The sequence below is a fragment of the Takifugu flavidus genome, chromosome 17 (assembly GCF_003711565.1).
Source record: "Takifugu flavidus isolate HTHZ2018 chromosome 17, ASM371156v2, whole genome shotgun sequence".
In the NCBI taxonomy this organism is placed as follows: domain Eukaryota; kingdom Metazoa; phylum Chordata; class Actinopteri; order Tetraodontiformes; family Tetraodontidae; genus Takifugu; species Takifugu flavidus.
In genome coordinates this window covers 9,590,592-9,878,949 of record NC_079536.1, presented here as the reverse complement: position 1 = coordinate 9,878,949, position 288,358 = coordinate 9,590,592, and the positions used below count along the sequence as shown (strand labels likewise).

Genomic DNA, 288,358 nt, shown 5'->3' with positions numbered 1-288,358 from the left:
GGATCTTGGCCTGCTTGTTCTCCAGCACTTTTGGGGGTGTCTCCTACCTGGTCTCTGGGACCTCCAGTCCATACTCAGTGCAGAGCTTCCTGTACACTATGCCAGCCACCTGGTTATGCCACTCCATGTATGCCTTGCGGCTAGCATCTTGCACCCTGCTGTGATGTGCTGGACTGTCTCAGGGGCATCTCCACACAATCTGCACCTGAGGTCTTGTCTGGTATGGTAGACCCTGGCCTCTATTGCTCTGGTGCTCAGGGCCCGTTCTTGTGCAGCCATGAGTAGTGCCTATGTGCTGTCTTTCAGTCCGGCCTTTGTCAGCCACTGGTATGTTTTCTTAATATCAGCCACTTCCTCAATTTGTCAGTAGTACATTCCATGCATGGGCTTCTCCTTCCATATTAGCCCCTCAGGTTCCTCCTCCTTGATGGGCGTTTGTTGCCTGAGGCATTCACTCAGCAGTGGGTCAGTGGGGGCCATCTTCTTGCTGTACTCTCGGAGGCTTGTTGTTTCCTCCTGGACAGTAGTTTGGGCACTTACTAGTCCTCGGCCCCCTTCCTTTCGCTTTGTGTACAGCCTGAGGACACTGGACTTAGGGTGAAACCCTCCGTGCATGGTGAGGAGCTTCCTTGTCTTGATGTCAGTGGCTTGTATCTCTTCCAGTGGCCAAGGTATTATGCCAGCAGGGTATCTGATTACTGGCAGGGAGTAGGTGTTTATGGCCTGGATTTTATGCTTACCATTCAGCTGACTTTTAAGGACCTGTCTGTAGGTATTTGGCTGTGGCTGACCTCCTAGCTGGCTCCTCATGGTTACCATTTGCCTGTGGGATCCCCAGGTATTTGTAACTGCCCTGCACATCTGTGATGTTCCCTTCAGGTAGTTCAACCCCGTCAGTTGCGATCACCTCTCCTCTTCTAGATATCATCCGCCCACATTTGTCTAGCCCGAATGACATCCCGATGTCCTTGCTGTAGATCCTAGTGAGGTGAATCAGGGAGTCAATGTCACGCTCATTCTTGGCATGCAGCTTGATGTCAACCATGTAGTGGAGGTGGCTGATGGTTGTTCCACTTCGGAACTGGTACCCATAGCCACTCTTGGCGATGATCTGGCTGAGGGGGTTTAGGCCTATGCAGAACAGCAGGGGGTACAGAGCATCTCCTTGATATATGCCACATCTGATGCTCACCCGCGCAATTAGCTTTGAGTTGGCCTCCAGATTCGTGTTCCACAGCTTCATGGAGTTCTGGATGAACTCTCTTAGTGTCCTGTTGATGTTATACATCTTTAGGCACTCCAGTATCCATGTGTGCGGCATTGAGTCATAGGCTTTCTTGTAATCAATCCAGGTAGTGCACAGGTTGGTGTGCCGTGTCCTACAGTCTTGGGTGTTTGGCACCTCTGGTGTTGTTCCCTATGCCTTTCTGTGCTCTGCTCATGTAATGATCCATGTGCCTGCTCATCTTAGCCGCTATAATGCCTGATAGGAGCTTCCATGTGGTGCTGAGGCAGGTTATGGGCTGGTAGTTGGACGGTATTGTGCCCTTCAGGAGGTCCTTCATTATGAGGACTGTCCGGCCTTAGGTTAGCCACTCTGGATGGTCCCCTGATGTTAGCAGCTGGTTCATCTGTGCTGCCAGGCGTTCATGGAGTGCAGTCAGCTTCTTAAGCCAGTAGGTGTGGATCTTATCGGGCCCTGGTGCTGTCCAGCTCTTCATTTTGAACACTCTTGTTTGGATGTCTGCTAAGGTGATGACTACTGGGTCTTGTTCTGGGAGTTGGCTGTGCTCAGCTTGTAGGTCTTGCAGCCATTGGGCAGAAGTGTTGTGCGTTGCCTCTTTCTCCCAGATACTCTTCCAGTATTGTTCCGTCTCTTTGCCGGGTTGGTGGAGAACACCCTGTTTATCCTCCTTTCCTCTACTTCTCTTGTGTACCTCTTTAGTCAGGTAGCTAGGGTTGTAAGTCTTTGCTTAGCAGTCTCCAGTGCCTCAGGTATGGACAGTTTGTTGTACTTCTTGGGCCGCTCTGTCCTTGGATTCACGCCTCTACTCAGCTCTGTTAGGAGGCTGACTTCTCTCCGTGTTGGTTGGTTGACAGTGATGTGTTCATGTCCTCCAGTAGAGATTCGTCTGGTACTTTGTGTCTTAGCCTTGGCAGGGAGGTAGTTGAGTTCCCCCAGGACTTCATGGTTCTCTCTCTCAGGTCAGCTGCCCTTGTCCTGATTCCATCTGTGATTGGGGCTTTGTACCCAATCTCGATATTGGGGGGTGACCATGAAATCACCCCCATACTGACCTGGCGTCCTGACTCCCCCTTGCCGTAGCATATTTGTACCGTGGGTGAGGCACACCGCCGTGTCTTGTCAATCTCTAGCTGTGGTAGCAGCTTCTTATTGCAGATATTCTAACACTAAGCTAAGAGCTGGTTCTTCGTCAGTGAGGATGTGGGTTTCGAAGTACCCATTTCTCCCACATCCTCTGCATGTACCCTCTCTTGCTGGGGTTACTCCCATAGTAACACTCCATCAGTACCACGTTCTCTGCCCTGCTCCATGAATGCCTTGTTCCAATTTGATTTCATTTCATTTCTAGCCAATTTGACATCAGGTGGCCCTGGTTCCCTGACACGGACCTTGTTGACCCGGGCGACGTCCGAGCTGGTATGACTTTATCAGTTATCGTTCCGCTCATACCGAGGTGTAGGCATATATGCGTAGGGAGCCTTGCCTACATTGTTTGACTCACTTCATGTTTCACTCAAATCAGTGGCATCTTACCCTGAAAAAAAATTAGCATAGCACAGATCCACTTTCAATTCTGATGTGCGGTTATGACGGTTACATTTGGGGGAGAGGACGGTTTGCTCTCTTTTGTTTTGTATTCTCTTCGACTGTCAACTGAAGTGGCGTCATGCAAGATCACATAGATCACTATTAATATAAAGTTTAGGTATTTAGTAAATTCAGCTCAATTTTTGAACGATACAATTGATGAACAAAGTCCAAATATAATTTACTTGGTAAATTCTTTGGGTATTAACTGTTTATTATACAACAGTGAAAATGGTGTGGTCTTCCAGTTTGGAGCCGCTCTCTCTTGCCCAGTGTTTCTGACCTTGGGTTTCAACTGGCCGGCCTTCTGGTGCCTCTGACCTTAACACTGGCTTAAACGCTGCCTGTTGGGCTCCAGTGGGGCTGCAAAAGTCATCATCTAGGCGACCCCCTTCCAGAAGCAGCACTGAACACAAATTGATTTCATCTGGCTCCCCGATGGGCTTGGATAAAGGTGTGTGTAGCATGACTTCATCGTGCATGCACAATATACGCACAGATTCCCAAGAGTGTGTCTGTTATTTGTGTTAGGTGTAAAAGCAGCACGGCAGCATTGCATCACAGTAACGTGCTCCTCCGTGATCTGAGGTCTCAGTCTGAGTGACTGATATCATCAAACACACAGATGTCAACATCTTATATCTAACCACGTTTTCAAGTTGAAATTAAATTAAATTTGCCGTTCTGCCTGGTCTCCCTCAACTCAGCTTGGGTGTTACTCCCTCAACCTCTCAGTCACGGGGGACTTTAAATTCAGCCTTTCAGCTTTATCATCTGAGCAGAGGAAACAGAACAAACAATTTAAAATCTCATCACCAGAATAAATAGTGAGGTGATACCACTGCAGAACATATACACTGTATGATGGAATTAAGAGTTCATTATCAATTGCATTAAGGGCATTTCTCCAAATTTAAAATTAGAATATTGCAGTGCAAAAGTAGGTATTTGTTTTTATTGTCTCAGCCTATTATTATTTGCTAATGTCAAATCTATTTAATTTGTTTTACGAATCAGAATCAAATCCTTTCCGCAACTGCAGTATCAAAACTAAGAAAATAAATTACAGGAATAACATTCAGCCTTTAAGTGCTTCAAGCTGAACAATTGAACCTCTGCTCGCATGTCACCACCAAGGGTTGCAGCATATTAGGGGATGCTGCTGGAAACCACTGATTTTGGTTCTGGGTGGGTAAAACAAAAACAGGCCTCTGGTTGAATCATGCATGTGGTTCTTTTAGAGGCTAGAACAGGTTCTGCTGATGCCCACATGTGCCTCGCCTCTGTCTTTCTTATTTCTGGAGGCAACTGCATGACATGACACCACTGCTCTGCTTCCACAGAGGTAGACAAGAGGTCATGACCGATTAGTGGTGGCGTCAGCCTCTCCCTTGGTTATGGCGCTCTCATTTGTGTTTCTGACTGTGCTAATAGGCAGTTGGTTCAACACAACCCACAACTTATTTATTTAAAAAAAAGAATGACGAAGGCATGTTACTGCTGCAAGTTTGCACTGATCTTATCCATGTCTCAAATTGGGGAATGGGATCAGTCAAGGTACAAGGGATGACTGCTGGCTTACACAACTCCACCTGACAGGCATCTGTCACCCCACTGGGTCATGGTCTCCTCTCTTTTCCTCCCCTCTCCCCGTCATCAAGTAGACTAGTGATGTTATTTCTTGTGTAGTTTTTCTGCTTCTCCCCTCCTTCTGTATTCATCTACAGTTATCGCCACCTTCAGAGCTGCATACTTACCTCCGACCCCGCTGACTCACTCAAATTGACTCTACCGGCAGATTACTTTACTAAATATAATGCATTTCTGTATGTATTTTCTATGATCTATGCCTATTCTCTCCTCTCCTCTCCTCCTCATCAAGTAGACTAGTGATGTTATTTTTTGTGTAGTTTTTCAGCCCCCCCCCCCCCCCCCCCCCCCCGTCTGTATTCATCTACAGGTATCACCGCGTTCAGAGCTGCATACTGACCTCCGACCCCGCTGACCCACTCAACTTGACTCTACCGGCAGCTTACTTTACTAAATATAATGCATTTCTGTATGTATTTTCTATGATCTATGCCTATTCTCTCCTCTCCTCTCCTCTACCTGTCTACCCCCCTTCTCCTCTCTCTCTACCCAGCCAGCCATCAGCAGGAGGGTCCCCCAACCTGGTCCTGCACAAGGTTTCTTCCTGTTAAAGGGGAGTTTTTCCTTGCCACTGTTGTTTGTTTGGGGTTAAGCCCTGGGATTCTGTAAAGCGCCTAGAAACAATTTTTATTGTAAAATACGTTATATAAATAAAGATTAAGAAAAAAACGTGTGCCAGAAAAAGAAGTGTACATACCTAAATGTACATACACCCACATGAGCTTCCGCAGACTCTGTTTCACATGCTGAAGGCTCTTGGGATTGCTGTAGCTCAGGCGAGGTGGTCAGCCAACAGGCCAGGATAATCTGTAGAATGGTACATTGGCCTGTTGGTCATTATTCACTGAGAAGAAACAAACAAAGATGAGCTGCTGGGGCTATGCCTGGACACTTCGGTTGTGGTTCTGGATTAATGAGCATTGTGCACAAGCTTGTCGGGGCTCAGCGACAGTCATTTGTGCAGGTGCAGATCACAACCACCCAAGACAGTCAAGCCAAAAAGGAAGTCTTGGAATAAAGGAAATTAGCAGTAATCGCTCCTGGAAAATGTCCCATTTAGAGCCCAGTGTGGTAATGCAGCAAGCAGTCAAGGTCTCAGGAACACTGGAGCAAAGAGAGAGATCTGCTACTGAGATTGGTAAGAACAGATGGAGACAAGAACAGAATATGTTTTGTTCACTGGAGGCTGGACAGCTATTAGGCAAACTTTATTTTTGAATAGGATTGAGTGAATGGAGTCTACACGTGTTCCATAGTAGTTCCCTTTGCGTTCTCCATACTCGATGAGCCTGAAAAGCAGGGGAAGACCAAACTGTACCTTCGTGTGATTTTTATGTGAAAATTAGCCCCCCAAATATTTCTAAACTCTCCTAGTAGTAAAATCAAACCTTCGTCTAATCTGTGTGCTTATGCCAGTACACTCCACAAGTTGGTCTCAGAAATAATAATAATATAGTAAATCCCAACAAATCCAACAAGACAGCAGGATTACTGTTTCAACTGCTGACAACTCTGGAGATAGAAGATCTTTAGGCACAGACGTTTTGGCAGAAGGAGCTTTTATATAATCTTCTGTGCTACCCTTTCAATTACCAACACCTGTTTGTTCCAGAATGACCAGACAGAAACAGAATGCCAGAATTTTTTTCCTCCTTTAATCCAGGAGGATTTTTCGTCCCGTAGGCAACAGCATGCGCAAAAGCAAATAAACCCTTTCCACCACATGATCTCCCCTCTTTCACACCATATGTATTTTTAACCAAAAACAAGATGGAAAAAAGACTATGGAGTAACAACAAGGAGATCCAGTAGCAGTATGTGGTGCATTCAGGCCACTCATGACGAATGTGGGACAGACTGACGACGTCACTGTGAACAATTCCATGTAAGAAGACAGTTTCAGAGGACAAAGATTTACCAAGTGTTTCTGAAAATATTCTTAAATGCAGCACTGAGAATATACATGATTTCTTTTGAAGATTATGCCTTTATTTAATAACTTAACTGTCACCAGAAGAGAGAGTACAGCAGGTCACACACAGAAGATTACAGAAAAGAGTGCAAAATATTGCATCCAATATTACAATTTTAACATTAAAGTGAACCTCTTTTGGCTTGTTCAAATGAAACACTTGTTGATGCCTTTTTAATTCTGATGGTTTATACTGTATGAAACAAGGCATAACACATTTCTCACTCCCTGGCCACACTGCTGCCTTATAATTTTAGTGTGGATTGTCCCTTGCATCTACCCCACATCACAGTTCTTGCACTCACCACTCCATCTCCCTGGAAAACATTGCAAGCCTTGACCTGCACCACAACATGACCGAAATATACAGCTCCCCCTTCACTTTGCCTCTCAGTATGCTTCTATCCATGTGAGCAGATCACCACAGGCTTCCCACTATGTCGTAAGTTCTGTTTGTTCGCGTGCATAAATGTTTTCGATGCACACCCAGTGGTGTCCCCTCCCTCCCAGTTCAGAAAAAAGGCATTTTTACGATTACAACTTTCATTTCAATTTGGCTGCCGCAAATGTCAAGGCACACAATGTTGTGGCTACACACAAAGAGAGTTCCTAGGAAAAAGAGGAAGCAGGAACGGGGGGGAAGACCACCTGGAGATCTTTTACCAATGCAGGGCTCAGCCCTCTCAACACCAGGTCACACTTACTAGCAGGCACACAGATGGAGATTTTTTCCAGTGGTGATAGCATGTGCTGTGCTTGTGCAATATACAACAGCATTCACCGCTGTCCTGCCCTCTTTGTCTAGATCAGAGAGACTTAGGACTCTGATATTAAAGTATGGAAATGTGTTTGGACTCATGTTTCCACCCTAAGTCATTTGTCAATTTCCCATTTGTGCAAATGGTCAAAATTACACAGAGCAGTAATTCCTTTGTAAAGTCCATCCTCATTACAACAGAGGTGGTTATATTGTAATTTAATGTTCTATAGAAACAGAAGCAAATGTCATGTAATTAGTTTCACTTATATAGCTACAAATGTCACAGCCAACTGAATAGACAACAGAAAATCACAACATAAAAAAGAAGAATTAAAACATGTTGCTCAAAATGTGCACTGTTGTGGATTGCTGTTACAAAGAGGTGCTTGGAGATTAAATGATACTCTACTCTGTCACTCTCCTGGTTCCTCTTGGCCCGATTGGTGTCTGGAAGAGAGCAGAAGAGAAAGGGAGCTTACCTCAAACCCAGACAGTCTGAGTCACTCCTGAGGCTGAAAACATCTGAACTGAGCCCCTTATTAACATTTCTGCAGGCCTGAGACACTGTACGCTGGTCCTAGCCAACCCTTGTATTTATTATTGTGTAACAGTGCTATAAAATACACAACCAACTCACACACTTAGCTGACACTCAGCAGCAGTTTACTGCATCTTATTAAATTGTGCCTTGTGTAATGTGGCTACAGTGCTTACAGAAACAGAAGCTGGACTAATACCTGCCAGTGTTAACCGCAGCACGGTTACAGAGTTTGGGAGCACTCATTAACATCAAGTCTCTACATTAACTTGGCTGTAAACTATAAAGCCTGGTTGTAAAACTGGGCCATGGGAACAGTGCATGGAGGGACGCTGCTCGGGCAGCACTAAAGGTTGAGAGATTGGCTCGCCTTAGCTGTTAAAGGTCAGAGGAGAGAGGCGCATGCTTGTCCGACAGTCAGACCAGTTCCAAAATAAACTATTAAACTTTTATCACCATCAACCAAAGCTGCCGAGTCTGCTCTAGTCTCCTCTAGTATCCTCTGAACACCTTTTCTCAGCATGTAGTAGGGCGGAGTCCTGCTGGGGGACCAGTAATTCCGGCAGCTCGGTTCTACGTGGCGATTGGAAAACTAACGGTGTGATTCACGCAGAAGCAATCAATGCCCCAGTGATGTCTCAAAACATGCACTGTCATGAGATAACGTGCACCCGCAGCTTCCACACAGAGATGTGAGTTTCAGACAGGGTCATCAGGGAACATACCACTATCCCACCCTACATGAATATGGCATCTGTTTTGCGGCAGAAAATAATTATAGCCCAAGAGAAGAATGTGTATCCATTCATTCCCAAATCATGGAAAATATCAGTAAACTTGGACTTAAATCAAACCGTTTAACCCCCAACTATGTAGCTTATTGCAATGACGGCTGGTTTACATTTACAGTGCGACAAGCAGAGCTGGTGGTCTCCAAAGTTGTTTTTTTGTTTTGTTTTTTTTAAAAAGGGTAACACACTTAGACATAATCCAAAGAAAATAATCCAAAACAACAGCTTGTGTTAAGCATATCCATGTGTCCTGGTAACAGCACACCATTTCAAAAGAAGGAGACAAGATACCCTGGGATTTCATAATCCCTTTAAACATAGGCAGGCCCTTGGTACCCTTATAGTTTGTGTATGGGTCACATTTGAGAACTATTAATATACCTGGTAGGAAAAATACCCATCTGATGAGATTTTAATACCAGGGACATTTCAGAGTGTCTGACAGCCACTGGGACAGATCCATTATACTACACTCTATGTAACCAATGCAGCAATTCATATCGGTAGTCCTCATATTTCCTCAAACTCGTGTCACAGTTTCCCTCCAAGGCCCAGATGGTGACTGTGAAATTACGGCTGCCACTGCCAAGCTTAAATGTGTAAATCAGAAAGATTTATTTGTCCCAGCTTTCTGGCTCTGGGACATGAGGACTGCAAAAAAGCTCACAAGGCTTGAAAAGTCAATTGCAGCCGAGCTGGATCGTACTCAGCCCTAGCAAGCTGTCGTTGAGTCTGTAAATGAAGGAGGGAAAAAATGGAAAGAAAGTGAGAAATGTATCGAGGCAGAAATGAAAGTGGGCAGCTCACTGCCAACTGGTGAAGCAGTGGAATGGCATGTTTTCAGGATGCAGCAAGGCACAGATTCCATTGTCACTTGTTGCTTGTCACAGCCTGAGGAAGAGTGATTCCCCTCCATAGGAGATACAAACACCCAGGCCTCAAGGGGATACCTAGAGTGTGTCAAAAAGCACCTTAGTGCTCAAACCACACATACGTACACATACACTTACATGCATAGTCGAGGAGACTCGAGGATAAAATTAATCTGTAATAAGAGATCTAAACATCTTTCATCTCAAGTGATTATTATGATTTGTTGTGCAACACTCACAAAGTTTGCTGGATCCTGTGTGTTGGAAATCAAATCTGGCCCTTTTAGCGCTAACATTTCTGCCATATTGTTTTTCCAGTATATTTGTCATGGGAGACAGTTTTAAAACAGGCTGCCTGGGCACAACTAGATTCAGAGGAGTGGAAACAGCTGCATGACGAGGGTGCATTTGTTTTTCTCCTACTTGCTTATTCCATGTTTCTGAACAGCACATGTATGCAGAATTGTCCCGGGTTACATTAAACTCTCACCGCAGCACCACGTTTGCTTTCAACAAGCCAGCGTCGATTAATAGAGAAATAATGATTGCTAATATGATTTTTCTTGGGCCTTTTTCTACAATATTTGTCTTGCTGCTCCAATGCCATATAACTACTGACCATCACATGGCAAACCATGTAGTCCAAGCAGCTTTAGGTTGAAAAAACATACACTTCACAGTGATGCGACACGTGCAGACTTTGACCCCAGACATGAACTCAGTAAGGTGAAATACGTGGCCTCACGTGAGACCAACAGGTTCTTGAGAAGAATGAGAGAGAAAACAGTTGGGAGGAAAACCGTCTTCCTTTTCTTCTTCGTCTGCTCTGTTCATTTATGTTTCATCTGGTGGGATGTGCTTCACTGATCCACAATCCACAAACCATTTTACTTTAATCTTTTCACACTGGACGGCTCCGCACATAAATTTACACCAAGTCCCTTCCCTTTCCTTCTCTACCCAGAAACACATGGTTGTGGTCCCATTTTGCAAATGCTGTAAGTAAAAAAAGCGATTTCCTCGGCACCCTTGCACACTCTTCTGGTAGTTCAAACACAGAAGAAAAATACCTGGATTCTCTTTGGCCCTTCGTACTCACGATCTCTCATAAACAAACACATGAACAATTGAAGATTACAGCCAAACATAGTGGGGGCATCTACGGGGCATTTTGTGAGGATAAAAAATGGGGCAACCTGAAAGATGAGAACATGGGTGAGTTTTAAGATGAAGAAGTGGAGCTCATTTGAATTTGGTTTGGAAGTTTGCAAGGAATGCAGCAGTTGAGTTTGATCCAGTATATGGACCAGTGTTGTTGTAGATGCTCAGGGTGTCATCACACCGCCTCTTTTATGAGCCTTTTAGCAGTGATAGAACTGCATCCAATCCCAAAAATACATTTGAAAGTCTACTAATCCACTTGAGACCTCATTCTTTTGGCACTAAATATGCAAATTCCATCCAAACCACTTCTGAGGAATGGCCTACTGACTTTTGGGAACTCATCATTCCCCCACTACAGACCTTATATGACTTCAATGTTAATGTAAAACATAAAGGACTGTTTAATGATCTGTACCTACATTCTTCTAACATAAATGTTGTACAATCAGATAAGGTATTTATCAAGCTGTTTCTTCTGTGAGTTGGATGCCTGAGAGTAAATATATTTTTACACATTGTTGCTAAGAAAAACAAACACAGATCTGTTACTTTCAGCAGTGAAAATAAACCTTCTGATCCCAAAAGCGAGTAGAGAGAAATGTACCGGCAGAATTTCAAAAAAGTTTAAATGAATCTAAACGTCATACTGAAAAGCTTCAATTACAGAGAAAGTGAAAAGGAGAGAGTCGTTCACAAGTGGTCACAGGAAACACATGTGGAGGCATATGTTATGACAAGGTGACAACGGCCCTCTGGAGCATGTGTGAGGACATCAGGGGCTCGGCACAGTGAACCAACAGGGCCATTCATGATACCCTCCGAATGACTAATGGCTGCTTTTTTAAGCTCATAAAAGGCTTTTCACCTTGCACATCACTCCCCTGTTTACTATTTTCTCATTATAATGCCTCAGGTAAAACTTCAAGATATTCCAAGCACAGTTCTGTGTTCAAAGCACCAGCTCTTTTACAGGACCAAGCAGCATCCCATGTTTCCATTTCAGTGTTTGAGTTTCAGCTTGCAACCACATTGCAATGTTGGCTTATTCAATGCTCAAGTCCTATAATTGATTACCAATTAAATATATTTTCTGCATCAACTATCAGATCATTCACGCATATCTTCACACATGTTCTAAGAGTGAAGTTACAAAAAATGATGAAATTTGTACATTTCTTTGTAAAGTCACATAGACGCATTTCTTCACATAGACTCCAAATGGTTGTATTAGTACTGCGAATAGAATAGAATAGAATAGAATAGAATAGAATAGAATAGAATAGAATAGAATCACGGAAAGCCTCTTGAATTGTATTTAAAACCAATTATATACCTCTTGTAAGAGCAAGAGATAGGCGGCAGTTCCTAATGAAGCAGAGCATAACTTTAGTAAAAGAAATAAAGCACATTAAAATCTTTCTGGATAGATAAGTGTAAGTGGACATTATCTCTCAATTTGTAGAAAACAAATATTTATAAATGTATTCTATTTGTTGGGATAAACAACAGACATCTTGACTATTATTGGATGTTGCATACTTGAGCTATTTTTTTGTTTTGTTTATTGATCAATCAATTTCACAATAGCAGAAAACTATTCAAGTAAAAGAATGACATTATTATCATTATTGTTACAAATTGGAGATGTTGTTGCAGTCACAACAAGTAGTTTAAGTAAATCATGACAAATCATGAAAATCATGAAACGCTTTTATTACCTCTGCCAAGGAGCCTATGTGACTGCCGATGTCTGTCTGTCTGTCTGTCTGTAAAAATAAGATGTTTTAAAAGGATTTTAATGAAATTTTCAGGAAATGTTAATAATAGGCCAAGGAAGAGCTTATTAAATCTTGGTGATGTCCTGGATTCTGGAAGGAATTTGACCTTTCATCGTTTTTCAAAGCCAAAGGGCTTTGATCATAAAGCAACCATGTTATGTAACCTTGTATTACTAACAAACACATGATGTGTAAAAAATGAGCAGCTTGTTCTCTTGTGGTGCCACTCCCAGCACCCATACATTATTGTTGCCTGGGTTAATCACAGGTCAGGCTGTTTCTATGAAGTGCCACAAAGAAAATGATTCGAATAGAGGGACTTTTATTAAATTGATTTCAACGGAATAAACCCTAAAAATTTCAATCCATCTGGTATTATTTTCACTGTGTTTATAACCATATTATCCAGAATAAATCCCTGCAGTAGTAGAGCTAGAATGAAAAGAGAGCCAGTGTGCAGTTATCAGTTTCAATCACCTTGGGTGAACAATAGACTCCATTAAAAGTAGATTGGGTCAAGGAGGCAAAAGCAGATCTTTTGTAAGGCTGGGTTGCGTTGGCATGGAACCCAACTTGCAACTTACTAGAAACACCTCTCATGATGCTTTATGTGAAGCATTTGAAATCAACCAAGCTCTGCAAACCTCTACTGGGAAAATGTGCAATGGGGAAATGCCTTCATGGTCCTATTTCCATCAGAATTAATTTCAAGAATAATCTTTCAAATTTCAGAGCTGCTAGAATGCCTGAGAGGAAGAGAAGAACAGACTTCTGAATGTCTTCCCTTGATGACTGGAAAAAGATTGAAAGGAATCACACAGAAAATCTCGGGAATGTTTTGTTCCATCGGTGTCTGGGACATTCCTGTCATTGTTACAACTAACAAGCTTAAAATGGAAATAAGGAAAAACTCTTTGCTGATAGTACAGTTCGTTCCGAGAAAGTCTTCAGTGTCGTACCTTCATGCATTGTTCCAGCAGTCACCAACCACAAACACTAAACAAAAACCCCCACTACATCCAAGTTCAAGATCTTGGCACTTTAAAAAGCCCCTTGGAGGGTTTGGAACACAAGTGTTAACAATTCAATCAGCTTAAAAAAAAGAAATGGATATTAAGAGCACTGTGCTGTGAATGTGTGACTGATTAATTTGAGGTCTGTTCTGTCGATTCCAGTGCTGCAAGTTAAATGAAAACAGAAGGCTGAGCTAGTATTTAGTTCATGGGAGGGCATGGAAAGCCACCCCTGGTGCGGGGAGTGTCTGAGGTTCTTTGCACTCTCGGAGGTGAGAAGTTTTTAATATAAATCTAGGCCAGCTTCAATAGCAAAGATGGAGGTAAATACTGATACTGGTGCTTGGTGACAGGTTGATAATATTTCCTAGAGTCTAACCTTTCACTCGCCTACAACTGTGGCCAGCCTCTGTTTGGCTCCAGCCAGCCTGCGTTATGGGTGACCTCCTCGTATGTTGGCACATCAGCCATGTCTCCGTACTCATTAATAGTCTTACTGATCTTCTTGTTCCTCTCACTGAGTCAGAAGCTTCTGCTGAAGCTTCTACTGAAGCATGCCGACGGTTAGAAGGTCATTAGATCAAAAGACAGATGTTAAAATAGTCCGAATGTCTACCGTTCAAGCCTTTATTCAAGCATCACTGTACACACAGACGTGCTTGCAGCAGTGAAATTTAATTTATGATCATTTCAGTTTTTTGGCAAAGACCTATACAGCTCCATTCATCATCATTGTATAGTGTAGCACAGTTTTATGACAGCTATCATTGCTGTAGGTGAAAAACAGGCTGCATAAATGCACAGCCAAACAGTTTCCCTGGATCTCCCCCAGAAGCACTTCATTCACATTTTCCTCTGGCAGCATATAAAGTTAAATTTTCTTCCTTTGTGCACATCTCTTGGCAAAAGCATTGAGGGTTTTCTCGTTTCCTCTTTAATCAAGTAGAAGCACATCAGCGTTGTGTTGCGTTGGATTTGTCTTGAACTTTGTGGTCTTCAAAGCCAGATTTCTGCTGAGTGTTGTGTGCAATAAAAAGAAACAGGATCTTCCTTTTGTATAATTGACTGCTGCACTATGTGAATTTACAAGCGGGGTTATATTTGTATATGTGCCACTGTTGAGCTAAAGTTATTGTATGAAAATTATTTGCTACACAGCAGTCGTCTCTGACTGGTCAACAGTTCAGGCCTTGTCCTCAGAGAGGTTGTCAGGAGTGTAAACTGATAATAAAATGTCACTATAGATTTTATTGAAACCCTTTAACCGACCCTTTAATTCATAGTGGTCAGCTATTGAAAATCTGTTCTTGTATATACAGCCACTACCGAGTGGCCTGTTGATGGCCGATACAAAATCATGGCTAATGTTCTCATAATTCATCCAGAAAAGGGTGAATCTTCTATCAGATGAGATGTAAAACCTCACAGAGATCAAATATTAGTTAAATTATGCTAAAATGCATAGATTTAAATAAATAGTGCACTAAACCTGCCTATTAAATAAGGTATGTGAAAAACATTATTTTTAAAAGGTTGCATATTTCATACTATAGAAAGATGTGATATTTGTGACATTTGAGCCTTTGCTGTTGATATTCCAGTCTGAAACTCAGAGGTGTCAGAGATTGTGTCACTCCATGGCTGTTTACCAGATAAGAGAGAAAACCAAAGCATTTTCTTCAAAGCCAGTAAAGTCTTGGGATGTGAAGGCTGCTGCCAAGATGTTGCCTGAGTTGGTTTGATGTTGGTCGTATCGAGCATTTCAACCCATCATTTCAATTTAGTTGTTAATACACCAGGGTGCACTTAAGAAAGCGGCAAAATTACTGTGAAAATGACTGCTGACAAACGGAAAAGATGAAAGTTGTAACGTTTCCATCGATCTTCCTGCATTGGCCAAGCCCGGCTGTGTAGATATCCAGAATCTAGCAGTTAGTTCCTTTTTAAACAAATGCTTAATAAATGATGGAGCTGTAAACCACATCTTGGTTACAAATGAAACATGCCAAAACAGAGAGCAGATGTTCTTGTGTGCACTCCTGCGTACATGACCATAATGAAGCCATGACTGTTGCTTTAGAATATAAAGGGTGGATTTTTAATTGTCTCCAGACGCCGATGAGAGGTGTTTTCCATTGTGTGGCAAACACCTCTCATCGGCGTGTCTTCTGTACAGATCACATGGTAATCAACCTCCACACATGCTGACATCATTACAATAAACTTTAAAAGTTTAATGTTAATAACATCCTATTAAAATCAAACTCCAGTTGGGACAGTCATTTATCACACCGTTAACACACTACAGCCTAATTAGGCAGTAATTCTATGAAAGCACGACAAACTACCATCTGACTGGTTCAAGCTGAGGACAGTCTCTGCTGCTTTCCACAAGCAGGTGCACAACCTCTGCAGTCAATATAAATCATCACTGTGTGAGCCAACAGAGGGAATCATTAATCTATCTCCCCTTTAGATCACTTAAGGCATTCTAGACAGCACAATCCAAACATCCAGAAGAAGGCTACTTTGAGTAAATAAGCGAATGCCTATGGTTCGAGTTTCCTGGAAATGAGCTCTGCTTTCATGCAGCTCAGCGTTGAAAATTCTTCACAATACACTTCCTTAACATTTTTTTCTCTCTCTCGTATGCACATATTCACAAATTCAACTTCCTTTAATATAACCACACAAGAAACGGATGAGCCACATTGGCCCCGAGGCATCTCTGACCTACAAAAAAGCCAAACATTCTGAGGCCGACAACCGGCGATTAGCTCCAAACTTTGACCTTGAACACAAATGGTAAAAACTTTAAAACACTGAAGGTAAGGCGTGGTAACATAAATTACATCTGACGTGTCCAAAAGTTGTCTCAAACTAGAGAATCCCCAGAACAGTAGAAAGATTAGGACTTTGCAGAGATTGTGCATAGGCGGTCAGAGAGATCACAGCCGAGAGTAAAATTAAAAATGACTGATGTTGCTTGTCCAAACAAGCATCTTTTTCTGCAGAGAAAAGATGAAAATATGGAAAGAATCCACCAGTAGCCAGTCACTGATGCTCATCTAGGACCTGTTGGCTGCCGAGAGCCTGATGACAGTCCAGCGCCATTTTGTCAGAGACCCGCCCTCGTCTGAACTACTGAAGAGCAGAGTTATGGAAGTAACCAGGAAAGGCAGCTGGGGCTCATGTGAGTATTAAGCTCTCAGTTTCAAGCCACACTCTGGCGTAATATTGTAACACATAGGCCTGTTCTTAGGCACCAAATGTGGGAAGCATTATGGGATCTCTCAAAATCATTTTGTGTGCCTATTAGTGGCATGGTTGGAAGGGATGTGGGAGGCTCATAATAGTGGGCTTCAGAGGAGAGGATGCTTTCCACACTGTCAGCCATTATTACACCAACAGCAACCAAAAAGGAATGATGCTACTGCTGCAAAAAAAAAAGATCAAACGGCAGCAGCAGACATGACTGTTTGGTAAATTGTAGCTGCCAAAAGTATCTGGCCTTATATTATTATAAAATGAACAAGAGAGGATTAAAGAAGGCCTCAAGAAGAGGATGTGCGGGGGAAAAAGAGTAAAGGTTCAAATGAACATATCTGATAGACTGCTTGAAATGTTCCCTGCATCCAACTGCTGGCAAATATCTGTGAAAATGATTTAGGCAAAGTTGTAAAATGTGCTCTGTGGCTGATCTAAGTGTTACTTCATTATATTGGTGGGTTTTTTTTGGTGTACACAACATTGGGACATTAGGGACATTATCAAGGCTTGTTTAAAACCCTATCAAACAAGTCTGCACGTTTCGCTCCACAAAAAAGCAGAGGGAAAAGCCAATTTGTTGTTGATAAGTGTCTAATGTGTGCATGCAGCAGTCTGTCAGGGTGAGCTCATTATGAGTGTTATCTTGGGAGAACTCATTTTGTGAGTAGTTTCCACTGCCCCCGCACCAAACATTTGGAAAGTGGTACTCAGCCCAAATGTTACAGGCTTATATGGTGGAACAGGGTTCTGGACCCTTGGCTGCAATCTGTCCATTTTAGTTAAGTGCTATTTGGTTTTCCCCTCTATCGTCCCTGTCGCTCTGTGGGTCTAGGAAAGTCTCATCTTAAAATGATTACTGATGCTTTGTGTTGGCTAAAAAAAAGGAACGTCCTAAGGCTAAATGCCTAAATACTTGCTTTTCTCTTGTCATGTCTTGAAAATCTGATGGTCTGAGACACATCTGTAAATGTACTAAAATAACATGATATAAATTAACATTGTCAAAAACAATAAGAGCACCAGAAGAAGCTCTACAATAAAACTACAGAAATAGAAATTCATCCTTTACTTTCAAAGATGCAATGTTGTTAATCTACTACATATATCTTAACTAAGCAAACGTTACAATGACATACAGCAATGTAACATGTGAACATCTACAACCATCTAATTTACAGCCTGATGGACTCATTTTGGAAATGGAGTGGGTTTTTTTGTTCCAGTTTATCAAAAATTTCCATTTTCTCTACATCTAGGGACATAATTGGATTGTGATAAGGCTAGTGGATCTTCCAGCTCTTGTTAGTTCAGGTTTAACTGATTTGGAGTTTATTTCCTGTCCGATTTCATATTTACTTCTGATGCCCAGAGTGCGACATTTGAGGTTTTGGTGAATTGTGTGCATGCAAATAAAATGCAGGTATGTGTGTAGTTCATACCTTTTGGGGTGAATGTCCAAACTATGCTGTAATTCAGAGTTCAGAAATTAAAGCCTGGAAAGCATCCCTGTAGGCAGTTTTCCTCAGTACTTTTGGCAAAGGACCTTACAGACGTTGCATCACTGAGCAAGGCAGGAACAAAAAGCATACCAACTACCCACCCCTCCCAATGCCTCCTTTATTTCCCCCGTGCAACCTCAGTAGCATTGCAAAAGCATCTGTAACTTCTAAGATTTCAAATTTTAATGGACAGGCCAACTCTAAATTATACAACCACATCCAACAGGCTGAAAAGCCATGCAGCAAATATGCACATACAGAAGATGTTATTATAAGTCAGAATTTCTTTCTTTTCTCTCCTCCTGAGGTTCTCTCATTTCAGTGAAGCTTTATTGAAGACTGTAGAGGACAAGAAATGGTGCTAACCAGCTAGAGGGCTGGATACTCTTGGTGGATGAAAGAGGAAGAGGAGAGTCCAAGGTCACTGACCTCATGGAAGAGGCAGGGTGACAGCAAGGGCAAGCCTGATGGGGATGGAAAAAGAAGGAAAATGGACTAGTGTTTGGCATTCTTTGTTCTTGGCAGGTGACCCTGATTGAGCTTGGCAGATATGACTCCATATCTGTATTTATAAACTCACTTGTCTACTGTATACCCCATGAAATCTGGAGCAAATCCTGTGTGCAATGAAAGCTCCAAGGTCATGTCTCTTGATCATTGAATATACATGGAATGGGACAGAGACAGGAAGTGAAAGGAAAATAGGAGAAAGTGAAAAAAGATCAGTGTGGCCAGTGGTGCTCTAGAAGGATGAAAATTAGAGAGAAAAAAACTGAAAAGAGGATGCACATGCATCGTAATGGTGTGATGGAAGGGAGCCTATTCCAGCTGCCGTCGGGTGAGACCCTGGAGGGGGCACCAGCTCATCACAGGTCCAACATATAAAAAAACAAACAGCAACTCACAGCTAAGGACAATTTAAGGTAGCCATATTATCAAATACATATCTTTGGCCTGAGGGAGGAAGCCAGAGTGTCAGAGAGAACCCACAAAGGCACAACCAGATTCAGTCAGATAATGATTACTAAATAATTCTTTATCAAAAGAATAAAAAACAGGATTTATTGAATTTTTGTTATTATGATGTACATATTTCATTTGCGAATATAGTTTTTGATGCACGCTGCAATATCTTTGCAAAAAGACTAAGGATGCTCTTTTTCCATAGAAAAAAAATGCTTTGGCAGAAAACAGGTGTGGAGCCCAAACTAGCAGTTACAAAAACACTTTAAATAAATAAATAAAATCAAGTCACCTGTACCTGATCTTTCTGCCGTCTGGTCTGGTCTGACTGTTCTCCAGGTGTGTTTTTTTTATGCAGCATATTGACCTCTCCATTTATGTAGATGATTGTCAGAATGCATGCGTATGTGTGATGTGGTTGCATCTTTCCAGCTGCAAATAAAGAACTGACTTAATGTGAGTTCCTGCTGAGCTGGTACACCTCACTGGAGCTACGGAAACTGGTTAAATGAACAGTTGTAAAGTTGTAAAATTGTAAAAACGATTTGCATGTCTGAGATGATGCTAATTTCATGAAGTACTGAAACAGATTCTTTTTTTCCCCTCTGGAGTTATAAGTTTAACAATGTTATTAACTGATATAGTCCAAAGTCTTATTATAATAACACCATTTCATCCAGATCACCCAAAGCCATTCCTTTAAACTGTAGAATAATGTCTAAACACATGTATAGATGTTTCATGTGAAGGACATGTACACCAATGTTGACAATGAAAAATGAAAGGGTAGCAGATGAAACATAAACATTCACAAAAGGAAATCTTAGAGAAGTGTTGTTGAGGGCTCCACAAATCACTCTTCACCTGAGCACAATAAAAAGCAGGTGAATGAGTCACAGATAAAATAAATAATAATCTAGCCATTGTTCACTAATCTTTGAAAAAAGGAGGAAGTTAATCTTCTAATTGCATATGTGGTATCATGTCATTTGAATTTATTGAATATTTGTGTGGTACAAAATACACCAATGCACTCAAGATTTGAGCCTGAGGCCAATCATTTCTTATGAGCCAAAAAAGAAATCAGATTTCATGTCATGTCCATGAAAAATACTCCAAATCTACACGATAACCTCACATACACTTTCATCAACTGTGTCTACAAGTTAAGAAAAAAATCTGAAAATTTGGTGAGAAGCTTTCACTGGCAATGTGAAATGCCCATCACTAGGAAAAATATGTTCAGATGTCAGACAGTCCAATTGTTTTCAGATGGACTGAGCGACATATAGAACATACAGAACTAAACCCAAACTTTATTTGTATGCAGGACACGTATACAGTACAGTCTGTCATAAAGTCTACAAGGTGTGGCTGAAAGCTCAGAAAAAAATCTGACGCCTTGATTTTGAGTTCAGAATTTGTATTTTCATATTTCAGATCTGTGTAATTAACTGTAAAATAAATCCTTAAAATTTAGACTAAATGATATGTTCTATTATTTTCTATTTCTATTTTCTATAGCCACTTAACTCCCTTATCAATCTGTCATGTTTGAGATAAGAGACAGTTTCAAAGAAAATCTACCAACCACAGCATGAGGCTCAAGTACGGCACCGTGTTCATTTATCATGACACCCTGCAGTCCAAGGAGGTGTTAAGCCACAGCAGGAGGTAATTACCAAGCAAAACACTGGTCAGAACAGAGGAGTGAAAAGGGTTGTTTACCTTTGGAAACCTCAAGCTTAAGATCTGTGATTATTTTGAAGTGCAGAGCCAAATATGTCTGCCTTTATCTCAAGTCTTCTTTCACATTTAATGTAACCTTTCATGGCAGTGGGTCTCCTGATGCAGCCTTCTTCCTGACATTTTAAATTGAACCATCAACAAAAACTCCCTATGAGGATAAAGAGCAGTTGAATGAGATGAAAGAGTGAGCATGGACAATAAGGCATTTGAACAATATCCAAAGTCTTTTTAAAGTCTGCTAAAATTATACTCTTGATGGTTTTCATATGCTGCCACATCCACAGTTTGCATTGCTTTTACATCAACATTCCCATAAGCACATATTAAAAATATAAGTATGGAACAGCAGCGCTACCGTTAGCTTCACTGGTGCCTTCCATGTTGGCCTCCTGGAGGTGATGTTCTCTGAAGATACACACCAGAAGGAAACATCCAGGAATAGACTTAATGCCTATTATTAGAGTTTGCCTGTGTTTTAATAGACCATGCTCACACATATTTGTTGTGACAGGGGCTTAAGATGCTGCTCAAGAGAACTCAGTAAATCCCTCTATATATCTGAGATAATGTCAGGAACACCAGGAGATCTGAACATGGTGAGAAAAAGATAATGTCATTATCTGTCATGAGTGCATGTGGGTGATGTTGGCAGCCAAGTCGCTGTTAACTAAATGGAGAAGATGATGACAACCCAGACATCTGCTGCTGAATGCCAACATTCAATGTGTTCTCGGTGAACAAATGAGACTTACTGAATGTTTACAATGGCCCCAAAATACCTTGATATACCTTCCATTATTTGATTTTTCTGTGAATGGTGGATTTGGTTCATTCCTTGAGAAACTATAACACTAAACTTCTGCAGCTTGACACTGGTTACCTGGACGCGGCAGTCAGGAAGTGAAATGAGGAAATGTTTAATGGTATGTCGCCCTTGAACTCAACCTTGTTACTGCCTTTGTCTTTGAGTGTGAGACCACTTGAATGACTGTGAATGATCTTTATTTGGCAACTTATTGCAGTGTAGTCATGCTATCCATTAGAGTCATAATGAGACAGTATTATGCTTGGCTGTGGTTTTATGGATTTATCTGGCATAGACAGTAAGCACAGCAGCTACAAACCCTTTCAGTTATCTCCTTATGACAGAGAAGGAGAACAGAGACCAGCTCCTAGTCAGCAGCCTGCAAAAGGCCCTAAATTATGTGCTGATGTTACCCGTGTATGCAGCCAGAATACAGATGGCCTTCTCTTTGAACAGCCTAATGCTGTCACTGTTGCTTGTGCCTGCTCTATCCTAACACCAACTGTTATAAACAATCATACGTGACCAGCTGAATTTTCCAGATGACACAGAATGACATCTTCATCGTGATTCTTTTGGCCTTTCCACGAACAGCTGATTATTCATTGTTCTGGTAAGAGGATTATACACAGAATTGGACTGGTCCCTAGTAAGTAGTGATTCTTGAAAAGAATAAATTGAATCAAGTGATTCTGAAGTGGGATATGACCATAAAATCCAATGGTCTCAATTGGGTTATCTTGTGTTAACCTTTGAGAATAACTTATATTTCTTTAGCTGCTTCTGTAAGCAATTAAGGTAAAAAGAAAAAATAAAATGGATGGATAAATTGGACACGGGCAAGTTCAGAAACACTTAAGAAATTTCTGGGGGCATCATTTCTAGTGCTTTAAGTTGCTCACTAGAGAGAGAAAAAAGAAAATGCAAGAATAAGTGTGATACAGCTGTGGAGATCAACGTAGAACCAAAGGTTGAGCAATAAGTGTGTCCACGTGTTTGGCAGACTGCAAACCAAGCTAAACAACCAGACAGCAGAGACTGTTGCATGTCAGACAGAGGAATAGACATGCTGTAAGACAGCCTGGAGAGATGTAGGTATGTTCAGAAAGAACAGATGGGGGAGCTGGGAGAGGGCCGGGTATTGATGGAGGGAAGCGGTAAAAAATAAGAAGGCAGGTAGACCTGGCTGACAAATCCACATCCAAAATAGCTGATCTAACCCCTGTGTTCTGATTCTTAATTGGATTTAACAGGATGATTAAACTTCATTTTCAGGAATGCATCCCCAAAAAGTGCACATTGAGGAAATGGATTATTTATATCTTGAAAATGGGAGTAAATGGACACGGTTAGGCAATGCTTGTTGCAGCTCGTCGCCAAGACCAATATTGTTTCAGCCGAAGGAGCTCCTGGGCTGGAAAGAGAGAGAGAGAGAGAGAAGAAAGAGAGAGAAAATCTCTCCTCAATCACCACCTTTGTTCTTCACTTCCAGGGATTCTCCAAAGTTTTCTTCAATCATAGGTATATAGTCTATGGCTTTAAGGATGTTACTAACCACTATGCTGTCTAGAGGACAGCCAGGTTTCGGGCTCTGCCTCCTCACCATCGATACCCAACCAGGGTGCAGTTACTCAGGGGGACACTCTAATCCAGTGGCACCGTGTTGTTCTGTGTGAATGATGGAATATACAGTAGTAGTAGTGAATATACGGTGGATGGATCACTGTTGTGGGGATTTTGGCATTGTACAATTAAATGAATCTGTCCACAGTCAACTATAATCTATGTGACTGGTTAGGCATGAACTCACAGAATAACATCAAGGCAATGAGAGCAGAAGTAACAATCATTGGTCATGTGACAGGAAATCACAACACTCAGAGTCTGCTAATTTTGAGACCAGTTTACAGCAGATGTGCTCTATTCATTAAGACAAAAACACAATGGTGCTATATATGGTGGTGCAAAATATGATGGGCCTTTATATTAAAAGCTCTTTTGATGTGCATATTGTTGCTAAAACAGAATCCATCTAGTACTAACAGGACCATGTCAGGAAACTTCCCATTTCTTCTCCTTCATGCAAAACTAATCATTATAGTATACTCATGTCAGGAAAGAAAGAAATGCTATAGTCACAAGAGGACGTCTTTGGTAGAAGCTTCACGGGACTGAGCAGCTTGCAATTCTGTGCATAGGGAGGAAGAGGTTTGTATAACCCAAAACTCATAAGAGGAAAAGTTCCATTAAAATGAAACACAAATGAAACAGTGTAGTGCTGTCTCTCTCACATTTTAGCAGCAGGTTCAAAATGGTTTAGAAATGGTCAGCATAAATTGGTTGCTCATTTTGGAGTTAAATTACATGAGAAGCTTGGAACCATGTCGATGTCAGAAAGTAGTGGCATGGATGAGCCAGCCGTGACGGACTAATCTATGATGAAAAATAAAACCCATTAGAACGTGGTTTCAATTCAGTGGCCTCCGTTTCTCTGGGACAATAATGCACAATTAAGGACAGACAAAGTTCAGAGCAAAATTCTGGTTCTCCAGTGAAGGAGACTGAGAGTAGCTGAATAGCACTAATGTCACTAATTTTGAAGCAAATATGGTCATTTTTGAATTTTATTTTAGCTCTGATAAAAACAAACACAGGGCAGAACTTGGACTTCCTTAGAGCTTGTGGGTGGTGGTAGTTCAGTCTGTTTGGAACTGCGCTGTGTTGGATCGCAATATTCTTGAGTGTGTTACTGCCGATCCGCGTGTTTAAGGAGAAAAATGTCAATTTCAAAATGTATTCAGCAAATAGAATCAATTCAAGATACAAATATTACAGAGCCAGTTCAAAACCCTACAGTAACAAAGTCAATTGTCAGGGCATAAAGTTTGACAAGCTAACTATCCCTTGACCCAGTCTTTTATAGAAACACATAAGCAAATCATTGATGCTAATCCAGTCCGATGTTGTCCTCTGATTGAATGACCTTGTCTTCTCCTTCTAGTTCCATCGGATGCTGGCACAGTCCTTGTTCTCCGTTGTTTTTAACTGTTTCCCAGATAGCCAGGTCAAAGTTCATATTCTTCTTGTAGACGAACTTATTAACACCGCTAAACTATGCTGTCCAGTGTTACAATGGGTGTTTAACACTTTCAGCCTGACTGTCTCCACTGATTACAATTATCTAAACAACAGTCATGTCAAGGAAGGGTCAACTGACTACTTATCTTTATTACACTTGCTAATGATTATACTATTCCTAACATCTAATTCTAACATAAAACAGAAACATATACAAAAAAGCAGACAATTCTATTCAACTGGGACGTGGAGGGTTCTCAGTTTAAGCCCCAGTGCAGACAAGCGGGGAAGGTAGCAGGGGAGGGTGTCAGACCATCATATGGGCAATGCAGAGGTACCCTTGAGCAAGGTACCAAACCCACAAACGCTCATATAGGGCCCTGAGATGAACTGTCAACTCATTCAGGGGTGGATCTGCCTTCACCCATTGTGTACCCTCCCTGTGACCCTAAAAGGGATAAAGCAGTTAAGAAGACAAGGATAGAATGTAACAAAATTATCATTTACACAGTTGACAGTGGTTTAAATGATAAATTTAAATCTCTTTTTTGACAGTCTGTTGGCTCAACATAAAACCACTGACTCAATAGCTGTCATATTGGCAGAATGTCTGAAAATAGCTATATTAAAACACACAACCATATTATAATATGGATCACAATTCCAGCTGGATAGCCTTCATTTCGAGCACTGCAACTCAGCATATACAAACTAAATTGCTGCCTGGAACGTGTTTGCAAATTACAGCTAATGTCTTTATTTTGAGACCATATGTCAGGGATTTGTTACTGATCTTTTCAGTCAAGTGCAGAAAAAACAAGAATGTGTGTGCAGTCTTTGGTTATATTGGTATTAACATTCATATAATCAAAACTTTAAAACGTGCTGAGGCTCCAAAACGTTTTTACATAAATAATACATCTTCTGTCACAAGCCAGTGCCAAGAACGCATCCCTGTCCTGTCTTCCTACTGACCTACCCACTTCATGATGTGTGACCACTCATCCTCCTGTTGGCCAAATTGAGTTTGTATCCCCACAATCATTGTTTATCCTGGAGCTGTTTAAGCCAATAATGTGAACTGATATCCAGATTCATTTGGCACTGTGTATCACACCTCTCCTGGAACACTTTAGAATGGATACAGACCGGCACAGTGGGGGTTGGCTTGCCCCTTATGTTTGGCCTGCTACCAGGTTGGATCATCTTGGCTCATTCTCTGAAGAATGGAACTCTTATTTCAATGCTGATTTAGAACCTCAAACTGAAAGTGTTCCACTAATGAACTGTCAAACTTATATTGGGAATATTTTCATACTGGGAGATAAATCATTAGGGGGAAAAATATTGTTTTCTTATGGCCTAATTTGTTTTGGCAGTGGTGGGGAGACATACCTCATCAACACAAAAAAGGTTGGAACTTCTAATGGAAAACTCGATGATATCTTTTGATGTTGTGGACAATAAACAGCAGGCGAAAGCACCTTGGTGTGTCCAACATGAGGTCCTTCCTTTTAAGATAGCACCCCTCTGAGACATCAGAGCACATGGAAAAGGAAATGAGTCAGGGTGCATGTGTGAGGCAAATTGGGGGACGAATTGTTGGTGTTGCATCTGATTTGACCACAGCTTTGTTCCATGGTGTGAAACTATGTTTCCCATTGTGCATTTTGTTTTTGACTAACAACTTACTAACAACTGTGACTCACTAAACACTGCTCATACAGAACTGTCTTGACACTACTGACTGACCAGAAAATCATCATTCCTCCATAATCCCTGCTTCAAAGAGAGTAGGCAAGACACATTAGTGTCCTACAATCCTCTGAAATATCCTAAATTCTTTGTTTAATACATTTACACTACATGCTGTCAGAAATCAGAATTGTTTCATGGCATAGTAAGTTAGTCAGGAAACAACTCTACCGTGTTTATCATTAAACTATCTGGGCAGTTTCAGTCTTTTAAAAGGAATAAGATAATGACTCTGTTCTGTACGCATGTGGGGGTTAGGGGGTCATCTAATCATTAGGTTAACATCTTAGCTATGCTGTTATAGGCCAAGGCTGCCGGGGTCCGGAAACATGGTCACCTGACAGGCCTCTGTCACCCCACTGGGTCATGGTTTCCTCTCCTCTCCTTTCCTCCTCCTCATCAAGCAGACTAGTTATGCTGATTCTTGTGTAGTTTTTCTGCTTCCCCCCCCCCCTCTTTATTAATTTACAGGTATCGCCTCTCCTCTTCTCTCCTCTCTCTCTACCCAGCCGGCCATCAGCCTGGTCCTGCTCAAGGTTTCTTCCTGTTAAAGGGGAGTTTTTCCTTGCCACTGTTGCTTGTCTGGGGTTAGGCCCTGGGATTCTGGAAAGCGCCTTGAAACAATTTTGATTGTAAAAGACGCTATATAAATAAAGATTGATTTGATTTGATGTGGGAGGTGCTGCATTGCGAAAAATGAAACACCACCTTTGACCCTGGAACTTAAACACTGAGAGCAGATCCAGCTTCTTCATTTTATTAATAGATGAGCGTGTGAAAAATAATGAAACCCACACCATATTGGGTAAAGAATAATGTTCATGTTAGAATGGTGGTAAAATCCGGGTTTACATGAATTAACACAATGTAATGACAATAAGTAGAGTCAGTTTTCCAGATGATGGTTGTGTGCTTCTCCACCCATGATAACGAGTTGTAAATTTCTTCCATATAAGTTATGTTGTGACTAAGACATGAACAGGTCTGTTTGCTCAGCCAATTGTCATAATGAATAACTAATTTTTTCCTTTTTTGACGCCATAACCCTTCTTTTGGGGTCACAGGGAGGGTGCTGGAGCTGATCCCAGCTGCATAAGGGTGAAGGCAGGATACACCCCTCAGTGAGTTGCCAGCTCATCCAAGGCTCTATGCCAGAGTTTGGAGGTTGGGTACCTTGCTCAAAGGTACTTTGGCAGTGCTCTGAAGGTGTCCTGGAAACTCACCTGGGTAATTCCTGCTCCAGAATTTTTGTCCTGCTTTTTAGCCCAGTCCCCTATAGACTGAGCCATATAGTAAATGATATAATGACAACACACAAGATCTTTCAACTTTGGCAAAATGACATCTTTGGCTCCTTTTTAATGGTAACTTGCATTTATGCCCAGGGACAACCTTTACGGTAATGGATGTAACTGGCAATAAATAGTGGGACAGACAAGCAAGATACAGAAGTTTAGGGAAAATTGGTGGACTGGAAATGTGAACAATGTGTCCTGCAAACATTTCAAAAGGCACCTACTCCAAAGAATGCCAAGAAATGCAAAATTAATCTTTAACTTCCAACAATGGAACTGTTTTTCATATTGGATGAGCGTGCTTGGCAGAGACTGAGTGTGTGCGGGGGTAAAAGGAGGAGTGATGACAGCTATCATCACCTTCAGAGGCCTTTGTCTGTGAGAAGCCTCCCAGAGTTTAACAGACACCCTCATTCTCTCTCTCTATTGGTAGAATTCAGGCCCATGACATTGTTTATTTTAGTCCTTGGGCAATGCCTGGAAGACCTAGTGTCAGTTTATCAAAGAAGGCACCTGTGATTAAATGTAAGTGGGCTTAAGGCATAGAAGGACTGGCAGAGACAGTGATTCTGCATTAATACGATGATGGCTTTGTATTAAAATCACTGTTATATTGGTCATGGAACTGAAACTGAAAAGAGGGAAGAATCGCACATGCTCCAGGCAGACGTGTATCAAAAGATGAGGTTTACCAGAATACAAATTATTTCTTCAGTTTCCTCTCACCCACAGGGATTCCGTTCACCTCCAACTCCAATATGAATTAGGTCTTCTACACAAAAACAAATGTACATATCCTCCAAACTATGATATGATGCTCTACTGGGGTACAATGCTTAGACAACCTTAACAAAACATCATATTCATGTTGACTGACATGATGGTATTTAAGATTGGAAGGATTCAGTACATTATCGCACAAATGAACTTTTTGTTTCACTGAGGCAGGGAGGAACAACAAGCAGGACAAAAATGAACACACACGCAAACAGAAAACATATGAGCAGAAAGGAGAGGCTGAATATGTGCGTGCCAATCAAGCTCATATTTACAAAATTGAAATAGACAACCTATGGCAAAGAATTGGTGGATTATGTGCAAAGACAATTCCTGAATACATTCCTGTTTTGTTTCATACTAAATGTGGCCCTGCTGTTATATAAATCAATTTCATACTTGTCTACACTACTGACTCACATATAAATGTTTTGCAAAATCAAAAAATATTTAAAACAATAACAGAAAATTGGACCTGATCAGCCCACCTCCACCTTTCTTGATGCAGGCGACTAGGATAGCCACTGTGTCTTTGTCTCACCTTACTTTTGTTCACTATAAAGAAATCAAAGTGAAACCATCAAAAGTGGGTGAACTGAATTCTATCGCCTGTCTTACGAGAATTTCATTGTTCTTCACAGCCAGAGAGGGAAGAGGGTTTAGCTCATGGTTTGATATCAGTACTGAATCATAAAAGGATTCTTTAGCTAATTTTTATTTGGGTTATTATCTTATAAGATAAAGCAAAGTCATTATGAAAGCTATAGACTCCGACTACATGGCTGCAAATGCAAATAAATTGCATTTCAAACTAAATGTAACAGCATCCAGTAAATCCAATAAGCTCCATATTCAAAAATGGACTTAAGGGATCTATGCTAATTACATCAGATTTTTGACAACTGTCCAATCATACATGCAGATGTCAAGATACTATCAGCATCAGATCCAGTTTCAGCTGTTGGACATTGTGCTCAAAGTCAATTGCACAGGACTGAACGTCTTACCATCCCCCTGACCTGGTGAACCTTTTTGTATTAGTCTGCACTGCCAGAGACTCTGCAGTAACCTCATAGCTCACACATATTGTTCTTCACTTCCAGCAATCATCAACCACATGTCTGTAGTATTTATGTGCATTTACGCACATCTACCCTACATCGGAAATTTGGCTATACCAAAGCATTTGGCATTATTATTTGTTAATTATTTGTCTGTTCCACTATTATTTGTTAACCCAAATAATGTTAATACAAATAATAGCGGAACAGAAAAAAATTCGGATTTTATCGATATGAAGAGAAAAATGTAAATATCTGCATATACTTTGGTGGCAACTGCAGAGGGAGTTTGTCAGTTGAAAATTGGAGGGTTTTGGCAGAATGAAATGGAATCAAGTTAGATTTTGTGGTGGTAGTAACACTTGGAGCCATAAAGATCTTAAGATCACTTGGAGCCAAAAGATCAGTGGTGGAAGGATTAATCATTACAAAAAAAAACTGATTTACAGAAGAGGGTTAGGAGCAACCAGGTAGGCTAAAAGCTGGCCTCAAAACACAGTTGCCTGAGACATCTTCTTGGACTTGGTGCTCTGCCAGAAAAACACATGCAGAAGAGGATACTGTTCCAACCTCCTCATTCAAACTCAATGATTTTACCAGTAACCCCCAAATAGCCATTTGCTTATATGAGAAAATAATAGAGATAATAGATACCAAGTTGAACATTCCTTAAGTACTAATTAGGCACTGGACTGGCTTGCATCAAGGATGGAATATGACCTCAAGCTGTGATTCTGGTGTCACCCCCGCTTGAGTCAGACAAATGTGTCTTCTAGTTGACCCGTAACTTGTTGGGGCTGCAGCTCATCCTTCCACCCTCTCCTAACTGCTTTTCTCATCATCATTGAGTACTGTGTTTTATTTCTGGTAAAAAAACAACAACTCTGAGGCTCAGAATGAGGGGGGTTTAGCAGCCCGTTCAGCTATGCTTTATTTCAACTGTCCTGGTCCATAGATGTTCCAGAGATGACCTCAACTACATTAACAACTCAGTTAAGATTACTTTCCTGTTCCCAACTTTCACCAACAGACACACTCTCTGAGCTACAATAGTCATTGGGGAACAAGGAAAGGATATTATGAAAAATAGCTCCTCAAAGATCAAAGAAGTCTCTGGATTGTGCCACTTTACCTAACCATTAGCATGTCATCATGGGTGTTTTCATGACCTCTTCACATTTAATAGTTTACCTTCTAGATAATATCTTCCCCAAGGCTTTTGGTGTAGATGGAAAAGGTAAGAACATCAGACAAAGACAATGTTATGGTCAAAAATGAATTGACCTTTACTTATAATTGGGCCAATTGAAGAAACCCGAGATGCTCTGGACTCTATGTCAGGGTCAGCGTACAAAGAAAACCAAACATTCAGAAGGATCTTTGATTAAGTGCATCTAAAATAGACAACAGAAAAGAAATGAACAGCGGGAATTTGCAGAAAGCTCAAAACAATGTGGTATGGCTACTGGGCTCACTGGTAGTAGTCAAGAGGGTAGGAGAACAGCTGGAGAAGGCAGCAGCACACTTGGAAAATCAGGAATTAAACTGTCCACACAGATCTACTCTAATTTAGGACTATCTTTGGTATCTCACATATGGTGTGTAGATAAACACTGTTTGGCACATATGGCTAAAATCATACACCGCACCATGAGGCCACTATATAAACACTACTTTAATGAGTTTTATTATAAATGACAATGGCGATGACAGTGTACACACGTAGTGGGTGTCAGTTGTAGCTCCTAAGCATTTTTTTAGCTAAGTAGTTTTTAGTTTTAACACTTGCAATCATTTTTATAGCACTTGTCAGAAGCAGTAAGCATTCATGTACAATATATAACATTTACAACATTACCTAACTTCTACAATTATGCCCACTTTATTTGGTGATGTTTAACCTCTGGCCATGGCTGATTATTTAATCACAAACCAATGTACTGTGATCTGATTATTCACTCTCATTAAAATTATCTTCGACACATGAACTGGATAATCAGGACCATGCAGTGGTGGATAATGTAATTAACTACAGCATCACCTCCCAGTGTGTGTGCATTTGTCAGTCTGCGGGGGTAGAGTATACACAAGTGTAAAACGTGGATGCCAAAGACCCTTAAGCACTGAAATGGACTTCCTGGTGTAGCAGCAAAGCATTACCATGAGGTTAACCCAGAGCATTCAACACCTACTGGCACATGGAAGTCATTTCAGACTTTTCCATAAGTATGGAAACAATGCAGGAAGTCTTCTGAATGTCTGAAAGGTTTTTGTTGTACATGCACACAGGAATGGTAGCATGTGTAAATGTATCTGTGTGCATAGCTGTATGTGCTCTTCTGATAGCAAGAGTGTAACCATGTGCACTGATGTCAGGCCAAACGGGTCTATGCAAATCCTCAGAAGACTCAATGATTGATGCTGGACAGCCACTATGTCTGATGAATGGCTACACCATGTTAGCAATTAGAGGCCAGAAACCAGGTTCGACTCTGACATTTGCATGGAAAAGGATAGCATAGTTTGTAAAATGTTTATGAAATTGATGAATAAATAAAATGGAATTAACCAGAGCACAGATTTTGCTCTATTCTATATAAAACAACCAAGACTAAGAAAAGTGACATGTTACAGTTCACCAGTTTGATGCCTTATGCAAAATTTAATGTCCTTTCAGGGGATTCTACATTGAGTCAATGCACCTCGGAGCGCCGCTCAGTTAACCATACTTGCTGACATGGTAGCCACATTACGTGTGCGATGACAAATGGTTCACACCTCATACAGAGAAGAATAAAAAGTGACAGAACAGAGAGTGAAGATTGAATCCCCACATGAGTGAGTGTGTTTATTAGAGAGAGTGGAATGCATACATGGTTGTCCAGAAAACTGTCATCACACTGCAGTACCATGAAATTTGGGCAGATAACAGGAGGGAGACAACCCAAATGTTGGATGTCACATCACATTTGCTTGAATGGGTTACAGTTAAATTCCTGGCTAACCAACTGTTTATAGGCCACTCCAGTGCCCTCTGGCTGCTGATGGACTGAATGAATAACTGAATGACATAATGTAAGTAAAATGGTGTGTATACTGTAAACCAGCTGGTTGGATGATGAAAACACCATCTTGGCTCATTACGTATAGTTGTCCATAGAGCACATCGGTGCTCCACCATCACAAAAGGGATATTTACCACCCATATTGTTTAGTCACTGCTACAACTTAAGAACTCCGAACCTCCTATCTTTTGGGGTAACGAGAAGAGGTTCAGAATTTCAAGCACATACCCGACAGCCCAATTACTTATGTTATTATGAAGGTAAATCATTCTGAACACTGTGCCATTTGACAAATATTATTATTCCCTCTAAATGGAGAATGACAAGGGAAAACAAACATGGGTGGCTCAGGCAAAAAAACAAAAAAAAAACAGGGGTGTTTTGACATGATGTCACTTTGCAGCAAAAGTGAAACAATGACAATAAACTCCTGCCAACTGCTGTGTGGTTTGCTATGTTTAGAAGGAGACATTTTAAGTGCAGGAGAAAAACACGGTGGCGTTCTTTGCACCAGATGTGATCCATGGAAATATCCAACACGTAGTGGCAACGGGCCTTTTCGACATTAAAACTCAATTCCCTCTAATCATATCTGGCGTTGGAGTGTGTCATTTCATCTTACCTCACTGAGATGGCATCGAGCCCTGCACACATGAGGCACATGACCATTCAAAACTTGGTCTAGCAAATTTACGAGATATTACACACTTCCTTAAATGCCACACAGTCTAGTACACCCCAGAAAGCATAAAATCATGTAGTATTAGTGTATTTATTGTAATCAGAAAATCCCTGTTGTGTTATGGGCAACTATAAACCTTAATACTTAGTGCTGTAAAGAATTAACAGGAGCCCTGATGAAAACCTAAACTATTATTTCAAAGAGGCAGTAGAAAAATGAAAATGGAGACCCATTAAAGGTGGCCAAGGATGTATTTGAAATGATTTTTTTTGTTTGTAACAACTAGCCAATCCCTTTTGGTTGACCAGTTTTATGCCTTTCCACCTGTTTTATTAAATGACTTGCGATTGCAACCAATAAAGCCCCCTCCTCGCTTCCTTTCTTATTCATCTAAAGAAGGCTCTGGTTTCTTTTTATTTCTTTAAACTTGGTCTTGACCTCCCAGTCATAATTAACAAGTACGCAAGAAAAGGAAAATTTCAGGTCATTATTATGATAATTACCGTCAGCGGGATAGATTCCAGGAGAAACTGCCAGGTAATGTAATGAAGGGCCAATGCAACAGCTTGTCATCCTCCACCCTTCCTCTTATGCCTCTGTCTCTTTTAAAACTTAATGCAAGTCATAACCCAGTTGCTAGTAAAAAAGAAATTTACTGGCCCACCTCAGCACTGGTGCTGGTGAATTCAGGTGTGTGGGTTTTATTCATGTGTCTCTTTCATTACACGTGTGCATTTATTTATATGGTGTTTTCATACAAAGACTATCAAGTCAGAATTCTTCATTAGAGTGTAAGTCCAAGGAGACAGTTGTATCACAGTTGTGTTTCCAGTAATTAAACCTAAAAGAAACAGCACTTTGACATGTCGCTTCTCATTTTCAAAGTGGCCCAGGAGGCTGGCCCTCAGAGGGCAACAGTTTCTTACAGTCACACCAGTGAGCAGTGAAGTCCAGATAGCATAAATGTGTGATAACCTGTCTTTCTAGAGCATTCATAATTCAAACCACATTAGGATGCCTGAAGCCTTTCAACAAATCTGCACACTGTTTCATGCAGTTCCATCCTCCTCCTGTAGTTTTTAGCACATATTTTACACACTATACATGAATGTCACATGCACTAAAGAAACGCATTTGGGTCAGAAATTTTCTAATAGTGATAACACACATCCACACCCACAAAGTCTGCAGCAGAGATCTCCACTTGTCCTCATGTTTAAGTGTGTGGTGCTTCGTCTTCCTTCACAGGACTCCCATGACACTAGAGCCTAATCCATCAAGTGAAAGATAAATTGCTTTTAAAGCATGTGTCTGCCTGCAAAACACTAACATGTGTGCTGTCTGCTCTAATCGCATTAGCTGCTCTGTTAATTCTGAGCCAGTGTCATTATTTTCAAAATTCTTAGGTAAATGGCCAACAGAAAGGTTGATTTTCTTTTCAAAAACACATTCATCTCTTTCGTCTCATCCTTTGAATACTGCCAAAACAGTTACTTCAGTGCAGTTTAAAAATGCTATAACATGAATATTGAAATGAGATGTGTAGGACACTGATTTTAAATAGGGGAATATATCTGCAAGGCCTTCCAGACAAATGAACAGCCACAATCCCACTGTCCTACTTGTGTCAGACAAGAGATGAGGCTCGGCTGCCACAGATGAGAAAAGCATGGCATGTCAAGCTGTCAAAGGCTCCCACCAGTGATTGCCAGTCATGGAAAACTAATGTCAACCTGAACCAAATCGATCAGAGGACTTTGCCGTCTCCCTGCAATAATGAACTACCTTATTGAGCCGAGAAAATCCCCCTGGGTCGATCACAGCATTGACAATAATAATATTATTATAGTGTTGCACAAATACTCTTCATTTTATGTGGATAAGCTAGTGCTGTAGTGGGTGCCAAGTGAGATTCTTTTTAGATGGCACTGCCAAATGGGTGGCACAGACTACAGTTTCCATGTAGTTGCACTCAGTGACGTCCAGTCATAATGGGGAAACCAGTCCTGTCTTTTGCAGCAGCACAGACAGAATGGAAAAGGGAAAGAGCAACTCATTGTTCATGTAATCTTGCTTAGGAGGCTTTAATTGCTGCTAAAAGAACAGTAGCAATGCAACAAAGTGTGTATCAACAGTGAAATGAAGGAAACTACTGAACAATCAAGATCCATTTCACCAAATGCATACTCTAGCTAACCTGGAGTATCATAAATGTTTTCATGCCCAGGCATCAACTCATGTAAAATATGTTGGCAGAAGAATGAAGGTACACATTGTAAGACTGAGTAGAATAATGGTTCTAATGGTAAAACCAGCTGAAGGAGTGAATTGGAGGAGACACCGAAAAAGACTGAAGATGAACTGAGGGGGAGAAGTGAATGAACAACTGTTTGACAGGGCAAAGTGCCGGCACTGACTGAGTGGCACCGAGGGAGCTGGCAGACATACAGCAAACAGGAGAACAGTGGGAGCAGCACATCGTGAGCATCACCAAATCTGGAATTTAAATCTGCAGGATTTGTCCTCTGGAATCTCCAAATGAGAGGAACAGAACCCACCGCAGCAGACCTGTCAACCTCTGATGTTCTCACATTGTTGCAATCGTCACTGAGCAGTTGGGACGTAGCCTCTTGTGACTGTTCCTCTTCTGGTAGGACAAGGTTGCAATCCACCCATAACAAGTCTAAGTTGTGTTAATAAGGTTGATGTGTATATGCAATATAGAGTTTCAGATAGAGTTCGCATTGTTTGTTTTGGGAACAAGCTTTAGAAATGGACAAATCCAGTCCTAAAGGACCTGATTCATACTGGGTCTTCTATCCTACACGTAGACAACACTTCCACCTGAACTTCCACTTGGTACAAGTGGTGACTGCCTGGTAGGACACAATGCCTGGCTTGGATCTGGCCCACGAGGACAGGATTTGCCCATTCCTGAGCCAGGTATTAAAAGAAATTTTTTATCTTGGATGATGAAACAAATGTGCCTCATGGTTATATAATATTCTGAATACTTCCTGTAAATCGAAAAGGACAAGACAGATTTATGTTTATATTAGAAGCTCTGCAGTCTGGTTAAGCAGAAAACCTCAAAGGCAAATAAATGCAATATATTAACACATGGTATTAATGGCCTCTTTCTACCCAATATCAGTCATGTTGTTTCCCTCATTGTGCTGATGATACCCTGATATACCTTCCACTGAGACCTGGTGACCTGTGGTCAAAAGAATGTAAACTGTTGTAAATGTTTACCACCTAACAATTCATAAACGGAAATCCCAGAATTTATCCCAGCACATCCCATCTGCCTTCATCCCCTGTCCACTAATCAAAACTCTCAGCTACAAATTTAGGTGTTAGAATTCATCCAATCATGTTTTGTACAGCCCAGAGCGGAGCATCCACGCCTATTACAAGGTTATTACAGGTTTTATTAAACATCTCCATGCAATAATGACATTTTTTTTTAAAACTGAGAAAAACATGGAGTTTAAAGACTGATGTTTCATTGATAACTTTATTTAAAAACAGTTGCAGATATTAAAAAAGTGAAAAAGCCTGTTTTCTCTGAAAGCTGCTGTTGCTTTAGATTTTTGATTTTTTTCCAGTTCCCACAGGACATATTTGACAGATGTAAGCCCTGCTCCCCTGGGATCTGTTCATTTTTTTGTGGTGGTGACAAGAGAGGAGTGATTCGATTATGACTGAAGTCAAGTGGACGCAAACAGGATGATGGAAAATGTAAACTTGAACCTTCCCTCTGAGGTTCTGAGAATTATCTGTTTCTCATCTTAAAGGGGATACAAACTAACCTTGTGTTTGTGCAGCCAGAACAAATGTAAAACACGTTCAAAAATAACTCTTAGGAGATTCCCGACTTCAGCTAAAACAAATCTTTAGTCTTTCACTCATTCAGAAAAATATCCTTACCTCCAGCGCATTCCACCACTGATAATATCTACATTATAGATGTCATGAGATTGAGGGCAGTACTGGCACACTGTTGGACCTTGAATGTTGCAAAATTATATAAATCATAAATATTTTAGAAATTATTTTGAAAATGAACAACATAGGAGCTGATGGAGTAAGTCACGGCAGGTGTAAATTCCATTATGCTTTCTGGAAACTGACAACAGACTTTAGAGAGCCTGCCAAAACAAGGAATCACCTAAGTCAACCTTAGGAAGAATGCAAATTCCTCTGAGCCACATTAGCAGCTCCAGAGAACAAGCAACGAGCAGAGACCTGAAAAGGGGTGTGTTCTGCTTTGCCCAGGGTGTGGTCAAATGAGCGCTCCGGCCTGGAGCCAAAATGGTGGTAAGCACAAGAAGTTAAGAAGTTTGGGGAAAAGGCATGCATAGCAATAGGACCATTGGAGCAAAGTGCTGCACAGAGCAAAGTCCTGCAATGACAGATGAAAATTTCAAAAAAGGAGATTTTAGGTGTCAATTGACTCCAAATCCTGCTGGCAAATCCAGGAAAACGCGTACAGTGTAAAATACACCCATACAGACTGTGGAAAAGGTACCTGAGACTGACATCTCAGAGGCCGCTACCACACAGGTGGGAAATGAGGCTTAGACAGGCCAGTGGTTGTTAATGTCTGGGATAAAGTCTGTTGAGCACCGATGTGAGAAGCATGTTTGACTGAGAAAGCAATGCTGACCAGGATGGAAGTGTTTGCAGACACCGAGCCCAGACTGGCTGAAAATACTCATGGTCAGGCACAGGGCAATTGTGGTCACTTTTGGTGTGCTTACAACTTCAAGGTTGTGGCTTGGATTTCCACAGGCAAGTACCACCAAGGCATGATGGTATCGGCTTGGATTGTTGTTTAACTTGTGCTTTGATATTACGGATATCTAGTGTGATACAGAACTATGCCTTTAATATACTGTAATATGAAAAAATCTGTTTCTTATGCATAGCTTTAAATTGTATTCCTCTAAGTTATACTAAGGAATCATTGACAGCATCTGTGAATCAGTGAATACAGCTCTATGGGTTGTTTCAAGCTCTCAGCTCTTCAATAGAACTTTTGCAATTGACCTGATGTGCTTATTCCAGTTTGAAATCCTTGTCATCAATGTCTTCAGGAAGTGGAAGAAGTTCTGGGCCATAATTCTTCTGGGCTTCGGTGTCATGGACTGGAAGAATGCTCTGGAGCCCAGAGAGGGATAGAAGATGGATATAAAGGAAGGGAAAGGTTATCGGTCAAGCCACAAAGACCTTGGTGCTAGCTTAATATAATTAGGAAAATAAATTACAGTAATACAAGCTATTATGGGTTAAATAGATCATTTCCTTTATGGGGAATAGTAGACAAAAGACAGACACTGCAGATGATACATTTTAAAGCTTTCAGAGCCAGGCATTATGTATACATGGTTTAATTGTCATCAGGCCCAAATCTCCCTCTATACATCTCTATAATTAAAGAAAGCCAGCACATGCCATGGACTACTGTTGACTTAAGTCTGCAAGAAAAAGAGCAGGAGGCAACCCACAGACTCGAGTGCCAATGCTGCCCAAAGCCAGGTGTCAAACACTCAGAGAAGCGTCCTTCTGCGGCGAGCTCAAAGTAATAAAGTTCTCAGTCGCCTCAGACATTTCACACATTCGCAAACAGACATAAAAAAACAGAGGCGGGATGCAGATGTGAATGATGCCACTGAGACTTTCATTTTTCATTTCAAATATTTAACGACTCCACGAAGGAGCTGGACTCGTGCTGCTTTTTCCGTTGGTGAAGAGGAAAGCGAGAAAAATATTTTCCATCCCATATGCCAGACAGAAGTGAAGACAGACAGAGAAAAGGCGAGAAGAGGAGCAGTTTGTTTTATGACATGAGATCACTCTGCAGTACACAAGATGTACTCAAGATGTTGTTGGCTGGCAGCAGATAAAAAGATGTGATGTGACCAGGATCCACTGAGAAAATCCACTGACCATCACGCAAACATTCATGAACACAAATAACTAAGATGCATTTCCATCATTGCATAGAGTCAACCATACATAGCAGAGTTTCTGATTCTAGTTAATTTAGTTACCGTAGTTTTGGCACTTTTTTTGCATTGTCTTGGCCTCCTTTAGATAGGTTTTTTTAGTTAAATTGTCTGTTTTTTGGTTGCTTTTTCCTTTTGTTGGTTGTCGTTGTTTTACTTATTTAAATACTTTTAGTTTCTTATTGTGAAAAAATGAATAATGACAGAAATTAGAACATCTCTGTTATAATACTCTTGATAATACTTCTGGCCATCAGCAGGAGGGTCCCCCTACATGAGCCTGGTCCTGCTCAAGGTTTCTTCCTGTTAAAGGGGAGTTTTTCCTTGCCACTGTTGCTTGTCTGGGGTCAGGCCCTGGGATTCTGTAAAGCGCCTTGAAACAATTTTGATTGTATAAGACGCTATATAAATAAAGATTGATTGATTGAAATATCTAAAAGCGAAAATTATGACATTGGCAACATGGCTTTATTTTCTCTCATATCTACTTCTGTGGTGTGCTTTATGCTGAAATCAGTTTGAGGTTCATTCCAATGTTCTAGCATGTAACCCATGAAAGTCCACCAGTGGCACTTCCAAAAATCTGGCAACGCCTCCCTTCACCGCCATCTCTCCACAGCCGTGTCTAACGGCCTGTAACAGAATCACAGCTAATTCATTGTAAAAATGTTCTTGAAGGTAGCAATACCAGCTGAATGTTAATAGATATCACATGGTGCACGCTATTGACATATGAGTGCAGCAACACAGGGACAATGTTTGACACACGGGGCCCAAGATGGAAACTTTCTACCTGGCTATATAAGAATTTGTGGGTCTTGTCATGCCTCAGTGTCAGCAGATAAAAACAAAATCAAATGTAGACTGACAGCACATCCTGATGCAGCCTCTCTAACACCAGTGAGATGAATGAAGAAAATAGAGAAAGCACCATTATTTTGTGGGCCTCATATGTTTTTGTTCATTAGGTATAATAGGGATCATAGAAAAACAGATCACTGAGCTTGACTAAAACCAGCTTGTACATTCCAGGCGTTTGTCTCTTATTAAAGGCCCTCGGATCCTGTTGTGAGGTGCTCTCATTTTCCAGCTGGTAGCACTGGATTGGTGCAGGGTAACTCCACGACCCAGGCAAGAAAACTGTTTTCAGTGTTCATCCTCAGAAGGGCAGATGTAGGTCAGCCAGGAACTGACACTTTCATCTAACTTCTGGAAGCCGTGATAACTCTGTGGAGATGTCAATGCACACACATGCATCTGGACATGGTGTCAATGCAGCAGCTGACATAATGGGAATTGTCATCAGTGTCAGTAGTAGTGTTGCTAGGGGGGTTTAACAGGGGTGAGTTGTTTTTTCATGTGTTAATCATGAAGTGGGCTGTTTGGGGCAGAGATCTGGGACAAGAAAGGCTCTTATTTTTAAAGGCCCTCCTTTTATTCCCACTTGAGAAATGGATCATTTTAGCCATAATTAATGGCAATACAGACGCTGTCAAACAGAGATGCCATTCAGCACTGCAGTCATCTATGTGTGTTTTACAGCCACAGCCTTGTGATTTACAGTCAGCCCGGCTGGTATAGAGTCAAGAGGCTTGGAAGGCAGATGAAGGAAAACTCCCAGTACAGATATAAATCAAAACTCACACAGTCATTGTTAACATGTCTATGTGATGTGTTTGGTTTTTTTTAAAATATACATAATGTCTTAGCAGTTAGCTTCATCAGCAGGTTAACATTAAAGATCTGAGAGCATGAGGTCAAAGACTTGGGTAAACCTCTTATCAGAAGGAATGCACTTACCAAATTGCAGTAGTACTGAAATTAGAAAGTTATGATTCTGATAAACCAACTTATATATGTATCTTTCCTATGACTTGCATAAGTTATTTTTATTAAAAGCATTGGCTGGAGGAGGATGCCAGTGATTGTTTCGAGGAAATTATTTGAAAAACAGATCAGGGACACGAAATCCCCCCCAAAACTCCAAAGCTGCAGATGGTCTTGAAACAATTCACAAGGTAATGTCAGAAGACAATAGAAGATAAAATGACAATAATGTTTAATGTAATGTTTAAGGTTTTGATTTTCATGCTGTTCACTGATGTTCCATATGATGTTCTTACAGCTAAGAAATATTTTTATCATTGAGTGACAAAATGCTCCCATCTAGGTTGCCGTCCTTGAACTCAGTAGCTTTGTGCTTCTCATTGTGCCATTGCCGACACGAGGAAGCAATAGTGGCAAAGATTTTCCATTGCACGGCGTGGATTTGTTTGGCTGACCTCACGCTGCACTACAGCGGAGTTGGGCTGTGCACCATGGGGAGGTGGTGGAGGAACACAATAATCACAGTGATCGTGGAGAGCAAATAAAGTGTGAAGAAAATATTTGTGAGGATGTCACTGAATAAATATGATGCTAATAGTGGATTGATTGTCGGATTTTTAGAATGTGCCATACAAATGCATGGAGGTGGACTGTTTGTAACACTACTGTTAACATGATTCATTATTATTTCATTGTCAATCACTGACTAAATTATTTTATTACTTCCCTTACATCCAATTGTATAATCTATAAAGATAGCTTCTGAATTTGGAGTTTGTGCAGCTCTTGAGGCATTGTAATATACAGTATATACATATATATGACACTTTTAATTACCTGACAAATATATGTCTGTCTGTCTGTCTGTCTGTCTGTCTGTCTGTCTGTCTGTCTGTCTGTCTATCTTTTTAAGAGGTTCAACCTTTTTCCATTCGCTTTAATTCTTCTTCATCTGATTTAGGGATTTCTCCAGATTTTTCACCTAAACTGGAAGCTGGTATTAGACAATACTTGCCTCATCTTATCAAAGCATTTCTTTTGTGCCTTTTGAAGTTGACCTTTTGCAGTCATTCTTTTCTTCTTTGCCAACATTGGCTCCTCTGTGTCACCTCACATTCAGTAAAAAAGAGTGCTGCATGTTCGTAACTATGAGACAAAAGTAAATTGACATTAGTTAGTGTTAAATGTGAATGAATGAAATGGACAGCATTGTAGTAGCCCGCAGATTGAAAAAGAAAAGCATAAAACTACACAAGAAAATGCTATTAATGATATTGTCCTAAGGAATGAGGTGAGGAGATCTAGACTATAACAGGACATAAATGCTCGGACTGTTTAATTTTATCAAGCAGTAAATCTTATCTTTCTGTGCCTGACTGCTTTAACGTGACTGGAGCCTTAGTCATACATCTTCTGCCATGAAAATGTTGGAAAGTTGGAAAAATTTGAGGAAGACCATTGGAAATTGAAATTATTACATGTGTCTTCAACCCACACTGAGTTGACCTGATTTTGCAATACCCCAACTATTAACTATTAATAGTTAATAACCACTTGTACAGGTCAGCGCAGTGACACCTAATCAAAAGTAGTGTGAAACAGTGATGTAATCCCTTTCAAGAAGGCATGAATAATGCTTCTAGACATGGGGAGACTGGTTGTGTTTTCATAGACAGGCAGCCTGAAACAGAAGCCGCAGAGTTTTGATGTTATGCTAAACTGAATCATAATGGGAGGGTGGTTCATGTGTCATCATAAGGTCTCATTTTCTACTGTTATCACCCACGTCCTGATCACATTTACCATTCATTGTGCCTAACAAAGTAAACCACTCTTTTCCTCTTGAAAGCAATGACAGCTGTAAGCGGTCAGACTCAGCTGTATTATGTTTATGATGAATATCTGGTAGCTCTGAGACAAGTAAGTCTGCCTCTGAAATCCAGGCCACGCTTCTCAGTCTGTGTTCTGATTTATGGCCGGTCCTCCTGGATGTGGTTTGAGTGCAGAGAGAAAAGGCAAGTAGCAGACAAAGACCTGCTTGTACTGAACTGGGATGATGAGTTAATGCTATGGCCAAAGGGCTGCTGGTGCTCTGAAGCCAGGGTGATAATGCGTGATACTCACATTTTTGAAAGAGAGGTGAAAACAGTTTAATTATAAATTGGTGTCATATCAGACATGTTTTGTTGTAATGGCCATAAAGCATGATGAAAGTAAATGCATCATTTTGGATGTATTAAAATAAAATTTCAGGTTCAAGAATATTTTACTTGGTAGCCAACATGTCTCACTGGTCTGGCAAAGGTCCAATATACTTTTGATCTCCTCAAGTTGCCAGAAGTAAAAGTGAAATTTTGCTTTGGAAAGTTTATCCTTGACCACATATTGAACACAACATCCATGCATTGATAGTGTTTGATTAGGCTTCATTATTTACTTTGATATTTAACAAATGGTAATTGGGTAGCACAGCTTATAATTAGGACTTTAAATGTACGGAGGTTACATTTTTCAAAATGCAATATAGCAGATTGTTGCCTTGAGGAAGAAGATGACAGAGGTTTGATTTGTCTGGATAAGTACCTCAATGGTGCAGGAAGAAGGAAATAGTGGCAAGGCAGAGGTAAAGGCAGGGATAAAGGTTCGACCAGGGTTCAGCAGGGAGGCTGCAAAGACACTTTATCCCAAAAGAGTACCACGTGCTTCAGGATGTGAGCTGTATTTTCAATATTTCCATCAGACAACACCCAGCAGAGGGAGAAAACATGATAATAAATAGTCACAGTTCAAGGTTAATGTGAAGTGACTTTGTCACCAACAAAAGGCTCAGTAGGTCAGAGTGAGACACAAACACTAAGACCCTTCATGTCATTCTTGTTTACTTAAACCTTTATAGACATCTGCAGACAGCTATAGCTCTCCTGCAGCACGTTGTCCTATTCAAACACAATGTTTGATAACTGACCATGAACAACAGACAGACAGAATAAAGATATGTATGACTACATGTGCTCCTCTCGCTTTTTTCAGCTTTTGAGTCATATTTTCCATCTTTGGAATTTTACAGAGTGCAAAAGGGGGGGAAAACATTACACTGGTCTCCTTTGAGAGACTTTGTGCTCAATTTGTTAAATGACATTAAACATTTAGATATGTTTGATCCAAGCATGTCAGGCTGCAGCTCTCCATCAACACCAGACACCTTTGGACAAGCTTGGAACAGTGTTTCAAAACATATGGTCATTTAATCTGATTTATGAATCACAGAGCCAAACCCCTTTAATGAAAAAAGAAAGGAAAAGAAATGCAATTGCAGCTATAACCAAGCAGGTGGATGTAAAACTGACATCTAGATTATTGCTGCTCTTTCTATAAAGAGGCTGTGCAAGAACAAGTGGCATCAATATTCCTCATTTTCCAGTTGTCCTAACTATGCACTACTGATATGTCAAATCTTGTTAAATAATGACTAAAGTCTATAAATTACCATCATAAAATGAAATCTACAGTCATAGACGTAGTGAGAGACAAAGAGGTTAGCACTTCACAGAGTGACATTACACCCACGTCTCATGGAGATCCACTAAATTTGCCCCTTCGCAAAATGGTCCACTTCAATGTGAAGCATTATGAATCCAATAAACCCAGGCCCAAAACATCAAAAGCAGTGGAGCATTCAATAGAGCTACAAATGCATTCCCAGTCCAATATAAGTTAGCATATTACAGTTACTTTGACCTTGGACCATATAAATAGTGCTTGTTTGGTGTCTGATAACCTGTACAACATACAAAAATATATAACATGGCTGGCATAATGACCTCGAGATATAGCAGCTGCATAATTCTGTTGTTTATTTAAAACATGCATTGGGTGGTGAGGGCCTGAAAACCTTCTCTGCTCTCTTATGGCACCCAGTGGGCTTTTCATGTAACATCACCTTCAGTTCACCACCAATAATATGGGATATCATTTTAAAAAAGTGTATAAAGAAAGAAAATGATTTTGAGGCTTTGAAACAAATGCCAGAATTATACGCAGGGCTTCATTCAAACCAAGACGCAGATTCAGGTGACAGTATGTTGGACCGACTGGATGTTACATGGAGCTCATTCCTGAAAGACTTAATTCACTTCTTGTTATTAAAGTTAAATGTTAAATGTTCAATGAAGAACTCGTGTATCTGTATTAGTCTTAATGATGGCTGCTGTGCAGTAATAGAATTAAATCTTTACCACACATAAAAATAATCCTAGTCCTTGTATGCTCTTTGTTTTAGAGGACTTTTTTCCTTACCAAGCAGTTATTACATTACCAGTGGCTTCAGCTGTGCTGAGTTGAGTAGATGAGGTTAGAAGAAAAGTGTTATTTTATGTTATCCGATAAATTAAGCCTTTAAGGGATCACTGGGGGAAACCAGGCCCCAAAACTATTTAATCTAATGGCAGATCTCTCCTCTTGAAGTTCTCAAATACCAGTTTACTACTATTCATTTCAAGGAGGGACATAGAGGAAAACCAAACTATTCTTAAAATACTCTGGGGTTAGAAACTGTTCTTAAATTTTTGACAAACCAAGGAAGGGGCAACTCATGATTGTGCTGCGATGCTTTAATACATCCACTGTGGGCGTTGTTCTGATACCTGATAATCCCATAGAGGCACTTTGTAGGGCATTTACTATAGGAAGAATATCTTTACAGTCTGTAATTTGACAAAAGCAATAAGAAAAGAAATCTTTAAAGGTTAATTTTTGGGGGTCTCTTCTATTAACCAGTGTGGCAAATTCAAACAAAAACCTGAGAAATTACTTCTACATGCTATTTTTGCAGCATGGACTCTTGCTCTGGTGCTATCTGGCTCGCAGGGACAAACTGCGGGGTGGAACAAACACAGAGACAGAAAAAGAGCAATGGACTTTCTATTTCACAACTGTTTTGCAGACAACTCTGGTCTGAACTGGTACAAGCGAGCCTCTGAGGATGGAGCATCCTGGCTCTTTCTGACACTTGTGGGCTTCTGTTTTGGAAAACCCATCTCAGCCATAAGACGGCCTTTATTCACGGCAATCTTAGGCTACTCTTCAGCTCCGTTTTGCTTCTGACGGTCCCTCGACTCACTACTAATTAGAATGATGTATAGCTAGCTGTAAGCTCTTCAGAGAGAAGGAATGGTTGGAAGCACTTCGATTACAATAAACAGAGCAGCAGATTTCAAACAAAACCACACACCAGTTTAAAAAAAAGACCTTCCCTCAACTCCATTCACCATGCCAGGCTTCTTGGGTTTACACAGGTGTGTGTGTGTGTGTGTGTGTGTGTGTGTGTGTGTGTGTGTGTGTGTGTGTGAGAGAGAGAGAGAGAGAGGGAGAGTGTGCATATACGTGTGTTTGAGGGGCTATGAATATGGCAAACATGATAGTCACAACTGTCTGGTCATTAGTGTCTTTTACAGCTGGAAGGAAGGAGAAATTCATCATTAGTGGCCTCGCTGATGAGTTCCCATTAACATGAGCTGTACACAGCTTAGACATCTTCTCCCTGAATCTGAACACTTAAGGTTCTCTGCCAAAGAACTTTTCTGGCTAAGTCTTTGTGTCAATGAAAATATTAAAGAAACAACTACTTTCTGTGTAGCAAAAGGATCACTCTGTCTGTTCATGATAGACGTGGCACTTGTGATCTGCTGTTTTAGACCACAATATACAAAATATTATAATTTACCTGGTTTTTAAAGTTGAACAGATAGACATAAATAAATACAATTCAGGACAAAGGCATTTACAAAAGGACACAGCATTAACTATACTATCTGGCTTTTACAGTCACCTGAACTCAATTCAGCTAATAGAGAAACCCAGCTCATCTCTACATGTTTGATGTTGAGTTTTCTGAAAAATAACTATTCAAATTTAGAGATGGGTTGAGATGGATGAGCAACAGTCTGCTTCTAAAACCGTTCTACTAACTTCCCTCAACCAGTTTTTAACTTGCTTTAACACAAAGGCATCAGCGTTTCCACTAGAGACTTTGGCACCAGAAGTGACTGACAGGTTTTCAATTTACTAGACTAGTTGTCTTTAAGTGTTTCTAGGATAAGGAAGAACACACTGCTCTATGAAACTATGCTAAGAGGAACCAAAATATCCCAAACTCCACCTGGTACAAATACAAAAAAATGGAACTGCAAAAATCCGTGTTAAATGGACTCACCACCCTTTAAGGGGCCAAGGGGGTTTGGTTGGTTTTGGAAAGCAGAGACCTTGTCAGATCCGCAAGTGCTGGGACATGTATTGCCTCCCCTACTTGGTGCCTGTATATTGGGATTTACCCTGGTATGAGAGGGTAGCCTCTCTCTGCCTTCAGGTGGGGGATGGGTCCTAACTGTTGCTTGTGTTTCTGCACTGAACAGCAGTTAAAGGTATCTGGAGTCTGGATGGAGTGCTAGAAAGCACTTCTGCTGGGGGACTTCATTGCTCATGGGACTTCATTGCTCATCTGACCTCTTCCTATGGGATAGGATGAGTAGCCCAGCCATCTGAGAGGGGCTCAGAGCAAAGAAATCGGTACTCCACAACAAGAATAGACAGATGAGTTAGGATGCTGGTAAGGTTTTCACAGCACATTCCCCCAGGAGACGACCCAGCATAAGGACCAGGACTGTGTTTCTCAGCCAGCCTAAAGTTAGATTGGGATCCTCTGGAAGAGCTGGATAGAGTGGTCAGGAAGAGGGAAGTCTGGGCATTTATGCTTCGGCTACTGCCTCCCTAACCTGACCCAATGATGCTACAATGATGCTGCAACTTCAACAATTAATTTCCCATAAATTTCCTGTATTATGTAATTCTACATCTTATCTACTGTGTCCTGTAATGGAAATTGAGTGCAGAAGAAAGGAAAAGAAATGGAAATTAGGACGGGGGGGGAAATGGAATTTAGGAAAGGTGTGGTGGAAATTGGATGAGCACATGAACCTGTTCGGCACCTCATGCATTCACAGGAAACAAAGGCGCCCTGGTGTTCATAGGAGAACTGCGTCAAACGACTGAGGAGGGGGACATTCTCATGCATTCAACTTCTTGCACCAGCCAGATGAGTGCTAACACATGCTGTGCAGGCACCGAACACATGCTGTGCATGAAGCGCACACATGCTGTGCTGACGTCCTATGTCCGAGCCTTGGAGACGGACCTTCAGCTATATAAGATCAGAACTGTGTACGTATAGGCAGAGATCTCTCTGCATGCTTCCATGCATGTATCCTGACCGACTGACTGAATAAACCGTCTCCTACGCAGTAACTTAGACTCGTTGTTTACTTCTTGAAACGGCTTAATTCCACGACAGTCCACAAAGTCAGTTCCATCATTGTGCCTGAAAATACCGACCTGTGTGACCAACGATAAATGCCGTGTGTTGAGACACACTTCTACCAGAGAGCCAAAATTGCATTTAAGTTTGGCGAAACAAAAATGTTATTGAGAAGCTGGATATTATGGTAAAGCTGGTTTTATTAGTCTCAAAACAGTGACAAACAAAGCCATTACTGGAGAGAGCTGTTCCAAACATCTTGCAGACGTATTCCACGTGCCTTCTGATTCTGCAATTGTACACACAGAAAACACTATAATAATCTAATTTTTGTTTAAGGAGTAGCTGTGCAGCAACATATTGACATCATGTAGCATGCTGTCAGTTTCCATCACCGAATAGACAGTGATGAAGATCCCCGACAGCTATTTTGTTCTTGTTCTCTCATCAGCAGAGGAAAGTGACTGAAAGTGAGGTTATGGGTCTCACTGATGGCCAGGCCACAAGTTCTGGAGCTGGGATGTCCCACAAAGCATTCCAGCATGATGTTAGAACAGAAAACTCTCTGGCGCTGGAGGGAGAGATTTAACCTCCTGGGCCAAACTGATGTCTACAGGACCGAAACTGACATGTGGGTGCATGCATACAGATAAGGCTCAGACAATATGCCACAATGGTTCAATAAGATAGTAAGAAACTGTTTCTTTGCTGTCAAATAATAAACAGCTACAGATGCATTGTATAATTACAAAATCTGCTTTCATCTCTCAGACATATTATTTAGTATGGATGCACCGAAAATTCAGCCACAGAAAAAGACTTTTATCACCAACTTTTATGAACCAACACGGCTGACAGCGGATGCTTGCCAGCACGCTGCAATAAATAGATTTTTCTGCTTTTGGTACTACCTGTTTGCTCTTGCTCTCAAACACATTATAATGGACAAACAATTGTTGTTACAACAAATAATTATAATTTGTTGTAACAACGCCAGTTGCAATATGCATCGTAACGTCACTTTTGACAGTACAAATATGTGGGCAAACATGTCCAGAAGTGGTCCAAACAGTTTTAACTTAACATATTATATTAACCTGTCCCTATATTAATGTAGCTGGAAGCACAACATGTGCATAGACATTAACCTACGCTATCAGTATTGTTAGCCAACAAGCTAACGTATTGAGCTGCCACTGGTTGGGTGTGTGCCCACCCACCATCCCCTTGGTAAGGGTATATGTCATGACAGGATCTAATCACAGGAGAAGATCTCAACCTATTGTGATAAATACCTAAACGCTGGTCTTTTGGCCTAAGCTGAAAACCTTTGGGGAGGCTCTAATAAACAGAGCAACAATATGTAAATGAGTTCCTTTGATTCAAGCGGTCATTAGTCATTGGTACAGGAAACAGAGGAAAGTCAATTGTTAGAAAATAAAGACAATAAGGCCCTAATTATATGGTGAGATTTTTTGAGTAAAATGCCAAATACGGACCACAGAGTTCAAAAAATATCCCTGCAACCATTGTTGCATGCGTTTTCAGCAATTCTGGGCATGCATACTACAACTGCATAGAACACTTGTAGGTGAAGAAGAAAATTTTGACTGACGTGACACTTCGGTCCATGTTCTCTGCAATTTTTTTTATACTTTTGGAGATGAGGGTCACTTAAGCAGCACCACTACAAACCTTTGGTGGTCATTATCATACCTGTGTTGGGTTCCCAGTTTCTGGCAACTGTTGCTGGTTTCTTCCTGCAGGGGGCGTGGAGGAACCATTCATCAGCCACAGCTGGCACTGCAGACAGACGCACCTGCGGCCTATCTTCAATCTACTGTTCCATTTAAGGACAGAACTCCCGTCTGCCAGCGTTGGAGTGTTTTTGTTCTTATCGCGAAACCCTGACTTCTGTGGATTAACTATTTTGAGAGTTTTCCTTGCAGACTTGTTTTGGACTCAGTCGAGGTCTCTATGCCTCTCTGTGAACGCGGACCGAACTGTTCTTGTTCACTTTAAAATGCTTTTCGGACACCATTCTCCACTGTGTGTTGCCTGCTCCGGGTCCTGATACAACCGTTCCTAACAACCTGGAGTTGTTCCATGATTCTTTATGGCTCCAAAGATTAAATGACTCCACATATACGCATGTCTGCTTCCTTACCGCCACCCACTTGCCTGGCATGTGTACTACAGTGTATTGGTGGTCTGAGTGGATGGAGATTGTCGTCAGTACTTGGTCCTTTGCACAGGGAACTCTTTTACCGATGAATTATGAAAATGTCATATAAATGGGCTCAAGTGCAGCCATCCACTGGCACTCCAATGCATTCTATGTTTGTCACCCACAATTTCTGTACATGTGCCTGTAGCACAAAAAAGTAAAAACTTCTTCCAAATTCTTATACAACACAGTAAAACAGACTAGCAAAACACAACAATTACAACCAGCAACACTTTTTAAACATAAAGAACATCCAATCCTATCACATCATCAAAAGAAATTCAGGCAGCAGCATCCTGATGTGGGGCTGTTTTTGTTCACTTTCGGCTGTGTGTGACATTAATCAGTATGAAGGAACATTCAATAGCTTTGAATTCCAGTCAATTCTGGAGCATTTTTTAAGGCCTCTGCTAAAACGCTTATAAGGAGGAATACTACATCTGAGCATGATGACCTAAAACACGTAGCAAAATCAAAAAGCATTTGCTTTACCAAAACAAGATCACAACACTGCAATGGGCCAGTTGAATATACTGTATGTGAAGAGAAGTTGCTCCAGCAATATGACAGTGATATGAATGTTTGTCTGTAAATGAAATAATAAAATATTTGCCAAGAGGAAAATTTCCCCTCATCTATTTAATTTAACATAGCTGCACCATATTTGAATAGATACTGCAGCAGCTTGACCCTGTGCTCTGAATATTCCATCAGCTCCACATGCTAGAAAGCCATAAAAGGCCAAGCAGGCAGTTCTGGTTATTGCTTCATCTGTCCTGATCATTTTTGCTAGAAAACAGATTAAACGAGAGACTTCCAGTGTCTTTAAATGCTCCAACATACCACAGTCCTAGTGACATCTGCTTAGGTAGTTGCTGTTCCACCACCTTAAATTATTTAGCCCCGAAGATTTTTTTTCATTACTTGGTGTGCAGATACAAGTTTTAATTACTTTTATTTGCAGACACTTTCCACAGACCTATGAACTATGGTACATTTAAAAATAATTAATGCTGCATGGGACACTTTTTTTGCATCAGCAATGGGCAATGGACTGGGATAGAAATAAAGTGAGTCACAATGAGTTCAGCCAGTGCTGAAACACAAAGAGTGCCTGGTAAATCTGTATTCCTCATACACTTATGCCATAAAGACATGAGCAAAATATATTGAGGTGTATAAGGCAGTTACTAAACAACCTAGAGTTTACTAAAACATGTCATTAAAAATGAAAGGAATATGGTGCATGTGTAAATCTGCAGGCCCAGGAGCGATAACAGCATCTTATCTTCACCTGGCAAATCTTTATGTGAGAGTCATCAACTTCCAGACAAGACAAGAAAGAAAAGAAGTTGTTTAAAATAGAGTTTTTGGCTATCAGACAACACATGATGTGGACACCATACACTGCATATCCTCACAAAAATGTTGTATAGATGATTATTTGCTCAATGTCCAGGAAAGCTTGTAAGAGTAGAGGGTAAAATGATGTGGTGGAGAATTTGTGGCTGAACTGGAAAACAATTCACAATGGCTCCTCATGGAACCTTATTTTCATACAAAGCTTGTGCAGAGTTGCCTATAAGAATTCAAATACTAATGGCAGCATGTGCAACTGAGATGCAGGTTTAGCCTTATGACTTCAGTCAGATGTGACGCTACTCAATACACCTAATTTATTGAATTTTCCTACAGCTTTACTTCTTAAATTTGCAGTCAGAGAGAATCAATCAATCAATCATTCCTTATTTATATAGCGTCTGTTACAATCAAAATTGTTTCAAGGCGCTTTACGAATGTGCCCTGAAACAAAAAAAAGCCAAGAACAGATGAACTAATGAGTGCTTTCAATCACATTACTTTTAAACAACAGAGAAGTGTCACGTGCGGGGGTGTCACAGAGGTCTCAGACTAGACTGTGGATGTCTGGAGAAATACATCAGTGGCCTGAAATACACACAGTGAAAGAAAATATTAGGTAAAAAAAATCAACACAAGGAAAAATTGATATGAAATTTGAACAAGGACTGACTGGAACCAAAACATACCATCCATCTTAATTTTTGTCAGACAATCACTGCTAAGGATCACTGGAGAGGCTAAGGGATAAAAACCTTGGAGGCAGTCTTGCTATTGAACTTCCATGAGGCGATTTGTGTGATGAAGGTGGAAACAACTGTATGAATAAACAGTAAAAGTGATGACTGTCAACTTGTAGGTAAAAGCAAGATATGTGCAAGTAAAGTCTCGTACAGAAGGAAGAAGGAGGGAACACGCAGGAAAGAAAGACTGATAATTTGAGAAGTGTAAAATGGAAAGAGAAAGCAGTTTGGAGATCACAGGGTTATATAGTATTTCAGATTCTGGTAAATGTCCACTTGAAAAATGAAAAAAACTCAAGGTCAGACTGGTTAGGGTTGATAATTTCTCTCTGTTACTCTTTTTATATCATATTCCACAAATCCACCTTCAGTTCAGCTCTCTGCAAAGTACTATTAGAAGTTATTTATTTATTTTAAATTGAATAGGTTGTCAAACCATAAATAACCCAGCATGCGTTTATGTAAAAGATGATCTTCCAGCAACAAATGGTGTGTTTGAGCAAAAAGTCTTGAGGTTTTTTCAAATATAATCCAAGCAAAACATTTACAGTGCTCTCGATGAGAATAAAGACCATCTTTTAAAGGTTCTGCTGCTACTTCTACAAAGCCTGCAGATATTTGGTTAACTCCCGATGGGTGTTCTTATTCTACCAAAATAACACCTAGAGAGCTCAGGAGGGACCAGTGCACAGGCTGTACCAACCACAAATGGTACCGGTGGATCGCAGAGGTGATATAACTTTACAGGCAAAGCCTTAATCAGAGATAATTAGCCAGGGGATTATTGCTGTGTGTCAGTGAAGTGAGAGTTTTATGACCATTTCCTTTTTGTGATCTTCCTTGGCAACAAGGAACCCCAAGAAAGGTGTTGAGATGATGGGCCTCACAGTGAGAGTCATAAAACTTGCAAGACAACCTAAAGTATAATTCAGTTATGCACAGGAAGTCTGGCATTAAAGGAATACCATCCAGTTTGTCTGTAAATGAGTCAGTCCTTCACAAAATAAAGCAAAGTTTTCCATGCAATGTAGCTGTAATTGCACCTCTATGTCATTTAGCACTGGAGAACAAATTAATACAATATTATGGGAATGATATAAACATAAACCTAATTAGCAAATAATATTAACCAGATTTAAAGGAAAACTGGCTAAAAATCAGGTTCTCTGTACTTGTGTTGACATAAAGGTAGTCAAAATCTGAGCTGAGTAACCCAGCAATGCTCGCTATCCTAGCAGGTAGACAACTACTTTAACCTTGGATCCTGGTAGGACAGTAATCCCTGCTGGATTCAAGATCCTCACCCCTGGTCTGAGCGTATAAGCCTACCCGAGACCTGTAGAAATTGAAGGTTGTGTTATATTTCCTGGGCCTTGATTGGAACATAGCATTGTAAGAGTTACAACATTGGGATGGAACTAGTCTCATCAAAAGGAGAAAAACGTATGAAGCTCGACCTATACTGAAAGATGATCTTAGCAAAATATTTGTGTCATTTCACCTAACTGGATTAGTAGGAACACAAGAGACTGCTCTGAGCATCTCTTACCACCAGATGAAGAGAGACAGAAAGACTCAGGTTTAACTCTAAGTTCCTTCCTCCTCTCTCCCTCTCAGAAGACTGACCAGTAACTGATGCCCCACAATTTCCCAAGCGAGACTTGAGTCTTTCCATTTTAGTGACCCAAGTTGTCAAACTGTCAGTAAAACATGACATGTGCATTTTCACCAGGATCTTTATACATATCCAAAGTATCCTTTTCACGTCCTTGAGGAATAAAAGGTTGAATCTGTGGGGATTCAGTGGTGACATTTTAAAGGAAGGGAACAATTAAGGTTTTATTAATGGTGTGCTACTGACGTGAACCATGTTCACCTGAATGTCACGTCTGGTGCCGGTCTCTGCTGTAAGGTGAGATGGGTGTTCTGTGCTTCTGAATGTTGAAACTTGTCTGTCCATATAACTCACTGGCCAACAGACTGGCTTACGTCTTGCAATCCAGAACTAAATAGAGGAAACTCAGAGTTGTGCTTGTCTGGACCTGAGCAGTTTCTACCAATGCCAACATGTTACTGATAAAAGATTAGTTTCTTCTGGATAGGGGAAAGTTGGCTAAAACTAATTCTGATGTCAAAATAAGACATATTTATATATTTAAGCAATACATCACCACAGGCTACGGTATTTTACGGGCTGACCTGATGTGTTGCTTTTATAAAACGCTTGCCAACAATTTAATATTAAATGAGCCAACACAATCTCGTTGTTTGTTTGAAATAAAAGAATTGCAAGGCGAGGTCACCTGAAAACAAAACAGAAACAATAAATGATGGACTATCTTGGCATTCCAAGAACTTTCTATTTTCTTGGCATTCATTTTGCCTTCCATGGAGTGTGTATTTGCTAAAAACTGTCACTGTTTCTGAGGAGACACCAGGAGTAGTTGCGGTGGAGACCGATGAAGTTAGGAGACCGATAAACATGCTAGGTCCATATCACCGGGTTCACCGTAGCGTTCCTGAAAGGAACATCTCTAGGAACAGACAATAGACATCATCTTAACGTCCTTGGACACACTGCTATCCTTAACCAATCTAAAAAGCACTTCATATTCATTTTCTCTTATTGTAAAGACCATCAGTTAGGTTAGCAAGATTTAAGATAAGAGATTGATACTGGTAAGACACAGAGCAATATCAGGCACAAAAACAGCAGATAAGAACCAATCAGACTGCTTAAAATCACCTTTCTGTTTTATGATATGTATCAACACAATCGACCATATTTGTTAGTCTGTTACTTCTGTCTATTCTGCTCTTGCATAACTGACTGTACAATAAATTAATTTCCACTGAGACCTTTCTTTAGCCAGCAGGGTGTTAAATGATGAGAACATATTGACAAAAGACAATACTGTAATTTAAAAAGCTTTACACATCTCTAAAATATCTGCCATTTAGATATAAATAAACATATATACACATATCCTTCTTTTCATCACAACAAACCTTGCTATGAAGCTAAGCCTCATCTCATCTTATCAACCACTTCAGCCCTTTCGGGGTCTTGGGGAGGGTCCACAATGTGCAATGGCAGGTCCACCCTTGGATGAGTTGCCAGTTCATCACTGAGCTCTATATGAGCATTTGTGGGTTCAGTACCTTGTTCAAGGGTACTTCAGTGGTTTTCTAATGCCAGAACATCTTCCAGGTTTTGTCTGTGCTGGGGCTCAAACTGAGAACCTTCTGCTTCTCAGCCTAATTCCCAACAGACTGAACTACCACCGCGCTAAAAGCTAAGCCTATGAATTAGCAAATGCACCATAAAACTAAGTCTTACCCTTATTTCTTCCCGTTTTATAGTCCTTAATTAAGACAATGCTGCAGAGAAAGTGAAAAAAAGTACTCTTGACAATGAAAGGGTAGTTGGTGAAAAGCCTGTAATGTGATGGAGTTGTTTCTCCACTTTTGGCTCCATAAAGTTCAGCTGATATAATAAAGTGTGGCTTCCATTGTGGTAGTTCCCTTTCACCTGGCTGAATACCACAGAAACAAAATGCTACATTCATTACCATCACTTTCTGTGCCCCACACTCTGTGGTGTTTTCCTTGGGGCCGGTGTAAATGAAGCCCAAACCTGTGCATCATTATCCATGTACGAGATGCCATATTCTCTGGCCATTCATAACAACCCAGTCATCAAATGAAAGCCTTCTGGTTTCCTGAAGTCCAGACATCAGGGTTAAGCATCTGAGGTATGCTGTAGGTCAGTTACTCCTACATGCTCATGTTGGCATTGTAATCCTGGCTCCTGAACAATCTAACAAGGAAATGATTTCTTTCAGGGAAAAGGGATGAAAATTACATCCATTTTTCTCTTTCGCTAACATAATTATTCTGGGTGGGGGCAAAAAGAAGACCACCAAAGGAAGAAGCAGGCAGGCACATGAAAACAATGTTGGGCATTATTTTAAATGAGAGCATTTAAATTGTAACTCTAATAACAAAAGCATGTCAGGATAAATTGATAAAGACTCCTCAGCCACTCGAAGAAAGAGAGATACAACAGTAGTTAAATAAAACAGAGACTACAGACATTTCTCTAATAAGAAAAAGAGAAACAGTGAAGTTGAGGTCAGGGAAGACAGCATTTGTAAATTTTATTGCTTTTTCTGTCTGCTGTATGTAAAGATATCAAGTGTCCCCATGTTTTCCCCACAGTTTAACAGGTGGGCTGTGGGTCCATTTACACTGGCAGAGACAAAGTCTGGGTGTGTAGACATGGGATGACAATAAAAAGTATTGTATGAATGAAGAGGCAAAGGAGGATTTGATTGTAATTGTGGCTGGATCTTAAGAAAACACTACATAAAATATGTCACCATCAGTGTCTATGGACATACTTCATTTTTTTGTCATTTTAAAAACACATCATTGCTGGTATATCTATCTACCTAATGTAAATGCATCTGTTCATCCATCTCTCTCTATTGCTCTCTTGCACCCTGTCTGTCTGTCTGTCTGTATTTGTATATAAACACACAGACATGTGTGTGTAGATAGATAGATAGATAGATAGATAGATAGATAGATAGATAGATAGATAGATAGATAGATAGATAGGCAGGCTGACTGACTGACTGACTGACTGACTGACTGATTATTATATAGGAGTGATAAACAGTAATTCATAGCTGAAACTGATTGAATACAGAGTGTTGGCTGGTGAATTGCTAACTGCACAGGCTGGGTTTCATACTGGAGACTGTGTTCTGCGACCAGTCAAATAGATGATTCTTATATGCCATTTTACATTTCTTTTCTATTTGGAGGATTGTTCAACAGATGCCAAGGATGTATCTAACAGCCCAGCTCTTCAGTAATCCAGGTCTCTTGTGAAAAGATGTGAACATGTGCAACTGTCATTACAGCAGGCCCCCCTCGGTGTGATTCCCTGATGCTGGGTCCTGTGGCCCTCAAACTCCTGGAAACAGCTGGCCCTCTTAAACATTTACAACTTTGAACTCCCAACAGATCATTTCCCATAATGTATTAAAAATTAAAAAAGTTAAAAGAGACAAAGGATGAGGTCAGGTGGGTAGGAAGGGTGTTGGGTAAATGGCAGGAAACAGATGTGGTATAGTCATTACTGAGATACAGGTAGGAGGAGATAAAGAGAATGAACACAAGAGTCCCTCAACATCATTTTCCTTTAGACAACCTGCATTGCTGAATAATTCCGTATTCAGGGTTGCAATCAATCAATCTTTATTTATATAGCGTCTTTTACAATCAAAATTGTTTCAAGGAGCTTTCCAGAATCCCAGGGCCTAACCCCAGACAAGCAACAATGGCAAGGAAAAACTCCCCTTTAACAGGAAGAAACCTTGAGCAGGACCAGGCTCATGTAGGGGGATCCTCCTGCTGATGGCCGGCTGGGGGGGGGGGGGGGGGGGAGAGAGAGAGAGAGAGAGAAGGAGAAGGAGAGGAGATGCAAGATGTTAAGTTAAGAAACTGAAAAATAAGTGGCCTTTTGAGGTCAGTGTGTCAGACCAAACTCCATGAACAGGAACAAAAACATTTCTAGAAAACAAAAAGGCTGAGGGTCTGTTGGGAATGCTTGGTGGAGGAACCCGTCAGGCTGGTCTTCAACTCCCACCTCCGACAGAGCTTTGATCGTGTTCCGAGGGCGGTAGGGGACATTGAGTCTGAATGGGCCATGTTCTGCTCCGCCATTGTCGAGGTGGCTGTCGCGAGCTGTGGCTGCAAGGCTGCTGGTGCTGGTCATGGCGGTAATCCCCGTACCCGATGGTGGACACCAGAGGTGAGGGGGCTCGTCAAGCTGAAGAAAGAGGCCTACAGATCATGCCTGGTCTGTGGGTCTCCGGAAGCAGCTGATCGGTACAGGCTGGCTAAGCGGGTTGCGGCCTCGACAGTCGCGGAGGCAAAAACTCGGGCATGGGAGGAGTTCGGTGAGGCTATGGAGGAAGACTTTCGGTCTGCTCCGAGAAGATTCTGGTAAACTGTCCGGCGCCTTAGGGGCGGCAGGTGGCAACTGGCCCACACCATGTTAGGTGTGCTTGGGGAGCTGCTGACGTCTCCTGGGGCAATTATCCGGCGGTGGAAGGAATACTTCCAGGAGCTCCTCAGTCCTACCAACACGTATCCTCAAGGTGGAACAGAGTCAGATGACCAGGAGGTGGACCATCCAATTTCCGGAGCGGAATTTGCCAAGGTAGTGAAACAGCTGCCCAGCGGCGGAGCTCTGGGAGCAGATGAGATCCGCCCAGGGTATCTTAAGGCTCTGGATGTTGTAGGGCTGTCCTGGTTGACACGCCTCTGCAACATTGCGTGGACATCGGCGGCAGTGCCCGTGGACTGGCAGACCAGGGTGGTGGTCCCTATTTTTAAGAGTGGGGACCAGAGGGTGTATTCCAACTATAGGGGGATCACACTCCTCAGCCTCCCTGGGAAAGTCTATGCCAGGGTGCTGGAAAAGAGGATTAGACTGATAGTTGAACCTCTGATCGAGGAGGAACAATGCGGGTTTCGCCCCGGTCATGGAACCACGGATCACCTCTTTACCCTTGCTGGGGTGCTTGAGGGGAGTTGGGAGTTTGCCACATGTGTTTTGTGGGGTCCCCAGGAGCATCCTGTGGGTGGTGCTCCGGGAGTATGGGGTGGAAGGTCCCTTGATAAGGGCCGTCCAGTCCCTGTACCAAAGGAGCAGGAGTTTGGTCCGGATAGCCAGTTGTAAATCGGACTCATTCCCAGTGAGGGTTGGACTCCGCCAGGGCTGCCCTTTTTCACCGGTTCTGTTCATAACTTTTATGGACAGAATTTCTAAGCGCAGCCGGGAAGTGGAGGGTGTCGAGTTGGATGGGCGGAAGATCTCGTCGCTGCTTTTTGCGGATGACGTAGTTCTTCTGGCGCCATTGAACAGGGACCTCCAACAAATGCTGGGATGGTTCAAAACCGAGTGTGAAGCAGCAGGGATGCGGATTAGCACCTCCAAGTCAGAGTCCATGGTCCTCGCTCGGAAAAAGGTAGAGTGCCTTCTCCAGGTTGGGGAGGAGGTCCTGCCCCAGGTGGAGGAGTTCAAGTATCTCGGGATCTTGTTCACGAGTGAGGGTAGGATGGAACGGGAGATCGACAGGCGGATCGGAAGTCTGCATCAGCACTGCGTCAGCAGTGATGCGGGCGCTTAACCAATCCATCGTGGTGAAGAAGGAGCTGAGCCGGAAGGCAAAGCTCTCGATTTACTGGTCGATCCACGTCCCAGTCCTCACCTATGGCCATCAACGCTGGGTGATGACCGAAAGAACGAGATCGCGGATACAAGCGGCTGAAATGAGTTTCCTCCGCAGGGTGGCCGGGCTCAGCCTTAGAGATAGGGAGAGAAGCTCAGACATCCGGGAGGGGCTCGGAGTAGAACTGCTGCTCCTCCACATCGAGAGGAGTCAGTTGGGGTGGCTCAGGCATCTGGCTAGGATGCCTTCTGGACACCTCCCTTTAGAGGTGTTCCGGACATGTCCCACTGGGAGGCGGCCTCGTGGCCGGCCCAGGACTAGGTGGAGAGATTACATCTCTCGCCTGGCTTGGGAGCGGCTGGGGGTTCCCCCGGAAGAGCTGATGGAAGTGGCCGGGGAGAGGGCTGTCTGGGCATCCCTCCTGAAGCTGCTGCCCCCGCGACCCGGATCCAGATAAGCGACAGAAAACAAAACGAAAACAACAATACAATTTATCCCACAAGGGGGTGTGTAAAGTGCAAATGATCCTCCGTAACAGTGCATAGTACATTTCTGTGACACCATATATCGCGGAATTGGCCGAGGTCGTTTATCATTTTATGAAAACCAAACTCCAACCTCAGCCTACACCGGACATTGCAGCACCACACAGAGGCGGCCTCACTATCTCCAGTTTTTGAAATTTTGTTGTTCCTAGAGATGTAAATTGCCATTTTGGCCTCACCACAAATACAATTTAGGAGTTGCTACTTGTTGCAAGCAGCTTTGTTGTACCCTGCACCGAAAATAAAAGTTCTAATAGAAAAGGTTTCATTAAAACCATTAAAAACACCTTTTATGACATTAAAAAGCACAGTGAGCCCCTCACACTCACTGTATGCAAGGAATGCAGTCTCTTGCCCAGAGCAAAACGGGCACTGGTCCGACACAGCAGTGTTCATTCTGGAGAGAAGAGCGTTCAGAGCAATGGCCCTATGTAAGATCCTCCACTGGAGGTCCCCGGTCCTCTTCTTCAGGGGCGGCTTGTAAAGGACCCTCCAGCAGGGGCGGGCTCCATCCCTTCCCAGCCGATCAGCCCACACGCTGGTGCTCCTGTTTGACAGTCCTCTCCTGTTAAGTACCCTCACGCAGTTGTTGTATAAGGTCTTCTTATTGACCGCTACTAGGGAGAAGGTCTTTGCTGGTCTGAGGAGAGGACCGTTTAGATTCCCAAGGTGGGCAGCCAGCCTGATCTCCGGGAAGGGGTCGTTGCTGTCGGGTTCGGTCCCCTGGCCGTAGTCCTTAAGGAGACGCCTCTCTCTCGTGCTGAGTCTGTTCCTCCATAGCCAACGCACCCCCTCGGCTGCCTGGGTAGAGCGGATGCCCAACAGGGAACCCACTGCCTCCACGCCCGTTAGGTCTGGCCCTGCCACGGCCACTACGTGCTGGATGAGTAAGGTCCGGGTCCGCCAGAGTGCAGCCGTCAGTCTTGGCGTGGCTTCGGCTGAGACGTCCAGCCTGGATCCGTGCACCGTGGGTTCCCTTAGCAGCCAATACAGAGAGTCAGAGCTGGTTCTTTTTTCAACTTTAAAAAGGGCCCATGCCTTAACAACACTTTGATAAAATGGAGGTAGCCCATTTATTTTGCAAATTTAAAGTCAGTCAAAAACCGAGCATCATCCAGTGTTCATATTTATTAGTGTTCCTCATCCAGAGCATCATCCAAGTTACTCACCCGTCTGAAGACACATCTGGCCACATCTCTCCACATTAGGTTCACCGGCCCTGTTAAAAGCTCTGTACAGGCCCTGTCCTCCCTCCTCTCTAGGCAAGTACAACACCCCCTGCTGGACCCAATGCATGCCATCCCAGAAGAAAGCCAGAACTCTTGTCTGAAGTTGTGCTAGCAACCCTGAGGGTGGCTCCATGCAACTGAGCCGGTGCCAAAGCACAGAGGCCACCAGGTTATTGAGGACAAGAGTTCTGCCTCTGTATGACATGCGGGGGAGGAGCCATTTCCATTTTAGAATTTTTTCTTCTACCTTTTCCAATGTGTCTAGCCAATTTCTTTTTTCCGTTTATTCGTCTCCAATAAAAACACCTAGGTATTTTAGGCCGTCCCTCCGCCAGGCAAGATCCTGGGGAAGGACCAGCAGACCATTTGTCCACCTGCCAAAGGCCAGGGCTTTACTCTTGTGCCAGTTGACCCTGGCCGCGGACAGGCGGTTGAATAAAATCGTTAAATTAAATAGGGTGTCCACATCACTCTGCCTACGCACCAAAATTATTATATCGCCTGCGTAGGCAGATAAAACTATTTTTTTGTAAAAGGATTGCAAAACCAGGCCATCCATGTTTGTACGGATCCTAGAGAGGAGGGGTGAATTTGATCATTGCATTTGAGAGCGTAGAGCATTCCAGGGAGGGTGCAGCCCTGCCGGACGCCTCTACGCACCCTGAAGGGCGCACACTGACTGCCATTGAACTTCAGCATATTCGCAATGTCCAGTACAGGACGCGGATCATTGCTATAAAGCCAGGGCTGAAGCCGAACCTCTCCATCACCTTCCAGAGGAACTCATGTTCAACCCGGTCAAAAGCCTTTTCCTGGTCTAACGAAATGAGACCAGTATCAACGTCCAATGACCTAGAGACTTCCAAAATATCCTGATTTAGGTGGACGTTATCTACTATGGACCTGTCGGGCACACAGTAAGTCTGGTCCCGGTGGATGACCTGCTCTATACAGACAGAATCCTATAATCCATACAAAGCAGAGACACGGGGTGCCAGTTTTTAATCTCCTGCAGGTTGCCCTTTTTTGGCAGGAGGGTGACCACCGCTCTCCTACAGGACAACGGCAGGGAACCCGAGGCCAAGCTCTCTAGCATGTCGTGGGCCACAATATCCCAGATGGCTTTGAAGAACTCAACCATGAGCCCATCAACACCTGGAGCTTTTCCTCCTTTCATGCTGAGGAGGGCGGCGTGGAGCTCGTCGAGTTGCAATGGCCTGTCCAGCCGCGAGTTTGTCTCCTCAGAGACCCGAGGAAGGTCCCCGCAGAACTCACTGAACAGGCCGTCATCCCTGCAGTACTCCCTCTCGTATAAGGAGGAAAAGAATTCCACTGCCTGCTTCCTTATCTACCCCAGCTCCACGAGTTCCTGCCCTGTGCTTGAAAACAGTGAATGAATTATTAGGTTCTGTCCGTGCTTTTTCTCCAGCCCAAAAAAGAAGCTAGAGGGAGCATCCATTTCAGTGAGGTCCTGAATCTGGGACCTGACCAGTGCGCCCTGTACTTGATTGTCCAGCAGGCTGGCCAAGGCCTTTTTTTGGGGGGGGATTGGAAGATTTCAATACAACCTCAATCTTCTGTGGAGCTGCCAATTGCCTCTAGCTCTACTATCTCCGTCTCTAGGTCTTTTATCGACCTGCGTGTGTCCTGCGTGGCATTGAGAGTATACTGCTGCCACAGGAGCTGTATCTCTAATTTACCACGGTCCCACCACTGTCCTAAGCATGTTAAATCGGATTTTTTTCTTTCGAAACTCTGACCAGAAATGACATAAAATCTCTCTAAAACTTTTGTCCTGGGCTAGGCTGGAGTTAAAATGCCAGTATGCACTCATGAGCACAATGTTCTTTACAGTGACTTCTTTATAGTGATCGGTAAAACCAACTGGCATGATGTTACACTGCCTAAAAAAGCTGAAGTGATGACTAAAACAATAAAAACAGTCAAGTCTGGCCGAGGAGATCCTACCATCACCTAGGTGGGACCAAGTGTATTGCCTGCTTTCTGCGTGCATCCTCCTCCACACATCCACCAGGCCATGAGAATAGGCCAGCTGTCTCAGACAATGTTGCGAGGCTGGATGAGGCTCTGCATGGTCACGGTCTAAAAAAAGACCATTTAAAGCAGTGCTGACTTTTTTCTAAAAAGCTCTTCCTCTCTGTACAATCGGTGGGAGCATAAATATTAATAAAAACCAAGGAGTGGTTCTGGAGGCGCGCCTTCACCAGCAAACACCGTCCCCTCACCACATGCTCCACCTCCAGGGATGATGGAGTGAAGCCTCTCGAAAAAAGGAGGCCCACTCCACCACTGAGGGTGGTGTTGTGGCTCAGCAACGCCTGCCCTTCGCACTCCTTCTCCCAGTCTGCTTCGATGCCTCTGTCGCCATGGGTCTCCTGGAGGAACATGACATTGACGCGTTTTCTTCTTGCTGTGTCAAACACAAGTGCCTGTTTTTTTGCATCCCTGGCTCCATTGACATTCAATGTTCCAATTTTGAATTTATTCATGGTTAGGAGAAAAAAAAACAGTAAAAATAAATGCAAGGAAACATCATAAACGTTTTCAATTGAGTTGTTTTTTTTGCCTTGCCCATGTGCTTCCTCAGCCTAAAAATTTCTGGGATGTGAGATCCGACATTGCCTTTTTCCTAATTAAAAAGCTCGCTGACCGGATGAAACGGAGCCTGTCAGGGAAATATGTTCCCAGATCAAGGCCTTTTATGACCTTAGTCTGCGTAAGGAACTTTTTAAACAGGCTTGGAGGGTACAAGTCAAAATCCTGCCCGTCTGCCATTGTGCCAGACAGTTCGCTGCAGTCCGACATGGACTCACAGTCGCTGGTGTCTGTGCCTGCGGCTGCATCCTACATCCTTCCGGTTTTAACCCCCTTGTCCTACATAGCGCTTTTTCGCTTGTTCCGCCACTTTGCGGGAACAAGCCACCACTGGGACGCACCACTAGTGCCTTCACCTGCGTCCAATGCTTCCTCACCTTAACCACTTCCCCCTTACCTCGCTCCCCTGTGCTCACTGCCCCCTCACCTCGCTCCCCTGTGCTCACTGCCCTCTCACCTCGCTCCCCTGTGCTCACTCCTCCCTCACCCAGCTCGCCAGTCGCTATCCCTAGCACCCCAAGTTCACCTATCACCTCACTCACTCTACCCAGCTCACCTGTTTGGATCATGTCCCCAGGCTCTCCTGCCTCACCCAGTTCAACCGTTTCACCCATTACCTCACCATTTGTCCCCAGTTCATTTGAATCACACACCACATCAATCATCACACCACTCAAATCACATACCACCCCAGTTAAATCCACCGTCCCCCCTGCTTCACCACTCTCGCCATTCATTTTCACCACCATCACTACATTCTCACTCCCTCCACTCACCTCACTCATGCACAAGCCCCGTTTCTCCTCCGCGTGCAACTCCGCCACTGCTTCGTCCGGGACAGTGGGGCCTCCTTCGAACCGAACCACCAACGCCTCGCCGGCACAGAACGGGCCGCGGGGCCAGAGCGGGAGCGGCGGGCCCCACCGCCGGCGCGTCCGGGTCCGCGCGGCTCGGACAAGAACTGGCCAGGTGCCCCTCCTCGCTGCAGTTGAAACACTTTAGGGCGGAGGAGGTTGCAAAAAGGGTGTACAGTGATCCCTCGTTTATCGCGGGAGTTGCGTTCCAAAAATAACACGCGAAAAGTGAAATCCGTGTGAAGTAGTCATCTTTATTTTTTTATTTTATTTTACAATGCAATACTGAACTATAGAATGAAACCAAAAATCAAAACCTGTTTTAAAGCCAAAATTTGTTTAAAACAATAATTTTAATCTTGTAATACAAGGTTGGAAACATTGTCACTCGCGTATTTCCCAGTCCCAGCTGTGCCTCTTCGTCCTGACTCTGCTCCGCTGTAGCGTCTGTTTCTACTGAAGGCGCAGGAGTCTTTCTCCGAGAGAAGAACATTGTTATGGGTAGTTGTTGGCGCTCTTTCTTTTTTTGAGCAAGAAGATTTTTATAAACGGATATGCCACCTTCGATTATATTTGAGAACTGCAATGAACGACTCGCAAAAAAAATCCGTGAAGCAGCGAAGCCGTGAAAGATGAAACGCGATATAGCGAGGGATCACTGTAATCAAAATCATCCACCCGGACGATGAACAATAATTATAATTAAACTCCTCTAGCAGCATCTTCCGAATAGGGGAAAACCACTTTCCCATGCCGGGACAGCTCCCTTACCAGGAACTCGTCGCTAATAAACGGCGGCAAGTTGGACGGAGTAATCCTTGCCGCCTGATGTGTCAGCGGGGTTACTTGGACAAACTGTCTGCCCAGAGTGATTCCCGTCTCCACTAACTTGTTCACCTGTTCCACCTTTTCCAAGAACAATACGAGCACCCTGTTCATTCAGGCGGCGGATTTCACCGAGCTGTGGCCAATTTTTTGGCCCACAGCCAGAGTCACCTCCTCCACACTAAGCACGGAGCCAGCTCCCACCTTGACTCTGTGCTTCCGACTTAACCCGGTCAAACCGGCGTTGGCAGTTGTTAAACTAAATATGAACCCGAAAAACACCACAATAAATTGAAATATATTGTCCAGCATTTACACACACACAAGGATAGGAAAAAAAGCGCTTTCACGCAGTTTTCGCTCGCTCAATCGCTCCTCCGCTCACACCCGTCTCATCGGAAGAATAGGAGGTAAGATTACTGAACCCTGTAAAGAGGGCATAGATCTCCAAGTGTGTCCCACAGAAGTGATTTAAAATGAGAAAAGGGAAGCAAAAAGGAAACAAGATTGTGCCAAGCCTTCACCACTAAAGATCACAGTGACTTGATTCTGGCGGCCCTGCTCTGGTGTTATTTGATTTGTTTTGGCCTGACTTGTCTGGATTTTCATATGTGGTGGCTGTGTGTAGAAGACTTGGCAATGTGTTGTAATAGACCACTGGGTTTTGTTGTGGTAAGAACTGGACGAGCCCAGAGATTGAGAAGACCAGCATGATGTTGGGCAAGAGACCAAAATAGGCTTCAGGAAAGGAGGGGCGGACAGGGGCCTTCCCCCTGTACAAAAAAACTTACCACTGTGACCTCTTTGTATGCATACACCATAATTAGTAAAGAAAATAAGAGATATATTTAATATAAAATCCAAAAATATAATAAAACATATTAATGAAACAAATTAAACATGATACACATCAAACTGCTACATAAAGACCTCAGTACTATAGTCTCGACTATGTGAGGGGAAGAAATTCACCAGTTTCTACACACCATTCTAAATGGCATCAAAACTATGAATAAACACAGTTGGAATTAAGTAGTAAACAAAACACCGTGAAATGACTTAAAGCATGTTTTGTGTTTGAAATTCTTCAAAATAGCCACCTTTTCTGCTCTGATTACTTCTTTGCACACTCTGGGCCTTCTGTCGGTGAGCTTCAAGTGGGTGTCACCTGAAATAGTTTTCCATCAGTCTTCCTAGTGAAACCAGGGTTTAAGTCAGGTGACTGTGGAGGCCAGTTCAATTGACACAGTCCTCGATCACTCTTACCATCCCAACTGCTTCCCCATAGGAGAACTTCCACTCCAGGGTGGGTTTTCAGGGCTGGGGCCGTTGGTGCATGTCTCCACTGCAGAAATCCCCCCCATCTCGAACAGCCATTTATAGGAACCTTTATGGGGCCTAACTGAGTCCCTGTGCCAGGGTAGGTACTAACTGTAGATTCCTATACATATACAAAAGACAAATCAAATCAATATTTATATAGCGTATTATACAATCAAAATTGTTTCAAGGCGCTTTCCAGAATCCCAGGGCCTAACCGCAGACAAGCAACAGTGGCAAGGAAAAACTCCCCTTTAACAGGAAGAAACCTTGAGCAGGACCAGGCTCACGTAGGGGGACCCTCCTGCTGATGGCCGGCTGGGTAAAGAGAGAGGAGAGGGAGAGGGGGAGGAGAAGGAGGGGGAAGAGGAGAGGAGAAGGAGGAGAGGAGAGGACAGGCACAGAAACACACACACAAAAATACACTATACAGCGGGTCAGCGGGGCCGGAGGTCATCATACAGCTCCAAAGGCGGCGATACCTGTAAATGAATGGGGGGGGGAGCAGAAAAACTACACAGGAATCAGCATAACTAGTCTGCTTGATGAGGAGGAGGAGGAGGAAAGGAGAGGAGAGGAGAGGAAACCATTGCCCAGTGGGGTGACAGAGGCCAGAGGTGATCATGTTTTCGGACCCCGGCAGCCTTGGCCTATAACAGTATCGCTAAGATGTGACCTAACGATTAGACCAGTGTTTTTCAACCACTGTGCCGCGGCACACCAGTGTGCCGTGAGATATTATCAGGTGTGCCGTGGGAAATTATCAAATTTTTGTGCCTGTGCGGTCTAGCGCCTGGCAGAGTAACCATGTAGTACTCTTCCATACCAGTAGGTGGTGGTAGGTAGGTAGCTAATTGTTAATTGCATTGTGCTTGGAGACAAGCAAATTAGTGACGCATCGATGCCGCGGAAGGTGACGTTTACGGTGGCGTTGTGGATAGCGGCACAGCGGCGAGAGTGATGGATAAGTTTTTGAAGAGAAAAAATTCTGGCTCTGAACTGGACGCTGGACAAAATCCAGACCCAGATGAAGGCCCTAGCATGAGTGGAGGTCAAAAGAAAGCAAAGACGGTGACGTCGAGCAAAGTTTCTGGCGCGAGGCAATACAACGAAAGCTATCTTTCATTTGGATTTATTTTTACCGGAGATGCAACGGCGCCGACTCCATTGTGTTTGGTATGTGGTGAAAAGCTTGCCAACACTGCTATGGTCCCAAGTAAGCTTAAACGCCATCTCCAAACGAAACACCCTTCACTTCAAAATAAAAATGTGGAGTATTTTGTTCACCTGTGTGAACACACAGAGAAACAGGCAGATTTCATGAGAAAAACTACAAAGGTAAACGAGAGAGAGCTTAAAGCTAGCTACCACGTCGCTGAACTTGTGGCTAAATCAAAAAAGTCCCACACTGTGGCAGAGAAATTAATACTTCCCGCCTGCAAAGCCATTGTAAACGAGATGCTCGGACCCGTAGCAGCTAAGGAAATAGCCAAAGTCCCTCTCTCAGATAACACGATTTCCAGACGTATTGATGAGATGTCTGCAGACATCGAAAGTGTGGTTTTGGACAAGATCCGCATCAGGAAGAAATTTGCGTTGCAACTTGATGAGTCAACTGATATAAGTGGACATGCTCAACTCTTGGTTAATGTGCGTTTTGTGGATGGAGACAAAATCATAGAAAACTTTCTATTTTGCAAGGCTTTGCCAGGAAAAACAACAGGAGAGCAAATTGTTCGGGTTACATCAGAATATCTGGAAAAAGGAGGACTTAAGTGGGAAAACTGCACGAGTGTGTGCACTGACGGAGCTGCAGCCATGGTCGGACGCACCAAAGGCTTTGTAAGCAGAGTGAAGGAAAAAAACCCAGATGTGCTCATCACGCACTGTTTTTTACACCGCGAAGCCCTCGTTGTCAAGACTTTACCAGCAGACCTCGTTCCTGTGTTGGATGATGTTGTGCACATGGTAAACTTTGTGAAGTCACGACCTGTGAAAAGTCGCATTTTTGCGGCTTTGTGTGAGGAAATGGGAGCGGAGCATAAAGCCTTGCTGTTTCATACGGAGGTGCGATGGTTGTCGCGCGGCAAGGTGCTGGCCCGTGTGTATGAGCTGTGAGAGGAACTTAAAGTTTTTTTGACAAATGAGGGTTCCAATTATGCAAAGCTGCTTGCATGTGATGAGTGGTGTGCAAGGCTGGCATACCTGGCAGATATTTTTCAACATCTGAATGAACTGAACACACGAATGCAAGGCCGAAATGAAAACCTGCTTACAAGTACAGATAAAATAAATGGATTCCGTTCAAAGGTGCAACTCTGGCAGCAGCATGTGGAAAGTGGCAATCTTGAAATGTTCCCACTCACCAATAAATGGCAAGATGTTAATACTGCTGCACTGGGTGAGATAATAGTTAAACATCTGAAAACTCTTGAGGAGAAGATGTCATTTTATTTCTCTTCAGCCTCCACAGAGTGCCTTGACTGGGTTAGGGACCCATTCAGCTCAGCATCAGCTGTTGGAAAGGACATGACTTTACAGGAGCAGGAGCAACTAACTGAACTGAGACAAGATCGTGGTCTCAAGCTAAGCTTTGCTGATCAACCTTTGGACAGTTTTTGGTTGGCAGCTGCAAAGGAGTTCCCAATGCTGGCCAACAAAGCTATTTTAACACTGCTCCCATTTTCCACAACATATCTGTGTGAGGTGAGCTTTTCAAGCCTGACTGCTGTAAAAACTAAAAACAGAGAAAGACTGAGAGCTGTGGAGGAAGAGCTTCGTGTGTGTCTTTCATCAATTCCTGCCAGGATATCAGCTCTATGTTCATCCAAACAGGCCCAGGTTTCACACTGAGTGAGAATAAATATGAAAGAATATTGTTAATATATATTGTTTTTTCCCCACGTTTTCAGCTGGTGGTGTGCCGCGGGATCTGTTTAATGAAAGAAATGTGCCTTGGCTCGAAAAAGGTTGAAAAACACTGGATTAGACGACCCCCTAAGTATGATAATTTGTCTATGATAGTAACTGGAACTACAGAATTAGTAACAATAAGCTTTTTCAAAGAGGTAGGTTTTAAGTCTGATCTTATAAGTAGCGATGGAGTCAGCCTCCCGTACCTGGACAGGGAGCTGGTTCCATAGCAGGGGCGTCTGGTAGCTAAATGCTCGGCCCCCCATTCTACTCCTAGAAACTCTGGGAACCACAAGTAGACCAGCATTCTGAGAGTGGAGCGGTCTATTGGGCTGATAAGGTATCACTAGCTCCTCCAGGTAGGATGGAGTTAGGCCTCTGAGGACCTTGTAGGTCAAAAGAAGGGCTTTAAAAATTATTCTAAATTTAACGGGCAGCCAATGAAGAGATGCCATTACAAGAGTTATGTGATCTCTTTTGTCAATACCTGTCAGAACTCTGGCTGCAGCATTTTGGATCAGCTGGGGGCTTCTTAAAGAGTTGTTTGGACACCCTGATAATAAAGAATTACAATAGTCCAGCCTGGAAGTAACAAAAGCATGAATTAACTTTTCAGCATCATGCCGCGTCAGTAGCTTCCTAATCTTTGTGATCCTCAGGTAAAAAAGGCACTTCTAGAGACTAATTTAATGTGTGAGTTGAAGGAGAGATTTTGATCAAAAGTTACTCCTAGATTCCTCACAGAGAGACTAGATGTTAATGAGATACCATCTAGAGTGATCGTGTGATCTAATCTATCCCTGAGAGGTTCAGGACCACACACCATGACCTCAGTTTTTCCTGAGTTAAGGAGGAGGAAATTTGAAGTCATCCAAGACTTCATGTCTTTAAGACAGGTCTGGAGCTTCACTAACTGCTCTGTCTCCTCTGGTTTCATGGCTCAATATAGCCGAGTGTCATCAGCATTTTGAAAATTTATTCCATGCTGCTGAATAATGTTTCCTAAGGGAAGCATGTACAAGGTGAAAAGGATTGGTCAAAGTACAGAACCTTGTGGAACTCCATGGCTAACCCTACTGTATGAAGAGGGAATGCCGTGGACATGACCAAACTGGTATCTATCTGATGAATATGATCTAAACTAGTCTAGTGCTGTCTCTTTCATCCAATCCCACGTTCCTCTCTGCTGTGATGAGTTCTAAAGCCTGACTGAAACGACAACGTCACCTGGGGAATTTCTCCAGGAATTAACCAGTGAACAATCACTCGGTTAGGCACACGTAGATAAACTTCTGCTACAGAGGCAGAGACGGGATTGAGGGTTATGTGCTACAATTTTTTATTAAATCCAATACTCAACAAAAAAATTAACTCGGCTGTACAAAAGTTAAATTAATAAAAGGGGTGGACAGGGCTGGGGCCCCACCGCAGGTAAAACACAATTAGGAGAGATAACAAACTAAAAACACCCGTGCCACTACAAACAAAACCACACACGAGGGGTGTGATGAAAACGCCCTCCACCAGGGGTTGGGTCCCCGCCGTGGCCCGCAGCACCCATCCACAAAGAAAAGGAACAATTTAATTTTCAGTGGTAAACAATTAGACACGACGCAAACCTCACACAGACAGGCAAATAAATTGTGACCAGATCGTCTAAAAGAACACATCAAACAAGAAACAAAACAAAACCTAAAAAGGGTAAATATAAGTTGATAATGCAATTTACAAACACTGTTAAGTCTAAAATGAAGGCAAATGCGCCGTGGTGTGTGTGTGAGTGAGAGAGAGTGAGAGAGAGTGAGAGAGTGAGAGAGAGAGAGAGAGAGAGAGAGAGAACTTTATTTATCGTTATAACAACCATGATCTAAACACAAACATAGTTCCACCAAACATAGTTTGTCGTTCAGACACCATGTGCTCTTGAAACTTTCGAATATTGTCCAGCACGAAAATAATCAGAGACAAAGTCAAAGGGAACATGTGTGTCCTAGTCGGCACTCTCGAACTGGGACCGAATCTTGACCAGCATTTTCTTCAGGCGATACATCTCCCGGTCGGTGAAAGCGGGCTCGCCGTATCTCTCCATCCTCATGAACATCTTGACATGGTCGTGGAAGAGCTGGAGGTCTGAAAAGTGGTCCTCTAATTGTACAGACCTCTGCCCCTTCGTGGTCCTAAGGAAAAACTTGATCCTCTCCAGACAGTAACCAGGGCGTACCTCCACCTTTACGTCATCACCGTGAACTGAAGCCTCCTGTGTGCCCACCAAAGAACTTTGTGTACTCTGTGTGTCCATCGGGGTGCTGTGCATGTCCTGTAAGCTGTGTGTGTCCTGTAGGCTGTGTGTGACCTGTGAGCTGTGCGTGTCCTGTGGGGTGCGTGTGTCGTCTAAGCTGTGCATGTCCTGTAAGCTGTGTGTGTCTTGTGATCTATGTGCGTCCTGTGGGGTACGTGTGTCCTGTGGGGTACATGTGTCGTCTAAGCTGTGCGTGTCCTGTGAGTTATGTACATTCTGTGGGCAGTGTGTGTCCTGTGTGGTACGTGTGTGTGGTGAGCTGTGTGTATGAGGTTCTGCTGTGGACAGTTTCTTTACTTTGTCGATGTTGACTTTTGTGTCCTTGCTCTTCCTTTTCGTGGGCACACTGAGGCTGCTCCCCTCCACTCCGACATCCTCCATGTCCCGGACGGTCTCAGCCGTTCTTGGAACCGTCCGCTCCACCATCTCTCCGGTGAGACGTTCATTCTGCAGGTCCCGGTGGTCCCCCGGGTGGTCCCCCTGCGGACCTGCTGGCTCCTCCACCTCCGCGGTTGGGCCCATGTCGCCCCGCGTGGTTTGTGCGGCCTCTCTGTCCTCGTCGTGCGCGCCGCTGCGCTGACGGGCAGGTCGGCTGGCCGGCGGGCCTCCGCGCCATTCGGGCACGACCGGACCAGATGGCCCTCCTCCCCACAGCCAAAGCATTTTTGGGATTCGGTAGTGACATAAACAGTATAATCAAAACCATCCACTCTAAAACAAAGGGCCAGTTCGAACTCTTTCTCGTTATTAAAAACCATCACTACATGTCTTCTAAAAGACACCACGTGCCTCAGCAGCGGGGACTTGACCCCGAGAACAAAGTACCTCATCGGGGACACAATGCGCCCGTGTCTGCTGAGCTCCTTCAACATTTCGTTCTTAATGAACGGAGGAACGTTGGACACCACCACCGATCTCGCCGGGTTCGACAGGGGGAACACCGGTGTGTTTTCACCCCTAATTGCCACCCCAGCCGCCACCAGCCGATCGGCTTCGTCTGTGCTCCCCACAAACACCACCACCATTTTATTCATCCTTGACGCGGACTTGACGCTTGTGTGCCCCACAATGTCCCCCACAGCCAGCGCGCACTCCTCCACGGACACACCGTCCGGTGGGGAGAGTTTAACGCTGTGTCTGCGGGTAAGTTTTTCTAGCTCGGAGGTTCCAGGCTCCGCTGCCATGATTGGCGCGGCGCCCGTGGCCACCAAACAATTCCACCAAAAGCAGTGAATACACGGTCGAAAATTCAACACAGTGCTCCCCAATGTGATTAAATACCACCCAGTGTAACAATAAAGATTCAAATATAGCAAAAGCTTGGAAAAAAACGCTGAAACCTGTCTCTCACTCCCGGAGCCGACGCACTCACCACCCTCATGCTCAGAGAGAGAGAGAGAGAGAAGAGTCACGAACTAAAGGATTGTGGGTCCAGTAAGCGAGGTAGTCTGAGCCGACTGTATTTGGTGGCACCACCACTCCGTAAGGGGTTCCCGCTGGGGCAACGCGACCCACTGACACCAGCCGGCAGCCAACTGCAGCGAGAACAGCCCCATTACCATTTATCTATCAACTGCGTGAGTGGGGGAGTCAGTGACGCGCATTGCTGCACCTTACCTGCCCAGTGCAAACTAGCGCACGCGCCCTTACGGCAAAGCGCTCTAGACGGAAGGATGGCGGAAGGAAGCACCGACCTTCTGCAACAAGTAGCAAGCACAAGTTCAAGCACTGTTGCACTTTAAGTCGTGAACACCAGAGGAAATATGCGTTAGCATGCCGTGCTTTTACCTTGGCGCTGCCAGACAGCATGCTCGTTCTGTGAAACAAGTGCAGTTGGTCGAACAGCCCAGATAAGCTGCAACCACGCCGTACCTTCGTCGAAGGGGGGAAACAACTAAAGCCAGCAGGAGGCAGTGCCTTATATAAACCTTTTCTCCCCGCCCACCAATTAAGGCATTACCTCCATATGGCATCTGTGCGGAGGGCAGGCCACGCCCTGCCACACGTGGATCTAAAACACTGTGACTCTTGGTTAATTTGGCCACAGTGCTGAATAGAAATCTGGGGTTATTCTGGTTTTCTTGAATTAAAGAAAAAAAATAAGCTGTTCTAGCCTTATGGAGGGCCTTTTATAAACTACCAGAAAGTCTTTCCAGGCTAAATGGCTATGTATTTTACAAGAATACAACTTCCTTTCTAATCTTTGCACTTTCTGCTTGAGGGCCCTAATGTATGAATTATACCAGGGGACAGACCTCCTCTGATTTACTATTTTCTTTTTCAGGGGGGCAACAGAATCAAGTGTGATTCTCACAGCTGTTTGGGGCTCAGCTAGACCAGTGCTTGACTGGGGTCAGATTGAGGTTCTGTAGCTGCCACAGGGAGAGAACAGGATGCTGCCGGGCTCTGAGTTTTTGCAGCCTTTGCCTGTTTTTGAGCTCCAGCTTCACCTGGTTGCCACTCATTGGCTTAAGTGTAGCTAATCACACTTAATGCTAAATCTATGTGCCTTGGAATACTTCTTTTGACTCAAACTTGTACAAAAAATTATTTTAAAAACAGTATGGTATTATTTTCATCACCTAGTGGTGCATCTACTCTGTGGAGAGCTGGGAAGTTGGATACAGATGGAGAGTCTGACCCATCCTGGAGGATGGAGTCCCCTTCTCAGAGTTAATTCTCACTGCTTCCTCAAAACATTCAAACCACGGTTTGGTTGAATGTGACAGATTTCTTATAAAATCTCATATTTTATGCATTGCAGCAAAACGAGCCTCCGTTATTCAAACCGAATAGACGTTGCTACTGTTGTTAGTAAGGATACTGGCCAGAGAAGACCGCTGGTTTGAAAGGGGGGTTAAGGAAGCTATCCATGTTAAATTGGAGAAACCATCCTTGAACAGAGGTGGTGGCCTGAGGCACTTCCTATCACCCACATACAATGCAGTCCTCCACTCCTTCCAACAGCAAAACAAACATTCACACCATTCCAGGAGACCCAGTGACTCATCACCATGTGACCCAGCAGACAAAGGGGAGACACCTCAACAGAAACTAGGTGAACGACCCGACCAACGACCCTGCTAACGACTCTCAGGTGACCACCCTGTGGATCATTAGCATGCAAATGGTCCACAGGGGCTATATTTTCAAGCTCTCTCCCCAGCGATTTCAGAACTGAAGAAGCCTTCTGGATAGAAGGCGAAACGTCTTCAAGAGAAGAAACCCAGTCCAGTTGACAGAGAAAACTACCTTGGATACAATGACCTGGATGACTGAGAATTTACACAGACATCTACTGTTGTTGGGTGGAGCTAGCTGCAGCAAGGGATTAGATGACATCTTCCACAATTCCAGCAGCTCTATCTCCCAGGCTAGAGACATGTGGGCAAAAGCTTTTTTCTTTCTATGAAAAGTAATTCCACACAATCTGTTTTTGGTGGTAACCTTAATGTGAGGCGTCTACTGTGTGTTTGTGAAGTTCATAGCATCTGCCACCATGCACACGAACACACAAACCAGAAACACAGAAAACGTCGGTATTGTTTTGTATTTTGAGTATTGCAACACAACACATTCTGTTTACTTCGTATTTATTAAAACACTGATGTGTCAATAGACGGCATTTGCAGTGATAGATGGGAACAAAAAAATGTCATGAGTTCAAAACTAAGTGTAAGTGCATGCTTCACAGATGTGTAGGCAGTCATATTCTACTAGAACATTACTCTGCCCCAGCTTCTTCCATGTTTACCTCCTTTCCTGTTGTTTTCTTTGGCAGTTTTGCTTTTGGCATCTCAGCGAGGTGATATCCCGGTCAAAACAGTCTAACAATAACTTTTGACCATAAAGACCTGGATCGTGCAGGCATTTGTCTGGGCCCTAATCTAAGGTTCTGTTTTCCGGACTGGCCGACCTTCAGTTTTGAATGTAATGATTGACACCTGCGAAGTAGAAAACATTTCCAGTGACTACTTTGAGGAATCCCAAATATAACAAATATTAGTTACAATTTTTTGCTACATAATTCCATACATCTTGTTTCATATTATTGATGTCTTTAATATGTATCTACAGAGTAAAATATAACAATGAATAAAGCTTTCTTACTGGTAGTGTAAAAGTTAGAGATAGAGTAAAAGCTCCATTGCTCCAATGTTCTTCAGATCATGAGGAAAACCTCAGGTCAGACCGGCCAGTGCCAACTTTTCTGCTAAAGACCGCTCAAAAGTGTTTGAAAACATGATGCTTTAACTTGAATGGCAGAGAGTATCAAAAAAAAAAAAGTCCGCAAACCTTCTATTAACACGACCAAACCACCACTCTTTAAATGAAGAAGATGAAGCTCTCCAATATTCTTTGAAAGGGTAATATAATGTCATGGTCTTTTAATAATTCCATCATTTAAAGGGAAAATATCAAACTGAATAGCTTTAGCAACTTGTTACTTTTTGATTAATGGCACGGAAAGAGCAAGTCAGCAAGTACAGTGGGCTGCTCCAAGGTCATAAAAGTGCCATTCAATCATTTATCAACTGTTACCCCATCGCAAGTGGAACCATTTCAGAGACACGGAGGCTCCTCCTGAGCTTAGGCTTGGAGAACTACAATAACCCAAGATGCAGGTCTGTTTTAAGGTCAGGGAAGGTCAAACTTTCAATTTAGCTATATTTCATCATAAGAGCATCTCATAGAATATCACAAAGTATTCACATTTTGAAACCAGAGCACAAGAAAAGCTCTCATCACTGTTTGGCTATGGATCCATCAAAAACCTGAAAAGCAAGTATTGTTTTCAGCTACAACCACTTTAACAGTCACACTTCAAACACACGAGGTCTGTGCAAAGTCGCTTGCAAGCAAATAAAGCAACTTAGAATGATCGAACTTTTATCCTGTCCAGGTCTCAGTATTAAAACTCTCCGGTCCCACTTCTTAAAACCTCAAATGATATATGATACAAGAAATGATAGACCAGCAAAAGTATTTAACAAGGGGGAAAAAGGTTCAAAGTATATTGGCTTTCAATGAGATGATGACAGACAGAACACTGTGGTAGATAAATGAGATTTACACAATGGTGAATACAGCACACTGCCAGTCTCGTGTGAGTTTAATGTGGGAACACCAAGCTTGGCTCTGGTCCTCGAGGCTTTCTCCTTCCCCAGTTGAAGAAGAAAAGCCTCTGTTTGACCCATTGTGAGCTTAGATTTTCTTTTAGTATTTTTTTAAAGACCAGACAAAACACAGAAGCCACAACAACTCAGCCAGATGAAAATGGCCTGCCACCTTTGCTTACTGCAGTATTGGAGCAGCAGCAGACATTTTGGCTCTGGCTACCATGTTTTGTCCAATGATATGTCTAGCCACTTCCAGGGATATTAGAGGAATTTGAGACTGGGACTATAGTTCTTGAGCGACAAAACCCAGCAACGAACGCTGTTTAATTCAGTCAATACATAAAAAAACATAAATTTGCATCTTTGGGATGTCTGTGTAGTTGTCTCCTGTGTGTGACAAATTACCTCTAATTTCACCTGTAATTTATGGGGCTACATAACCGCTGCATACATCGCCATAGGTTCCATTCTAGACAACTGCTTGTTTGTTTTTTTGCTAAACCTTCAGTTGTCTTTGTCATATACACTTTCAAAAAGACTTCTGCGTTTCTTTAAATGTTTACTTTACATTATCAATATAACTGACCTCTAATTAGCAAAAATACAAATTTAAACTGGCTCCTCAGTCCTAAATTTAAGGATATAATATCTATATTTTCCCTCGTCACCAGTTTTAGGAAAAAGAAAGATGCTACCTTGCTTTAGTGGGAACTTCCAGGGTTTTGATATAGTTTATGTCATGTTCTAGTAATGTAAATGCAATTTAGCATTTTGTGGTCTGAAGTGAAAAAGTGGATAGTGTCTTTCCATCTCACTGAATTTAAAGAAGTCTTATTCAAACAAACATTCTGTTGCACCCACTTGATTCCTTTCTTTTACATCTGCTTCCTTCGAGGGTTTTGGTATTTTACTTTTTTCCTAAAATGATGTGGAAATTTTACTTCTAAATTCACTGGAAACAGGGAACTTGTCCAGTGGTAACAAATCCTTGTCTTTAGAAACTGTATTACTGCGGCATGAGGTGGCCACAGGCCAGAGATCATGACGAATGCCTGGAAGCTCCCAGAGGAATGCCACCACTCACTGATGTAGACAAGGTCCTTTTTCTAATTCTCTAGAATCTTTAGTTAGTTCAAACTGTCCAAAACCAGATGCCTTGTATAGAAATGTTTGAGCAGGAAAAATACAAGTCATATTAAAGTGAGGCATGTGCAGATGCAGATAGAATTAGGAGTATAGAGGAATAGATGTGGATTATTCACTATCATTAGAAAGCCATTTCCCTTCACCATAGAAAGAATTCACCTAGACAGAAATATGAACGATGCCTAGAATGATTCTATTATTCCTTCATTAACGTAAATGTGCACAGCTACTCAGTTGATGATGTAACTGGTAGAAGCATTTTCCTGGAAAGATGTCCATGTTTGTTTTTAATGCATCCGTCGTCCACCTCCTAACTAACTGTGCATGGCTGAACCTCCCTTATCTTTATAAGCTTAGCAGGGACTTTAAACTTTGATAGAACATGCAGATATGGCTTGGAATGAAAGATTTATTTACTAATATAATGTTCCTCATCAACCATGGGAAAGAACTGTCACTAAAAAAATAGAATAAAATTCTCTTCTGGAAGGAGATATCAGATGTTGTTCACAGATCTGCTCTTCCAGCCCCAAGCGTTCCAATGACCACAGGGATCACAGGCATCTTCCCTCCCCACACTCACTCCAAGTGCTAGTGTTCCTGGATCGGGAAGTCCCACAGGACACAACAACACTCCTGCCGTGATTATTGCAGCCCATATATACTGTATATATGTAATAGATATATAAAAATTAATTTAGTTTGTATCCACCATCCATAGATGCACTAATTTCTGCTGTGAAGGAACTTTGTTAGACCTCCTGACATCATCCACCTGGGAGCACAGTCCCCAACTGGGAGCACAATCACGACTCAATCTTAGCTAAACAGGAGCAGAAATGACTAAACAGTAGCTGTTTGGCAGAGGGAGAATCTGGATAGCAGCTGTGGCTTTGTTAGATGAATATTACAGTGTTTAGGTCTATGTAGGCCAAGTAGACTTATCATCTGACTTATCATCTGAATGTGTGTAACAAGCCCCTCCACGGTGGAAAGGTAGCATTGAGTTTCTCATTAACTACCTTGTTAGAACTCACAGTTATTCCAATTGCTAATGCAATAAAATGATATGCATGGCCCGTTAAAACTGAGATACGGGCACTTTTTGAATGTACAGAAAACACTTTTGCATAGCACACTACAAGATGATATAAAGTCACATGTTGGCCATTTCTAAACAATGAGAATCAAAATGAGCCAATTGTCTGAAATATGTGCTGCCTGGCCAAACAGCTCGATGCTTAAATATTACCGTTTCAATCAGGATGTAAGCAAAAAAGACCTCGGGTGAGTGCCTTGGTTTTTACAACAATTGAAGGCGATTCTTCCCTCCATGTCTGGCAAGGGACGATATTTCATGTGACGTTGACGAGCGCTTGTGGTCCAGCCAACCTGTGTGGCAAGATGCTGTACTGTATATCTCTAAACTATTTCTCTTACCTTCATTTTTTTCAAAATATGTGTCATGCACATTTTTCCCTGCATAGCCTTGTTCGGTAAAACAATCTTTCAACACCATGTGTGTATGTGCAAATATGTCTGTACATGTAAACAACATGAACATTCTAGATTTGTTTGCATATAAACACACACACGCACACATCTGTGTGTGTAGATAGATAGATAGATAGATAGATAGATAGATAGATAGATAGATAGATAGATAGATAGATAGATAGAGATAGATAGATAGATAGATGGATAGATAGATAGATAGATAGATAGATAGATAGATAGATAGAGATAGATAGATAGATAGATAGATAGATAGATAGATAGATGAGCCTGGGTTAAGAAGGAAACAGGAGAGTGAGGGGGCTTTCCTTTTTCTTTTTTTTATAGAGAAACTCGACCGTATGCTAGTAATTGTTTAAAAAATGGCTCTAATTGTAATAGACAATCTGGGTTTTCAATTTGTCTGTACAAATTTCCATAGAATAATACTGTTCCTGCGAGATAGTTCTGGCCGCTGGTGTTCTGGCAGTCACCTTGACGTTGACAAGCATAATGATTCCCTCAGGTAGATATCACTCCCATCCTCCCACTCCTTCAAACACACACAAAACTACACACAGAATAGAGATAGATGTCTTATCGTTAATACACACATAATATCAAATGCAGAAAACTTTATTTATGCCCAAGGGCCAATTTATTTAAAGTTCTCCAGTAGGTATAAACATCCAGGTTCAGCATTTGAGATCTGGGACAAAAAAAGATGAACAACTTAACTTCACATGCAGCATTTAGGGGATTTTGTGGTGTGAACGTCAGCCATTAATGTTGGTCTCCTGAACAGATGGTGACTTCTTCTGCCTGGGTGTACCCCCAATTCTTGCCCAAAGTTAGCTGGAATAAGGTCAAGCAACTCCATGAAGGGAAACACAGTTGAAAATGATGGATGGTTAAAACTGAGGATACAGTAAGACATTTCCAAGACTACATCTTCAGCTCCTTCGGCTTCCCATTGCATTGTTCGTGGATTTTCATCCATCCAACTGGAGCAAAATAATTTTGCTGCGTTATTTTTCAGTTTCTGCTTATGGTTGGGAAATCTATGGATACAGCTGGATTTTAATGCTCGTAGTTCTATCAGGGGTGTCGAACACGTTAGCTACCACATTAGTTTTGCTGTTATAGGCCTTGATTGCTGCACTGGAGAAACAATATATGGACAGTTTTCTGTGGCTTTAGCAGTTCAAGGCTGTATGTCCTCTCCTCTATTCTCTTATCTCCCTCCTTCCCTCTGTTCTCCTTTACCGGGCCAGCCTTAGGCAGGAGGTTCTGTCAGTCTGGCCCCACTCAATGTTTTTTTCCTTTTAAAAGGGAGTTTTTCTTTGTCACTGTTGCTTATTTGGGGCTCAAGCCCTGGGTTTCTTTAAAGCTGAGTCTAGAGACCAACTTGATTGTAACAGATGCTATATAAATACAGTTGAGTTGAATTGACTTATTTCTGGCTTCGTTACCTGACTAATGGACAGTTCCTGTGCCCGGGACACGCATGACTCCTGTCAGCTTTTTCCTGGTGTCCTTCATGCTGTGGAAAAATGGCTGAAAGTCCTCGTTAAAGCTCCTGTAGAACCAGCTCAATTTACAGAAAGGCCTTATAAGAAAAACAGGTTTTAGTGCTCCTCGTGAATGTGTTGCATACTTACACACAACTGCATCTCTGTTTGTCCTGTGGGATCATCATCAAATACATGCTATGCATGTTTGTGTGTGGGTGAGCAAACGTGCATGTGCAGATGTACACAGTTGACCTCATGCAGCCATCATCCATCATCTATGGCGCGAAAGAGACCTGTGTTTGTTGATAATAAGTGAACAAAAGCAACAGACCTGTGAAAATGAGGCAAGGAAAATCATTGTGTTCCTAATTAATAATGCCACATATCATGAAAGACTGATCATAGCGAGGATGTCAGGAGGGAATGGGCAGAAGGGGAGTAGGAGTGGGCCAACCACTAATAAAAGACAAAAGTCTGATTGATAAACTGATAAAGTTCTTAGGAAACCCTTTTCATATCACTTTTTAACCATTTTGCCACCACTATTGTTGCAGTTGTTTTGAGACATGTTTTGATCTTGAGAGAGTGCAGCTCAAAGATGCATTACATGCCAGCTATGTGAGTGAATTCCTGCTACGATGACAGCCCCCAATGAAAAATACTATCACATTTTTCTGATATACTGTTTGTGGACAGTGCTGGAAAATGCATAAAAAACAGTCCTAACGCTGCCTATACAGGTAAGCAATCCACTGAGACCATAGCCCCCAAAAAAGGCTTGGATTGAGACATCCAAAACGTGGTGCATTCATCAAACAAAGCAAGAAAAATAGTTTTCCAACATGAGGAGATCTGTGAGATAAATCCAAAACCCGGCTGCTCTGTCAAGCCAGCAGTAATATGTAGGAGAGATTTGTCAGTGGCTGTATGATAAAGCTATAATGAAAACCTGAAAACCAAATTTTCACAATTGCTCAGATAAGGAACAGCAGGGAAGGGCAGCGGCGCCTTGAGCCGTGACCACAAAATCTCTCCAGCAGGCCAGTGTGAACAGAGGACCAAACCTAACAGCCACTAATGCAGAGAGCAATGACCTGTGCAAATAAGACAAGAGCAAAGAGGTGGATGGGTTTGTAATCTCAGTGTCTCCGTGAAGAACAACAATTAATTCATATTTTTGTTGCATCCAACGGAGAATGACTGCATATCCTCCCTGTTTCAAATTGCATACCAAGAAGCTCTCCCGTGGAGCTAGAAACACCTGGGACATTTGTTTTAAAAGGCCCCTAAAGAACCATAACAGACATAGTTGAGAAACAGTCCCAACTGTCTCAGTGCTCCAACAGAGTCTGTCCAGTTAGATGAAGTATCAGATGAATTTGGGGTTATAAATTGGAATAAAGGGACAGTTTTCCATGTGGAGAGGAAATTGGTTATGCTTAATTGCAATAATTCCTCCCCCTGTTCCTTGAACGACTTTTAAGTGCCTTTAAATGGTTCTGCCACCATCTAGTGGGAACCCTCACAAATGCAGGGCGGATTCGTGAAAAGGACCAATAAGAGATGTACTTGAAGGTATGTCTCCTATATCACGTCCTACACAGGGCTGTATTTGAAAATAAAACAGGGTGATTGACTGAGAGCTGGCAGGATGAAAACACTAAGGTTAAATGACTATTATTTCTTTTCTTTTAAAAAACAAGTCCGTCGAGCTAGACAGGAGGAAATAGAGGTGAACCTTCTGATTCTCAGCTGGATGCTGATGAAGTTAAAGAGAAATAACAGAGTCAAAAGGTAAGTGACAGTGAAAAACACTGCAGGCCATGGAATTTCTAAGGCTTTGTGATAATAACTGAATAAGGTTTTTATGTATAACAAGCACTTTTTTTAGAACCCTGAAAGACATTTTACAGTAATTAAAGTATGTATCATGTGTTTAAAAGAAATCTTTGCACATTCAATCCCTGCCCTGTTGAAGACACTGTTTCAGGTGTGATGCATTTTATGTTGTACTGTTGGTCACTTTGTTCATAAGTTGGTCAGGTTTTATTTTTTATTTTATAGGAAAATCCTTATTCCCTGCAGGCATGAATGTGTTGCTCACAAGTGTTTGAAAGCACATTGCCCTCTTTCTCCTGAAAGCAGAGGTGGCTTCAAAGCTGTGTAGCTTTGGATGTTAAGGTTGTTTCAATCTTAACATCCTTTTGTTTTTCTTACATGCTCCCAGTAGGTGAAGTCAAAGAAGAAATCATTTTACTGATTTACGGAGAGAAGGCCAACTTTCCTGCAACCGAACGGGAGGAGAGAAAAGTGGACTACTGGAAACAGAATGATTTCTTTGCTGGAAAACTATGTTCTCTGACTTTATGCCCCATTAGTGAGCTTCTGCCTTGGGATACCAGTATCAGGAGGCTGTGAAAACAGATTGGATGTAAAATCAATTTGTACTTCAGCGACTCTACATCATATTGGCATGTCGTGACCACAAAGTGCAAAGTCAGACAGACGGACAAACACAGATAAAGTTACATGACACAGTCATTAGTATAATTGCAGTGTATCCAAGTGTGGTAAAAGGCAAACATTCATTTACACACACACACACACACACACACACACACACACACACACACACACACACACACACGCACACACACACACACACATACACATACTCACGCATATACACACAGAGTGGAACTTCATCTGAATGGGCTGTGCATAATTGCAGTGTATTAAATTGTGGTTGAGAGGGACATTTATCCACATGACATTTAGAAATTGTAATACAGTTTCCACAGAAAGAGAACATCGACAATCCTTCCGATGCCAGTGCAGCAGAGGCAATCATTTGCCCTTTTCTGTGTCTCCTGTGGAAAAAACCTGCTTGAATAATGTCTTTTCCTTCTTCAACACCCCACTGCCAAAATGGCACTACATTGATTACCATGAAACACACAGGGTATGCTGTTGCCGGACGGGGTGCTTGCTGTTTTTCAGGTGTAGGAATTTTCACTGATAGAGATGTAACCTTGGTTTGTGTCCAGAAGTGTGCCAGAACCACCTATAATATATACACCATAACAGCAGGACAAGGTGACCGGTTTAATTCAACCCTCCAGACATAGGAGTCCCCCTAGGATAGGCAGCAAGTGAATGATCTTCTACATGTAAAACAAAACAGGTCTACCAAGTCCATTCATGGCTCATTAAGTGAAGTCTCCTGTCTCTGAAGGTGACAGGACCACTGACAGGGCGGTGAGACGAGGGGCTGGAGCCTTGCCCACCTCTGTAGGTATGGTGGACGCTGCCTGGATGGAGGGGGAGCTAGGAAATCCATTTGTAGGCTTTCAGTCTATCAGGATAAACAATCTGATACTATCTATTGATGAAAAACAATACAGCAGTAAAAAGAATGTTTGTAAAATGGGTTGAAAACAATTTTGAAAGATTAAAATTGAAAAAAAATCATCAGTACAATATTGATTCATTTATTATAAAATATTTCGATTATTTTTGGAGCAAACTCTTACGTTTAAAAAAATATATTTCTTTAAAATTCTTGCAGTTGCCCGTGGAAATATAGTTACGAAGCGTATCCACTAGATGACGCAATTGGCAACATCTATTCGAATAACAGCGAAACGCGATTGAGAGAGCTGTAATTAATTAGTAAAACAGACTGTCAGTAATTGCTTTTCATTAGGTACTAGTGCATTTGTGTATTAACTTACATATGGATTTGTTAACGCAGCAGCAGTTTGTTTGTTGTTGTTTTGTTTTTGTTTTAGTTTCAGTTAACTGATAATTATAATGTCAACGAACAACCCAATAACAACCTAGCACAAATAGTTCGTGTTTTAAAAAAGTAGATAGCCCTCCACGAAATCTGAATATTAAATCAAGAATGAACTGAGTGACTTGATTAAAAGAGCTTTTAACAGAGGAATGAAATATATAGATACTTGGTTAAAAAAAAGTCGTAAAGAAGTTTGAGAAAACTGGTCAATTGAATAACTTGAAACCGATTAAATATTAGTAAATAAAATGTACATAAAAATAACAAGTAAGAGGAAATGGGCCCTCAAATATATGAAAGCTCTTTAATGAATTCGGGAGGTAATGTTGGATATTGTCGGCTGCTCTTTATTTCATAATTCTGTTGCCTGTTTGCATTTGTTATATTTTGACCCAAGCAGCGCTCCGTTATGTGGCGTTCAGTATCATGGCAACCAACCCAAACACTTGCAACGAGGTCAGGATGGTTCCTATCGACAACGTTGTTGGATACATTTGTTTCTAAAGCTTACGCAGACAGTTTTCCAGGAATAACATGGTAACTTTTTCTTAATATATTTTTAAATACTTTTACTTTTAAATACGTTTTAAAAAAACGTATTTATCATTATACTTATTTTACGATACGATTAACCGCACTATATCTGTGCTGTATCAGCTATTGTTAATTTTTAACGTTAATTGATTATTGTTAATTAAGCTTACTTTGTAATACGTTTAAAAGCAGTAATGTATAATGTAATGCCTAATGAGTCCAGCATTATGTTACATTTAACAAGACTAGAAAATGGTTTGCATATTGTATAGATAAGTTAAATTGAAATCATATTGAAAATTAATTTGCTAAAGGTGAAAGGAAATTAATACCAGGAGGCCAAATATTGCACCTTCTATATTAAAAGTTCTAAAGGCAACATTCGGCTACCAAATTAGATTTTTATTTTCTGGATTCTTGGGCTCACTTTCACACGTGAGACTTTGTCAGAGTTTGTAAACTGATTTATCATTATGGTATGTAGCAACCATATGCACTCTAAAGCCCTATATCTATTAACAAACAGATATTTCCAGTGGCTTGAATATATCCCAATCTTTCTCCCGGCTCTTAAATGAAAATGTAGTTTTATTAAGTAACATTACAATTCCCAACCTTTTCTTTTTCAAATCAAAGCTTATTGAGCTCTTCTGGCATTTAGTGAAGTCATTTTTTGCAGGCATGCAGGGACCAAAAGTATGAACCGTGTCTAAGGTGGAAAAATATGGGACTTCCCGTCTCAAACGGGTACGTGATAACTCCTCTCTGAAATAAGGTCAGGCTATTGTGAAATGGTGAGGAATTCTTTTTTTGTTGAGACAATGTTTGGCCACATTTAGTCAACATGTCTGCCCACAGTCATAGATTATATAGTTGTGTATCTATGCTGCATTTTAGAGTGTCCACTTAGTCCAGACTATACATTAATCTGAGGTAATGCCTAGATTCAATCTTTTACTCAGTTACACAAAATGGTCTCTCATATATGACCATTGATTGATTGAGTAATTGAGCTTTTCGAGGCTTTATGTTAACTTGCTTTTGCACTGCTACTTTCGGGGGGGGTGGGGGGGGGGGGGGGGGGGGGGGTTTAGTCTTGTAGTACAATAAGTTTTTAACTACACATTAACATTACACTTCATATGAACATTATGCATGATTAGTCACAAAGCAGATGCATTTTGTCCTCTAACCATCTTAGCAACAGTGGCCTTCTGGTCCTGTTGTAAGACAATAGGACCAGTGTTGATCACAGGCCAGTTTTCTTTCACACATGCAACATATATCTCATCCTGTAAAGTTCTGTGTCTGACCAGCAGGTCCATATGCCTGCCTCTTTTTTTAAAATTGGAGAAAAATAAAGATGTCATAACGTCAAATTGCATTTATTCTATGTCATCTAGTTGTACCACACCTGTCCACACCTGCAGAATGTTATCTACAGCCTGACAATGTGCTTTTATTTCCAGTCATTCCAGAGCTGCAGCTGCAGTTGTGGAGACTTCATCCGAAAGTGAAGATGAGGAGGTTGAGCAGCGTTCGGAGAGCATCACTGATCTGTCCCTTGAATACTTGCAGATCAAAAAATTGGTCAAATACCTGAAGGTAGACCACTTTTTTTAAATTCAACTAAAACATATTCTGAATACATCCAATATGTACAAATATTCACACCAACATGTGATTTTATTATAATTTGTTTGTAACGGTTTGTGTGTTCTTAGGGATATACTGAAAAAATAGCAATCCATTTCCCTTTATCTTTTGCTCATTTTTGTCTCAGTGCTAGTAGAATTTGTATCTTAATGCAATTACAGTATATAATGGTCCAAAACTTGCACCATTGTTCAGACTAAATGTTAATAAACTGTTTATTTCCTTTAGTCTTACCAGCCCAAATCTGAACACAGTAATTTAAACAGAACAAGCCCAGGAGGAGGACTGCTAATGGAGAAAATAACACAGGGTGGTTGGGAATTGGAAATCCCAAAAAATATTGTCAGTAATTAATTTTCCTCTCTTCCTCATTGGTTCCATTTATTATTCATCCACATTTGGTCTTGTTTTTGCAGGCAGGTGACCAGACAGCCACTGTGCTCACTCTATGTGCCATGCTGAACCTTAATTTGATGAAGGAGACATACCAGCTGGCCATCTGGGACCTTAAGGGCCTTGAAGTCCTTCTAAACTTGCTGGATACTAAAGAAGAGAGATGTCACGTATGTATCTGTGCCAAAGCTGCATCCAGAAAGCTAACAGGCAAAACCAGAGCAGCTAATGTCTGCCAGTGTGCGTTACTTTTTAACCCTGTTGAATTAAAGCTTTACTCTGGATTTGCATTTCTGTCTTCTGAACTCATTACAGGTGAAATCCTCATATTAGCACAGAAATTAACATTTACTTTCATATCTTGGTGAGTTTGGTTTTTTTATGTTTTTAGATTGGATCACTGAAAATTTTGAGGCAGATTAGTCACAATGTACTGATCCGCCGGGCCATTGTGGACATGGATGGTTTAAGGAGCCTTGTGAGAATTTTAGACTCATTAGTGATGGACACCAAGGCCTTTGCTGCTGAAACCATTGCTAATGTGGCCAAGGTCCAACGAGCAAGAAGAAACATTCTACAGCTGGGTGGTGTCCCAAAGTTGGTGAGTGCAAAACACTAATTTCAAATCATTTAATTACAGCTGATGTGCTGTATGTTGTGACACACAATAACTTAATCATCCATGTACATAAAGGCCAGATAGTCGCTTATCAATCATCTTTCGGGTACATTTTGAAAAGGGCAGACTGTTGAAGTAAAACAGATTGAATGTCTCCTAGATCCTCTGAAATGAGTTCATGTTTGTTGACAGAGAGAGATCTGTGATTAGCCCCTGTTCCTTGTATATTTTTCTCAGCCCCAAAATCTGATGTTCTCATGTGAAAGTTGCTCACGGAGACAGATTCATTTCCCGCGATGTTATGAGACTACCTTTGAACTGGGCAGTGGGAAGAACAGCTTTGCATGCTCTACCTCATTGGCCAGGAGCTGTGGAGTAGATGCCTGAATGATGGCCAGAAAGAATCAGCCAGAGATAAAACAAAAACTAATCCATGATTTTTATAACTTTATCTTTTAAATCATGTGTATTTGGAGGCTTAATGCTCTTCATGCTTAAATATATATAGGTCATTTGTGTGTTTACGGATGGGTGTTTATCTGTGGACTAACACGTCTCTCACATCTTTAATTTCAGGTGAAACTACTGGACTGTGAACCAAACTCAGTCAACTTAAGTGCAGACCAAGAAAAGAGTGTGGAGGTCGCTCGCTGTGCAGCACTGGCTCTGTGGAGCTGTAGCAAGAGTACCAAGATCAAGGTGGCAATCAGTAAGGCCGGAGGCATCCCTTTACTGGCACGCTTGCTCAAGTCTTCCAATGAGAACATGCTTATTCCTGTAGTGGGGAACCTGCAGGAGTTTGCCTCAGTGGTGAGTGTATGTATAAAACCCATTCAGAATAGGTGAGCATGACAAATACCTGTTCATGGAATATGGAATTTCTCTGGAATAAAGGGTGCTTACTGCAGTAAATGTTGTGTCCCTGCAGAAAGGTTGCAGGATTGCTATTCAGACTGAGGGGATAATGGAAGATTTGGTGAAAAATCTCAGCAGGAACAATGATGAGCTCCAAATGTACTGTGCCAATGCAATCTTCAAGGTACTTATTTGCCACATCAAAGGGGTTTATAACCAATGTTGATTGATTAGTGCTAAAATTTCAGTCATACCAAGCATTTTGTGATTTTAACCTTGGCAATATTTATGTTTTGTAGTGCGCTGAGGATGAGAAAACTCAGGAGCTAGTGCTGAAGCACAGTGGTCTACAGCCACTGGTTTCACTGTTGAGCAAGTCAGACAACAAGGAGCTCCTGGCAGCTGCCACTGGAGCCATCTGGAAATGTTCCATCAGTCGAAAGAATGTGGATAAGTACGCCTGTAGTCGAGGTCTCACCTTATTACCTCTCATTAGCGCACAAACAAAACACACCAGAAATACAGAAAATATACTGCCATACGTTACGAGATGTATAAATGTGTACGTGTATAATTAAGGATCATTTGTAGATGATATCGATACATGATTCATTATATTTTCAGAACAGCAAGATGATAGTAATTTGGTGTTTCGCCCACATGTGGCTGTGACTTTTCTAAAAGGTGTTAGGACTGCTTTTCTACAGCACCCGAATGCATCACTGTTAAGAAGTTCTGCTCATTCTTGTTCCATCATTCTGTGTTGAGGTCCAGGGTTCTGGGTTGTGTTTGGCTTTTCCTGCAGGGGACGCTGTCCTGCTGGACTTGTGAACATGCAGAACCCGACTCCTGTGTTGGCTCTGTGCTGGAGCACTTTGTGTGCCCCGGAAGATTGAACTAGTGCTTCCTTGCAGCCCATTAGGACTGCCAGTTGGAGTTTGTTAAATAAAACCTGTTTTTGGACTTTTTATCACTGCGTTCTTGCCTGCTTCCGGGTCCATACTTAACATAACACTCCGACCAGTATGGACTCGGCGGACCAAGACGCAGTGCGCCGCACGTTGGAGGCTCAGGGGAGGCTGCTGGGTCACGACCAGCTCCTCATGGACATTTGGACTTCGCACCAGACTCTCAATGCCAGCGTAACAGACCTGCTCTCTTCTGGACGGGCGGAGCAGGTTCCGTCTCTGTCAGCCGCGGAGGCACCGAGAGCCGATCCTCAGCTGGCTGCCGCTGCGCCGCGGAAGCCCCACATACCCATCCCGGAGTGGTATTCTGGTGAGGCTGGCGCTTGTGCCAGTTTTCTGCTCCAGTGCTCTTTAGTTTTTGACCTCCAGCCCCTCACCTATACCAGCGACAGGGCGAAGATCGCTTTTGTCGTTAATCTTCTCTCTGGGAGAGCGGTGCAATGGGCCACCGAGAACCAGACACCCGCTTCTTCCAGTTTTCCGGCCTTCACGGCTGAATTAAAGCGGGTGTTTCTCCACCCTGTCCAAAGTGGAGAGGCGGCCTCCCAGATCCAGTCCCTGCGCCAAGGTTCCAGCTCCGTCGCGGACTATTCCATCCGGTTCCGCATCCGGTGTTCACCCAAGGACTTGCGAAGGGACTCAAGGATGAGTTGGCCGCTTGGGAGGAGTCCAGGGACCTGGAGACGCTCATCAGCCTGGCGATCCAGCTGGACAACCATGTGCGGGAGAGACGCCGCCAGAGGGACAGGGACTGCTCAGTGAGGAGTTCGGGGAGTCCGTCCGGGCGAAGTGGAGCTCCTGTTGAATCCAACTCCGGTCCCTGCTCCACCTCAGGATGTCGCCGGTGAACTTATGCAGATGGGACGAACCTGACTACCCCACGCGGAGCGGAAGCTCCGGCTGTTGGCAAAGGTCTGCCTGTATTGCGGCCAGGCTGGCCACTTCCTTGCCGATTGCCCGTCCCGGCGTAATGAACTAGGCTCGTCAACACGCGTGGGAGTGTTGACAAGCGCTTCCTCTTCCTGCTCCGCGTCGCCCTGCTTAACACTGCCGTGCACGCTCCTCTGGGGCCAGGAATCTGTCTCCGGGCCATTTTTGGTGGACTCCGGCACAGGTGACAGCTTCATCAGCCAGGACTTGGCCATGCAAGCCCGCATCCCCATCAAGACTCTGCCCGAGCCAAGACCTATCCTTGGTCTCAACGGGGAAGTCCTGGCAACGGTGAAGCACCAGACCCAACCCCTCACCCTCATTGTCTCCAGGAACCATCAGGAGCAGATCCGCCTGTTCATCATCCCGGCATCCTCTTCCCCAGGGGTTCTCGGGTCTGCTTGGCTGGCTCGCCACAACCCCCCAGATCGATTGGTCGACCGGGAGAGTGGTGAGTTGGAGTGTGCCCTGTCAGACCAACTGCCTTTGCTCTGCACCCACCCCCACGCCTGCTGGCTCAGACCTCACCAGGAGAGTTAAGGAGGTGGGGCGTTCCCCCCATGTGGTCCGGCCGGGTGGTAAAGTCCAGTGCCGCGGGAAGAGAGCCGCTGCAGTTTTCCTGGGGGCCACATCCCGGCAAATGGAGGAGAGTCCCAGTGGCCCAGCAATCAGTTCCGGATCCAGGTGGGGTCCCATCAAACCAGTTGTTCGTCCCAGAGGACAAGGTGGCGGTGCCCTTGGTACAGGCCGACGTACACCGGTGTAGGAGGGTGGGGAGGAGGGTCGGCGCTGCTTTCCTGCAGGCCTTCCAGCACTCTCAACGGCAGGTCAATCGGCACCAGGCTCCAGCCCCATCCTATCAGCCGGGCCAGAAGGTCTGGCTATCCTCGAAGGACCTCCCGTTCCAGGTGGACTCTCAGAAGCTGGCTCCGCGCTTCATTGGTCCTTTTGAGGTGGTACGGATGGTGAACCCCACAGCCATCCGCCTGAAGCTTCCCCCGGCATTTAAGATGCACTCCACATTCCATGTCTCCAAGGTGAAGCCAGTCGCTTAGTCGGATCTGGTCCCTCCATCTGAGCCCCCGCCTCCCTCCTGTGTTGTGGATGGGGGGCCTGCCATCAGTCCAGAGCATCCTGGACGTCCTTCGACTGGGACGAGAGTTCCTGGTCGACTAGGAGGGGTACCGTCCGGCAAGCGCAATCATGGGTCCCCCGCCATTTCATCCTGGACAACGACCTCCTCCGTGACTTCTACCACGCCCACCCGGATAAGCCTGGTAGGGCGCCAGGAGGTGCCCGTTGAGGGGGAGGTAATGTTGGGGTCCAGGGTTCAGGGTTGTGTTTGGTTTTTCCTGCAGGGAGCGAGGAGGAGTCTATTGGTAACAGCTGGCGCTGCAGGCAGGCGCACCTGTCGGCAATTTCCATCAGGCCACCTATTTAAGGGAGCACCTGCCTATCGGCGTTGGAGTGTTTTTGGTGTCTTCCCTGCTCGTTTGAGGTCTCCATGCCATCCTGCAGGACTTCTGAACGTGCAGAACCCGACTCCTGTGCTGGCTCCGCGCTGGAGCTCTTTGTTCGCTCCGGAAGATTTAACTAGTGCTTCCTTGCAGCCCATCAGCACTGCCAGTTGGAGTTTGTTAAATAAAACCTGTTTTTGGTTTTTATCACTGCGTTCTTGCCTGCTTTCGGGTCCGGTTAAAACCCATACTTAACAGTTCTGTGTCTTTCTGTGTCGGCCCCCCATTCTAGGAGTAGAATGGGGGGCCGAGCATTTAGCTACCAGGCCCCCCTGCTATGGAACCAGCTCCCTGTCCAGGTACGGGAGGCTGACTCCATCGCTACTTTTAAGATCAGACTCAAAACCTACCTCTTTGAAAAAGCTTATTGTTCCTAATTCAGTAGTTCCAGTTACTATCATAGACAGACAAATTATCACACTTAGGGGGTCGTCTAATCGGGGTCCGGAAACATGATCACCTGACAGGCCTCTGTCACTCCACTGGGTCATGGTTTCCTCTCCTCTCCTCTCCTTTCCTCTCCTCATCAAGCAGACTAGTTCTTGTGTAGTTTTTCTGCTTCTCCCCCCCCCCCCCCCCCTATTTATTTACAGGTATCGCCGCCCTCGGAGCTGCATAATGACCTCCGGCCCCGCTGAAGTGATTGTATATCATATTTTTTGTGTGGTGTTTCTGTGCTCTGTGCCTCTCCTCTCCCTCTCCTCTCCTCTCCTCTCCTCTCCTCTCCCCCTCCTTCTCCTTCTCCTTTTCTCTCCTCTCCTCTCCCTTCCTCTCCTCTTTCCCCTCCTCCTCCTTCTCCTCTCCTCTACCTCCCCTTCACTCTATTTCTCCTCTCCTCTACCCCTCTCCTCTCCTCTCCTACCTATCCTATCTTCTACCTGTCCTCCCCCTTCTCCTCTCTCTTTACCCAGCCCATCTCAGCAGGAGGGTCCCCCTACATGAGCCTGGTCCTGCTCAAGGTTTCTTCCTGTTAAAGGGGAGTTTTTCCTTGCCACTGTTGCTTGTCTGGGGTCAGGCCCTGGGATTCTGGAAAGCGCCTTAAAACAATTTTGATTGTATAAGACCAGACCTGGACCAGATCAATGGTTCTTTAGTGTCAGGTTATGTACCCCGGTCCTACAAGGTGATTAAGCCGTTGCTTAAAAAACCATCACTGGATCCTGATGTCTTAGCAAATTATAGGCCAATATCCAACCTTCCTTTTATCTCTAAAGTTCTAGAGAAGGTGGTGGTGACTCAGTTACTGGAGCACCTGCAGAGGAACAGCCTGTTTGAGATGTTTCAGTCAGGCTTTAGAGCTCACCACAGCACAGAAACAGCACTTCTTAAAGTCACTAATGACCTTCTCATAGCTTCCGATCATGGACTGGTCTCTATACTGGTTCTGCTGGACCTCAGTGCTGCTTTTGATACAGTTGATCACAGCATCCTGTTACAGAGACTGGAACATGTGATTGGGATTAAAGGGACAGCACTAGACTGGTTTAGATCATACTTATCTGATAGATACCAGTTTGCCCATGTCCATGGTGTTCCCTCCTCATACAGTAGGGTTAGCCATGGAGTTCCTCAAGGTTCTGTACTCGGACCAATCCTCTTCACATTGTACATGCTTCCCTTAGGGAACATTATTCGGCAGCATGGGATACATTTTCATTGTTATGCTGATGACACTCAGCTCTATTTATCCATGAAACCGAGGAGACAGAGAAGTTAGTGAAGCTCCAGACCTGTCTTAAAGACATAAAGTCCTGGATGTCTTCAAATTTCCTCCTCCTTACCCAGGAAAAACTGAGGTCATGGTGTTTGGTCCTGAACCTCTCAGGGATAGATTAGATCACATGATCACTCTAGATGGTATCTCATTAACATCTAGTCTCTCTGTGAGGAATCTAGGAGTAACTTTTGATCAAAATCTCTCCTTCAACTCACACATTAAATTAGTCTCTAGAAGTGCCTTTTTTCACTTGAGGAACATCACAAAGATCAGGAAGCTGCTGACGCGCATGATGCTGAAAAGTTAGTCCATGCATTTGTTACTTCCAGGCTGGACTACTGTAACTCTTTATTATCAGGGTGTCCAAACAACTCTTTAAGAAGCCTCCAGTTGATCCAAAATGCTGCAGCGCCAGAGTTCTGACAGGTTTGACAAAAGAGATCATATTACTCCTGTACTGGCGTCGCTTCATTGGCTGCCCGTCAAATTTAGAATAATTTTTAAAACCCTTCTTTTGACCTACAAGGTCCTCAGAGGCCTAACTCCATCCTACCTGGAGGAGCTAGTGATACCTTATCAGCCCAATAGACCGCTCCGCTCTCAGAATGCTGGTCTACTTGTGGTTCCCAGAGTTTCCAGGAGTAGAATGGGGGGCCGAGCATTTAGCTACCAGGCCCCCCTGCTATGGAACCAGCTCCCTGTCCAGGTACGGGAGGCTGACTCCATCGCTACTTTTAAGATCAGACTCAAAACCTACCTCTTTGAAAAAGCTTATTGTTCCTAATTCAGTAGTTCCAGTTACTATCATAGACAGACAAATTATCACACTTAGGGGGTCGTCTAATCGGGGTCCGGAAACATGATCACCTGACAGGCCTCTGTCACTCCACTGGGTCATGGTTTCCTCTCCTCTCCTCTCCTTTCCTCTCCTCATCAAGCAGACTAGTTCTTGTGTAGTTTTTCTGCTTCTCCCCCCCCCCCCCCCCTATTTATTTACAGGTATCGCCGCCCTCGGAGCTGCATAATGACCTCCGGCCCCGCTGAAGTGATTGTATATCATATTTTTTGTGTGTGTTTCTGTGCTCTGTGCCTCTCCTCTCCCTCTCCTCTCCTCTCCTCTCCTCTCCTCTCCTCTCCTCTCCTCTCCTCTCCTCTCCCCCTCCTTCTCCTTCTCCTTTTCCTCTCCCTCTCCTCTCCCTTCCTCTCCTCTTTCCCCTCCTCCTCCTTCTCCTCTCCTCTACCTCCCCTTCACTCTATTTCTCCTCTCCTCTACCCCTCTCCTCTCCTCTCCTACCTATCCTATCTTCTACCTGTCCTCCCCCTTCTCCTCTCTCTTTACCCAGCCGGCCATCAGCAGGAGGGTCCCCCTACATGAGCCTGGTCCTGCTCAAGGTTTCTTCCTGTTAAAGGGGAGTTTTTCCTTGCCACTGTTGCTTGTCTGGGGTCAGGCCCTGGGATTCTGGAAAGCGCCTTAAAACAATTTTGATTGTATAAGACGCTATATAAATAAAGATTGATTTGATTTGATTTTAGGGCAGGGGGACTGTTCATTTATTCAGGTCAATTTTTCCATTCTATTGCCACATCTCTTCCATCACTATTTTTCTGAGAGGAGGGGAGTCTAAAGTGAAGTGATTCTGGGAACTGGATGAGGATTTTTCCTCTTGTAAAGCCTCAATAAATTATATTTAAAAATATATAACTTCCATAGTTTAGAAAGAATATAACTCACACACCGAGCTGTGATACATCAGTAACATTCAATAAGATTAAAATACATTTTTAAAAGTCTTTCCATAGGCGAGAGGCAGTCCATTTTACTGATAAGGGGTATCAGGCTTTTTCTCTCTGCAGAGAATAAGTGAAAATATTTGTCTTCTGTTCAGGAAACCTGGTTCAAAATTTCATTGACCTCTTGAAAGAAACAACAGTAGCACTTGTGAGGAGCCTCCTTCACTTTGTCATAGCTGATAGAATAACTTCCTGTAGTCTAATTTTTCTTCAGCTGAAATATCTAGCAAAGACTAACATTTAGAGAAGTGAAATGACAAACTTCCAACATATCAGTCAGACTGTTTTATCAACAGCACAATTGTAATTACTGGTAAATGAAGAAATAATAAAATGTTATATTACCTGACATGTCAGTATTTTAAAGTGATTTATTCATATTATTAACTTGAAGTCGGTGTGTAACTACGCAAAAACGATGTCGGACTCCGTAGCATTCTCTGGTCCCCTCCCCAATCTGGCCAGCGATGAGATGTTTAGCCGCATGTCATCGCTTCGACGCTGGCTGTCACGGTGGTGCCCCGAAAACCAGGTGGCCTTTATAGACAATTGGAGCACCTTTTGGGGAAAACCTGGTCTGATTAGGAGAGACGGTGTCCATCCCACACGAGATGGTGCTTCTCTCATTTCTAGTAATCTGGCTAATTTTATTAGGCCCAAAGTGACCTGACAATCCAGGGTCCAGACCAGGATGCAGAGTTGTAGTCTTACACACCTCTCTGCTGCTTCCTTAGAACCCTCATCCACCAACAATAACATATTTAACACTATAGAGGTAGTCTCTGTTCCACGGTTAAAAGTTCACCAAGCACAGAGCAGGGGAGCGGTCAATCACCAAAATCTTATTAAAATTAATACTGAAGCACAAGTTGGAGAAACTAATATCACAATTAAGTGTGGACTGTTAAATATTAGATCTCTTTTGTGTAAATCCCTGTTAGTGCACGACCTGATAGCGGATCATCACATTGATTTATTTTGTCTTACTGAGACCTGGCTTCAGGAGGAGGAGTATGTGAGCTTAAATGAATCTACTCCTCCTACCCATCTTAATTATCATATTCCACGTGTTACTGGTCGAGGAGGGGGAGTGGCAGCAATCTATCACTCCAAGTTATTAATTAATCCCAGACCAAAACATAGCTTCAGTTCATTTGAAAGCCTGACTCTCGGCATCACTCATCTGAACTGGAGGACAGAAAAGCCACTTCTGTTTGTAGTTGTATATCGGCCCCCTGCTGGGCCACATTCAGAGTTCCTGTCTGAGTTCCCTGATTTCTTATCTGACTTGGTCCTTAGAACGGAAAAAGTCATTATCATTGGAGACTTTAATATCCATATGGACGTTATAAATGACAGTTTTAGAAATGGCTTCATTTCATTATTTGAGTCAGTTGGTTTCCTCCAGCAGATAAACCAACCAACTCACAGCTTTAACCACACCCTAGATCTAGTTCTGACTTATGGTGTTGAGGTAGAACATGTGTCAGTGTTCCCTCAGAACCCAGTCTTGTCAGACCATTCTTTGATCACTTTTACATTTATGATTAAGGATTCTTCTATGCTCAGAACAAAGTCTTACTATAGCAGATGTCTTTCAGATAATGCTGTAGCTAAGTTTAAGGAAGTGATCCCTGTGCTGATCCCAGGACCACCGTGTGTTTCCCCAGGGATCAATCATTATAATCTTAGCCCTGCTGAGGTTGACTCTATTGCTGAAGGTGCAGCAACCTCACTGAGAATCACGCTTGATTCTGTTGCCCCCCTGAAAAAGAAAATAGTAAATCAGAGGAGGTGTGCCCCCTGGTATAATTCACATATCAGGACCCTCAAGCAGAAAGCGCGAAGACTGGAAAGGAAGTGGCATTCTTGTAAAATAGACAGCTACCATGTAGCCTGGAAAGACTGTCTATTAGTTTACAAAAAGGCCCTTCGCAAGGCTAGAACAGCTTATTTTCTTCTTTGATTGAGGAAGATAAGAACAACCCCAGGTTTCTTTTCAGCACTGTGGCCAAATTAACCAAGAGTCACAGTGTTTTAGATCCACGTATCCCTTCTTCCCTGAGTGGTGAAGACTTCATGAGCTTCTTCACTGATAAAGTTCTAGCTATCAGAGAGAAAGCTAACCAGGCCATCCCCACAACTGGACCATCACCAGATGTGCCGACTGTGGGAACATACAGGGTCTCCAACGAGCCCTTAAGCTCCTTCAGCCCTATATATTTTTCTGAGGCGTCATCGCTAATTCAGAAATCCAAGACCACGTGTCTTTTAGATCCCATCCCAACACACCTGTTGAAGGATGTTTTACCATTGATAGGCAGTTCTATCCTGGACCAGATCAATGGTTCTTTAGTGTCAGGTTATGTACCCCGGTCCTACAAGGTGATTAAGCCGTTGCTTAAAAAACCATCACTGGATCCTGATGTCTTAGCAAATTATAGGCCAATATCCAACCTTCCTTTTATCTCTAAAGTTCTAGAGAAGGTGGTGGTGACTCAGTTACTGGAGCACCTGCAGAGGAACAGCCTGTTTGAGATGTTTCAGTCAGGCTTTAGAGCTCACCACAGCACAGAAACAGCACTTCTTAAAGTCACTAATGACCTTCTCATAGCTTCCGATCATGGACTGGTCTCTATACTGGTTCTGCTGGACCTCAGTGCTGCTTTTGATACAGTTGATCACAGCATCCTGTTACAGAGACTGGAACATGTGATTGGGATTAAAGGGACAGCACTAGACTGGTTTAGATCATACTTATCTGATAGATACCAGTTTGCCCATGTCCATGGTGTTCCCTCCTCATACAGTAGGGTTAGCCATGGAGTTCCTCAAGGTTCTGTACTCGGACCAATCCTCTTCACATTGTACATGCTTCCCTTAGGGAACATTATTCGGCAGCATGGGATACATTTTCATTGTTATGCTGATGACACTCAGCTCTATTTATCCATGAAACCCGAGGAGACAGAGAAGTTAGTGAAGCTCCAGACCTGTCTTAAAGACATAAAGTCCTGGATGTCTTCAAATTTCCTCCTCCTTAACCCAGGAAAAACTGAGGTCATGGTGTTTGGTCCTGAACCTCTCAGGGATAGATTAGATCACATGATCACTCTAGATGGTATCTCATTAACATCTAGTCTCTCTGTGAGGAATCTAGGAGTAACTTTTGATCAAAATCTCTCCTTCAACTCACACATTAAATTAGTCTCTAGAAGTGCCTTTTTTCACTTGAGGAACATCACAAAGATCAGGAAGCTGCTGACGCGGCATGATGCTGAAAAGTTAGTCCATGCATTTGTTACTTCCAGGCTGGACTACTGTAACTCTTTATTATCAGGGTGTCCAAACAACTCTTTAAGAAGCCTCCAGTTGATCCAAAATGCTGCAGCCAGAGTTCTGACAGGTATTGACAAAAGAGATCATATTACTCCTGTACTGGCGTCGCTTCATTGGCTGCCCGTTAAATTTAGAATAATTTTTAAAACCCTTCTTTTGACCTACAAGGTCCTCAGAGGCCTAACTCCATCCTACCTGGAGGAGCTAGTGATACCTTATCAGCCCAATAGACCGCTCCGCTCTCAGAATGCTGGTCTACTTGTGGTTCCCAGAGTTTCCAGGAGTAGAATGGGGGGCCGAGCATTTAGCTACCAGGCCCCCCTGCTATGGAACCAGCTCCCTGTCCAGGTACGGGAGGCTGACTCCATCGCTACTTTTAAGATCAGACTCAAAACCTACCTCTTTGAAAAAGCTTATTGTTACTAATTCAGTAGTTCCAGTTACTATCATAGACAGACAAATTATCATACTTAGGGGGTCGTCTAAACGTTAGGTCACATCTTAGTTATGCTGTTATAGGCCAAGGCTGCCGGGGTCCGGAAACATGATCACCTGACAGGCCTCTGTCACTCCACTGGGTCATGGTTTCCTCTCCTCTCCTCTCCTCTCCTTTCCTCTCCTCATCAAGCAGACTAGTTATGCTGATTCTTGTGTAGTTTTTCTGCTTCTCCCCCCCCCACCTATTTATTTACAGGTATCGCCGCCCTCGGAGCTGCATAATGACCTCCGGCCCCGCTGAAGTGATTGTGCATCATATTTTTTGTGTGTGCTACTGTGCTCTGTGCCTCTCCTCTCCTCTCCTCTCCTCTCCTCTCCTTCTCCTTTTCCTCTCCCTCTCCTCTTCTTTCCTCTCCTCTTTCCCCTCCTCCTCCTTCTCCTCTCCTCTACCTCCCCTTCACTCTATTTCTCCTCTCCTCTACCCCTCTCCTCTCCTCTCCTACCTATCCTATCTTCTACCTGTCCTCCCCCTTCTCCTCTCTCTTTACCCAGCCGGCCATCAGCAGGAGGGTCCCCCTACATGAGCCTGGTCCTGCTCAAGGTTTCTTCCTGTTAAAGGGGAGTTTTTCCTTGCCACTGTTGCTTGTCTGGGGTCAGGCCCTGGGATTCTGGAAAGCGCCTTGAAACAATTTTGATTGTATAAGACGCTATATAAATAAAATAAAGATTGATTGATAATCTGTTTTTTAAACTTAAATGTGTTGGAGAAAAATAACAAGAAGCTAAATACGCTTAAATAACTAGCTGGAACTTCAGTAAAGTTTGAGCTGAATACATACGCTGCCATCGCTACCCAGATGGATAACTGACAGCAATAATAGAAATTATAATGACATTTTAAATCGCACAAAATATCCAGAGTACTTGATTCTAGCTCTCTCTCTTCCTCTGTCTCAGTATCATTAAGTAGTTCATTTGCATGACTTAAAATGACAAGCTGAAGCGTAAGTCTTCTGGTAGGGCACCAGGAAAGGCTGATAATGGAAGCAGGGCACCAGTGGCACGTGCTCATTTCAAAATCAATAACTGGCTGAGCAGCATAGTGAAATGAAAATTGTTCTTTGGTCTATGTTTCTGCAATAATAATGGCAGGAAGAGTGTGGTGGTTTTCAGTTTTCCTTTGTTAAGTACAGGGTCAAGCAAGACAAATTCTTGCTGCAAACAATGTAAACTTCATTTTCTGTGACTGCTGATTTTGATTTCATCAAGTTGCAGTATGTGTCAACCATTTTCCTGATTATTATTGCATCAAAAAGAGGTTTTTGAAGCCTTAAAACGTAATTACCTCCATAACTTGCATGTGTTTACTCAAAAGCCTCTGAGAGTGGTCCATAAATTTACCTTTGCAAGAATCCATCTTCAAAAACAGGAAGTACATTTGTAAAAAAAAAAGAAAAAAGAAAAAAGTAAAACGGCCTTTTCAAATCCCTGACGGATAAACTCTGCAATTGTCTCCCAAGTCTGGCTGCATTTGCTAGAGCATGAATGTTTGGATGATTGTAAGGTTCTCTAAATCCTGGACACAAGCTACTTTACATCAGCTTCAGTCTTCTAAATGTCCCATTATTGTTCTTTAACATGACACATTTAATTACCTAGCAAATATCCATCCATCCATCCATCCATCCATCCATCCATCCATCATCCATCCATCCATCCATCCATCCATCCATCCATCCATCCATCCATCCATCCATCCATCCATCCAGGGGTAATTTCACTTGCAAGAATAGTGTTTCAGCAGACCCGGGCCTAAAGAAACTACTATTTCATGTTGGCAAACCCAATCCAAATTTTTTTCAATTTATTGTACATCAAAGGTTTGTCGAGCCTTTTCTTTTTAAAGATAGCTCTATTAAATGTTAACTATGGGGGACAACTTTGAACAGGCATGAGAGAAGTTCCTGTACTAATGGGTGAAAAACTGAACTGTATTACATTTATGTGACTTGATGTTTCTCCATAACAACCTAAAATTGGACTTTGTATTTACGATTAGACACTTTGCTGATAATCATGTTAACCTATTTATTTCAACTTTTAGATCTACACCATAATACATAGAATATTCATTTAACTTTATCGAAGGTAACGTTTCAATGACACCTGGTCATTGGACAAAAGGCTCTAAGCTCAGCTCAGAACATCTTAAAGCTAAAAATCCACTCATTTCCAAGTGTGTGGTTGATGTAATGTGCTGGTGCTTCTGTTTCTTTTTCCCCTGAAAGATTTCAGGAGTACGACACCTTGAGTACCCTGGTTGGCCTCCTGTCTGAGCAGCCAGAGGAAGTGCTGGTCAATGTAGTGGGAGCCCTGGGAGAGTTTGCAAGGATCCCAGCTAACAAAGTCACCATCCGGAAGTGTGGAGGCATCAAGTATCTGATAAACCTGCTCACTGAAACTAACAAGGCATGCAAAATTCTATGGTTTCCAGCACGCTGGTGTGGTACTGAATTCATGTGTTGTGTCATTGTCTTTGGACCAGGAGCTGCTTTTTAATGTAACCAAGGCAGTGGGTGCCTGTGCCACAGACAAGGAGAGCATGGCGTAAGTCTTCCTTTCTTTTGGGTTTTCCTCTCCTGGTTCTCCAAAAGACCAACTGGAGCTCTGACTGTTAGACTTCCATTTACACAAGATATTTTAAGTATATTTTAAGAAGTCAGTAGTGGTTTACTGACTGCTGTTATTGAATTAGCTCTTACATATTCCTTTTGCTGTATATTGATGTCATACGTTTTGAAGAGACTGACCCCAGTTGGGATATCCAAGCACAACATCATGAACCCGTCATGGACAGAGGATAAAAAAAATAATTATGCCTTTGTTCTGTAATTCCACAGTTACTTTTGTCTGTCATCTCCAGCCTAATGACAGAATAAAACCTCACAATAAAACCGCACAACCTTTACCTGTTGTGCTTCAGTGGGACTATGGATTAATTCCCAGTTTTTGCTGTAGGTTTGTGGTCCGTGTCAGGATTTGAGTCAGTCAGATGGGCATAACTGAAGCCGGACCCTGCCCAAGAGTGCAAGGCAGGAAACCAGCAAACCACAGTCCAGAGCTGGCTTTGTTCTGTTACCCTCAGCCTCTATACAGAAGAACATAATGAAACTTTGTTGCCTTGTTGCTTTTACAAGGCATCAATAGACTAAGGAGCCCAACTTAATTTGCAATGGATGAAAAATAAAACCTAATGTCTGCTGCATTTTCATTGTTATTCAGCTGTTATTGACAAGTTATGAGTCAATTTGCATAATGTGTTCTTGTGGGATGTAAACAAAGGGCTCAATAAAACATGCACTGAAATAAGGCCACAAACAGTAATAAACTTTACAAGAACGGTGTTCTGTACAACCACTGTTTTGTCATGGGGAGGATTTAGAACAAAAAACAGTCCAAGTCCAAGCATTGCCAACTCCCTGAAAACTCCCTGAAAAATAAATAAGGGACACCCTTGATCCTGCTGCACCCTTGATCCTGCTGATTCTGTTTTTCAAGGGACGATGGGTCATTCTAAAAAGTCTAACTTTTTTTTTAATGCAGGAGTGGCTGCTTATTTTGAAACATGCATATTTAAAAGGGTTTGCCAAACAGCAGAACTTGTTTTGTTTCAGTTGATTGGACACTTCGGCTGACTAGAAATGAGTTTGTTTGTAATGTTCCACAGACTCAACATGCAAGATCGCCATAACCTGTGTTTCATCATTATTCTCATACAAGTGGGCCATAATTATCATGCTATTCACTCAGACATGAGTTATGAAACTGTTTCTTATGTAATGACTGTTATCAGGAAGTAGACTGTGCAGAGTCAAGAGCACCTTCTTGACTGTCTGTGTTGCTACGTGAGTAAAAAGTCATCCTCAGGTTTATGGTCACCTCCTTTAATCCACCAGTGTTAGCTACAACTTCATTGCTAATCCATTTCTGCTTCATGTTGAGTTCAGGCTGATATAGAGGAACATATGAAGCATCAGTTTGTTTTGCAGTTTGCATTTTCAATGCTCTGATCCATCAAAACTGATTTATATGCAGACAAAATAGAGATGACACATAGGGTGTCCCCTAAGAGTGTTGACTTATTGCCAGTCATAGACATACTCTGATTAGAGGACGTTTAAGTAATTATGACGGCCTTCTACGCCAGTCTTGTTGGAGGACGCACACTTGGGGAATGTGTTAGATCTTATTTCAACCAGACACCTCCTTCACACTGGTGCAGTTCTTAAGGTGCTCAAACGCTGCAGATTTGGCCATCCATGTTTATGGCATGAAGCACATTTAATTTGTGAGCAATGCCCGTGAGACATAGAATAACCTGTATTTGGCTCTGTTTGATTTGGAAAGTCAACCTGTTTTTTTTGCTCGATTTTAAAAAAACAAGCCCAAGTGTGAGCCTGCCTAAGTTAATATATTTACAGAACCCATGTATGAGGCACTATACACAGTCCACTCGTCTATGCAAATTAACCTCTGGCTTTGGTATCTCAAGGCTTTTCCATGAGAGCAATTTGAGTGAGCATTAGTGTGGGTAGTTTTCATGTTTGGTGAGGAATTAGCAAGACAAAAGGCTGTGGTGAAAAGCAAATGCTGAACTCAATTGATACATATACCTCTAAAATGATACATGGTGCCATACCTATCAGGCCCTCATTTTTCCCTGACTGTCTACATTTCCTTCACTCACTACTTTTGTCTCCTCCCAACAGAATCATCGATCAGCACGATGGTGTTCGCTTGGTGTGGTCTCTGCTGAAGAACCCTTGCCCAAATGTTCAGTCCAGCGCTGCATGGGCTCTTTGTCCATGCATTGAACATGCAAAGGTCCAGTACAGTGAAACACGTTTTCGTGTCTGTGCAAAACACACTTAATAGAAAAAGTCTAACTAAATCTGCATGTACTTCCAGAACAAAAGGGTATGACCACCAAAACAGTAGCTGGTTTAATAAAACATGCTTGTCTCCTAAACTCTCTCTGCAACCTACTTCTGCTTAGAGATTATTAGCAGGGGTACAACTGTGACGGCTTACATGGACCTCAGACTAATATGAAGCAGAGCAGCCTTCTTGGCACACAGGGATGACATGAAAAGCAGGCACAGATAAAGACTGTGTCATATCCTATGGCACATTTTCTGGTTCTCCAGCAGCGAATATTTCCCCAACACACTGCTGGTTACAGACCCTTCTGCAAGAAACACTAAATAATAAGGGAATGCTAAATATAGTAAGCTTCAAGTTTTATTTGGCAAGTAAGACTGCAAATACAAATTCAACAGAGGTACTCCACCTTGCCCCCCCAACACACATTGAAATTAGTTTTAGTATTCAGCTGATGGTGTTTCTGACATGGAATATGTTTTTATTAAACATTTTAACATTTGCATTTGTGTGACAGAGCATCGGAGGAAACTTGTAGTATTCCTTTAAAATAGTGTGAGCTTGTCTACGTCCTGATTACAGGGTAGTGTTACACAGCTGTGTTGGTCAACTCTAATTTCAGTTTGAAATCAGCAACTCTTTGATCCACTGAGACCCTCATTTCTAACTCTAAATGTGATGTTCTACTAGATCACCTGTGTGATTAAGGTAAACAGCCTGTCAGTGCTTCAATCTTGTTAAGTTCAAACAGTGTTACTGTACTCCAGCAGGTCTTTCTTTCTTTCTTTCGGTGGTGGAAGGAGTGCGAGCAGGAGAGAGAGAGAACGAATGAAATACTGTGCAAAAAGCGTTTCCTATTTATGTTAGTGAATATAGTTTTATTTTTTGTGTGTTTTGTATTCATTTATTAGTTTAGCGAGTGTGTGTGTGTGAGTTTGTGGGGTGACCGACCGCGTGCGGCCGTCATGGCGGCGAACGCCAAACTGAACGGATTGAGCCGGAGACACGGAGTGAAGGTGGGAGCGGGCTCCGTGCTCAGTGTGAAGGAGGTGGCTCTGGCTGTGGGCCAGGAGATCGGCCACAGCTCCGTGAAGTCCGCCGCCCGCATGAACAGGGTGGTGGTGCTGTTCGTAGAGCAGGTGGAACAGGCGAACAGGTTGGTGGAGACGGGGATCACAGTGGGGGGGCAGTTCGTCCAGGTGACTCTGCTGACGCAGCCGGCGGCACAGATTACCTTGTCCAACGTGCCGCCGTTCATCAGCAACGAGTTCCAGGCGAAAGAACTGTCCCGACATGGGAAACTGGTGTCCCCTATTAGGAAGTTGTTGTCGGGGTGTCGGTCGCCATTGTTGAGACACGTAGTGTCTCATCGGAGACAGGTGCAAATGATTTTAAACAACAGGGCGGAGGAGTTTAATTATCGTTTTGTCGATTACGTTTTATTTGCTACCTCCTCTGCCCTTAAATGTTTTAACTGCGGTGAAGAAGGACATTTGGCCAGGGCTTGTCCGAGCCGCGCCGTTCCGGCGGCGAGGCGTCGGCAGTGCGGTGCGGAGGGAGCCCCCGCGCGGAGATGGAGTCGAAGGCGGAGGGAAAACGGAGTGAGTGTATGCGTTTGACTGAGGTGAGTGGAGCGAGGGAGAATGTGGAGGTGACTGGTGAGAGTGGTGAGGCGGGGAAGGAAATGGATCCAACTGGGGTGGCATTTGAAGTGTTGGGCGGGCAGGGTGAGACTGGGGATGGAATGAGTGAAATAAGTGAACTGGGTGAGGCAGGAGAGTTGGGAGACATGGGTCAAACCGGTGAACAGGGTGTAGCTGTAGGTGACGTGGGGCAGGAGACAGGTGAGCGTGGGGCGCCAGGGAAAATGGCTGGCGAGCAGGGTGAGGTGAGTGTTAGCACAGGTGAGCTGGGTGAGGGAGGTGCAGGTACAAGTGAGGGCAGCGGGGGGGTGTCTGAATGGCGGCCAGCTCCCGCAAAGCGGCGCAGAAAGCAGAAAAATGTAATGAACGACGGTGGTGACAGAAAAGCTGGACGGCTGGAGGATGTAGCCGCTGCTACGGACAACAGTGACCAAGAGTACATGTCCGATGCCAGTGAGCTGTCGAACACAGTGGCGGACAGCAAGAGGGATGACTTGTACCCCCCGAGCATGATCAAGAACTTTCTCACGAAGACCAAAGGCATGAGGGGCCCTGATTTGGGGAGTTACTTCCCCAACAAGCTCCTGTTCATCCAGTCAGCCGGTCATTGGATCAAACACAGAGCGATGTCGGACCTGACTGACCCTGAGATCTTCCGGCTGAGGAAACATATGGGCAAAGCCAGGAAACAACTGAGAGAACTGTCCAACAAGAGCACCAGCTTGTAGGCCGACTGGCTGGGAAGGGATGGAGCCCCCCCGCTGGAGCCTGTGTGACAGGCCACCGTCGTTTTTCCCTCTGTAGGATCCATCCTACAATGTCAGACCAGTGCCCATTTCTGTTCCGGGTGAGAGACAATGTTTTTTGTGAGTGTTTGAATGTTGTAAAGGACACTTTTGGATCAATTGGACAATAGACAAACTCCTTGTGGAGTAACTGTTTTTTGTTGATTCTATTTATTTTTTTGTCAGCACTGGTTTTTTGTTGCTGAGTGTGAATTTGTGTAAATAAAGTGTTTGTGTAAAAATAAAAATCTTTCTTTCTTTCTTGTAGAGAAAATATATATGGCGGCTGAGTCCTAAGAAAGTTTGACAACGTTTGTCTGGACATCAGCGTGACAATTTTTAAGGAAATTCAGGAACATGCTTTTTTGTTGTATTCTCTGGGATGGCGCAATGACATGAAGAAAATGGTTGAAACCACTGAGTTGAATCTGTCACATTTGCTCTGGTGCAGTCATTATTTTGATATGAAAAAGAGCCCATGTGGTTTGAGTTAGCAGATCCATAGTGGCTTTTTGAGGGAGAATTTGTCTACAGTGAGTGCATCTGCCTGATGCTCCATATGATACTGCTCCCCTTCCACAGAAACAGACACGCTGTGTTCTATGCCCACAGGTCTACCATTTGAAATGTAGTAGTATTTCAGAAGGTCAATTATCTTTGTTCTTCAATCAAGAAAGTGGAACAGTAACATGTAATGAAGTGTATCATTTAGATGTGTGATGGGAGCCAAGTCTAGTTGCTTTAGGGAAAGGGTCTGGACATGCTCCTGTAACTCTGAGGAGATTGTTTTCCTCGCTTCAAGATCACACACAGCAGATAATGTGTTTTCTATTTCATTTCAACTGGGTAAGACGACGGCAGAGAAAGGATAGCATGGAAAGCCTTTCCATTTGCAGCCTCATAATGGTGTGGTTTTGGATGTGGGGCCCATCCATGCCTTTAAAGTGATTCTGGTTAGTCCATCGCAGCTGGTGGCTCGAGAGAGCTTCCTCTGTCACAGGGACTCCTGGCCAATCATCATCACTATTCCTGGGAAAGGGCTTCCTGTGTCTCCTGTGTCCAGCACCCCCATTCTGCCTACCCTGCGCTCCACACGTCTCATCCTCTGGCACAGCCTCACAGGTCTGATACACAGCACCATAGTCTGATCCCTGCTGCCTGTGCACAGAGGAGAGCACGGCAGTACATTCAGCTCTCTCCACTGTACACTAAAACAGTGATTAACTTGAAAAAATCCTGTATTTATGTAATAGAGATTAACTGTACAGTGCAGATAATGAATTCTAGGGTTGCTCTTCTGCGCAGTCCACCAGCTCTGGGCCTGTAGACTGATGTCGAAATGGATTTAAATTAAGCATGCTTTGTGATTTTTTTTTTTTTACCTGGACCAATAGAAAAGATGAAATGAGTTTCCCTTGTTCTGTCTCCCCCGGCTGCCCTCCATCATTGCCTCTGTTTTCACAGCATCCTCATCCATTGGATAGAATGCCGCTGACACTCATTTCTTGGCCTACAGGACGCAGGAGAAAAGGTGCGGTCCGTGGTCGGTGGATTGGAACTGATTGGTAATTTGCTGAAGTCGACAAATAAAGAGGTGCATACAAGCATTTGTGCTGCTATTGCCCGAATATCCAAAGACATGGAGAATCTGGCACTCCTAACTGATTACGGGGTCGTCCCGCTACTGGCCAAGCTGACCAACACAGTAAGTATGTTTTGCTGGTCCTCCATATAGCTGCAAGTGTATCAATATAGGATAAGGATAAGGATAAAAAACTTTATTGATCCCACATCGGGGAAATTGCAGGTTTCAGCGGTAGCCCGTGGTGTATGATACAGAAAAGTACTAAAAGAAAAAGACTCTTATATTATGTACATTGCTATGTACATTGTACAGTATATACAGAAATTAAAATTATGTACAGAAGGAGTGACGGACAGTGTGAAGAAAAATGAAGGTGCAAATAAGACATTCCAGAGGTAGGATGATTAGTTAGTGCAAATATGCCAACCCTGGGTTATTGGTGCTACAATTAAGTGTTGTGCATGTTGAACAATCTGACGGCAGTTGGGATAAATGACCTGCGGTAACGTTTCCTTTTACACCGTGGGTGTAACAGTCTGCTGCTGAAGGAGCTGCTTAAGGCCCCCCACAGTCTCGTGTAGGGGGTGAGAGGGGGTGTCCATAATTGATGTCAGCTTGGCCAACATCCTCTTCTCACCCACCTCGTCAATGGAGTCCAGAGAACAGTCCAGGAGTGAGCCAGCCCTTCTGACCAGTTTGTTGAGTCTCTTCCTTTCCCTCTCTGAGCTTCCACAGCTCCAGCAGACCACAGCGTAGAAGATCACCGATGCCACCACAGAGTCATAAAAAGTCCTAAGCAGTGACCTGCAAACTCCAAAGGATCTCAGTCTCATCAACAGATGAAGACGACTTTGGCCCTTCTTGTACAGGGCGTCTGTGTTATGAGTCCAATCCAGTTTATTATTGAGATGAACACCCAGGTATTTATACTCCTCCACGATCTCAATGTCCAAACCCTGGATGTTCATGGGTGCAGTGTGAGAAGCCTTCCTACTGAAGTTGATCACCACCTCCATTGCTGGTGTTGATGTGCAGATGGTTCAGTTTACACCAGGCGACAAAGTTGGTGATGACCTCCCTGTATTCCAGTTCGTTCCCTTCAGACACACGTCCAATGATGGCTGTATCGTCGGAGAACTTCTGGAGGTGGCAGCTGTCCAAGTTGTGGCTGAAGTCCGATGTGTAGAGAGTGAAGAGGAAAGGAGAGAGAACTGTACCCTGCGGTGCCCCGGGGTTGCAGACAACCACGTCGAACTCACAGTCACGGAGCCTCATGTACTGTAGTCTGTTGGTGAGGTAGTCGGTGGTCCAGGCAGCTAGGTGACAGTCGACTCCGGCTCCCTCTATCTTCCCTCTCAGCAATGATGGCTGGATTGTGTTGAAGGCACTGGAGAAGTCAAAGAACATGACTCTCACAGTGCTCCCGGTGCTTTCTAGGTGTGAGAGTGACCGGTGCAGCAGGTAGATGACAGCGTCATCCACACCAATGCCGATATGCAAACTGTAGAGGGTCCATCTTGCTGTCCATCAGCTGTCGGAGGTGGGTGAGAACGATCCTCTCCATGGTCTTCATCAGGTGAGAGGTTAAAGCCACTGGCCGGAAGTGGTTGGGCTCCCTGGCATGCGCAGTCTTAGGAACCGGAACCACCCATGATGTTTTCCACAGTAGTGCAACTCTCTACAGACTGAGGCTCAGGTTGAAGATGTGCAGGAGTACTCCACAGAGCTGATCTGCACAGTCCTTGAGTAGTCTGGAGTTGATGCCATCAGGGCTAGTAGCTTTCCTTGTCTTGGTCCTCCTCAGCTCCTTCCTCACCTGATCAGCTGTAATGGAGAGGCGAGGTGTGACTCCTGGTGGGTGAGGACGGGGATTGGACTGTGAGGGTCGATCTGGCAGGAGGTGGAGGGAGGTGGCATGGTGTGAGGAGAGAGCTGCCGGTGCCGGAGGTGTTACAGGGGGAGAGGGGGGATGGTGATGTGACAGCACAGTCAGGTCTGGGCTTTGATGAGTGGTATATTCGCAGTTAAATAAAGTCTCTCAATAGAATTGATCAAATTCCTGTCATTTCTGAGCGCCTCATTCTCTTATAAATTTTACTACCCCAGTGTGAAATCCCACATTGACTGACTAAAAGGCCTTACGTCCTGATGGTTTTCTGTTCACAGACCGACAATAGGCTCCGTCACCACTTGGCTGAGGCCATTGAACACTGCTGCCTGTATGGCAGCAATAGGGCATCCTTCGGGGATGCTGGGGCTGTGGCCCACCTTGTCGGCTACCTCAAATCGAAAGACCAAGCGGTTCACCGGAGCACAGTTAATGCTCTATTTCAGCTGTCTACAGACGTCAACAATTGCATCATCATGCAGAGTGAAGGAGCCGTCAAGGTCAGTTACAACGCAGTTAATGAACTAGAAAGTAGTTTATTTGGTGCTTTTGATGTGGATCAAATTTCAACCTATTCATTGCAGTGATACATTTAGCCCCACGGCTGCCTACACAATGTACATTTAAAATATTTCACCCTCTAAAAACTCTATTTTACTGTATATAGCTGTCTTTCTTTTTTGTTTAACCAGAACTATTGTTAGAGCTCTTGTTGATGTCTAAATACTGCTCAAGTTCAACCATCCATCCATTATCTAACATATCTTTTAGCTGTGTCACCTCAGGTCAACTTAGAGTTGACAATCCACCTATCCCCTAAGACTATAAATACTAAATAATACTATAAACTCCATATTTTTGATGTGGTTTTCCCAACATGACATTTGTCAGCAAACGTAGAAGCATCTGTGTGCTTGCAGCCTTAATATTTGAAGCATAAACACCAAAAACCACACAGTCAACACACATCGACGGACAATGCTACCTGATATTGCTGCTGTCAAGGCAGCTTGTAGAAATGTTTTTGCTTTTAAGTGACCTTTAACCTTCATCTTTTCTGCTTCCCACAGCCCCTTATCAAAGCCATAGGCTCTGAAGATGAGATGCTCCAGGAAGCTGCTGCCGGCTGTGTGCGCAACATCAGACTAATGGTGAAGGCTTATATGGAGGAAAGAATATTTAAATAATAATGCGTTCAAACTTCAGTTACTTTAGTGGAGTTGTAAAGTGTTAAGTTGATTAAAATTGTTCCCCTAACTTAGATGTCATGTAGAGTATTTTCTGTTTGTTTGGTCACTACTAAGATAGCTCTGTAATTAAAAACAACCCAACCCATCTCTTTACACTTCCAGAATACCTGCAGTGTGGCTATACAGGGATGTTGGTCACCATTAATTCTTACTGACTGACCTAAAATTGGAAAGTCTTTTTGGTATTTTCATAAGTGCTCTGAAGTAGCTTGGAATCTACTGACTTCTATCGATGACAGTAGCTGTATGTGGCTGTGACCTTGTCCAGGTTATACTTCCTGTTCTACATCAACATGTGACACGTTTTCATTCTATCATTGCTGCTTTGTATCTAATTTTTTCAGGTTGTTTGATCCCACTGGTCTTGTCCCAGATATTCAACTAATGTGTGGTTGAAAATCCTCACGTCATCAAAGATTACATGCCCAGCAGCTTCCCAAGTACCTATAAGATGTCATATCATGTCATTATTTAATAAATTACAATTTTAAGTAGGTTCAGAAAGAAGCCTGCTGTCCTCTGGTGGTAGGATACTGAACTGAAGTTCTCAAGCTCAATCTTTTATATTATAGTAATGTGAATAATAAAACCAATCTATAAACATGGTTTAAAAAAATACATATATATTTGTGTGTGTGTGTGTGCGTGTGTGCGCAGACTAACATGGCCTCCAAGACTTTGGCCCCATGGAGGAGGCTAGAGGCAAAAATCATGGTGACACAGAAGTCAGCCTTCTAACAGAGCTGAGTAGAGGCATGAATCTGAGGACAGAGCTGCCCAAGAAATATACTCTCAATGGCAGGGCAACATGCATGCATGCCACACACCTGGATACTTGAGTGCCTAAAGCTTTATAACATTAACAGGACACTAAGAGAGTTCATCCAGAACTCCATGAAGCTGTGGAACATGACTCTGGAGGCCAACTCAAAGCCAATTGCGTGGGTGAGCATCAGATACGACATATATGAAGAAGATGCCCTGTCCCCCTATTGTTGTTGGTGCCTATGCCTTTCTGTGTTCTGCTATAGCCGCTATGGTGCCTGATAGGAGCTTCCACGTGGTGCTGAGGCAAGTTGGATGGTATTGTGCCCTTCTGGGGGTCCTTCATTATGAAGACTGTATGGCCCTGGGTTAGCCACTCTGGGTGGTTCCCTGATGTTAGCAGCTGGTTCATCTGTGCTGCCAGGCGTTTATGGAGTGCAGTCAGCTTCTTAAGCCAGTAGGTGTGGATCTTACCAGGCCCTGGTGCTGTCCAGCTCTTCATTTTGGACATTCTTGTTTGGATGTCTAAGGTGATGACTACTGGGTCTTGCTCTGGAAGTTGGCTGTGCTCTGTCTCTAGGTCTTGCAGCCATTGGGCATTGGTGTTGCCTCTTTCTCCCAGATACTCTTTGAGCATTGTTCAGTCTCAGCCCTGGGGGGGTCTGTTGTCATCTTGTTGCCCTGCCATTGAGAGTATATTTCTTGGGCAGCTCTGTCCTCAGATTCATGCCTCTACTCAGCTCTGTTAGAAGGCTGACTTCTCTCTGTGTCACCATGATTTTTGCCTCTAGCCTCCTCCATGGGGCCAAAGTCTTGGAGGCCATGTTAGTCTGTGTACGAGTCACTATACAAGTCTAAGTCCAGTGGAGGGATGGAAACAAGTGAGAAGAAATTAGGAGCAGCAAGAGGGGAAGAGCTAGAACAGAGGAAGTGGAAGACCCATCAGGGGGAGTAGGGGAAGATGCAACAGCAGCCTCCTCTTCATCACTCTCCTCCCTAAGTTTCTTACTGGGGGAACAGAAGCTGGATGATGAGAAAGACTCATCATTCTATGAGAATGATGAGAAAATAAATATTGAGATGAATTATTTTAGTACTTAAATGTGTTTTAAAGTTGTTGGAGAAAAAGACAACATGCAGGAGATGGAAGTTCACAGATGAGAAATGCAGCTGATGGAGCATGATGCAGTATACAGAGGCAAGCTGGAGGATGCAGGATACAGAGGCAGGCTGGAGGATGCAACCATCAGCCGGCATCCTTGGGCACCTTCGTCCACCTGTAATTCCATTTCAGAAACAAGTTCCGATTCATTTTCCTTTCAACTGCTTCCTCTTTTTTTCTTTTGTTTTGTTAAATTTTGAAACCTTAAAAATTCACAAGTGATTAACAGGGACACAAATGTGTGATCCTATCTGATTTTTGCTTTTAAGACAAACAACTTTTTGGATATTATGCCTAAAATGTGACTCTGGACCTTAAACGCTACTTTAGCTATAAATCAATGTTTCTACAGTGTCGCTGCCCTCCATAAGTGTTAGCTGTTCACCTACTAATGGATAACATGAGAAGGGATCAAATCAGACAGATTAGCTGAACCTTCTGGTGGTGTAATATTACACCAGAAATCCTGGCCACAACAATAAGAAATCTCTCAAAGCCATTCAAAATCATGTGGCCTAATTTATTTGTTTGGTCAATGCCGAAATAGCTCTTTAAATACCCCCCCACCCCTATATCTGTATATTAAAAATACTACCTTTTTGGGGTATTTTCCTTATTTCTAAGTGAATATTTTTATTGTGTAACATTTGAAATAAAACAAAAAACCATTACAGAATATCACAGAATGTACAAAAATGGTAGTTTTACAGATGGCTAGAGAAAATTTAGGGAATTTAAAGTAACCTAGTAATGAATGAGCAGTTTACAAGTCAAACTGAAGTTGTCACATGTAAAAACCTTTTAGCTGCTAAACCAACCTGAGATCATAAACATTAACATCAAATATCAAAAACAAACATATGAACACATACATCCAGCAGATCCAAGTGTTCTGTATGTAAATGAGGGCTGAAATGTTGAGCTCGCGTCTCAGGAGACACCGCTAACGTCAGTAAAATGGTAACTGTGAGTTAAAGAGGTTTTGAGTTTGGTAGGAAGGAGTGGAGAGTGTGGGCAGGTGAGTGAGGGGGGAGAGATGGAAAGGGGGGGGGGGAGGGTGAGGAGAGGAAGAGAGGCAGGGGGTGATTGCTCTGCTGCTGCAGGGGAGCATGCCAGGATTGGTGGCAGGGGGGGAAACTGTGAGTGGAGAGGAGGGGCTGCTGGGAGTCTCACAGGAAGCTCCACTCAGGAAGGACGAGTCTGGAAGGGACAATCAAGTTCAGATCTCAAGCAGAGGTGCCTCTGCTCACTTTTCATTCAGATCAGAGGAATACTAAGACACTCTAATCTCATTTCCTGCTACAGGGTGGACACATGTACAGCAGGAAATACAAATAAATCCCGAGAACTACTGCAGGGATGGGTGGGTTTTCATACAAGACTAAAATCAACATTAAAGGTAAAATCCTTTAATTCTGACATGTGGACCATCCTCAATGACCGGAGAACTGACTGCGAGGTAGAAGCCCCGGGTCAGCAACAGTTACATTAAATGATGGTTCACAGAAATGATGGACCAGAACAGCGAACAGTGACAGTGTGCACAGGACATGCAAAAACAGCTGGTTTCTCACACTAAGTAGATTTATTGGTATTGTGACTGTGTTGACTTCAGACTCATATACAGACTATACAGAGAACACAGAGAGGTGAAAAGAGTGTTTGTGTATTCTGACAGTACCCAGATTCCATAAAGCGGTCCATGCTGCCAGCTCTTTTGCATCTTCCAGCAGAACACACAGCTTGTTGGGGATGTAAGTGCTGTTGATAGATGAGATCACCACCTGAAAACACACACACCCCCACACAACCACAACCACACCCACACATTACATGTTCTGTTACGTCTCATTGCATTCCTATAAAGTGAAAAATTAGGGATAGCTTATCTCTACATTAACCCGTGAGAATGCTGCAGGGAACATGAAAACCAGGTTTAAGCTCTGTGAACGGTGGAGTCAAAGCAGGCAGTTGTGCACCTTGAAGAGCACCAGCAGTGTTCTGTCTAAACCTGGAGTGGAGTACAGATGATATTCAGGCTCCGACCAGTTGTTCTTGCAGCAGTAGACGTCAAGCAAACTGACAGCGGATGTGAACTGACTCAGCTTCAAGGCTAGGACACTGGTGGGGGAGAGGGGAGTGCCAGGGAATAGGGGGAACAAAAGGCCATCTTTGTCACCTGGCAACACATGACACATTATTGTAACTTTCCTGAGTCGAACACAAGAGCGAACACCCTGTCTATGTCCTTATAACTGAGCTGCTTTAAACTTCACACATCACTGTAGCCGTTTCCATTCTGGAGAGTTTATTCATGAACAGTTTAGAATCAGCAGTTTAGGGATGAGCTCCATGTCTGAGCAGGAACAACACTCATGTAGGCCAGCATTACTGTACTGTAATATTTGTGAATAAAATACTACTTTCACACAGAAATGAGTACATGGTGGGGGGTTTTCTAATGCGTTTCGAGCTGCCTTGGCTTGCCATTTGGCCAGTTTTCACACTGCAAGCAGGGGTGTGTCTGTCCTCTAGCTGGGCAGGACGTGGCTGGTTTGTTCCTCCCCTTCATTCGGCATTGCATTATCATTACACCTTTACACATTACACCACTACAAGGTAAACAATAGACAACATGAACATCAGCGAGCCGATGGTCAGCGTTGTTATTTTATACTTTGCTATTTTGTCCCCTTTGCAAAGTTTACAAGCTCAGTGCAGATTGAACAGTTAATTTACGTTAATTTAGCCATTTAGAATTTGTGGCTAATCTAGAAAGATTATAAAACATAACATTTAACTAGTCTGTCTTATTCATTGCGCCAGTGATTACTAAGCAAAGGAGTGACTCCCAGCATGAAATCTGCTGCCGACACTCTTCTCTGCAGAAGCAGCGCAAATCTCAGGATATTGTCAGCTTGATACAAAAGCTGTGCCATATCGCAACACCAGCTCTGTATAATCAATGCCCAATTGGTGATGCAATTTACGTATGTGCTTCCATTAAAGATTCTGACCAACATTTGATTGGTTCAACTGAAAAATTGGGGCAAAAATCTCTTCAGAGCTCAGCCACTGTTGGCAAGCTGTTCAGTGATGAAATCACAAAGCGACAGGCAGGTACACCAACGTTGTCAGGTAATTTAGTGGGACGGCTTTCATACTGCAGGCAACCCAGGTCGTCCTGCCAAATTCCTGGGTCAATTTGAGCGTCATTTCTCCTGAGATGAATTGCAACCCTTTCACAGTGGCGAAATGACCCATGTTGTCCCATGCTATTGTCATGCAGTGTGAAAGGGGCTTAAATGAGTTTCTCTGATGGCTTCTTACTAAAACTAAACCTTATATTCATCACTTCTGCACACAGACACAGGGTGTATGCTATTTTCTGGGGTCTGTCAGTCAGCTCAAAGCAATTATTTGCAACAAATGATGGCAATAATTAAGAGGAAAGTATAGAAATCATCATCTCAGTGGCAAATTCATACTTGACCATACTGACATAACACCATCTGATTTACAGTAAACTTAACCAAAGCACTAAATGCAACCATATGAACAAAATTCAAGAATATTACAATATAAGACAATGACAAATTAAACAGATGATCTAGGTATGCTATTAAAGGTGCAGATTAAATTACTTTAAATTGAAACACTTAATTAACATTTAAAATGTAAAAACATCCAATTCCAAAAACAGCAGAAATCAAAAAACTTCTTTAAACCACCCCCCCTCACCTGCTTGTGCAGTGTAGACTGGGCTTCCCATACATGAGGGCAGGGTCATGGTTCTAAGATGACCATCTTCATTTGAAGCCCCCCCCATCATCCCTCCGTTGCTTCTGTACATGCAAACCTTCCCTCCGCTTGCTGTACTGCTGTTTCCCAGGTATCCCCTGTTGCCATGCCTCCTGCTGCCATTGCTGTCTTCTTTGATGGTGGCAGGTTTGGCCAGCATTACCTCTATGGTGGCACCATCAATCTGGACTCCATTCATGATGGCAAGTGCTGCAAGAGCATCTTCACGGCAGTAGTAGTGGACAAAGGCATAGTCTGTAAGTTTTTTGACACGCTCCACTGAGCCTGGCTTGAAGTGTGAGAATTCTTGGAAAAGAGTCTCTTCAGTGGTGCTCAGCATCAGGTTACGCACCTGGAGGTCAGACAAGAAATCATGTGACCTCATCATCATTGTCGCTTCTTGTCTGGTCATGATTTCATGTGACCTCACCATGATCCGACAAGAAAAGACAATGTGATGAAACTTAATATAAGTGAATTTTTTTTTTTTTTTATTGTCACCAGGACAAAAATTGATGATCTTGGGCGTATTGACAGTCCTCAACAGCTGTCCTGTGGCTTTATTGGATAGATGAATACAGTAACAACAGCTACATTGAGTGTTTGCCTTATGATGTTTCTTGATCTACTAAATGATTGGCAGAAAAATATTTGCTCTGATGACAGTCAAAATAAGATGTGATAGTCGTGTAAAGTAAATAATGGGTAGCTCTGCCAACAACTGCAGCTGTAAGACTAGCAATGCTAGACTCTCAGTAGGATGCATTCACGTCTACATCCTAAAAAGAAAATGTCGGTCCCAGGTGATTCTCACTTCAGATAGAAACTGCAGTCATTTCCTCTGTTATCAACTGACTTACATAGATGACTCTGACGCGCTGCATAACCTCCTCTTCCACATCCTTCTCTGGCTCTGCCCAGTCCACTTGGATAGACTGACCCCACAGCTGAAAGGTTCCTGTAGTACAAAATTAAGGCACAGGAACAGAGCCTACACTGACACAAGTCAAAAAAACACAAAAAGCGTAGATAACCAGAACACAATGGATTCCTAAAAAGCACAGGCAAACTGACAGGAACAGACCAGAAAGACAAACAGACCACACACAGACAAACAGATGGTTCAGAGAGCTGAACAGTTCGACAGATAAGTACCAGGGATGAGTTTCCTTCGGGCCATGGCTGCTGCTTTGTGGGACTTGTATTCCACAAAGGCGAATCCACGGTTCCTGCTCTTATCGGTGGAACTTGGATACATTATTACATCAACCACACCGTCTGTCACCTGAGACACACAGGTGACATGTGCATAGGACAGTTTGTATGTGCTGTCAATTAAATTTTGGTTGGAATTCACAATGTTCATGTTGTAGATGGCAATCCCTATGGGCACTAATCTAATGGAAAACATGGTTACATCCGTTCAGCAGTAGTCCAAGAGTACGTTTGAGGACATCATCAGTGGGGGTCTCATGATTGTCAAAAGAGTTCACTTAAACAGCCTCAGAATTTAAATTGAGTCAAATTTTCCTATATCTCAGCAATAACAAGAGAAAAATAGCTAGAGACTCCTGAAAAGCTGACGCATCACTTTTGCCCTATCGCTGGTTACCTCAAGATGCCTGTGGATCTGTAGTTAAATTAAAGAATCAAAACCAAGATGACTACCTTTTTCATCTCTGCCATGACCTCGTCTTTCGTCTTCTCCTTGGGGATGGAGCCAATAAAAAGGCGGCAGTTGTCCAGACTCACACAAACACCAATGAACTTTCCCGGACGTACTTTGTAGTTGTCCAACATCTGGATGGCTCTCTGCGCTGCCTCCCTGTACAAAATATTTTTGGTTGTGCATCCACACCGATAAACAATTACACAATTCAAACCACTCGAGCTGTACTTTACTTGTTGGTATACATGACAAAGGCATAACCACGGTTTTCTCCAGTGAATTCCATCATCAGTCTGAACTCATACAGCTTGCCTGCTCTCTCAAACAGAGGAACAAGCTCATCTTCATACATGTCTCTGGGAATCTTCCCCACAAACACCTCACAGCCCCGTGGTGGCGGTGGGCCCTCCCAGCCTGTAGAATTCAATAAAAAACTACATGAGAACCAACAGGAAGCTTCCAAATGTTTAATTATCATGGGTGTTACAACCTGCAAACACTATACTGTGTCTTTGATGGGTTATTTTCATATCAGCTACTCTTCTGCAGTTCCTCTATACAAAACTCAATTTTAGCTGTTCAATCTAATGACAACGGCAGCAATATAATGATTATAGCACTAGTTAAGCCTCGTTAAACATTTTAACTGTCATTAGCTATTATTATTATTTTTGCTCTGATACTGCTATAGTTACTAAGCGTCTTCTTCAGCATTTCAATTTACTGTACATGTTCTACTGAACAGAACTCCAATAATAGATTATTCATGATACTCATGCTTTGGCCAACATTGGATATCTTTCAGAGTATTTACACAGGGGCTGACATAAGCAGTGAGGAGCCAACAATTGCTCTTGGTCAACATTGCTGCATGCAATGTTCGTTTCTGCCCCCCCCATTCTTTATTTAACCATGTGCACAGATGAACACTTTATGACCTTGGTTTCTTCTCTACTCATACATGAATGCACTGACCTTCCTGAGGTTAAATCTGACAAATATTACAGCTAAGTGATGGCTTTTGCATGAGGACCAAAGTTAATAGTTGTAAGTACTCGTTCAGACCTGGAGGAGGACCACCATACTTCCTCTGCCCGTTCTCCTGCACCATGCTGTAGCCTGTCTTCTCCATCAGATCCAGCAACGCCACGACTTCAGCACAGGACACTTTGACCTCATCGGTCATCGGCGCCAGGGGATCAACTTTACCATCCTTGTCTCCATCCTTTTCCTTACCAACATCTGTCGGAAACATTAATATTACACACATTAGAAATTAGTATAAAATAATAAGAATAATAGCACAGTGTATATCACTACGACCCATGTCATCTTGAAACCAGTAATTGAGGAATGTAGCTTACGTGAATTATCGCACACATTGCAACCAGCGAAGCTAGTTGCATTGAACAATCAAAAATTACTTATTACAAATTACTTGTGTTGAATTACGTTACCACTTGGCTTTTGTTGTCTTTCTTCTTTTGAGAACTTAAGGGCATTTATAAAGCAAACAGCTAGTAAATCCGTTAGCAACTAGCTAACGAATAAGCATACCAGTTCCTTCGCAACTGAAGACAAACTTAAGTTCTCATAAAAAACATGGAGGGAAATAGAAACTCACCCGTTCCACACTTCGCCATTATATTTAACAAAATTTTGGGTCTTTTAAAAAGGGCTCAAAATGCCAGACGGGCACGACGATAAAATGACGCACCAATAAATTTACAGACGTTTTGCCTGAGGAGGCGGGGCAACGGCCTCAGGTATTTGCTTATTTATAGTTATTATTTTAGTTTATCAATAATTAATATATGGAATCTGTGTACATAAACGTGGGATAAAACGGATTTTTTTTATTCAAAAACAAGCTTTGTTTTCTTTAATCCATTACAGTCAGAATATGACGCCATACATTTGATTCATATTTACGCACAAACCATAACAAGTGTCTGATGCAAGTGCATCATATGCAGTGGTCAACAAAAAATGCACACAAAAATCGATCTTGAAGTTTCATTGAAGTGATCCATTATAATAATGAGTGTGTAGATATACAGTATGTGTTCTTCCAAGTTAGTACATACAGTATGTGCATTAAAGAGTAATCACGATCAATCCCCCTCAATGTAAGAACTGCGTCGCTTGTTGTCAACAAGCATTATCGACGCCCAGTAATGTCTTTGGAGTATTCTGGGAAAATGTGCCTCAGAAGTTAATGTTTAAATTTTATTTAAACTTTTGAATTTTTCCGTAATTCATTGCATTGGTGGCGTTTGTTTTTGTTGTAATACATTAAAGTATTTTTTTCCTCTTCCATGTGTAACCACCTGCTTCGATCTATCATGATTAAAAAATGTCCCATGCCCACCTCTGGATACGCTTCACATTCTCTTAAAAACATTGCAGTTTTCAAGGAGGAAGTAGATTTACATGGTTTACCTAAACCAGCCTTTTATTTACAGTGACAAAAATATTTTCAAAAAATAGAAGAAAGTAAGATAGGAAGTAAATCGTAGTAAATTTGAAAATGGGGGAACTATTTAATTATTTCACTTAAATCCCCTTAAATGTGTACCATGGGTACTGAATAATATTAACATATTCACATTTAAAAAGGTGAACATCTTTATCTTTTAAAGACTGGGTAAATGTTTCAATAAAACAACATGTAGACTTTGGATATCACAACCTGAGCTGAACAAGAAACAATGAGATAGCATGGTGACCTGCTGTTTGAGCTTAAATATACACAAAATATTTTAAATAATTATCTGACTTGGAAAAAAATGACTGCCCTTCTTGCCCAGAGTGAAGTACCTCTCTGCCCTTCTTGCCCAGAGTGAAGTACCTCTCTAAACCTATTACAATTTATGAAGAAAGAAAAGCAAAACAATTAACTCAGTAACTAACTGAACCATCTAGTCTTAAATGTTCTGAAAAGTATATGCTTTTATGTCTTTTTAAATATATCATTGTGCATTTGAGAGGTAAAATAATTTCATCCAGTGCTTGTGCTACACTCTATATCCATACCTATATCAGGCGAACATATTAAATAGTCTCCCAAATGAATGTAAAAAGATATTGGTACAGAATCCAGAATCGACCAGAACTTGGATAATGTTGATCATGTTAACAGAGACAGAATGAAGGACTGGCTGCTATGAATATTATTGTACCATAGGGTTGGGTTAAGTTAAACCTCTGTAAAACATGATTAAGCTAGATTGTGAACAAGAGCTTCAAATTAGCAATAAACTTCCAAAGCAGATACTTAGAGTTGCTGTGGTCCTTCTATAAATAACTATGCTGAAAAAATTGTAACGCGCTCAACAACAGTGTCCACTGTCCAGTTATGTGAAGGGTGACATCTAAATGCTACTAAATGGACTATAAAAGCCTAAATAAATGAAATCAAAACACTCAGTTGAAAGTTGAGATGCTTTGCTGAAAAACAACAGCGATAGTTTAGATCAGGTTGCCTAAAAAAATCATATATATGTATAAAAAATGCAAGAAAAACAATTTGAGCATAAAAGAGAATATATTAACTTCCCTTAAATAAAATGACCCTTTTTGCCCTTTCAACAGTGTACCTGTACCGCTAACAATCATAGAAGCATAACTGAAGTAATGAGGGGGCAATATCTCATCTATATGTCATCTCTGTTTTCCCCCTCAGAGGTTTGTGCTTCTTTAACTTGTTCACCATGAACAACTGCATCAGTCCCTTTGGTTGCTAACGCTATAAATACTTAGTCCTGGTTGGCGCAGCTGCTGAACGTGCTGGCAGGACAATGGCTGTGGTGGCTCATTTTCATGTTCTGGCCTGAATTGAACCACTTCATTGCTGTGTGACCCAGGCTGAAACCCAGATCGGTGTCCGAGGCTCACATGTTGAACCGGCGCCGAACACCTCAACTTTGTCAGTTCTGCTCAGACCCAGAGATCCAGGTCCAGACCAGAGCACAGCAGAGGTCAGAGTCCAACCTGAGCTGGAGGAAAAGATTATTGTATCTCTGCTCAGTCGTGTAGCACCATCTAGTTTCTTGTTTTACCCCCCCAAAACCAGCCACAGATGATATACCTGCATAGTTTTGTCTATTTTTTCCATCTCTCAGGAGTGATTCCAGCTCACTGGAACCCAGTGAGTCTCCGTCTCCACTGTCCTTAACACCATCCGGAGCTCGTTAAACGCAATCGACAGGTCATCATTGACGATGACTTTATCAAACAGATGGCCGTACTGGTTCTCCATCACCTCAGATGTTCTCACCATCTCTTGGAAGTCTTCCTCCTGCAGAAGTTGAGAAAGGAGAATGAGAGAGAGAGAGAGAGAGAGAGAGGGAGAGAGAGAGAGCAGAAGGGAGCAGGCAAAATGATGATAAAACATTCCATGCAGCAACCCAACCTCAACGAATATTTAAGATTTCTAAAAACATCCTCAAAATAAGCAAAGGATGAAACGCAACCTTAAAGTCCAGAAGATAAACACATTGAAAAATAGTAATTCAGCAATTTCATGTATCCATGAAATTCATTTCATGTGATTCTTAAACCTTTATCTTCCTTATTATAACCTTGAGATTTTAATAAAGCCTAGTTTCACTTAAACATTTATTAAATTTTGTTTCCTATAATTACTGAAATCACAGTGTCCCTGATAGTTTTGTTGCATTAAACTGAATGCAGATGTTCTCAGATCAACGTTCTCTTACCTTGAATGGTCTCACAGACCCTTTGTCTTCTTTGCCTGACATGAATTTTGCATTCTGTCTGGTTTCACTCAACCTCTCAATCAGAGGAGGCTTCACAAACACTACAAAGGGTTTAAATTCAGCCGTCCGCAGGTGCTTTATCATCTGAGCAGAGGAAACACATTAATTTAAAACTAAACAATTTACAAAGTAAAATATCAACCACATTAAAGTAGTTCTTTTAAATTGAAAATGAAAACATTACAGAACAAATACAGGCAAGATTAATTTGATTTTATTATTCCAATTTACCAGTAATTGACAACTGTAATGAAAAAGATCACAGACAGGCAGACAACTTCAATTTAACGATCATCTTTTTGCTGCTGAGGACAAAGATAAAGTGAGGATTATTACTCTACTGCAGAATGTTTGAGTCACATTTTATGGCTGTCTGTGGAATCAGGGAAAGAGAAAGAGCAAAAGAGAGAGAGGGGGTCTTCCTGCCCAAACATAAACACACATACATGTACACACAAGCACAATGGAATCCTACCAATTAACTATTTTCTATTTGATCATATTAAAATATTTAAATTATTTACATCAACAGTCCCTGAGCAAATGTTTGACATTTAAACATGTTTCTGTTGTATTTAACAATTTTACACTTCTGTTAATTCATGGCCTTTCTACAGGAATTGTGCTGGCTCAGCAGGAGAAAACTCCGCAAAAGATTCTTTGAGATGAGAATAGATTCATGGAGGACAGCAGAATGGCTGTCCATGTCTGGGTTATCGACATTGTATTTCTAATGGACAGAACACAAGAACTCAACCCCTTCAACCTGAAGCTCCAGGGACCCGCCAGCTCATCACAGCATGTTTTAAAAAAACCTGAAATCTTTCTGCCCAAAATTGAGGTTGTGGAGAACATAGCTGTCTCTTTCCCACCATGCAGATCTCTGGTAGAGCAGGACACGGCAGTTAGACAACAATGTTGCCATATATAATGATCATCACGTTGATAATCGAGGTAAGCACGGGATGACACCCTCATTAACCCTGATGTCTCTGCGCAGTGGTATTAGGGTGAAATCATGGATCACACTTTATTGACTTCAGCAGTCCACCCTCCTAAGGACCCAGACTTATTGATGGCGTGAGGCGGCGATTCCCGTGGTCCACATATAACGAACACACACAGCCCACTGCATATGTAAGATTCTTGTACGCATGCAAGGCCCATACCCCTACCGTGCTCAAGCACACATCAACTGTGCTGTGCCATATAAGCTGCGCATTAGAGGGATTCCATGCTTGAGCACAAAACAGTGAGTGAACTGTTTTGTGGGGTAAAAAGGAAATCTTGGAACAGAGGAAATTAGTAGTAATAGATCCCAGTAAGCAGGCAAGGTCTCAGGACACAGTTGAGAGATCTGTTATCAGAAGTCAGTGAGGACTTGAAGTCAGTGGGACTTGACTGTGAGGCAATAACAGATGTTTCACTCACCTGAGGTTGGACATCTAATAAGCAAACTTTATTTTTAGAGAGGATTGAGCGGATGGAATCTAAACTTGTTCCATAGTAGTTCCCTTTGTATTCTCCGTACTCAATGAACCTGAAAAGCAGGGGAAGAACAGATTGCACCTTCTGGTGATTTTTATGTATACATTAGCATTAGCTAAAACCTTTTAAAGATTTTTTGGGAGTAAAAGTGAACTGCTAGTAACTGTGAGAAGCAGAACATAAAAACAGTAATTTTGACAGGATGTGTTTTTAAATAATCTTCTATCATCCCCTATCAATACCTAACACCTGTTTGGTCCTGAATGACCAAACCACGGCCACAGCTCTATTCCCTTTTTTAATCCAGAAAGATTTTAATCCTGTAGGTCACCACATAATCTACCCTTTATTCACCATCTTTTGTTTAACCAAAAACCAGATGGAAACAAAGACTAAGTAGAAACAACACGAAAACCAATCACAGTATGTGGTACGCTCAGGCTGCTCATGACGAAGGAATGACAGACTGACAAAGCCACTGTGAACAATTACATGTAAAAAGACAGTTTAACAGTAAAACAACACAGGTAAAATTTAACTTGTTTTACAGAACTGTAAACTATTTTCATTCAAGGGTCCTTCTAGAAGGAATCTAACTAACAGTTGCAAACCAAAACTAAAACATTGAATCGCTGAAAACAGCTGAACAGTGTCTGTAAATATGTTTCCATGCTTGTGTTTATTTGTTTACTTGTTGTTGTGGATATCTGTCTCAAAGAGGTGCTTGGAGATGAAATGGTACTCTACTCCGTCGCTCTCCTGGTTTCTCTTGGCCCGACTGGTGTCTGGAAGAGAGCAGAAGAGAAAGGAAGCTTACCTCAAACCCAGACTGTCTGAGTCACTGCTGAGGTAGAAAGCATCTGAACTGAGCCCCTTATTAATGTTGCTGCAGACCTGAAACACTGTACACTAGTCCTTGCCAACCCTTGTATTTATATTTGTGTAACAGCACTATAAAATAAACAACCTGTAGTGTTGGAGCACCAAACTCACATATTTAGCTGAGACTCAGCTCAGTATCGATAGAGACATCTTACAGTAATATTAGTATTAATACTATATGACCTCAGTGAGGTGAAATAACGCGGGACTTACGTGGGATGGTCACGCCGAAGTGCTGAGGGTCTGAGATCAACAGCTTCTTCTTGAGTTCATTCAAGCCAACACCCGTGGGGCCTTCACAAACACAGACATGTGATCCGGAGTCCTCGGAACTTTGTTGGTAAAGTCACATTTTGTGTTGTGTTATATGGGAAATAAGATTATGTCAGTGTTACCCTGCAATTGCCTGTATAACTAGTAGGTGAGTAGGTGAAGGAGACAAAAATCAGATCTTTCCTGAGCCCCTCACTTCAAGTTCTGTGAAACAACCGAGTCTAAACCAGAAGGCTGCATGAGTAGTTAACTGAAAGGTTGGACCAAGCCGCTTTCTCATTCTAGGCCTTTTTACTAAGGTTCTGTTCCAGCTTGAACAGAAAAGATTGAGTGAAATATTGATACTGGAACTCAATGACAGCGTTCAATGACACTGTTCAGTCTTTTCGCCTACCCACAAAGACCACCAATCTGTGTTTGGCCCCAGCCAGCCTGTGGTACGGGGTGACCTCCTCGTATGTCGGCACGTCAGCCATGTCGTACATTTCGCTCTTCTTACTCTCATACATGGCCTTATTGGTTTTCTTGTCCCTCTTGCTGAGTCGGAAGCTTCTCCTGAATCCAACTGAAGACATAGGACAGAAATTAAATTAAACCATATTTATTCAAAATACTTTAAAGTTCGAATGTCTTTATTCAAAGATGTTTTCTCATTTCTTCCTTAACTTTGATTTGCATCTAAATGCTTTGCTCCATTGTGATCATCTCTGATTGTAATGGTGAAAGTCTTATTGTCTGACTGAGGTTATTAAGATTGTTTAGAGACCAAATTAGTAAAAATTAGTGATAAGTTACCTTGCAGAGATCAAATGTTAGATGAGTAATGTTTTAAATAGTAAATGTAGGATCTAAAATAGATACATTTTGGTATGCAGTACTTCAAAATACATCGATTTTGTAAATCACATGATGCAGTGTTGATAACTGTTTAAAAGCTTTAGTGACACCACCTCATCGGACTATCTTTTCTACAGATCTCACATGGTAATCAACCTCCACCAAGTTTGACATCATCAGAATAAGTGATAAAAAATTGTAATGTTAACAACATCTAACTCAAATCAACGCCCATGTCTGGGCATTCATCTATTACACTGTGAAAAGATAATTCTATGGTGATTCAACTGGATTTCCAATTCAGCAATTCAGATGACACTCACAACCTCAAAGATAGCTGCCCCCGTATGTGAATAATGTAGAAGCACCTGTACTATTCCATTTATTATCATGTTATCACGGTTGTATCAACATATACAGTATTTACAAAAATGCTGCTATAGTCCAGTTTATATTTTTCTTGTGCGATGTACACTCTAGAATGCAGGCTGCACTAAAAAGAGCTAAACATCAGCTATGAGAATAGCTTTCACAGACACAGATGTCTTGTTTTCCAGCTTTGCAACTGGAACACCGATAACTCAGCTGTGTCGTTCCCTGCTCTGATATCTGACCTCAGAGGTAAATGGAACATGGCCAAATCTTTGTGAAGCTACTTCTTCCTTCCATGTGATCCAAAACGCTGTGGCTAGAATTGTAACAGAAAGTCACAAGAGTGATTCTACACAACGCCGTCTCCTAATTGCCTTCCCATAAAATCCAGAATAAACTTCTCAAACATTTACTGTAACTATCAGACCCTTCTGCTTTCCAGTTAGAGGAGGCTGACACCATTTTTTACTTTTAGAATAACCTTCTGCTGTGAAAAAGCTTATCGTCAGCAATTCTATAGCTCCAGTAATTCTTCTGGCCATGCTTATGCTCATTGTTAGAATAGAGCTAGGCTATTGGGCAACACAAACATGATGATCTTTTGGGAAAGAATGGTACAAATGAGGCATGAAATATAATTAAAATATACATTTAAGACCCAAAGCCTCCTTTATTTTCCCCCATGCAACAGACAGGCTAACTATACATTGTGCAACCACATCCAAGAGCCATGCAGCAACTATGCAGATGGACAAGATGTTATTATAAGTCAGAATTTCTTTATTTGTCTCCTGAGATTGTTTTACTTTGTTCTAGGCTTAGGAGGACACCGAACCAGTTATGGAGCTGGATAGTTTTAGTGGATCTACCTACTCCATGAGGTCAGGGATCAGTGCAGAGAAAGCCTGATGGGAATTAAAACAAAGATTAGTAAAATGCCATTCAATATCCTTGGCTACTGCCCCTGATTGAGCTTGCAGCCGCCACATGCATAGTAGATATCCTATTAATTATTTCAATAATTCTGTGCAAAGTTCACATCTTTAAATTTAATATGCATATAATGGGACAGAAACAGGGAGTGAAAGAAAGGGGGATGGGGGATATGGACACTTTGACACGGCACAGAAGAAATGTCCCTCGTGTGACTGCACCTTTACACACACATACACACAGCACTTCTAACAAGAGGGCTATCACATCTCAATTGATGAGCACAATTAAAAAGGCCTACGTCCTTTAAACTGTATTCAGGTCATCATAGATCAATAAATGATTTATTTTTAAAATTAGTCGCAAAGATGCTTTTGGTTAGAAAAGATTTAGTTAGACAGTTTGTATATTATTTACATAATATTCCATTGCTTCTAAATTCTAGTGGAAGGGATAATTTGATGATGAAAAGCACAAAACAAGCTACAGTTTGTACATCCGTGGCCTGGTCTGTCAGCGCTCCCATACCTTGAGGAAGGGAGTAGAAATTATACAGCACAGGCTAGTGTAGCCCTTTAAGGTAAGCGATGATGATATTAATAAATTTAATTATTTCAGATGTTTCAATATGGGAGGAGATGTGCCAGATTTGTCTTCACTACATTGGTGAATGACAAAAACCACATGATAAGGAATAATGACAAAACATTAGAGGAAGACAATATCTCTCACCTAAATGGACTCCACTACTATTTTCACCTTCTGCTGGTGGTCAGAAGACAAAGGAAAAGCAGGAAAAGAGAAGAGAAAAAAAAGAGCTTAATCAGAAACAAACACAGGATAGACACTTACCTCTATTATTAAACTGTAGGTGCGGTGAAGATGACTACCGCGATAACGGACAGACAATTTTAACAATTTTTACAAAGAGATTTCCATTTATGTTGGAAGATAATAAAACTGCAATGCATATTGCAAGATTTTTACAAATGTCTTAGGATGCCTTGTTTTTCCACTGAAAAATGGGTATGGAGCACAACCAAAACTATTAGAAGAAGAAAATCAATATAAATAATAGGTGTCTTTTGCTTTACATCTGCTGTGACTGCTCACTGAAAAACAACGTGGTAGCCATTACAAAGCGTCCCATCGGCAGACAGCCAGTTACTCCCACCCCTCCTTCTCCAATTTTGATACTGAACACATCCAGTTATTAAATTTCATGAATCATGTGTAATTCAACAACATTTTGCGTTGTCTGTGTAGATTCTCATTCATCCAGGTCATAGTTATCTAAGATTTCTGTGTCAACTGTTTTTGTCCTTGAAGACATTTTACCTTCTCTGCAGAAGGCTTCTTCAGTTCAGAACTATAATCGCAGGCCATCGTGGCTCAATCATAATAAACTCATTTACCCCATAAATTCTGGACTACAGAGCGCACCCGATTAAAAGTGAAAATCAATTTTGTACTTATACAAGCCGCACCGGATTTTAAGCCGCAGGTATCCCACGTAGTAATATGAAAAATTAGATCAAAAACATTCATTACCGGTATATGTTTTTATTACCGTAAGAGACGAGTCACTGACAATGAGTGACAAACAGACAGGTAAGAAACAACATCTACTCTTTTCACTTGTATGTTTATACAGAGACCTTAAATCCAATTTTTAATCACGTCAGGATTTTTTAAACTTTTCTTTTAATTTAATCCGCTTAGCAACATAAACAAATATATTCTACTGAATATATTGTAAGCTTTTGTCATCTTTTTGCTTTCGATCAGTTCTTCAGTTTGGCGTCTCCACCTTCTCCCCATTGATTACCATAATTTATGCCAAGATTACGTGCGTTCCTTCTTCAACCGCCAGAGTGATCGCTTTTAACTTAAAAGTCGCATCATATGCTTTTATTCTCGTATTTTCCATGTTGATGAGGGTTAGTAAAAATGACTGATTAACAATAGTTGTGATAGTGCGCTTGACTGATCATACAATTTCATTGGACCTCTGTCTGGACCTCTCAACAATTTTATTGGTCTACTACTGCGCCATGACAAAAAACATGAATAAGCCGCACTGTAGAATAAGCCGCAGTGTTTAAAGTGTAGAACAAAAGTAGCGGCTTATAGTACGGAATTCAGTAAATTATTTCTTTTTTACATTTTCCATGCCTTTTCTTGCCTTTTTCAGGCGCTGTCTGCTATAAATTGATTGGCTCAATTTAGCTGATGTCACCCTACTTTTGAGTTATGCACACAGTGGTTATTGTTTACCCATTTGCAATGCATAATTATTTTTGTTATCCAAGGTAGTTTTCTGTGTCAATTGGACTGTTTTTCTTCTCTTTTGAAGACGTTTCACCTTCTATCCAGAAGGCTTCTTCAATTATTTTTGTTCTTGTGAGTTTGAAGAGAATTCTTTTATCTTGTTAGCATGTGTTATGTTTTTGTTGTCTGTTACAGTTAGTTTAGAAGTTAGGGATAGTATATAATCTTCAGTAGGAATAAACATAAGCAAGTCACTTGACCCTTCCTTGACATGAATGTTGTTTAGACAGTTGGAGGCAGGATGAGATACTCAGACGGAAAGTGGTAGACCCCCATCGTAAAACGGGACAGCATAGTTTACTGGTGTTGATAAGTTCCTCGGCAAGAATGTGAACTCTGATCTGGCCATCTGTGAAGATAACGGAGAAGAAGGACTGCACCAACATCAAATGAGGCTGGAAGAAGAAGATGAGGTCTTCCAAGAAGAAGGACTGGATTGGACTGAATTAGCATCAATAATTTACATATGTCTTTCTATAAAAGACTGGGTCAAGGGTTAGTTAGGTTGTCAGACTTCATGCCCTGACAATTGACTCTGTTGTTTGTAGGGTTATGAACTGGCCCAGAGCTCGGTTGTATTTGTATCTTGAATTGATTCTATTTGCTAAATACATTTTGAAATTGGCATTTGTTTACTTGAAGTCTTCATTTAAAGAACACGCAGATTGGCAGTGACACACGAGAGGTACCCGGTATTGCAATCCAACAAGTTCATTCATTTGAAAGCCGATGTGGATGTGGATCTGGGGGGGATGGCTATGCTAGGATCCTGGCCACACAAGGTAAAGTACACCCAAAGTCATTTAATCTTAATGGGCAGGCATAGACTGCACCTGGTCATCCAATCATAGACTGGAATCTGCCACCTCCTAGTTCAAATAACCATAGTCTGGTCTACTTGATCACCACTTCGCTGCTAGAATACAACAAAGATGACGCTTATCGACACAATGTTTCCCACAGATTTGTGTGATGCGAGCAAGTGGAAAATCAATACAGACGATATGTCAAAATTTGGTGGGTCGAGGGACTGAGGTTATAATCACAGTTCTGAGAAACCACTTCAGAAAAGACCATTGGAAGCTCACGTTCCCAAAAGATGTAGATGTAAGGAGCTGACTCAAGGAAATCTAAAAAAGTAACATCCTTTCTGTCATCGATGACATGATAAGTAAAACAACAAACTTAATGTCCAAGCCATGCGGCAGAAAATTGAGTCCGATTTTGGTGTGCAACAAGTATATGCTGCGCTCATAGATGCACATTCAAAGAATGAGGCAAAGAGGCAGGGCTGCAGTGAGATTCTCAGTGGGTGTCATGTGGGAAGACCCAAGGGGCCAACCAGTCCTTCTGCTATGATGTACTGTTTGTGAGCAAAAACACAATTGCATTGGAACGAAAGGCAGGACAAACGACCCCTTTGAGGAGGATATCATTAAAGAACTCGTGCACCATACATCAGTGGATAATTTGTGTCCCATCAGCGCTTTTTCCAAGACAAGTGCACAGCAATCATTGCATGTGAGGGCATCAACTGGGTAATGTCACAGCTGCGGGCAATCGTGCCCGTGAGTCGCTTCGCCCCGCGCACCTGTTGTGCATAAGGACACTAATTAGCCACCCCCTTGCCTGTCCCCGACTATTCTATTCTGCTTGCTCCCTGGTGAATCCTGTCTGTTGTCTGTTTCCGACAATAAAGCGGTGTTCAGTCAAACTCTGGTGTCGCATTTGGGTTTTCATCTGGTCCGTGACAGGTAAATGAGTAGAGTTATTTTCTCAGAAAATAATAGATTTCTATACATGACATGTTTGACATTTGACAAAAAAATCACCTAAAATCAATGATTATTGTTAATTAACCTTTTTAAATAAAAATTCTAAGCTTTTGTGGTTAGTACCCTACTGCTCAGCTGCCACTGACTAAAGAATGTTTCTGAGTTGTCACTTTTAAAACTTCAAATACATTAAAAACAATCAAAACACAGCTGTGGTCTATGCACCAAAAGCACCCTGTGGCATAATAAGACTTCAACGGTGACAGGATTATATAGGGTTTATTTTGTCCTGTGTGGCCAATGATTCCCATCCTGTAACCTGCAGGATTTCTGGAAAAGTCTAGCCCCTACTCAGAGGATAATTACTCCCTCCAAGGACAAATAGATAATCAACAGAATACACATGTATGAGTGGCATGATTGCATCCTCACAGCTGCAAATAAAGAAGTGACTGTTGTGAAATATTGCAAATTCCATTTTATGTTATTGCTATTTTAATAAAAGTAGGGTAGTTTCGTAGGTAATGCGAGAAGGATTAAATGTGGCTATGTGTGAGCATGTTTAGTAAGAAGGACAAAAGAAGAATGTGTAATATCTGCTTAGGTTAGGCTAGTCACGCCTGGGCGCCTCTGAGTATGCTAAGAACCGCTTCAAGGTAGTCAAAGAAGCCTTGGCACCCACATGGCCGTGGACATGTGTGATATGGTACCGTGGTAAAAATGTGTAGTCAACACATGAGCAACGTGACTCAGCAAGCATTAACTCGCCCCCACCTGTGTGAGAAAATGTAACTAATGCAGACTATGTTACTAAGATACGCTTCCTGCTATGTAACCTTGCCTGTATTGTAATAAAAGGAGACAATGCTGGGGGGGAGAGTGAGTCTCCGGGACAGCACGACAGCAGACGTGTCTGTAACGGAGCGGGACTCTCCTTGGCCAAGGTAGAAAAGGAACTTTGACATCTGGTCTCAAGTTGTGGTGAACTTCGGTCGTGCGCCTGTCTGAGTACACTTCTGAGGATTTCGACATCATGACTGATGATGAGACCTTCAGTTGCTTTGTTATTGTGCATGAAAAGAGGTTAAATGTGCAAGGTTCTAAAGATTTAATCAGGGGTTGTCTATTGACATCAATGTTTAGGACTGCAGGAAATATTTGGAAGGACTTTGTAAACATGTCTATATACAGTATGTTACATGTGAAGCACATTTAAACAAAACATCTCAACTACAATGGCATTAAAAATGTTAACTGGTGAAACAAGGATGTCATATAGGAGATTTTGCTTGAAAGAACAGGAAAAGAAGAATGTAGGAGAGTTGAAAGGCAATTTCTTTATGAATACTTCTTAAAAACATGAACAATGATAAGTGTGTTCCAATTTTTATCCAAGCAAAGTCTTTCATAATACAAAATGACATATGTACCTTGGATCTCCTCAACTGTAGGTACAATAGAAAGCATTAACACTAGTCAGTTAGAAAATAATTTGTAAAGATTAACAAGTTATAGGGATGGGATGAGAGAACAATAGGAAACATACCAAGCTCTATAGCCACATCATCTTTGAAAAGAGAGAACAGAGAAAGAACAGTTACTCTCCTAACTGCAAGTGGTAAAACATTTCATTTGAATTTATTTTGTACTTCTGTACAACAAAACACACAAGTGCACTCCCAGCAATACCCAGCTTCAGATCTACACAATAACATCACATACACACTTTCATCTACCTTGTCTAAAGGTTCATAGGAAAAAAAATCTGAATTCAAAATTGAAATTTAGTGTGAAGCATTCAACAGTATTGTTAAACATCAGGTTCATGTCACAAATAATCTTGAGTTCTGATTTTTCCCCCATGTAAATGTGTACAATTTCCCATAAAACAAATGTTCAATTGCTATTCTGAGAGACACATAACATTGTTACCTAGTGCGATACAGTCAGTGGTGCATGATTGTGGCGCTTTGACTGTTATGCCGCATGCACACACACGCGAAGGGAAAAAAAAGTTTAGATTAACAAAGTTGTCAATTTTGCTGTTAAAGAGAATGCTAAACTATCGTATTTTCACGACTATAAGGCGCACCTAAAACACTGAGATTTTCTCAAAAAAAATCGACGGTGCGCCTTATAATATGGTGCGCCTTGTGTGTGGACTGAGGTCCAAAATCTGCTGTGCGCCTTTGGTGGGTGCACTACGGTAAACGCTCCGCCAATCGATTAGCGGCACACCTACGCGTAAGAATCCCCTAAAATGGCACCGGTCATGGGAGACGCTAATGAATGAGGCTTACTTTAAACTGCAGGCCATCGAATATGCAGCTGAAAATGGCAATCGAGCAATCTTAGTGTTTTCACTTTATGAGGAGGCTTCATCTCTCCATACGCACAAGGACAACTGTTTCGCAGCGGCTGCCAGCGGATTACCAGGAGAGGGTGGCCATCTTCCGCACCTGCTGCGACAAGATAACCACACCCAGCCACATCACCAACATGGATGAGATCCCTCTGACTTTTAACATCCCTTTGACCCACAAAGTGGAGAAAAAGGGACCAGCACGGTGGCAATACGCACAACGGGGCACGAGAAGTCGTCGTTCTCGGCTGCCATGGAAACGGACAGAGCGCTGGATGACGAAAGGCGAACACTCCTTCACAAAGACTATGAGGCAACGGCGGGCAAGTTATGCCACCATATGCGGGTGGATTGTAGACGCATGGGCTATGATACCGTCTTCGTGTATTGTAAAAGCTTTCATAAAATCAACGCTGAACCGGAACTGGTCGGTGAGTCCGATTCAGATGATTAAGAAGAGGAATTCGGGATGTTGGACATTGAAATAGTGCAGCTGTTTAATTCAGATACAGAAGATGAAAACTTTGATGGTTTTGTGGCGGAAGAATGAATATTTTTTTCAATGAATGTGTCAAAACTCACTGTTTTACTTCCGTTGTCATTTTTTACTGTATGTTTCAGCATGCGCCTAATAATACGGTGCGCCTTATGTATGTTTTAAATACAGAAATACCACCCATAACTGAGACTGCGCCTTTTAATACACTGTGCCTTATGGTCGTGAAAATACGGTACACAGGAATGTGTGTGCCCTTGGAATGTATCACCTTGAATAGAAGTGAATTTTCTGATGCAGCCCTTTTCCTGATATTTTAAACTGAAAACCTCCCATTATTTACTGGTATGTGGGATTTAAAGGAAAATGTCAGGAAATTTCCGATTCCTGCGCCTTTACACAAAACAAATCACAGTCTGCTGAAATATAGGAAACAAGGATGCGTATCATATTTTAGATCCCTAGGCAGAATCATCAGAGGACTCAACAATGTGTACCTGTCATCTGTACAGAGAGGGAAAGATGTTAAAAATTCTAAAACTCAGAACAAATGCAATAAAATGCAATACAAATGAAAAAGTGGAGTGTCTTTAGCTATTTAGCAGCATCGTGTATGCCAGTATGTGATTGAACATAACTAGGAATATTCCTTCCTACTCCTTCTACAGTTCTCTAGAGACAAAAATAATGTAATTTGGTTTAAAACCGTCTTAAAGGAAAAAAGGGTCACATTAATGAGTATTCAAAGTACTAACCTATGAAGAAAACAGTATTTAACTAGAACAGGGTTGTGGTTCAGCGGGGTCATTCGGCAGACCTTTTCTGTGTGTTAATAATGCATGATTAAGGACAGAAAAGCCACAGAGTGCAATCCTGATAACAGGAGATCAGTAAAGAAGGGAATAGTTTATTGTGTAATGATGTGAAAATAATGAATATTTAAAATTCCTTATCATATACAAATATAAAACGATGATCATCTGTACAGCTGGCAGCTGTTTCAATGACTGATCCATTAAAAACACTAAGAATCAGTATGTTCTATCTTGGCAGTATGATTCTTTTTGAAATGGCTAAAAAAAGTGACTGTTCTACTATATGATATGCATTACAATTCTAGCTGAAAACTAAACTGGAATTAGGTTGTAAATCACAGGTAATATGTTCTGAGACTGTAGGTTTGGTGTGTTGTGGAGCTTTTCAGTCACAGAAGTGTGTGTGCGCCAATAAGTGTGACTTTAACAGAAGCTACAACTATGCAAAGCACAGTCAGAGTTCATGGTCTAGTGGTGTCTTTGGGACAGTTTTTGCCACAGGTGTGACCATTAGCAAATTTACATGCAAATGAAGACATACCCATTTAAAACAAACAATGGGCAGACAAAAACAGAGGCAAGGAGTAAGTTCAGCAGACAGATTTATAGAACTTTATGTGAACTTTGCACATCTCCTTTAATCTTAATAATCAGAGCCAGCAAACGTATCCTCTGTTCCACAGGCATCATCTCATCCTCTTTTTGAAACAACCTAGTCAGAAATCTTACAGCCACCTCTCCTAGAAACTTCCCATACCTCACAGGTATATCAGTAGGACTGATTGTGTTTCCACGCTCCTTCTTATGTCTCTTTCATATTTCTCTCCATCCTGTATAAATCAATCTATGCCTCATAACTATCCAACTGAGCAAACAAGTCATCATGCACTTCGTTTGGTCTTTCCGACCTTCACCAATGATGCTAAATAATCCTGGGATTCTATGCTGTAGCACTAATTCGTCATATTTCTAATAACAGCAATAATACTGACACTTTAGGCCGGGCTAAGGCTCCAACTCAGTTTTTTACCATTTGTCTAGTATCACTCAATAATATGTCAATAGGTTGTTTCAGAAATGGAGTGGTGTTTTTTCTGCAGCAAATGATGGGTGTGTCATGATTGACTGCATGTCTTGTGTGATCTTATAAGAAGCAAGCCTAACAATTAAGAAATTGAGCACAATTCAAAGACATAGGGCCATAAACACCATGTCACTGTGGGAGTTAGTCCCCATATCTGCTGTTCACACTGCATGTCGAGCAGATAAATGCTATTTTTTGTACACATTGTATTAATTGCCAATACTATGCATCTAAACTACCTTTTTTATGCTTACATGAGCGGCGACTGGGTGTCCTCTTCAGGGAGAGAGCTGGAGCAGGTCCCCGCAGTGCAAATCGTCTGGAAAAAGACATTCAAGCATACAGGAAATAACTAAGAAAATGCATAATGGTCACAAGGTTTCATGATTGCACAATGAATAAGAAACATCCCAAAAAACCCAACAAGGCAGATTCAGTAGTTAAATGAGGAGACAAAGGGGGAAAAAAATGCTGGCGGGAAAAAAAGCGAACTCTGGCAAAAATCTGAATTCTCATTAAATCAACCTAATCACAGAATGTATCACAAACTAGCAACTTCTGAGGACACTGCCATGGCAACCAAGATTGTCTTCATGGATTTATTTGTTAAGTCGTGAGTGTGACAGCACGGTTAGAAGGATGTACTTGACCAAGGTATGGGTGGTCACGTGCACACTTGCATTTTACATATACAACACATGAATCATTGTCATTATGTATAGACAATGCAAACAGCTGCCTCGGGCAGCCAATAATGTTGGTCTTTTGCGAGGGACTGTTGCAAAAATTTAATGAAGTCAAAGTGTGAACTGTGATATTCACGCCACTGCAACTGCATACAGTTTTAATGACAGCTTTGCACCATACATATATTGTGCATCAACGTGATGACTTGGGTGGTGGAGGAGTTTCCTAGTATTGTTACGAGCAGTTGTATCAGGACCCGAAAGCAGGCAGGACACAGTGGCGTATCGTTTTCCGAGAAGCTTTATTAAAGTTTATAGAACTCAAAAAGGCGTGGAGACAACTCAGTTCTTAATCAAAACCGGGAATGTAAACTTACGACAAAAAATCCCGAGCGGGGTCGAAAGCAGTCCACAAAGGAAAAAGACAAACAATAATCCGATAACGGGTTCAAAAGTTATCCACGAAGGAAAAAGTCTCACGGTAGTCCAGGAGGGTATAGCCGGGGTATTCCGAAACAGACAAAACACGCCAACGCTGGCCAACCGTGAGAACAGTCCATAAATAGGTGGCTTGATTACGATAGTCTGCAGGTGCACCAGTCCCCGGCACTACCTGCGGCTGAGGCATGGCTCCACCACGCCCCCCGCAGGACAAATCCTGCAAAAGAGTTTCCAGAAACTGGGAACCTGACAAGTATGAGTGCAAGGTAGCTTGGGCTCATCCGTGCTTTTGTCAGAGCATGTAAAAAATGACTCTAGAGTGAGTGCAACCTAAATTACAACCCTTGGATTACCAGCAACTGCTGGATGAAAAGAAGAAAGCCTTCAGCTCTTTTGATATGATGTTAAAAATGATACAGCATGAAAATAAGGTGGAGGTGAGTGGATACAAAGAGGCCTACAAACAGAAACTGGAGAACAGATTCTGGCAATGAACAGCAGAAAAACATGGAAAGCAGAGCCATCAAACTGAATCTGTTCCTCCAAAGGATTGGTAATGGACCCCTCGCAGGCCCATCCCATAATGGAATGGCCCCTTCATCATATAGTCATCAATTATCACACTCTCTCCTCTGACTCCTTGCTGGACTGCCTAGGTCTTTACCCTCAACCTCAGAAGGCATTTTTCCCCACACGACCGAGAAGAATAAATCAGTAAATTGACCTGTAAAGCTGGAAAAATAACTGGACAAATCCTGGAAAACGTTGAAGCAGTGAGAGGTCAGAGGTATCTGTTCAAACTGCATCACAGAAGCAGTAGAGGTCACTCTCCAACTTGTTCTGTTCCACTGCCAAAGAGAATGCTGCAGGGAATTGTCTCTGCTACTTGCTATCATATCATATATACCTCTCCTGGAACTGTTTAGAAGGGATTAAGCCAGCACGGGGGTTGGCTTCCACCTCGAGTCTTGCCTGCCACCAGGTTGCATCATCTTGGCTCATTATCTGGAGAATGGAACCTTTCTTGAAGGCCAGTCCAGCCTCCTTACATGGAATGGCTTTGTCTTCATTGGGATCAAAGTTGAAAAGTGCTTTCACAAACACCTGGTAAAAGGGGAAACACAAATGAGGACATAGCTGGGAAAAATCAACAATGGTTTAATGTTATTCTTAGTTACAATTTAATTTATTAATTAAAATGATTAATACTGGGCAAAATAGCATTTAAAAGTCATAGAAATCATTTCTTGTTATTTTGAGGCATTTTTTAAATTAAACATGAAAATCTTCATTTTAATAACGCAGGAATCATGGAATGGAACAATGGAACTCTAGTAGATATGATGCCACTTGCAGAAAAATAGTTTTTGTATGTTTAATTGTGTATTATAGCTAATTTAAAATTAAATCCAATATGCAGTTTAAAGTGATAATATAACAAAATAAACTGCCATTATCCTTGATAATAAAAGTTCACAGACATTTGTTAAAGGAAAGTGAGCACAGTTGCTCAGAAAGTAAGAGCACCATCTAGCGGACTAAAAGTAATTAGTACAAAGCAATCAAACGGACCTTTTTCATGTTTTCGATCAATACGTGATGTATATATATGAACACAGGCATACAAAATATTGTAATATTATGCCGTATCGATTTTGATCCACCACTAATTCATATTATTTAGGAGAACCTGTGAACGAACTTGCATAAACAACCTAATCTAACTTAAAATTAATGTCTGTAGCCACAGCGGTGCCTAGTGTAAAGGCTTAAAAGAGACAAAGTCTTGAAGAATAAAAGAATACCTTTGGCTCCTTGGACGGTACCTCTTCTTTAAGACACGGGACAACCTTAAAGGTAATGGCTCCTTGAGACTGTGACTAAATATTAGGACAGACAAGCAAGCTACCATAGATTAGGAGGAATTGGTAGATCAGAAATATGAGCAATCTGTCCGGCAAATATTTAAAAAGGCACCTAATCCAATGAATGCCAAAAGATGCTAAATTGATTTTAAACTTACAAGAGTGAAGTAGTATTTCTGCTTGATGATTCTGCTTGGCAGAGACGAAAGGCACACACTAGCAAATCATATCATGGGAAAGCGAAGATTCGACTTTAAGTGCGGAATTTTGGATAGTGTGAGTGCAACCGTACCCCTCATGGCACATATGGAAGAAGTGTGCTTGGGTGCAGCACAGATGTTTACGCATGTATTTACTACACAATACATGCAAAATAGCCTAGCAATTCCTGGGGTTCGTGATATAGGAACCCCTGTTATCGCCACATAGCGTGATCAAGAAACCCGGACATTGGGGGGGCAGAATAATGTGGTGTAATTGCACCGTGGGTCTGTGTGGGAATAATAGGAGGAGAGATGACAACTATCATTAGCTTTGGAGGCATTTGTCTCTGAATCCTCCCAGAGTTTAACAGACGCCCTCATTCATTTTCCCTCATGGCAGAGTTCAAACCCATGATTCGGCTTATTTTAGGCTGTGGAAGATGCCTGGAAGACCAAGTATTATTTTTATCCAAGGAGAACACCTGTTATTAAATGTAGGTGGGCTCAAGGCATAGAAGGACACGTACAGACAGGGGGACTGAAACTGAAATGAAGGAGGAAGTGCACAAACTCCAGGCAGACATACATCAAAAGATGAGATTTACCAGAATACGAATGACTTCCTCAGGTTTCTTGTCATCCACTGGGATTCCGTTCACCTCCTTCAATTCATCTCCAATGTGAATTAATCCTGCCACACAAACACAAATGTACACATCCTCAAAAATGTCACCAATTCATTTTCCAAATAAGATTTGGATATTGTGCAAGTTTATGATGCCCAGACAACCTTAACAAAACATCATATTAATGTTGGTGTTTAACATTGGAATGTTTAAATCACAAAAATTAGCTATTCATTTGACCGAGGCAGGGACGAACAATAGGCAGGACAAAAATGTACACACAAGCAAACAGGAAACATATGCGCAGAAAGGAGAGGCTGAATATGTCCACACCAATCACGATTCTATGTAAAAAATGTAATTAGACAACCTGTGGCAAAAAGTTGTTGGATTATATGCAAAGACAATTCCTGATTACATTTATTTTTTCTTCCAAACGTCCTTACATGTGCCATTGCTGTTATATAAATCAGTTTCATCCTTGTCTACACTGCTGACTCACATATAACATGTTGGGATCTGGGCTGAGAAGTGGAGGGTTCTTGGCTCCAGCCCGTGGGGACAAAAAAAGAATATGTTTGGTAGTAGGTGAAGGTGCCAGATCACCTTCAGAGCACTGCCAAGATACCCTTGAGCAAGGTACTGTAGGTACTACAAATGCTCATATAGGGCCCTGCGAAGAACTGGCGACTCATCCAGGGTTGGACCCTGCCTTCACCCATATGTGCACCCACCCCGTGACCCCCGAAAGGGATAAAGCATATAAGATGAGAGAGAGACAGAGAGAGAGAGAGAAATTGGAACTGACCACTTCTGTCTGCTGCTCCACCTTTCATGATGCGGGCCACGAGGATGGCTCCTGTGTCGTCATCACGCCTTATTGTTGCTCCCTAGAAAGACATTTTTAAAAAGGCTTATTTCTGTTGTTCAGAAAGAGAAAAAAACAGATGCATGCATGAGTTTTGTGAGCTGTTTTGAGACACTTTCCAAGAACTTCTAATAATTGAATGACGTAATACCAGTTAATTGGAAATTGCTATCCCACAACTGGGACACGATTATTTGGTCATATTGAGGACAAAGATGGCACTGAACATTGATACTTCGTGTAATATTACAAGCTCTGCACTGACACGTAACATGATGACACGCAGGTGTATCACATGTCAACAAATGACATTAACTGTATACCAGATGACAAGTTGTTAAAGAGTCAATCCAAAATACATTTAAAATTTCAAATGTATACATTTGCTGTGAAAAAGTATTTACATTACATTATAATAAAGCAAAATCAGCAACTTTCTGTTTCCTTAGATTTATTTTATAGCTCCCAGAGGAACTATTTGACTATTTTATAAGTCTTGCTCTTTAATCACATGTTCTTTTGAGGGGTGTTTATGCTTGGATTTGGTAATTACCTCCAAAGCATGATGCTATTAGCTTGAATTGTGATTTAAACATTACTTGTATGTGAGATACTCACACATATAGTAAGATACGGAACAATAAAAAGCCCCCAATATCTAATGTTCGCCATTGACATTTATTTTGATGTAATTTGCAGCATCTTGTGTTTTCCTACATGCTTCTGTAGCTGTCTATGGCAGAATGTTTCTCGTAGTTAAAAAGGAATATTTCTTTACCAATGGTTCCTTATTTTTGACCAGTCTTATGATTTTTACAGAATCCTCATCGTCGTCGATGTCTTCAGGAAGTGGAGGTAGTTCTGGGTCATAATTCTTCTGGGCTACGGTGTCATGGACCGAAAGGATGCTCTGGAGCCGAGAGAAGGATAGAAACAATGGGAAAGACCTTGTAGCTAGCTTGATGTTATGAGTAAAATATATGATATATATTTATAAATACACTCCTTAATGTGGCATAGTAGACAAAATGCAGATATTGTTCATGTTATAGAATGAAATGTTGTTCTGGGTGATGGATTTAAAAAGCTTTCAGAGCCAAATATTGAATGCCCTAATTGCATGAGGCCCAAATCTCCCTCTAGACATCTCTATAATTAAAGAAATCCAGCACATGCCTTGGACTGCTGTTCACTTAATTGTGCCAGAAAAAGGGCAGGAGGCAACCCACAGACTCCAGTGTCAATGTTTCCCAAAGCCAGGTGTCACTCAGTGGCAAGCTCAATGTAACACAATTCACGGTCGCCTCAGATATTTCACACATTCACATGAATGAATGATAATGAATTATGGCATTAACACTTTCATGGAGGTAGTGAAAGAAGACATTGGTTGGGTGGTTTTAAGAAAAGAGGATGCAGAGGGTTTCATGGAGACAGTAGAGTGTCTAAAGGGAACAGACAAATTTTTAAAATATCAAACATATAATGCAAGTCCATTATTAATTCAATTAAAATTAAAAAGGAGCAAACCAGATGGGCATATTTAACTAGCTTTGCAGCAAGCTGATGTTGTGTATTATAAAGTAATACCGGTAATTTACTAAATGGATTTTTGGCACAGGCATTCTTCGTGACAGATTCTGAGCATTGCACTCAAAGCTTGTCAAAAACAACATTGTCTTGGAACAAAGTTGAAAAGCACAGATTGTTTCTCGTACAGCTGGGGTTTTTAGGTCAGGTCTGCTTAAATTTGTGTGTGTCGAAAGCAGTTGCGTGTAATTATAAGGCTTATAATTAAGGCCAAAACATAAATATAAATATTCTGTTATGCTGTGAGGCTCAGATGGCTGTCTACTCCTACAATACATTCACACCTCTGTCTCTTTCTCCTCTTCCTCCCCATAAAATGTATCTATACATCCATGCTACAAAAATGCACACATTGCTGAAGGTCAGGTGGCCCAGAGCTATATGAGGAAATCTAAAGATGCACCTGGGCCCATGGACTTGTTTTTTATTGCCATTGATACCTTCGTCCATGGACAGATTATACACTAACTCTTCTGTACCTAATTATAACGAACATAGATATATTACTGATGGTCTCTGTATATGTCTCATCTACTGCTCGCCTGTCCATACCTCATTTGTGGTCTGACAGAGGGTGTCACAGCTATACAGCTGGTAAAGCCCCCACAGGGCAAAATAATGTGTGTGATTTTGGGCTCTAAATAAATGTAATTTGATGATGAGTTTGCATTTAAAAAGAATCAGGTCTCCAAATATGTAGTTTTTGGTATTGGAGATCTACAGCGAAACTGAAATGAGACTTCGCTTTTTTAAAAACACAGAACGCCACATTGTGCGATACAAATAAAAATCTTTAAAATAAATTCACACTCACCTTAAAAAAGGGTTTGCTCAGTATTTGCTGAAGCTCTCTAATTTCTCCATTGGACAATTTCCCTTCCAATAGTTCAGCCAACTACAAAAGTAAAAGAAATGGATCAATCAATTATATACATTGACTGTTACAGTAACAATTCCAGATTTTTAGTGTTTATACATAAAACTAGACAAAAAAAACAGTACTAAAAAAACAAGTGTTTTGCAGAAACAACAAACAGGCTTGTTTGAGTTAAAGGCAACATTACAAAAAGATTAAATAAATCAGTCTTTGCAACAAACAGCCAGGGAAAGCAGTCAAGGTAGAACAGTGGCTTAAAACATCCATTCATCTATCCATCCTCTACCGCTTATTCGGGGTCGGGTCGTGGGGGCAGCAGCCTAAGCAGAGAGGCCCAGACTTCCCTCTCCCCAGCTACTTCTTCCAGCTTGTCCAGGGGGATCCCCAGGCGTTCCCAGACCAGTCGAGAGACATAGTCTCTCCAACGTGTCCTGGGTCTTCCCGGGGCCCTCCTACCAGAGGGACATGCCCATAACACCTCACCAGGGAGGCGTCCAGGGGACATCCTAACTAGATGCCCAAGCCACCTCATCTGGCTCCTCTCAACACGGAGGAGCAGCAGCTCTACTCCGAGCTCCTCCCGGATGGCAGAGCTTCTCACCCTATCTCTAAGGGAGAGCCCAGCCACCCTACGGAGGAAGCTCATTTTGGCCGCTTGTATCCGTGATCTTTCGGTCATTACCCAAAGCTCATGACAATAGGTGAGGGTAGGAACGAAGATCGACTTGTAAAACGAGAGCTTCGCCTTTTGGCTCAGCTCTCTCTTCACCACAATGGACCGGTGCAGAGTCCACATTACTGCTGACGCTGCACTGATCCGCCTGTCTCCTGCTCCTTTCTTCCCTCACTCGTGAACAAGACCCCGAGGTACTTGAACTCCTCCACTTGGAGAGCCTCCTCCACCCGGAAAAGGCACTCCACCTTCCGGTTGAGAACCATGGCCGCGGATTTGGAGGTGCTGATTCTCATCCCAGCCGCTTCACACGTGGCGGGACACCGATCCAGTGATCGTTGGAGGTCACGGGCTGATGACGGCAACATCATCTGCAAAGAGAAGGGACCCAATTCTGAGGTCACCTCAACACCATGACTGCACCTAGAAATTCTGTCCATAAAAGTTATGAACAGAATCGGTGACAAAGAGCTGCCCTGGCGGAGACCAACCCTCACTGGAAATGAGTTCAACTTACTGCTAGCAATGCGGACCAAACTCTGACACCAATTGTACAGGGAGCGGACGGCCCGTATTAGGAGGCCCGACACCCCATACTCTCGGAGGACCCCCCCACAGGACCCCCCGAGGGACACGGTCGAAAGCCATCTCCAAGTCCACAAAACACATGTGGACTGGTTGGGCAAACTCCTATGCACCCTCGAAGACCCTGCTGAGGGTGTAGAGCTGGTCCACCGTTCCACGCCCAGGACGAAAACCACATTGCTCCTCCTGGACCCTCCTCTCCAGTACCCCTGAATAGACCTTACCAGGGAGCCTGAGGAGTGTGATCCCCATATAGTTGGAACACACCCTCTGGTCCCCCTTCTTAAAAAGTGGGACTTCCACCCCAGTCTGCCAATCCAGTGGCACCGCCCCTGATGTCCACGCGATGTTGCAGAGTCGAGTCAACCACGACAGCCCTACAACATCCAGAGCCTTAAGGAACTCTGGGTGGATCTCATCCACCCCCGGGGCCTTGCCACCGAGGAGTTTTTTGACTACCTCGGCAACTTCAGCCCCGGAGATACGAGACCCTTTCCCCAGGCCCTGCTTCCTCACTGGAAGGCACGTTGGTGGGATTAAGGAGGTCTTCAAAGTATTCCTTCCACCGATCCACAACATCCTGAGTTGAGGTCAGCAGCACACCATCGCCACTATACACAGTGTTGACAGTGCACTGCTTCCCCTTCCTCAGACGCCGGATGGTGGTCCAGAACCTTTTCGAACCGCCGTAGCTGCACTCCGCTTGCCCTGCCGGTACCTATCTGCTGCCTCAGGAGTCCCACAGGCCAGTAAGGCCCGATACGACTCCTTCTTCAGCCTGACGGCATCCCTCACAGCTGGTGTCCACCAACGGGTTCGGGCATTGGCCACCAACCACCTTGCGGCCGCAGCACTGGTCAGCCGGCTCAACAATGGAGGCACGGAACATTGTCCACGCGGACTCAATGTCCCCTGTCTCCCCCGGGACATGGTCAAAGCTCTCCCGGAGGTGTGAGTTGAAGCTCCTTCTGACAGGAGACTCTGCCAGGCGTTCCCAGCAGACCCTCACAACACGTTTGGGCCTGCCGGGCCTGTCCGGTCCCCTTCCCCACCATCGGAGCCAACTCACCACCAGTTGGTGATCAGTTGACAGCTCTGCCCCTCTCTTCACCCAGGTGTCGAGAACATGTGGCCACAAATCCGATGACACGACCACAAAGTCGATCATCGATCTGCAGCCTAAGGCGTCCTAAGACGAGTCAAATAACAAAACACCACTCGGGTTCAGATCAGGGGGGCCGTTCTTCTCAATCACACCTCTCCAGGTCACACTGTCGCTGCCAACGTGAGCATTGAAGTCACCCAGGAGGACGAGGGAGCCCCCAGAAGGAGCACTCTCCAGCACTCCCTCTAAGGACTCCAACAAGGGTGGATACGCTGAACTGCTGTTTGGGCCATAGGCACAGACAACAGTCAGGATCCGTTCCCCCACCCGAAGGCGAAGGGAGTGTTTTCAAAAAAAACAAAAACAAAAAAAATAAAACACCAACAACAAAGAAAAAAACGAGGAAATCGTAAAACTCAGAACATTATCAGGCTGTGCTAGAACAAAAGGCATTCATATTCTACGTACTCTATTTGCATTAATTCATGCACTACTGTGACAGTTTAAATTTGTGCAGTTATGATGTTATGCATTTAAGCCAGCAACTTTGACCTTATGTCATAAAATGAGTAGCTCCTTGGCTTAAAGATGAAAACTCAAATGTATTGCTCTTCCTGAAATAACTAGTATACCCCAACACAGCTTTCTGGTGAAGCCGCATATTTACAAATGTATTTTTCCTCAGTCTGTAGGTCAGTTTAGACATGTTTTTGAGGACATTACTATTTGTGCACAAAGAAAAATCACTCTGTTTGGGCAGAACTGGATTTTTAATGGTGTGACTGGTGGGTCAATAACTTTGCAAAACAATTATTGAGGACAAGTCCAATGATGATGCGGGAACCTCATGTTATTAACATATTGTGGTTGCTTTGTTTAAGTAAAGCAGTGAGGCATGAGAAGATGAATAAAATTTGAAAAATCACTTACAGAACAAAGCAAGGTACAAAAGACAGCATAAAGCTTATGTTTTAAAAGGAGGATGAGGTTCAGCCTGGACAAGTCTCCAACTCATCACAAAGCTAAACATCCAAAGCCAAACAACCATACAAATTTACATTCAGACCTAAGGCCAATTTAAATTAGCTAATTCATCTATCCCATAAAAGCATGTTAACAGTACAGAGTAAAGGGAGAGAACATTAGGAGCATTATTAGGATTTGTTCTGTATCTTTTCAATGTCCAAGTATCTTTTTTTTGTCAGAAGTACGATTTTATAAGATGCTAATGGGGAATATAAATGAAAATAAACATTTCTAAAACAGTGCATATTTTAATCTGTTTTTTTACCATCCAGTGTTATAAATCATATAGGCAAGTAAATTATTTCTCCCTGGTTTGGATAGTTGTATATGGTTTTAGTATTGTTTCAGTATCATAATATGCTTTAGACAAGCAATGTAGGGGACAGCTACAGCACTCCAGAGCACATCTATATCTTTATGAATTACCCCAAACATTTCTGCTGTTGTAAGGGAACAAGAGTCTAGTTAATCCCATATTACAAGAGGGCACATACAGTACATGCATGTTATGACTGACTTGCCAACAGAAGAATTCTTGCCAACAGAACAATGTGCCATTTACATCAATAACTGACATATTTTAAATATTTACTGACAATTGGAGTGGACCATACATTTCTGTATTTTAAATCAAAGTTAATAAACAGGGGTGATGTACATTTTAAATTTAGAAAAATACATGAAAGATTTGGAAATTTTCTGGATGTCTTCCAACAACTGAAACAAAATAGACCCAAAAACAGTCACACTGAAGACGTAAAGGTTGATAGTTTTGAAAAGTCTTACTTGACTAGCCAGAGTTACAGCGCTGTCCAAGACTGGCAAAGGTTTGCTTTCCTCATAGTGCCGTAGAATGTCATGGATCTGAAAGGATATATTACAGTTATTACAGTATATTAGAAGCTAGGAGGTACAATGCAAGGTCACAAATTATACCGTAAATTCTGCACTACAGAGCGTACCTGATTAAAAGGAGCATAAGCTAATTTTAGAAAGAAAATCAATTTTGTACTTATACAAGCCAGACCGGATTTTAAGCCGCAGGTATCCCACGTAGTAATATGAAAAAATAGCTCAAAAACTTTACCGGTATATTTTTTTATTCCTGTAAGAAACGAGTCACTGACAACGAATGACAAACAGACAGGTAAGAAACAACCACTCTTTTCACTTGTATGTTTATACAGAGAACTTAAATCCAATTTTTATCACATTTAAGGATTTTTTAACTTTTCTTATCCAAGGTAGTTTTCACTGTCAACTGGACTGTGTTTGTTCTCTTTGAAGACGTTTCGCCTTCTATCCAGAAGGCTTCTTCAGTTCTGAACTCGCTGGGGACCGAGCTTGAAAATATAGCCCTTGTGGACCATTGGCATGTTAATGATCTGAGTGGTCACCTGAGGGTCGTTGGTAGGGTCGTCCACCTAGTTTCGGTTGAGGTGTCTCCCCTTTGTCTGCTGGCTCACTTGGTGGTGAGTCACCAGGTCTCCTGGAATGGTGTGAACGTTTGGTTTGTTGTTGGAAGGAGTGGAGGACTGCATTGTATGTGGGTGATAGGAAGTGCCTCAGGCCACCACCCCTATTTAAGGATGGTTTTTCCAATTTGACATGGATAGTTTTGTTACGCTCGAGAGGACTGGCGGTCAAGTGTGGCGGAACCCCAAAGAAGGCAGACAGACACGGGAATTAAAAAAGTAAACTCTGAAGGTTTAATGAAGCAAAAAAACCAGGAGGGAAGAAACAAAATGAGAGAGGCCGAGACAAACTATAGGTGCGTGATGCGGCAGACGAACCAAGTTCGAGATCCAGGGGCGAGAGTCTGTGGGGGAGTCCAAGTGTCCAGAGGATAGGAGAAATCCGTCCGAGGAAGGGGAAGAGGAAGAGGTCAGAGGAAGAGGGGCTAGGAAGGTTGCAGAGGAGTCTCTGGAAGACGCAGGGAGACGCAGGGAGTCGCTGGGGAGCCTGGAGAGATGCTGGGTCCACGGGACGTGTTGCCAAAAACATCAGTAAGATCAAGCACTGGCCTGAGTGCATAGGGGCCTTTTATGGGTGCAGAGTCGTTTGGGCGGATTGGGTGCAGCTGCAGGAGAGGGCCCAGGTGGTGGTGGTTGAGCTGATTGCCCAGGAGGAGGTGGGGCCAGAGTAGGAGTCACAACAGTACCCCCCCCCTTACGGGAGGCACCGGACGACCGCCCAGGAGCATCCGGGTGCTCCCGGTAGAAGTCTTCGAGGAGGGAGGGGTCAGCGAGATAGGATGGGGGCACCCAGCTCCTGTCTTCGGGGCCGTAACCCACCCAATCCACCAGGTACTGGAAGCCCCTTCCCCGTCGGCGGACCGCCAGCAGCTTGTTAACGCTCCACACCGGCTCTCCGTCGTCTGACAGGACCTGTGGGGGAGGTGGAGTCGGAGCAGGAGGGGACAGGGGGCTGGTGGAGAAGGGTTTAATGAGCGAGACGTGGAAGACCGGGTGGACCTTGAGGGCGGCAGGGAGATCCAAACGGACTGCAGAGGGGTTGACGATGCTGCAGATGGTGTATGGACCAATGTAGCGGGGGTTCAGCTTTCTGGAGGAAGTCTGCGAGGTCTGGAGGGGCAGGTCCCGGGCCAACAGCCAGACCTTCTGGCCAGGCCGGTAAGCAGGGGCCGGCCTCCTTCGCCGGTTGGCCGAACGCCGGGACTGCTCAGTGGCCCGCAAGATGGCTTTGCGGGCAGTCTTCCAGATGCGCCTACATCGGCAGAGATGGGCCCTGGTAGACGGCACTGCGATCTCCAGCTCCTGCTGGGGGAACAGAGGGGGTTGGTAGCCCAGGAAACATTGAAAGGGGGACATACCAGTAGCAGAGCTCTCCATGGCGTTGAGGGAGTATTCCACCCACGGCAGGAACTTGGACCAGGAGGCAGGATTGCTGGTGGTCACGCAGCGCAGGGCCGCCTCCAAAGCCTGGTTGGCCCGTTCGGCTTGTCCGTTGGACTGGGGGTGGTACCCAGAGGACAGGCTGACCGTGGCCCCAATCCCCTTGCAGAAGGCCTGCCACACCCTAGAAGTGAATTGGGGGCCACGGTCAGAGACCACGTCAAGGGGGATCCCATGGAGACGTACCACGTGGGAGACCAGGAGTTCAGCTGTTTCTGCAGCAGAAGGGAGTTTGGGGAGGGCGACAAAGTGGACCCCCTTGGAGAAGCGGTCCACAATGGTCAGGATGGTGTCGTTCCCCTGCGAGACGGGGAGGCCCGTCACAAAATCCAGGGCTACGTGAGACCAGGGTCGACTGGGGACGGGAAGGGGGTGCAGAAGGCCTGCTGGCGAGCGATGGGAGGCCTTGCTGCGGGCACAGACCGTGCAGGCGCCCACAAACTCCCGAACATCCTCTTGGAGGTTGGGCCACCAGAAGCGCCGCTGCACAAACTCCGCCGTCCGACGCACGCCGGATGGCAGGCGAAACAACTGGAGTGGCCCCACTCTAGCACCTGCGGCCGGACGGAGGAAGGCACGAACATTCGGCCCTGAGGCCCGTTCCCAGGATCTGGCTCGTCTCTCTGGGCTTGCTCGACGGCCGTCTCGATCGGCCAGGAGATGACCCCTGACCCGGGCCGGGGGAACGATGGTGTCAGGGTCCCTGGGGGCGCCGGGGAATTCCTCCGGAAACTGGCGGGAGAGGGCATCAGCCCGGATATTCTTGGAACCAGGACGGAAAGTGAGGGTGAAATCAAACCGACTGAAGAAGAAGAGAGCCCAGCGGCCCTGTCTGGGATTGAGTCTCTTGGCCGTTCTCACATAGGTCAAGTTCTTATGGTCCGACCACACAAGGAACGGGTGCTTTGCTCCCTCCAGCCAGTGTCTCCACTCCACCAAGGCTCCATAGACCGCCAGAAGTTCCCTGTTGCCCACATCGTAATTTCGTTCAGCCGGATCAAACGGCGGGAAAAGTAGGCACATGGGTGAATCTTCTGGTCTGCCTCGGACCGCTGGGAGAGGACTGCCCCGATGCCCGCGTCCGAAGCATCGACCTCGACGATGAACTGCCGAGCGGGGTCTGGATGGGCAAGCACCGGAGCCGTCGTGAACCTGTCCTTGAGGGCCGAGAAGGCGGTCTCAGCCTCCGGTGTCCAGGCGAAAGGGCGCGAGGTGGAGGTGAGAGCGGAGAGAGGGGCAGCCACTTGAATGACCCTTTGATGAACCGCCGGATGAACCCGGCGAACCCAAGGAACCGGCGAAGCTGAGTGCGGTCGGTGGGGCGTGGCCACTCCACCACAGCCTGGATCTTGGCCGGATCTGCGCGCACCCGCCCCTCCTCCACGATGTAGCCGAGGTACCCCACTGAGGCGGAGAGTGGAAGACGCACTTCTCGGCTTTGATGAATAGTCGGTTCTCCAAAAGCCGTTGTAGGACCAGGCGAACATGCTGGTGGTGCTCCTCCATGGTGCGGGAGAAGATCAAGATGTCGTCCAAGTAGACCACCACAAAGACGTTGATCATGTCCCGGAGCACATCGTTGACCAACTCCTGGAAGACGGCGGGGGCGTTGGAGAGGCCGAAGGGCATGACCAGGTATTCGAAGTGCCCGAGGTGTGTGTTGAAGGCGGTCTTCCATTCGTCCCCTTTCCTGATCCGCACCAAGTGGTAAGCGTTGCGGAGGTCTAACTTAGTGAACACCCGGGCATGAGTGAGAGGCTCGAACGTGGAACTCATAAGGGGAAGAGGGTACTTGTTCTTAACGGTGATGTTGTTAAGTTTGCGGAAGTCGATGCAGGGCCTCAGGCCGCCATCCTTCTTGGCTACAAAGAAGAAACCTGCAGCTAAGGGGGATGACGATGGTCTTATGATCCCAGAGGCAAGGGATTCAGTGATGTAGTTGCGCATCACCTCCTTCTCTGGGATGGAGAGATTGTAAAGTCGACCCGTGGGGTAGGGAGCCCCGGGGAGGAGGTCGATGGGGCAATCATAGGGCCGGTGAGGGGGAAGGGACAGAGCATTGTCCTTACTGAACACTGGGGCTAAATCATTGTAGATAGGGGGAACACCAGTGAGATCCGGGGGAGTGAGCGCGGGCCTGGGATTACTGGATGGAGAGGGGGCGGAGCGAAGGCAGTTGGCGTGACAGGCCACGCTCCACCCCAGGATCCGACCCGAAGTCCATGAGATGTGGGGGTCGTGCCTTTCCAACCACGGTCTTCCTAACACGAGTGGAGCGGTGGGGGCGTGCAAAACCAGGAAAGGTGTACTCTCTATGTGATTACCCGAGAGTGTTAGGGTGAGTGGGATGGTGCGATGCGTGATGTTACCCAGAGAGCGGCCATCGATCGCCTGGGGGGACAGGGAGCGATCGAGAGGAACCAGGGGAATGCCAGCTTGACGCGCGAGAGAAAAGTCCATCAGGGACTCATCAGCCCCAGAGTCAATGAGAACACTCACCGGAATAGACTCCTTATCCCAGGAGAGGGTTGCGGGGAAGAGGCGGTTGTGTTGCTCGGTGAGTTGGGGAATCACAGCTCGGCTCACCAGTACCCCCTACTGGTGAGCAGGCCCTTTTGGTCGGACGGGGCAGGCTTGGATGAAGTGGCCGTTGTTTCCGCAGTACAGGCACAACTGGTCTCGGAGTCTTTGCTCCCGCTCCTGCCGTGAGAGACGGGACCGGCCGATCTGCATGGGTTCCTCTCCGACTCTGGGGGAGGAGTGAGCTGGGGATTGCAAGAGGATGTGAGGAGGCGGGGCGGCAGTGCTGGTAAGGGAGAAGTCAGGGACAGAGGAAGTGCGGTGGGAGAGTTGGCGGGTAGAACCGCCCGCACGTTGGGCGCGCTCCTGGCGGCGCTCCCGTAGTCGTTCATCCATCTGGAGCGAGAGGGTGATCAGCTCGTTGAGTGATGAGGGGCGGTCTCTCACAACCAGGTCCTTGATTGCCTCACTCAGGCCCCGTCGATAGACGCTACGGAGCGCGGTCTCGCCCCAGCGGCTCTCTGCAGCCAGGATGCGGAACTCAAGGGTGTACTCCGCAACTGACCGTGACCCCTGCTGGAGAGCGAGCAGACGACTCGCGGCGTCTTCACCGTAGGTGGGGTGCTCGAACACAGCCTTGAACTCCCGTCGAAAGGCGCTGTAGTCTGAGGAGAGGCGGGGGTCCAGGTCGACGGCAGCTATGGCCCAGCTCAATGCCTTGTCGGCCAGGAGGGAGGTTATAAATCCAACCTTGGCCTCGTCGGAAACAAATCTGGAGGGCTGATGGCGGAAGAGCAGCTCACATTGGTGGAGGAACCCCTTGCCCAGGTCGAAATCCCCGCCGAACACACGGGGGCTGGCAAGGTTGGGCTCGGCTCGGGGAGAAAGCAGGAGAGATGGTTCTGATGGAGCAGCCCCACCGGGGTCGCTGCCTAGCTTCTGAATAATGGAAGCCAAAACGGTTGCCATGGCGGACATCTGGTTGGAGAGGGCGGACAGGGTACTGGAGGTGGTCTGGGAGGAGCTCTGGAGCTCGGAAATCTCCCCCTGGATTGTGGGGAAGGCCTTGGTTAGCTCCGACTGAAGGGAGGAGAGCTGGGCAGAGTGGGCCTCCACTCTTCTTTCGAGGGGGGAGGGTAACGTGGGGGTCCTAGGGTCGCCCGGCTGCCCCGGGGTTCCACCTTGACTCATCTTGGCTTGATCTTCTGTTACGCTCGAGAGGACTGGCGGTCAAGTGTGGCGGAACCCCAAAGAAGGCAGACAGACACGGGAATTAAAAAAGTAAACTCTGAAGGTTTAATGAAGCAAAAAAACCAGGAGGGAAGAAACAAAATGAGAGAGGCCGAGACAAACTATAGGTGCGTGATGCGGCAGACGAACCAAGTTCGAGATCCAGGGGCGAGAGTCTGTGGGGGAGTCCAAGTGTCCAGAGGATAGGAGAAATCCGTCCGAGGAAGGGGAAGAGGAAGAGGTCAGAGGAAGAGGGGCTAGGAAGGTTGCAGAGGAGTCTCTGGAAGACGCAGGGAGACGCAGGGAGTCGCTGGGGAGCCTGGAGAGATGCTGGGTCCACGGGACGTGTTGCCAAAAACATCAGTAAGATCAAGCACTGGCCTGAGTGCATAGGGGCCTTTTATGGGTGCAGAGTCGTTTGGGCGGATTGGGTGCAGCTGCAGGAGAGGGCCCAGGTGGTGGTGGTTGAGCTGATTGCCCAGGAGGAGGTGGGGCCAGAGTAGGAGTCACAACAAGTTTCCTTGACACCCCTCTCAAACCAGCGGTCTTGTCTGGCCAGTATCCGTACTTGGCTGTCCTCGAAGGAGTGCCCGCTCTCCTTTAAGTGTAAGTGGACTGCTGATTCCTGACCTGAAGAGGTGGCACGTCTGTGTTGTGCCATTCTTCTGTATAGAGGCTGTTTGGTTTCACCAATGTACAGTTCCTTGCATTCCTCCTGGCACTGTACAGCATAAACAACATTACATTGTTTGTGTCTTGGTGTCTTGTCCTTCGGGTGTACCAGCCTCTACACCCGAAGGACAAGACACCAAGACACAAACAATGGAGCATCCTCCTAAACTTCTCAGAGACCCTGAACAGATGGGGGATCGAACGCTGTGGCGTTTGTTTCTCTTCTCTTCTTTGCTGGGGTCTCGTTTTCTTGAGGTTTTGGTTAAGGCCCAGTCTGGGTAGCCATATGTTTTGAAAGCTGTCTTAATGTGGTCCTGTTCCTTCTTCCTGCCTTGACATTTGGTGGGTATTTCTTTGGCCAGGTGTTGGAGGGTTTTGATCACTCCCAACTTGTGTTCCAGTGAGTGGTGAGAGTCAAACTGGAGGTACTGGTCGGTATGTGTAGGTTTTCTATAGACTTCGATGGTGAGTTTTCTGTCCTCGGTGATCTCGACTGCACAGTCCAGAAAGGCCAGACTGTTTCCTTTTACATCTTCCTGGGTGAATTTTATATGCTGGTCTGTTTTGTTGACGTGATTCACGAACGCTTCCAATTCTTATGTTCAAATTTTGACCCTGGAGTCATCCACATATCTGAACCAGTGGTGTGGTGAAGTTCCTGTGAAGGATGTCAGGGCCTGGGATTCCACCTTCTCCATGTATAGATTGGCAACTATGGGGGATACTTGTGAACCCATGGCACAGCCATGTTTCTGCCTGTAGAAGCCTTCTCTGTAATGGAAATAGGTGGTGTTCAAACACAGGTCCAGCATGGTGCAGATTTGGGCTGGTGTTAAGGCTATTCTTTCAGGAAGATTCTGTCCAATAGAAGGTGCTTGTGGATGATGTCTATTGCACTGGTGGTAGGGATGCATGCGAAGAGTGATGTGACATCATAGGATACCATAGTCTCTTCTGGATGTAGTTTGAGTACACTGACCTTTTGAGCAATGTCTTGGGAGTTTTTGATGTGGTGTAGGGTGTTACCAACCATGGGAGACAAAATGGAGGCCAAGTATTTGGAAATGTTATATGTTACAGAATTGATGCTACTCACTATTGGTCTGAAAGGGGTCCCTGGTTTGTGGATCTTTGGCAATCCATAAATGCAAGGGATTGCTTCTCCTGGATATAGACGGTAGTATTGTGGTCTGTCAATGGCTTGATCCTTTTCAAGTTTCTGTAGTAAGTCCACCTTCTTCTTGTATGAGCTGGTCGGGTGTCGCTTGAGTTTCTCATATGTATTGGTGTCTGTCAGAAGATTGATTATTTTGGTGTCGTAGTCAGTGGTATTGAGTAAGACCGTGCACCTACCTTTGTCAGCTGGTAAGATGGTGATGTCCTTGTCCTTGGCTAAGGATGCAATGTCTCTTTTTTCCTCGTTAGTGATATTGGAGGTTGGAGGTTTAGCACTAGCTAATGCAGCCGTTACCTTGAGTCTAATCTGTTCTGCTTCTGCTTCCGGGAGTTTATTGTTTCTGATGGCTGTCTCAGTGGCTGTGATGAGCTCGACAGTCGGTAACTCTTCAAGGGTGACTGAAAAATTCAGACCTTTGGCAAGCACTTCCTCTTCGGTTTGTGTAAGCTCCCTGTCTGATAAGTTTTTTCCCCATTTCTCCCATTGTGCGTCAGACAAGGATGTGTCCTGTTTTTCTGTCATGGAGAAGGGGTTGGCTCCGTTGGGGTTGTGCTTTGCCAGTAGGGTGGTGAATTTTCAGGTCTGACATTCCTTGGTCAGGTGTGTTGGGTGGTGTTCCTCCCTACTTTCGTCTAACTTAGCTTCCAGAGCGTTTATGGTAAAATGGATTTGTCTGCTCCTCTCATTTAGTAACCGTTTTTCCGTCGTGTGAAGAATTACCTGGGCTCTGTGCCCTTTTACTGTTGATCTGATGCGTAGACAGGTGGGGGTAATCTTCTACTGTCGACATCTGAGGTTGAAGAGGAGGTGGTTCTTAAAATCTGCTGACTTCTTGGCTGTTTTCTCAAGCTGTCCCACCAAGCAAAGGGTACCAAATTGTGATGCAAGTTGTCTGTGTAGATTCTCAATCATCCAGGTCATCGTTAACCTTTCTTTTAATTTAATCCCCTTAGCAACATAGAAAAAACATATTGTACCGGTAAATGCTTTTGTTCCTAACGGTGTCTGTAATGCAGCTACCTTGAAATATATGTTTGTATCAGCTACACACAAATTATGTTGCTTATGCTTTTTTACTCAAACAATGAATATGAAAGTGCATGAATAGCATTCCAGTATCTCCTAATAACTGGTAAAAGCATTTACCATATACTGAATCCTACCAGAAAAGTCACTGCTCGCCTTCTTCATCTTCCTCCTGTGCACTAAAACCAACCAACAAAGTCCTCTGCTTCAGTGTCCGTAGTATCTGAAGCTATGTATCTATTCTCTGCAACTCAACTTTTCAGCTATGTATCCATTCTGTGCAGGAGGTAGAAATCTGTAAGGCCTCGACTTGTTTTCCAGACAATCTGGCGCTATCTCACAGGTGTTTCATGTCTCCTGAGACTTTTACGTCTCATAGGCTTATGATGGATGCCTTTCTCCTTCCTTCTCCTTCCTCCTTTTTAGTAATAATTGGACTCTATATCATTTGGTCAGTTAGACTGTGTTATGAAGCCATCAGAGAAGAATGTGTTTAATCGGTGGTATAAAAGAGCGCTACTGGAATAAGTCTGGATCTTCACCATCAGGACCACGAGACCTCCCGCGGACAAGCTGCAGCGTCCGATTGATGCCTGACTTTTCTTTCCAATAAACATCTCTTTAAACAAAGACGGTGTCTGTGAAGATTCCTTCCTCATCAACACATCTCGGTTACCATCAGAAGAAATTCACCACAAAGCCTCAGGATCTTATCACTTAGTACATCATTCTCCTCATTTTCGATGTCACTTGAGTGCACACCTTCCTCTTCATAACGTGTCAGTCCGGCCTTTCGGAATCCGTTGGTGATGGTTGATGTTTTGACTCGGCTCCAGGCATTTAGGATCCACTGACAGACTTGATTTAAAGATGCTCTTCGCCTGCGGCCTGTTTTGGTAAAAGATTTTCCACCGCTTGTCATCCAAGTCTCCCACTCTTCGCGCAGTGCCGCTTTAGATGCCCGGTTCACGCTGATGTCCAGTGGCTGAAGATACTTAGCGGTACCTCCAGGAATCACAGCTGGAATTGAGTTTGTGCTTTTGATGACAGCTTTCACCAACTGTTACATGGGCTCTCATGCTGTCCATAACGAGCAATACTTTTTTTTGCGAAAAAAGCCCCCCAGTCGCTTTGAGTAACACTCTCTGAGCCAATCCTTCATCAGGCTCTCCATCATCCAACCTTTCATATTTACTTTCACTACGACGTCTTTTGGGAATTTTTCTTTTGGCATTGTCAGCCGCTTAAAACTAACCATAGGAGGAAGCTTCAATCCGGATGCTGTGCAACTCAGAACACAGGTAAAATGCATTCTCTCATGGCCTGTTTTCAGTGTGATGGATGAGTCCCCTTTTTTATTTACAATCTGAGTAAGAGGCAGGTCAAACGTCAGAGGTACTTCATCCATATTTACGATATCATCTGGCCCAATGGAATTATCCGTTATCTTTGTTTGAGTGAATGTGTGGAATGAAGCAAGTTTATCCTCGTAGTCGGGAGGGAGCTGCTGACACAAAGTCGTGCGTGCCCTAATGGACAGGCCTTTTCATTTCATGAATCTAAAACACCATGATGGCCCACCTCTAAAATCTTCTGTTTTCATCTCGGTGGCGATTGCTTTTGCCTTCAGTCTGATTTGTACAGTGGAAACACCGCTCTCTGTGTGCTGACCCAGTCTTCCAGAAAGTTTTCAAGCTCGGACCACCTGCTATAATTACCTCTAACAGCATTTGTCGTCTTTTTATTTGGATCAGTTCTTCATGCTGGCGTCTCCACCTTCTCACCATTGATTCATTTATGCCAAGATTACGTGCGGCAGCTCGATTTCCTTCTTCAACCGCCAAAGTGATCATTTTTAACTTAAGAGCCGCATCATATGCTTTTCTTCTAGTACCGGTATTTTCCAAGTTGATGAGGGTTAGTAAAAATGACTGATTCACAATAGTTGTGGTAGTGCACTTGACTGATCACACAATTTTATTGGACCTCTGTCTGGACCTCTCATCAATTTTATTGATCTACTGTTGCCAGGCAAAATGTTTTTGGCGCCACAAAAAAACACGAATAAGCCGGACTGTAGAATAAGCCGCAGTGTTTAAAGTGTAGAAAAAAGTAGCGGCTTATAGTCCGGAATTTATGGTACATATACTTTATTGATTTTAATTAAATCTGTAAAAAACAAAAGCCCAATATGCAATCTGCATATTTCCTGAACACTATGAAATTAAATCAGGTTTCAGAGCTAAAAGAGGCCCATATTATGGGATATAATCATTTTGGTTTACACTGCATATGTGAATGTATGTATGCAAAAGCTGTTACTTTTGAACAAAAATGCACTTGAAAAGTCTGATAAACAGTGAAACATGGGTTCTATTGGTTTGAGAACTTTTTGGTGATACCCCACAGCTCTGCCTTGTTCACTGTACAGTGATCCCTCGCTATTTCGCGTTTCATCTTTCACGGCTTCGCTGCTTCACGGATTTTTTTTGCGAGTCGTTCATTGCAGTTCTCAAATATAATCGAAGGTGGCATATCCGTTTATAAAAATCTTCTTGCTCAGAAAAAGAAAGAGCACCAACAACTACCCATAACAATGTTCTTCTCTCGGAAAGACTCCTGCGCCTTCAGTAGAAACAGACGCTACAGCGGAGCGGAGTCAGGACGAAGAGGCACAGCTGGGACTGTGAAATACGCGAGTGACAATGTTTCCAACCTTGTATTACTATATTAAAATTATTGTTTTAAACAAATTTTGGGCTTTAAAACAGATTTTGATTTTTGGTTTCATTCTATAGTTCAATATTGCATTGTAAAATAATAAAAAAAAAAAAGCTGACTACTTCACGGATTTCACTTTTCGCGTGTTATTTTTGGAACGCAACTCCCGCGATAAACGAGGGATCACTGTAATTATATTTACCGTATTTTCCGGACAATAAGTCGCACTTCTTTTCATAGTTTGTCAGGGGGTGCGACTTATACTCCAGAACGATTTATATGTGAAATAAATACATTATCACATAATTTCACATGTTCGTTATTTTCACACTGACAACCACAAGAGGGTGTTCCAGGCTTGTGTACCTGTACCTGAGGAACGAGTTCCTCTAGCGACGCAGAAGAAGAAGCGACGCGTCGATGGAGTGAGACTTGATTGTTTGGTAAACTTGCTTGGATGTTCTATATGCTATAGTGATCTGAATAACTGTTAATATTTTATGTTAACAAAGCAGACACGTACTCAGTTCTTTGTGGGTCATGTAGCTGAATGTGTAACGTTAGCATACAGTAACACTATTGCGAATCCATTATTATTTTAAATTGCCTTTCAAGATGAAATGTATGTTCTTGGTCTCAGATTTTATCAAATAAATTTTCCCCCAAAATGCGACTTATATATCTATTTTTCTTCTTTATTATGCATTTTTTGGCTGCTGCGACTTAAACTCCAGAGCGACATATAGTCCAGAAAATACGGTAGTTCATTCCCACTAATATTTATTGAGTCAGAATGTACTTTTTACCTTAAAATACCATATCGACTTGTTGACAGTGAAACAAAGTTAACACCAATCTTTTGACCATGCTTTTCACCAATTTGCAACATTTAACTAAAATAAAAAAAATACTATTAATTAAAATTTTAATGAATATGAATTTCCTTTACCTTGATTAAAGAGTGGAGGCTTTTTTCTCCAAACATATCCTTAAGAAAGGTACTGTCCTCTGGATGAATGACATGTGGCTGCAACTGCGAGGGCAGAGACACCAGCAAGTCATAAAACCCTGGAGATGGGCAAACAAAACATGAGGATATCAGCAGGGTGACCTTTAATAAATGCTGGCAGTACAGAACAGAAACATAAAGACACACATGCACACACACCCTCACTAGAAAACACAGAATAGTGGTTCCCCTTTACAACAGAAGGGGAAAAAATGAGTGACAGAGGAAAGAAAAGGGGAATAGAAGAGATTTTTGATTTTTGCAAAAATACTTTAATCACAAATTTACACAGGGCCACAAAATGCCCTGTTTAGAAAAACCAAAGAACAACAACAATATTAATAATAATAATACTAATAATAATAATAATAATATAATAATAATAATAATAATAATAATACATATTAAGAAAACAACAATACAATTTATCCCACAAGGGGGTGTGTAAAGTGCAAATGATCCTCCGTAACAGTGCATAGTACATTTCTGTGACACCATATATCGCGGAATTGGCTGAGGTTGTTTATCATTTAATGAAAACCAAACTCCAACCTCAGCCTACACCGGACATTGCAGCACCACACAGAGGCGGCCTCACTATCTCCAGTTTTTGAAATTTTGTTGTTCCTAGAGCCTCTCTCTCATGCTGAGTCTGTTCCTCCATAGCCAATGCACCCCCTCAGCTGCCTGGGTAGAGCGGATGCCCAACAGGGAACCCACTGCCTCCACGCCCGTTAGGTCTGGCCCTGCCACGGCCACTACGTGCTGGAAGAGTAAGGTCCGGGTCCGCCACAGTGCAGCCGTCAGTCTTGGCGTGGCTTCGGCTGAGACGTCCAGCCTGGCTCCGTGCACCGTGGGTTCCCTTAGCAGCCAATACAGAGTCAGAGCTCGTTCTTTTTTCAACTTTAAAAAGGGCCCATGCCTTAACAACACTTTGATAAAATGGAGGTAGCCCATTTAATTTTGCAAATTTAAAGTTAGTCAAAAACCGAGCATCATCCAGTGTTCATATTTATCAGTGTTCATCATCCAGAGCATCATCCAAGTTACTCACCCGTCTGAAGACACATCTGGCCACATCTCTCCACATTAGGTTTGCCGGCCCTGTTAAAAACCTCTGTACAGGCCCTGTCCTCCCTCCTCTCTAGGCAAGTACAACACCCCCTGCTGGACCCAATGCATGCCATCCCAGAAGAAAGCCAGAACTCTTGTCTGAAGTTGTGCTAGCAACCCTGAGGGTGGCTCCATGCAACTGAGCCGGTGCCAAAGCACAGAGGCCCTCTGTGCTTTGGCACCGGCCCTCCTTACCAGTCTGTCCATCCTCTTCCTGTCCTGTCCTATCCTCTTCCTGTCACGGACAGCTGTGATGCTACTGGACCAGCAGACAATCCCATAGAAGATGGCTGATCCCACCACAGAGTCATAGAATATCCTCAGGAGTGGTCCCTGCACACCAAAAGACCTCAGCCTCCTGAGCAGGAACAGTCTGCTGTTGCCCTCCTTGACAAGGGCGTCTGTGTTGTGTGTCCAGTCCAGGTTATTGTTTAAGTGAACACCCAGGTACTTATATGACTCCACCACGTCAACATCCGTTCCCAGGATGTTCACTGGTGCAGGCGGGGGGTTGTTACGCCTGCGGAAATCCACCACCAGCTCCTTGGTTTTGCCAGCGTTGATCTGGAGGTTGTTCCGCAGGCTCCAGTCCACAAAGTCCTGAATAAGTTCTCTGTACTCCGTATCGTTCCCATCAGTGATGAGGCCGACAGCAGCAGAGTCGTCAGAGAACTTCTGGAGGTGACATGAAGATGTACTGTGTGAAAAGTCCGCGATGTAGAGGGTGAACAGGAAAGGAGCCAGAACTGTTCCCTGCGGGACACCAGCGCTGCAGAAAAGCCAATCTGACTCGGAGCCCTTCACCCTCACAAACTGTGGTCTTTGTGTGAGGTAGTCCAGAATCCATGTTGTGAGGTGGTGATCCACCCCAGCTACCTGCAGCTTGTCCCCCAGCAGCCTGGGCTGGATGGTGTTGAATGCACTGGAGAAATCAAAAAACATGATCCTCACAGTGCTTCCAGCCTTCTCCAGGCGAGTGAGGGAGGTGTGAAGGAGGTAGATGACAGCATCGTCCACCCCGATGCTCGGCTGGTAGGCGAACTGCAACGGGTCCATGAAGGAGCTTACCAGTGGGTGTAGGTGGGCGAGGATGAGTCTCTCCAGCGTCTTCATTAGATGAGACGTCAGAGCCACCGGCCTGTAGCTGTTGAGCTCCTTGGGGTGCGGTGTCTTCGGCACTGGGACGATGCAGGATGTCTTCCACAGCTGTGGCACTCTCCCCAGCTTCAGGCTCAGGTTGAACGTGTAACTGAAGATCCCACACAGCTGGTCTGCGCAGGACTTCAGGAGCCTGGAGCTGATGCCATCCGGACCCGTCGCTTTCCTGGCCCTGTTCTTCTTCAGGGCCTTCCTCACCTGGTGTGGTGTGAGGGACAGGCTGGAGCAGGGAGGTGTTGGCGGGGGGGATGGGCATGGGCCAGAGTGTGAAGGGTCGGGAATGTGTGAGCTGAAGGTCATGAGAGAGGGGGAGGGGGGACAGGAGGAACAGTCTATTGGGGGCACAGACAGTGGTGGGGGTAGCAGCAGAGGAGACTGGGCTGGGGGAGGGGTGGGTACCTAATCTATTGAAAAACAAGTTCAGGTCGTTAGTCCACCCCCGGTCACCCACAGTTTGGGACTTCTGCTCCTTGAAGCCCGAGATGGTCTTCAGTCCCTTCCATACGCCACAGATGTTGTTCTGTTGCAGCTGGTTTTCCATCTTCCTCCTGTAGTTGTCCTTCTCCTGTCTGATCTTCCTCCTCAGTTCCCTCTACACAGTCTTCAGCTCCTCCTTGTCTCCAGACACAAAAGTCCTCTTCTTCTCCTTCAGGAGGGCCTTTATGTCTGGGGTGATCCAGGGCTTGCTGTTGGAGAAACGCCGTACAGTCCTGGTGGGTACGGTGTTGTCCACACTAAAGTTAATATAGTCCGTGATGCAGTTGGTGAGGTTGTCAAGGTCCTCCCCATGGGCGTCGCTGAATACATCCCACAGGGTTGTGTTGAAACAGTCTTTCAGGGCCTCCTCGGCTTCTTCGGACCATTTATTCACTGTGCGGGTGATAACAGGCTGCCTCTGCACAAGAGGTTTGTTTTGGCCTGACTTGTCTGGATTTTCATATGTGGTGGCTGTGTGTAGAAGACTTGGCAATGTGTTGTAATAGACCACTGGGTTTTGTTGTGGTAAGAACTGGACGAGCCCAGAGACAAGACCAGCATGATGTTGGGCAAGAGACCAAAATAGGCCTCAGGAAAGGAGGGGAGGACAGGGGCCTTCTCCTTGTACAGAGAAACTGACCACTGTGACCTCTTTGTATGCATAGGCCTACAGAGTGATTAATGAAAATAAGAAATATATCCTATATAAAAACTAAAACATGAAATACTATTACAGCACTAAGTAATGTACAGAAGTGCAAGGATGAAAACTAAACAACCTCTCACACTGACATTTTTACTTTCTTGTTCAGTGTACTAGACTCCATCAGGGCATTTTTGCTGTTTGATGTTACATAATATTTATGATAAACTAAGGACATATTCTGCAGCAGCCAACCCATATCTAGTATACCTCAGATTAACTCAAAAGTAGGAAATTGTGGTTGTCTGGCTAGTCACAGACTGAGAACGCACATCTTTGGATCATTTAATAAATTGTGGAGTACCAGCCAAAAAAAGAGAAGTGGACTGAAAAGAATTGTCTGCAGATCCCTGAGAGCTGAAACAAACTGAACAGCTAAGCGAAAGTGAGTGAAAGCATCAATGTTTCCATCCAAAACTGAGACCAACCATAATGATGCAGTCAGAAGTGACTACACATGAGCTATTTGGCAAAATGTTGTGCAGTTGTATGACTTTGCCAGATTAACATATAGGAGATTTAAAGCTCTCCAGTACATATCAACAGTAGACAACCAGGTTATACCAAATGTATTTGGCCCATGGGACAGTCGGAGAGACCACTGCAACTTACACAAATGATTAGCAATGTATAAATGGCTTAAATTAAGGAAAATACAGTGTATTAGTTTTAAAACAACAAATTACTTTCTCTCTGAGTGTGCATTTGTGGGTGATGTATAAATGTCCTTAAAAGAAATGAAACTATTTTGCTACATTGTACTTTTGAATTAAATTGTACTTTTTTACCTGGCTCATAGCCGGTTCCTGTGGCCAAAGCAGGCATGACTCCTGTCAGCTGTTCCCTGGTGTCCCTCAGGCTGGGGAAAATGGTAAGAGGGAGTCAGAGCTCTACTGAAGAACCAGCTCAATCTACGGACAGGCTTTATGTCATTGAACCCTGCAAGAAAACCAGGTTTTAGCACTTATCAACACTAGGTTTCATACTATCTATATTGGTTTGAGCCATGGGATCGTTGTCCACCTAATAACGCTGCTCACGAGGAAAAAACACAGCTCTTTGACATTTTCTTCTGCAGTGAATCTACCTTCAGTGGGCAGAGCAGCATGAAATAAGCGACACAAGTGTGTAATGGGAATACCGAAATGATACAAATACTCTTCGTGGGAACAAATCTCCAAGACCACCATGTCCCTGAAACCACCATAAATGCAATGTTTTTAAGACTAGATGAAATGTCTTGTTTTTAAGACCTGGCTTAGTCTGTTAAGGACTGGGCTGAGAATCGGAGGGTTCTTGGTTCAAGACCCGATGCGGATAAAACATAACACTCAAGGTTTCTTCCTGTTAAAGGGGAGTTTTTCCTTGCCACTGTTGCTTGTTGGGGGTCAGGCCCTGGGATTCTGTAAAGCGCCTAGAAACAATTTTGATTGTAACAGACGCTATATAAATAAAGATTGATTGATTGATTGATTGATTGATTGATTGATTGATTGATGGAAGAGGCTGAAGACAGAGGAAGGGAAGGTGCAGAAGGAGGTATATAAAGAATGGAGTAAAATAAACTTGATTTAATAGTTATGCTTTTTGGAAGCACCAGTCAAACTCCTCAGCTGTCCCATGTTAGTTACATGACAGTCATTAATACAATTGCAGCATATCCAAGTGTATCCAAGGAAAAAATTATTTATCTATATTAATTACATTATGAAATGTTAAAAAAGAAAATCCTTCCAATGCAAGTATAGTATTTACCCTTTTTGTTCCTCCTGTGCTTCAACACTCCTCTAGCAAAATTTCACTACACTGATTACTACTAAACACAAAGAGCATGATGTTGGCAGGGCTGGGTTGTGACTGTTTTCAGGTGTGTGCTGTACAAATTTTCAGAGATGGTAAATTGATCATTAAAACAACAGAATCATTTTAAGTCAGGACTCATCACAAAGCAGCACAAAGAGATGAACCAACAAACACAATGCATATGGAAATTTACTGGTAAAAACGTTGGCACACTATAGTCTGTGTTTTGTATAGTCTATTATGTTTTGCAGAAGACTACAATGAAAGTGTGGTCTGGTCTGTTGAGATGTGCTTTTACAACAGTATAGTAAATTACAGATACACACAATTCTACTTTTCTATGTCTGTTTAGGGTACAAATGTCAAAGTCAAAGATACTTTTTTGTAAAATCCAGTTCAATAAAAGTATTCATTGTGGAAAGAACAATGAGGGCTGGTTCAAAACATAATGAACGCGTGAATGAAAAAGAGACAAAAAACAGCCAGGTAGGACAAAAGTTACATCTACACTTACCACGACACACCACTCAAACAGATCAACATGCAATGCAATTGCGACAGTTCTACAGCATTGTGACCGAATGACACTTGCCTTCTAGGTGTATCGCCTCGCCTCACCTGACCAGACTAGAAACTCCAGTTTCATTTCCTGCTTAAAATGTCACAAAGCCCCGCCTGCTTCTAATGTCACGCTACAACTCATATGTAAACAAACTTCTTTAAAATGTATGAACATCAAAGAGACTTTGCAGTTCTTCTTAGTCTGTTTTTTATTGTGAAAGTGAACCGTTTTAAGCTTGTTGTTCTGCTTTTCCCCCATTGCTTCCAAGAATACTTATATATGCAGAATTGAATTTAAAGCCAATATACAAAGGTATGAGAAGTATTCTTATTTAATTATTTTATTTTTTCTTGCCCTTGAAAACAGATCCCTTGGTGTGTAAATGTTGTGGATGCCTTTTGAAATGTAGTGACAGCACATGGCCACTAGATAGAGAACTCATCTCTTTTTTAATGTCCTCAGGCGCAGCAGAGGAAGACAGGCAAGTTCAGAGGACCAGACATTGGCTGTTTCCGAAACCACACACTCGTTCCCTATTCACTACTCACTACAAGGGCGACATGGATTAAGTGAACTACGTAGTGCACTCAAATTCAAATGAGTATTTGGACAACAGTGTCATTTACGGCGCACGTAAAGTGACGACATGGTGTCACATAATAATTACGAACCGGTCGCCGGGAAAACTGGCCAGGTCCATTTAATTATTTTAACCCATCAAAAATACATTCAGCAGACATTTTATGAAAATGCAATATTTTACCCTATAATTAACTTTATATAATAAAATAAAATATTAATGTCAATACATTAATAATTACTTATTATTATTATTATTTATTATTATATTATAATTACTTATTACCTAAAATAATTAGTGTCCCTTGTCCCTTGACACTCTAAACGAGTGTGTGGTTTCGGAAACAGCCCGCTGCTCGCTTGTACACTACTTTTCGCAGTTCATTGTGGGATACATTGAGTGCACTCGATAGGGTACAGCGATGCTCACTAACAATTCGGACACTATTTCAAAATAGCATCCACACTATTGAGTGTACTATGTAGGGTATGGGGGTGGTTTCGGAAACAGCCATTGTCTCCATCTTTGTTTTGTTTGCATACTGATTTGTGCATCTTTGTGCGCTATATAACTTGCAGTGCCTGTAAACATGCACTCCTGTGTTCCAATCCAGGACCTCATTGTGCCCTCAATGGTATAATATTACATAAGGGGGAAAAAAGAAAATCACAGTTCCGTTTTAAATACAAATTTCAACAATAAAATTATTCATGTATGTAATATCTAATTACCTTATAAGATCACATGCAGTTAATTGAAAAATGCAATATTCCCCCAAAAAGAATTACAATGCAAAAATGTTTTCATTGGACTTTAATAAAATCTTGAGATTAAATCAGATTTAAAACAGAAGGGGGAGAAAAACAATTAAATAAATTGGAAAAATACTGGCCTAAATCTTTTTCCCCCCCTTTAAATCAGAAATTATTCATTCTACCTCACTTTGATGAATTTCTGAGGCAGGGTAGATGTTTTAGCCTGTTAGCTTGGGCCTGCATAAGTGACAAATGCATAAGGACAATGAATACACGTGAGATGTGCACCGCTACTGCACTCTCAACAACATCCTTGTACTCACACCTCTTTGTTCTCATCCCATTTTTGCTCTCTATTTCCCACAAAGAAACAACAGCTCTTTTTGTTTCTTTCTGACTAGTGAGGCCACAGTCACTATCATTCACCATTCAGATATTCCAGTCTATCTCTCTCTCTCTCACACACACACACACAAACACAAACATACACACACACACACGCACACACACTTTGTATGCAGGCAGGGTCACCAGCTAATCCTGGATATGAACTGTTAACAAAAATAACAGAAGGGATGATACATGAAGAAATGGGTGGATCGATTGGAATCAGCAATATATTGGTGCAAAATACTTACCTTAATCGAATATGTAATTTGTCTGAGTGCTTTACTTACTTCACTTGACCCCTTCAAGGGCTTGTTTGGATGTTCGTTTATATTTTATTTACGAGGAGAGGCTGCACCTGTAATATTTTACGCAATTGCGCCACGCAAGGGTACATGGACAAAGATTAATTAAACAACGGATTTTCAGATGAAAGGGCAGTGAATAGCAAAAGCGCCTCCAATGTGAGGCACAAAGAGGAGAGAGAGATAAAGATACAGAGAGTGAGAGAGGGAAACAGCAGGTAGCTGTAAGCCTCTCTAATCTGGAAGCCCTTCGAAACGTCTGTGTTGCTTAGTAACCTACATCCTGACCAGTTATTACTGGGGTGAATGACTTTACCTAAAGCACTTAGAAAGGGACAACGAGATAGCCGGATGTAAACACTGAATACAGCTGACAAGAAATAAGGATGATTGCAGTGTGCAACAAACACATCTGAGGAAAGAATGAGGTAACAACTGAAGTGGAAGGGAGACCTAAGCTTGATACAGAACTGACAAAGCCAGTTGGAGAAGAATTCAAAAAGTCACTTAAATCCTGGAGGGGATAATGCAATCCAAATCTCCATGCTCATCTGCATCACAGGTCCTGGGACAGTGGGAAGCATGATATTTTCCTTTGGAGTTTAACCTCAACAAACAATCCACAGCTGCCACACCCTACTCATGCAGGCTACAGAAAGAAAAGCAAAAAACAGGACTGGAAAATAATGACCAAATCTTCATGTTCTTCCGCTTGGAAAATAAAACAAGTCATGTCCTTCCTGCACTGACACAAACACAATTCATAGCCAGATAGTTCATCATACTAAGCTTCTTATTACAGGAAACAAACAATTACTATAGTACATGACCCCCACCAGCTGGTCAGTTGGCACCATTCGTACCAGGACTTCAGTTGTCTAAATGGACTCCCCACAGATTACATGCTGGGGACCTACATAATAATAATCTCTGTCCTGCAAAATTTGCTCCACTTATATGTGAACCATATGACAGAAGGGAAAAGGACATAATTGTGCAGCGGATACATGTGGTTTTACGATGGAAAGTAGCTGTTCGGCAAACCATGTTAAATTCCTTAAACACATGGAAAAAATGTATTTTTATATTGCATCCCTCATCCTGTGTACGCAGTCCACTGTTGTCAGTAATGGAGGCCATATGACACAAAAAGCACACCCACAAAGGGCACATTCCTGCCATCTGCCTCTTTCCACCGTTGAGGAACACAAACAGGTGTAAATCACCAAGGGGAGAATCTTTTCCAAGTTTCTCAGTCAAGAGACTGGCAAAGAAATACTGTGATGTCCTCAATCATACTGAACAACACAAACCCCCAAAGACACCCAAGGCCTTCAGAGTCCCTAAGAAAATGAGGCTGCTTTAAAAGAAACATCTTAAAGCAGTAACAGCCAGAGTTCTATTGAATTCCAATGTCATCCCAGGGATTGTTCACACATTAAAAGAAATTGGGGCTGCTCTGTGCTTGGGGAAAAACTTTCCTCAGGATTTTGAAAAAAACCCCAAAAAAACAGTATATTTCCCACAAACTGTCAAGTCACCCATTGCCTGCCCGCCCCCCCCGCCCCCCCAGACCTTCCAGAAAGAACCTTCCTGTATCTGTGGATAGGGTTTTTCATTGTTAGGGAGGATTTTTAGCACAGGCAGAATGTCTTTCGCTGTCATATTCTTTTGGATGTCTTAGATGTTTAGCACTCTTCAAGTCCTCCCCTAGCATCTCTTTTGGGTTGAAGTCTCCCATTAAAGTTGGATTTTGGTTTTCAGAATTCATTCTTTGGTGGAGTTGCAACTGTTCTACAGACATCCTCACGTTTCATAAATTTTAGTACATCTTTCCAGCTTTAAGTAAATCAACAATTCTTGATTGTAGATGCTCTGAAAGCTGTCTCTAGTGAGGCATAAGTGTTCTTGGGAAAGCTAAAATGTCTGAGTGGTTTAGCAGCTCTAATGCATATTTTCAAACTCATTTTGTTAACATTAACTCATAAACCAGCTTACCAACTCATTAACACATACATTTCAACTTGTTCTGTGAGGTTTTTGTGCTCTCAATAAAAACATTATGGATAAGAATTTGTTTCCATTATTTTATTGACATTATGTTGTCATTTTCATGTCATTTTCTTGATTATGATCAAATCACCTTTAATGACAAAATAGTGTGTACAATTCTAGCCACCACTGCATATCAAACAGACAGACCTTTATACAGTGAGTAGGAATTCTATTGATCCCACAACTAAATCTAACACATTATTGTCAGCATTATACTAAAACAAAAGAGCAAAATAATAATAATAATAATAATAATAATAATAATAATAATAATAATAATAATAGCCCATGTTATAAATAACATAAATGATCTTTTCTTTACTACCAGAGTAAGTCAGTCATCACACTTCCCTGCACTTGCCCAATAACCACTCTTTGTAACAAATCATTTGAGATTAAAGAAGCATATATAGAGGGTGACCAAGATCTGACCGTGACCCTAATGATGCAGCAGCCAACAGCTGATACACATAGATACACAACAAGCACAATTGGCTCAATCACACAGCTGAAACAAAGAGCGCGCAGTAAAAAAACAATAGGGTTTGTAACATTTGCGACAGGGTTTGTATCCATCTTATTTTCTTCTCTCGATTGGCACCAGCCTGTAAACTTTCTCTTGGATAAGACTTGGTAATCAGGTACATGACTCCCCGATTACATGAATTCAATCCAATTATAAAAGGAGCTCAGGCTAAAGGCGGCCAGTTCTTTGTGTTGCCCATACGTAGCACTTTCAATTTAAAGGGAATATAAGAAGCCATAAGCATTCCATTAAAGCTTCGGAGTTTGTTGCAGGTGAAAGAGTAACCTGTAATCAGTAAGAGTACCGTATTTTCACAACCACAAGGCGCACCGTATTATAGGGCGCACCTTCAATTAACGGCCTATTTTAGAAATATTTTCATACACAGGGCGCACCGTGTTATAAGGCGCATAGCATAGAAACTGCGTAGTGCCTGTGGTTTCATGACGCATTCACTAGATCGAGCAGCGCTAAAAAGAATGTCAATAAAACAGTCAGATAAGTCAGTCAAACTTTATTAATAGAATACAAACCGGCGTTCTCACAACTCCATTCACTCCCAAAATGAATAAACAGCTGTTTTATTATTTTTCCCGAGTGACGTAGTGTTTTCGCATAAGTTTGTTTATCAGTTTGTTTAATAACAGCGAGTTATAACAGGCAGTGCAACATTTTTATCACAAGTGGATAGTGGAGTTTAATAAATCACGTAGTACCGTTGCGGTAAATCAAACGTTAGTGCAAACACAATATACGGTAACTCGAACTCTCGAAGTAGTGCAAAGCGATAGCAATAGCAATATAACAATAGCAATATAACAACGTTGTTCAAACGGTAATGTCCATATTCACAGTATGACCAGCCTTGTTAAGTTGTAAACACACAAAAGACTTGTTAAATTCTCTTGCCGCTGCTCTATTGCCGTGTTCAACTGCGTGACTGATAGCCTTCAGTTTGAACTCTGCGTCGTAAGCGCGTCTCTTGCAAGGAGCCATTTTGGGGTCTTTACAGACAGGAATGGTTTGGGACTGAATTTACTGCTGTTACCTCGGCCACGCCTACTGACTACGGTAGCCGCGATTAACCAATATTACCGTAATCCATACAAAAGGCGCTCTGGGTTAAAAGGCGCACCGTAGATTTTTTAGAAAATTCTAGGCTTTTAGGTGCGCCTTATAGTCGTGAAAATACGGTAATTACAGTAACATGGTACTCAGGTTCATTTTGGTCAAGTTTCTAATTCTTTGTACCGTATTTTCCGGACTATAAGTCGCACTTTTTTCATAGTTTGTCAGGGGGTGCGACTTGTACTCCGGAGCGACTTAAATAAATACATTATTACAGAATTTCACATGTTCGTCATTTTCAGACAACCACAAGAGGGCGCTCTAGGCGTGTGTACCTGAGGAACAAGTTCCTTTAGCGACACAGAAGAAGAAGCGGTGCTTCATCTATGAAGTTAGACTTGATTGTTTGGTAAACTTGCTCGGATGTTCTTTATGCTATAGTTATCTGAATAACTTAATATGTTACGTTTACAAAGCAGACACGTACTCAGTTCGTTGTGGGTCATGGAGCTGAATTTGTTATGTTAACATACCATAACCCTATTGCTAATCCATGCTAATTGCCTTTCAAGATGAAATGTATGTTCTTGCTCTCGGATTTTATCAAATAAATTTCCCCCCAAAATGCGACTTATAGTCCAGTGGGACTTATATATCTGTTTTTCTTCTTTATTATGCATTTTTTGGCTAGTGCGACTTAAACTCCGGAGCGACATATAGTCCAGAAAATATGGTAATGTGCAGCAGCACTCATTGCTTGTCAGGGCCAAAAGAACATGTAAAAGCAAGAATCTACTTGCAGCATAATGACACAAATATCAATTTTCTTTATTGTTTTTTTGCACTTTTTTCTTATTACACATGTAACCAGCACTTGTTTAGAAACAGAGATAAATATTTAGGATTAGACAACTGTGCCCACAAAACTGGGAGCTATTTCACTTAATAAAAGCTAATATGAGCTGTAAAGACTACTTCTAACTGGGAACTTAACATGGGAAGTTAAAAAGCCACCCAAGGCATGCGGCTTTGATGGAAGATGCTGACCTGGGTATGCTGGCATTTGTTTAAATGGTGGATCACTTACCAGGCTCATAAGCTGCTGAAATCTTCTTTCTGTTGGAATACTCTTTCAATCTCAGCACGATGAGTTATTATTACTCTTCAATTACTCTGCCATGCCTTTCCAAGTCACACTAACTGACTTTTAGATAACTCACAATAATTAAAAAGAAATCAGACAAACTTCCTATTCTCTAAATTTGATGATTTTTAGAACACCATAACAGCCAACGTTTGCCTTTGTAATGCCTGTAGACTCTTTATGAGCAACTCTGTGCCTAGATACTTGTAGCTCCAAACATTAATAATTTATATCCAAATCTACTATGACAGACAACCAAACATCTCTGAAAACAAAGGAATGCTGCATGCTCCATCATTAGCCCTTTTGTGGGTCTATAGTAGTAATTCTGCGCTTCGTGTTATATGCAGAAAAGAACAGAAAAGTTACTCGATAATATTAACAGAGACACTATGATGAAAGAAATAAATCAACAAATGAATAACAAAGGGTTATAACTGGAGGTAAATGGAGCACTTCCTTTTGCTTAATGCTAAAATGTTTTGAGGCAGAGATAAAGAGTGCAGTAAGGCAAATGATTCCCTTGCCATTCTACTGATTTAGTAGGCCTCTTGTTTTATGTAGCTGACAGAGCTGCCAATTAACACATTTCTTCAGCCAATTATACACTAAATGGACACAATAATCTCAAAATTAGGTATGAAGTTGAAGGGCATTGTAAAGTACAATGCTTCATTTGAGAATGACAAAGGGCATGCCAGACTCTAATGTGATTCACCTCATTTAAATATCATCAGGTCTTCAAATGATGCTTCAACAGTGCACTGAAAATGGCCTTTAAGGGACTTCACAACACAGAAGATTAATGTTTGCAATTCCATTCAAACTAGCTTTTAATCACTGCTCCTACTGCTGACCATTCCAGATGACCAAAAACATTTTATTCAACTTTCAATCATTCTCACTTGAATCTCTTAATAACTGAATTTACACCTTGGGGGGTTGGGTCTTTGTCTTGAAAAATGCTGATTAAAAGAATCACACTTGCAGCTTTCGGCACTCCCACATACCTGCCATGATTGTGCCAGTTTGTGGCTGCACAAATAATTATTTTTATTTATACAATCTTCACTGTACCAGAGGAAAATAAGAGAACTTAAGATAAACAACTTAATCAATTTTACCAGCCAACGAGTGTGATGCCAATGACACAACAAAACATTATCAAGGGGTCTTACAAATTTCTTTCCATATATATGAGAAAAATTGATTTAAAATTAAATAGAATTAGCATCACTGCATTTTCAAATTGCAAATTTATTTAATCTGATAAAATGTAATTTTGAAATGTCTCCGATAATCCACTTTCTATAATATTGGTAAATATTGTGACATCCAAAGAATTGAATGCTATTATCATATATAATGAAGTAGGTCAGGTACACCCTTTCACTACATCTTGAGTCTACATCAAGTTCTTCCCTGCACAACTTATTGTAGCAAGCAGTAGTGCAAGCACATTAATATGTTCATATTTTATTATTAAGGGAGTGGGTGAATACAAAAATGTTTATTTATTATTTTTTTCCCCCCAATGATCTCATTATAAAATGCTTTTCTTAATTTTAACTTTGGAAACCCAAAGGACTGCACAGATCAAATGCAAACCACCCGGTTTTCGTCACTAGACTGGAGCTACTTTCACCAACACTACAAAAAGAAAAAGCCACTCACAAAGACTCAAAATAATAGAGAATATTTAGAACTTTAGAAACACATTTCAAATCAGCCTCTTGAGAGCAAGGAGTAAATACCTCTGTAACACACTGACACATTCTGCATTCTTTATACTGTAGATAAGATATTCTGGGAAACACCATCATGGTTGGCTGAGAAGGCCTGCATATTTTGCAGGGGAGTATATGCTTTCATCAGTGAAAATTATATCACACTAACACTGAGAATCTGGAAAATCTACCTTAGTCCGTGTGCACACCCAGACTTTTATTTTGTTGTTGACCTTATTAACAAGCCACACTGCCTTGCTATGATTCACTTGCACGACATGAACTGTTAACATAGCTGAAGACGTTACCACTGAAATTAATCATGAAATCAGCTGACCTGCGCAAACCACAGTGGAAACAAGACAGGTCATGAAAAACCACTCTAAACCAAACCATGCTAACAGTTAAAAAGGCAGTTTATTACTTAATATCAACAGGTCACATTTACAGTTAGCAGCATTTCCATAGAACTTAACATTGTCCCATGAGCAACACACTACAAAACCAGCTTTTGAAATCTGACAGGAAAGGTTAAGATGAAAAGAAATCTTAATGTGAAAGAGCAAGTTGTGTTCCCGTTTGATACGATGCCATCAGAGACTGATAAATGTTGTTTTTTTTAACACCAGTTCTACCCTGTAAAGAAGCACTCTGTTCAGTTATGACCCACTGGTTCACAATAGACCTCTGTGCAGCAGATGCCAAACATTGCAGTCAACACCCTCTGTGACCCTCCATACCCTTGTTTGCTATCTCACAGCATTTCTCTGTGTCAGCCTTTCCCTGACCAAGATAGAAGCTGTTGATGGTTATTCAGATTAGTATGCAGCCACTATAAAGGACAATTTTAAAAGAAAGAATTACTTTGTCTCATCTAGTGTTGCTCAATTCAGAAGTAGAATGGAAAATTAAGTGAAAGAAGAGGAGAAAGGTGTTTTCCAAATAACTGTGTGAATCTTGGTTGTTTTATGCTGATAGTAGCATCTTGCAGCATCTACAGTCCACTTCCAGACTCATACTCATTTATTATGGTAAAATCATCAATAAAACCAGGAGGGACCTATGCATTTCCGGTGCGGTCGTTGATTAAAGAAGAAATACATCTTTTGGGCATTTCTATCAGTTAAAAATACTGTAAACCTGCAGGTCAATGTGGTTAATAAAGATGTTTAAAACAAAAACAGTTGTTTAAAAGTAACTTGAAGAATAAACAGGACACATAAAACACAGGTCATTTATGGTTAAATAACTATAATTACAGTCAGTGAGAGATATGGGAATAAATGAATGCCTGTGTGTCAAATATTTATACATTATGAGGCTTGTTGAGAGGCAAATAGGGGCTGACGACTTGTTAACAGGCCAAAAGAAAAGCCTCAGGGTTGATGGAGGGCATTTAGCCAGATGCAGGTGGCAGGCAAGAGGAAACAGAGAAACTAGTACACACAGCCTCAACTGACTCCACTTGAGACATCCTACACACAAAGGAGGGATTTACCCTGTGAAACCCAATGTTGCTTTAAGTAAAAAGCTCCTAGGAACAGCCAACAAGACCCTCAATCAACACAAGTCCTCTAACTGTTCCCAATACTTTTACCGCAGCCTTGACAGCAGAGAGCGCTGTCATGGACAGCGCGTGGACAGAAAATTGTCTTGTCTCATCTTCTTAACCACTTTATCCCTGGGGTCACGGGGAGGGTACACAATGGGCAAAGGCAGGTCCACCCCTGGATGAGTCGCCAGTTCATCGCAGGGCCCTATATGAGCATTTGTGGGTTTGATACCTTCCTCAAGGGTACCTCAGCAGTACTCTGAAGGTACAGAGTACAGAGAGAAAATATATCTGGGTGAACATGGGTTTAATATTTTAGTGTTTCACAAAATATCACATGAGATAATTGTGGACATGTCATCTGGGGGAACAATTTAACCAAGAATAGACATGATTATATTCTACATATAGCAAAAACAGTTTTTTTGACCACTAAAGTTAATAAAAATTACTCAAATCACAGATTGATCTAAAAATGAGAGTGAATAAATTTATTTTGTATGGAGAGTGAAATTATTGAAAAACACACTTTGCTACTTGAGCCCCGAGATGTCTCATAAGTGACAATAACAGCATCCTGAAGCACAAAGATGTGGATGGAAAAGACACCAAAATGCATTTTACATGAAATAATGCCAAGCATGTATAACCTGTGTAATCTGGAGGCCTTTGCTACCAGAGCTCAGACTACTGTTTATATCTTGTTGGTTTGTCAATGTTTTTATTTTATGTGTTGCACTATTTATTTGCTGTTCAATGTCCAGAGATGTAAATAAAACTGAAGTCAATTTAATTTTCTTTTTAATATATAAGAAAAGAACAGAGCCGGATGTCTTTGGTATTAAAATTAATGAAAAATGCAACAGCCTTATTAAAGAATTATAATTGCAATAACTCCTTCTGCAAAGTGACTTCAGTAACAATGAACTACTCTATTTTGTTATTCGATATAAGCAAAGGCTGACACAGCAACAAGGATGTAGCAGATGGTTTGTGCTTTAAAACATGGCTGTGTTCCCTTTACGCTAGATAAGTGACAGCCCCTTTAGTTTGTGCTACATGATCACATTACAGTTGTGATCATCTTTGGAGATCAAGGAAGGAATACATGTCACAGGATCACAGGTATATGGTGACCAAGCACATCGCACACTCAATAACACAAGCAAAACAAACAAAATGTCATGGTGCTGATGGTGAGAGATTTGATGCTGTCAGTTAAGACAGATGACTTGAAGAAAAATCCACTGCTGTGATTTGCTGGACAGTGGTATGAAAAGTTCCCACTTTCAATGTTGTTTCTCTTCTTTCCAGCTATGTTTAATTATTCACAGGGCTGCCATAAGGGAAGCCAGCAGAGATAGGAGCGATGCGTGGAAAACTGTTATGAATAAAACATTTGACAAATAAGTTTGTCAAGTGAGACCTTTGCCTCCACAGGAAAGGCTAGAGTCTTTACCTAACTCGTGACAAATTGGCTACAAAAGATTCCAACTTGCCAGGCACAGGATAATCTTTGATTGCTTTAATATCTCCAACTGAAATCAAGTCAAAGTCACAGTAAAATGTACTTTAAAGACCTCAGGCAAAACATTGGACATGCTTTGCTAACAAAATTTAGATGACTAAATTAAGTAACTGGTATAGCATACTTGTATTCATATTTCATATGATGCCGAGTTTAGACGTGGCTATTAGTAATGTAGGTTCACCTCAAAATGTCAGCACTTCGAGACCTGAGCTGAAGGCACTCAGCACTTCAAGAAGTGCCCGAGAACTCACTTACAGTCGGCATTCTGATGGGAATGAATGATCCGAGAGCTTACAGGAAATGCATGCATGCATGTAGGATCCAAATGGGTAATCCTGGCTGTCACACAGACTAGAGCACTGCAGACCTCCTGTCCTGTATTAGGATCCATTTATTTAACCCAGGGTAAGATTTTAGACAAATCATTCACTAAAATATATTGAAACAATTACTTGTAAACTGTTTGTATGGCAGACAGGGCAATTTGCTGTGTGTTTGAGCGGGATCCTCACTAATGCTTGGATTAGAGTCTTAAACCACTGTATCTGGCCCAACCTTAAACTCCAAGAAAATAGCCGCGCTGCTGACCAGAGTTTGTGGCAGCAAACCCTTGGCTTTGGGCCCAGTCATGAACACCACTACTGAAAGGGTTTCCAGCCAGTACAAAGTGGCAATGAGGTGACTCTCATTTAGCAGGTTCCTCAGATGAATTCTGGGAGTTGAGGTTTTGCACAGATAGCATTCCCACCATTCCCTCCCTCTAGCTGGTGATTCTCCATGCCAGGGACAAAACCCTGGGAATGTAAACTATGCAAAGTTCCAGCCTGGAGACACCTGCTCAGACAACCAAAACAGAGAAAACCTCCTACACCAAACCATCGTCTGAGCCTCTGCTTCCAACTCTACCCTGATTTCTTCCTTTGGATACACATGACAGAGCTACAAGCAGTCAACACACGGCCTACAGTGAAACACATCTTTAACATCTAACAAACACACTGCTACAGTCAGATGTTCACAGGTTTAGGAGTTAAGGAATGTACAATTGTCTACAAAAAAGGATTATGGCTTTTATCATGATGAGGAAAGACCAAGCAATGCACATTTCGAAACTTTATAAATACCCTTTATAAATACCCATACTCCTCTAATATTTTCTCAAGCATCAGCAGCAGCTATGGCTTCCTCTAAGCAGTTGCCGAGCACTCTGATTGGCCCCTATATTATTACCGATGTAATAAGATATCAAGTTGTTTGTAGGTACCCGTTTCCTCAGTTTGGAATGCAAGTTCTGGAAGACTGAGAAATATATCAGAGAACTCCTTCTAGTATTAGTAGAAAAGCAAGTCAGGACTCGTGATTTGATTGCAGAAGACCTCCAGGAAGACTTGGCAGATTCTGGAGTTGTGGTTGAATGTTCCAACTGTGCAGTGACGCCTGCAAAGAGCAAGTCTTGGTGGAAGAGTTTTTTGAAGAGACAAAATCCTGTGCTGCATCCTCACCAGAAAACTGTTCACATCAACATTCATTTGGACCAAGAGTGCCCTGACCGGTGCTTTTCATTGTACATGCTCATCAATGGGAGGCAACCAGTAAATACCATAAACCCTTTAATAAGCTAACCTCTCCGGTCACAGAAGGTCAACACCTGCATAATTTGCTGTTCTTTTCCCAGTCACAGCTGACACATAACAGAATATAAATATGATTCATTGGACAAACAATAATTACTAATATTCCATGTTATATATTTTATTAATGTCAAATGCAAAACGTATGCAAAGTGGAAAGATGCTCTTTCTGCAGTCAGTCCAAGAAAACCACTCTGAATTTAAAATATTGAAAAGAATGTTATAAATATGCAAAGGTTAAGACATATCAGTAATAATTTGGAGGCATAATTAGCTATCCTAGAGAATCCCATCGCTTTGAAAAGAAAATAATCTGACAACATCTATCCAGGCAAAATCTGAAAGGAGATCTGGGGCATTCCCAGAGAGAGCAACTCTGCTAAAATGGATAAATGTCATCTCTCCAGAGTTTAGTTTTGGGGATATGAGCAGACAGCAGCAGATAGAGACCAGGAGGAATAGAACCATTACTTCTCTGAACAATTAAGGTACTAATGTAAAAATAAAAATAGACCAGAAGAGGTAAAACAAAAAAACAAAAAAATAAACCCAACTATTTCTCGACATGAGGTTAAAATCAAGGGAGTTGTCAATAATAAAAATACCCAGTTATTTATAATTGTGAACAGCTTCTATGTCATCACCTTCAATATTAGTCACAGAAGGGATCATTTCTCGTTTCTAATGAGTTAATTGTGCATCCAAGTCCTGTTTATTACTAAAGAATATAACTTGTGTGGACGAGCATGGTTCTATTATGTAAGTAAAACAGGGGTGGGGAACCTTTTTCATATCAAGGGCCATTTCAATTTTTATAAAGTCCTCCGAGGGCCATACTATTATGAACACATACCTAGGGATGCAAAAAAAAAGACGAAAAAAAAGTCTATAACCACTGTTACCAAGTCTCATGATTGCTGCATTTGAATTTGAATTATTTATTTAGCACACATGCATATAAAATCACCAAAAAAATAGAATAAAATGACAAACAAGTAAAATATGTTTACATGATCATATAAAACAATAAAAAAAAGAGGTGCAGAGTTGAGGCAAGAGACCCATAAGGGCCTGTTCAAGGCCTCTACTTACAAAAACTGCAATACAACAAGATAATCAAGAAAATAAATGAAAAGAAAGAAAGATAAAGACAATAATAATAACAACTAGAAAGCACTCGGAGAGCGCAGACCTCCGCCAAGCGCAACAATTCCTGGCATATTGTGATTTCCACCATAAATATTAGTCCCACATATACTTTGACTACATATTTAGATTCCTTGACCATAAAAACATACCGTTAGCCACTGGAATCATAACAATATGTCTTAGTTTAGTTATTCCCGAAAAAAATTTCACGCTTTGAAACAATTTTACTTTGTACGGTGCGAGCGCCTCAGCAGCGGCTACGAGGCACTCCTTCACGAACTCTCCTTCATCGTGAGGTTTCAGCTTCGTGGCTATTAATTCACTCACCACAAAAATTGCACGCGTAATATTCTCTGTCGGTACATGGTCGTGTGAAAGCTGCTTGTTGAGCCTCCAAACTCCGATGAAGAGTGTTAATTTTATCCAAACGCATCTGTCCTTTCAACTCGTCGAGTTTAGCGTGTTTCGAGCTGTAATGGCGCTCGAGATTTGCCTTTTTCATCACTGCCAGCGCCTCGCCACAAACTAGGCACACTGGCTTGCCTTTTACTTCAACAAAGAAAAAAATCATTTGTCCATTTCTCCTGGAATACACGGCATTCTGCATCCACCTTCCTTTTCTTGACAGTCGCCATGATGCATCAATTTTTCGTCCGTGTCAATCAGTCCAGCCCACTACGTACATCACATGCTGTGTTCACTGACCCTGACATAACCGTCTGTTTTATCTCAGAAAACGGGAAAATATTTCCTCTTGTTACGAAAGAAATTTCAGGATACGAAAGGCAAAAATACGCTACCGTTGCTACTCGCAGCTCGCGGAGTTTAGGGAACGGTCCCACTGTATAAGTGCACATATAAAATATAAAAATCTTATTGCGTTGCGGGCCGGTAGAAATGGTCTCGGGGGCCGTATACGGCCCGGAGGCCGGGGGTTCCCCACCCCTGAAGTAAAAGGATGAATACATGCGTATGCACACCTTCAATTAATACAGAGGCACTTTTTTCTGAACATTTCTTTGATTATCTTTTATTATCTTTGTAATATCTGCCCAGGTGGAATTGTGACAAGTGTAATTTACAGGTTGTATAAAGCCTGCAAACAATCATTTGACTGATCACTTGTTATTTGTTCAGTAAGTTAACAAACCTTTAAATTGTCAATGTTAAACCTGTTTAGTGTATAAAAGTTATTATGACTCAACATCAACCCTGAACCTGCCAAAGCACTCAAAGTTTCTAGTTCAATGTTGATTCAGGACATCACTAAAAATATTAGGCATATCTCAAGCCATCCACAAACACATTAATGAAATTCATAAAAAATGTAGGCTGGATGACATAATTATTGCTTTTATTTAGATTAGTATGGCTGTTTTGTTTGGATGTGCAGGAACTCTGTGTGTGTGATAGAAAAGGGCGGGGGGAGGGCAGAGACGTTTGAGGAAGCTAACTTTCTCGAGGAAATTTGACGTTATATGTTTATAAGTATATTACTGTATACGTTTCAGGCGTGAACTAGTGCAGAGTTTAGTTGTGAATATAATAAAGTGCTAATGTGTTCACCCATTAGTCTTTCCCAGCATTCTAACAAGTAAATGCGTCTGGTCAGATACCAAAGATACGAGCTCAAAGTTCCCAATTAGTGAAAACATTATTCGCACTTAAATCAGCTACATTTATATGTCGCATTTAGCTACACATTATCGTCAACACAAAGTTGCCAGTTTTTTCTGTGCTATGTAAATACCTGCACTAGAGAGCTTTTCTACTTTACTTTTCAAGTTCAATGGCGAAGCATCTGTCTTTATAGACGTACCCTTTTGGCGAAGTAAACTTCTGAGCTGTGGCACAAGATACTGCTACTTACTTTGATTCAGAAGTCGGTGTCGAATAGTTCCTTGTTGGTTGTAGAATAATCCAGTTGTTCATTCACACTTGTGTTTGATTTTCCCTTCATCAGTGCCAGAACGTCTCCTGAAACCTTCCCGTCCTCGGTGCGTGTCCACCGTGCTACCTTTTCAGCTGTTAACGCCTCTGTCGCCCCTCTCTAAACCGGATAAAATGACCTGTCAAGGCGCTGATTTCTTCTCCGTCTTCAGTATCTACTGTTCGTTCACAGACCAGACTAGTTACGAGTTACCTCAACCGGAATGGTTTTCATCTGCTCTCAAGTGCAAATAAAATTGTTTTCACAAATTCTTTATTTAAAAATTACTTAGATGGGCGCCTATGCAATGAAACAAAGCTATTCTCTGCGTTGCTCGGGATTTTCACAATAGCCCTGCCCTATGCGTTCATTGGTTAGTTTCAAGATTAAGGCGTGGCCGCTGGCAACGTGGTTTTAATTGGTTGTTGCTATTGCCACTCATATGATCTCATATGATCACTATCAATATTAAATGTCTATCAGTGAGGAAAGAGAACGAAATAAAGCTGTCTATAAATCTAATCAAAGATTTCCGTGGTCAAGTTAAGGAAAACAATAAAGCGATGTCACTGTGCAAAAATGTGCAAAAGTACGCGAATCTATGGAGCTTGTAAAAACAAAAACAAACAAAGCAACTTAAACACAACATCAGTTTATGGAATGTAGTATTTATTAAGAACGAATGAAGAACGTATTCTGTCAGATACGCTGTGACGCAGTTTTGTGAATATAAGAAGGAAAACTAATCAGTCTGAGAGCAGAAATGTTTTGATATCTATTAAAGAATAATGGCAGCTCGTTCGCTCCATCTGCAGGTCATGCAGAAAACACAAAAAGCAACAAGCTGCGCTAAAGTAAAACATACTATGCATAATGAAAACAATAAACAAATTAGCAGGTGTTCCTGCTTGCAATTTTTAACGGCATGTAATGCTAAAATGATTTAGCTGATTTTGCAATTTGATGAGAAAACGCAAATGTACACTGACTCGCCTTCCCTACTTAAAATGATACGAGCGGGTTTAGAGACTAAAAATCCGAATTTCAAATTCAACGGTTTCAATGCCATCCAACCTGATCTCGTAACAGCAATAAAATACAACTGGTTTTTATATATGTAAATCAGTACCACGTTCTCTGCCCTGCTCCATGATTGCCTTGTTCCCGTAGCCAATTTGACATCGGGTGGTTCCCTGACCCCTGACGCGGACCTTGTTGACCCGGGCGACGTCCGAGCCGGTATATCTATCAGTTATCGTATATCTATCAGTTATCGCGCGCGTGTGTGTGTGTGTGTGTGTGTGTGTCCTTGCTGTAGATCCTAGTGAGGTGAATCAGAGAGTTGATGTCATGCTCGTTCTTGGCATACAGCTTGATGTCATGTAGAGGATGTGGCTGACGGTTGTTCCACTTTGGAACTGGTACCCATAGCCACTCTTGGTGATGATCTGGCTGAGGGGGTTTAGGCCTATGCAGAACAGCAGGGGGGACAGGGCATCTCCTTGATACAGTATATGCCACATCTGGTGCTCACCCACGTAATTGGCTTTGAATTGGCCTCCAGAGTTGTGTTCCACAGCTTCATAGAGTTCTGGATGAACTCTCTTAGTGTCCTGTTGATGTTATACAGCTTTAGGCACTCCAGTATCCATGTGTGCGACATTGAATCATAGGTTTCCTTGTAATCAATCCAGGCAGTCCACAGGTTGGTGTGCCGTGTCCTACAGTCCTGGGCGATTGCCCAGTCGACCAGTAGCTGGTGCTTGGCACCTCTGGTGTTCTTCCCTATGCCTTTCTGTGCTCTGCTCATGTATAGATCTTTGCCGCTATGATGCCTGATAGGAGCTTCCATGTGGTGCTGAGGCAGATTATGAGCCGGTAGTTGGATGGTATTGCGCCCTTATGGGGGTAGCCTTCTCCTCCATGGGGCCATTAGCATCTATAGGATTACCGTTGCCGCTGCATACATCAGCTAAATGGTCTCAGTGATGGTAGTGGTAGGGAAGGTTCACACACACACACACACACACACACACACACACACATGTGTGTGTATGTATGCATGTATGTATGCATGTATGTATATATAAATAGAGAAACAAGAGGTGGAGTTGACTGCAATAACAAAATATAGCCAATAGATGACACAAGGGAATAAGTAAAGGGGATTTCAGACTCGTCGGGGCTTAGATAATGCTAAATTTGAGAGTATACTAATAAAGGTAACCAGATCTGTTATACATAGTAGTGTATCAAAAACTAAACTAAAATTCACCGGCAAAACTTGCTTTAAAGCTTATACATCCTTTCGACTCTTTCCGATGTGTGTGTCCCGGATGTTTCCGTCGAAAAGGGGGTATATGTCGCAATCTGGGTTGCCAAGTCTTGTAAAAGCCGCATTTTCCCCATAAGTGAAATTATTTAACTATCAAAATTTGCTACCCCATTGCGTTTACATAGTATTATTCCAATTCTAAAGCTTATGTTTGTAAATTTATTCTAACCCCATTTACATTTTATTGATTTGAAAAAACACTCTTATCGACTGTGGGTTTTACCGGAATATATGGCAACGCAGGCGTCGCTCCTCTATGTGCTACGTTTTCGCAGCCGCTCCGAACTCGGCCATGCGACTGAGTGGGAGATGGACTGAGTGAGGGTGCTCCTACGATCAGTGCTGCCGATAGCGGAGAGCTACCCACAAGCTAAGCTGAAATAATTTTCAGATCGCTGAATCATCAAGAACAACATTGTAACGTTATTAGTCTTTCACATCCCACTCCAAACACACTAACACGGCATTGATGGTAATGTATGCAAGGAAACAACCGAGACTCAGCGATGGGTAAACACCGTTTTTAATGTTACTTATTCAGATTTTCCTCTCCTCGTAGCTACGCTTGACAATCCGCCATTTTTATTGAAACCAAAATAAGTGTCTGGAAACTTGGGCATACGCCTTTTTTAGGCTTTAGTTCCGCTCCAGCTTTGACACATGAAGCATAACAATTACACCGGTTTTCTTTTTATTTGCAGGTGCGACCGAAGAGATTCTCAGCCCTATCAGGTACTTGTTAGCTAGTCGTAGCCTACTAGCCTGCTCGGAGCACATAAGGATTAAAATGGACACTAGCTCAGGCTCCTAGAGTGAACCGCAGGCCTCAGCCACTGCACATAAATACATTGTAAAGTAGACGCTTTATTTCATACATTCGATTTGAGGGAGGTATGCATATCCCAACGTAAATTGCTCGGTAAAGACAACTATATAAATATGCCTAAGCAAAACAGACGGGTTTTAATAGCAGCTCAAAGTAAATGGTAGCCTGTTTGTGTTAGCTTGCTTGGTAGCCATTCCATAAGGCCTGAGCGCAAATTGTCATTTTTAGAATATCAACTTTGTGAGACAGCGAAGTTATTAAAATTGGACAATGTTATAGAAATAACCAGCAAAACATACCTCCTCGGTACAAGTCAGCGTGTACGTAAAAATCCAGCTAATGTAAGAAGTATTTACAATAATAAACCGTGATATTGTTTTCTCCCTTTTAAATGATGGCGTTTATCTCTCCGAACAAAATGATTCAAAGTTATCAACAGATTCTAATTAAATTTTCATTAAATGTCAATGGCCAAGGAGTAGATGATTGACTCCAATTTACTTTGATCATAAAGCAAGCCACTATGTTATGTAACCTTGTATTACGACTGCCTATATATATATATATATATATATATATATACATACACACATACACTATGCTACTGGTGTGAGGGACAATATGGGGTAATTTACCTGGTTGGCAGAGATCTGAGCTATTCAGGTGCTTTTTCAGAGATAAATGTATTACTGCTCGCCTCAAAAACAAACCAGTATTTTCAAAACGATCCCATTTTTTCTCACAATTGAGTACAGTACATAGATGATTGTGAACATGGAGTTTTCAAATCGTAGGTCAGAAGTTTAAGAATGAAGTCGTTAATGTACGATAGAATTAAAGTTACTAACTTGTGTTTTCAGGCTCTCAAATACTCATCCAAGAGCCACCCTGGAGGGGACCACCGACACGAGAAGGTGCGAGAGTCCTCGGATGTTACTCCTCCCTCCAAAATGCTCAAAAGGTCTGACAGCCCTGAAAGCAAACACAGTGACAGCGTGGGGCATGGCAGAACAAAGGCAGTCCACACACATCGGGCGAGGGACAGGGATGGAGGTAAGGGGCAATGAGGATTGGGGATGACATGGATTTCAGATCAAAAGTACTCTGTATATTTGACATAGATGTCTGGTGTTATGTTGAAATCTTGTCAAGTTTCATTTCTCACAATATAGTTGGTTTATGGAAGCAAAAGTGCATAAACTGTGTTTGTGAGCAGGGTTTTTCAGTCTCATACAATTCTGCAAGTCAAGTTCAGGACTGGTGGCTTACAGACAACACAAGCTGTTTGGTTCAGAGTTCCATATAAATCAATCGTCAACTTTCTTTTAAGGCAGATAAAAACCTCATTTGGCTGTGTGCGTTTTTCCTATTTGTAAAACCTAATATCAAGCATAAGTATTGAGTGTGTTTATTGATGTGCTCGTGGGTACAGCGAAATTATTACTTCTAAAATGTTCAACATTAATTGAAAATACATTGGATATGTAATGAGTTATACTGGGATCACAATGAAACATTTTTAGTCTCAAATATGTGATTAAAAATGGGAAGTCTAGTCATCAAATCTTATTTGAAGTGAAATGGCCACGGTTAAATACAGGTGCTGCCAGACATTTTGGATGAAAACCTAGCTTGAAAAAACTATGTTGTAATATTACTCTAATGCTGACCTGTTGCTGTTGAGTTCTGTATGCTTTATATGGAGACAGGAAGTAATGTGTCTTTTAAACATTACATTTTAGAAGACCTCAGTGAAAATATTGTAATACTATGAATTTGGAAATCATTGGTTTTGCAGTATCAACACATCCCATCTGGAAATTTTGTTGCCTTTTGATAAACAGTCAATTTTGTATTTGAGTATAGTCTGTTTTATTGGACCCCTACAGACATGATTGGATATAAAGGTGCTTGGATTTTCTGTTACTAAGAAATAAAATATTACATTTATAAGGAAATGCAAGTAGCATTATCAAATTAGCATACAGAGCAGCTGTCTTTTTTATGAATGTATTCTTTCTGTCTTTTTGGAAGATTGATAGATTTTATTAAAACTGTGACTGTCAGCATTTCCATATTTCACATTGCCTTATTATCATCCCTTCTCTTTGCTTTCAGGGACCAGTTATTCTCCACAGGAAAATTCTCACAACCACAGTTCCCTTCATAGCTCCAACTCACATTCTAACCCCAGCAAGACCTCAGACACAGTAAGTATTCTGAGGTTTGGTTGTATCCATTAGTTTTTGCCGTGTTGACTATATGCAAATCTTTACATTATATCGATTTACAGATGAAGATATGACTACCGAATTGCAGTTCTTCTTTTTTTTATAATGCTGGTCTTCATTTGTCGGAAAAGTTGTTTATCATGATTTTCATCTAGGTGCTAGTAACACAGAAAAGGATGCAAAACCTTGAGTTATTCAGCTTAAAGAGCTGCCAGTGGCTCTGATCAATAATTGATGATTTACATCAAGCTGGAAACGACTTTAAAATGTGATTAAACCTTGCAGAGAGCACAATGGCGGTGCCAAAGTTGTTTTGTGGACCGATGAAACTGAAATGAAATAATTTGGAAGGACCATGCAGCACTACATCTGGCACTGCATATCACGATAAGATTATCCCAACCGTTGAGTATGGTGGAGGAAACATCTTGACTTGGGCCTGCTCAGTTTGGAATCATTGAGGGCATGATGAATTTTCAAGTGTATCAAAAAAAAAAAAAAATATCTTGAAGAGAATGTCTGCAGACGTTGGATGAGGCCAGAGGACAGAGACGCAAAATGCCGGAGTCCACAAAGAACGGCCTCACGACAGCTTTTGGACTGACCAGATCAGAGCCCAAACTACGACCCTGTAAAGATACTATGGAACATTGGAAGAGAGCCATACCAATGAGACCATCAAGGACATGACGGTGAAAGCAGTTCTGCCATGAATACATTGCTAAAATCCTCCTGAAAAATGTACAGGTCTTATCCCTACTTACAGGAAGGTGTTTTCTGCCAATTATTTAAGGGTTCAGACTACTCAGACTAAAGGCAGATCTGTTATTTTCTGAAAAATTCCTGCAGAAAACCAGGAAATATCGAAGGTTCACATACCGTAATTTCCGGACTATAGAGCGCACCTGATTATAAGCCGCATAATCTAATTTTAGAAAGAAAATCAATTTTGTACTTATACAAGCCGCACTGGATTTTAAGCCGCAGGTATCCTACGTAGTAATATGAAAAATTAGATCGAAAACATTCAGTACCGGTATGTTTTTATTATCGTAAAAGACGAGTCACTGACGAGTGACAGACAGGTAAGAAACAACAGCCACTCTTTTCACTTGTATGTTTATACAGAGACCTTAAATCCAATTTTTATCACGTCTGGATTTTTTAACTTTTAATTTAATCCGCTTAGCAACATAAACAAATATATTCTATTGGTAAATGCTTTTTTTATTTTTTATTTTTTTTTCCCCTAACGGTGTCTGTAATGCAGCTACCTTGAAATATACGTTTGTATTAGCTACATACAAATTATGTTGTTTATGCTTTTTTACTCAAACAATGAACAATCTAAAACTCCCTGATGGCCCACCTCTAAAATCTTCTATTTTCATCGCGGTGGCGATTGCTTTTGCCTTCCGTCTGATTTGTACAGCGGAAACACCGCGGCCGTCCGCTCTCTGTGTGTTCACCCAGTCTTCCAGAACATTTTCATGCTCGGGCCACCTGCGATGTTTACGTCTAAAAGCTTTTGTCGCCTTTTTGCTTTGGATCAGTTCTTCAGGCTGGCGTCTCCACCTTCTCGCCATTGATTACCGTAATGTATGCCAAGATTACGAGTGGCAGCTCGAGTTCCTTCTTCAACCGCCAGAGTGATCGCTTTTAACTTAAAAGTCGCATCATAAGCTTTTCTTCTAGTATTTGCCATGTTGATGACGGTTAGTAAAAATGACTGATTAACAATAGTTGTAATAGTGCGCCACGAAAAAAAAACATAAATAAGCCGCACCGTAGAATAAGCCGCAGTGTTTAAAGTGTAGGGAAAAAATAGCGGCTTATAGTCCGGAAATTACGGTACTTGTTCTTGCTGCTGTAGTGTGGCTCTATTACAACAGCTTTAGTTGAATCTTAAAGCGCTCAACCAGTATGGTGTGAATGATGAGTAATTAAAATCTAATCAAAACGTGATTTGTAAAGGCTCCCATGGTAATTTATTTATAAATTGTGCTTAAATCAAGCTGTGCCATCCCTGTGTGAAATGCGCTCCTCAGGTAGTGTTCATTTTTGGACAAAACAGTTTTCCAATGAGACCTTTTCCTTTCCTTTAAAAAAAAAAAAAAAAAATAGAACAATATAATTAAGTATATTACGGTAAGTCTTGCTCAATGGCAGTGATGAAGTTTGAATCTTGAGATGAAAAAATAGTAGGCTAAATCACACTGCCAACCATTTTTATTAATCAATGAGCCTGTCACTACAAGCTCATAGTTTGAGTCCTCTCACTGTATTTACATCCCATATCCTTGAAAACAATGTAGTTTTTGTCTGCTCACTTACCAAAAATGAAAAACCAACAAAAACATTTTTCAAATGTGGGTAAATTTGCCTGGTTGAAAATATCACCACTGTCTGCCCATGCTCTCATTGACTCAGATAATATCCCAACTATGCTCTACTGCGTTCTGTCTCCTCCACAGCCCTGGATAGGAACATATATTTTAAGAAATGTTGTACTGTATTTTATGACTTGTGTAATACACTACAAAGTAATATCGTACAATCGGAAATTCTTTCCCTATCGCTGCCTCATGAAGCTGCAACATGCAATGCACTGGCAGCAACGCAGAGGCAGCGATGTATTTTTGGGGTCAGCAGGGGTACTTGCATGGTTACTATGTAATAAAGCAGGTTGACTCGCATTGCAGAACAGTGCTGTACAGAGGCTTTTAAATGGAAATACCGGTAATTGATTTCATTGAATTCATTGATTTTTTTTTTTTTTTTTTGAATGATTGGAAGCATAATTTATTTTTAACTATATTTTGACCTTTTGCGGGCACTGCAGTTGTCAAGGCAACGCTGATCATCTGGATATGTATGATAGTTAGACTTTTAAAGAAATAATTAGACTTTAAAAAAAATTGAAAATATTGTCTTTCTTTCATCACTCCCTTTTTTAACCAAACATACAAATGTGATGATTACTCTGTGCCTTTCTGGATTAATGATCTCAAGTATTCTTTTTATCAGCATTATGAACCTGGTGACGACTGGACAGAGCACATCAGCTCATCTGGAAAGAAATATTATTACAATTGCCGAACAGAGGTGTCACAGTGGGAGAAGCCAAAAGAATGGCTAGAGAGGTAGCTATAATAATTTAGTCTTTAACCACATAATCCTGCACAGCTTGTTTCACCTTTTTAAATGGCTTCACAGTTTTCCTATTAGTGATTTCTGTATTTCTCAGAGAACATAGACAAAAAGAGGCAACAAAGACGACGGTGGTTAATAGCTTTCCGAAAGACAGGGACTACAGAAGGGAAGCCATGCAAGCAGCCCCTGGGTTTACTCCTGCCAGTAAGTATAAGAGCACATCAGAGGAGTTATAGAGATCTCTGTAGATGTTAGCTCAAGCTTTGCTGTCGGTTCAATGGAGACCATTGAAACAAACATTCAATAATCAATCAAGGACTGGTTACTTACCTGACTTACAGAAGTCTTATAATTAGATGGTTGTGGTGATCAAACTTTTGCCACCCTCATGTTCAATTACAGCCCAAACCTTTGTCTTTAAGTAGCAAACTCAATTAAAATAGTGTCATAAATCCATAATGTACATAAACATAGTATCACTACACCAACATTGACCCATCCCTTAGTTAAATCACTGTTTGGGCTTTAATCTTCCTGCTCATTTTAGGCTACTGCAATAGTATATGTCTAAATATAGTTTAATAATACACATATGCCTCAAAGAAGAGCCATTTATTCACATCTTGACACATATAGTCGGTCAGAGGTGAGGTAATGCATTGTTAAGCTCATTTTTAAGCTAATATATATCTTCATAGTGGCTGAGCAAAATTACAATTATTTTAAATACTTGAGGATTATATTTCCCCTTCATAAAGGATGTGATCTGCAGTTTTTAGAAAATCATTTTTTCTGTCAATTATCTGCATTGGCTTTGCTGTATAGTGCATATCGCAGTCTGATAATGAGCACCAATTTTTTGAGCATCCCAGTTTATTTGTCGTGCCCTAAATCAGCACTTTTGTCTTTGCTAATTGAGAGCGTTGTTGGTAGAAAATGACTGACTGGAGGGATGAATATTGTTGTAAAGAAGTGGAGCACATAAGTTTGCAGCAGGCATTCACATTATATTTTGGGCTGCATTGTTGGGGGCTTTAAAACCGGCACCCACTGCTCTTCTTGTCCACTTGCTGTCCAATTTATAAGTGACCCAACAAAGGCCTGTCTTTGATGGGCCAGGACAATAAAATAGGCTGAAAGGTGCCAAACTGTGACAGCCACTACATTGCACATCTAGCGTTCACAAAACACATCCATCTAGTCCAGGGGTTCATTACGTCGATCGCGATCTACTGGTCGATCGCGGCGTGACATTAAAAAATATCAGCCTATCATTCATCCCATCACTTGATTGACATACAGGGCAGCCAGTTAGATGACAACTGAATTTTGACCTTTAGATCACTGCTCATGCGCAAACAACGGCGCTAAGCTATTCAGCGAATTACCTCTGATTTTAAGCCAATTAGTTAATTATTATGTGTGTTTCGCAATATTGGCTCATTCAGTTATGCAAGGTACATCAACATACACTGTACATATAAAGAATCCTCAATACATTTGAAAATAATTAGATGTTTTGCATTTTTGTGGTGGGTAGATCATTTTGACTTGGTCATTTTGTAAGTAGCTCGCATGCTGAAAAAATGCAGATTTGTATTGAGCAATATGGATTCATGTAGTTATGCGAGGTACACCAACATATATGGATCATATAAAGAATTCTTAATATATTTATGATTAAATGTATGTTTTGCAATTTTATAGTAGGTATATCTTCTTGACTTGGTCATTTGAAAAGTAGCTTGCATGCTGAAAAAGTGTGGGCACCCCTGATCTAGTCCATTTGACACTTTGATCTCTCTCTCTCACACACACACACACACACACACACACACACACACACACACACACACACACACACACACACACAATCACTCACGAAGAGAAATAAAGTTAACTGTTGTTGGCTGACATTACTGTTGCTAAATAGACAATGTACACAAAGGTTTTATTGGCATTGCTTATTTGAAAACAGACCATAATGCATTAGTAGTATTGGTCTTTAACCTCTTATAATGTGGGCTGTCTCTATTGGTCCATATTTCTTCTGACATGTTTACTGAAAGTGAAGTTAGCTGACTACTGTGTATTTTCAATTGGTCTGAGAAGTGGCCACACTAGGATGATGTCCATTAGAGAGGACCCATTAATTATTAAGCAGTAGGAAGCCAAATAGTGCTATTAGTGTCATCCAGCTCTTTTCATAAAGATGAATTGACAATTATGAAAACTAGACAAGATATTTACGGGCATCTTAAATGGTCGTGATTATGTACGGTAATAATGGTGACAGGCATAATCACTGTGTTGTCCTCAAGTTTTTGAAAAACATAAGTGTTAAAACTGTTGTGTGAAATGCTGTTGGAATGTTCTTGTTTCCATAAATCAGTCAGATTGTGTCCTTACTGTTTTGCTTACATCATTTAATTGTTGTAATGCTTTTAAATGTTACAAATGAATGCTAAGTACAGCTGATAGAAAGTTTGGTTTTAAGATACAGGATCTACACCTGGTCATACACTCAAATTACATTCTTATTCTGTGTGGTGTGATTTAACATATATCTTAATGCAAAAAGAATAAATAATTTCAATTATTCACAGGACAGAAGACATTCAGATTCCTTAAAATAATAAATTGACATTCAGTGAGTCAATGCATAAACTATAAAGAGCTTTCTGTGAACATTTTATCTGTTCAGGACATAACATTATACTGTAAATGCAAATAAAAGGTGCCCTCAGCAGGTGTTGAAGCCTCAGGCTGTGCTTTTAATGATCCACATCTGTTTGAAGACTTTGAAACAAGAATATGAGCAATCCATTTGTTCACATGCTGCACTTCAGCTGGCATGCCACTTTAAACGTAGGGATGGTAGGGAAAGCCTAAAATCACCTTTCTTCTCTTATTCCTCTCTGTGTGCCTCGAGCCACACGTCTGTGTATTCTCAGTAGGACAGACTAAGGCTGCACTCACACTTTGCAATTGAACCATGTCCAAGCATGTTTGTGAGGGCATACTGCAGCCAAAATACATTACAGTAATCAATGGCGAGAAGGTGGAGACGCCCGCCTGAAGAACTGATCCCAAGCAAAAACACGACAAAAGCTTTTAGACGTAAACATCGCAGGAGCTTGAAAACGTTCTGGAAGACTGGGTGAACACACAGAGAGCGGACGGCTGCGTGTTTCCGCTGTACAAATCAGACGGAAGGCAAAAGCAATCGCCACCACGATGAAAATAGAAGATTTTAGAGGTGGGCCATCAGGGAGTTTTAGATTAATTGTTTGAGTAAAAAAGCATAAACAACATAATTTGTGTGTAGCTAATACAAACGTATATTTCAAGGTAGCTACATAACAGACACCGTTAGAAAAAAAAAAAAAAGCATTTACCGGTAGAATATATTTGTTTATGTTGCTAAGCGGATTAAATTAAAAATTTAAAAATCCGGACGTGATAAAAATTGGATTTAAGGTCTCTGTATAAACATACAAGTGAAAAGAGTGGCTGTTGTTTCTTACCTGTCTGTTTGTCACTTGTCAGTGACTCGTCTCTTACGGTAATAAAAACATATACCGGTACTGAATGTTTTCGATCTAATTTTTCATATTACTATGTAGGATACCTGCGGCTTAAAATCCGCTGCGGCTTGTATAAGTGTATATATATGTATGTATGTGTATATATACACACACACACACACACACACACACACACCACACACACACACACACACACACACACACAGTGGGACCTCTACTTACAAAATTAATTGGTTCCGGAAGTTGTTTTGTAACCTGAAAATCACGTAAATAGAGGCACGTTTTCCATGTAAATGCCCTAATCTGTTCCAAGCCCCCAAAAATTCGGACATAATTTTTTCTTAATAAATCACAAAAATGCATCAAAACATGTAACAAATACATGTTACAATTAGATTACCGCACAATAAATGTAGGAATTCAGTGCAAGGCTTCTCCAGGAACAAAATGAACTTTATTATTATTTATTATTATTTTCCCATTGAGACGTTTCGTAACCTGAAAATTTTGCATGTAGAGACGTTTGTAAGTAGAGGTCCCACTGTAGTCTTGACCAGATCCATCAGGCCAGTGCAGCAGCATTTTCTTTACAGATGATCACTGTTGATAACTATAGTAAGAGTTCTTAACGTTTTATGTGTCATATCATCAAATATAAATTAAAAACGAGGCTATTTCACTCAGTTTTTTAATGTGTGGAAAAATATGTGTCAGTTAATTGTCTCCTTTCTTTTGCTCTCAGAGTCAGCCCAGGTTGACAAGCCCACTTCTTCTCTTGGCACTCAGTCCCAGTCCTCATCTTCAGGCTCAGGGAGCGTAAACACTGCATCAGGTCCCCCTGGGTCGTCCACCTCCACGTTGCCTGTTTCCCCGGTAATGCAGTCACCTGCAACTCCGCTTCTTCAAGACCCCACTCTTCTACGCCAGCTCCTCCCAGCTCTTCAAACTGCCCTGCAGTTGAACAATGCCAGTGTCGACATGGCAAAAATCAATGAAGGTAAGAAAACAATAAATTATTAAAAACTTTTTTTCCCCCTAAATTTTGGCAAGCTTTTCCCCCCTCTCCTTCCCATCTGTTGTTATATTTAGACTAGGCTCTTATTTCTTTTTATTGGCTGCTTCTCTAAACCTGCATGGAACAACTGAGTAATCAAATGTTGATCTGTCTGATTTTTGGTACTTTTAGATCAATGCCAACACAAAATAAGTTTAAGAAATTTCTGACGTGATATAAATAGCAACATTGTGCTGAAATGGCCTCCTGTATAGTCACAAGTGACATTTTTATTGTTGGTCAATAGAGAAGTCCTGGCTTTTTAGACAGAGCTGCAGTGATGAATCTTCATCATCTGGTCCTGTTAGCGGTAATAAGGATGGGACCTGTTACAGGATTCAGAACGTTGACAATTTAGCATTTCAAAAGCAGCCCAAAGGTTTAGCCCATTACATCTGTTATGTTTCATTGGTCTCGGCCCTCGGATCTAAAGTTTTGCTAGAAATTTTGTTGTAATATTTGGTTCAAATTAGGTATCGACAGTTATAGGTGACTATATATCTTTACTGTACGGCTGCGGTGCTGCTAATGCAGAAGTTCATGGTAACACTTTCACAGCAATCTCTCAACATTGAGATGAAACTCTTTTTATGTTAAATGTGCTAATGTGTAAATGGTAAATCTTGAGCTGACAACTTTTGCATTTAAATGCATTAACAAACACAAAGGATTTATTTTCCTATATTTTTTAAATTCAAATCTTTATTGAAGTATAAAGTATACCTTTATTATGCATTTTTTTGGCTAGTACGACTTAAACTCCAGAGCGACATATAGTCCAGAAAATACGGTAGTGTTGGTTTTGGTCCTGATTAAACCCATACCCTTATATTCCCAGTTAAAACCTCTGTTGACCATTATGTAAAAAAAAATAAAAAACTGTCTTGTTTTAGCCATCTCAGGGCATTATCTAGAGAAAAACCAACCCTTTCACATTTTAACCTAGAGAATGGCACCATCGTATCTATGTTAGATAACTGCAAATCAATTTTGTCCAACAGCTTTCAGGTTTGCTTAGCTGGTTGTTGGTCCACTTATAATTAATTTGAAAATGTCACTAATTAATGTAGTGGTCTGGTTTTGTTGTCTAAGTGAGTTGTTGACCCCATGTGAGGCCCATGGACTTTGGAACAGCCAGTTGAAGGAGGGGAGGCCAGTTAGGTCATTATATTTTTATTGAGATAAACTTTATTTGTCACATGCACAGTCAGACCCAGTACAGTGAAATGTGTTGTTTTAAAAGGCTAATGTTTCTGCTGTCACACCAGTTGTTGTTCAACATTAAGCACACGCCACCTCCTCTTGCTTTTCTAGACACACTCGTTCTGACTGTGTGCTGTGTAAATGTACGAGTGCATCTGCCTCACTGAGACACTCGGTGAGGATGTGACAGTCCCAGATATCTCTCTGGAACTGTTTTCTGGACCTGCAGCTGGTTTCCTAGACTAGATATTAGCCAAAAAGATACTTGCTAGTAAAGATTGGTGTGATCTGCACCTCAGCCTTTCCCTCACAACAGCTCTTTTCCCTTGGAGCCTTGTTTGTGGCCTGCGCCTTTTGTTTTGGGTCCTTGGCACAGAATGTCCCGGGGCCAAGTGGGGTCAGGAGAAAAGAGTGATGAAAGTGTAGAAGGCTCTGTCTGTTGGCTATTACACAGAGCAGGGGAGCTCAGGAGGTCAAATTCATAGTAAGAGCTACTAAATACAAAACAGTTGCTAGAGCAATGTATCATCATTTTACCCTTTGTTTAATGAAACTTAATTTTTCATCATATTGCTATTTATTTGGCAGGCTTTTAAGCAGCTGGAAATCCTGTGTTTCGAAAGGTGCTACATAATTTAAGATTCAGATTTTTGTTTGAGGCCTTGGGGCAGTTGCCCAGACACTCTTAATTGGCTTACATCAGGGGTGGGCGTAATACGGCCCATGGGCCACATCCAGCCCGTTTGCCTTTTTCATCTGGCCCGCCGGAGATTGGTACAGAATTGCTTAAATCAAACTTTTCCTGTAATTCTGCAAAGTGGCGCATTACATACAGCGATCGATTAATTCAATTTTGCCAAGCTACTGTGTTATCACTCTGGTACTGTTCTGAACCCATCTGCAGCCATAAGTGGGCCAAAGAAAAGAAAAGTCGACAGTGAGTGCCAAGTGTTTAATAAAGAATAGATAGCTAAATTCTTCTTCACTGAAGTCCGATCAAAGACTTCTGTCTTATTTGTCAAGAAACCATTGCGGTTTTGATGGAATACAACATCAGCCGTCACTTTTCCACCAAGCATGCTAATTGTGCTATCAGCCAGTTAATGCAAGAAAGGACAGCTACTGCTCAGAGGCTGGCAGCTAGTTTACAGGCTAAGCAAAACACCTTTACCCAACAAACTGTCATCAAAGAATCAAGCAGGAAGGAGAGTTATTTACTGGTATTTAAATTAGCAAAGACCAGTAAGCCTTTCTCCGGATGGGAGTTTCTCAAAGTGCATAGTAGAGACAGCAGCTATTTTGTGTCCTGAGAGCAAGAACAAATTTGGGGGAAAAAAACTTTTCACGCAGGAGAGTGATTCACCGTGTTGAGCTAATTGATGAAGATTTAGCTAGCAAGCTAAGCAAACAAGCGGAGTCATTTACATTCTATTCTTCGGCATTGAACAAAAGTAATGACGTAAAGGACATCACCCAGCTTTTAATTTTTATCAGAGGGATTAATGACAAGTTTGAGAGAACGGAGGAGTTTTTGGCCATGGAATCCCTAAAGGGGACAAGTGGAGACGATTTGTATGACATCGTGTCAGTGGCCACGGAAAGGCATAAGCTACTTTGGAGTACACTCGCCACTGGTACCACAGATGGATTGCCACATCTCACTGGAAAAAAACGTTGAATTGCTCAAAAGAATTCAGGACAGGGTGAAAGAGGATAACCCTGGGCAGGAAGTAATTTTCTTCCACTGCATAATTAACCAGGAAGCAGTATGCAGATCTATATTTGACCACGTAGTGAAACTTTATTTAAACGAGGGGACTTTATCATTGTCATTTTATTAAGTTTCTTGAAGAAACTGACGATGATCACCAGGACTTGCTTTACCACTCCAATGTCCGCTGGTTAAGTTTGGGGAAAGTGTGTCAACGAGAGGGAAGCACAAACAGGAGCTCATTTTTGGAGCTACTTGAGAAAGCTGACGATTTTCCTGAGTGACATAAGTTGGCTTTTGCTGGGGATATACTGTCATACATGAATAAACTGAATGTGAAGCTACAAGGGAAAGACCAGTTTGTGCTCGAAATGTACACACATGTCAGAGCCTTCAAAACCAGGCTCGCCTTATATTCAAAGCAAATGTCAAACAAGTCATTCACTCATTTCCCCACACTGGTGACATTAAAAGAGGCCCCTCAACATGTGCAAAAATCCAGGAAATCACTGGATGACCTGCATGGAGAATTCTGCTGTCGTTTCTTTAATTTTGAAAAAATCACTTAAGCTGGTTTCATTTCCCTTCACCAAAGATCCTGCAAGAGTGCCAGAAGAGTTGCAGTTGGAACTGATTGATCTCCAATGTGACATTATCATAAAGGAGAAGTTCAACTCTGTTAAACTCAATGAGTTTTATGCTTCATTAAGTGCAGCCAAATTTCCAACATCCAGAAGATGGTACAGAGGATCCTGGTGGTGTTTGGCTCTACGTATGTGTGTGCACAGACTTTTAGTGTGAACACCAACAAAGCACCCAGCAGATTCCAGTTGAGTGATGAACACCTCAGATCTGTTCTGAAAGTTGCTACAACAAAACCGACACCGGACTTTGATGTACTAGATAAAAAGGGTTATCAACAACACTGTTCCCACTAAAAGTTAATATAAGTAATACCACTGTAATGCCTTATTTTATGTTTATGTTTGATATGTATCTACCTGATGCTGGCCTGGCCCGAGTGTCAAATTTTTAAAGTCAATGTGGCCCCTGAGTCAAAAAGTTTGTCCACCCCTGGCTTGCATAATATTAATTCACTATTAAAACCTTTGGCATGATTTTCTTGGAATTTTCCAAGTTGTTAAAACTTTTTGATCTTTGGAATTGCCTAAATTGAATTGTAGGAAACAAGTAATTGCTCATTCACACTAAATGTGTGCTAACATCCTCTTTGGAAGGCTTCTCTGCCCAAGTGTCATCAGAATGACTTTATTGTCATAATCACTGTATTGTCAATTAAAGTGCTTTAGCCATAAAATCATATGGGATAAGTGTAGTAAGCAAATAACACAGAAGAATAAAAACGCTCGTTAACAAAATGCATAGACACCAGAATTAGAGGCCCTATATTTCATAGGGAGTATTCAAATGTTTTTGGGCACAGTGTCCAGAGCGATGAAAACTGAGATAACAGCTCTTCTGCAGTCGCTATGTTTTTGCCTTAATGGTCCTCAGCACCTCTCTGAGGGTAACAGTTCAGCCGGGTGGTGACCAGGTTGGCATGGGTCTCTGAGGATGCTCTTGAAGATGGCGTGTGTATTGAGTTTTGGGGTAATGTGAAGGCACTTTTGCACCACACAGTATCAGCTCGACACAGCGCGGCACGGCCACTTTGGTTGGTACATTACTATGCCATCGGCATGTAAAACACAAGGCTGTATGCATCTCTGGTAAATGTTTGATTTGTACTATTGGCTCTTTTATCATCAGTCTTGACAGAAAAGACAGGAGTCTTGATACAATAAATCCTTTAATTCAGTCGGAGGTACCATCTAGACCAGGGGTCGCCGACCCGCAGCCCTTTCATCCTTATGTTGCGGCTCTTCATGGCTTGGGAAAATAAATTATAAGTGTCCAATTGAAGTGTATGTTATTTGTCTCAAAAACGTGTGTCTTGTGTTCTTATTAAGCCAAAGTTTCGGTGATCAGCATTTGCCTTCTTCAGAGATGTTTGACAGCGCTTGACGTGTCAGCAGGCAGATTTGACAGCTGGCATGCGCGGAAAAATCCGTGTGTCATTCATTAACTCGAAGGCATTTTTAACCTTAATACAGTCAAAAACAATAGCTTTCATCAAATGTAACTTACTAATTTTTATAAACAAACAAAACTTTAACGATCACTTGCATATGAACGTAAACGTCCCAGGCGCAGACAGCTGACATCGCCCCCTCCTTCAGCCTCTCAGTGCAGCCTCCACACCAGAGTGAGCGAGACGCAGACCTTTATTTCTGCAGATTCGGGCCGATTTTTTTAAGTTATGAAACTGATCAGCGAACATCTGATTGACCACATGGTTCTGTGGTAGAGAAAGAGTTTTTAGGTTGACGTGAAGAGGGACTAAATAACACTAAGAGACCAAAAATACACTGCGCCATGTTGGAGAATAACGCAGAACCTGGTGTTGTCACATCTTTTGTCACTTTAAGTGAGCCATTATTTAAAGTTATAAGGGGTAAATTTTATTTCTTATGATCCTAAAGGCGGTTCATTTACAGATGAGAGATCGCTGCAGGAGAGAAATCAAGACACAAAGCCATTAAGCATGAATTGAGCCATTGCGTGAAGAGTAGGAGGGAAGAAGAGACTATATCTGTGTTTTATCATCTGTTCTGATGCTCCTTAATTTGTCTGAGAGCAGAGCAGACTGTTCATTGAATACCATTGTCTCATAAAAACAAAACGGGAGTGCGCAAATGCGCATAGATGAGATGGACAGCAGTGAATCATCTGCAATGTCACTTATAAAAAGCTGAGGAACATATCTGTATGAATCTTTAGGAAAGTTCACTTTCAGGTCACGCATCGTTCGCCTGACGAAAAATCACAGAACACAGATAAAACAGTTGTTATCCATTTATCCACTTTTCCATTTGAGCAACAAAAACGAAAATCGGAAAAGGACTCGTTATCCATGTTTTCATTTTTATCTTACAGACAAATATTGAAAAAATAATTCATTTTCTAATTGTTTCAATTTTGGTTTTATTTTGAAAATCGACTGAACGAATGATACACAGGTTGTGGAAAGCCCAGCGACACAATAACTGCACAATATCTGAACAAAGTATTTGTGTTTGTTTGTTTGTTTAATTGTAGTTGTAAATTGTAAGAGTGTTGTGAATTTTCTGAAACATGGATGAACTGCATGGATTTCATAAGAAACACACTATTTTACAAGTGTAAAGATACACACACATACAGTGGGACCTCTACTTACAAACGTCTCTACATGCGAAATTTTCAGGTTACGAAACATCTCAACGGGAAAATATTTACTCTTGTTACGAAAGAAATTTCGGGATATGAAAGACAAAAATACACTACCGCTGCTACTCGCAGCTCGCAGAATTTAGCGAACGCAAACATGCTTGTATCTGCTCTGCCATTGGCTATCGCCTAGCATCTTCCTGTAATCCCATTGGCTCGGAGGGGGATGTCAATATGTACAAGTTTGTGTGTATCCCAGCATCGTCTTCGGGATCTATTGTGGTTGTTTGTATTTTTGTCCATTAGATGGCAGTGTTACCACAAGTGTTAACATTCGTTGCTAACAATGACGGCTAACGTAAGATTAACCTGTAATAAAGTTAATTTTGTTCCTGGAGAAGCCTTGCACTGAATTCCTACATTTATTGTGCGGTAATCTAATTGTTACATGTATTTATTACATGTTTTGATGCATTTTTATGATTTCTAAAAAAAATTATGTTCGAATTTTTTGGGGCTTGAAATTGGATTAGGGCATTTACATGGAAAACGTGTCTCTACTTACGTAATTTTCAGGTTACGAAACAACTTCCGGAACCAATTAATTGTGTAAGTAGAGGTACCACTGTGTGTGTGTGTGTATATATATGTATATATGTGTATATATACTGTATATGCAATGTGTAAAATCCAAAATGTAGCAAGACCAAAAATATGCACAACATAAGTATGCCAACATTAGATAAATTAAGATTAAATGTTGCTGACAGGTTGAATTTACATTTTCTTAAGTAACAAATCAATTTCAAAATACAAGCAGAGGTTGGATTTGGCACTGGTGGATAGCTAGCCAGCTCATTTTCTGCATACAGAAAAACTTTCTAAACTTTCTAATTATACTTGTTTGTTCAAAGTGAGCTGGCCATGAATTGATGAAGTATAAATACTGAAAATCACACTGACCCTCTGTCTAGTTTCTCATAACTCTGTGACCCAGGCGAGGTAACTCTCCCTCCCGTTGCTCGCTGGTCAGGGCCTTAAGTAGCATCCATTTAATTAAACCACTTCCAGTCCTTTTTATGAAAAACTTCAGTCCTTTCTGTTTATTCCATTTTGTTCCTTGATTGTCCAGAAATGATCTTTGCCGTTTTTAGCTTTTCTTTATATTGTGTTTATGTCTGCTGGTTCCTCTCAGTGGCCAGGTAAAGCTCATTTCTGGTTTCACCATGTCGCTTCATCATCTCTCTTCTGCCACACAGCTCAATTATATTTATTTTTTATTTTTGTTGTACCATGTTATCAACTTACTTGTAGCCAGTAGTGTTCATTTTGTGAGATAAAATATATCGTTGCTGTTGCAGGATTTGAAAATGGCAGCTAGGAGTTTTTGAAATCCATGGCGTTCCTGACTGCTCAGTGACATCAATACCCTGGCCAATCAGAGCATTAAGAGACCTATATTGACACAATAGTACCTACTCAGCACACTTGGAACCCCAGGCGAGTGTGTACTAAAAAAAGTACATATTTGGCCCTAGTGGAAAAACCTCCGACCCGTATCGTGTTGAGTATTTAGTACTGGAAAAGCAGTCTTAAATACCCTCTGCATTGACTTCCTCTCTGCTGCTGTGCAGATGGCAGGAAATGCAGCTAAATGCAGTAGCTCAGCACCGTATCCACTGTGCAGTGGTAAAAAGGACACAATTTCTGTCATGTTCTCCCTGAATATCCTCAGGAATTACTGTCGCTACAGCAAAAATCTGCCGCCTTCTGCAGTGCTGATGTGTTGGTTGTTAAGTCCTCCTTGATGTGCTCACGTACCTGAAGTGTGAGATGCTCTCCAATCTGTTCCCTTATGATTTAGCCTAGGACTCCTGCCATGCTCCACCAGTTGATGGTTTTGACATTTTGCTTCAGTGGTTGACATTGCAATGCAATTCATAGTTCCTTGGTCACCATTTTGGCTAATTTGGCAAACAACAAAAATTCTCATCTGCACCAAATAACTGAAATAATGTCTAAATAGAAAAATGTACAAAAAACGGTCAGATTATGTCATTAGAATGTCACTTTTTGTCCATTAAATGTCAAACATGTTGGTGACTACTCAAATCTGTCTGATTTGGAAAAGTAGTTCAAAATAAATACAAATATGAAACTGAAATGTTAGTAACTTCTCTGGCACTAAATCCATCTGGGATGGGGAATTTATGTGAATGTAGGACATATTACATTCAACTGATGATGAATTTAGAAATCTTTTCTTGTAGCAAGAGTGATTACACACTGTTTTTTCTTCTAGTTCTCACAGCTGCTGTCACACAAGCTTCATTACAGTCGATGCTTCACAAACTCCTCACTGCCGGACCATCAGCTTTTAATCTCACCTCTATCCTTTCTCAAGCTGCTCAGCTTTCCAACCAAGGTGGGTTCTTGACGATTGGATATGCTTTGATGTATTTTCTCATGATATTGATTGTTCAATCTCAAATTGTATTTTATAATATTCCCTCTAACAGCCCAACAATCCAACCAGTCACCCATGTCATTAACGTCAGATGCCTCATCGCCCAGGTCATATGTTTCCCCCCGGATCAGCACACCACAGACCAATGCTGGTCCCCTGAAACCTGTCCTCAGCACACAGTCTGTCATCTCGCAGTCAAAAGTAAGGCTCTGTTTAAAATGTATCTAGTTGAATAGAAAGTGCCGCAGCTGCTTTTTTAGGTGATTCTGTTCATATTGAAATTATACCACGGATGGCCACATATAAATTTGGCACTATAGAGCACACCTGTCTTGAAGCTGCACTACCCAAATTTCATAAATAGACATATAAGCCACATGAGATCGTTATGGTACACAGAAAGATTTTTTTAAATGTGTACCGTATTTTCTGGACTATGTGTCGCTCCGGAGTTTAAGTCGCACCAGCCAAAAAATGCATAATAAAGAAGAAAAATAGATATATAAATTGCACTGGACCAATGTTCCCTATAAGCTGTGCGCTTGCGCAATCGCGCACTACTTGCACATACTCGGCGCATAAGAAAATCTGTGCAGCGCACAAAATAAAATTCAACAGAAAAGTATTAATATCTAATTTTAGAACTGATATAATCTAGTTAATTCGACCAGTAATATTGTTTTCTGTACCATTTCGCAACGTAACTCAATGAGCGACAGGTGTCCAATAATCCGATACAGTTCACTTACACTACGCAGCCAATCAGCATTGACAGTGTTTGCGTATGTGCCCTGCCTTTACTCGCCGTGCACGTTAGCTAGCTAACAGCAGTGCAGTGGAGTTAAGAGACGCAAATGCTAATCCCTTATCATGGCGAAACGAACGGGCAGAGACACATCCACTCATCAAGCCAAAGTAAAAAAGAAATGCGGTTCTTTTAAGATGGAATGGCTGTCGGAGTATGTGCAAATAGAAGAACAAGCGGTGAAACTGAGTGAGCCAAAGCAGGACTCTTCCTATGGTTAAAGCAGGACTCTCACATATAACATAGTACACATCTCATGAACAAGATTTTTGTCTTTTTCATTTTATGTGCTGCTGTCATTTGATTCTTTTAATAAGCCATGTAACTTGCTATGATCCAAGGTTTTGAACAAGCGTGATACTGGTGTGTGGCCACAGCGTACCCATCTGATGTTGCTCACAGTGGTCGTCAGTGTGCTCAGGGAGCTTGTGTGTCTGCTCAGACACATGAAAAATTAGAGGGAACATTGCACTGGACTATAAGTCGCATTTTGGGGGAAGATTTATTTGATAAAATCCGAGACCAGGAATATACATTTCATCTTGAAAGGCAATTTAAAATAATAATGGATTAGCAATAGGGTTACGGTATGCTAACGTAACACATTCAGCTACATAACCCACAACGAACTGAGTACGTGTCTGCTTTGTTAACGTAACATATTAAGTTATTCAGATAACTATAGCATAAAGAACATCCGAGCAAGTTTACCAAACAAGTCTAATTCCAGACGAAGCACCGCTTCTTCTTCTGTGTCGCTAAAGGACCTCATTCCTCAGGTACACACGCCTAAAGCGCCCTCTTGTGGTTGTCAGAGTGAAAATAACGAACATGTGAAATTCTGTAATAATGTATTTATTTCACATATAAGTCGCTCTGGAGTTCAAGTTGCACCCCCTTACAAACTATGAAAAAAAGTGCGACTTATAGTCCGGAAAATACGGTAATTACTAAACACGGCAGTAACACAGCTGTAATAGAGCAGTAAAATGAGCTAAGCATACCGGCTTTTTACTGAACAGTGCTGTACCAGGACGTTTAAAAAAACAAACAAAAAAAACAAACCTATCAGCTGTTTATCATTAGCCTTTAATTTAAAAGCGGTACCATAAGCATTTCTATGTGTGTTATCCATGACGAAAGTGTGTACATGAAGCCCAAAAAGACTGTTCAAAACGAATAAACGAGCATCTTCCTTGGTCCTTTACAGTAGCTCTTCAACCTCTGTCTTGCTCTTGCGCTGCTCGAGCGTCCTCTGGCGGTCGCTCGGCCGTAAACATCCATTCAAATTGAGGAAGCCCCAAAAATCCATAAATAAGCCGCATCGCACTATAAGCTGCAAGTTCAAAGCGTGAGCAAAAAGCAGCGGCTTATAGTACAGAATTTATGCTTGCTTACAGGAGATCTTTCCTTACCTGCTGTCTCTTTTAAACCTTCCTGCTTCCCATGTGACAAAGCTGACACAATTTTTACAACCCATATAATGCATGCTTTGAGGGAAATGGACTTAGAACCTTTCTTTCTGGGTATCTTTAGGTGAGCACACAATCGGTGAAGCAGGCCTCTCAATCCCAGTCCATGTCGCAGCAGCCCCCCTCCACTGAAAAACAGCATGTTCAGGATGCTACCACAGCCTCACCACGGACGCTGCAGCGCCAAGGGTATGTACAAGGACGTTATATATAAAGGATTCTAAGAAATTCAATCCACTTAGCTAAATATGGCTTTTAGTGGAAGCTTGATTTTTGTATTTTTGAGTGTGTGTGAGTTTCTCCTGGTTCATAAAAAACTGAAAACTGCAAATTTGTTTGTTTTTGCGAGCAACCCAGTTCTGAAGTCAGCTAGTTGATATGATTTTTTTTTTTTTTAAACCACCAGCATAAACAATCTGTGATTCTGTTCATCACTTTTCTGTGGTGCAAGCACAAAGAGACTGGGTGAACTTCTGTGGTTTAATTTTCTATAAAGAAATATTTTTTGGAATGAGACATGAAAAAATGTGATCTTTTTTAGTCCATATTTTAGTGTTGGATTCCATTAATTTCATTTTCATTAATTTATTTAAAAATGCGCTAATGGAGCCAGACATGACCTTTTTGTGACATTCCTGTTGAATACAGAAATCCTTCTCATGCATAACCCCGTTTCTGATCACAAGTTCTGCGACGAGTTCACTGTTGGGCCAGTTTCGCCGCGGTGTTATACCTCCCACTTCTGGTCAACAGTGGCATAACTATTCAATGCCGCACGGCTGAAGTGTGTGTGTGTGTGTGTGTGTGTGTGTGTGTGTGTGTGTGTGTGTGTGGGGCAGAGTGGGATTTCTTATTCAATATTTTGTCTTTTGACAGACGCTTTGTTGCATCATGTGCTTCTGATAAGCTAACATCTTGATCAGACAGCACGTTGCTTCATCGTCCCTGGCTCGCCATAGAAGCTCTCCAAAAACTTTTAAGGGAACTTTCAGACCTGCCTTTGTTTTGATATGTATTTTATGTTCTGTGACGTATCATCTATGAATCAAGATTGTAATTCTGTCTTTATATAAAGCATCTCAACTAAGCCCACTCTCTGCTCTCTCTCTTGCCTCGAGTCCCATATAAGACACCTTCTGTGTGTCGTGTGTGTCTCTGCCTCCTTGCACGTCCTTGGTAAAATCTGACAACTGGTTCACTCACAGGGGAACTGTGGGACACCAGAAGCTGTCTGTCACCACCATTACCCCCCTTGACTGAATCTTCTTAGAGTGACGCTACTGGGCAGAGCGCATTCCTGTGCTGGCACCCCTCCAGTTTTCTCTCTCTCTCCAGTGGGTTTTTTCAGAATTTTTTTGTTTCTTTGTTGACCATCATGGTGAAATATTTTGCTCAGTGGTTATCACATTTAAGGATTAATGACTCAGGTCTCAGATCCTGATTCCCTCTTTGCCCCCAGCATCCAAAGTGCAATTGAATGTCACACCAGACCATGTTCAAGTAGCCTTTCTGATTGTCTGGTTTCAGCACTGCAGAACATTTTATGATGATGCACTGGTCTTCAGGTGAGATCAGGGTGGTGCGTTGGGTTTTTCCTTCCTTGCAGCTCTTATCTCTTTGACCACTCCTTTTGAAAGCATTTCTAGTTAGTATGAACTCTGGGGTCTGCATTGAATTTTATGAATTGTGACAGTTGTCACAATTTTAGGTGTCTCCTGCAAATGCAGCACTAATGTTATGCCTGCTTTGGTATCTTTGAGACCCCATACACAAGTCATGCCTTCAGTACATTCTCCCCAACCACTGCACTGAAGGCTCAAGTGTTGTGGGCTTGCAAACGGTTAGCCACCATCACCCTATACTGTATGTCCAATGAAGACGTGAGCACTATCTTCCAGGCAATGTTCCCTGAGTGTGCAAAAACATTTAGTTGTGGTAGTGACCTCTTATCTTGCTCCATTTGCACTTTATCTGTACATAAATAGGATCTTTAAGGGATCAACAGTCAAAATTGTGCAAGACAAGAATATTGGGGTTCTTTATTGTTTTTTGGACTCTCATTCCCTTATTATTCTTTTACTGTCCATTTTTGACTGTTTTTCTTGTAATGTCCACATTTAGTTACATACTGTTTGTATGTTATTTTTTGCAGTATTTATGTATGGTATTGAGGGCAGTTGGTAAATATGGACTATTTCCACTGTTGCTCAAATACACATTTGCTTGTTTAAATTAAAAGGCTTAGTCTGGTTGATTCGATTTTTCCCACGGTAATGGTCTTCATTTTTATTTTTAGCTGTCTTAAAAGTCATATTTGTATTTCAAATATTTGCAGATACCCTGAAAGAAAACTAATAAATGTAAGTTTATGGTTTTACCTTTACTTGTACCTGCATCCATCCTCCTTCTATGGAGGAATGCAGCGACAAGAACTTGGGCACAATCTGCCTGTGAGGCAGAGTACTGTCTGGTGCCAACAAATGACAAACCTCGGCCCAGATTGTGAAGGCTTGCCCAGTCTGAGGTGAGGCACTGCAGGTCGCTACCTCTTTTTGGATGCCTTCCATTCATTTCAGCGATTTTGACCAGCAAAATAATGAGACGTATTGAAACTGCATGTTCCTGCTTTATTTGCAGTGTCAACAATGTTTGCTCACTGAATGCAAAAACAAAATCTGTGTTGTCAGATTTCTAATTAACTCTAATACAGTGGTGGAACACCCCCAACCTGTATTAATGTATTTTTGCTTAATGAATTTTGATTCCAAGTTAACAGCATTCTTAATCAGCAAATTCTACCCATAAATTCTTGTTTTCAGAGGGCTGTTGATTTTCTTCTAGTAGATTTCATGATGTTCACGTGAATAAACTGTGTTTATCGCAGCAGTCAGAGGAGTCCTTCCCCTGGCCCCAATCACGTCTCCTCCAGTATCAACAGTGCTCCCAGTTCAGCCTCTGCTCCCTCCACTACCTCTGCAGCACGGACCTCCTGCTCTCTCACCCCTTCCCTCTCTTCTCACTTCAATGAGAATCTCATCAGACACGTGCAGGGTTGGCCTGCAGAACACGTAGAAAAACAGGTTAGACCCACCACCTTTGTCCTATTTTGTGTCTTTTTTTCATGATTCTGGTATCATCTAATGTCTGCAATGTACAAATTACACAGGCATCTAGACTACGTGAAGAGGCTCACACTATGGGGAGCATCTGTTTGTCTGAGAACTGCACCGAGCTCAAAAATCTGCGATCTTTGGTCAGAGTCTGTGAAATCCAAGTAACGCTGCGTGAGCAGAGGTGAGCCCATGCAAACGTGCACATCTGAGCATGTACTGAAATAAGCATTGCTTTTGTCTCCTCTACAGGATACTGTTTCTGAGACAGCAAATAAAAGAACTTGAAAAGTTGAAGAATCAGAATTCTTTCATGGTCTGAGAACTAATGGTTGAAAGCTGAAGCGTTTCGGGGGGGGCCTTGCACATAGTTGGAAGCAGTTAAGTTCCTCTGGAGTCGGGCGGCACCACACAGGAGCTGTATTCAGCCTGGATCTGGACATTTGGGCTGGGAGAACAGTGAGGGCAAAAATGAAGAGCTGTTAAAGTGAGAGGAGGAGGAGGAACGTGGGCCGATTTTACAAGAATTGCTTTTGTAAAATGCCACAACGGGGAAAATCTGTAGATTTCTTGTAGATGTTATTATCTATGTTGTAAATATGTTTTGTAGATTGAAGCCATGGAAAGCCATGCCTATCAAAGCTTTGGACATCTAAACTAATCAACATAAGTGGCTAAGTTTATTAGCTATCCTTTTCACGTTAACATGTCTGCAGACTTAAAACTTCATTCTGTCTCTCCACGGGTCATTGAACCAGTCAGTGTTTGGAATCTGTCTGTAAACTGAGGAGGATGTTTAAAGCCACTTACTCTCAATTACATCATGAAACATACTGACATAGTTCCTGTTTGTAAAAATGTTAATCTGACTATAGATTATTTTCCCGTACATTCTGCGGGTAAGGTTAAAGCTAAACTTCGGCGTAGTAAACATCCTCTCTGCGGGTCTGTCAGTGCTGGTTCTGGTTCAGTGATCTGTTTGCAGCTTCTTGTGGCCCTGCATGCCCCAGTCAGAGAAAATAAAACAGTGCCTGGTGGTGTGGTGGAGTGAGTGATTGAAGAAACATGATGGTGTGCTGCTTTGGACCATTCCCACTCCCCATGACTTCAGCCCTGCCCTGCTACAAACACACTTATTTTAATTTCTTTGTGTTTCAACAGTTTGGTTCCTCTTTGACCCTCTTGGTTCATTCCTTTGTACAGTCACTAACAGATGAGTTTTATAAAGAGGATGCATAATAATACAAATGGCTTAATTTATAAGAGTTGTAGTGATGATTATCGGTGATATATCCATACAGTTGGACACCACAGTCAGTGATGTATGCAGCTGCAGTTTAGATGTGGATTTAGTTGTGTCAGAGCAGGGCAGCGAGAGGTCCCAAGGTCAAATGTGAAATGTATGAATTGTAATAAATGTGTTGAAGTAAAGTGAGCACTGGTTATTTTATTGGAGCATTAATAAGGGTAATTTATGGAGTGCCTTGCTGGAAGCATTGGTGTTGCTTATTTAGATGCAGAGCCCAGGTTTATTTTAACGGCCGACAAAATATTTTCATGCATGTTCTTTTTTAGCAGGGTCCAAAGCTGCAAAGTCTTTTTCTTTTCCCTCCATTCTCTCCTTTTCCCTCCATAGTCTACACATAAACTGTACCACATTCAGTACAGGTGAACACATTGTTGCTTTGTATATTGGTATACTGACCATTGAAATAAAATGTCTCTCCAGGATCAGATTCTTGAATTTAACTTGTTTGACTCATTTAAGTTTATGGAGACAAAGGTTTTAATTAACATAAGCAAAGAGACAAACACTTCATTCCCATAATTCAATTCTGCTCTCAGGCCTCAACCATTTGGCCTGCGTGCTAAAAAAAAAAAGACAGCTAAACTGTTCAGAATTCAGGGTCGCCAAATAGATTTAAACTAAAGCTGAATATCCACAGTAGCAGAAAATACTTGGAAGTAGAGATGCCGATGCTGGAAAATTTAATGGCTAAGCTTTGCCTCCCTTTGCTGGCCGTTGTGCTGTAGCGTACAAAAAGCTGCTGCGCTCACTCATGCGGTTACCCCCCTTTTCTGCACTATGAAATTAAATCATGACATTGCAAAATTATTGAGGAATAGCAGATGGAATATTTGAAAAGGATGGACTCATGAGGTTATTGCAAACATCTGCATAGTTTAGATTTATACAGAACTGTGTTCACATCTGCAATAATACACTGTCAATTACATTTGTTAAATTTTAAAGAAAAAAACTTTACTACATAACAGATATGGAAATATTTGAGATTAAGGGGGGAAATGACGGCACAGTAGACAGTGGTTTCTTTACTTTGACATTTTAAGCCTTCCGCACTTATAACCTGCATAAGCGAGATGTTTCGGTAAGATGATTGTGATTAACAGCTTTAGTTGAATGTTTCAATAAACTCCTATTCTGAAGGGTATGTGTAATTACATGCTTCTACTGCAATTTTTTGTTTTGAAATCTAACAACATTGTTCTTGTAACGGTACTCAGTACTTGCCCCAAAAGCGTGTAGTTCACAGTTTGACCACTGGCTGGTGATAAAATGCTTCCAGTCCGATCATTTGTGTACTGTATGTTTACTATACATCGCCTCTATCAAGACCACACTGGGTAGAATCTATGCTGTTGTGGAGCAAATCCTAATTTGGATTACCGGTCCATTTTAAACATCTGTCTGTAAGAATTATAACTGCTGTATAGTCTATGACATCAAAACGGGCTGGGTTCCCCTCACTAAATTTACACAAATTCTCAAAACTCAGAGGACAAAATTTAAGAAAACAGACTTATGACATAAGAGGCTTTGTCAAAGTACAACTGTTGCCAGCATTACAATGAAACTACAGAAGAATGTTTATATGTACAGAGTTTTTATTAAATGGTCTAACTAAACAATCAGACTTTAAAGTTTGTAATGCTGATCCTGCAAATGTAGATCAGTGTGAAGCTCAAAGATCTACACCCTTTTCTGTGTTCTATATGTGTAGAAGACTGCATAAAACCAAAGCATAATGCCAGTTTCCTGTGTGCAGATGAAGCCGGGGTCTGAATGCCGGGACATAAACATGATCTGTGACATCAAAGCCTGTCCCACACATCTATGATATGTCTAACTGGCATTTCTCCTGACCAGACGTGTTATCTCGGGGAGGATGAAATAGATCAGGCAGGACGGAGACAGTCTGGTTGTCTCAGCCTGCAGAGGCCTTGATATGGCTCACATCAAAGGGAGAAGGGAGGAAGCTGAGGGGAAAGGGGGGCTTCACAGGAACTCAGATTTTAAGTCTCCAGAGGGGGACTACTTGTATCATGTCAGGCATTCAGGAGGCCTCAGACAGCATGAATAAAACCAGTCAAACTCCACATCCACTGCTCCTGCCCACCACCTCATTAGCAACTGGCTTGTTTTGTTAAACAAAGATGTACTGTCTCAACCAGTCACACCTACATGTCTCTCCTAATGTGCGAAAGAAGACGCTGCCTGTGGGGTGTAATCTTCCTCTCAAAGGCCACTAACACAACCCCCCCGCCCAGATTTAAACCTTGTTGACGATCACCTCAGCTGGAAAAGACACACATACAGTTTGGGTTTTCTTCTGTGGGCCACATTACCACCATGAGAGCATGGGCTTCAGTGGTGGTCAAGATGTGTTTCTGCATTGTCCTGTAATTGGAGAGGAGACAGATCTGTCCAACTCTGCTTTGGAGGGTGGCACTGTGATTTTGACATTTTTATGTTTGGAGCATCATGAGATCTCATTTTATTAAATCGATCCATCTGCTCTGTGACAATAAAATCGCGCGCGCGCGAAATGTCGTTACTGTCGAATTTAAGAACAAGGTCTCCCAGCCTGGGACAAAGGCGTGTGTAATATTTGGCCACAAGGTGGCGATGTTTGATCAACCAATAGACTTTTGTGACTGGAAACGAGGACGTTTGTCTTCAGAACCAAAGGAACAAAATTCAAGAAATAACCCAAACCAGACTATTTATCAGAAATTGCGTTGCGAAACGTTCAGTTTAGACTGACCCTTTACTTTCCAGGCGTTGTGGCTGTATAGATAAATAACTTAAGGCCAGTCTTGGACTGGCGCCTGTGTGATTTGCAGATAATTGGGGTAATTGTACTGCGTGGTTGTTCCCTGAAGCAGTGTCCGCATCCTGTTGCACATGTCTACAAGACAGACTAGATCCTCACTAATGTTCCAACAGATCTTACTTAAGGACGTTAGATCTGTTGAGTCCATAAGGGTGGATTATTAACAATTCTCAATCTCAATCAATTCACTGTAAACTATATGTTAGGTCAATTGCAACCGTATTCTATCGTATTTATTACCATTTTACATTTACAAACATGAGTTACCTCAATTAGAATTTAGACTTTAAAGGACTAAGAAACAGACATGAAAAAGTTGCTGATGAGGATCACGCGCTCGTGTGTCGTTTTGGTGGCGCCATGAGCCTTTTCGGATTGCTAATTTCTCTGTCCCAGCAGCAGCAGTGCGGTAGCCCGAAGGGAAGCGGTTCACTGCGGCGTCACCGTGGCTACAGAGAAGACACCGCAGGTAGCTGCTGCTGTTCTGCTGCTGGAATCTGGTATGACCACTGCAACCTGGATTTAGATCTACACCTTAAATTATTGTTTTAATCTCTATTATTAAGAAATACTATTCGCCGACACTGTTATGATTACAATAAAGAAGGAATTGTGGAAGATATGTTTATTCAAATCTGAATTACAAGAAAGGAATTAACGTACTAGTAATTTGTTGTTTGATATAAAATGTTCGAAGGGATTCCCATGGACAACGTGATTTATTCCGTCAACATAATCGCTTGTTCCTTAAATTGATCATTTTCTCAATACTAAACATTTTTTTTAGTTATTTTCCTCGTCATTGTCACGCTTCTATTATTGCAGCATAACTCGCCTTGTATCTTTTGCTAGATTGCATGTTGAAGTTTTACTAATATTAAACAACCATCCTGACTTTGTAAAATCGATTTCTTAGGCACAGATATGCGTGACGTCTTGTGGAAATTAAACAAATCATACAAAATTCTCTACCTTTGTTTTGAAAGGGATCACCGGAAACAGTGATCTTCCGTGTGACGTTGCCCGTATGTTCTCTGACCAATCAGATTCGACGGGGCGGAGTCGAGTCGAACCACAGCTATTTCTTCTGTAAAATCTGGTGCGTTTGCAGGCGACGCGGACTCAGCGCAGTTTGTTGTCTGTACACACCTCTCTGTCCAGTGAAGCTAAACTGACTCTTAACCGCGACCGGTGCCACTAAAGGACAGAGGAAAGCCGTCTTTACATATGAGCATAATTAATCGGGGTTTTTTTTTTGCAGTCATCCCGGGATCTATTTCTCTTTGTTTATGTTTCTTTGATATGAAGAAACGGGCTGCGCTTTTCGAGCCATCAAAATGTCGGAACGGTGTTAAACTTGTCCCCCCCTCCCCCCTCTTAAATTCTTTAGTTTTTGTGTCTCCATGCGGGAGAGGAACACTTTGGAGTTATTTGTCCCCGCTTCTCTGGCCGAACTCTGATCAGTCGTATTTGGGCACCAGAATGCCTCTTTTCTTTCTCCATAGCTCCATGTAATTTTCTGCCGTCCAGTGGACTCTGCTACCTCTCCTACTGGATATACAAGAAAGTTTTTTTTTCTTTTTTTGTCGCAGCTGAGTGTAAATGGATCGCCAGGCGAGTTTCATTTCCATTTGGCTACAACTGGAACTTTGTGCCCTGGCTGTTCTTCTCACTAAAGGTATCCAGAATTTGGTCTCCCACTACCTCGTGTTTGTTAGCGTCTTCTGAGCAACTTTCCAAACGGGGTGACAAAAAAAATCTTTCAACAGATCTAAGAATCATTACCTTCAACTATCTGTTGCCAGACAACAGCAATTTCGATGAATTCAAACTTTTGTGGAGGTTAAATAAGCCTGTCCTGTCTGCTTTAAGCGTTTTTAAAATCAATATTACTCCAGGGTGACCTGTTTTCTACGCCTATTATTCAGATTCTTCAGTTAACACAATAGGAAGGAATTAAATGACGTAAAGCACAATTATTGTTTTACATAAAATTTTACAAAATGATACAGCTTTTTGCAGGAAACCCAACAAGGCTTCAAAACCCCAGTTCTCAGCTGGTCTCCCCTCTTCTCACCCCTTCGCCTCCCTCCAATCCCACAAAGGGGCCCTCCTTTCTAATGAAATATTCTCCAAATGACCTGCCTGGGCCCTGCTGCTCTAATCATTCACAGGAAAAACACTGATCTGATGAATGTGCTTCTGCACTGCATGTTGGTGGACTAAGAGGCACCAAGACTGTTTCTGCGCCTCCACCCCCACCCCACACACACACAAACACACACTTATGTCTCAGGTGAAGCAAAGTGTGATTTCTCACTGTAGTTTCATAGGTATTCTAAAAAAATTGACTTTATAGCCATTCCACAGGGAATGGAACTATTGAAGAAGTCCAACAGTTAGAACAGCATTTAGATATGTTGTTTGTATGGATGCAGCTGGAGCCAAGTTCCAAGTAATTATTAGGTCCTGGCTTCTCTTTGTCAAAACAGATATAGAGTTATGTTTTCAACACTTTCTTGAGACAAGTGGGAGTGTAAAAAGCAGTCTCCTTCTACCATAGGCTTGTTGGAAGTCCTGTTGCTTTGACCCTACTGCACCGTGTCCCTCCACCTGAAGGAGGTCCCGACCACAAGCAAAGCTGTGCATGCAAACAGGCCAGCGGCATCACATCCCTGTACCCGACCCCACCCCCTCTTTACAAGTTTCCTATTCGGTTGATAGAAATTAACTTGGCAGACTAACCACTAATTATATGCTGTACACTTCCTGTGTGACAATGCATCTGCATGCGAACCCTTTCAGTGAAGCTGTATTTGATGAGAAGCTGGAATCTTCCCTTGAGGTCTTTGGAATTTACAGTGTGGACAAGATCTAATTATTAAAAAGGAGCTGCTGGATGCCACAAATTATTGAATTAATCATTGTCAGCCCAACTCCCATGGGAACACTAGTTCACTCTGTTTTATTTAGATATGAGTTTTTGAGATTTTGGGGCCGGTTTGTGGTTTTAGTGTCAAGGATCCTGTGGTGTTAGTTCACATTTATTTAATCCTAGATTAATGTGGGTAACATGGTTTGACTTCTCTGTGTTTCCAGGAGAAATAAGGTGTTACTGTGATGCCCCTCACTGTGTAGCCACTGGATACATGTGTAAATCTGAATTGAATGCCTGCTTCACGAAAGTCCTGGACCCGCGCAATGCAAACTCGCCTCTGACGCATGGGTGTTTGGATCCCATTGCCAACGCGGCGGATGTCTGCAGCAGCAGTTCAAGGAGGGCCGACACCTACGTTGGAGCCTCGGCTGCCACGCTGGAGTGCTGCCATGAAGACATGTGCAACTACAAAGGCCTCCATGACCTGACACACACCAGGGAATCTGCAGGTATGAGGAAGAAGCGCAGTGACTGGGTATCAAAATGTGGATGCATCTGTGAAAGTGAAATCTAAAAATTCTGTTTTGCTAATGACTGGCCCCACGGTGTTGGAGGTTATGATTCCTCCTCAGGAAACGCATCATTTTCCTCTTTCCCCTCCAAGAAACAGTATGCTGCTTTGCTGTTTATGGACATTGAGCTCACCACTGCTCCCCCTTCATTTTTACATTCTCTCACACCACTTCCTTTTGACTATTAATTTGCTCCAGCTTTCAGCCTGGAAGTCGGCAATTAGTTCGTTTACCTGACGCACTTGTGAAGAGATCATATATTTTCTGTTGTTCCGTGCACTGCCTAGTTTCCTCAGTGTAGGAATGCCTCACAGAACAAATATTCCCAAACATATCTGTATTTTGGACACAAATATCAGCTCATGCACCCATAAAAAGACAGAAAAGTAGATAGGAGACAAAGGTGAGCTGTCTTCATGCTCGTCTTAGTTGTGACCTTTATTTGAGTAGTCAGTAGTTTATTAGCTCAAATTAATTTCTGGCTCTGAGTTTGGGGAGGTGACTCATTTGTTTTTGCCCTCGCTGCCTTCTCTCACTTCCTCTGTTTTTACCTTCGCTCCCTCTGTGGTTAGTGGAATGACTCTGGAGCAGGAGCAACTTTGTGAAAGGTCCCCATTAAGCTACAAATGGACTTTCACCAGAGTTCATGTGGATTTCTTTAAAGAAATCAAATTGGGTTAATTTAATGAGCACGTGTGTTAAAACCAACATGGGCAGTGCAATAAAATGGGACCACTGTCATCTGTTTATTCTTTTATTGAAGCATTTTCAAAAGCCATCGGTGTTGTGTGTTAATGCTGCTCCCAAAATGTGTTTCGTTAATGTTTGGATGTTATGGTAATGCAGTGGGACCTGATTTCATAGGTTAAACTGCAACATGTATAATAATTTGTCTTATATGTCTTAAAACGGTCGTTTTATGAGATGCTGCCTGGGTCTTTGTCTCAAATGGTGTGAGTAGTAACATGTAATGCCACCAATGTTACCATTGTTTAAAGTTTTTGTACTCAAATCCAAGGTTGTGTGTGTGTGTGTGTGTGTGTGTGTGTGTGTGTGCGTGCAGATCACAGCCGGTACCAACCAGAGAGCAGCAACAGGAACCTGGTGACCCGGGTTCAGGAGCTGGCCTCAGCCAAGGAGGTGTGGTTCCGGGCAGCAGTGATCGCCGTGCCCATCGCTGGAGGCCTCATCCTGGTGCTCCTCATCATGCTGGCATTACGAATGCTGCGCAGCGAAAACAAACGGCTGCAGGACCAGCGGCAGCAGATGCTGTCGCGCCTCCATTACAGCTTCCACGGCCATCACACCAAAAAAGGCCACGTGGCCAAGCTGGATCTGGAGTGCATGGTGCCCGTTACGGGCCATGAGAACTGTTGTTTGACTTGTGACAAGATGAGGCAGGTGGACCTGGGCAGTGACAAGATCCTGTCTCTGGTGCACTGGGGCATGTATAGTGGCCACGGCAAGCTGGAGTTTGTATGATTGGTGTACCGGAACTACGTGACTGCCACATTCGCGCAGTCCCAACAGCCTCTTCACCACTGGCCCTTGAAGACATTCCCTAGTTTAATTATTGGACTTCTGGGGGTTTTTGTCCATTTTTTTTAAGCTAGTGGTGATAAAGTTCAGCTGGGCTCATGCCGCATGGGCTTTGCTAGGGGAGCACTTTACTTGAAAATGAAAAGCGAAGCTGGAGAGGGCAGGACTGAGGCAGAGCGACAGCTCGGCCACTTCCCCCATGAGGATCCTCGACTTCAACAGAGAGCTGAAGGATTCCAAATCTGTCATATTTGCACATTTAAAAAAAAAAAAAAAAACTAAACTAAAATGTAATAAAAAGAGAGATAGATGTTGTTGCTTAAAACAAGGATTTTACACTGACACCAGGGTACGAAAAGGACTTGTGTGAGGAGTTAAAAAAACAGTGTTTGACTGTGAGTGTGCACACTCCTGTGTACATTTCCTCATTGGAGCTTATTGTAAAGATAAAGAATATATATATTTTTGCCAAATGAAACTGACTGATGTGTGTCTTGTTATGTGGCGAATGTCCAACATCTCTCTGCATGATTGTGTGTGAAAGAAAACTTCCATTAAAGTGATTTTTAACAAAAAAAAAAATCTATTGATGGATTTATGCTTCTGGCTCTAGAGTATCTTTAAACCTCTGAGCACCATCATTCTGCAACTGCACAGTGGGTCCTTTTTTACAGTGGTGCTGCAACATGTGTCGGACGTTTTTGAACCCTCTCCAGGGTTGAATTTTGAGCTTCAGATAACTTTTTCCTCCCTCTTACTGGCGAGCTTCATCTTGGATTTAGGGCTATTTTCTCTTCATTCGAAGGTCAGTAAGCACTCTGCCTTCCTGGATGTCAGTGAAAACACTCCCTCCTGTGTTCAGTTGGGTGTCAGCCACAAGAGTTTACACTATTCTACTGTAAGCCAGCAGTTCAGAAGTCTTTCTTATTTTTACTGGCAGTGAAACCTGTGAAAGGACCAAAACCAGCAGAGAAAACCTTAGTAACAAATACTGACTAGTGTTATTTATATATATATATATATATATATATGTTTTTAAGCATTGAAATATTTGGGAGCACTACTTAAATATGATGGCCAATTAAGGATTAAAACTGATTCATTAAAGGTTGCCCAACAGTATTTGATTAAAAGTTATTTACTCATGTGTGACAAGTTTTCAAAAAATATTCATATTATGGGCAAAGGGAAAGGAATTCATGTATTTTTACATATTTAGGAAATAGCCAAAATAGTGTTCCTACCATTTTACATGTATTTTCTTAATTTTTCAATTTTACTTTCAAAATTAAAAGTATTATTTATTTTATAATAAGAGGTCAAATTTGCAGGAAAAAACGTTTTTTTGTTGTTTTTTTTTTTAGGAAAAAAGGTGTTTTTAAGGTCAGCCTGGTAGCTACATGAACAATAACTGATTTTCTGTGCTTTCAGTTGTTCAGCTCCACTAATTTCCAATTCAATTCAATGTGTATGCAAACGATGAAAAGTAAAACCGTCAGATCTTAATTCTAACGGCTAGTTTGGAGACAGAGGTTAACTTTCTGTCGGCCTCATTTATCAAGAACCTCTAAACTCCTGCTGAATATTTACATTTCAAAGTCTAAATGTCACTGTAATCATGTATTATGGACTGTGCGTCACACAAAGCGAGGGTTTAAAAGGGTTTAAAAGTTGACACCCTGTGGTTTTTCCCTGGTCACCAGGGTAACTCAAAGACGTGCCGGAAGTGGTTTGAAAGTCCTGACCACTGAAGACTTTGTGTCTGTTGTGCGCTGACCCTTGTTTCTTCCCATTCAAAATACAGGAAAACACTATTAGCACTAAACCACTTAGCAGCGACGTGCATTAGTGAGACTCAGGATGTCCCTCAGGACTATTACCCTTGTAGTAATAACAATGTCCTCTGCTGAGGCTGCCTGATGTGACTGCTGTTTTCTTTAGCCTGATTCCACTTTACTGTCTCATCCATGGGTGTCAGATGACCCTGTGCAAAGTGAGAAACTCACCACGTTTGTTTTTATCTCATCATATGAATAAGATAGGAGACACAGTGAACTGCCGGCTGATGTTCTGAGCCAGTACCGAGCTGTCACATGTAAATTTAATGAGGTGGCTAGCTGGCTGGCGTCAAAAGGCCCCCAATTTGTTAGGCGGCAACAAAAAGGGTGAGCTTCACCTGGATTGGCTGGTGGAGTTTTATGATCTCCAGTAGGTTTTTACCTGTGCATGTTGGTACATTTCCACACTTCTACACAGATTTTAAAAATCTTTAAATGTCGCCCTCCCTCAATGCAGGCGACATACCTGAAGTCAGGTTAACAAAATGCTGTTTTAAATAGGTTTGGAGCCTGCCTCTGTATTCCTCTACTGTTACTCACACAATGATGTAGTCAGGAGAGGTTTCATGCCCCTTCATATGTGAGCAGTATGTGCCACAATATATGAAGTGTAAACACACATGGAACCTTTTAACACCTGGCTGCAATAATGGATGCACACCTCCCAGGGTAGAAACAAGTCTGCCTAAATCCATGTATGTTTTTCTTGGCTTTCTTCCCACCTCGTCCTAACAATTTGCCACTGACTCTGCTGTTCCCCCAATGAAACACATGCACTTGGAGGTCTCACTGCCTTTCGGAAAAGTATTTTGAATACTTTGTTGTTCCAAAGTGCCAGGTTGAGCTTCCCAGTGTGATGAGTGGCCACTTACTGTATGTTTCAAAGTAGTTAATTCAACATGTTGTAGCTTGATCAATCTACTTCTGATTAACTTAATCTTAACATTTTATCTCATTGCGCAGCTAGACGGGAAGAAAGCCAACGTGGTCAGATGGATATACAGATATACAGCAGCGTACTGGGAAAAACCAGTGTGAAAATGGATTTGCCACAAATTTCCATCTTCTAATTTCTTTCAAGACAATGGTCAGCTATTCAAACCTGACCTCAATGTTATATTATGGCAGCATTCATATCAAAGAGAAGCTATAGATTTGACTGTGAGGTGTGACACTGACAGCGTGGCTGTCTGTCCAATCAACAATAGAACGTATTTTATTATAAACTCATTTTATTCCTTTACTGAGTTTGAGATTTTATGCCCTTTATTTACAGTCTGTGGTGCATTTGATACATAAACCTGAGAAAACATGCTTAATTATTATTAGATCACTTTCAGATTTCCAAAAGAAGCATTAAGATTGACAAATCAGCACAACTATAAAGACAAATCATCCCCCAACATCCACTGGAATGATGATCTAAATGATCTAAATATTTATCCAATTCATTTCCTTCTACTGGATAAAACTACAACTTTTGTGCACATCCTTGTATAAACCCCCAATCCCATCCCATCTAAACATTTACCCCAGTGTGTTGTTAACATTTAGATATAAATCTGCCCCAAAAGAAAAATAATAATGTTGGGAATGTTTATAGGATGAAATCAGCCTTCTTGAGACTAATAGTCACCCTCTGTAAATATATAAACAGTGTTGCATGTTGCTAAAGGAGCCAGAATATGCAGCTATAATGGCTCGTGCACACATTTATAGCCCGCTATTTGTCTGATAACGACACACACAATGGTGTCAATTTGATTGGGGACGGTGTGGAGATGCAAGGTAGGAGCGCAGTACTAGGGCTCACTGAGATAGTCTGACCAATTATTATTATAATAATAAGGTTTATTTACAAGTAAATATACATCAATTGAAATCAACAGAAAATAGGGCACAAAAGAAGGGGTGGATTTGGTTGATGTCTCATAGTTGGAAGATTGCATTCCGGCTGACGCTGTTATTGTGGGATGGGAATGACAGTGAGCTATCAAGGATGAACATGACCCAGGGGAGGGGGAAATGGAGGAGCTGTCAGTGTTGGGGGAGAAACTGTCTACTTTCTATAGTGTAGATTTGGTGCCAATGAGGAGAGCTTTGGTTTTGTTTATATTTATATTTAGGAAGTTAGAGGTGAATTAACATCTTATCATTGAAAACCAGGAGATAAGAGAGGAATATGTTAATGGAGTTGCTAGAACGGTAGAGCTTGGTGTGATCTGCACCAAGTTTGAGCAGTGGAAATGGACATTGAAATTCTGGAAGATGTTAACTAGGGGGAGAAGGTAAATGATGTAAAGAAGGGGCCCCAGGATGAAGCCCAGTTGGGAACTGAAAGATTTGAGCTGTATAAGCGACAGGAGTGGAACCAGTTAAGGGAATTTTGAGTGATGCCAATGGAGGAGTGTCTATTGAGAAGAACAGTGTATGAGATTGTGTCAAAGGCCACACTTAGGTCAAGGATGGGGGGAATGGAGTCAGCTGCACCAGGACACTTTGCTTAACTAAATAATTGAGGTGTATTAAGATATTACCATAGTTATGGCACTGGGACTTGGGACCCATTCGGAATCTGCATTACCAGCTTTGCACTGTTGCAGTGTAATAGTTAGCAGGACACTGTTAGCGTTCACATCTAGCACACTGTGCTAGTTGTGAATGCCACCTTTTGAGTTCGAAGCTCTAGCAGGAAGCTCAGTGCTCACTGCTAATTCAGGTCCTGGGACGTAATGCAGGGAAGTCTTTGTGTCTCTCACATTTATCAGTGTGAGTAGGATGCTACAGCCACTATCAGAATATAGGTAGTACTCTAATATCTTTTGATGAGCTGGACTCTCCCCAGGCTTGTATACTGATTGCACTACTACAGCAGAAAGCAGAATACCCAGAGTGTATAGGGCGTGCTGTTTTACTAAATGCTGGTTTACTCATTTGAACGCAGCAATGTTCATGTTTCAAACAGAGAAAAACTATGATGTTAAAAAAGGGTCAGAGAAAAGGTAATCTTTGTCAAACTGGAAAAAGCACCACTGAACACAGGAGGAGGCTGCAGACACCAGTTGCCAGCCATTTCCAAAACTGTCTTGCTACTCCTCCCCGGTAAGTTTCACAGTCGTTCACTCCCATCACATGATGATCAGGATGTCTGTGTAGATTCTCAGTCTTCCAGGTCATCGTTATCCAAGGTAGTTTTCTCGGTCATCTGGACCGTCATTCTTCTCTGTTCAGACGTTTCACCTTCTATCCAGAAGGCTTCTTCAGTTCTGAACTCTCTGGGGACATAGCTTGAAAATATAGCCCCTGTGGCAACTGGTTGATTTCTAATTTCTTGATTATGACCAGTCCCACTGAGGATCCATTTAGAGTACCGTATTTTCACGACTATAAGGCGCACCTAAAACACTGACATTTTCTCAAAAATCGACGGTGCGCCTTATAATATGGAGCGCCTTGTGTGTGGACTGAGTTCCAAAATCTGCTGTGCGCCTTTGGTGGGTGCACTACAGTAAACGCTCCGCCAATCGATTAGTGGCACAACTACACGTAAGGACCCCCTAAAATGGCGCCGGTCAAGTGAGACGCGTATGAATGAGGCTTACTTTAAACTGCAGGCCATCGAATATGCGGCTGAAAATGGCAATCGAGCAATCTTAGTGTTTTTGCTTTATGAGGAGGCGGCATCTCTCCATACGCGCAAGGACAACTGTTGCGTAGCGGCTGCCCGCGGATTACCAGGAGAGGGTGGCCATCTTCCGCACCTACTGCTGCGACAAGATAACCGCACCCAGCCACATCACCAACATGGATGAGATCCCTCTGACTTTTAACATCCCTTGGCGATACGCACAGCGGGGCACGAAAAGTCGTCGTTCACCGTGGTTCTCGGCTGCCACGGAAACCGACAGAGCGCTGGATGACGGAAGGCGAACACTCCTTCACAAAGACTATGAGGCAACGGCGGGCAAGTTATGCCACCATATGCGGGTGGATCGTAGACACATGGGCTATGATACCGTCTTCATGTATTGTAAGAGCTTTCACAAAATAAACGCCGAACTGGAACCGGTCAGTGAGTCTGATTCAGATGATGAAGAAGAGGAATTCGGGATGTTGGACATTGAAATAGTGCAGCTGTTTAATTCAGATACAGAAGATGAAAACTTTGATGGTTTTGTGGCGGAAGAATCAATATTTTGTTCAATAAATGTGTCGAAACTCACTGTTTTACTTCCGTTGTCATTTTTTACTGTATGTTTCAGCATGCGCCTAATAATACGGTGCGCCTTATGTACAGTATGTTTTAAATAAAGGAATAGCACCCATAACTGAGACTGCGCCTTTTAATACCGTATTTTCACGACCATAAGGCGCACTTATGGTCGTGAAAATACGGTACATATTATTTTGGCATTTGTGGCTCATATTACTCCTCTCATTAGTTTTTAAAAGGAGACCTATTGTGATATTGTGTCAGGTTTTTTTTGTTTTGTTGACTTTAGAGGCATTTATGACAAGAGAATGATTTATAATTATTATTCTTTCAAATTCATTCAACTTTTGTGATTCCGGACAGTTTTATCACCTTTACCTGCAATAAAGTCTTCCATCCATCCATTCACAGCAGCAGCAATAGCACAGCCCAAATCATTGATCCCACATGAGTATATTTATGGCTCCATAGTGAGAGTTTGGGAATTTCTCATATTTGGAATCGTTTCCATCTCAGGCTGAACCGTGTGAGAGCCCACTTTTATTATGATTTACAGTAAGTTTCAGCTTTAAAGAAAAACAGTTGAAGAGATGCTCATCTGAGCTCCATCACTGACGACATAAAACACTTTTACTCTTGTCCATTTTACCAAACATGAAGAGATGTTAATCTGCTGTACCTCACTCACATAAATTAGATCACAGACTAAATACTTTGGGCCAACTGTGTATCTACAGATGTTTTACAACTCCCACTTCATTTTGTGTTTATTCTGGGGCCATTCCAAATGCAGAGGAAAATGTTCTGGTGTGTATTTTGACAGAAGAACCACCATTTCCCATCTCTAAATGTATCTATTTTTTGTAGTAGAGTGTTGGGTGAGTGACATAGTTATACACGGCGAGTGTGTTGCCTCAGAACATGTAAAATAAATCTGGGAGCGGCTTTACATCAGGTAATTGATAATAACACTCTCACTGAAGCACTTCTTGACATTTTTATGGCAATGCTATAGGCAGAGATTGAAAATAGGAGAAATCAGGACAGACCAGTGAGTAATATAGCCATCACAGGAACAGAACATGTGGACAGTTAACACAGACAGGACATCTCCAATTGGTGAATTTTAGAAACAAAATGTGTTTATGTCTGGACTGCTTTGCAAATGACAGTCATTATCAGCTCCCTGTACAGAAAAGCCCTGATCCCTTACAAAAAGACCGGATACTTATTAGCCGGTGATCCAGCACATGAGGTTCTTAACCTACCCTCCCTCTCCACCTCTGCAATACAGACACTTACGGGTCAGTGACTGATCCATCAGTTGCCACTACTCGAATCCAACTCACATCCCAGCACACATATCTGATTAAAGCTGAGAAATTCTGTGAAAGACTTGATTATCTTCATTCGTTATGGGCCGGAATGTAAACCCATCCATGTCTTTATTACCACTACAAAAGCAGAACCAGAAACCATGAATCTGGATGTTGTAAATCACTACCTTGTAGTTCAAATCGCTGCTGTTGATATGCTTTACCAGTACATTTGTGTTTTTGATATCAAAATGAGGATGGAGGAAGAAGAAAGCTTTCTCTGTGGTTAAAAAACCATAAGAGAAACTCACCTAAGCTTACCTTAATTGAATTAGGTCATCATTTTAACGTCAGGTCCAATTAGCTTAAACAGAGGAACTCAATGGGAGATGAAAAAGATATGTCTGACTTAATTTTAAACACAAACAGATGGTATTTTGAGCTTTTAAAAATTGTGTTTGGTTGTTTGCAGCCCACAATTTAGTTCACTCTTTTTACTATTGTGAGCTCATCTTTCACAAGGACCATGGTGCCGACTGACTGGAGCTGGATTTAGGAAAATCACAAGGCAGATGCTTTCAGATAACCCTGCACAGTGATATGAATGCAAAAGAAATCCCAGAACCTTGTCTGCATTAACAAGATTGAACAGTGCTACAATCCTTTAAGATAAATAATAGTAAAACACTCATGATTCTCCTGTTACCAGGCATATTTTGATGTACGCAGCAGAAATATAGGGGCTTCCAGACACCAAGACAATCATGCATTTGTTTTTTTACACTTCCTGAGTGTGTCCTCTGATCAGAGTTCAACCAGGTTGAACTTTGAACTCTGTGCACTATGACAAATCCACACTTAATGACTGAGATTGGAGAAACTGACCAAATGGACAAGCAGTAAGATCGTCTGGACTGATGTCCACAAGGTGTTGTTTTTAGCTCTTAGTCAGTGGAAAAGCGGTATAAAATCACGACAGCAACACGTTTATTGAGGGGAATTTGACGCGCATCGGTCTGGAAGCTACCTGCTTGGTAGATTATTCACAAATGCAGGGGTTACACCTACAATACACCATCCTATTTTGTTTAAAAATATGTGTCTAGACTTGCTTCTCAACTCCTTCTCTTGTGTTTTTCTCGGGTAGACCCAGAATTTATGGAGAATTAATAGGGCCAGTGAGATAATGAATAGATAAACTCAGATAAGCTGTTACAGGATGTTGTAAATGTAATACCCATTGCTATATTTTAATGTGTGGCTGGTAAAATAAATCAAGCTTCTTTGGAAAATGTATCAGCAAATTGGGACTTTTAGAGAACCAGTGCCTGTTTCTTGGTTTGTATCTGTGTTGCTGTTAATTTGAATTATTCAACCATTATATATATTTTTAAAATTCCATCTAGTTTGTTCTGACCCCAACAAATTTGCTATAGATGTGCAGTGAACCAAGTGATGAGCTTTAACTGGACCCTTTGTGAAACCCCCTTTCCTGAACCAAGAGCTCTAGGCACCCAAAAAGTTTACTTAGTCCATCAATTGAGCCAAAGTCTGCCCCAGGCCTCTCCCAGTTCCTAAATGTTTGTGTCTTGTTTGGAAACCAGAGCGAGCAGAGATAAACAGCAATGGTCCTGCTTATCTGGTCCTTCTGTCTTGAAGGTAGCCCCCCCTTCCCTGTGACCTCTATGGTCTGGCATTCAGAGGGAAAAGTGGCGAGCCAAAGCAAATGTCTTCACTTTGTGGGTGTTTTTCTAGGCAGCTTTGGTTTGGCCAGTGGTTCCAATGTCACATGAATTCATACCAACCTCAGTGCGAGGCTCTCAGCAGGGGGCCACCTTTGCTAAATCTTAACATGGTTTCAGTTTTCATACACAATCCAAACATGACGATCAGTGAACTAATAATTAATGTGAGGCATCCAAAAGTAACTAGTCAGGAGGCCTATTCACTGACAATCATTCAAAACTCACAAGGTGTTATAATAATGATAATAACAAAAACTGTTATGAAGCGGGGGTTGAACATGACCCGAACACAGGCCAGGACACAGTGGTAAAATGGGTTTTATTTACAGGGGCGGGGGAGCACACAAGGAACACGCGGGCAGCCCTCCAGGACTGCATAGCACCCAGGGAACAGACGCGGCCCTCCAGGGCACAGGGAACAGACCTCCAGGGCACAGGGAGCAGGAGCAGCCCTCCAGGAAAAAGGGAGCAGGAGCGGCCCTCCAGGAAACAGGGAGCAGGAGTGGCCCTCCAGGAAATAGGAAACAGGAGCGGCCCTCCAGAAAACGCAGAACACCAACACACGACAAACAGACACCCTCACAAGACGAACAGACACCCTGGCACTGACAAAGGGACAAAGACAGACACAATCCAGAACTCCAACAACAACAATAATCATCCATCCATCCATCCATCCATCCATCCATCCATCCATCCATCCATCCTCTACCACTTATTCAGGGTCGGGTCGCGGGGGCAACATCCTAAGCAGAGAGGCCCAGACTTCCCTCTCCCCAGCTACTTCTTCCAGCTCGTCCGGGGGGATCCCCAGGCATTCCCAGACCAGTCAATAAACATAGTCTCTCCAACGTGTCCTGGGTCTTCCCGGGGGCCTCCTACCAGAAGGACATGCCCTGAACACCTCACCAAGGAGGCATCCAGGGGGCATCTTGACTAGATACCCAAGCCACCTCATCTGGCTCCTCTCAACACGGAGGAGCAGCGGCTCTACTCCGAGCTCCTCCCAGATGGCAGAGCTTCTCACCCTATCTCTAAGGGAGAGCCCAGCCACCCTACGGAAGAAGCTCATTTCAGCCGCTTGTACCCATGATCTTGTTCTTTCAGTCATTATCCCAATCTCATGACCATAGGTGAGGGTAGGAATGAAGATTGACTGGTAAATCGAGAGCTTCGCCTTTTGGCTCAGCTCTTTCTTCACCACTTCACCACCGCCTGTCAATCTCCTGCTCCATTCTTTCGTCACTCATGAACAAGACCCCGAGGTACTTGAACTCCTCCACTTGGGGCAGGATCTCCTTCTTGACCCGGAGAAGGTACTCCACCTTTTTCCGGTTGAGAACCATGGCCTCGGATTTGGAGGTGCTGATTTTCATCCCAGCCGCTTCACACGCGGCGAACTGATCCAGTGATTGTCGGAGGTCACGGGCTAATGACGCCAACAGGACCACATCATGTGCAAAGAGCAGAGACCCGATCCTGAGGTTACCAAGCCGGACTCCCTCAACACCATGACTGCACCTAGAAATTCTGTCCATTAAAGTTATGACCAGAATAGGTGACAAAGGGCAGCCCTGGCGGAGACCAACCCTCACTGGAAACGAGTTCAACTTACTGCCAGCAATGCGGACCCAACTCTGACACCGATTGTACAGGGAGCGGACGGCCCGTATCAGAGCACCCCATACTCTCGGAGGACCCCCCACAGGACCCCCCAAGGGACACGGTCGAATGCCTTCTTCAAGTCCCTAAAACACATGTGGACTGGTTGAGCAAACTCCCATGCACCCTCAAAGACCCTGCTGAGGGTGTAGAGCTGGTCCACCGTTCCACGCCCAGGACGAAAACCACATTGCTCCTCCTGAATCCGAGGTTCGACTATCCGGCGGACCCTCCTCTCCAGTACCCCTGAATAGACCTCACCAGGGAGGCTGAGGAGTGTGATCCCCCTATAGTTGAAACACACCCTCCAGTCCACCTTCTTGAAAAGAGGGACAGGCCCCGCCCCCAGGCCTGGCTCCAGGAGGCGGCCTCTGGGCAAGGGAAACCTGGAACCAATATTGTTACTCATCATTAGGGGGTCCTGGGCTATGCTTTGTCTGATCCCTCACCTAGGACCTGTTTGCCATGGGTGGCTCTACCAGGGGTATAAAGCCCCAGACAACGGAGCTCCTAGGATCATTGGGACACGCAAACCCCTCCACCACAATAGGGTGGTAGTCCAGGAGGGGGAAAATAATAATAATAATGATAGATACTGCACAGAAAACCATTATTCCTCTCTTTTCTTCCAGTATTTTTTATTTTATTTTCATATTTTAATGAACTCTTGATTAAAGGTTTTTAGTCTTCTAGGATGATAACTGTATGATTTAATTACTTACACAATCATTGACATATTGGTTATGGTATTGTATGGTTTGGAAGCAGAAGCCGGCAGAAGGAGGGAGGCCTTTCCTCTGCTCCTTGCTCAGCTCTGCTATTCATCATCAGGTGAAAAGACTGTTTACTGCTGGGGTCAAGGTCCCAGACACATGTTTACGGGCTCTCTCAGATGAGCCATTGTTGCTAAAGTGCAGACTGTGCATGCAGAGGCCACATTGAAGATCATATCTGAGCGGGCCCCTCTGCCCTGGAGCCAAAGTGGCCCGATTTAACCAGATTCATAAGACCAACACACAAAAGGACATTTAAGACCCATTTAGAGTTTCAGGATAAGGCTGTTTATTCACCTCCTGTGGGAATCACTCTTTATTTATTCTTCTACATTAATATAAACACACTGTATTTGTTGTTTGCCCAGAGTATCCTGAATCAAACACGATACTTCCCCTCTTCATAAGTATGAGCTGGAAGCATGCACTGTCTCTGGATTTCATTTGAGGTTATTTGACCACTCTAAACTCTATAACATTAAAGATATCCCCTTTGCCAAAAGATCTCTCTGATAATCCTTGACCCTGCTTTGATTGTGACAACGACAGGAAAATGCTTTTACTGTGGCTTTGCATCTGTGGCCATCAGTGCTCTCCTTTCACGCGGCCTTCTCACTGGGCTAACTCAGGGCCCGGGCCAGCAGCATTCTGTGTGGTTGAGGTGACGGCGGCGCCCCTCATCTGTGGAGCATTGAGAGTGAGAAGTGGATTAAGGCTGTCTCCTCAACACTGGGCAGACCTCAGCAATCTGCAGCATGAAGTAGTACTCTAGGGTTACACAGAGTTTTCTATTCTAAACATGGTTCTGCACATGCTGAGTAGATGATTTCAACATAGTAACATTTTAGTTATTTCCGTGATGATCCATCCACAGTAAAGGATAAAAAGACTGGATATAAACACAAGTTACTGTCACACCTTTTCTGTGACACAGTATCATTGTGCCATTTTTCTTTTCATAAGAGATTCTAAGTTGACATAAATGTGTCCCTTTTAAACCCAGGTGAGGCGTTATTGCTCAGAGAAGTGTAAGACAACAACATAAGTAAAGCAAAAAGAAGGGGTTGAGCAATGTCTGGTGTTTGCTGTGGACACAGTGAAAGAATGCCTGGTGTTCATGTCAGCCCTTGAATTCCTTTTAAATGGATCAAAGACTCTTGGATTCAGGGAACAAAACTTCAAATGCTTACAAAGGATGAGGGAGGGATTAAAATACATTAATACAACAATAGACAACACAAAGGCGCATTTTAGGCCACATAAGAAAAGTAACTTTATGAGGTTTCATGTCTCGAGGTGATGTTATAGTACAGAATCAAATAAATCCTTATTAATTCCCTGATTGTGGTATTTAAACATCAGTGTGGTGTCTTGTGAGCAATTAACGGCTAAAATTTGCTTGTGCTTCATAAGGTGAGATAAATGTGTCTTTGCTTTAGGGCATTTCAAGATAACATCAACTATTTGTCCATGAGCGTTTAACGCGGAAATAATGGAAACGGGTTTAATTAGTCCATAAACTCTCTAACTTACCATTAAAACATTTTTGAAGGTTACTTAAGGTGTTGCTTTGCTCAGTGAGCAGTGTGTGTAGCACTGAGAAGACTATTCAACACCTTTTTTCCCCTTCACTGAGGTGAATTTTTACTTTAGTTCCAATACATTTTAACATGAGTGTGTCTGGTACTCTTTCTAGTTATGTGCCAAGGGAGTAGTGACATGTTGAAAGGGAGGTGGGCACGGGGATGACAGTGGGGAGTGGAAAAGAGAGTTTGTGTGGCAGTCTGGGATAGATGCATGTAATTTAGACCAGAGGTGGAACCTGAGAGCTCTGCAGTCTGACAGGAAGCACTGGCTTAACTCCTGTCTCATCTGGATGACAGGCGGTCTCGTCTGGCCTGGTGTGGGTCGGCTTTGATATGGGGCGGCTTCAATGCAGAACAAAGTAAAATGAAGTAAAAATATAAAAAAAATTTGTTGTTGTTATGAAGTGGTGAAATGCAACAAACCAAAATGTTCTCAGATTCATGTAGATCCAGGTCCTTCTGTCAGAAGCTGGTAAATGCTCATATTCTTGTTTATATAAATCAGGTCCATCAAGCAATCACAATTTCTCAGCATGGGAACATGTGCACAATTAACACCATCCACATTAACAAACAATTCATATGATGCAATTAATTTGATGCAAATTAATATGCAATTTAATATGATGAAGCTCCCAGAGCTGCACCTAAATAGTGTGTTTTAAAGCCTGTGCATTGCCAGTTTTTAAAATATAATTTTTTCCTATGTGACGCATGCAACCTATGCCACAAACTTGTCATTGGTAATGAGAGAAGCAAAGGTCTAGAAACTGCGGCTACCATACTGCACCCAGACAACAAAGTTTAGTCTTAAAATGGCCCAGTTTGCTCTAAAGTACATACCAATTTGTGGCTTTACATATTTTCTGCTCATCAGTATGAGCCTCTGGATAAAAATACTCTCCATCCAGGCTATTACTTTTCTATTGCCCTTGTAACAGCAATGAATTGGAGCCTTTCTGTGCTTGAAGACAGAAATTACCATTTAACGTGGATACTTGATCAAAATAAAACGAAACAAAAATTGTAATTCTCTCCAAAAAGGTCCCAATCACATGAGCTACAGTTGAGATATTTGGTGTGGAACAAACCCAACCCATGTGTAGGGTCTGCATTAAGAGCTCCCAGCCTGACTGAGCTCCACTGGTACTGACCCACACATTAGAGTTAAACTTAAACTGATCATTACACAATTATGTCATTCCTGTTCTCTTTACCAGTCACCAGTGATCTTTATGCCCAATAAGTGATTGGCACTATCGCTGACATTCCTGTTGCTGTACTAAGTCTAAAAATAGTTGGCTGCCTTACAAGACTAAAGTCATGTTCGTGTCAGTCTGGCACATAGAAAAAGAAAATAAAACTGTTTTTACTGGTGTTGCAGGGGAAATTAGGTTCCTATTCAAATGAAATGCTGCATTTAATGTGGAGCTGCTTTCAGAAATATACAGAGGAGCCCTGGCAGCTTCAGAGATGCTGGAGCAAAATAAAATGTATTTTATGAAAACAACTAAAGCTGACGACTGCTTTGAAATTCAATTGCTGTACTAAGTCTAAACATAGTTGGCTGCCTTACAAGACTAAAGTCATGTTCGTGTCAGTCTGGCACATAGAAAAAAAACTGTTTTAACTGGTGTTGCAGGGGAAATTAGGTTCCTATTCAAATGAAAAGCTGCATTTAATATGGAACTGCTTTCAGAAATATACAGAGGAGCCCTGGCAGCTTCAGAGATGCTGGAGCAAAATAAAATGTGTTTTATGAAAACAGCTAAAGCTTTATGATTGTTCAAATGTAATATTTGGCTTCCTTGTGTGTGTATCTGGCAGCTTTGGGCACAATATTATCTGCCTGCTATACAAGTATATAGCAAATTCCGAGAGATGACTCATTCTTGTAAAACTGAACTATAGTGTATAATATAAAATAAATTATTTGTTTGTGTTATAGTGATCAGTTTGTGTGTGTGAGTGTGCCACTGGTGTGTGTTGGTCTCTGTGACATATTTGCTATTGGCAGTATTTTTCCATTCTCACAGAGGCGTCCAGGAATTTTTCATCATCTTCCTCCCTGTTTTCATGACCAGGGCCCCAGTGTGATGTCACTTCCATAAATTTCCAGTTCTATGACAGTTATTGTGTTTGCCCCTCCGGTACTTTTTGCAAACGGTGGTAGAAAAAAAAAAAGAAATCTATTTTTCACTTTCATGGGATTCAGTTTCAAATGCTAATAATGCTAAAGCTAGTGAGCTCTTTAGGACAGTTGGTCTTTGTTTTTGTATTTTGAATGCATTCCTGTTTATTTAAATGCAGTAACTGACATCTGCTTTGAAATTCAATACAGTATAATCATAGCTATCATATAATCTGAAGTGGTCTAGAGTTTGTTGGATACTAACCACTTTGTTCCTTACCCCAATTAGTGTCTTACAGTGTCTGATTCGTGATGCTGAGCTCCAAAGACTGAAGAAGCAGGAAGGTTCTCACACTGTTGAATGATATTCTTTGAGTCAAAGAAGATTTGCATCAGCCTTAAAACCTTTAATTATCACACACTCCCAAATATAACCTCACAGAATCCCCCAGGAGTAATTTTTTAATACACTGAATTAGTCACTTTATGTATTAATTCATCACACATCCTCGTTTTATTGTTGTTCAGCTCCAGCAGCCAAGTGAGTGATGGGAGCCTCATTCCCTAACATGTCTGTCTCCACGGCAGCTTTAGTAACCCCCCACACCCCAAAACAAATATTCCACTTCTACCATGATGGGAAAAATGGGTGTTGTCCATGAAAAGTTGTAATGCATGGAAAGGTCATTAGAAATGACAACATTATACTTTCTGTGAAAAACAGAGATCCTAACAACTTGTTTGATCATTTTTCTCAATGAGTCATTTTTGCTCTGAATGCCAAGCACATAATACCTAATTAATATTTCGTAAAGAAAGCACTGTTTATTCTAACATACTGCTTTGTCAGTTTTAACGTGCAACTAATACTAAAATAGGTTGCATGAGAGGCTCCTGAAGTGACAGACTCATTTTTCAAAAGGAAACTAATCATCATCAAAAAGGTTGAGGTTGATCGCTCTCCTGTTCCATTGCCATCAGAGAGTTGTAAGTTAATATATTTCACCCTGTCATCAAATTGGCAATTCAATCTAAACTTATCAACACTGACAACTTCAGCACAAGAGCTTCAAACAACCAAAACATTTTTACGTTTATAACTTAAAATATTCAGGAAAACTGGAGCTTAAATTCTCATAATGTTGCATTTACAGTATGTCACTCTGCTATTATCAATGAGTGGTAGATGATTAACAGTGATTTGTAGCTATCTGACAGGATATAGAATGCTTTAATTATTAAAGCATTCTATAACATTCTATTAAAGTTTAATAGATGTTAAGACCAACTTTCACTGACAAACTCTTGCTGGGAGGGTGAACTTAGGTGGACGGTGCGATGGTTAGCACTGTCCCCTCACAGCAAGAAGGTGCCAGGATTAAATCTCCTTTAGTACAAATGTTAGTGTTAAAGGTTTTTGGTTTCTATATCCTGTTAGTCCTGCTTGGGGCTTGCGACTTGTGCAGGGTGTTCCCTGCCTCTTGACCAAAGGCAGCTGGGCTAAGCTGCAGCCCCCACAAACTCCAGTTAAGAGAGCAGCGGTAGAAGGTGAATGGATTGACGTTTAATCACAGCTGCCCTGCTAGGGCTAGATGTCTGCCAGAGATTTCCCAGTCTTTCTGCTGCCATTTGGTACCTGTGACAGATTCCTTCAGAAACACATGTCGACCATTATTCTCTTACTCTCAGAGAGCGACAAGATGTTTTAGCCACCTCAAGCATCCATTAGGAGCATATATGAATTCTTGTAGGTGCTAATTTTTAGTATGAAAGGGAAAAGATTGGCTAGGATAGAAACCAGAATTTAAAAGAATATTAAAACGAGTTCTTGTAATAAAATCACAGGTAAAGCCAGGAGGATGCTCACTTTGGCAGACTGTCTGAGGTATCGAAGAAACAGGAAACAATTCCCAGCGGGAGAGCCAGCTCATTATGGTATCCTTTTACAAGCCTGCAGCAGCTAGCAGCTACAGTCCAGCAGAAGTTACAGACTCATCCTGTCTCCTCAATGCAGGAATACACGCATTCAGGCAAATTTCTAAGACAATGTTGTAGAGGTCTCTTCCTTTGCTTCTGCTCTTGTATTCATCCTTATTACAGTGTTCACCTTCAGTTTTACTGGCCACAGCCAGAGATTACTGAGACCGTCCTGCCTTCTCATTTCCATGGAATTAACTCCAAATTACACTCCTCAAAGATGTGGAGGCGGAACGTAGTGGTGGTGGTGGTAGGAGCAAAGGTTTGGTTACCATTTCAAATTGTCGTTGACCTCCTGTTTCTGAGAAAGTGGTGTACAGTATATGCTTTCCTAGGCCCTGCTTCATATATATATACATGACATGACACACATGTCCACAATGGTTTGGGATGGTGTGAAATGCTCAAACAGATTCATCTATTGTATATTTTCAGAAAATTATGTGAGAGAAAATGGAAGAGATTGAAAAATGTGTAGGTTTTGATTAAACAGCCCTATTAGCAATATTTTCAACAACAAAGGTGTTTAAAATGTAGACAAAAACTCTGACTTTCTGGGCAGTGCTGAGAGGCCAGCTTTCTTTAACAAGGCTGCACCTTTACCAAGCAGGAGCTTTACCCAGCACACCTATGTGTGCTGCATTTAGTGAATTCCTTTAAATTCCCCGACCTGATTTGTTACCACAGACGCCGACCCAGAATGTAATTGCATGCAGCTTTATGAGGCACATTTATGGGTGGGTGGGTGAATGGGCAAAACTGATGTGAGAGAGTGAGTGTGTGCGTACGTGCGTGCTTGCATTTGTGTGTGTTTTCATAAAAATACACTTGGTTTTGAACAAGCACCCCCACAGACAGGGACATTAAAAGTGTAACTTATGAAGCAGGATAATTCAGTAAGGGTTTTGTGGGTGAGCATCAGAATAGGGTGAGATTATACCTGCCATCATTGCTCTTTTCTTATTTTATTCTGCAATTTCTATGACATTTCAGGGCTTTATTAAAGCATTAATTAATTGGATTTGAGTTCCCTCCAGTTGTCCAACCAGAAATCAACATCTGTGGATAGAGTTTGTGAACGCATTAAACGCAAAAGGCTTTCCATGAAAAGAGCAAGAACAGTGCTGGAAGTGATTTTCATTGCTCTGACCACATTGTGCTATGACATCATGCAGAGCAGGATGGAGTCATCTAAAGGAGTCGCAAAGTAGTTCACTATTTTGGCATGTTCGCAGCCTGGTCTGATTTGCAGAACAACTCAGATCGGATATGATGCAGACAGCATAGCCAGCACAGCTTCAGTTAGGAACTGTATAGCATAATAATTATTTGTTTCGGTGCAGTACAGTAGTTGTAGTGGGTCTAAAACTAGCTTGAGTATTATGCTAACTGATTAAGATTCCAACAGCAACCCAGCACTGATTGTGTGCTGCAAACTGGTCTGGCAGATTTTCCATTAAGGATGGCCAGTGACCTTGGTCATTATGAACATTTTCATGTCTTGAAATAATAATATATTGTTGGAGCTATTTGTACTTTTTGTAATGTTTAATCACTTATTTTTTTGTGGTTTAGCTTTGGGGAATGCACCTTTACCGTATTTTCTGGACTATATGTCGCTCCAGAGTTTAAGTCGCACTAGCCAAAAAATGCATAATAAAGAAGAAAAATAGATATATAAGTTGCATTTTGGGGGAAAATTTATTTGATAAAATCCGAGACCAAGAACATTCATTTCATCTTGAAAGGCAATTAGCATGGATTAGCAATAGGGTTACGGTATGCTAACGTAACAAATTCAGCTACATGACCCACAACGAACTGAGTACGTGTCTGCTTTGTAAACGTAACATATTAACGTAACATATTAGTTATTCAGATAACTATAGCATAAAGAACATCCGAGCAAGTTTACCAAACAATCAAGTCTAACTCCATAGACGAAGCAGCGCTTCTTCTTCTGCGTCGCTAAGGGAACTCGTTCCTTAGGTACACACGCTTCGAGCGCCCTCTTGTGGTTGTCAGTGTGAAAATAATGAACATGTGAAATTCCGTAATAATGTATTTATTTAAGTCGCTCCGGAGTACAAGTCGCACCCCCTGACAAACTATGAAAAAAAGTGCGACTTATAGTCCGGAAAATACGGTAGTTTGTTTGATATTTAGTATTGTGTAAGTTAATTTGGGGTATTTGGCCCTGGTTTTATTTTGAAGGTACTGGATAGCTGGTGTGCACAGGGTGAGATTACATCTATGGGTAGTCAGGTACAGGTGAGTCAGGCACCTGGGAGGGTTTATCGTAGCAAAAGGCCATGGTTTTGTGTGTTGGGGGAATAAATCCTATGAAACTTTATTTTTGCTTGAATGATTGAGTCTGCTATATCCTGTGTAATATCCACTTTGTATAGGTGCCTCAGTGGCCATTTGATTTGATTTTGTTTTATTATAGTTTGATTGCGGTTAGTTGCTGAGGACAAATAGCCACTCCAATAAAGAAGATGTTTAGCTCGTTGACTGTCTGGGTACATTACAGGGTTTTCTGATTAAAAACGGTTTCCCCTGCAAACACCACCTATGCTATATTTAGTAGTCTTTACAAAATTTTCCATAGTTGCAGAGAGGATTACATTTCAATTAGATGTCAATGAGTTTAGTAATTTATATTGACGACTGCTGATTTTTATTTTTATTTTTTGCCTTGTGGACGTATCCCTGACTTTTTTTGGGCACATAATATGTGTCAATGGAGGTGTTGTACCTTATTACTACATTAAAGGATGTGGCCAAAATCCACAGAACATTCTCTGTTCATGTGATGCTGATAGAGTTGGTGCTGTCATATTTCTGCACATGCCATTAAGCAAAGCTTGGACATAACTGTTTCTTAGCATTCATAGCATTTTATGGAATAACATGTCACAAATGCCTATTTTTCCACTCATATGAATCTTTATGGTGTTGGGTGGTGACTTTTATGCTCAGTTTCTTTACTTTTCTATTTTGATCATCCAGCAAAGCTGATGTAACAATTAAGGTGCCCAGTACTGCAGTGTTTCAATCCTGATGACTCAGTTAAAGTGTATGCAGAGGGAGAATGTTCCTTATGGTATAGTTGCTTTGTTTTGATAACTGAGACATAGAATTTCTGTCGTGTGCTCTCAAGGGTGGATTTAAAAGCTTCTGAAAAGCATAAGATTACAATAAATGTGATCCATTGTCCAGTTTTCAGACTGAGCGTCACTGCTCTGAGTATTAGGATTAGGTTAGGTAACAAGATCAAGAACTGTTTAATACGACTAAGTTCTACATGGTGGTGGCTTCTGGAGAAGATCCTATCATAGCCCCATAGCTGGCAGGCATATCATAAACTGTAATGAGCGTTCACACATGCATATGTGTGTCTGTGCCACTCTGGAATTAGTCCCTACTCTTTCTGAAGTCTGGACTTCAGAAAGAATAGGCACTACACAAATGCCACCTGGCAGCCTCCCTGAGCTCAAATTTACAGACGTCTTCAATCAGTCTCTCCTTGAGCTGGTTTCTGTTTACTCCACATCTAGTAGCATTCAATTAAATGAAAATGTGTAGGAGAAAATACATAAACAAGTGGAGCTGGTTACTATTTTAATCCTACTGTGAAGTAATGTTAGGGACACAGTGATCTGTCCTGTAGGAGTCTGTGTAGGGTCCTTGATAAATGAGTCAAGCCTACTCTGTAGACATTACACAGCAACCGAATGGGTGGAAGCTTGTGCGCGCGCGCGCAGACACACACACACACACACACACACACACACACACACACACTATGGACTGAAGCCTGCCGTGCACCCCCACAGGATTTAATTACCTGATAAATCAGTCACCAGTGCCCTTCTTCACCATGTGGTCATGCTACCTGCTATTTATGAAGTACAGGTGTAATAAATGGATAATCTAGAAATTCCTGAAGAGGAGTTTGCAGCATTGCAGAGCTGCACAAACAAAAATGTAGATAAATATGTTTTTTAGGTGCGTAAGCTATGGCTTATGACGTTCCACTTAGTGTTGACATGCAATGATATGTGTTGATGTATTTGAAGGAGAAATGTCACAATGTGATTAAGCGTGCCACAGCTCTTTCACTAAAAACAACTGCCCAATATTTTGTTATCGTATGAAAAATCATTTTTAAAGTTTTAGTTGAGATATTTAGTGTGTGTCCAATAGTTGTCCCTGTAGAAACATAAATAGATGAGTAGCGATGGGTAGAGGGCAAATATTTACCATGCTGTCCAGTGTCCTCCCCTGGAGGCTTGTTTAATGAAAGGTTGTTTAGAGGAGGCACTTCATTTAGCAAAGCCACCAGCAGACACTAGTTTGTGTGGACACAGGCTGCTACAGAATTACTGGGTTGCTTTGTATATCTGAGGATGAGAGTGGAGGAGTGTACATTTGTACATGTTAATTAAAGTATTTTACACATTCTTTCATTTTGAATCTCTAAAGTGTATGTGTGTGCATGAGCGAGAAAGAGGCGGGGGAGGTGAACTGAAGGCTTTCCAGCTCTTCATTATGTAAACAGTGTTTATGGTGTCCACTTAGAACCCCCAGAGGGATGTTTAGACAGAGGCCATCATTATCTAAAACTATAGCCGTAAGCAAAAGACATGGACACACACTGATCAAAATTGTTTTATTAATGAGATGACATGGATTACAATCTGTAATTTGTGTGTGTGTGTGTGTGTGTGTGTGTGCGTGTTGGTGATTGCAGCAGTATTTAATTTTCTTAAGTCTTATGTGGCTGAATGCTCAAATTTTGAAGAAGACATCAGCATTCTGCAGTAGCTTTTTGTGGTTCAGTTCACTGTTTGGGGTGTTTCTGGCTGGACTTTTCATATCATCCCCATGTTTGGGGAGGTCTTATTTCCTCCATTCAAAGACTTGCACATGATGATTATAAACTGTAAATCGATCTGCAAATGCGCTACATTTCACCTTTATTTCACTGCCCTGGAAGCGGAAGTGACCCACTGAGTTGTTCACAGTCTGCTGTGTGTGGTCGCAATTGTTAGTAACCTAGCGAACCATGGCCAGATATTTTTCGATCGAAGCAGAGAGTGCCACAATGGTGATTCAATTGTTACTGTTGATTTTTTACCTCACTGATGAACTTTTTATGGATCATCATGGCGTGACATGTGGCCCAAGAACAACATAGTAAAACAAGGTAAATTGCCACCTAGCGGAAGGAAGTGGCTTGATTCTATAGTTCATCTACTGCAAACTGCTTGGTTGACAGAAGTTTATTCCAATTTAGATGTTCATCTACAAACACTTATTGAGTTCTCTGTGTGAGCCAGCACTCCCTACATGCTCTGCAGCCTGATATATATTATAGATATTTATCTCACACATAAGAAGGCTCACAACTCAAGACATCTAGCATGTGCGGTCGTTACAATCACATCAGCACTGGTGCGCAGACAGCTAAGTGGAACTGGCAACAACTGAACAAGCACAGGCCGACCTTTGAGAAAATAGTAAAAAAGAGATCAGAGGCATGACATTTAGAGCCCTGGGGCTACTTCCAACATCAGAGAGTTGAGTGTTGTTTTGAATAACAACAGAAGGAACCATGCCCTTCGCAAAGAGCCAGATCCATCCATGTTAAAGCACAAATTTAATAGTATGTACAGATGGACGTGACATGGGGTGTATCACTTATATGGATTATTTATTCCAAAGAAAATAGATGTAGAAAAATTCTAATAGCAGCATTCATTTGTTTTTCATTTTTCCCAGAAAGCTTAGTGTTGTGTGGATGAGGGAGTATTCATTCATTTGGAGAATGTAAAGGCCTCTGAACTTGGCATAATTAGTTTTGGTGGTTATAATGAACTGTCTTACCACATCAAGGTGGTGTGGAGCCCTTTGTGGCCCTACGCATTGCTGAATGCTTGGGATATAATTTCAGGTCTGTGAAACATGCCTGCCCGTCATTCGATCACATTAACAAACACACTGCTTGAATCCAAGGTAGTTTGTCAGTTCAGAACTGAAGAAGCCTTCTGCATAGAAAGCGAAACATCTTGAAAAGAGAAGAAAAACAGTCCAGTTGACAAAGAAAACTACCTTGGATAACTATGACCTGGATGATTGAGAATCTACACAGACACACTGCTTGAATGTGCAGGCAGCAGCTTCGCATTCAAAAAATGCAACTGTAGATGAAGATGTGATCTTTCTGGGACCTAAAAATAATGATAGATGGAGCATACTCCTGTGTCATCGTGATTTTTGCTATCGATTGGATTGTACAAAGCCTTAAGGACATTTGGAGTCTCTGTCACAAGCTATGTCTGGAAGTGTTTAGCTTGTTTTATCAGGGCTCATCCTACAGTCTTCCACTTGACGTCAGATGCCCACCACACTATGTTTAGGACAGGAGGGTCTTAGCAGTGAAAGGACCGAGTCATCTGACCACAAACTAATTTGCTCACACAGACTATCCAACGGTGCAATATGCAGCCCACACACATGCTGTATCGCGTGCTGTCTCTGTGTTTGGCTTTAAAAAGTTCAGGAAACACCCCTCCTTTGAAGCTGAAGTTTGCCTCCCAGCATCCTCTTCCTGTTGCCTGTATGACTCCAGTTAAACAGTACAGAAACATTCATATATCACCTTTATAGACAAGTAAAACATCCTGTGACGTATTATAATGCAGCACACACTGGCCTATCAGGAGTAATAGACTCTGGCAAATCTCCAAATAGAGAATGAAACAGCGTGTGCTTCATCCCTGTCACCGCTAGTAACAGACACACAGGTGATCAAAGCAGCTTAGGAATTATTGAATGTCTTGAATTAAAATTAGTCATGCAACCCTCGCCAGTGCATGGAGGACACAGAAACCATTCATTCACCTGTCTCTCCGATTTTGAAAGTTGTAATTTTTAGGGCAGTTGTTAGACGTAGTTTGTTAGATTGTATAATGGCAGGAGGAGGCTAAGGAAATAAATCTGCAACAGCAGGCAAGAGACTGGAAAAATGCCGATGCAATCATCAAATATGACGGAGACATACCATGTCATGTAAACCAATTGGAAAGAAAATACTTTTTCGAACATAATTGAGTCTTTAAGGGTCTTCAAGTTGAACTTTAACAAAACAAACACAAATGACATTGTTTCTTTCTTTTACTTTGATATTGTGAGAATTTGGGCAGACCAAACTTGTTTGGAGGTGAATTCAAACAGTGAAATAGGTGGAAACTCTTAATGTAAAAAGAAAGAATCTTAATTTTGATGACTTGGAGCACAGATGATGCAATCTAAAGTAACATTTTGAACTACTTAAACTACCAATAACTTTTTCTACCTACATGCCACCAATGAAACCTGCTATTGTCACAGCTAGCATTCTTATTTACTTCCCTTTTCTGAGTATTCAGATATATGTTCATGGCAAGGTGTCCAGAATGATGTTGATATTCATTCAACTGCCAAAATGTTTGAGAGTACCTCTTCTCACATCAGTTATGTGAAGTCTAAGGTGGCATCTGACCAAACTTCATTCTTTAGAACTGTGAGTGAGAACATGCCACAGAATTCATAATTTATGCAGGGTCTGTATATGCTCCTGTCTTTATGACAGTCTAACTACTATGATGAAAATTTGAATTATGCTACTAAGCCACAACCTAAGGTCTTACAAATTTGGTCACTATCAGGTTATCAGCATTATTACATACACTATAATTTAGTCTTTCTTACTATATTGGGGTGGAACCAAAAGCAAGTGTCCAGTGTCTTTTTTGGGGGTGATAACCACACACTCATTGATATGAATATGTTTACAGAGTCATCAGTGTAAAATTTCTGATTGCAGATAAGGTTTCCAAGACACTGCTGCAAGACACTAGAAGACGACAGCCCCCAGAAAAAGAGACAGTAATAAACATCTTATAAATGATCAGATCACAAAACATAAACAGGAAAAATCCCCTCATTTTCAATGAATATTCTTATGTGGAAAAGCATGTGAGTACACACTCATAGTGAGTTGTATAAGTATTTACAAGGCAGAAGATAGGAGTGGTTGAGGATGGCCCCCATGGGAGTCAGTTGTTCTGCTGGTGCATCAGGAGATAAGAAGATTTCTCTTTATAACCCTTATTTGTCCTCAGCACTCCTACTCTTTATTCCTAACCTTGGTTTCTTATCATGCTCAGTACTGATTTTAAACTTATTGGTGGCCTAATTCTCAGAGCTTTTTACTGTAGATATTCTAATAAGCCTGCATATTTATCCGGTCACAGATTTCCTGCAGAAGTCTTGTCCTTCCTGGTATTTGGTGAGTGCCTAAAATGCAAAAAAGCATCAACAGTCCAGCCAACTGTTACCTTCTTAATTGGATTTGTGGCCAATGAACATTTCCCTGCTTTGGGTTGGTGCACATTTTCACACAAATTGAACAATTTAATAATCTGATGTTTAATTCTTTTAAAGTGTGGTGTGAACAAAACCTCAAGCGGCAGTTGTTTAACTGGGCTAAAAAGATAATTTCAACCTTTCCACTGAAGGAAATAGTGTAGTTATTTCTGAATTGATGCACTGGGACAAATTCCTCTGTGTTTTGTTGAGCAGTGTGGGGGCCTTCAGAACGATGACCCCCGACTCACCTCTGTGCGCAGCACTGAGCTCAGTGAACCCGCTCTCCTCCAATAATGAGATCATTACCGACAGTTAATTAAAAGTGATGAATCTGCTTCAGCTTTACCCCATATCACAGAGTCCCAACAATTGCATTTGTTGCGGACACTTGAAGATGAAAGGGTGAGCCAAAAGGAGAACTCCCATTGTCCACTTCCTGAGAAAGAATCTCCCATTGTTTTTTGCCCTTCAATTATCTCTTTGTGTGCAGACTGGAATCAACGGCAGCTTCTGGGGTATTCAAAGGGGCAGAACAACGATGTACCACACTGTCTGAGTCCAGCAATGGACAGGTGTCCAACTGTAAAAACCGTCAAATAGGAGAAGGAAACGTATGGAGTTATGTTCTGTTCAAAGCATGTTTCTTAGTCACAGCTGGGAAACATCAGACCTGTTTGTGTAACTCATTTTCCTATCATAACCTTGTCTTTGTCTTGACATGGGACTGTGACACAAGAACATCAGGTATCAGGCTACACTGGAATGACTGTGGGCTGAAAAAAAATGTGTTAATGTCTTAATATTTTGTCTCCAAACGTGGTCCTTGAAAAGTCCCTCCGAGTTGCACAATAACACTGAAGGTCGTGCTTGCTGACCAGGAGAACCTTGGTCAAACATGCATCTCAAGGCAAATTCCTGGCCTTTTGCCACTTCCCTTGAATTGAGCTCTTGACCAAAGACCTTGAGTAAAAACAGAGAGAGCGGCTTTTGGAGATAATCTCCAGGAACTGTGGAGAAAAACATGAAATTACTGAGATGAAACACTGCTTTAATATTGGACAAACAGTGAAGTGAAGCCTGATCAAAGACCGTTCTGTACTTGTCTGTTTCAAGCAGCTCATGATTTTAGTCTTAAATACACAAGACTCAGATCGGAGGTTAGAGCATTTTAGAACAAAACACTTTTTTGTCTTTTTCACTCATCTAGGATAAAGTCACGGGCAAGATTTCAATTAAGTAAAGAGCAAAGTGATATGCTGCGTGAAGAAGATGAAATGTATGAACAAGTGTACCCAGATCCAGATCTGAGGGACAATTACGCATGTATAAACTCCTGTTATACTGATAAAAATCAAGCAAAATGACTCAAATGTAAATCTCCTCCACCTTTGTTGGCAGAAGTGATGACATATCCAGGACGGGAATGCAGAGCAGTGAAGCTGTGAAGCTTGGTGGCTTGGAGAAATATACAAACGCCACGACTGGAGTGTTTTAGAGTCTGAGAAACATTGTGTCATTTATCATGGGTGTCATTTCACATGATCTGCACCTATAGCTTGCTGGAGAACAATGTGAAGGACGTTGGAGGGCCCTCCCCCCTGCCTGTAAACCTCTGGGAACAACGCTGTACGTCTACTACGTCCCAGGCCTTTGTCTTCCTCACATTCTCTCCTGTTACATAAACAGGTGTGAAGCTCTACTTGTTGCCTCATGGACGCAACCTGCAGGTGTGTAATTAAACTTAGCCTCACTTGTTAAAGCAGCGTAATTACACTATTTACACATATTGTTTTTACTCTGCAACTTCACAATAATATGTCTGCAATATTTGAGAATAAGGTTAGAGAAAGCACTAGGCTAATAGAATTATCACATAGTTTAGAGCTCATAACAAAGTCACTCAAAATCAAATAAGAAATCACTACAAGTCCCTTTCGTCCTCATCTTCTTAACTGATTTATCCCGTTCAGAATCTGCCCTTTAGTTACATTAAAAATATTGACCCAACCAGGGGCAGATTCTCATTTTGAACTGCAGATCCATCCAGGTTATTGTCTTTGAGTTCTCTGATCTACTTTACAAGTCTTTACCTGGACTTTTTAAAAAAATCTATGCATCACCAAAAAACAATGATGTAAGCTACTGTGCATGTTATTTCCAAAGGAGGAGTAGCTGAAAGAGAAAAGCATTTAAACCTGCTATTTGTTGAAAATTGAGAAACTCCCAAACCCACACTTAGAAAAGAATAAAGAGAAGTGAAGACAGTGTTTTTGTTGGTTTGAGCACTGATGTGACTGTTTAGGTTTTTCAGGAATTTCAACCCAAAATTTGTTGTGTTTTTAGTCTTTCAAAGTCAAAATTCTAATAAGGGCCATCATCGTCTCATTCCATGACCATTGTCTGTAATGTGAGTCAGCCTGAAGCACATATTTAAACCAAATGGGATAATGTGACCAAGATGTTGTTCCTTGCTTGAGAGCTGCTCCTTGTACGTTAGCATTTCAAAGCTATGTCATTTCTTTGTCATCCAATGAAGTTTAAAAAAGGCTTTCAATACTTTCTATGGAATACAATTAAAATATATTTATTCTATTTTTAATTAACCAGATGGAAACATATGAAAATGTGCGAATGTGTTGTGACAACATCTGTTTAAATCTTCTAAATCCAAGTAGTAGTACGCAAAGGACAAAAGAAAGAGTCAGGTCAGCGGATTTAATTTGATTTGCAAACAGCACAGCATAAATCTCAAGTTACTGATATTATATATGTAACAGAAAAAGAAAAACAAACCTGGTCTATGAAGATGACATCTCTTTAGTGCACTGAGTAGGGCGTTCTGGATTTTCATATTTTCCTGATGTTTGCTTTTCTTTGATGTTGCAATGACTGAAGTGACTAAGCTTTTCCATTCTGTCTTTAAGGACACATCGGTTTTCTATTACGTTACACCACAACACCCGTAATTGGACTAAGGACAATGTGCCTGCAAGTCAAGATTATGATGTCACATATCTACAACATCCTAAACATGACAAGCCGGTGCTCTAGACCGTGAACATGTGTCTCCAAAGACTCCTCCACCCTAGTTTGTGTCTTAAGTAACATTAGTTCTTCAGCTAGTGTTCACCATGGGATATTGTTCATGTTGGAGCAAGTGACATTCGGCTTTGTCAGTCGGAGGACACCAAAATTAACATAGTATGCAATTACGCAAAAACAATGTCAGACTCCATAGCATTCTTTGGTCCCCTCCCCAATCTGGTCAACGATTAAATATTTAATCGCATGTTATTGCTTCGTCGCTGGCTGTCCGAAAACCAGGTGTCCTTTGTAAACAATTGGAACAGCTTTTGGGAAAAAGCTGGTCTGATTAAGTAAGACGGTGTCCATCCCACCCGGGATGGTGTCTCTCTCATTTCTAGGAACTTGGCCAATTTTATTAGATCCAAAGTGACCTGACAAACCAGGGTCCAGACCATAATGCAGTGGCCCTTCTTTGCTGTTTCTGTAGAACCCTCATCCACCAACAATAAAATGTTTAACACTATAGTGGTATTCTCTGTTCCACGATTAAAAGTTCACCAAGTACAGGGCAAGGGAGCGGTCAATCACCATAATCTTAGTTAAATATTAGATCTCTTTTGTGTAAATCCCTGTTAGTGCATGACCTGATAGCTGATCATCACATTGATTTATTTTATCTTGCTCAGACCTGGTTTCAAGAGGAGGAGTATGTAAACTTAAATAAATCTACTCCTCCTACCCATCTTAATTATCACATTCCTGGTGATAATGGTCGAGGACGGGGAGTGGCAGCAATTTATCACTACAAGTTAATTAATCCTAGACCCAAAAATGGCTCCAGTTCATTTGAAGGCCCAACTCTTAGCATCACTCATCTGAACTGAAGGGCAGAAAAGCCCCTTTTGTTTGTAGTTGTATATCGGCTCCCTGCTGGGCCACATTCAGAGTTCTCAGTTGTCTGATTTCTTATCTGACTTGGTCCTCAGAACAGATAAAGTCATGATTATTGGAGACTTTAACATCCACGTAGATATTGTAAATGACAGCTTTAGTAATGACTTAATTACTTGAGTCAATTGGTTTCATTCAACAGATAAATCAATCAACTCATAGCATCAACCACATCCTTGATCTAGCTCTGACCTAAGGTGTTGAGGTAGAACATGTGTCAGCATTCCCTCAGAACCCACTCCTGTCAGAACATGATTTGATCACTTTTAAATTTATTATTAAGAATTCTTCCATATTCAGAACACAGTCATACTATAGCAGATGTCTTTCAGATAATGCTATAGCTAAGTTTAAAAGCGATCCGTGTGCCCAGGACCACCATATGTTTCTCCAGGGATCAATTATTCTAATCTTAGCTCTGCAGAGGTTGACTCTATTGATGAAGGTGCAGCAACCACACTGAGAATCAGACTTGATTCTGTTGCCCCCCTGAAAAAGAAAATAGTAGATCCATTTAGCCTGGAAAGACTGTCTGGTTTATTAAAAGGCCCTTCGTAAGGCTAGATTGATCGAAACACTAGAATTGAAGAAAACCAGAATAACCCCAGACTTCTTTTCAGCACTGTGGCCACATTAACCAAGAGTCACACTGTTTTAGATCCACATATCCCTTCTTTACTTAGTGGTGAAAACTTCGTGAGCTTCTTCACTGATTAAGTTCCACCTATCAGAGAAAAAGCTAATCCGGCCATCACAACAGCTACTAGACCAACACTGGATGTGCTGTCTGTGGGAACACACAGGGTCTCCAATGAGCCCTTAAACTCCTTCCCTCCGATATATTTTTCTAAGGCGCTTTTGCTAATTCAGAAATCCAAGTATATATTATATTATGTATATATTATATATATGCTTATAATATATGCTGTATGTATATATGCTTATAACATTCTAATCTTATCTGTATTTATTTTTTTTCTGTCTCTTTACTCTGCATACGCTGCTACTATAACTCAATTTCCACACGGGGATGAATAAAGTCCATCTTAATCTTAATCTTAATCTTAAATCCACCACGTGTCTTTTAGATCCCATCCTAACACACCTGCTGAAGGATGTTTTACCAATGATAGGCAGCTCTAGCCTGGACCAGATTAATTGTTCTTAAGTGACAGGTTATGTACCCCAGTCCTACAAGGGGGCAGTGATTAAACCATTGCTTAAAAACCATCACTGGACCATCACTGGATCCTGATGTGTTAGCAAATTATGTGCTGATATCCAACCTTCCTTTTATCTCTAAAATTCTTGAGAAGGTGGTGGTGACTCAATTACTGGAGCACCTGCAGAAGAACAGCCTGTTTGAGATGTTCCAGTCAGGCTTTAGAGCTCACCACAGCACAGAAACAGCACTTATTAAAGTTACTAATGATCTTCTTATAGCTTCAGATCATGGACTGGTTTCTATGCTGGTTCTGCTGGACCTCAGTATTGCTTTTGATACAGTTGTTCACAGCATCCTGTCCCATCTCCTTAACTCAGGAAAAGGTCATGGTGTTTGGTCCTGAACCTCTCAGTGATAGATTAGATCATGTTATAACTCTAGATGGTATCTCCTTAGCTTCTAGTCTCTCTGTGAGGAATCTTGGAGTAACTTTTGACCACAATTTGTCCTTTAACTAACACATTAAAATCTAGAAGTGCCTTTTTTCACCTGAGAAACATCACAAAGATCAGGAAACTACTGACGCAGCATGATGCTGAAAAGTTAGTCCATGCATTTGTTACTTCCAGGCTGGACTATTGTAATTCTTTATTATCAGGGTGTCCAAACAACTCTTTAAGAAGCCTCCAGGTGATCCAAAATGATGCAGCCAGAGTTCTGACAGGTATTGACAAAAGAGATCACATGTATTTCCATGATCTCTGCCTAATCTCTCCTTTACCTGTCCTCCCCCTTCTCCTCCCTCTCTACCCAGCCAGCCATCAGTAGGAAGGTCTCCCTACATGAGCCTGGTCCTGCCCAAGGTTTCTTCCTATTAAAGGGGTTTTCCCTTGCCAATGTTGCTTGTTGTGGGACTTTTGGAAAACAACATATGGTTGATGAATCAGCTTTTGATTACAGAAAATTCTAGTTTTGTCTGTATGTATTTTTAAATATGTTTATGTCAAAACAAAGTAAAATGACTTAATGAACCATTAATGCTTACATTTGCACTTCTGTGAGTGGAAGTTCATAAAGCTAGCATGTCAAAGCCAACACGTCAAAGCTAGCATATCAAAGCCAACATGTTAAAGTTAAACTGTAACATGTTTGTGTCAGTCTGCCAGTGGGAAAAATGTTAATTAGAGCCAGATGGTCTTACTGCTGACTGTATAAATGGCAAACAGGTAGGTGGAGGCCTGCTGTACAGTGTGGTGGTAGTAGGGTTAATAGGAGAACATAAACCAGCTTCAACCTTTAGCCCAGAAAATGTTTTATATCTGTTTGGGACACAGGACATGGCCAACTGCAGAACAACGGCAAGATACTGACAGCTAAACTAATCTCAGCGTGATTGATCCAGAAAGGCATGGCAGACAACTCCATCTGGAGATCAAAGGAAAGTCTCTCCTGTACAGGAGAAGAGGAGGGAGAGTGGTGGTGTGTCCCACCCCCATTCAGCAGTGCCAGATGTTCGCCTCTCTCCATGTCCCATCATGCTTGATAATTGCATGGTGCGCACTAGGCTCCACCCATGCCCCCTTTGACATTAAAGTGCAGCGCCTGGTGGGGTGCTGAGCTTTACAAAGCTTTGAATTAGTGCTTTATACAACAGTAGTGTGTTACTGTAACACACGCACACGCACACACACACACACACACACACACATACTGTATATATATCTATATATATACAGACTCAAAGAGGTCCTGAGTAGCCTGCAGGTCCTCTGGCTAAGGATCATAACTTTCAGCCACATGTGGATGTAGACTAGCAGCTCATGAATGGGTGGAGGCAGCGGCTTTCATGTTTATATGCACACTTATATTATGTTCAGGCTCTGATTTCTGCACCAATGTCTCATATTTGAAAAGGTTGTGAGCTCCTATTTGTCATTTTGCAAACCTGTGAGTCACCAGCACCACTGCCCTCAGGGGCTTTTCCGCTGGCACCAGGACTCTGCACTGCATCTCCATCATTATAGGTGTCCCAGGGAGCCACAGAGGCTGAAATTAGGGCATGAAGTGACAGATAATGACAAGGGACAGATGCTGTAGACATGACACTAGCCAGGTAAAATGGCTCCATGGATCCCGAGTCAGTCTTACTGGACTGTCTGGGTGAGTCAGGTGCCGCCTTCTGTCCTCCAGAGACCAGATGGGTAATAATAAGTGGTTGTTAACTGCAGGTGGTGCAGCGACTGTGACTGCATGTGCACGTGTGCAAAAACGCACACAAATTTTTGCCAGGCACCTGGATGGCTAATTACTTATTGTTACAACCAGCAAATAATAAAAAGAGAAAACAGAAATATTACAATAAATACAGTAATGAGTTCACTTACTGAACAAATTGTGCAGATGTTATATTTAGATTGTGTTTTGATTTCAAATTTCAGTCGGTTTTAGTGTTTTTTATCCCTTATGAGGTCATGGTGTTAAGGATTAGGTAATGGTAAAATTCCAATTGAAGAGAGACGAGACCAGACTGACAGTTGCAGCCCTCCAGTTTGTTATACTGACTCTACCTTGACGGTTTTTTTCAAAAGAGAAATGCTTGGAGATGTCTAAAAGATGCCTCACACATTCATATTACTGTAAACCTAGAATATACTAATCCTCAATACTCCTTTTATTTTAACAATGACTAACACACAGGACTACAAAAACACATTTTATATTTTAATTACTGTCTAATTTCATCCTTAAAACTTCAACAAGCACCAGCAGAAGAGGTGTGAACTGATAATAATTATTTGATTGAGTATTGAACAAATAATACCTGATTTAAATGGCAGTTTAATGTGTCACTTTGAGTTGTAGATAGTAAATTTTCATCACTTTATTTATATTTGTGTGTTCAACTGAGAGAGGTGCATCTGGTTTTTAATTTCTTTAAAAAAAATAAAAAAAATAATAAAAATAGTAACCTTTATTTGTTGACAGAATTATATATATATAGACTCTCTCTCTCTCTCTCTGAGTGGAGTGCGTGGAGCTGAGAGCATTCTCGTTCTGAGAATTTTTCAAACGTTTTCGAGGTTTCGACCTAGGTTGTTCTGGTTATTGTCGGTTTATTGGGTTCGTTAGTTGTGGTGGTTTTTGTGTGGTTTGTTGGGGGTTTGAGGGTTTTTGTTGGGTGAAATCAGCCAGGTTTGTCTGGCTGGTTGGCGTCTGATGCCATGGTGTTTGGTGGTGGAGACATGGCGTTAAGGTGGGGGCCAGGTCTCTGTATACCGTGGAGGAGGTAGCCCTGGCTGTGGGGGAGAAAATCAGTCATAGGGCCATGAAGTCGGCCCCCCGGATGAACGGGGCGGTGGTTTTGGTCGTGGACAAGGTGGAGCAGGCGAACCCGCTGGTGGAGACGGGGATCAGCGTTGGCGGGAGGTTCGAGGCGGTGCTGCCGCTGATGCAGCCCTCCACCCGGGTCACCCTGTCCAACGTCTACCCCTTCATCAGTGACGAGTTCCTGGTCAGGGAACTCGCCAGGTTCGGGAAGATCGGCTCGCCTATAAGGAAGGTTCTTTCCCCGGTGTTAAAGCACGTTATGTCTCACAGGAGACAAGTTTATATGATATTAAATAACCGGGCGGAGGAGCTGAATGTGCGCTTTCACGTAAAAGTGGAAGTCTTTGATTACATGCTGTACGCGTCCTCCTCCGTCATCAAGTGCTTCGGTTGTGGTGAGGAGGGTCATTTAATTAGAGCCTATCCGGGCTGGGCCGGCTCAGACCCGGGCAGTTCCGAAGGGCGGGACCCTGCCCCGGACCGGCCCGGTGCCGGGAGTCCGGGCGGACCCGAGAGGGATAGGGTGGCAGGGCCGGAGGAGAGTACCGGGAGAAGTGGACAGGAGGATGCAGGTGAGAAGGTGGTGAGTGAGGGTCAGGTGAGTGAGCCTGATTGTGCACTGGTGGGTGTGGTGGCTCAGGTAGGTGAAGGTGGTGAGGGACAGGTGAGTGAAGGTGGTGAGGGACAGGTGGGTGAAGGTGGTGAGAGACAGGTAGGTGAAGATGGTGAAGGACAGGTGCATGATGGTGTTGAGTTAATGGAACAGGAGGCTGCATGGACTCTTGTTCCACAAAAACGGCCAAAAAGAAAAGATGAACTGGCGGAGGTGGGCGCGAAGGCCAGTCAGTTGTCTGGGAAAAAAACGTTCTGGAAACCTGAGCTTGCTGAGAGCAGTGATGGGGGAGAATGTGTGTCTGATGAGAGTGAGCTCACACACACACAGAAATCCGTAACCTTTGATGAGAGTCCATACACCGCAAAAATGATTACCGGTAAGAGTTTCCTCGCAGAAATAAAAAACACGAAAGGGGTGAAAGTTGAACATTACTTCCCTGAGAAACGGTTATTTTACACATCTGTCAAACATCATCTAAGAAATAAATTGGAGTCAGATTTTACTGACCAGGAAGTTTTTAGATTAAGAAAACTGATTTTAAAAGTTAATAGAGAGTTGAGTAGTTGAGGTTTTGTTCAGTGTGGTGCCTTTTTAGTGTTTCAATAGCCATCCTCGACCGTAGTTTTAGACCACTCACTTTTTAATGAATAATTTTAAGGTGGGAAGTTTAAATATTAACGATGCTAGAGAAACAAGAAAGAGGGCCAACACATATGAAACAGCAAATAGCAAAAAAATAGATGTTTTATTTTTACAAGAGACCCACAGCAGTGACAGCAACGAGACCGACTGGAGGAGAGAATGCGGGGGGGGGGGGTTAAGCCACAGCACTACGGTCAGTGAAGGGGTGGGCATCCTCTTCTCCAGGTCTTTTAACCCAGTCGCTGTCACAGTGGAGCACGTCGTTCAGGGACGCTGCCTTTTAGTTAAAGCTGCTTTCAGTCACCTCACGGTTGTTTTTATTAATATTTATGCTCCTAACAATGGTGCAGAGAGGAAGCTCTTTTTAGAGAAAATCAACGACCTTTTAAACAATCTTAGCTCGTCTGATTTGTTGGTTTTAGAGGGGAATTTTAATTGTACAGAAGATCACGTTTTAAATCGAAATCACATGGAGCCGCATCCAGTTTCCCAGCAGGTTCTGAGGCAGCTGGTCCGCTCCCATGGTCTGGTGGACGTGTGGAGAAGGATGCATGTGAGCCACAGACAGTTCACATATTCCCACATCAGAGACGACACCATCTCTTTGGCTCGCCTCGACCGCTTTTACTGTAATAAACACCATTTTAGTACTTTTAAAAAGTGTGATATTTTACCAGTGGGTTTTACAGATCACTCATTGCGTTTAGGCTGCATGCTAGTTAGGGACATTCACCCTAAAACCGCCTACTGGCATTTTAATTCAACTCTGACTGCCGACAGAGGTTTTAAGGAGGCTTTTAGTTACTTTTAGGCTGGGTTTAGACAGAGGAAGAAGGATTTCACCTGTCTAAGACAGTGGTGGGACCATGGGAAAGTTCAGATCAAGTTGTTGTGTCAGCAGCACACTCTCAATGTCACCCGTTAAATCAATCGGAGCTCTGGAGATGAGATTGTGGAACTGGAGCAGTTTTGTGAGTCCAGAGGAGATCGAGGGTGTTTGGAGACCCTCAAGACCAAAAAGATGGCCTTGGCCAACCTGCTGGGGCAAGACCTGGAAGTCCTCAATGAGAGTCTTTGCTCTAGAAAACCCGAAAACCAGGTGGCCTTTATAGACAATTGGAGCACTTTTTGGGGAAAACCTGGTCCATGGTACCATGGTACCATAATCCTACTCATCCCAGTTTAACTGCCTTCAAAGCCTTAGGTTCAGGAGGAAAGGAAACTAAACTGAAAAAACATTAAATTCCTCAGAATCATGGTGTAACCAGACTTATTGTGGGTTTGGCATACAGTAGGAGCCTCACCCAGTTAAACCAAGTTAGCATATATGTATAATTATATCTTGAAACCTAGCTGCAGCATTTTTGAATGACTATGGAGGAGACCAGGTCTATTAGCTATCATGTTATGTCTGTGTAAATTCTCAGTCATCCAGGTCATTGTATCCAAGGTAGTTTTCTCTGTCAACTGGACTGGGTTTCTTCTCTTGAAGACGTTTCGCCTTCTATCCAGAAGGCTTCTTCAGTTCTGAAATCGCTGGCTCTCTCCCCAGTGATTTCAGAACTGAAGAAGCCTTCTGGATAGAAGGCGAAACGTCTTCAAGAGAAGAAACCCAGTCCAGTTGACAGAGAAAACTACCTTGGCTATCATGTTATGCACTGTGCACTTAAAACAAAGTAGCATACGAGGAGCAGATGTCATACATTGGTTAACACAACAAGGAAGCTGCTAATGGTATCTGTGCTATTCGTTTTGGCTAATTTCAAGGGATCAAAGTCCTTTAAAGTGACAACCATGCTGAAATATAAACTGTGCTGTATTAGTGCAGGAACACAGTTCATGTGCTTCTCCTAATGGTGGCCACAGTTTCTTGGCTCACAGACTAATGTGCCACACCTTCATGTCACAGTGGTCAACGCGGCCCCGTATGGTCCCTCATACAGTTCTATTGTCTATGGACAATACTGACTCAGGGTCTCATAAAGGGCACTGGGACAAATCCATCACCAGTCAATGTCTGAAAGGACCAGAACATGTGAAATTTACCATGTAAAATATATAATGAATATATAATAAAATACTGTATGAAAAATGCACATTGTGTTGGGAGTCATAGATCATTACATCACTGTAAAATACATTTATGGATTCAAGTTGCTGATAAATAAAGATAAACATTTCTTCTTTTTAAACTTTTATTTGGTATAAAAAGCTCCAATATAAATTAAATGAAGCCATCATCTCACCTTGGGGGTATATTTAGGTTTGGGTCCAGTCTGATTACGAGACGGAGCTTCATCTCTTTTTCTTTTTTATTAACTTTGATTAGAAAAGTATATACTGCATAAAGTTTGTTTTTTTGTCAAACACATGTAAAATAAGTGGAGAAGCTCATTGTATAAGTTGATGGATCAGAGATACATATTTTTTCCCGCCTGTTGCTGTGATTGACGTTGGTAACTGGATGCCATCAAACCAGAGCGTGAAAAGGGTCAGGACTCCTCAGTCATGGCTGTGTCTACCTGCTTCAGATATGTTATGGATGATAGTACATTTACTAGAAAGACTTGTATCGCTCCTGTTTCAGGAGCTTTTACAGCCAGTGAAACATGCAAAATATTATGACAAAAGTGGGTCCCTTTTGACGTGTTTGCACCTGCCGTCACACAGCTTTTATTACACCTTGTGTAAAATTCCTAGCAATGAATCATCCAAGCCATTTATTACCCGTTATATGGGATTAAATAATATATGTAAAGTATTCTCTCATAATATTCTAAAGTAATCTTGATATTAAGCAAAGTCATTGAGTAAATATTAACTCTGCATGGTGTGTGTGTGAGTGAAAGAGACAGAGACAGAGCTGATTCTGAGGAGAAGAAAGGAGGAATCATGGGGTTGTGTGGCTAATTTTCATACCTGTCCAATTGGTAATGGTGCAGGGATTCGATGGGGCCCCAAATAAGACTGAAAGGGATTAAGCAAACCTGTTCTACTGTAAGAATATTAAGGAAGAGCATAGCTGCACACAAAGAGTATGAGTAGCTATGAGGCTGAAACCAAGTTCTGCATTTAGAGAATGGGTTCTTAATCCTATGGTTACGTCATGTAAAAGGAATATAAAAGCTTGGGTGAGTGTTTGCTGTAAAGATCCTCCCTTTAATCTGAATTTAATGATGATGCCATCTGTACTGAAGAAATAAGCCATATTATCCAGAGGTGACACTGCTTCAGCAACTTAAAGATCAGATCCCTATACATGTCCTTGAAAAAGATGCTTTAATATGATCATTAATGCATACTTTAATGGGAAGCACTTTGAATAGTTAAGATGGCTTAAAAAATGTGATATGAATGCTCTCCGTGTTTGTCAGTATTGAAAATAAAACTTTATTACTTTTAAACACAAAAGGTAAAAAGCCATTTTACCAGACCATTTATTTTTTAAACATGTAAACATTTATAAAGGCATTTGTTGTTTTGAAGACTGATAGAAAAAGGAGGTGACATGTGCAAAGCTGTAGGGTAAAAATTGCACAAGTAGGTTCATGGAATTATGTGAAGAATACCGCGACAAACTTTATTTTATTTTATTTTAAAAAATTTTTTATATAGCATCTTTTACAATCAAAATTGTTTCAAGGCGCTTTACAGAATCCCAGGGCCTAACCCCAAACAAGCAACAGTGGCAAGTGGAAAACATACAGGGAATGTTTTTTCTTTCACCTGTGTTATTCTTATTTTATTATTGAGATTATACTATATACTGTCACTAGATCACAGGGATATTCAATTAACTTTTAGCTTTTAAAAAAAAAAATCTCTCCGATTTAGGGAAGAGAGAATCTGTCACAGCCATCTGGGTTCTCACATGGCCATATCTAATGACTGTTAACGTCCATCTGGACTACCTCGCTGTTTACATACACACACACACACACGGTCTTGTCTCAGTCTCCCCGAACACCCGTTATATTGTTAGTCTATTAGCGTGTTAGGCTACTAGTAATCAATCAACTTTTAGTAGGATTTTCTGCATGATCCACATTGCCTCATTTTACCTAGAGTAAATTCTGAATATGAAAGGATTATGACAGTTCCAGTGGTGGTGCCGGTAACTCTGTCATATAAATGACACCTTATGTTACCTCACCTTTAATCAATCTAGATGGTATCTCCTTAGCCTCTACTCTCTCCGTGAGGAATCTTAGAGTAACTTTTGACCAGAATCTGTCCTTTAAATAATGCATTTTGATTATAATCTGTCCTTTAAATAATGCATTAAAATAGTCTCTAGATGTGCCTTTTTGTGCCTGTCAGGTGATCATGTTGATCACCTGACAGGCCTCTGTCACCCTGCTGGGTCATGACTGCCTCTCTTCTTCTCTTCATTTTAAAAGAAAATACAGTGTAGCTGGGTTTTGAATGCCGTACATGTAGCAGGCAGGAGGCGTGAGGTGTGTTTGGTGCTAATACTATTTAAAACAGCTTGACTGGCCTTGAAAAATACCTGTCATTCTGAAAATTGTTTATTTTCATGGCCAACAGTTTAGTGTGAGTGTTTGTTTAGCTGAGCTCACGTCACACGACAGCGATCCAGACAAGCATTTTACTCGCTAGGGATTAACTGCATTGTCGCTCTTTGTTCTTTTATATGCTATATGCAAACCAGTTTGTTGAGAAATAACTTTACCGGATATTCTTATACATATTATTTTGTATTATTTACTCTTTAATTTAATGTGATTATGTGGATGAACTATTTTTTGATGGAATATGTTATACAGCATAATATCTTTCTTTCATTTGAAATACAGTCAACAACACAGCATCATCTAAATGTCCAACCCAGAAATTTCAACTTGGTGCAGTCCTTTAATGGTAAATGCTTTGGATTAAGAAGTTTACAAAGGTTTAATACTGGATCTTAAATTTTTAATTACACAAGGTGGTGCATCCTGTGCTATTTCTTTTGTTGTCATAAAGATACTGTGAAATTAAAGGCTCCTGGAGCTCTGTGAGGTTGGAGTTGAAGGGTAGACTGTGCTCATTCATTCTGATCTGTGGTCAAAACCTAATTATTATTCAATGTAAATAGCAAAGACAGCATACAGTGATATTTTCATTTACACTGTACACAACGACAATCCTCATGTCAACAAATTGAACAGATGTGATCATGTGATGCATTTATCCTCCACTGTGACCTGAAACAAACCCTCTATTATCGGTCAGCAGTAATCAATAACATCAATACCTCATGCGACACCAAGCATTTTATATTACTTGAGTACAATGGCACCGAGTCGATGGTAATGTGTATGTTATGCTGTTTTCTCCCGCTTATCTGGATCCGGGTCGCGGGGGCAGCAGCTTCAGGAGGGATGCCCAGACAGTCCTTTCCCCGGCCACTTCCATCAGCTCCTCCGGGGGGACCCCCAGCCGCTCCCAAGCCAGGCGAGAGATGTAATCTCTCCACCTAGTCCTGGGCCGACCACGAGGCCGCCTCCCGGTGGGACATGTCCGGAACACCTCTAAAGGGATGCGTCCGAAAGGCATCCTAGCCAGATGCCCGAGCCACCCCAACTGACTCATTTCGATGTGGAGAAGCAGCGGTTCTACTCCGAGCTCCTCCCGGATGTCCGAGCTTCTCACCCTATCTCTAAGGCTGAGCCCGGCCACCCTGCGGAGGAAACTCATTTCAGCCGCTTGTATCCGCGATCTCGTTCTTTCGGTCATCACCCAACGTTGATGGCCATAGGTGAGGACTGGGACGTAGATCGACTGGTAGATCGAGAGCTTTGCCTTCCGGCTCAGCTCCTTCTTCTCCACAACAGATCGGTTGAGTGCCCGCATCATTGCTGACGCCGCTCCTATCCGCCTGTCGATCTCACGTTCCATCCTACCCTCACTCGTGAACAAGATCACGAGATACTTAAACTCCTCCACCTGGGGCAGGACCTCCTCCCCAACCCGGAGAAGGCACTCTACCTTTTTCCGAGCGAGGACCATGGACTCTGACTTGGAGGTGCTGATCCGCATCCCTGCCGCTTCACACTTGGTCGCGAACTGTCCTAGCATTTGTTGGAGGTCCCTGTTCGAAGGTGCCAGAAGAACCATCCGCAAAAAGCAGCAACGAGATCTTCCGCCCACCGAACTCGACACCCTCCACTCCCAGGTTGCGCCTAGAAATTCTGTCCATAAAAATTATGGACACAATTAAGTGTGGACTGTTAAATATTAGATCTCTTTTGTGTAAATCACTGTTAGTACACGACCTGATAGCGGATAATCACATTGATTTATTTTGTCTTACTGAGGAGGAGGAGTATGTTAGCTTAAATGAATCTACTCCTCCTACCTATCTTAATTATCATATTCCTCGTGTTACTGGTCAAGGAGGGGGAGTGGCAGCAATCTATCACTCCAAGTTATTAATTAATCCTAGACCAAAATATGGCTCCAGTTCATTTGAAAGCCTGATTCTTGGCATCACCCATCTGAACTGGAAGGCAGAAAAGCCACTTCTGTTTGTAGTTGTATATCGGCCCCCTGCTGGGCCACATTCAGAGTTCCTGTCTGAGTTCTCTGATTTCTTATCTGACTTGGTCCTTAGAACGGACAAAGTCATTATCATTGGAGTCTTTAATATCCATGTAGACGTTGTAAATGACAGCTTTAGAAATGGTTTCATTTTATTACTTGAGTCAGTTGGTTTCCTCCAGCAGATAAACCAACCAACTCATAACTTCAACCACACCCTAGATCTAGTTCTGACTTATGGTGTTGAGGTAGGACATGTGTCAGTGTTCTCTCAGAACCCCCTCCTGTCAGACCATTCTTTGATCACTTTCACATTTATGATTAAGGATTCTTCTATGCTCAGAGCACAGTCTTACTATAGCAGATGTCTTTCAGATAATGCTGTAGCTAAGTTTAAGGAAGTGATCCCTGTGCTAATCCCAGGACCACTGTGTGTTTCCCCAGGGATCAGTCATTATAATCTTAGCCCTGCTGAGGTTGACTCTTTTGCGGAAGGTGCAGCAACCTCACTGAGAATCACGCTTGATTCTGTTGCTCCCCCTGAAAAAGAAAATAGTAAATCTGAGGAGGTGTGCCCCTTGGTATAATTCACATATCAGGACCCTCAAGCAGAAAGTGTGAAGACTGGAAAGGAAGTGGCATTCTTGTAAAATAGACAGCTATCATGTAACCTGGAAAGACTGTCTATTAGTTTACAAAAAGGCTAGCACTGTGGCCAAATTAACTAAGAGTCACAGTGTTTTAGATCGATGTATCCCTTCTTCCCTTAGTGGTGAAGACTTCATGAGCTTCTTCACTGATAAAGTTCTAGCCATCAGAGAGAAATTTAACCAGGCCATCCCTACAACTGGACCATCACCAGATGTGCTGACTGTAGGAACATACAAGTTCTCCAATGAGCCCTTCAACTCCTTCAGCCCTATATATTTTTCTGAGGCGTCATTGCTAATTCAGAAATCCAAGTCCACCACGTGTCTTTTAGATCCTATCCCAACACACCTGCTGAAGGATGTTTTACCATTGATAGGCAGTTCTATCCTGGACCAGATCAATGGTTCTTTAGTGACAGGTTATGTACCCCGGTCCTACAAGGTGGCAGTGATTAAGCCGTTGCTTAAAAAAACATCACTGGATCCTGATGTCTTAGCAAATTATAGGCCATTATCCAACCTTCCTTTTATCTCTAAAGTTCTTGAGAAGGTGGTGGTGACTCAGTTACTGGAGCACCTGCAGAGGAACAGCCTGTTTGAGATGTTTCAGTCAGGCTTTAGAGCTCATCACAGCACAGAAACAGCACTTTTTAAAGTTACTAATGATCTTCTCATAGCTTCAGATCATGGACTAGTCTCTATGCTGGTTTTGCTGGACCTCAGTGCTGCTTTTGATACAGTTGATCACATCATCCTGTTACATAGACTGGAACATGTGATTGGGATTAAAGGGACAGCACTAGACTGGTTTAGATCACATTTATCTGATAGATACCTGTTTGCTCATGTCCATGGTGTTCCCTCCTCACACAGTAGGGTTAGCCATGGAGTTCCTCAAGGTTCTGTACTTGGACCAATCCTCTTCACCTTGTACATGCTTCCCTTAAGGAACATTATTCTGCAGCATTGGATACATTTTCATTGTTATGCTGATGACACTCAGCTTTATTTATCCATGAAACCAGTGGAGACAGAGAAGTTAGTGAAGCTCCAGACCTGTCTTAAAGACATAAAGTCCTGGATGTCTTCAAATTTCCTCCTCCTTAACCCAGGAAAAACTGAGGTCATGGTGTTTGGTCCTGAACCTCTCAGGGATAGATTAGATCATATGATCACTCTAGATGGTATCTCATTAACATCTAGTCTCTCTGTGAGGAATCTAGGAGTAACTTTTGACCAAAATCTCTCCTTCAACTCACACAATAAATTAGTCTTGAGAAGTGCGAAGTTTTTTGACCTTAGGAACATCACAAAGATTAGGAAGCTACTGACGCGGCATGATGCTGAAAAGTTAATTCATGACTTTTGTTACTTCCAGGCTGGACTATTGTAATTCTTTATTATCAGGGTGTCCAAACAACTCTTTAAGAAGCCTCCAGCTGATCCAAACTGCTGCAGCCAGAGGTATTGACAAAAGAGATCACATAACTCCTGTAATGGTGTCGCTTCATTAGCTGCCCGGTAAATTTAGAATAATTTTTAAAACCCTTCTTTTGACCTACAAGGTCCTCAGAGAACTAGCTCCATCCTACCTGGAGGAGCTAGTGATACCTTATCAGCCCAACAGACTGCTCCGCTCTCAGAATGCTGGTCTACTTGTGGTTCCCAGAGTCTCTAGGAGTAGAATGGGGGGCTGAGCATTTAGCTACCAGGCCCCCCTGCTATGGAACCAGCTCCCTGTCCAGGTACGGGACAGGGAGCTGATTGATTGATTGATTGATTGATTGAACAGAAGCGGTGACAAAAGGCAGCCCTGGCAGAGTCCAACCCTCACTGGGAACGAGTCCGACTTACAACCAGCTATCCGGACCAAGCTCCTTCTCCTTTGGTACAGGGACTGGACGGCCCTTATCACGGGACCTTTCACCCCATACTCCCGGAGCACCCCCCATAGAATGCTCCTGGGGACCCGGTCATAAGCCTTTTCCAAGTCCACAAAGCACATGTGGACTGGTTGGGCAAACTCCCAACTCCCCTCAAGCACCCCACGACCGGGGCAAAACCCGCATTGTTCCTCCTCGATCAGAGGTTTAATCCTCTTTTCCAGCACCCTGGCATAGACTTTGCCAGGGAGGCTGAGGAGTGTGATCCCCCTGTAGTTGGAACACACCCTCTGGTCCCCACTCTTAAAAATCAGGACCACCATCCCGGTCTGCCAGTCCAAGGGAACTGCCCCCGATGTCCACGCAATGTTGCAGAGGCGTGTCAACCAGGAAAGCCCTACAACATCCAGAGCCTTAAGATACCCCGGGCGGATCTTATCCACTCCCGGAGCTCCCGGCAACTTCTGCTCCGGAAATTGGATGGACCACCTCCTGGTCATCCGACTCTGTTCCACCTTGAGGATACATGTTGGTAGGATTGAGGAGTTCCTGGAAGTATTCCTTCCACTGCCGGTGGAATTTCCCCAGGAGATGTCAGCAGCTCCCCACGCACACCTAACCTGTGGGCGAGTTGCCGCCTGCCGCCCCTAAGGCGCCGGACAGTTTGCCAGAATCTTCTCGGAGCAGACCGAAAGTCTTCCTCCATAGCCTCACCGAACTCCTCCCATGCCCGAGTTTTTGCCTCCGCGACTGTCGCGGCCGCAACCCGCTTAGCCAACCTGTACCGGTCAGCTCCTTCCGGAGACCCACAGACCAGCCATGACCTGTAGGCCTCTTTCTGCAGCTTGACGGCTCCCCTCACCTCTGGTGTCCACCATCGGGTACGGGGATTACCGCCACGACCAGCACCAGCGGCCTTGCAGCCACAGCTCGCGACAGCTGCCTCGACAATGGTGGAGCAGAACATGGCCCATTCCAACTCAATGTCCCCTACCGCCCTCAGAACACGATCAAAGCTCTGTCGGAGGTGGGAGTTGAAGACCAGCCTGACGGGTTCCTCCACCAAGCGTTCCCAACAGACCCTCACTAAGCGTTTAGGCCTGCCAGGTCCGTGCGGTGGCTTTCACCCCCACCTGATCCAACTCACCACCAGGTAGTGATCAGTTGACAGCTCTGCTCCTCTCTTCACCCGAGTGTCCAAAACATATGGCCGCAGATCAGCTGACACGACTATAAAGTCAATCATTGACCTACGACCCAGGCCGTCATGGTGCCAAGAGCACCGATGAACAACCTTGTGTTCGAACATAGTGTTAGTTATGGCCAAACTGCAACTAGCACAGAAGTCCAATAACTGAACACCACTCTGGTTCTGATCGGGCAGACCGTTTCTCCCAGTCACGCCTTTCCAGGTCACCCTGTCATTGCCTATGTGAGCGTTGAAGTCTCCCAACAGCATGATGGAGTCCCCAGTTGGGACACTGTCCAACGTCCGTCCTAGATCCTCCAAAAAGGGCGGGTACTCTGAGCTATTGTTTGGTGCATACGCACAAACAACCACCAGAATCCGTTTCCCGACCTGAAGACGCAGGGAAGCAACCCTTTCACTCGACCGCGAGAACCCCAACGTCGAACTAGAGAGTCTGGGGGCAAGCAAAAAGCCCACCCCCGCTCTCCGTCTCTCACCCTGAGCAACTCCAGCGTAGAAGAGTGTCCAACCCGCCTCGAGGACTTGGGTTCCTGAGCCGACGCTATGTGTGGCGTGAGGCCGTCCATATCTAGTCGGTAACACTCAACCTCCCCCACAAGCTCCAGCGCTTTCCCCGCCAGTGAGGTGACGTTCCATGTTCTAAAAGCCAATTTCCATAACCGAGGATCGGACCGCCAAGGCCCCCGCCTTGGTCCGCCACCCAATCCACACTGCACCAGACCTTTCATGCTCCTCCTGCGGGTGGTGGGTCCACTAGAGACGGGAGTGTCCACATAGCTGGTTCGGTCTGGGCCCGGCCGGGCCCCATGGACGTAGGCCCGGCCACCAGGCGCACGCCATCGAGCCCCAGGCCTGGCTCCAGGGTGGGGCCCAGGTAACCCTCGGGGCCGGGTACGCGACTTCCCTTTTCGATGTTCCATGATGGGTCTTGTGAACTATTCTTTGTCTGACCCTTCACCTAGGACCAATCTGCCTTGGGAGACCCTACCAGGGGCAAACTGCCCCGGACAGCATAGCTCCCAGGCTCATTAGGGTACGCAAACTCCTCCACCACAATAAGGTGATGGTTCACGGAGGAGGGTATTGTGGTATTGTGTATGATGACATGAATACAGTATAACTGTGTCACTGCCGTGTGTACATGCATGTGTGTGGACTCCGTGTATAGTTCCTTCCTCTGGCAACAATGTCTTGAGCCATCAGAAAAATTACCCTGAAGAGAGCTGGTTTTAGTCACATCTCTCTCTCTCTGCTTCTTCCTCTCTCTCTGTTTGCATATCTACATTTCTCTCAAGCTGATGTAACATAGCTGTAGGTTGGGCCTAACTGAGCATACTTTCAGAAGTAAATGTGTAGATGTGAAGACATTGTGGCTTTAGAAAGCTACCATTCTCCTGATGGCTTTGGCTTGGCACAACATTTGGTTTCATTTCAATCCAATATGGAGAAATCATCTGTGAGAGTCACTGTTTTGCCACAGCCTGATGTGCCTGTTTCAGGCTATTTTGGACCATATTCATGACTATGAAAACAAAGTTTCACCCTGCTCTTGTGCCTCCTATGCGGGTAGATCCATGCATGGTGCAATCTTGATGATTGTGAAAGGATAGATTATTCTTTTTTGTGGAATGACAAAAGAGACCAGACTTGTATATCATTTCCCAAAGAATGCAAAAGTTGATGCAAAGGAAAAACTCCCCTTTAACAGGAAGAAACCTTGAGCAGGACCAAGCTCATGTAGGGGGACCCTCCTGCTGATGGCCGGCTGGGTAGAAAGAGAGAAGAAGGGGTAGGTAGAGGATAGAATAGGTAGGAGAGGAGACACGTAGAGGAGAGAATAGGTAGGAGAGGAGAGAAGAAGACAGGAGAGGTGAGGTAGGGAAGAGAATAGGCATAGATCACCTCTCCTGTCCTCTTCTCTCCTACCATGGTAAGATAGATAAATAGAGAATACAATTAACAATTACATTCAGCTTTATTTATTTAACATCTGTAACAGTCACAATTGTCTCGGGACTCTTCAAAGAAAGCCAGAGGCTGACCCACCCCCACAAACAACAGTGGCAAGAAAAAGGTCCGTTTTAACATTGTTGCTGTTGGCACACATGTGCAGCACTTGCACAAATACACATACTGACAGGCAACCCTATGTTGGCAAAATCAACTTCAAGATGGCCCACTCAAACAAACATGCTGATCCCCCTTTATATGAAGGTTGAATGCGCAAAAACCCAAAATGGGGCAAATGACCACCATACAGTGGTGTGCACACACTGCTTAAGGGAGTTTTCATTTGACTAAAGAGCTTCTTTCCTAAAAAAAAATAAAACCCTCCTACACCAACGTTTTCAATATCATTTTATCATACCAAGGTTATTTTGATATATAAGATATTTAGTGTGAGATAGGCTTATATTTGTTGAATATTTTCCATGAACACTTGAGACATTATCTTTTGTTCCCCATTGTTGGACAAATAAAGGTTTGCTTATTTTTATCCTCATTACATGAAAGAAATGTAATGTAATTCCTCTGTAATATTGCCGATCCCCAGCTCATACAATCTAGGGTTTTGTAAGTCTAACAACCTCACATTACCTGGCACAACTGGATCACAAGAAAATCAGGTTGCTGTCTAAATGAGGTGGACTTGTATTAATACTTGGATTAGATCAAACTTTTTAGCGTTACATTTTTGTCTACAAGTCAGACTTATTTTAAAACATAAATGACAATATATGGGTGTGCGCGCGCACACACACACACACACACACACATAAGAATTTTGTATCATACCTTTCTGTCAATACAGCATTTCTTTCTCAGACTTGTGGCCTTGCCAGGTATTCCAGCCTTCACTTCCCACATTCCCAGCTGCATGTCTGCCCACAATGAAGCCATAACACTGCTGTCACTGCTGTGTGTCTGTGGCTGGCTGAAATTGTGTATGGGTACGTGCCCGTGCATCCAAATCCAAACTTGTACATGTGTGTTGATGACTTAATCCTCACCCCGGTTCCAGTCGCCATGGTATATTTTTTAACATTGTGCGCATGTGTGGGTGCCGGACTTGTGAATAAGAATTGTGGTAATGGAACCAGATGCTGTATCACATTACACTGAAGTTGGGGTTAATTTCCTGTTGATGGACGGGCCTGCCTTGCAGATAGAAATGGGTTTAATGGGTGTTGGGGTGGGAAGGGGAGGGGATAAGGTGTCTTTAGTACTCAGCTGTTCAGGAGGCGAAGTTGGGAGGTGAAGCATTGCATTGAATATGGGGTGTAAGTCAGGCATTAGGTAGTTCATGGAGTGTGGAGGTGTTGAAGGGAACTTATACTGCAACAAGAGATTGTGGTTGTGTAGCCTGCGGGGTCATGTTTATATCTAATTACATCTTCTCAACTATTCAAAGAAGACAAACACAGAACTAGAGAAACAAGAATCAACAGCATCTAGAGTATCTTATTCAGTTGAACCAGATTCTCTGCTTTATGGTAATAGTTTTGATCAACCAAAGTTGTTTTTGGCATCAGCCAATGGTTTAATTTCTTTAATGAAATACAACCTATCCTGTGACTTACACTGGTTACAAAGCCATCAGAAATCAGCTGTTTTATTCATTGAACTTCCTTTCATCAATAAATGCAACAATTGGCCATCAGGATATACAGTACGTTGCAACAATGATACAGGGACACAAAAAGGGTAACGGCTGTCTACAGTTAATTGTCAGTGTCAGTGTAACTAAGACCATCATGGCTGAGGTTTTAAAAAGCAGATGTGTTGGGCAAAGTGGCTATACTTCATAATTCATGTTAAGTTTTAATAACAAAACATGTATTAAACATTTTTCACATGTTATAAAACTTATTTTGTCTCTTAAAGTACTGGTTTAGGTGGAAGAAAAACAAGACAACACTGTTATTTTTCTATCCTGTGTGATTGCCTGAGCTTCGAAACTGAGATCAATCTGCAAGCCAAAACTATATAATACACCGTATATACTATAGAATACAGAGATATTACCAGTAACATTACTAGTTGTGTGAAAAACCTGGAACTAAAAATAGTACTAGCAACCCATTATTATAATTTCAAAATTGAGTACTTACTAACAGAATGACAGTTATTATATTTCTGTTGCTAAGGAAATATCTCATTGCAGTGGCTGATAAGATGACCTTGCCAAACTAAAACCCATCATGTTTGTCTATTGTCACAGCTCCATTCCCCCAGTTCCCTCCTGTCCCTCTGCCTCAGTAATTTTCCACTCTCCCTGCCTCTGCTCCACTCTACCTGCCAGCCACTCCCACCCATCAGCTCAATGCCACTCACCTGCAAGCACAGCTGCAGCTTATTCCCAATCAGCCCTGCTTATAAGCCTCCCCTGCACTCTCATTCTTTGCCAGATTGTTCTTCAGCATTTCCATGCAAGACTTTCCAGCGCTTCTTACCTACCTGACCTCCTGTTGCTGAACCTGTTTGCCTCTGACCTGCCTGCACCGCCTGTCTCCCGGTAAACTCACCAGCCTTCTGTCCCTGACCACGACTTCTGCCTCAGTGTTTCTGGTTCCTGTCTGCTCACCTGGTCCTGACTTCACTGCTGCTCATCCCCAGTCTGACTCAACACATCAGGCCACAAATGGAGTTTTATCCGATCAAGGATTGCAGTCTCACTTTGTGTAAGCTCCATCAACCTGCATATTACACCGCCAATAAATCCAGAGTGTCAAAGTGTGAATACTGGCAGTAACCACTGTGTCTCAATGCTGACTCATGTGTTTATATAGTTAATGTGTTTATATTGGAGGCTCCAGTTCTGAATTAAGATGGATGCTTTTGTACAAAAAAAGCTGCAAGTGGGATGGCAAAAGAAGGCTGAGGGAAAGTTCAACTACCATGGGGGAGAATTGTTTTTAATGTAATACTTGTGTGCTTGGATACTCAAAATGTGAAAGTATAAACCTAAAAGCTTCCTTTGTGGCTATATAAGCAGTAGTTTTTTTTTTTTTTTGTTTTTTTAAATCTACTCAGGAAATTAATCTTCTTGAAGAAAACAGTGAAAGCTGAAAATTAGGCCTGCTAGCTTAGATGTGTATACTAGAGCATGTTAGCATGTATACTAGAGGGGAGTAGAGGAGTTAACAGAGAAAGGGAGTCTCACCAAGTGGCGCTGTCCACCATGAGGTGTGATGACAAATAGTTTGGTTGTGGTAAAAGTGTATACATAAAGGTGTGTGTGTCCCCACCACAGTTGGCCCAAAGACTGCTGTACCCCTCCTCAAATATATACCATGATTATAGCCTTCCACTCTTTTAAACATCCCCCACTTCCCTCCCTATCCATCAGCTCACTCCCTCCTCTTACCCTCACATTCCTGCATTTCACTGCCATAAACATCTAGTAAGTTAATGGTTACAAAAATCATTAAAGAAGAAACATCTGTGCATTTGCTGCAGCCAATCAGATGAGGCAAAGAGCAGCTGAGCCCAGGAAGCAAAAGTTTGGTTGGCTGCCTGGAGTACTTGTAAAGTGCTGGATCCCTCCAAGTAACATACATGGTCTTTATAGTCTGTTTAGCAAGAGGAAGAAGCAGTGGGACACAGTAGGGGAAAAAAGGTGGGTTGTGGGATTTAGTAAAAGACACACACATGGAAATGGTTAGATTCTCTATGGTGGCAGGCAGTGGCCCGCTGCGTTTCACCCTCTGTTCTCTTTTCATTTTCCACCTTTTACATTCCAAAATAAGAACCAGATTGCTATTGCAGCCTTTACACTGTGAGAAGGCAACTGGAAATTGAGGTTAAAAAAAAAAAAAGGTAGATGCAAGGCTAACACTATAATTACAGGTATAAAAACAGCGTGCACTTTTTGGATTAAGTCTGTTGATGCTGTGCAGTTACATTTTTAACAATGTTGAGTGGAGAACACATTAAAAAAAAAGTGAATACAAAATTTTCAGTGAACAGATAAAGACATTAATTCGAAGGCAAAATTAGTTTAACAAATAGAGTTAAATTTTAAAAAGTTAAAAAAAAAAAGGTAATGAAATCTTTTCTTTACCAAAAAGTATTTTGGTAAACATGAAATCCAGTCCAGGTTAAGCATGTATTGGGAGCAGACGCTTCTCATCTCCACAACAGAGATGCTGCCAAGCCCTGCCCAGAGTTTTCCATCCGGCATAGCACACCGAAATAAAAGGTGCATTGTAATTAAAATGCTGTAGAGGCTGAACTAAATACACAAAGAGTTATGTTGTTTTGAAAGAAATGCAGCAAAAGCTGTGAATGGAATTGAAATCAAACCTCTCTGAGATGTTTCGTCACACATTCCCTCAGACCAAGGTGGATGTGGAAATGTTGTTCATTTTACCAACTGTTTTATGATCTGACAAAGTTATTGCAGGAGGTGAGGACAGAGCTGAGAGGTGAATGGAGCTAGCAGGGTAGGCACTAACTACCTTAGCCTATGTGCAATATTCCTGTCAGGGTGTCTTTACGTTTTAACTATGTGCTTGATTGTCAGGTGTGTTGAATGTTTTCAGTGCCAAAACATCTCAGAAAAACACAATATGTGTTGAAAAAGCTGAGGTTATGCACATTTAAACTAGAAATGACAACACTGAGTTTCGTCTTTTTCTTGGACCTGCTGTTCTTATGTATTTTCTGTACAGTTAAAACACACCCTTAGTTAACTTTGATTCTGACACTCTTAGAACTGAAGTTTCCTGTTCTTTGTGGTCAGAGGGGGTACAGTGAACCAAACCAAAGGAGAGAATGGAAAATGGCCATCCTGACCAACATAAACAGGTCATAAAAAGGCTCTTCAGTCTGACTGTGAGAGCTATGTGCAGCTCAAGTCTACCACCGAATAGATTTTGTATAGAACATGCAGTTCCTTTAACTGTGCTCTATAATGTGGATCACAACCAAAATTTAAAGAGCTGTACTTCAGTTGTGTTTATCTTAAAGAGTTTGATTCTACATTTAGTCTCATTTGGCCTGCCACAAGTTTGGTCCATATGAGATCATTCATTAGGTCACTGAAATTGTTGGGGCTTACATGAGAAATCTCATCCGAATTTTTTTAATTTTTTTCCCCCTGTTTTGTTTTTTTCACATCAGCAAGGAAATGTTGGCTGTTCTCACACTCTAGCACACACTCCACCCAGCATGGAAGAAGTCCTGGCACAGATGCCTTGGTGGCACAGCTACAACCGACCTTTGTTTTGGCTTGCATGAATATCATGAATATTTATCCCTTTACTAAATTAAATTTGCGGGTTTATGTTGTGTGTAATGGAAATGAAGTGCGGTTGAGCTCAACCTTATTGCCACACCGCAAAATCATGTTCACTTGTGAATTTCATAGGAATTCCTTTTTCAGTGTGATGCTGTTCTCAGAGTGTAAAAAATGCAAAGGGTGCAAGTGTTACAAGAGGTAGACAGAACCTGAATTAATGTGAGTCTATTATGTCCACAAAGAGTAGTATGAAAACTGTAATTTTATACTAATGTAACAAAGCAATGCTTAAAACAAATACACGGGTTGCATCTTTCACTTTGATCTTGTACTTTAGTTTTCTCCCGCTTATCCGGGTACGGGTCGCGGAGGCAGCAGCTTCAGGAGGGATGCCCAGACAGCCCTCTCCCCGGCCACTTTCATCAGTTCCTCCGGAGGGACCCCCAGCCGCTCCCAAGCCAGGTGAGAGATGTACCTAGTCCTGGGCCGGCCACAAGGTCTCCTCCCGGTGGGACATGTCCGGAACACCTCTAAAGGGAGGTGTCTGGAAGGCATCCTGGCCAGATGCCCGAGCCACCCCAGCTGACTCCTTTCGATGTGGAGAAGCAGCGGCTCTACTCAGATGTCCGAGCTTCTTACCCTATTTCTAAGGAAGAGCCCGGCCACCCTGTGGAGGTAACTCATTTCGGCTGCTTTTTCCACGATCTTGTTCTTTCAGTCATCACCCAACGTTGATGGCCATAGGTGAGGATTGGGACGTAGATCGATCGGTAAATCTCCTTCTTCACCATGACAGATCGGTTAAGTGCCCGGATCACTCAGCTTTATTTATCCATGAAACCAGAGGAGACAGAGAAGTTAGTGAAGCTTCAGACCTGTCTTAAAGACATAAGGTCCTGGATGTCTTCAAATTTCCTCTTCCTTAACTCAGGAAAAAACTGAGGTCATGGTGCTTGGTCCTGAACCTCTCAGGGATAGATTAGATCACATGATCACTCTAGATGGTATCTCATTAACATCTAGTCTCTCTATGAGGAATCTTGGAGTAACTTTTGATCAAAATCTCTCCTTCAACTCACACATTAAAACAGTCTCTAGAAGTGCCTTTTTTCACCTGAGGAACATCACAAAGATCAGAAAACTACTGACACGGCATGATGCTGAAAAGTTAGTCCATGCATTTGTTACTTCCAGGCTGGACTATTGTAATTCTTTATTATCAGGATGTCCAAACATCTCTTTAAGAAGCCTCCAGGTGATCCAAAATGCTGACAGGTATTGACAAAAGAGATCACATAACTCCTGTACTGGTGTCTCTTCAATGGCTGCCCATTAGGGAGGCTGAGGAGTGTGATCCCCCTGTAGTTGTAACACACCCTCTGGTCCCCACTCTTGAAAATAGGGACCACCACCCCAGTCTGCCAGTCCAAGGGCACTGCTCCCGATGTCCACGCAATGTTACAGAGGCGTGTCAGCCAGGACAGCCCTACAACATCCAGAGCCTTAAGATACCCTGGGCGGATCTCATTTCTTCCCGGAGCTCCGCCTCCAGGCAGCGGTTTCACTACCTCGGCAACTTCTGCTCCGGAAATTGGATGGTCCACCTCCTGGTCTCCCGACTCTGTTCCTCCTTGTGGATACATGTTGGTAGGATTGAGGAGCTCCTGAAAGCTGAACATGGCCCATTCAGACTCCATGTCCCCTACCGCCCCCCGGAACACGATCAAAGCTCTATCGGAGTTGGGAGTTGAAGACCAGCTTTACGGGTTCCTCCACCAAGTGTTCCCAACAGACCTTCACTAAGCGTTTGGGCCTGCCAGGTCCGCGCGGTGGCTCCCCCCCCCCACCTTCCCATCTGATCCAGCTTGTACTTTAGTGGTTCTTATTAAATGTATTTAATGTTAGATATAGTTACATGGGCAAATATTTTGTCTACCTCTTATATTGATGCATAGGCCTTCACCACAACTTGGTATTACAGAGGAAGTGGCTGTCAGGTAATTGGACAGAGCAGGCAGCTTTATAATTATTAGTTTAGGGCCTCAGTCCGCCAAGTTCTGCCATCTCCTCTCAGCAGCGAGGGTCAGAGGAGCATTAAAACATGATTACGTGAAGGAACTGTGGCTGTAAAGTTAGGCTGAAGCTGCACATGGATAAAAAATGACAGTGAAATCAGTTGAGTCATGGGAGCCAGTCTGAGGTCTGTTTAATGAGTAAACCACTGGTTTGGATAACCAGTAGTGCACTGACTAATACACCTGGTATAACTAAGAGTTGAAACAGCTGCTGTGTGTGCTGAATCACAACCTAGATGATTAGGGTTACTGATAGTAACCTTAGTTGAAAAGTACAATTTTGACTATCGCTAATGTCCCAGGTCCACTCAAACTGCTGCAGCCCCAACCAGACTTGATTATAGCGTATTTACTATATATCAAAAAGGATAATATTATCAATATAAATGTGTGTGTGTGTGTGTGTGTGGGGGGGGGCAGCACTGTCTGAGAAATGATCAGTATAACCATTAATAAGCTCCTTGGCAATTATTAATCAGAGAATAAATCATTTACTAGATTAAAGACTTGAGGCCCAGGTAAAACAATATACAACCAATGTATAAATGTTTTTAAAGGAAAACAAGCATTAATGTTAAAAGTAGACTTTTCCTACACCTTATGAATGCTACGATGCTAAAAGCAGATTGTTTTTTACTCCCTCTGACTTAACATGAAAGTATGGGACATTTTCATCACCCCTGATCCAACATGCAGGGAAGCAGCATCCGTTTTTAGCATTTCTGAATGCTACTGTTGTTGCCAAAAGTAATTATGCTTAATTGGTAGGACAATAAGGCGATGACAGCTGTGGAACCACTGCAACCTAAGGGCACGATCTGGCCAGGTCCACTTTTGGGGGAGCACAGTTACCTCACTCCCCACTTCTGTCACAATCCACTGAATGCAATTAAAACATACAATAACCCTATTTGTAGTAGCCTTTTGGCACAAATAACCCCCAGCTACACACCCCTATTAAAGTAATAAATAGAATGATTAAATGTGACAAATGAAGAGCTGAAACTAAAGGTCCCCATGAATTAATCTTGTAAAAAGCCTTTAAAAGGAGTAAAAATAACTGGGACATCGATAGAAATAATAGGAAAAATAGTGCAAGGTTGCAGTAGGACCATTTTGTGTTTGTGTGTGTGTGTGTGGTGTGTGTGTGTGTGTGTGTGTGTGTGTATTAGTTCACTATTTGGTTTGGCAGTTAGTTTCCTCATCCCTCCTTCCATGAGTTAAATGTGGTGGTTATGGGAGGAAAAAATGGATCTGATAGTTGTTGAGAATTTCCTCTTAAATTTGCTGACAGAATGGCTTTTTCTCAAAAACATATGAATTTCCTTCTGTTTGTGGGAACTTCTAGAGTGAAACAATTTGCACAGGACTGTGAGAGAAGCAGAAATTGAAACACCTTTTTGGACTTTCTCAGTCTCTCTCTCTCTCATACAACAAATCAAGCCATAAGCCATGAAACAAACTAATTAAAAATTGCTAACATCATAGCTGCTATTGTGAGTACAAAATAATAATCTCACAAGATTCATCATTTCTCTGTGAATCATCATATACAGAGGCACAGATAATTTATTATAGGCATCATTAGGAGATGATACTGGAATCATGGCTGCCCCTCCTCACACTGCTTTGGAACTTGAGGCTGATACTCTTGCAATCAGTAAAGCTACATCAGCAATTATAACCATACTATTACTCATAGTTAGAACAGATCACCTAACCTTTAACCATTGTCCTAGTTAGATGATAACCTTAATAAGTCAAGCTGCTATAGGTTTAGACTCCCATGCCAGTATTATTTATTTTCTCCTCTCCTCTCCTATTAGCCCAAATGATTTATGCATCTGTTACCCCTTTCTGTTCTTCTTTTGTGCCATAACCCCTTCACCTCCTTCTTCTCTGCCACTGTAGCATGGAAACAGCTATATTTGATGCTATTTCTACATAAAATGTTTCAGTTTAACATCTCTAATAAATGAATGCATCAAGAAAAGTCTTCCAGCTTAAAAGGCACACATTGAATAACCCATCATAACCACTGTAACAACCAAACTATAACACATATACAGTACAGTAGTGTATACTGCTTTTATTTTTTTTAAAAATACAATATACTACACCTACACCATTGTAATATTCCCACGGTACTTCTAGTAGACACTGTTGATGACACTGACTACGGATCACTGCAGCCATGGAGACAGACAGGCAGAGAGACTTCACGGTCATCGATATTTGCTCCTCAGTGTCCCACATAAACACACATTCCCCAAAACACTACAAACACACAGTCTTATCTTCATTATCAATACAGGCCCTGCAGCATGCAGGACACAAAGCTGAAAGGTCACAGTGTGTTGCTGCTGTCACCAGTGCAATGTCACCAGGCCGCTCTTGTCTCATCCAGCCCGTCTGTCTGTGACATCTCTCTGAACAATAAGCTACAGTCTTGCTGCAGAGGTGCATCAAAACATCAAACAGTCTCCAGACAAAGGTAAGCACTTCTGGGACAATGTTTAAGTTTATATATTGTCATGCACCACACAAAGGGAATAGGGCAAAATGTGTTGGAATGGAGATCTTTTATTGTTGTACTGTGTTTACGTTATCTGGCGTCTGGCTATTACAAAAGACGCTCCCTTGTTTGAGTCATCCAATTTCATCTTTGAGGCAAACAGTACACATTTTTGAGGTGAAGGAGAATAAAAACTGACTGTGGAGGGATGGGTCAGCCTGTGTGGATGGTGGCATAGCTAGTATTAAACACACTGAAAGGGAACACAGCTATCTGCTCCCATCTTTGGGGTTATCTGTGGGAACGAGACAAATATCAGTGTGGGAAATGGCCTTTGGATATAGAGCTCATCATCAACAGTCTATTAACATCTTGTGGAAAATGGAAATGGAATTTTTCAGTTTAAAGAGGACAAATCGAGGAGGGGGTGGTGACGCTTATTGTCTTGACCCCACATCACCCCCACGGCTCATGAGTAATGAGCAGACTCTTTGAAGATGCTTTAGAAATTCTGTAGAAAAAGAGCTTTGATGAATAATTCTAGCCACCAAATTTGGCATATTGGATTAAAAATAAAATGATTATAAATGTGAGTCATGTTGCAGCCTTTCTTCACATCTTTGCCCTCTCCCTCCCGCCTGTATGTCTCTCGCCCTCCTGGCTCCAGGCCGGAGTCACATGGTTGACTGATCCAAGCCGGGGTGTTGACGCGAGTGAGGCACAGGAGCTCCGACGGTTGCTGCTGGGGCTGAAATCAGTCTAAGTAGGCTGGGCTGAAAACACAAACACATAGCACCACCCCTCCCTACCGCCTGTCTGTTTATCATGACTGGCCATAGAGTTCATTGTGTCCATGGACTCAACTCTGTCCCCTCACATCAAACGTGATATTGTTAAAATACAAGTCTTTTTTATATAATGTGGGAAAATATAGAACATGTTGCTGCCGATGCTTGGCACAAACATCCGAGGTCGTGTCCTCTGAGCCATTTTCACCATTTCACAATCATAAGCATACAGTTAGTCCAGTAAATAATCAAAAGTGCCAAACATGCTGTATCATTACAATCTGCAGAACTGAGGAAACTGGAAACTTTTGGAAACTGTCCTTCTGTGAATGCTTTTTATTCAGACGAACAACTTTGCACACATACAGTATTTTTTCATAATAAATTATTTAACTGCCTTTTTCTTGATGCCACTGCCCAGATACCAACACAATTCAAGTCAAATTCTAAATACAATATGTTATCCAAAAGAGTTACCTGGTCTCTACATTTTACCATTTTTAGATGATTTTTAGATTCAATAAGATAAAACTGTGTGTATGTGGGTGCAATGATTCTGGTCAATTCAACAATTTCATTGAAAGACTGAAGAAACGTGATTTAAAACAGATGAAATTATTAATGAAAATAATATTTTGTTTTTAAGACCCACAGCACAATTACTTTACCTTAGGTATTTGATCAATGTACAACTCAATCTTTTTTCTGACAAGTGATGGAAAGAACAGTTACAGTAGGTGTTAGAACTCTACTGAAAGAAAAAAAAGCATGAACCACATCACTTTACAATCACATCAAGATAATCTGACACTTTTAGTATTTAACTACTGGTACAGGAATCCATCAGTGGGAATCACTGTTAAATATCTGCAGAAGGAAAGAGAGAGAGATATGGCACAGGAAGGAAATGCAGGATGAAAGGGAAAAGCCTAAATTTCTGCCCATAACCTATCTACCCCCACCCAAATAGGGCTCATTAACTCAATTCATAATCGTTTCTTTTCAACCCACTCCCCCCACCTTTGTCTTACTCTTGCAAGCTAAATAGGTGGGTGGGTGGAAGTAGGCCCACTTGACCAAGGATAATCAGTTACTTAAATGCTTGCTGTTGTTAGAAAAAGGAAAATGTTCTTGTTCTTTGTGTTGACATAATGTTCAGAGAGTTTGATCTCTTTTGTCACTCTTTCCTACCTCACATCTTCCATTTTTAATTGACACCACCCCCCACCCACCTCCCTTCCCCTTCTCAATCCAGGCAGCTTGAAGCAGAACCACTAAATGGGGATAATTGGGGGAAAATGGTTGGCCCTTGTCTGACCAATCTTCTCACACAACAATCAACAGATTGTTCCTGGGACCTGGTGACACAACAGCCTCTTATAGTGTAGGTTTTAGCCATAATTAGCAGGCAGCACATGCATGTTAGATGTAGTTATATGTGGCAAATCGATGGACAGTTCCCTCCCCTGTATGTTGTCTCAACAACTATGCCCTTTCATTCCTCTGACTCAGCTTTTTGGGTTGTTCTGAACACCAGCGGGTGTGCTTGGAGCTGGGTCGATGCTGTCGGGAGGTTTGTTTGCTGTCTCTTAAGATGAGACGGGTGGTCAGTTAGAGGGCCCCATTTTTTTATGTGCATGAATGGACACTGGTTAACCATCTAATGAGGGCAGGGGGGACATGTCCACTCCCTGTCTGCTCTCCTCTCTCTGAATACTGTCTCCACACACACACACATTTGCACACACAGGGATTAAACTTGCTTTGTGTATCATGAAAATGCTCAAACATACAGCATCAGGAAATGTTTGGCCTCCTTTTAAATTCTTAATCCTCTAATTCATTTGTTTACCTCCATGTGCATAATCTTCAACATGATCTCTAATTACAGAGCACGCACACACACGCACACGCGCACACACGCACACACACACGCACACATCAGAATAGATCCAGGGCTTTCAGTGGCTGGTTGCTATGTTTGTGTGCATAGAAGACACGATTCACCAGTGGACCAGACAAGAAATGGTTAAATCTAAACTCTATTATATTGTTCTGTAATTAATACCAAAGTTTATGTCATATCCATTCAGTATAGAGTTTGGTTGAGTCCAAAACCAACTTAATTTTGACCTTGATCCAGGTCATGATGAGGCCCAGAACTTTGTAGTCAAACACTAGACGGCAACTGAGAAGTGATCCATTTTTAAACAGCCAGAGGGCAGTGAATACTGTAATTCTATGTAAGCACCTGCTACCTGCAACTATCCCTATTTCTATTAGCTCATTACAGTCCTTCTCTATGTGAGCTATTCTTAAAGTGCTGACATCTCTATTAATGCTATGCTAATGCTACATTTTAATTATTTTTATTTTATTGTTGAAATATATATCCATAACCTGGACTCATTACTTTATAGAATCGGATTTCTTGAATCATCACAAGAGATATGCAGCAGACAGCTAGATATCCATGACTATGTGTCAGTGATCCTAATGGCCTGTGCGTGATGACAAACAAGATGATTGATGTTCTTTGTGGGAGATTCATTCCAACTGAGAAGTACCGGTATTTGAAACACTTTTAGAGAAAACTATGGAAACACAGGGACTGGGCTGTGTGCTCACAGCCAACGTGTAGTGTATATTCTGCCTCTGTTCTCTGTTTTTATGGTGGAGTCTATTAGATATATGGTTGTCGCAGGTGATATGAGGTCAGTATTGTGTTTGTGTAGTATATGAATGTGTTTTCCATCGCCTGTAGAGGAGGGTTAAAATAGAGCTGGCAACAGAGGAGGTGGCATGAAAATCTAACATCCATGCAGCCAACTGTGATGACACATCAGGTAATTCCTGCTTCTGCAGAACTGCAGGTAGACAGAATATCCAGGCAGACATAAGGCCAAGTCAGCTTCAGGCTCAAGGTGCATCTATTGAGAGCTATAACATCTGAGGCTCTTTCCTACAGAGCTTCCTTCATTATTATTAAATGACTATTACATTTTAATATTTTTTATCTATTCATGTATTTTTCAGAATTATGATTTTGTATTTTTGGGGGGGTTTTCTTCTTAAAATTTCAAAGAAAAAATACAACATGAAGAGGGGGACCAGCCATTATCGAATTTTGCTTTTACTCAAACTCAGATATGCCTTTGACGGGGTCAAACAAATCATGTTTTGACTAGGTTTAAAACTAACAAATGTGTTTTCACAAATACAAGTATCGCAAATATCACATAAGACTTTCATTAAATAGCATACATTTTAGTTACTTTTACAGAATACATTTAGATTTACTTAAGTAGGAGTTGTGGGTGTACTCCTTAAAATACTTTATATGATTAGATTGATGATAACTGGGTTTACCTAATTTAATGAAAATATATCATGCTGTACAGGCTGTGAATCTGCTCAATCCACAGATTAAAAATGCGCCACAGCCTCCTTCCTCTTCGTCTTCATACCTGACACTTCCAAGGCTGCGGGCACTTTAGTCCAGGGTGGCTACAACATGGTGGATTGGTAGGAGGGGCCACACCATTTGAAGGGTCAATTCCACATGTGACTGGTGTTTGGGATTTAATGAAAGCCAATGTCACTTTGACTCAGGGTAGTTAGATGAGAAAGAGAGACAGATAGATAGAGGGAAGGGGTCGGGCCCTCAGAAGATGAAAGACTTTTAGAGAATAATTCAAGAGGATATTAAAATGCTGAGTTTAAAGCATTTTTTTTTAGTCCACAAATAAAAACAGAGATTCCCAACCCCAAAGTGACATGACACATTCTCTTCTTCTAAGCCCCTGCCTCCCCCTCCTTACCAGAGGCCTGTTTCAGACTAGATGCTCATTAGATCATGTGTGGTCAGTCCTATTGTACTTGCGTCTCTTAATTTCAACTGTTATCCGAACAAAGGGAGGTACAAAGCGCATTACAGCCCTTGGTCCTTGCACTCGACCTCATTTGCTCATTACTGTCACCATAGAAAGCCCTTCCCCTCATCACCTCCAGTTGACCCCTCCCAATGAAAGGAATTTTTATGGCGGAGATGGGAGCAAAAGGTGTGTACAGAATTAATCATAAGGTAACAAGAAGGAGTAATTCATTATTTCTACTGTGTTGGTGTTGGTTCCTTGATTCTGGAACAACTCCAAACTGGGGAGGGGGCATTGTGAATGTATGTAGAAAAATATGCAGAAAACATAACATTAAATTAATTTTGATTAATTTGACCACGGGAATGTGCCAATAATTTTGAGGAGGTTGTGTGTTTCAAATAAAGTCAGTATTCCAGGAGTATCCAGGATTATTATTTTTCACAAGAAAAATGTGAAATTAAAAAAAATGGTTAGAAGGAAAAGATGAATGGATGGACGGATGGACAGATAGATGGATGGATTCATTGATGTATGGACATTGAAAACACTTTGTTTTTCCAATAGAATTTCCTAAGAATATTTTTCTGCACATTTATTATTTGATTACTTGGGAAAATGTCAGTCAAGAAGGTTGATCTGCATACCCCACATGCACACGCATGGGGAGAGAGAGCGCGAGAGAGAGAGCTCCCTCTGGTGACCTCACTAGACCTCACTAAATTATTACACAGCAAACCTAAAAGCTTCATCAGCATTTTTGTTCAGAAAGAGGAACAAAAATTAAATTCAAAAAACGGCCGACACAGTGTTCTTTATATTTTAGCTAAAGTAACTAGCCTTTTTAATATGTAATAGTATTTATATGCTTGTGAGTGCATTTTTAAATTTTACCACTGTTGTATTCCTCCTGTTATTTTCCTATATGCATTTGTTTTTTTTAGTTAACCAAAAAGAGGGATACCAACATTCATATTTTTTGAAGGCCATCGTTGGGCCAGGATTACCTGGAGTTTGGGGAATAAAAGTAGGAAAAGCAGGGTTCCAGTTCTCTTTTTGTTCTTTGGCCAGTTTAGAGACTAAGCATCAAAACTGTTGTTATCACTGTCATTACAATTCGTATTCAAATAATGACTATAACCTTTGACCTTAACAAGAAATGCCTCGGTTAAAGCAGATAATCAACTGATGCTTTTTCAAAGTTGAAGCTTTTTTAATGACAAATAAATTCAGAGATTTTCATTCATTTACATAATCCTACATTTAATTTATTGATTTTGTCAGTAGCTTCAAGTGTTTAAATCACCTCATTTTCAGTGGTGACGTACCGTTGTTCCGGACTATAAGTCACACTTTTTTTCATAGTTTGTCAGGGGGTGCGACTTGTACTCCGGAGCGACTTAAATAAATACATTATTACAGAATTTCACATGTTCGTTATTTTCACACTGATAACCACAAGAGGGCGCTCTAGGCGTGTGTACCTGAGGAACAAGTTCCTTTAGCGATGCAGAAGAAGAAGCGGTGCTTCGTCTATGGAGTTAGACTTGATTGTTTGGTAAACTTGCTCGGATGTTCTTTATGCTATAGTTATCTGAATAACTGTTAATATGCTACGTGAACAAAGCAGACACGTACTCAGTTCGTTGTGGGTCATGTAGCTGAATTGGTTACGTTACCATAACCCTATTGCTAATCCATGCTAATTGCCTTTCAAGATGAAATGTATGTTCTTGGTCTCGGATTTTATCAAATAAATTTTCCCCCAAAACGCGACTTATTGTCCAGTGCGACTTATATATCTATTTTTCTTCTTTATTATGCATTTTTTGGCTAGTGCGACTTAAACTCCGGAGCGACATATAGTCCAGAAAATACGGTATGTGGAAAATATGTGACATATGTGGTTTATCAGTGAAATAGAAGGAAAAGGAGAACAATATTAATGTGACCTCGAGCTTTAAGGAAACAACAATGTTTATGTTCATTTCAAGACTAAACATAAATACTGGGTGTAGCGATGTCTGTGCATCAGATAATCCCTCTTGATGTCAATAGCATTGCTGCCAGCTAACACAAAAATGACACAGATGTAGATCAGATGTGGAGGTCCTATAAATAAGTTTGTGTCCTGCGTGTGTGTCCTGGGGGAGAAACTGTGAAGTCAATGAGGCAGACAGTGTGCGTGCGGCAGGGAGAGCCAGGCAGGCGGGTTGGGTATCAGAACATCAGTGAGGTCAGCGCGGCTGTTGTCAGGAGATGAGGAGCCTGTACAGACTCGTCCTGTAGGCCCGAGGTGAGCTATCAACTATACTCATTATCTACCACAGGAATGCTACCCAAGTCAAACAGAGACCATTCTGAAGGACAAAATTAAATAGATAAATAGAAATAAAACTAACATTTGTGAACCCATTTTTTTTCCCATGTCGGTAAGATTAAAACCTTAATGGTGCCAAATGACTATGTAAGATGTCTGGTTTGGTTGTTCGGTTGACATTTAAACTAAAGGGAATCTCTGCTAAAGAAAGCTTGTGCCAATCAGAAATACTGTATGTTATTATATATTGTCTATTTGGATAGGATGTATTTTTAATGAGGGACAGGTTAGGGTACAGATCTGAAAGGTGGTTTTTACTGATCAAAGTTTCATTTGGCATTGTGACTGGTCCAGGGTGACTTGTGCTGTACTACAGTACAGACCATCAGACATATTATCACTGGTTAGAGCCCTTATAAAGACCACAGTTGTACAGTTCGATCAATCAATCAATCAATCATTTATATAGCGTCTTTTATAATCAGAATTGTTTCAAGGCACTTTCCAGAATCCCAGGGCCTAACGCCAGACAAGCAACAGTGGCAAGGAAAAACTCCCCTTTAACAGGAAGAAACCTTGAGCAGGACCAGGCTCATGTAGGGGGACCCTCCTTCTGATGGCCGGCTGGGTAGAGAGAGAGGAGAAGGGGGAGGACAGGTAGAGGATAGAATAGGTAGGAGAGGAGAGGGGTAGAGGAGAGGAGAGGAGAGGCATAGAGCATAGAAATACATACAAAAATACATTATATTGAATTAAATTGAATTGAATAAGCTGCTGGTTGAGTGGGTCAACGGGGTCGGAGGTCAGTATACAGCTCTGAAGGCGGCGATACCTGTAAATGGATACAGAGGGGAGGGGGGGAGAAGCAGAAAAACTACACAGGAAATATGTCTGTGTAAATTCTCAGTCATCCAGGTCATTGTATCCAAGGTAGTTTTCTCTGTCAACTGGACTGGGTTTCTTCTTTTGAAGACGTTTCGCCTTCTATCCAGAAGGCTTCTTCAGTTCTGAAATCGCTGGGGAGAGAGCTTGAAAATATATAGCCCCTGTGGACCATTTGCATGCTAATGATCCGGGTGGTCACCTGAGAGTCGTTAGCAGGGTCGTTGGTCGGGTCGTTCACCTAGTTGAGGTGACCTTCTGTTGAGGTGTCTCCCCTTTGTCTGCTGGGTCACATGGTGATGAGTCACTGGGTCTCCTGGAATGGTGTGAATGTTTGTTTTGCTGTTGGAAGGAGTGGAGGACTGCATTGTATGTGGGTGATAGGAAGTGCCTCAGGCCACCACCTCTGTTCAAGGATGGTTTCTCCAATTTAACATGGATAGCTTCCTTGACCCCCCTTTCGTTCCTTGCATTCCTCCTGGCACTGTACAGCATAAACAACATTACTTTGTTTGGGTCTTGGTGTCTGTCCTTTGGGTGTACTAACCTCTGTCTGAGAGTGTTGCTGGGTTTGAAATGAACCGGTATGTCGTGTTTCTGGAGGATCCTCCTAAACTTCTCCGAGTCTCCAGACAGGTAGGGGATGGAAACGCTGCCGCGTTTGTTTCTCTCCTCCTCTCCTTTGCTGAGGTCTCGCTTTCTTGAGGTCCTGGTGAAGGCCCAGTCTGGGTAGCCACATGTTTTGAGAGCTGTCTTAATGTGGTCCTGTTCCTTCTTTCTGCCTTGGGATGTGGTGGGTATTTCTCTGGCCCGGTGTTGGAGAGTTCTGATCACTCCCAACTTGTGTTCCAGTGGGTGGTGAGAGTCAAACTGGAGGTACTGGTCAGTATGTGTAGGTTTTCTGTAGACTTCGATGGTGAGATTTCTGTCCTCAGTGATCTTGGCCGTGCAGTCCAGAAAGGCCAGACTGTTTCCTTTTACATCTTCCCGGGTGAATTTTACATGCTCGTCTGTTTTGTTGAGGTGATCGGAGAACGCTTCCCGACCCGACCAACGACCCTGCTAACGACTCTCAGGTGACCACCCGGATCATTAGCATGCAAATGGTCCACAGGGGCTATATATTTTCAAGCTCTCTCCCCAGCGATTTCAGAACTGAAGAAGCCTTCTGGATAGAAGGCGAAACGTCTTCAAAAGAAGAAACCCAGTCCAGTTGACAGAGAAAACTACCTTGGATACACAGGAAATAGCATTACTAGTCTACTTGATGAGGAGAGGAGAGGAGAGAAGGGAAGAAGAAACCATGACCCAGTGCTTTTTCAAAGAGGTAGGTTTTAAGCCTAATCTTAAAAGTAGCGATGGAGTCAGCCTCCCGTACCTGGACAGGGAGCTGGTTCCATAGCAGGGGGGCCTGGTAGCTAAATGCTCGGCTGCCCATTCTACCCCTAGAAACTCTGGGGACCACAAGTAGACCAGCATTCTGAGAGCGGAGCGGTCTATTGGGCTGGTAAGGTGTCACTAGCTCCTCCAGGTAGGATGGAGATAGGCCTCTGAGGACCTTGTAGGTAAAAAGAAGGGTTTTAAAAATTATTCTAAATTTAACGGGCAGCCAATGAATGCTATAGTCCAGCATGGAAGTAGCAAATGCATGGACTAACTTTTCACCATCTTGCCGTGTCAGTAGTTTCCTTATCCTTGTCATGTTCCTCAGGTGAAAAAAGGCACTTCGAGAGACTAATCTAATGTGTGAGTTGAAGGAGAGATTTTGATCAAAAGTTACTCCAAGATTCCTCACACTGAGACGAGATGTTAATGAGATACCATCTAGAGCAGGTGTGGGGAACCCCCGGCCTCCGGGCCGTATACGGCCCGCGAGACCATTTCTACTGGCCCGCAACGCAATAAGATTTTTATATTTTATATGTGCACTTATACAGTGGGACCGTTCGCTAAACTCTGCGAGCTGCGAGTAGCAACAGTAGCGTATTTTTGCCGTAACAAGAGGAAATATTTTCCCGTTGAGACGTTCGTAACTAGAGGTCCCACTGTAGTATTAATGAATTTAAAAAAAAATCAGGAAAAAACGTATCTGCAGCCATTCGTTTTCTGAGATAAAACAGACGGCTATGTTATGTCCGTGTCAAGGTCAGGGTCAGTGAACACAGCATGTGATGTATGTAGTGGGCTGGACTGATTGACACGGACGAAAAATTCATGGAGATGAAGGGGAAACCTGTCATGGAGCTCAGTGATGGCAA

At 42.2% G+C, this 288,358-nt stretch overlaps 5 protein-coding genes and 1 long non-coding RNA gene across 30 annotated transcripts; 4 read left to right on the top strand and 2 right to left on the bottom strand.

The window, feature by feature from the left end:
• The first annotated feature begins 86,196 nt into the window (after window positions 1-86,196).
• On the top strand, window positions 86,197-113,173 carry odad2 (outer dynein arm docking complex subunit 2). Of its 4 annotated transcripts, XM_057012938.1 has the most exons (15): window positions 86,197-86,310; window positions 86,987-87,054; window positions 87,777-87,912; window positions 88,380-88,526; window positions 88,748-88,957; window positions 89,552-89,785; window positions 89,904-90,014; window positions 90,130-90,284; window positions 102,819-102,999; window positions 103,076-103,137; window positions 105,300-105,414; window positions 109,416-109,604; window positions 111,651-111,872; window positions 112,443-112,523; window positions 112,967-113,173. In XM_057012938.1, exons 1-15 carry the CDS (start codon window positions 86,308-86,310, stop codon window positions 112,973-112,975), a joined length of 1,923 nt encoding a protein of 640 aa, XP_056868918.1. In that variant the 5' UTR covers window positions 86,197-86,307; the 3' UTR covers window positions 112,976-113,173. The 4 variants fall into 4 exon arrangements, with proteins under 4 accessions (XP_056868918.1, XP_056868917.1, XP_056868919.1 ...); XM_057012937.1 differs by lacking the exon at window positions 112,967-113,173 and having other exon boundaries at window positions 112,443-112,707; XM_057012939.1 differs by lacking the exons at window positions 88,748-88,957; window positions 112,967-113,173 and having other exon boundaries at window positions 112,443-112,707.
• A 1,972-nt stretch (window positions 113,174-115,145) lies between these two features.
• On the bottom strand, window positions 115,146-121,772 carry rbm46 (RNA binding motif protein 46). Its single transcript, XM_057012962.1, has 10 exons — window positions 121,644-121,772; window positions 121,085-121,261; window positions 120,253-120,433; window positions 120,019-120,175; window positions 119,506-119,635; window positions 119,211-119,308; window positions 118,291-118,702; window positions 116,529-116,728; window positions 116,231-116,333; window positions 115,146-115,749 (listed from the first exon to the last, which is right to left on the bottom strand). Exons 1-10 carry the CDS (start codon window positions 121,660-121,662, stop codon window positions 115,499-115,501), a joined length of 1,728 nt encoding a protein of 575 aa, XP_056868942.1. The 5' UTR covers window positions 121,663-121,772; the 3' UTR covers window positions 115,146-115,498.
• Window positions 121,773-121,855: 83 nt separating this feature from the next.
• mpp7a (MAGUK p55 scaffold protein 7a) lies at window positions 121,856-184,773 on the bottom strand. 19 transcript variants are annotated; one of them, XM_057012956.1, is made up of 21 exons: window positions 184,360-184,773; window positions 166,503-166,653; window positions 162,204-162,322; window positions 149,780-149,857; window positions 145,542-145,622; window positions 143,916-144,047; window positions 143,078-143,159; window positions 142,249-142,334; window positions 141,381-141,455; window positions 140,483-140,679; window positions 138,688-138,767; window positions 135,238-135,258; window positions 135,122-135,136; window positions 130,318-130,350; window positions 127,838-128,008; window positions 127,384-127,464; window positions 126,980-127,073; window positions 126,232-126,340; window positions 124,741-124,884; window positions 124,110-124,319; window positions 121,856-124,017 (listed from the first exon to the last, which is right to left on the bottom strand). In XM_057012956.1, exons 2-20 carry the CDS (start codon window positions 166,537-166,539, stop codon window positions 124,140-124,142), a joined length of 1,815 nt encoding a protein of 604 aa, XP_056868936.1. In that variant the 5' UTR covers window positions 166,540-166,653; window positions 184,360-184,773; the 3' UTR covers window positions 121,856-124,017; window positions 124,110-124,139. The 19 variants fall into 19 exon arrangements, with proteins under 19 accessions (XP_056868936.1, XP_056868921.1, XP_056868923.1 ...); XM_057012941.1 differs by having other exon boundaries at window positions 166,503-166,573; XM_057012943.1 differs by having other exon boundaries at window positions 121,856-124,012; window positions 166,503-166,573.
• A 2,233-nt stretch (window positions 184,774-187,006) lies between these two features.
• waca (WW domain containing adaptor with coiled-coil a) lies at window positions 187,007-213,340 on the top strand. Of its 2 annotated transcripts, XM_057012964.1 has the most exons (13): window positions 187,007-187,264; window positions 187,456-187,486; window positions 188,441-188,633; window positions 189,699-189,790; window positions 192,839-192,954; window positions 193,059-193,168; window positions 197,255-197,509; window positions 206,053-206,175; window positions 206,270-206,418; window positions 208,559-208,683; window positions 211,379-211,574; window positions 211,661-211,788; window positions 211,857-213,340. In XM_057012964.1, exons 1-13 carry the CDS (start codon window positions 187,224-187,226, stop codon window positions 211,924-211,926), a joined length of 1,629 nt encoding a protein of 542 aa, XP_056868944.1. In that variant the 5' UTR covers window positions 187,007-187,223; the 3' UTR covers window positions 211,927-213,340. The 2 variants fall into 2 exon arrangements, with proteins under 2 accessions (XP_056868944.1, XP_056868945.1); XM_057012965.1 differs by lacking the exons at window positions 211,379-211,574; window positions 211,661-211,788; window positions 211,857-213,340 and adding an exon at window positions 209,371-209,581.
• On the top strand, window positions 193,175-196,851 carry LOC130513832 (uncharacterized). Its single transcript, XR_008946840.1, has 2 exons — window positions 193,175-194,067; window positions 194,535-196,851. It is a non-coding gene; the product is annotated as an uncharacterized LOC130513832 (long non-coding RNA).
• Window positions 213,341-215,862: 2,522 nt separating the features above from the next.
• On the top strand, window positions 215,863-221,311 carry bambia (BMP and activin membrane-bound inhibitor (Xenopus laevis) homolog a). 3 transcript variants are annotated; one of them, XM_057012967.1, is made up of 4 exons: window positions 215,864-216,240; window positions 217,333-217,418; window positions 218,840-219,127; window positions 220,254-221,311. In XM_057012967.1, the coding sequence occupies exons 2-4, from the start codon at window positions 217,343-217,345 to the stop codon at window positions 220,670-220,672; spliced, it is 783 nt and encodes a 260-aa protein (XP_056868947.1). In that variant the 5' UTR covers window positions 215,864-216,240; window positions 217,333-217,342; the 3' UTR covers window positions 220,673-221,311. The 3 variants fall into 3 exon arrangements, with proteins under 3 accessions (XP_056868948.1, XP_056868947.1, XP_056868946.1); XM_057012968.1 differs by lacking the exon at window positions 217,333-217,418 and having other exon boundaries at window positions 215,863-216,240; XM_057012966.1 differs by lacking the exon at window positions 215,864-216,240 and having other exon boundaries at window positions 216,368-217,418.
• The last annotated feature ends 67,047 nt before the right edge of the window (window positions 221,312-288,358 follow it).

Bases quoted from the DNA above. Each gene is read 5' to 3' on its own strand.
- rbm46 (XM_057012962.1), bottom strand. The intron at 118,703-119,210 runs GTAAGTCAGTTG...TCTGACCTCCAG, and splicing joins AGCGCGTCAGAGTCATCTAT to GTGCGTAACCTGATGCTGAG. The intron at 116,729-118,290 runs GTGAGGGGGGGT...ATGTGTTGCCAG, and splicing joins AGTCTACACTGCACAAGCAG to GTGACAAAGATGGCCTTTTG.
- mpp7a (XM_057012941.1), bottom strand. From the start codon at position 184,421: ATGAACAACTGGATTATTCTACAACCAACAAGGAACTATTCGACACCG. The intron at 140,680-141,380 runs GTATTCTTTTAT...CCCTTTTACCAG, and splicing joins TACCGTCCAAGGAGCCAAAG to GTGTTTGTGAAAGCACTTTT. The intron at 127,465-127,837 runs GTAGGCGAAAAG...GTGTTTGTGAAG, and splicing joins CAGATTGGTGGTCTTTGTGG to GCCCCACGGGTGTTGGCTTG.
- waca (XM_057012964.1), top strand. From the start codon at position 187,224: ATGGTAATGTATGCAAGGAAACAACCGAGACTCAGCGATGG. The intron at 206,176-206,269 runs GTGGGTTCTTGA...TCCCTCTAACAG, and splicing joins TGCTCAGCTTTCCAACCAAG to CCCAACAATCCAACCAGTCA. The intron at 211,789-211,856 runs GTGAGCCCATGC...TCTCCTCTACAG, and splicing joins GTAACGCTGCGTGAGCAGAG to GATACTGTTTCTGAGACAGC.
- bambia (XM_057012967.1), top strand. From the start codon at position 217,343: ATGGATCGCCAGGCGAGTTTCATTTCCATTTGGCTACAACTGGAACTT. The intron at 217,419-218,839 runs GTATCCAGAATT...CTGTGTTTCCAG, and splicing joins GGCTGTTCTTCTCACTAAAG to GAGAAATAAGGTGTTACTGT. The intron at 219,128-220,253 runs GTATGAGGAAGA...GTGTGCGTGCAG, and splicing joins ACACACCAGGGAATCTGCAG to ATCACAGCCGGTACCAACCA.
- odad2 (XM_057012937.1), top strand. The intron at 105,415-109,415 runs GTCCAGTACAGT...CTTGGCCTACAG, and splicing joins CATGCATTGAACATGCAAAG to GACGCAGGAGAAAAGGTGCG. The intron at 111,873-112,442 runs GTCAGTTACAAC...TGCTTCCCACAG, and splicing joins AGAGTGAAGGAGCCGTCAAG to CCCCTTATCAAAGCCATAGG.